Here is a 288,358-nt window from a genome sequence, read left to right as displayed (position 1 = left end):
CACTAATGATAAAGCATGCTACCTATCTCTTAACAGAGGGCTAATGGACCCAAGATACAAAATGAGGCATACATTTTTGTATATGGCAAATAGGGATTTGTTTTGCTTGATTATGTTTATTTGTTTCAAAGTGTGTACTATTGCAGGGGCAGGGGGAGGTTGATGAGTAAGGGGGAAAAGGAGCTAGATATAGTGTTGCCAAGAAAGAAGAAGAAGAAGGAGAAGAAGAAGAAGAAAGAGAAGAAGGAGAAGAAGAAGAAGAAGAAGAAGAAGAAGAAGAAGAAGAAGAAGAAGAAGAAGAAGAAGAAGAAGAAGAAGAAGAAGACGACAAGATCATTGAAACATCTTTTTAAATGCATAGAAAATAAGGGGGTTCATGATGCCGAGTGAAATGAGCAGAACCAGGAGAGCACTGTACACAGTAACAGCAACATTGTGCAATGACCAGCTATGACAGACTTAGCTCTTCTCAGCAATACAATGATCCAAGACACGTCTAAAAGACTCATAATGGAAAATCCTATCCACATCCAGAGAAACAGCTATGGAGTCTCAATGCAGATCCAAGCATGCTATTTTCACTTTGTTTTGTTTGTTTTTTCTTTCTCCTGGTTTTTCCCTTTTGTTCTGATTCTTCTTTCACAACATGACTAATGTAGAAATGTGATTAAAATGATTGTACATTTATAACCTGTATCAGATTGTTTGCTGTCTTGGGGAGGGGGGGAGGGAGAAAAATTTGGAACTCAAAATCTTATTAAAGCGCATGTTGAAAATATCTTTACATGTAATTGGAAAATAATTAAATACTAGTAAGTGGAGGAGGGGGGAGAGAAATAAAAGAAGGAAGTTCAGAGGAAAATATAGCCAGCGGAAGAGCTTTGAAAGTAACATGTTGGAGTTATTATATACTTTTTTAAAAATAAACTTCATGTAATATGTATTTATGGTTTCACATTAAGTCCTCTTTTTCTGTTCTACATTACACATGTAGATTTAATATACGTATATATAATATTATATATTATATATCATATATCCTTTTTTGGATATTTGTTAAAATGAGAGCAAAAAAAATTTTAAAAGAAGGAAGATATTAGGAACTTTGGCCTTCTCCAGTCATGGAACACAATAATAGTAACTCACATTTTTATGTAATACTTTAAGGTATGCAAAGGGCTTTACATATGTTATCTTATTTAATCTTCATAACAACCCTGAGAGGTAGTTGGTATTATCATCCTCATTTTACAGATGAGGAAACTGAGGCAAAGACATATTACCTAGGGTCACAAGAACTAGTAAATACCTGAGGCAGGATTTAAATTTAGGTCTTCCTGAGTCCAGGTCCAGCATTGCCATCTATGGTGCCACCTAGATGCCGCACCTTCCCTTCACCCATTTTCCACCCCCTGCCAAAAGGTCCCTAACAATACTATATTTCACCGCATCAGTGTTGTCACAGCATAATTATCTTCGTGCCCTGTTTTTCTTTTTAGTCCAAAAATTGGTTTTTAACTTTTCATTGCAAAATTGTTGCATGGTATAATTCTGTTCCTCGCCACTTAAAAGGTAAACAGAGCAGCAATGTATTCACCACTGGCATATGGATACACAATTATCTCTTGTGCATTGAAAGCCATGAGCCTAGAATTCTCAGCCCATGTGCATTTTCAGTATTCAATTTTAACATATATTCAGAACTATTCTGTGCATCCTAATTTTGCACCAAAGACAGTTTAGTAATAAATGATTTTTAAGTAATACCAGCACAATTTTTTTTCTTTAAGAGCTTCACATAATAGCCGTACCCCACTTTTTTGCAAAAAAAATTGGCATATAATCTGCAACAATTATGCAGTGAAATATGATAATTTAGCAATTCCATTCAATAGTTCCTTTAAAGCCCTGGGGGCTAGTGTGTCTGGGCCTGGTTACTTAAACTCAATACTGTGTTTCTTCCTGCAACTAAGTTGTTGGGAAAGTTTTTATAAAATCTTTTTAACGATGATTATTGCTATGATGATAATAGCTCACATCGATACAGTTTTAAGCTTTTCAAGGAAAATATGGGGGCATGTTGGATAGAGAATAAATATTCCCTAAATTCAAATTCTGGAGAAGGAAATGGCCAACTACTCCAGTGTCTTTGCCAAGAAAACCCTAAATGGGGTCACGAAGAGTCAGCCACAACTGAAAAGACTGAACAACAAAAAAGATTCAAGCCTTTCTCATACACATACTGGCTTTGTGACCCTGGGCAAATCGCTTAATCTCTCAGTGTCTGAAGCAATTCTCTAGCTATAAATTACAGAATAGATGCCAGTCTACATGGATGGAGGGAGTTTTATTACTGGGAATTCAGCCCAATAAAATCACATATTTGGCACCAAGCAAAGGTTTGCAAAGGTTTTTTCCACATTTGGCTCAATCATGATAATGTTTCTTTTTGAGCTAAATATTTGAATATCTATTATCAGATATAACATTTATATAACATTTATCTTTTCATTCATTCATTCAATAAACATTTAGTAAGTACCTATACTGTGCTAAGTGTTGGGGATACAAAGAAAGACAAAAGACAGTCCTTGTTCTTGAGGTATTCAAAATCTAATGGCGGAGACAACATGAAAAAAACTATATACAAACGGGTTCCATACAGGATAAATTAGAAATAATCAACAGAGAGAGGCCACTAGAAATAAGGGGATCAGGAAAGGTTTCTTGCGGAAGTCAGCAGTTTAACTGGGACCCAAAGGAAGCCAGGAGAGAGAGCATTTCATGCATAGGGGACAGCCAATGAGCATGCCTAAAGTCAGAGATGGGGTGTCTTGTTTGAGGAACAGCAAGAAGGCTGGTGTCATTGGACCACGATGTGCCAGGACTATTTTTCACAGTGTTAGGTTTACCTGCAGTGATTGCAAAGACAGTTTGCTCAATACTTCCCTTAAGTCCCCCTTGGCCCCGGCTGCTACTTATTTGAAAATGGGTCATAGTGGCTTTAGCTATTGAGCAACGAAGCATTGTACGTGCCTTGGTGCTCCAGCCTCCATATTTTCCTTGTGTCCACTTTGTTTTGACATGACTCTGCTTCAGCTTGTTTAAGAATCCAGTTTCCCGTCCTGCCCCTCACTTATCATTCATGCATGACTACAGTGTACTGGCCTTGTTGTCTTTGCAAACAGAAGCACCTCTTAATGCCTCAGGGCCAGATTATCCAGCTGATGGGTTCTCAAAGACACTTACCTTTGGTGCCAGCCTTTGGCCCCTTTGCTGATCACTGTGACATTCAAGGAAAGGTGGGAGGGAGAAAAATAAAAAAGGAATGCGAATTCAAGTCCATTTGTTTAGCTTCTTGCTAGCAGCCTGGGCAAAAGTCTCAGTAAAGGAAAAAGGGAAAACTTTTGACCTAAGTGCAGTATCATTTGGCCATGCCCTCTGAGCTTGGTATTATCATTGGTATTCAAGAATTAACCAGACAAGGGCCTTCAAAAGGTAAGCTTCTGCATTGTAAGATTCATGGTGCTGTTTTCTAAAAAGAACACATGGACTTCATGTAGAAGAGAAAAGCTACCAGCGGGTGGCACCAGAGGCTGCTTTTCTCTTTTTTCCTTCTAGGGATAGTAGGCAAAAGTTATATCTGGGCCCAGACCAACACTTTCCCACCCTACTCAGGAAAATGATGGCGTCATACCAAAAGATGGTGAAAACACTGAATAATAGCTACAATATAAAATTTGGCAGTGACCTGATCAAGGATTAAAATGATCCTAAGGATCATAGCCTAAGTAAAAGAATAATTGCTCACACTTATATGAATTGTCATGGGCAAGCAGACTTCCAGAATGCTATTTTCATTTTGGTTTTGTTTCCCTTGCCCCCACCTCAGTCATTTGCCGTTTCAGTTCAGCCTAGTAGAATGGAAAGAGAGCTAAATTTAGAGTTCAAGAACCTAGGTTCAAATCTAGCCTCTCATGCCTAGTACTTTTATGACTTTGAGCAAGTTACAAGCTCAACGTCCTCATCTGTAAAAAGAAGGCATTGGACTTAGACCTAGATTTAGAGGGGTTCTTAACGTATGGTCTATGAACTTGTTTTTGTAATATTCTAATACCTGTATCTCAGTGTAATTAGTTTCCTTTATAATCCTAAGTATTTTTTCTTTATTCATTTAAAAACATGATTTGGAGAAGGGGTCCTTAAGCTTCACCAGATTACCAGTGGGATCCACTCCTTCTCTAGATCTGTTTCTCCCTGCTTCCTCTACCTCTCCACTCCTGCCCCTCCCTTACCCTTACCTCCCTATCCCCCTACATGCTAGCAAAGTTGAATATGATTTTGAAGACAATAGGGTCAGAAAATTGGTTGTAACTTGACTCTGGAAAAAAAAGCATCATGGATTCTCTGATCCCCACTCACTATAAAGGCCAGTTGGGTTAGGTTTCACTCCTAACCAGGCCTCTCCCTTGAAAAATTTGTTGTCCCAGGCAAATGGGCATAGAACATTTAGAACACAATCCATTTCCCCAGTTTAGAACAGAAGAGTCCTCTTGGACCTCTCAAGAGGCATAAGCATTATCATTTCCCTTGCTTCCTCAGAACCGTACAAGAAAATCACAATAGTTAATGTGATCACATAAAGTCGAGACCACATACAGGTACAAGGGGAAACCACAATTAACCTCTTTCATTTTTTTTCCTTTCTTTTTTTGTTTTTGTTTTTTGGCAGGGCAATTGGGGTTAAGTGACTTGCCCAAGGTCACATAGCTAGTACCTGTGTCAAGTGTCTGAGGCCAGATTTGAACTCAGGTCCTCCTGACTCCAGGGCCGGTGCTAGCTGCCCCACCCTCCTTCATTACACAATGCAGATTTACAGATTCAACAAATAAGGACCATTTCATGAAGTGTACTAAGGATTACTGGTTGCTTAGTACTTAACAGGTACCATGTTGTTGTTGGTGGTGGTAGTGTTGGTCCTTCATTTTGGAATAGGACCAGTGATATCATGGGTGATGTCTTGACTTGGGAATGAACTGGATTTAAGGTAGAGGTAGAGTTGCACAAAGTCATCAGCCCCATTCTTCTTTCCACAGTTATCAGGTTCAGTGGCAAGACAAAAGTTAGGACCAACTGGTGATGGCCCAGGATGCAGTGAGTGACCTTGGCGTCTTCAATGTCTGATCAAGGTCTGAGCATTACACAGCACGTGCTTCCACCACTTTCATGGTGGTTGGAACAAGTTGTTCTCATCTGCTCATTACCCAGATAGAAGTTTTCACCTGCTTGGGTAGGCATCCCCCTGACTCTTCACTTGGTGTTCAAATGGCCTTTTTTAACCTTCAAGCAAAAAGAAAGGCAATGAAAATTGGCTTCCTGTTTGAGGCCAAAATCTGGACCACAATGAGCTTTCCAAACCACATGGAATTTCCCCCATAGGGATTTGGGATTTGGAGTTGACTAGGTGTTACACCATCTCTCAGATGAGGGAAATTCTTGCGCATAAGGTCATCCAATTGGGGATGGACAAAATTTTTGAATGTTCCTTCCTACACAGGGCACACCAACATTCCCTAGGGGTCCCTATATCTTAGGAGATCCACTTAGAGGTCTAGGCCCAGGTCCTCTCTGGGTCCTTATTCCAAAGGGCACCCAAAACCTCCTTCAATGGATCCCTGCTGCTGCAAAGGTTATCCATACAGAACTGTAAACTCACCCAAAAATTCAAGAAGATAAGTAGGTTTAGTTAGAGAAGTAGCAAAAAAATGTCACCTACTTGTGTTTTCTAGACCCTCAGAAATTATAGCATGCATTGCTCTCACAATAAGGCCAACAGTCTAGGTCTATTTAAATGCAAAAGCAAATATGAAGAGTTCGATTACTTAGTAAGATTTCAGTGATGTAAACTCCTGATGTCTGACATTAGACTCAATACTTACATGAGATTTATTAATATAGTAAGTATCAGTAGTTAAACATTTAAGTCATCAACAAAGGTAAAGTTTTCACAATTACATCAATAAAATTGACTTGTAAGGGAACACATAGGGGTGAGGGTGGGAAATAACTGTGGAATTCTAGCCTTTTTTTTCCACAATTTTTTGCAAACTAGGGTTATCCAAAATTTAAAGTACTGGGCTGGGAATCTCTTTAAGGATTCCTACAAATGCAAAGCACCCAGTATTATCCCAGACAAGCTCCCACATATAACTTGGAATCTCTGCTTCCCACCCTCCCCACCCAATGCCTGTAGGCTAGGTGACTTAAATTTCACCTGTCCCCCAGGATTCTCCAGTACCCTTTGGGGGTCAGAGTCTCTCCTATTTGTCATTAGTTAGAGCTCTGACTGATCTGACTGTTGCACCCCCAAATTTGAGGGTCCAAGCACCCCATTTTCATTAATCATATTAGTTTTTACAGAGGAACATTTACTTTAAAATTATAACAAGAATAAACATAAATATTTCCTTCAACACCTTGGGGGAATAATCCATCCCTCACCCCAGACCACCTCAGTCTCTGGAGAGGGGGTGAGCATTAGATTTACACCTTAATTCAATTCCTACATACTATAAGGCCTACCAAGCTTCAAGTCCAATGGAGTCTCTCAGGACCCTGGCTTCTTAGGACTTCCCTGCTGAACTGGTTGCAACATCTGTCCTGGAATCCTGAGTTCCAAGATCCCTGTGGCTTGGGCTCCCAACTCAGGGATTCTACTCTCTGAATGTAAAACTAAAAAAAAGACAAAACAAACCGAAACCCCAAAGTCTGTTTCTTGAGACCACGTGGTCTGTGATGGAATGAGAAGGTGGCCCTCAGGCCCTTTCCTGTTGCTGCATGATGTCATCTCTATGAAAGAGAGATACAGAGACAGAGAGATAGAGATAGAAAAACACAGAGACAGACAGAGACAGACAGAGACCATCCTTCTCAGATAGTTTTAAAGATGCAGACACTTCTGGCTACGTACCTGATGGAAAAAAGGCTGCTCCCAATGACATGTTAAGCCAACACAGAATGGTCACATATGTACCAACTCTCCTGTCTCACTGACACAGGTCCCTAGCATATCCCACTAGATGCCTCTGCTTTAGTTGGTCTGGGCATGCATCAAACCCTGGTTACAACAATAGACCTAAGGATGCTGAAGCTTCTACCAGAACCAGGAGAATTTACCTGGGAATTTTTAAACCTGCAAACCTTGTGCCCTCAGTTGGGGAGGTAGAGGAAGAGCATGGAGGGAAGGGGAGAAGACAACAACTCCAGGACATCAGTATGAGGACATTTCAGGAAAGATCACAGTGGGGACAGTAAAGGGAGAGGCAGACGAGTTTATCCCAGTGGAACTTCGGTTAGCGTCTTATGCTAGCTAATGATTGGTGCTAAACAAGTGCCAAGCTGCTTTTTCTATGATTCAGAAGGACCGCAATTTCTACCGGTGCTGTGGATGGACCTCTGGACTTTGTATCAAGAAGACCTGATTTCAAATCCTCCATTAGACATGTACTAGCTGTGTGACCTTGGGCAAATCATTTTCCCTCTGAGCTTTATCTGTAAAATAAGACAAGCGGATTCTACGGCATCTACAATCCCCTTAGTTCTAAATCTATGATCCAATCAGCACCCCCTACATCCAGCACAGGTCAAAGCCCCAGCACCCCCACCTAAGCTACTGCTCTGGTGTCTACCATTCTCTCACTAGGTCCATGACTTCCCTTGCCTATGTAATATGGTTGACTCTCCCCCACTCTGGGCCAGGCCTATTATGTCTCCTCCCTCCACCCCCTGCCCCAGAGCTCTAAGGGATTCTAAGGAGTTTGTGGAGCCTTTTTGTCTGCCACCAGCTGAAACATTGACCAGCTGTGCTCAAATCATTTTAGGGGCCCAGGGACTAGTACTGCTGGTTCCATTTAATCATTTAATATTGGATTAGCTTTTACAAAAAGAATTACTTCAAGGATGTAGCAAGAACAAACATAAAAAATTTTCCCCAATACCTTTGGGGTGTAATCCACCCCCCACCATTATGTCATAATTTAGTTCAGTTTCTATATAGCACTGTTCCCATATAAAACTAATGTTGCTACTGGCTTCTGTTGGACTGGGGTCCCAGACATTTGCTCCTCAGGGTTGTGATGTTGGATTGGTTACCACATCCAGACTAGATTTCTTAACTCCCAGATTCCAGTGACTACACTACTGGCCTAGATCAAAGATTCCATTCCCTGCACTAGAATGGAAAGGAACAATGAAAAAGCCAAGAACTCAAATCCATTTCTTGAGAGCCTTATGACCTGGGGGTAGGGGCAGAGGAGAAGGGGAAGAAGTCTATAAGGTTCCCCCTTACTGCATGGTCTCCCCAGCTGTGGGTGGGCATGCTATCCCAATTCCCCAAATGCAGATGCCTTAAAAGCTCCATCCAATGAAGACACTGATGGTTGCTGCTACACAGCTGGTGGAAAAAGGCTCCTCCCAACCATGTTCTCTAAACAGATAAACACAGAAAGTCTACTCGTGCATCAGTTCTCACTTCTCCAAGAGAAAACTCCCTAGCATCTTCCATATAGATGATGCCATCTTAGGAAACTGATGGTGTCTGCATGTGCACCAAACCCCTGTAACACTTAGCTACTTAGACATGCTTCACAACACAAATAAAGAAGAGGAAAAAGGAAATTTTGTTCAAGATGAGGGAAGAACTACAGAATCAAGTGCCACATTCCAGAAGGAGGGGACCAATGGACAGGAATAGTCAAAAAAATAATGTACAGGAAACCACAAAAAAAGAACACATTCACCTTCTCACCTCTTACCTCATTCTCTACCCCACAAACTATACATCTAAAAGGCATGAAAAATTTAGCTATGAAATGACCACAGGAAGATAATTTGCTAACTAGAAGCTTAGTTAAGAGGGTAGCTGGGTGGCACAGTGGATAGAATGTGAAGACTGAAGTGAGGAAGATCCAAGTTCAAATCCAGCCTCAGACACTTCCCAGCTGTGTGACGCTAGGCAAGTCATTCAACCCTGTTTGCCTCAGTTTCCTCTTAGGTAAAAAGAACCAGAGAAAGAAATGGCAAACCACTGCAGTATCTTTGCCAAGAAAACCCCAAAAGGAGTCACAGAGAGTCAGAAAAATGAACCAGAGAAAGAAATGGCAAACCACTGCAGTATCTTTGCCAAGAAAACTCCAAATGGAGTCACAGAGAGTCAGACATGACTGAAACGACTGAACAACAACAAAAAAATAAGGGGGAAGGACTCAATGGCCTCTAAGATCCCTTCTAACTGGAAATCTACTATTCTAAATCTATATTATTATATGTAGATCTAATATCTGCAACATACCTTCTATCCATTACATTGTACCACCTCAGAAAACTAACTATAGCCTTATCATTCTTCCCCTTCCAAGTGTTTAAAGAACTCTTGAAGCTTGGTCTAAACACATCTGCTTTGTAATCAGGCCATTTATTAACATTTGCTTAAACCTTTAACTCTCTTTGGCACCCAAATATGTAATCCACCTGCCAATATGGTATTTTCTCTCTTCCTTGTTTCCAAGTTTCATTTTGTTTTGCTTTACTATGCTCAACTAACCACTCTATTTTCTGTTGCTCTTTTCTTTAGAAGTTTCACATTATTTAAACTAATTTGCCACCTGATCATATTCTTTCCAAGATTTGTTTGCTGGTCTACATAGTTTAATTTCAGGCAAGATTTCTAAGGATGTGCCTTTCCTCTGAGATGATTTCCATTTTATCCTGTATGTAATCTTTGTGTGCAGTTGTCTGAATGTTATCTCCCCGATTAGATTGTGAGCGTCTTTTGAGTAGAGATTGTTCTTCCCCTTGTTTGATTATTTGTTGTTGTTTTTGCCCTTTTTTTGTACCCTTGGTCCTTAGCACAATGCCTGGCACATAGTACATGCTTAATAAATGCTTATTGACTTGAGTCATTGTCCTTCTAAAATACTCTTTGAGGTGGGGGAGGGGGAGAAAACACAGAAATGTACACAATAATTTTGTTGTATATTTGAAAGGAATGGCAAGTTGGGCATAGTCAATTGGCAGTTTCATGTACAATCATCTTTTTATTGTACTATGTTAGGGAAATGTTTGTTTTATTCCATAAATTAAAAATAAAACAAAAAACAGCAAAACCAAAAAAAGGAAAAACCACAACAAAAACCATTGTAATTTCCCCAAAAGGAATAAATGAACAATTAAAGCCAAAAAATGAAATAAAGCACTCTTTCTGGAATAAAAAACACCTATTTCAGTTCTTTTGATAATGTAGTTATGCACACTGTGGCATATAGCACATTTTGGAGCATAAGACTTAGAGGTGAAAAGTTAGGCCACTAATTTATGTAACTGGGCAAAAAAGAATCATAAAGTCTTACAACTGTAGTAACCTCAGAGGTCATCTATTCCAATTCCCCACCTAATGCATGAGTTTCTCCTATAATATAAATAAATGAGTGAATGAAAAAAATTGACTTTATTATATGCAAATCACAAGTACGCTAAGCAAAAGCAAAGGCTAAGAGCTACCTATCTAATCATTAAAAGAAAACAAATGAGCCCAAGGTATTTATGCAGACCTTCACAGCTCATTCTCACTAGTGCTTACCTGTCTGCCCACCATTCAGATCGTTTTGCCTGTAATTCCATATACCATGACAATAGGGGTGAGATTTCTTTTTTCCCTTTACTATGTTCTCCTGCTTCTCCACGGTGTGGACAAGCAAGAGTCATTGTATGAGATAATGAGGAAATCTTGTTTTGGGATGACTGTATCAAAAGAGCTTTGTAGACCAATTTAGAGGCACTATTTTCAGCCAGAAGGGTATAACTCTGCCATCTAGTGGACTCATTTTCCCCTCCCTGTCGCAAACAAACTCATTATCTTTTCACATCAGATAAAGGATTTTTAATCCCTTATAGGTAATGGGAAAGTGGGCCAGATAGGAAACTAAGAAAATCGAAGGAAAGTATAATGCACTGGAAAGATTATTGAATTTGAAGTCAGATGACTCTGGATCAAATCCTGCCTGTATTATTTACCAACTGTGTGACTTAAGTAAACCACTTAATTTCTCTGAGCCTGTTTCCGCATCTGGAAAACAAGGAGTTTCAACTGGGCTACCTCTGTAGTCCCTCCCAGCTCTAAATCTAAGATCCTATGATTTCTAGGGAACTCCATTAGAGACCTCACTCCATGTTAACTTTTTTTGGTTGCCCATAGCATTCACCCCCAGTCTCATTTCATTCTAGGCTTTAGTGCTCTTAGCTCAGTGTTCATGTCTGTTTAGCATAGTGGAAAGGTCACTGACTTTGGAATCAGAGGAGCTGTTTTCAAATTTTGTCTCTTCCTGGACCTTGTCACACCTTGTTGCCTCTACTCCAGCCATCACACCCATCTCCTCTCCATCCCCTCTCCACTATCCCACTCCATGAAATCTTGCACTCTGCCTCTGGCACTCTGGGTTCTGATTAGTGAGCCTTCACCTTATCTTGCCTAAAATCAAGTTTCCGTTCTACTTCCTGGCTATCTCTACACTGCGAAATCTCCTCTCCTTCCAGGTCCCCTTTATGTATTTTCTTCCCCTATTTGAATGTGATCTCCTTAAAGGCAGAGATTGCCTTACTTGATTATATCTGTAGAACCAGGGCTTATCACATAGGTGATAAATACTATATCCATCTATCTATCTATCTATCTATCTATCTATCTATCTATCTATCTATCTATCTATCTATCTATCTGACTGTCTGTCTTTATGTCTTTCTGCCTGCCTGTCTGTCTGTCTATCTATCTATCTCTGTCACTCACCAATTGTTTGACTTAGGCAAGTCACAACCTCTATGGGTCTCAGTTTCCTATTTCTAATATCAAGGAGTTGGATTAGAAAATCCTTAAAGTCCCTTCTCTTCTACAATGCATGATCCTAAGTTATTTGTCCTTGCTTCCATCATTTGTATATATCCTTTTCAAAACTGAAAAAAATTTGAGTTCATTGGTGAAACCATACTGGTCTTTTCAGGCAGCTCTCCCTTTTACTCCTCAAAGGAATTGTTTATGCTTGACCATTCAGAATTTCCTTCTTGAGAACTTCTCATCTTTTTTGAGTCAATTTTACTTCTATAAACCCTTTAAAGTTTGTTCTCCCAAAATCTAGGATGCAAGTCAAACTCTGCTTAGCTTCCTCTCCTTCTGTATCATGATTTCCGTGAGTGGTCGCTTTGCCCAAGTCCTGCCATTTCTACTTCAGCAACCAAGCCCTCCACGTTACTTAGAATCAAGTCCAAAATAACCATTCCCCTGTTTACTTCCTCCACCTTTTGAAAGATGAAATTATCAGCAAGATAAGTTACAGATTTTTCAGCTGTTCTACTTTTACCAAAGAGAAAGAGAGTCCTTGTAGATGTCTAGATAACTGAAGTCCCCCATCACTATGATATCATGTTTCCATACCTGGTTTGTGATCTATTTCCCAAATTTCTCCTTCATCTGTCCAGGTGATCTTTGGTATGCCTCAATAATGATAATGTTTCCATTGATCCTACTCCAAGTGCTTGTAACAACAATGTTACTTGCAGCTATTGTGGAGGTGTAAGGCCAGTAACAGCAGCACACAGGAGGGCTAGCACAGGTTTTTTGATCTGCTTTTCTAAAGGAAAGAAACTTTAAGGGGTTAACAATCTTACTTTAATTAAACATACATATATCATTCACTTAGTTCAGGGGGAAAAGTCAGAACCCTGACCTTCAGAGCAAATACAAACAGAAATTACGAACACAGAAAATAACACAAATCAACAGGAAGGCTTCTAACTGTCTGTCAATAGCAATATATACATAGTTACCAGAGAGAGAAGCACCAACATCTGGGTTTTCAAAGCCAGGGGGCTCCTTAACAGCTACCCAGAGTCTCATCTGGCCAAATCACACAAACAACGAGTGAGTCCCAAAGCAAAATGCTAACCTTAGGGTATATATACTGTTTACAGTCAAAGACTCTTGATTCAAAGACTCTTGATTCAAACAAAGGTAAGACTCAATCAAAGGCACCTGATAGCCTTAGTGCTGAGAAGCACTCCAAAAGAAAAACAGCAACAAGTCCCAATTTGCTTGCCATGACAGTGCTCTCCACCATATTTCTTCCCCTGTCAAGTTCCTGGATTTCTTTACATGAGCAAATGCTCTTAGTACAACATTTTTCTCCACCTCACCCCCTCTGCTCTATCTATTCTGTTCTTCTTGAATATGATATGACCTTTCAGAGGTATATTTTAGTCATGAGTCCAATCCTATCGAATCTTAGTGATGTCTATGATGTAAATTTTGCCTAGGTGCACTATTATCTATAGCTTATATAGCACTATTATATATTATCTATAGCTTATATAGCACTATCATCTATAGTTTATTATCTACACTTAATGTGTTTGTAAATAGATATCCAAGGTCATAATTTTCATGGCCTAGCTCTCTTCTTGGATATTGTCTTCTGCTCTTCTTTTTTTGGTACTTTTCTTTGTAACTGTTGTTTTCTAGGGGATCAGTCTTGCCAGGTTTGTATAAGCAATTTTCCCCTCCCACATCCTTTTTCAGTTTCAGCCACTCTCTCATGATGCATCTGCTCTCAGCACTGGGCCTCCTCACCCTGAACCATCCAACTATCCCTGTATTCTTCTCAATCTGGAATATCCCTCTGTGAGACCTCACCCCCTTCTCCCATTGGTGATTTTCTTTTAGAGACTTCATTTCATGAAGGGGCCCTGGCTGACCCTTATTTCCCTCCCAGCACTGTTCCTGGCTTCCAGACTTCAAAACCAAGTCACTTGTACCAGGTATCTTCATCCCTCCTCTCCCCCAGCTTTTCATCGCCTGCTTAATTTATCATCTCTCCCTATTAAAATGTGCCATATTTCCCCATGTATAAGACATACCCTTTTCCAAAAAATTTGGGGTCTTTTTAAAAACTGGGTGCATCTACAGTGGTTGTAGATTTTTTTACTTGCATCTCCCGCTTTTTCACGCTTGTTGTCTTTGCGCTCATTGTTTTGCACTTGTTACCGGTGTATTAGGTTACATTTTGCCACATTCTGCCCAGAAATGGCTCAGAAAAGATTTTTGTACAGTGCTGAATTCAAGTTAAAAGTGATCCAGTTTGCAAAAGTGAATGGAAATTGTGCTGCTGGACTAAGTTTGGTCCTCCTCCAACTGAGAAAACAATCTGAGACTGGCTATGGGAAGAAGAAACCCTACTGAAAATGCCACAGCAGAAGAAGGCCATGAGAGGCAAATCAGCAAAATGGCCTGATTTAGAGAGGGAATTAAAGATATGGATTAAAGAGCCAAGAGCAATTGGAATTCCTGTGTCCACAAAGATGGTTCAGCATGAGGCAAGAAGAATTGCTGATGAAAAAGAAGTTACTGATTTCAAAGGAGGACACAATTGGTGCTCCAGGTTCATGAAACAGAATGGACTAAGCATGTGCACACACACCAGACTTGCCCAAAAGATGCCTGAAAGCTATGAGAAGATGAATAAAATTTAAGCTCAATAACTTTATGTAATACATTTTTTTTTCAAATTTCAGGCCCCCAAATTAAGGTGTGTCTTATACATGGGGAAATGCGGTACTTTTATTGGTCCTTATTAAGTATATTCTACACCTGGTCAAGACCCTGCCTTCCACCTATTTTAAGGCTTGGACCTCAAATCTAAAGGAAACAACTGGCAGTAAGGATATCAAAATACAGAGCAAAAGTTTCAGTCTGCAGAAGAGTGAAATTGAGACTTAGAAAAGTAATTTCAGGCCATATCATAGAGGGCCTTATTTACTATATCATGAATTTAAATTTTACTCGATATCATTTTAATTCCCTACTTCAAAAAAAACACCTCTAATAAATAAATCAAAAGGTATTTTAAGCAGGGTGGTAATATGATTAAAGCAGTATTTCAGAAAGATTCTGACAGTAGTATGAAGTATTAAACAGAGAAGAGAGGAACTGGAGGTGGCTAGGAATAACATGTTAGGCAATGATCTTGCATTCATGGAACCCAAGAAGTGATTATGGGGCCCATCAAAACCTAGGTAACCGGGTCAGATAAGGAGAACTTCTTGCTGAAGACATTCTTCCAAATGCCCCAGTGTGCCTACAGCTTTAATTAGGAAATATTGTAATAATAGGTGTTGAAGCTGGGTCATTTGGAATAACAATAATAATAGCTCGCACTTATATATTATTTTAAAGTTTGCAAAATGCTTTACAAACATCATCTCCTTTTATTCTCATAACAACTCTGAGAGGTAGGTGTTATTACTATTTTACTATTTGCTAGTGCTGTTACATTTTACAGATGAAAAAAATTGAAGCAAGTATAAGTCAAGCGACTTCCCCAGGGTTACACACCCCTAGTGAATGTCCAAAGATTTAAACTTAAAGTCTTCCTGACTCCAGGCCCAGCACTCTATCCACTGTGTCACCTGAGGAAAATATTGTTATGAATGAAGATAGTACAAATATTAGAGACTGATTGGCCATGGAGGATGAGAGAAAAGAAAAGGAATTAAAGATAACTCCAAGGTTGAATCATATAAGTCTAGGTCCATGGTAAAGCTGTTCCTAATTTAGGAAGAAGGGAACCTGGCTCATTTCTCTGAAAAAAAGTCTCCCCTCACTAACCCATTGCTTCATGGTTCTCATTCCCTCTGGACTTAGTCATACAATCTGCACTGTATTATAAGGCATGTTCTCTAGTGGCTTCATGTGTGTCCGATTTCCCCAGTTAGATTATGAACTTAGGACAATGCCAAATATACGGTACTTCAAAAGGCTTTTTATTGCATTATTGTGGGGCTCCCTCCAGACCGCTCCACTCCCCCATGCCTTGGTAGATGGTCTTAATGAGTTCTTGTGGACAAAAAAACAATAAAAAAGAAAAAAGCAACCATCTCCTTGTGGCTGACATTCTGGTGATGAGAAACAGATAGTAGGGTTTTAAAAAATTAATTTATATCTTCTGGCTCCACTTGGGGGCATCTGAGGGAGTCTGGAAGAAATGCCAAGGTGGGCAGAGAACAGAAAATGAGTGGAGATGTGTGGAAAATGATACATAGAATATATAAATGGATTCAGCCCCTGTTGATTGAAGACGGCTACCAGTCACATTTGGAGAATCTACAATAAATGAGGCCAGTAAAAAAAATCCCTTCAATCTAGCCACTTCTTCATAGAACCATGGAATTTCAGTTTAAAGCAGAAATTCTTAAACCAGGGTCCACAGATCCCTAAGGGGGGGGTATGTGTATTTATTTTAGGAGTTCTATTTGAATGGGGAAAATTACATCTTTATTTTCACTAACCTCTAACTGAAATTTAGCATTTCTTTTAATTGTGAGTTTTAAAAATAAACCATTCTGAGAAGAGATGCATAGGCTTCCCTATATTGCTGAAGGTCTTCATGACCCAAAAAAGGTTAAGAACCTTTGCTGGAATGATTTCAGAGACCATCTAATCCACTCAGTCTTAAGTTCTATGTGTTTTTTTTTAACAAGCATTTATTAAACATCGACTATATGCCAGCCACATATAAACATTATCTCATTTTATTCCCACAACAAACCTGGATGATAGGTACAATTATTTTCTCCAATTTGCGATGAGGAAATTGAGTCAGACAGAGGTTAAATGACTTGCCCAGGTTAGTAAGTGTCTAAGGACAGATTTGAACTCAGGTCTTTCTCAAATCAAATCCAAAGCTCTACCCATCATGGATAGAGCATACAGGCAGCCACCATTGCTGCCACAGCTGCCCTACCTTAAGCACTTTAAGCAGCCTATCTCTTTTGTGGGTAAATCTAAGTGTTAGTAAGTTTTTCCTAGTGTTGGGCTAAACTTGCTTGTTTGCAATTTCTGTTCATTGCTCCTAGTTCTGACTTATGGGGACAAGCAGAACACAGCTAATTCTACCTTGATGTGACAGCCCTTCAAATACTTGACCACAGCTATCTCTAGTACATCTTAGCATCTCCAGGATAAATATACCCAGTTCTTCCAAACAATCCTCATATGGTTTGAACTCAAGGTCCTTCACCATCCCAGTAGCTATCCTTTGGATAATCTCTAACTTATGAAGGTTCTTTCTAAAATGTACTCCCTAGAACTGAATACAATACTTTGAAAAATGGTTTAACCAGAGGAACCAATCAATGTCCTTTGATAGAAAAGGACTATTGCCTAGATGCTAGCTGTCTTTTAATGAAGACTAAAATCACATTAGCTTTTCCCCCCTGCTGTTATCACTGTTAGTGCAAAGAGAGTGTAGAATCTATTAAAAAAAGACCCAGACCTTTTTCAAACTGTTGTTTAGAAGCACCTCTCCAATCTTTCATTCTGAGCTGGATTTTGTGAGTCTAAATTTAAGATTTTATATTTGTCGCTATTACATTTCATCCTGTTAGATTCAGCCTGATGCAGTAGCCTACAGAGATTTTTTGGTCCTCAGACTTTATAATCCAATGTGTTTGCTATCCCTTCTGGCTTTGTGTCATCTGCAAAACTGATAAGTGTTTCACTCTGCCTTTATCCATGTCCACTTTAAAAGCTATTAGTTTGTAGATTCAATTCTCTTCCCTTCTTTGAAAACTGCAATCATGTTGGCCCTTCTTCGAAAATAGTTGACATTTTCATACAATGTTCCAAAAGTCAGTGTAAATTTAAGCTAAAAGCTTCATTAACTGCATTAAGACTTTCAGAATACCCCTGTATAACTCTCTAAGATTTGCAAATATATTTTTTCATTTGGGCTTTGTGACAACCCTGGGAGGTAGTTACAACAGATATTATAATCCTCATTTTACAAATGAGCAAATAGTCTCAAAGATGTTAAGTAATTTTTCAGGGTCATATAGCCAGTGACTGAGGCAGCCCAATCTCATCCATTCTCCATGATATTTCTTTTTTTAAAATTAATTTATTTCATTTTTTTGTTACATGTTAAGTTCCAAACTATCTCTTGCTCTCCCTCCCCACCCTGTACTAGGGAAGACCACTATTTGACACAGATTCATAAATCTATGTATAACCATACTATGTGTACTTCTATTTATCAGTTCCCTCTCTGGAAGTGGATAGCATCATCCTTCATTGGTCCTTTATAGTTGATTTGAGTATTTATAATACTCAGGATAACTTCAAACAATATTGCTGTTACTGTATACAGTGTTCTCTTGGTTCTGCTCATTGCACTCTTCATTATTTCATGCAAGTCTTTGCATGATTCTCTAAGATCAGCAAGCTCATCCTTTCTTACAGTACAGTAGTATTCCATCACAGTCATATACCACAATTTGTTTAGCTATTCCCCCATTGATGGGCATCCCCTCAATTTAGAGCTGCTATAAATATTTTAGAACATATATGTTCTTTTCCTTTTTCCTCTGATCAAAATTGGGAAACAGGCCTAATAGTGGTATTGCTGGGGCAAAGGGTATATGCAGCCATATGACTCTTTGGGCATAATTCCAGTTTGTTCTTCAAAATGGTTGGATCAGTTCACAGCTCCACCAACAGTGTGTTAGTGTCTCAATTTTTCCATATCTCTTCTAACATTTGCCATTTCCCCCTTTTATCATAGGTATGAGATGATATTTCAAAGTTGTTTAATCTGCATTTCTCTAATCAATACTGATTTGGAGCATTTTTCATACGACTATATATAGTTTTGATTTTTCATCAAAAAATTGCCTGTTCATATCCTTTGACCATTTGCCGATTGGGGAATGACTCATATTCTTATAAATTTGACAAGGTTCTCTACATATTTGAAATTGAGACCTTTGTCTGAGAAACTGTCTCTAAGAATTTTTCCCCTATTTTCTACTTTCCTTCTAATTTCTATAGTCTACATTCTTTTTGTCCAAAACTCTTTTATGTCTCGCAATGCTCTCTATCTCTTATTCATAAATTCTCCTTTCTATAAGTTTGATAAGCAATGTCTTCCATGTTCTTCTAGTTTTCTTATAATATACCGCTTTATATCTAGGTCATACATCCATTTTGACTTTATCTTGGTAAATGGTGTAAGGTATTGATCTATACCCAATTTCGGCCAGACTGCTTTCCAGTTTTCCCAACAAGTTTTACTAAATAGTGTATTCTCCTCCCAAAAGCTTAAATCTTTACATTTATCAAACATAAGGTTACTATAATCATTTACTACAATGAATTGTATGTCTACTTATTCTGCTGATCCATCTTTTTATTTTCTAGCCAGTACCAGATAGTTTTGATAATTACTGCCTCATAATATAGGTTAAGATCTGGCACCACTAAATTTCCTCCCTTTATATTTTTTTCCCTTTGATAGTCTTGACCTTTTCCAAATGAATTTTATTATTATTTTTCTAGCTCAATAAAATAATTTTGAGGAGTTTAATTGGAATGACATCGAATAAGTAGATTAGTTTAGATAGAATTATCATTTTGTTATATTGGCTCTGCTCACCCATGAACAATTAATATTTCTCCAATTATTTAAATCTGATGTTATTTGTATAAAAAGTGTTTGATAATTAAGTTCATGCTGATCAAACCATTCTGGAGAGCAATTTGGAACTATGCCCAAAGGGCAATCAATCTGTGCAGAACCTTTGATCCAGTAATATCACTACTGGGTCTATATCCCAAAGAGATCATAAAAAGGGGGGAAGGACCCACATGTACAAAAATATTTATAGCAGCTCTTTGTGGTGGCAAAAAATTGGAAACTGAGGGGATGCCCATCAGTTGGGGAATGACTGAACAAGTTGTGGTATATGAACATAATAGAATACTATTGTGCTATAAGAAATGATGAGTAGGCAGATTTCAGAAAAACCTGGAAAGACTTACATGAGCTCATGCAAAGTAAAACGGGCAAAACCAAGAGAACATTGTACCCAGTAACAGCAACATTGTGCAACAGTCAACTATGAATGACAACTCTTCTCAGGAATACAATGATCCAAGACAATTCCAAAGGACTCGTGATGGAAAATGCTATCTACATCCAGAGAAAAAAATTTGATGGTGCAGATTGAAGCATTCTATTTTCAATTTCTTAATTTTTTCTTTTTGCTCTGATTCTTCTTTCACAACATGACTAATATGGAAATACATGACTGCACGTATGTAACCTATATCAAATTGCTAGCCATTTTAGGAAGGGGGAGAGGATGGAAGGAAAAAAATTTAGAACTCAAAATTTTTTTTAAATGAATGTTAACAATTGCCTTTACATGTCATTGGAAAAAATACTATTTTTAAAATAATTTTTTTTTAAAAAAAGAAAAAATTAATTAAGTTCATGTAGTTCCTGGTTTTGCCTTGGCAGGTATACTCCCATGTATGTTATGCAGTCTACAGTTATTTTAAATGGGCTCCACAATCTTTTAAAGATTATTGATTTCAAATCATCAGTAACATCTGCCAGATATTTCAGAACCCTGAGATGTAGTTCAATCTGGGACAAGTGACTTGGACTCATCAATGTAGTAGGTAGTCTCCTACTAGCTTTTATTAGATATCATGGGTATCCCTTTCTACTAACCATATTTGAGCTGTCCTCCTCTACCCCAAAGTGTTCCTCTTAGCAGAAAAATAAAGAAGCAAAATTAGAATTGAATAGCTATCTTCTCTCTAAATTTGATTTCCATTATCCTATCCACTGTTAGTTCAGGTCCTAGTCACCCTGTCTTTGATCCTTCTCTTTTGTCCAGTCTCTTTCTCTCTATCTTTTTCTCCTCTGTCTCTGTCTCTCTACCTGCTTGCCTACCTATGTCTATGTAGATATGTAATCTTTTTGCTATCCTTAGCCTTCATCACCAACTTTGGCTCATTCTGAGCTTAGTGCTCCAAAAAGCCTTCTTACAGGATTATGCCGTGTTTTTATATTCATTCTCCATTAGTTGTTTCCAGCTGAGTTACATAGTGGATAGAGCTCTTGGAATTAGGAAGATGTGAGTCTGAGACCCAAATTCAAATCCTGTCTTGGACACTCTGTGACTTTGGGCAAACCACTTAACTTCTCTCATGATCAATTTATTTATCTGTAAAATGGGGGTTATAATAGCATTTCCTCATAGAGTTGTCGTGAGGGTCAAATGAGATAACATGGAAAGTTCTTTTCAAACTTTAAAGCATGATATAAATGTTACAGTTGACATTATAAATGTTATTATTGATACTCTATTTGGGGGTGGAGCCAACATGGTATAGAAAAGGCAAGGATTCACCTGAGATCTCCCTATAACCTGTCCAAACACCTTTAAATAATTCCCTAAAACAAATTCTGGGGTGGCACAACCCACAAAAGGATGGGGTGATATATTTTTCCAGCCCAAGACAACTTACAAGATCAGTAGGAAAGATCCGTCACACTGGGGTGAATGTACAGGTAGCACCAGCACAGACCAGGGCCCAGCAAACCAGGAGTAAGCTTTGGGGGCAACGGAATCAGCAGTGGCAGTGGCAGTGGCAGCAGCTACTTCCAGAGCTCTCAGCTCTCAGACAGTAACAGGGTTGAACAAGTGGTCTGAAAGAGATTACAGGGGTCTCTTTGCTAGCACTGGGGGCAGCACTCTGTTGCTTTGCCCATACTCAGATCAGAATTGTAGCCCTGGGTGGCAGTCCTGGGGTGAGGAGGAGCACTAGTATACCAGAGCTTGCAGCCAAAGTGGAGCAGGGACCCTCCCCACCATTCCAGGGCAGAAAAGAATGCTTGTAGAAACTCACAGACCAGAGCACAGGCCAGGAAAGTAGCAAATACTTTCTCTCCTTACATCATACTACCTTGAAAGAACTGAAAACTCGCAGGTCCGTAGAAGTATTTCTGAAAACAGTTTCATAAAATCTCTGAAGCTTGGAACAGTGTGCCCTCCATCCTGGAAGTAGAATTCCACTTTAGCAAAAAAGTTAAAAGTTAAGAAATAGGCTGGGAAAATGAGCAAACAGAAAAAAATTCTGACTATAGAAAGTTACTGTGGCAGCAAGGAAGATCAAAACCTACACTCAGAAGAAAAAAGCAAAATCAAAACTCCTACATCCAAAGCCTCAAAGAAAAATATGAATTGGTTTCAGGCCATGGAAGAGCTCAAAAGGGATTTTAAAAACCAAGTAAAAGAGGTAGAGGAAAAATTGGGAAGAGAAATGAGAGTGATGCAAGAACATCATGAAAAAAGAGTCAGCTTAGTAAAGGCAAAAAAAAAAAATACTGAAGAAAATAACACCTTAAAAAACAGAATAGGCCAAATGGTAAAAGATGTACAAAAGTCCAATGAGGAGAAGGATGCCTTGAAAAACAGACTAGTCAAATGGAAAATGACATACAAAAGCTCACTGAAGAAAATAATTCCTTAAAAATTAGAATCAAGCAAGTAGAGGCTAATGACTCTATAAGAAATCAAGAAACAAAACCAAACCAGAAGAATGGAAAAATAGAAGACAATGTGAAATATCTCATTGGAAAAACCACTGACCTGGAAAATAAATCCAGGAGCAATAATTGCAAAATTGTTGGATTTCCTAAAAGCCATGATCAAAAAAGAAAACCTAGACATGAATACTATTATTGTTGACTTCCTTGAGCATCCATGACTGTTGTTTTAGACAGCTCTCCCTTTTTCATTTTCAAAACAATTTTTCTCTATGTGGCTTCAACATTTCATTTTGAGAACTTTACATCCCACCTGAGCTAACTTTCCCCATAAAAGTTTAGTCTGTGGGTCTCCAACTATCCTTGAGTTGAAATCTGCTCTCTCCAATTCTAGGATGCTAGTCAGACTATTTCAGGTTTTGTACTTTATCATAAAATCTAAATTTGAATGGTCACGTCCCCTGAAGGTTCTCATGATTTCCATTCCAGTGATTATTTCTTTCTTGTGCATCTGCTGCAAAATAGAATTTCCACTCATTGATTTCTCTACCTTTTAGAGGATTAAACTATCATTAAGGCAAGTCGAGAAATTAATAGCTGCTCTGCTATTGACAGAAAATGATCTCTAAAGGATTCTGGATAATTGAAATCCCCATTACGCATCTATGCCAAGCCTATAATCATTTCCTAATCTCCTCAATTTCCTCTTTCTGGGTAAATGGTCTGTAGTATAATCCAATACAATTATAGCTTTTGTTTCTTCCTCTGTTGATTTCACTCAAACATATTTCACTCTACTTTCCCAAGCTGGTTCTTGTATTTCTTCCTATGACTGTATCTTGGGTTATTTGCTTTCCTATTTGTTCAAAAGGCTTGTGATTTATCAGAATTGAAAACTACAAAAATCATTTTTAAAATTTTGGGGTCATTTTAATACTCCTCTCTGTCAGTTATGACATTATCTAAGACGTTAAAATTAAAAATAAAAAGTAAAACTAAAAGAAAGTTGTTAGACTCACTACTAGAGCAAAAGAAAGCATATTAATTCTTGTCGTTTCCTTTTTGAGAAAAATATAGTTCTCTCTTGCTAAAAAAAAAAGTCAGCATCACTATTAGTTGACTACATACTAGAGATTCAGAAGGGATTGAGAAGTAAGTTATATAAGTGACCTCCAACTTAAATTTAATGCTTATTTTAAATGTATAGCATTCATTTATTTGGATTATGACTATCTACCTCTTCCTTTCTCTTAAAAAATGCAAGAAATAGTCTCAACTGACCAAAAATTTTTAAAACAAACTATTTTCACCATTGACAGTGGAGTCGCCACATTTGAACTTTAATATCACAGTCTCAGATATGCTACATGAAGAAGTAGAAATGTCAGTGAAGCAAACAAATATGGGGAATGCTGTTGGACTCAACCAAGAATACATAGAGAGCTCTATCCCAGGGATGACACAATTTTGAGGGCATGGAATGATTAATTCTCAGTTTCTAAAGGTACAGGACTTATGTTTTCTCCAAAAGGTGATCAAGAGAATGTCAGTAACTACCAACTGAAGTACCTACTTTTCTATCTGTTTAAAATGTTAATGAAGATAATCTATATGTGCATCACAGGCATTCCTGATGAAAAAGGAGAAAAGAACAGATAAGTTTGCAGATGGTATTCTATCTACAACAGGGGGAGTTAGGTGACTCAATGGATAAAGCACTGGGCCTGGAGTCATGAAGACTCCTCTTTGTGAGTTTCAGTCTGGCCTCAGATACTTACTAGCTGTGTGACCCTAGGCAAGTCACTTAATCCTGTTTGCCTCAGTTTCTCACCTGTAAAGTGAGCTGGAAAAGGAAATGGTAAACCTTTCCAGTATCTTTGCCAAGAAAACCCCAAATGAAGAGTCTGACACAGCTCAACAACAACAAATTCTATAACCAACCACATCTATAGAGTCACACAACTGGGGGCAGTTAGGTGGCACAGAGAGTACAGCAGCAGCCCTGGAGTCAGGAGGACCTGAGTCCAAATCCAATCTCAGATACACTTACTAGCTGTGTGACCTTGGGCAAATCACTTAACCCCAATTGCCTTGCCTTTCCCCCTCCAAAAAACAAAAACAAAACCATATAAAGTCACACAATTGCCTGAAAGGGTGGTTAGAAAATACAGGACCTTGCCATGATTATTATTTATCAGTACAAAAAAGTAGTTTGATTCAGTAGAGCAAAATGATGTTTTCAAGGCTCTCTTTCAACAAGTATCTCTCTTTCATATGTTAAAATTATTCTTTGAAAAATGTGTAATGTGGAAATTAGCCAATGAGAGCCCTGTCCTCAAAGCAAGCACAATATTCTAAACCTGCTACCAATCCATGTCAAGGTTTGGTGAGCTTGCTCCTGTAAATGAATGATCTAGGGGCCCTTTTCCTCCCTATGTTAGAGCATGAGCTCCTTTGAGTGTTCCCTGTCAGCTTACTGAGTAGGTTTTTAGCTGGAAGCTGAGATGGAATTGAGTGCATGTACAAAAGACTTGAACTAATGAACTCATTTTTCTATTCCTGGTGAAAACCAAGGCAAGAATTTCTATGGTTCTCTGGATAGGGGAGGGGCCCATCCAGGCACAGACTTGGTACTTCTGTCCTTTTGTCTCTGTTGTGTTTATTTTTCCTGTTGTTAGGTAAATGAGTATCAGAAATTGAATGGATTAGCTTCAAGCTTTATAAAAAAGGTTGGAAGAGCCATTAAAAATCCCAATAAGGAAAGTCTGTAACAAAGTCTATCCTTGGCTGCAGCAGCCAAATCCAGTGAAGAGTCAGTCCTTAGAAATCTTGTTTGACTCATCCTAGCAGAAAATTAACCTGGCAACTAAGATATCACATCCAGCACTCTAGAAAATGGATCAGACCAGATCTTTATTGGGAAATTCAAGAAAAAAAATCATAGTGAGTCATTTTCCAGTCCAGATCAGCATAGAGAGACAGTCAAAGAGGTCTGCAGACACCAGGGACAGGGTCTAGCTAGGACAGGCTGTGCTCTAGAGAATGTGGAGGAGATGAGGACATTATATAACTGGTTTTAGTATGAGAATCACATGATTAGGATGTCCCTTTTTCAGTTGATTATAGGCAAAACTAGAGGGCATCTTCAAAGAGGCCCAAGGCAGGTTCATTCAAGTCTCTTTACCCAATTGTTTCCAGCTACACTTTGGGGGTGGGGGGGGAAGGGGGGAATCTCTATGACTCCTCTGTCAATGCCCTAGGAGAGAGTGCTATGAGGGTAGAGTCCTTGGGGCTTTCTCTCCTCTAAGACTATGTTGCCCTATGAAAAGACCTCCATCTTTAATCTTTGCGTTTATTCGTTTTAAAATTCTGAGAAAGGAGAGCCTCCAATCTAGTGAGTTTTAAAATGTCAGGGGGGTGCCTCAGCATGGTGGCCTTGCAGAGTCTATGTATGTAGCTAGTATAGCATCAATGCCTGAGGAGGAAAGAGTGACTTTCTGGACTCAGACCAGTCACAGCTCAAAGAACTTATCTCATAGTCATGCCACATCTGTATGTAAACTTGGTGGGATCAATGTTATATACAGTTATATCCCAATTAGTGAGAATAATGAATACTGAGAAGTGGACTCCTTATTTGAATTTGCACTGCATATTTAGATTGGATTGGATCCAATGATCATATTTTACCTAATTATAACTTTGAATTGTGTAAATTTGAATGCAGGATTTATTATTCACATTAATCAAGACTTAGTTGAGGGAACTAGCCAAGGGTGTAACCCAGAGGCTTGTATGTGTGTGTGAGGGAGATGTTTACTGTACATTTGGACTTGTATATCTTTAAGTGTCTCTCTTTATAAAAACTACCTGATGTTAAGTGGTTAGAATGGAACTGGGGTGTTAGTTCTGGGCTCCTAAGAGCGGTGGGGGACACAACCAGTGTGGGCTTGAGCTGACAGAAGTAGAGAAAAGAAATATCCAAATCCCTTAGGTATCTTAGAGGAAAACACCCCCTCCTGGCTCTGGGGTGGTGATCTGGGGCATACTCAATGTGTTTGCGCATTAATCTGGCAATTTTGCATAGCTTGATGTTACTATCACAAAAATGTAATGATCATTTCGGTCTTCCCAGCAAAGTTAGGACTGGTGTGCTTGAAAGGGAAATCTAGATTGCAGAAGACCCCCGTTATCGTGCTTTTTCTCAGCTCAGGAAAAGAGAAGGCTGTCTTGGGTCTGAAGGCCAGAGGGGATCTCTTGTTGGTTTGTCTTTTGTCTCTTGTTTTTCTGCTGCAGCAGGAGTTTAAATCTTCTGGAGACAGAAGAATGGTAATTACCAGATTTGATTATCAACTATGTCACTGTGAATTTTCTTTGAATTACATCATGCAGTACCGCAAGTCACTAAAAGCTACCCAGGATTTGAACTTTGCCAAATAAATTCTAGTAGATTTGCTGAGGACAGCAAATATTAAAAGCCAGAGAAGAGAATGTAAGGGTAGGGTTGAAATCCCCTCTATTTGGCTGTGGTGCTTTCATTACTTAACTGAATCAATCAGAACTGAGTGGGAACAGGAATTGTACACCTACTTGAATCAAAACCATTGTGTTAGAGATGGGTTACAACCAACACATTTTAAATTTTTTCTTTTAATTTTTATTTTCAGTTTCAATTCTCTCCTTCCCTCCACCCCCTCCCCTACCTATTGAGAAAGGATGAAAAACATATTTCTATATTAGCCATGTTGCCACAAAAAAAAAGTAAGGAAAAAAATGTGCTTCAATCTGCTCTCAGAATACATTAGTTCTCTATCTGGAAATAGAGAGCATTTTTTTTTATCATGAGTCTTTTGGAACTGACATGGATCATTGGGTTGATCAGAGCATAGCTAAGTCTTTCACAATTGACCATCATCACAATTTTGTTGTTATAGTGTATGATGTTCTCCTGGTTCTGCCTATTTCACTTTGCATCAGTTTATATAACTCTTGTCAAGTTTTTCTAACCATCCCCCTTGTCATTTCTTATAGCATAATAGTATTCCATCACATTTGTATAATATAACTCATTCAGCCGTTACCCAATTGGTGGTCACTCCCTCAGTTTCCAATTCTTTGCCACCACGAAAAGAGCTACTGCAAACATTTTTGCACATTCCAAAGAAAATTTTATAAAAAGTGTTTCTATATTTAAGAATTCAAGGAAAGAAGAGATTCTAAACATCAGGATTTCAGAGGTTACAGAAAGCATGGGAACAAAGGAAAGAGTGAGTTGTGGCAGGGAAGGGGCAGCTAATCCTGTCTCAGACACATACCAACTGTGTGATCCTGGATAAGTCACTTCACTTCTTCTACCGTCAGTTTCCTCATCTCTAAAATGGAACAGTAATAACACCTATCTCACAAATGACACAAATGTGTAAAAGTGCTTTGCAAACCTTTAAGTACTATACTATAAGTGCTGGTTGTTGTTTGTCATCATTATTATATCTAGGAGAGTCATCGGCTCTGTAGGCATCAACAGGTTTACAGAGGACCAAAGTCCCAGCCTGAGAGAAGTTCCATGAAAAGGTTGGCTCTTTCTCTTTTGTCCCATTCCAACACCATCCACCCACAGACAGTATATAATCAGCTATTTCATTACCCAAATGTTTCCACTAAAGTGATTTTTTCCTCAACCACAAAGAAGCCAGAGATTAACTAGAGGTAGATATAAATGAATGGTTAGGCAGAAAGCCCAAACTCTACTGAGGTGTTAGAACTTTTTTTCTTAACTAGAAGTTCTGAACAATTGTGACTGAACTCAGAACTTTTTATCTTAAAAACAAAACAAACAAAAAACCTCCCTAAAGACGTGAAGAGAGAAAAAAAATCAAAGGGGCCATTATGTTACCCTGTAGGCTTAAAGGAGCTAATTATTGTAATAGGGTATTACAAAAATAATTGCCAAAAGACTTCAGGAATATCCTTCAGAACATGGTATTTCGTGAGAAGCAATAGTTTACTTCAGCCCTCAAAACTCCTGCTTAGCCCTTAATGCCCAGAAGATGATTTGCTCCTGGGTAACCAGAGCTTACACCAAGCTTACATCATTAGAGTATCTTATGTAGATGAAAGAGAGTTTTCATTTTACTCATGGTTCCAATTATTTTCTGAGGAAGGGATGTAAGTAGCCTTATTTTTGGCCACTCACTGGGAGACATATCTCAGGGATCTTTTGTGGATTTGTTCTTAGCCTAGGGAAGCCTATGGGAAAGTTTCATAGGGTCAGTTTGACCCTGTGTTTCAAAGTTTCATTTTGGAGCTTTGCCAAAAAAAAGAAAGGGGAAAATAGCTGCCTTGAGTTCAGTGACCCAAGCAGGCCCAGCAGAATTTTGGATAAGATTCATCTTTAGCACTCTTAGTTGCTGATAGGAAATAAAAGAGATGGGGCGGGAGGATGAGGGAGGGTAAGGGAGAGGGCAGTTCAGCCAGCTAAGCAACACATCCAGTCTGAGAGTATAGATAAGGGTTCATACTCTTAGTCTTCCACAATGAGGCAGTGGAATCACACAGTGGAGAATGTTAGACCTGGAGTCAGGAAGACCTAAATTCAAATCCTGCCTCAGACATCTAGTAGCTGCGTGACCTTGAGCAAATCACCTAACCTCTATTTACCTCAGTTGACTCAACTGTAAAGTGGGGATAATAATAACGCCTACTTCCCAGGATTGTTGTGAAAATCAAATGAGACATTCGAAAAGCACTTAGCGTAATGGTTCCTGGCACACTGAGGGTGCTTAATAAATGCTTGTTCCCACCTCTCCAGAGAAGGCGCATTTCCCAGTGGACAATTTTATGAACACTTAATACACAATTAATATTCTTTGAGTAAGAGTGTCTTGTATGTTTGTTGAACTTTTTTTAAAATGAAGAATATTTTAAATATTCCTGTTGAGTACAAGTGCTCAAACTGTCTTTTCTTCAAGGAAGATGCTACAAAATATTCTATAGGCATCCTTTGAAGAGTTAAAGATTTTGGAACACTGTCTTCCATGTAGGATATCTCAAGAGGCGATATTTTGGTTTCAATAAACTACTAGTCCAGGTTATAATGTTGTATCTTAAAGAGGCTGGTAGTTTCATTCTTTGGATTTGCAGAATTTATAGAGAAAGAAAATTCCTCCAATGAAACTGGCTGTATCAAAAGTAGATTTTCTCATAGAAGGATTATAGTAATAAGAGGATATTAAGTGTTAAGATTTCTCATCGGAACATGTACCTTCCTTGCAGAGGTGGGGGACTATGGGTGTGGAACAATCTATATACTGCCATCTGTTTGTTAATTTTTCTATGCTCTCCCCTCTCCTTTCTTATTTATTCTGTATTTCAAGGGATACAATTCCGAATAGGAGAGAGTAGGAGAGAACTATCTGGAAACGAAGGTGATGCAAAAAGAACATAGCTCAGTTATTTAAAAAGTTACTCATTGAATGAGTGATTTTGGCCATTGCTTACAACTTTATTCATCGCATTGACTAGATATCACATTGACAGACTTAGAATAACAGAGTGTCAAAGGTGGAAGGGAGCACAGAATCCACCAAGTCCAATCCATAATGGACAAAAAACTTCTCTATGACATACCTGAAAAGTGGTTCAGTCTTTGTTCAAAGGCCTCCAGGGAAGAGGAACCCCCTACCTACCCAGACAACCTATTCCACTTTCAGATAACATTAATTGCTAAAAAGCGAAGAATTGTTAAGAATCTCCATTTAAAGAACCAACCTGGGCCAATCATGCTCACTCCTTCATTCCTTTCCCAGCTCTGCTCCTAACTCACCACACTTCTCCACCAAGTCCCAGCAACCTTCTCACCCTGGGAGATGTCTCTGCCCCCGAGGTCCCCTCGGATTGCTGAGTTTCTCCGGCAACCTCCATTTTGACCAAATACAAGGCCTGCAAAGCTAGCTCCTTCAATCCCTTCCTGGCACTGCTTAGAGTGAACGTAAAAAACAATTATTTCTGTCTTGGCCAGACGCCCTGAGGCTCTTCCCCTCCCAGACTGTTTTTTTTTTCTTTTTTGGACTAGGTCTAAGATGCCATTTTCTGCCTCATTTCTTACCTAGCCTTAATCACTGAATGGGTGTTGCCCATAATAGGGGAGTCTTACTAAAGACCTTAGTTTAAGAAAGCCAAGGTCTTCCGGGGCCATCTCCAGTCATCCTGATCTTTATCTTGCCACTGAACCCAGATGGCTCCAGAGGAGAAAGTGAGGCTGGTGACCTTGCACAGCCTTCCCTCACTTAAATCCAATTCACTTGCATGTCATGGCATCACCTCCCTGATGTCAGGGTCCTCTTCAAGAATGAAGGATAAACAATAAAGCATTGCTTCTAACTCACCAGACTTCCCACTCCCCTTCCCCTTTTTCAGATCCCTTTTTGTCTTCAAAGTGTGTGTGTGTGTGTGTGTGTGTGTGTGTGTGTGTGTGTGTGTGTGTGTGTATCAAATTAATATGGGAGCAGCTAAGTGGCACAATGGATGGAGCATCAGCCCTGGAGTCAGGAGGACCTGAATTCAAACCTAGCCTCAGACACTTGACGCTTCCCAGCTGTGTGACCCTGGGCAAGCATATATGCAATCAAGCTATAGTTACAGCTCACATCTATATAGCGCCTTGAGATCCTCAAAGCATTTTACATATGCTATCTATGCTGACCTTCACAATGACCTCTTGAGGTAAGGTGTTATTATTACATCCATTTTGCAGATGATGGAACTGAGGCTCACTCCCCAAGTCTGGTTAAGTGACTAGCCTACAGACACACAGGTAGTAATGGTGCAAGGCAGGACTTGGGCGTAGGTTTTCCTGACTCCAAGCCCAGAACTCTTCCTACTTATCCCATGCTGTCTGTCTCCACAAGGACCCGTCAAATGCTTCACATGCACAAGACTGTGGTCCTCAGGACAATTTCTTGTAGAGACTCTGTGGAAGATAAGCATCACTGGATCAGTATTTTTCTGCAGTGTTTGTTGTTTCCTTTTTATTTTCTTTTTTTACCACGCTTCTGAAACTGCAGCTAAAGCAAGACTTGCCAAATAAAGCAGCCTACTACTTCCTCTTCTGCTCACACCACCCTCTGATGGAATCAATAATGTCCTTTTCTGGTTTGGGGTTGTTTTTCTTTTAATGGGGGGTGAGGGTGGAAAGGGAGGGAGAGAAGGTGGATTTTCATTAATTGCTTTTTTTCTCTCCAGCAATGCTAATACACTTTCTCATACACTCATTTCCCATCATTATATTTTCACACAAGTACCTTCCTAAGCAGCAGAAGCATCCCATTGTCGTGGTGTAGTCAATTAGTGTGTCTGACTCTTTGTGTCCCCATTTGGGGTTTTCTTGGCAAAGATACTGGCATGGTTTGCCATTTCCTTCTCCAGCTCATTTTACAGATGAAGAAACCGAGGCAAATAGGATGAAGTGACTTGCCCAAGATTACACAGCTAGTAAATGTCTGAGGTCATATTTGAACTCAAGTCTTCTGGATTTTATACACTGGCCACCTAACTGCTTTCAGCAACATAAAACATTGAGACCAGGTACTAAGAGGTAGATTGTGCCAACACTGAAGCAATGTGTGCTAACCATGGAAAATCAACAAAAGGAGGGCACCCGAGCAGTCAGCATAAAATGAGGTGAGCTGGGCCAGCTGTGGGGTGAAGGCATATACTACAATACATACATAGCCCAATTACTCATTCATTCAAAAGCATTATGTACCTACTGCGTGCTAGGTATTGAAGAAATCATTGAAGAAATGACTCTATGGTTACTTGCCATCCCCACCCCTACCCTCATTGGAAGGTAAGTTCCTTTTTATTAAGGATCTTTTTCACTCTTATATCCCTAGTACTTTGCACAGTGCTTGGCACATAGTGAGTACTTATTAAATACATATTGGTTGATTGATTTTTATTTGTTATGTATTTTTTGCTTCAACAAACCATTCTTGGGGCTAGCAGTAGAAGAGACAGGTAGAGGGAAAGCTAAGGAAATGCCTGGAGAGACAAAATTATACCAGGATCTTAAAAGATCAATTTTGTAATAATAATTAATAATAATAACTAACATTGATATCGTGCACTGTGCTAACCACTTTACAATTATTATCTCATTTGATCTCACAACAACCCTAGGAGGTAGGTGCTATTATTATCCCTATTTTATAGATGACATAACTAAGGCAAAGAGGTCAAGTGACTTGCCCAAGGTCCTACAGCTAATAAGTGTCTAAAGCTGAATTTGAGCTCAGGTCTTCCTGACTCCAGCCCTAGTGCCTTATCCCAAGTTGGTTTTGTTTTTGGTTTTTTTAAAATTTTTTTCCTATTATTTTACTCTGTAATTATCTAGTCAAACTAGATTCTGTAGTTCTAAATGACTCTCTTGGAGAGAAAGCAGAAAAGATTCATTCTTTACAGACTTGGAGAGATGGGGAAATATTTAGCACCACATGAAGGTGCGGGGTAAACTGGTAGAGTCTTCTCTGTAATTGCTTTCTAGCTGTGGTAGGATGTGAAGATCTACTTTTTAAAATAGAGCACTGGAGACTGCTGTAGGAGGCTACTGAAATGCTGCCTCTTTCTTCTCTCTTGGGGTATTTCTAAATGTATGTAGTCAGATATAGGGTGTCTTGTGTGAAGAACATCAAAGAGGCCATAGTGTCACTGGATTTAAGAGTAGGTGGGGAGGGGGGAGTAAGGTGAAAGAAGACTGGGAAGGTGAAGGTCCGGGCCTAGGTTCTGAAGGGTTCTGAATACCAAATACAGGATTTTGTATTTTGTAATTCGATAAGGAGCCACTGGAGTTTACTGAGTAGAGGAGTGACATAGTTGGACCTGTGCTTTAAGAAAACCACTTGGTAGCCATACCAGATATTAAACTGTATTATAAAGCAGCAGTCATTAAAACTACCTGATACTGGCTAAGAATTAAAGTGGTGGATCACTGGAATAGGTTAGGTACACAAGACGCAGTAGTCAATGACTATAGCAATCTACTCTTTGATAAATCCAAAGAGTCCAGCTTCTGGGTTAAGAATTCACTATTTTACAAAAACTGTTGGGAAAACTGGAAAACAGTATGGCAGAAACTGGGTATAGACCAATATCTTACACCATATACCAAAATAAAGTTAAAATGCATTCACAATTTAGATATAAAGGCTGATAGTATGAGCAATTTGGCAGAGCAACAAATAGTTTGCCTGTCAGATTTATAGAGAAGAGAACAATTTATGACTAAACAAGACATAGAGAGCATTACAAAATGCAAAATGGATAATTCTGATTATATTAAATTGAAAAGTTTTTGTACAAACAAAGCCAATGCAACAAAGATTAGGAGGAAAGCAGAAAACTGGGAAATAATTTTTACAACCAGTGTCTCTGATAAAGGCCTCATCTCTAAAATATACAGGGAACTGAGTTAAATTTACAGGAATACAAATCATTCCCCAATTGATAAATGGTCAAAAGATATACACAGGCAGTTTTCAGAGGAAGAAATTAAAGAATCTCTAGTCATATGAAAAAATGCTCTAAATCACTATTGATTAGAGAAATGCAAATCAAAACAACTCTGAGATCCCATCTCTCCTGTCAGATTGGCTAAAATGACAAAACAGGAAAATGATAAAGGCTGGAGAAGATGTGGGAAAATAGGAACACTATTACATTGTTGGTGGAGTTGTGAACTCATCCAGCCCTTCTGGAGAGTAGTTTGGAACTATGCCCAAAGGGCTATAAAAATGTGCATACCCTTTGATTCAGCAATACCACTTATAGGGCTGTATTCCAAAGAGATCACACAAGTGGGAAATGGACTTGAATGTCCAAAAATATTTATAGCAGCTCTTTCTGTGGTGGCAAGGAATTAGAAATCAAGGGGATGCCCATCAATTGAAGAATGGCTAAACAAGTTGTGGTATATGAATGTAATGGAATACTATTCTATTGTGCTATAAGAAATGAGGAGCAGACGGACTTCATAATAACCTGGAAAGACTTACATGATCAGAAGCTGAGTGAAGGGAGAAGAACCAGGAGAACATCATACGTGATTACAGACACACAATATCTGTGATGGTTAACTTTGATAAACTTGGCTCTTCTCAGCAATATAAGGCTCTAAGACAGCTCCAAAAGACTCATGATGGAAAAATCTATCCACATCCAGAGAAAGAATTATGGAGTCTGAATGCAGATTGGGGCAAACTATTTGCTCTCTTTTTTTTTCTTCTTTTTTGGTTTTGTTTCTTCTTTCTCATGGTTCATTCCATTGGTTATAATTCTTCTTTACAACTTGACTATTGTGTAAATAAGTTTAATGTGAAGGTATATGTAGAACCTATATCAGATTACATGCTGTCTTGGGGAAGAAGGGGAAGGAGAGGGAGGAGGAGAAAATTTGGAACTCAAAATCTTGTGGAACTGAGTGTTGTAAACTAAAAATAAAAAATAAATTTAAAAATATGTTAAAAAAAGAAAAAAAGAAAATCTACTGGGCAGCTATATAAAAAATGGATTGGAGTGGGGACAGACTTGAGGCAGGTTGACCCATCAATAGGTTACTGCAAAAATTCAAGGATGAGGCGATACGGGCCTACAACAGAGTGGTGGTAGTATCAGAGGAGATAGGGGGGCATATTTGAGAGATGTTTCAAGAGCAAAATCAACAGGTCTTGGCAACAGAATAGATGTGAAGGGATGAGAGATAGAGAGACCTGAGGATGACACTTAGATTGTGAGCCCAGGAAGACTAAAAGATTGATGGTGTCCTTTACAGTAACGGGAAAGTTTGGAGGTGGAGGGAATTTAGAATAAAGATAGAAGAACTATTTATTCATATCCTCTAACCACATATATTTTGTGGAATGGCTTGATCATATACATTTCTGCTAGTGCTTAATATAGTTTTAATATCAGATCCTTATCAGAAATAGTTCAGGGAAAGATTTTTCTTTCCCAATTGACAATTACCTTTCTTGTTCTAGATACATTGATTGCACTAAAACAATAGCTTTTCTGTTTCATGTTACTAAAATTGTCTAATTTTGTGACAAGTAATTTAATTATTTAGTTAAGAATTTTTGTGAGAAAGAGGAATTCACTGGGAGAAGGGGAAAAGGAGTGGTAAAATGAGGGCAAATTATCTGACCAAAAAAAGAGGCAAGAAAAAATGTTTTACAGTGGAAGGGAAGATGGGGAAGGTGGAGGAGAGCTTGTGAACCTTATTCATCAGAATTGGCTCAAAGAGGGAATAACATACACACTCATTTGGGTATAGAAATCTATCTTACCACACAGGAAAGTAGGAGGAGAAGGGAATAGGAGAAATGGTGAGGGAGGAGTGCTGGGGGAGGATTGGAAGAGCTAAAAGTCAGAAGCAAAACACTTTTGAGAATGGATAGGGTGAGAGGAAAGAGAGAGTAGGATAAACAGGGGGAAAATAAGATGGAGGGAAATACATAGTAATCATAACTGAAAAAAAATTTACAGCAAATTTCTTTGATAAATAGCTCATTTCTCAAATACATAGAGAAGTGAGTCAATTTGATAGAAATAAGAGCCATTCCTCAATTGATAAATGGTCAAAGGATATGAAAAGGCAGTTTCCAGAAAAAGAAATCAAAGCCATCTATAATCATATGAAAAAAATGCTCTAAATCACTATTGATTAGACCAGAAATATAAATTAAAACAACTCTGAGCTGCCACCCCACACTTATCAGACTGGCTAATATGACAGAAAAAGAAGACAGCAAATATTGAAGAGGATATGGAAAAATTGAGACAATAATGCACTGTTGGTGAAGTTATATACTGATTCAATCCTATATGGGGTTGAGACCCAAAGTTTAAGAAGCCCTGCTGTAGAGCAATTTGGAACTATGCCCAAAGGGCTATAAAATCATGCATACCTTTTGACCTATCAATAACACTATTAGGTCTAAATCCCAAAGAGACAAAAAAGTAAAAGGAAAAGGATCTATAGGTATAAAAATATTTTAGCAGTTCTTTTAATGGTGGCAAAGAATTGGAAATTGAGGTGATGTCCATCAATTGCAGAATGGCTGAAGAAGTTGTTGTAAATGATTGTGATGGAATACTATTATGTCTTCATGAGCTTCCAGTAGCTCATGTATTTTAGATGATCAAACATCAGGTTATCAAATTCAATTTTTCTCATTCCTGCTCAACTAGTTTGTTACAATGACCCACTTTCTCATTTTTTAATCAGTTCAAAATAGATTCAATAACTACTTCATATAAGGTAGTTTGAGCTCTCAAAGTACTTCTTTTCTTCCTATTTTTTTCAGTATTTCCCATAAAATACTAGACATTTTGTTCTTCCAAATAAATTTTTATTATCTTTTCTGCCTCTATAAATTAACCTGTTAGTAGTTTAATTGGTATAGCACTAAATCTGTAAATTAATTTCAGTAGTATCATCAACAGCTTAACTATAAGTAACAAATGTCTCTCCAATTATCTTTTTCTTCATTTCTCTAATGTTTTGTCATTGTTTTAATGTCTCTTGTGTGTGTTGATAGATTGGATCCCTAATATTTTTTTTTGCATTTTGCAGTTATTTTCAGTGGTATTAATCTTATTTTTCCTTGGTTCTTGTTATTCCTATATAGAAAGGCTGATGATTTTTTGTGGATTTATTTTGAACCGTGCTTCTTTACTGAGTCTATGATTGTCTCAATTTCTTTGCTGACTCTCTGGGGTTTTCTAAGTAAACCACCATGTTATCTGCAAATAGGGCTAATATCTTCTCTTTGCCAATGAATAATGTATGTGTCAAAAAGCAAATCATAGAAACATGAGTAATTTCACTCTCTTCTCTTACTGTTATCATTTGTGTTTCTAGAACCATTTCAACAATAGTGGCAGAGGGATTACCCCTTTATTTACTGGAAATTTTTCTAGTGTTTCCCCACTGAAAATTATGCTGGCTTTCGGTTTTAGACGTATCCTTATTTTGTTGAAAAATATCCCTTCTCTGTCTATGCTTTTTTGAGCTTTTTTCTTTGTTTTTAGCATAAATGAAATTTGTACTTTGGATTTTTTTCCATTGTGATGAACCATCCTTGCATTCTTGGTATAAAAACAACTTGGTCAGAGTGAATAAATTTTTGGACATATTGCTGTAGTTTTTAGGACTTTATTTAATATTGTTTCATTAATATTTACTGATGCTTTACAGGAGGGGTTCTTGGCCTTTTTTGTGTCATGGATCCCTTTTGGAAGTCTAGAAAAGCCTCTGCATCATTTCTCAGAATAATGAGTTTAAATTCTTATAACAAAATACACAGGATTACAAAGGAAACTTGCTATATTGAAATACAGATGTAATTTTTTTTCCCATCCAAGTCCATGAACCCCTTGAAATCTGTCCACGGACCCTTTGGAAGTTTGCAGATCATAGATTAGAACTCCTCTAAAACTACAAATTTCATTGCAGGTGCTGATGCACATTGATAGAAAGAGTTTCCTTAATGGAAGGTCTCTATGCTAATGAAATCACGTATTTTGATTTTAAAATTTAAAAAAATGTGAGAAATGAATACATTTTCAAAATCTCAATTTAACATTTATTAAGTGTCTGTGTCATACCTATATAATGGTATTAGATACTAAATCAACAAAGGTATAAAAAAATTTGCCTCCAAGAAGCTTACTTATTCAACTCATGGGGATTTTTGTACAGGTATAAATAAACACAAAATATACACAAATTAATTTAAGAGTGAGAGGTGATAACTGGAGGGATCAAGAAAGGTCTTAAGTAGGAGGTGGTACCTGAGCTGAGCTTGGAAGGGAAGTTAGGGATTCTACCAGAGAGAGGAAAAATGGAAGTACCTTTCAGAAATAGGGAACTATTTGTGCTTTGTGCATGGAAATGGGAGATAGAACGTTGTGTATCTGAGAGCTTAAGTGACTCATCTATTTGTATTACAGAAAAGATTTTAATTCAAGTCTTTCTGATTCTGGAACTGGCATGCTAACCACTAAGAAAACTGTCTCTTTAAGACTATAAAGTACAGAGTAGTTGCTGGTCTTCATTAGCAGAGAATATTTCCTTATTGGATGTTCTCTATACTGATGAAATCACAGATGGAGTTCTTCCGCCCTGCCCCCTCCCCCAAATTAATGATGCCAGAGTCTTTCTCTATTTTATCACTCCATGGTTTTGGTATCAGTGCCACATTTGTCTGATGAGAGGAATATTTTAATTTGCTTTCTTTCTCTATTAATATGTAGATATTAATTGCTCTTTAAACATTTTATAGAATTCACTTATGCATTAGTCTGGACCAGAGTTCTAATCACATTCCCCTTCAGTAGTGGCTGGTCAGATGGATTATTTAGAATCTTTATTTCATGTCCCACTAATTCGGATATTTCATTTTTTGTTTTGTTTATATATTTCACATTTTAAAATCATCTATTGGTTGATTTCCTTAAAAGTTTCAGTATTGCTAGTATATAATGGTGTGCAACAGATCTTCAAAATTCTTTTTACTTCTCTATTGTGAATTCAACTTGTAGTTATTTTTATAATTTGACTTTTTTGATTGACCTTGTTAATTTTTCACCAGAATCAGCCTTTAGTTTTGCTTACAATTTCTAGTCTTTTTCATTGTCCAATTTTTCTATTTTCATTCTAATTTTTTATATTTCTTCTTTTATGATTATTTGGGTTTTTTCAGTTTCCTAAGTCTATACTTTTTATTGCAAATTTGGTTTATTTTGTGAATGCATATTTTTATTACTACAACTTTTCCTTTGGGAGGGTTTAGCTGCATCTGCCCAAAACTGGGACCTCACTATTATCCTTCTCTTTCATATAATTGTTTGTTGTTTCCATGATTTCTTTTTTGAAGAATGTCATTATTCAAGATGTCATTACTGAGTGTCTAAGTTTCTACATCTTACTTATGTTCTCTGTATTAATTACTGCTTCTATTGTGATATAGTTTGCAAAGGGTATATTTAATATTTTTCCCTTTTTCATTTATTTCCAATCCTATTGTGCTATAACATATGGTCTATTTTTATATAAGTACTGTATGACGCTGAGGAACAATCTTTAATGCTTCTATTCAAATCTAACTTCCTCAAAGATCTTTTTCATGCTTTATTTTTCTTTTTATCTGCTAGATTTATCCTGTTCTAAGAGAGGAACAATAAAGTTTTCTCCAATTATCATGTTGTCTTTGTCTTTTTGTGGTTCAACCAACTTTTTCTTTATAAAATAAATGCCACTTAGTACATATGTATTTAATATTAATATTAATTATGATTTAATGTCAATAATACTATTAACTTTATTAAATATTAATTTAATACTATTATTTCATTGTCTTTGGTAACTTTAAGTGTAATATAGCTTACCTATTTGTCTCTCTTAACTTTGTGAATTTTGTTGCCTTGTCCGATAGCATAATTGCAACAGGTATTTTTTTAAACCTCCAGGTGCATAATAAAATGTTTTGTAGCCTCTTATTTTTGTTCTGCATTGTTATATGTGTTTTTGTATGTGGCAAATTTTTTCTGTATTCATTCTGCTGTTCTTTATATTATATTGGATTGTTTAATGCTTTCACCTATAAGGTTATAATTATCAGGTTTGTGTTTTCCTCTAATTACTTCTTTTGTACTGATTTTATCTCCTGCCTCTTTTAAATCAGCACTTTGTCCCTGTAATTGGATTTGCTTACACTACTTTGATAGCACTGTATTCCCATAGCCTTTCCTCTCCCTCTTTTTTTAGCTTACCTGCCTTATCCCAAGTTCCTTGAATTTACTTAAGTTGCTGATATATTATTTATTCATTCATATGTGCATTTATTTCTTTACCTCTGTGTTCCCCCTCCTCCTTTTGAATTTTTCCTTTCCTAATGAGCTTGTGGTTCAAAATCTCCCTTCCAAATTCTTAAATAACATTCTTTTGTGGCACCTTTTCCAGGAAGTGCCCATGTCACTTCATACAAAACCCTTTTAAGACCTCTATTTTTTATCACAGATACGCACCACTCCCTGACCATACCATGGAAATATTCTATAATAGTACCTTTTCACTTCCCTTCTAGATTAAGACCCTATCCATCCCAATTTGTCCTCTCCATTGCTTTTATCCTATTTTCCCCACAATCTCTTTCATTTACTGCAAGACAAAAGAGATTCCTCTTCCTTCTCTGCGTGCTAGGGGTTCATTTTGCAGCTTCTCTCTGTTTCTTGCCTCTTCTCTTCCCAGTCAAATGACTTCCCACTGCCTTGCTCCTTCCATAAAAGATTAATTCACTTAGAGCAGAACATAAGATTTAGTGCAGGGTCTATTAACTCCTCCCTTCTTTCCCTGATGATTTTTAAATATCCTGTTTTATCTTTAGCCCCTCAGATCCTTTTCATCTAATGATCCATTTTTATTTTTTTCTTTTCCTTTACCGCTCAGTAATTTAAAATAAACATGAAAGAAATTATTTCATTGCTTAGTTTTTTCCTAATAATTTATTCCTTTGCCTTTTCCGTATTTCCTTTATTTGAAGTATTTATAAGCTGAATGTCCTGTTCTCTTCTGTTTTTTTTCTTCAAGAATCAGCTCAAATCCCACATTCTCCAGGAAGCCTTTCCCGGTGTCTATAAGTTGCTGCTGTTTCACTTTCTTTAAGTGCCTTCCATCTAATCTGTATACAGCATGTATCTACCTAGGTGTTTATCTGTTGTTTCCTCCATTAGATGGTAAGCTCGCTGAGGAACAGAGTGTTTTTGCTCTTAGTATAGTGTCTGTTACATAGTAAGTACTTAATAAATGCTTGTTTGTTTGACTGGCAAATATCTCAACATTTACTAGCTGTGTGACCCTAGGCAAGTCACTTAACTCTGTTTGCCTCAGTTTCCTCATCTGTCAAATGATCTGGAGAAGGAAATGGCAACCACTCCAGGATCTTTGCCAGGAAAATCCCAAATGGGGTCACAAAGACTCAGACACATCTGAAATGGCAACAATAACAAATAACTAGGATGATAGAAAGAAGATTTGCTAGGCTAAATTTTGGTAGAATTAAAAGATAGAATTATATTTTGAAAACAAATTGCCTAGCAAATAACACACATTTCAAAGCACTTCACAGTTTCAAATCTCATTCATCAAAATGATGCTATGAGGTAGAATCTAAGTACCATTATGCCCATTTTTACATATGAAGAAACTGAGCTTATATTCAATTGAATATTCATTATGCATCTCTGACCAAAGCCAGAGATGCATACAATTTAAGGGGAGCTAGGTGGTACAGTGAGTAGAGTACCAGCCTTAGAATCAGGAGGACCTGAGTTCAAATGTGGCCCCAAACACTTAACACACTTACTAGCTATGTGACCTTGGGCAAGTCACTTAGCCCCATTGCCCTGCTTTCCACCCTCAAAAAATATATATATATATCCTGTAGAATTAAGCAAAGTAGGCCTGAAAAGTTATGTTATAACTTGTATAAATTACTTGACTGGAGGTAGTTGTTGATTTCTTTTGCTACTGCCTCTTCCCTGTTTAGTGTAGGGCTGACTTTGGAGGCAGGAGAGACCCGGGTTTGAATGCTGTCTGTGACATTTAATATCTGTGTGGTCATGGAAGGAAGGCAACCGGCATTCATTAAATATCTACTATGTGCCAAGCACTGTCCTAAGAGCTTTACAAACATCATCTCCTCTGATCCTCACAACAACTCTGGGGGTTTTTTATCCCCATTTTACAGCTGAGGAAACTGAGGCAATCAGATGTTGTGACTTGCCCAGGGTCACATGGTTTGTAAGTATCCGAGGCTTGACTGGAACTCAGGTCTTCCTGACTCCCAGTCCAGCTCTTTATCTACTGAGCCGCCTAGCTGCTCTAAGTAAGTCATTTAACTTTAATGAACCTTAGTTTCTCCATTTGTAAAATGCATATAAGGACACTTGTGGTACCTACCTTACAGGGCTGTTGGGAGGATCAAATAAGATCGTGTATTTAAAATGTATATACATATACATATGTGTGTGTGTGTGTGTATATATATATATATGTATATATATATATATATACACATATATATATATATGTATATATATATGTATATATATATACATATATATATATGTGAAATAGTAGAATGTAAATTCCTACTGATTCAGGGACTGTCTCACTTTTGTCTTTGTGTCCCCTACACCTAGCACGGTGCTTGGCATATAGTAAGGATTAAATAAATGCTTATTAATATTTAGATTATAACTATTCTCTCTGTGTCTATACTGGCTCATCATCCCGTACATTTGGGGTGCTCTCTTGTACCCCCTAACCCTTATCCAACTAATCCTGGACCCTCCTCTGCATTTTTTCGATCCTAATTGGTTCTCTCTATCCATACGACGAACTTCATTGGTTCTGTCCATCAGAACAGTCTGGGGCATTTGCTTTATTCTATTCTATGTAACTCTCTGATCCCATCCCCAAAGAGCTGGGCATTATCCCGTGCTTACCTGTCTGTTCGCCCCAGTCCTAGAGCTAGGGAACTATCTGTTTACTCAGTACTGTTCTGTTCAGCAGCCAGAAACTGCACTCCTAACTGTGGTGAGTTAGCCTAAAAATGGTTACTGTTGATTAGAAAGGCAGACTGGCCAAGAGGATTTAGATGAGACAGGTCAGCACGCATCCATCATTGCTACTGGAAAAAACAATTTAAGTAAGATATATGCTCCAACAGTAACAGGTTTCCAGACTATGAATTCATGATAGAGTTGTTGCTGTTTTTATTGTTGTGGTTTTATTGTTATTCATATTATGATGAAAGGCAGCGTGGTTTAGTGGAAGCAGTCCTAAGCCTGCAGTCAGGGCAGACATACTTGTCTCTAACAATTTGTATAATCATGAATGAATAGGACACTTAATGCCCCCGAGCCTCAGTTTCCTCACCTGTAAAATGAAGCTGTTAATACTTATTGCACCTTCCTCACAGGGTGCTGGTGAGGGTCATGTGATATAATGTATCGTGCATAAATACGTAAAGTATATATGATATAAACATAATAATAGCTATATAAATGTATGTGAGCTATCCTTAGCAATAATGTTATTTTTTAATGAAAATGATAACAATAACCTAGAAGAAATAATACAGCTGTCAGAATGGTTTTAGTTTATATACAGGCAGTGCCTTAGACTAGAAGAAATGACCCAGAATATAAAATAAGCAATACTGCACTATTGGCCCAGTTAAATGGTTGTCAGGCCTGAACAGGATGCTAGTTATCTAAAAGGCTATGTCAAAAGTAAATGTGTAAGTACAGTATTTGTCAAGTACATCTTTACCACCCACTTCCTTCTTCAGTAGGACATTCAGCAGAGTGGTGGTTTGCCCATTAACTATCCCCCAAAGTGCTAGATCTCCAAGTAGAGGATTTGGGTTTTAATCATTGTTTTGTTTCTTACTGTTTGACTTTGAGCAAGCCCCTTAAAATCGTGGGTCTCAACATTGTAAGAGGGTTGGATTAAATGGTCTCTATAAAGCCCTTTCTGGCTCTTAATCCAATAATAATATGATTCAAGGACCTCTAAAATTGCTTCCAGCTCTATATCCGTGATTATATAATCATAAACCAATCAACAAGCATTTTAATATTTTTTAAATTATTTTTATTGACATATTTTTACATCACTTTTATTTTCCAGTGTAACATATTTCCCCCACACTGATAGCCATCCATTATAACATTCCTTTAAAAAGAGAGGGGAAAAAAAGCAGCTTAGCAAAACTAATTGGCATTTTTCAAGTCCTGTTGTATATGCAATGTTTCATACCCAGTGTCCTCCATGACCTTCTCTCTGCAAAGAGGGGAGGGAAGTTCAACGAACATTTATTAAATATCTACAATGCTCCATACACTGTGCAAGGAGCTGATGATAAAAGTACAGAGTGAAACAATCCCTACTTGAAAGGATCTTACATTCTAAAGGGATGGCACAGGGAACAAGAAATAATTCTTTTTGTTCAGTCATCTCAGTCGTGTCCGACTCTTGGTGACCCCGTTTGGGATTTTCTTGGCAAAGATACTGGAGTGGTTTGACATTTCTTCCTCCAGAAGTACCTACATAAAAATAAAGTGAATAAACGCAAATATACACAGGGTTGTTTGGGAGGGAAGGCACTGGCAGGGACAGGAAGACATCATGGAGAAGATATCTGAATTGCATCTTATAGGAATCTTAGGGACCTCACGAAGCAAAGGTAAGAAGGGAGCATATTCTAGGCATGGGGGAAGGCTGGAGATGGTGAGTCTTGAGCAAAGAAAGATACAGCTTGATTGCATTGCAGCATATGGCAGGGGGTGGGGGGAAATGATGTACAAAGAGGCTAGAAAGATTGTCTAAGACTAAGATGTGAAGGGACAGATGGTTGGTACAGTGGATAGAGTGCCAGGTCTGGAGTCAGGAAAACTCATATTCCTGAGTTCAAATCTAGCCCAAGATACTTACTAGCTGTGCCGCCCTGCACAAGTCATTAAACCCTGTTTGCCTCGGTTCTCCTCATCTGTAAAACGAGGTGGAAAAGGAAATGGCAAACCACTCCCACATCTTTGCCAAGAAAACGCCAAATACAGTCATGAAGAGTCACAAAGACGTGAAGGGCTTTCACATAGGTAGTACAATGGATGGAGTGTTAGCCCAAGAGTTGGGAAGACCTGAGTCCAAATTCTTCCTCACATACTTTATTATCTGTGTGACCCTGAGCAAGTCACTTGCATTCTGTAGCCTCAGTTTATTCATCTGTAAAATGGGGAGAATATAAGACTTCACCCACAGGAATGCTGTGAGGATCAAATGAGATAATATTTGTATGTCACTTTGCAAATGTGCTTTTATCATTTTCATTCCTCACAACCCCATGGGGGAGTAGTATTAATGTTAGATATTATTATTCCTGTTTTTCAGATGGGGAAATTGCAATTCCATATGGCTAAGTAACGTGTCCAAAATCACACAGCTAATAAGTGGTGAAATCATGACTTAAACTGAAGTTTCAATGGGTTTATTTTTTGGGGGGGTTCACACTTTCTCGTGTTGAAACAGAACACAGAAACTAAGAGATAATCTGAGCCCCACAACTTTGATATCCAGTCGCTTTAAATCATCAAAACTTAAATTGGGCAACGTTTAAGACATCAAAACTGCTAACGTAGCATATTACCAGTCACAACAGGATATTATGGATATATGATACAGAAGAAAGACAGGGGTAATAACATTCCTCATTTGCTAACTTCCCCATAGCCCCTGTAAATTTACTTCCTCTCAATTTTTTTGAAACCTGGGATTGAGAGGGAACAGCAGAAAGAATGTTGGATTTGGAGTCTGAGAATTTTGGTTCAAACCCAAGCTCTACCACTTAACTACCTTCGTGATCTTAGGAAAGGTCTCTTAATCAGTCTTTGCCTCAGTTTATAGGTTGGTCACTTGAGTAACTGGGACTTGAGCAACACGGATTATAAAGTTCCTTCTAGGCCTATATCTAGGATACTTTGATCCATCTCTCAGTCTCCTTGAGTTTCCTGCTGCCTTTATTTGCTTGTATAATTACAGTGACTATACTGACTTGGATGAGTCAGTTGTTATTCAGTCATTTTTTAGTCATTTCCAACTCTTCATGACCCCATTTGGGGTATTCATAGCAAAGATACTGGAGCAGTTTGCCATTTTTTTTCTCCAGCTCATTTTACAGATGAGGAAACTGAGGCAAACACAGTTAAGTGATTTGCCCAGAGTCACACAGATAGTAGGTGTCTGAGGCCAGATTTGAACTCAGGAAGATATATCTTCCTGATTCCAGGCTGGGTGCTCTATTCACTGCACCACCAGCTTTACAGAAAAACAGAATCTCAGAGTTGGAAGATATATCAGAAGTCATCTAGTTCAATTAGTACCTGAACAGGAACCATTTCCACAACAGTCCCCATAAATGACCATGAAGGGAAGCTGATTCAGAGGACCTAGATTCAAACCTTGCCTCTGATGCTTACTACCTGTATGACTTTGTGCCAGGCCTCAGTTTATAAAATGAAGAGGTTGGGACTACATGGCCTCTAAGAACCCTTCCAGGTCGAGCTCTATGATCTTGTGAATCCCAAGGGAATCCATATTACTTTTGTTTTGTTGATTTTAATTAAATTTTATTATTTCTTTTTTTTCCCTTTGGATCTGATAGTGTTTTTGTTTTTTGGATCTTTTTTTCTACTTATTCTTTATTTTTGACTTTAAAAAAAATTTGAGCTCCAAATTCTTCCCCTCCCTCCCACTCCTCTGCCACCAATTAAGAAAACAAGCAATATTTAATCAATTATTCATGTGAAGTCATGTAAAACATATTTCCATATTAGCCATGTCACAAAAAGCAAGAAAAATAAAGAAAATAAAAAAGTTATACTTCAGTTTTCACTCAGAGTTCATCGCTTCTCTCTCTGGAAGTGGATAGAACTTTTCATCATGAGTCCTTTGGAATTGTCCTAGGTCATTGTATGGATCATAGTAGCTAAGTTTTTCACAGTTGATCATCATTATGATATTGCTATTACTGTGTATGATGCCTCCAGGTTTTGCTCACTTCACTTTACATTAGTTCATATAGGTTTTCCTGATTTTCTAAAACCAACCCCATTATCATTTCTTATAACACAGTAGTAGTCCATCACAACCATATGCTACAACTTGTCCAGCCATTCCCCAATTGATAGGTACGCACTTCCAATTTTTTGTCACCAAAAAAAAAAAGCTGTTATATATATTTTTTTCTTTTATCTCTTTGGAGTACAGACCTAGTAGTGTTATTTCTGGGTCAAAGGGTATGCACAGCTTTATAGCCCTTTGGGCAAAGTCCTAAATTGCTCTATGGAATGGTTGGATCATTTCACAACTTCACCAACAATTCATTAAGGTACCAATTTTCCCTGATCTCCTCCAGCATTTGTCATTTCTGATAGGTGTGAGGTGGTACACCTCAGAGGTGTTTTAATTTGCATTGCTCTAATCAATACTGATTTAAAGAATTTTTTATTTGAATATGGATAGCTTTGCCTTCTTCTTCTGAAAACTGCCTGTTTATATTCTTTGATCATTTATCTATTGGGGAATGGCTTTTATTTTCATAAATTTGGCTCCATTCCCTATATGCTTAAGAAAAGAGGCATTTCTCAGAGAAACTTGCTATCTATTCTGCTATCCACTTGTTTTGAGGGTGAGTTCACCTCATTCACATTTACAATTACAGTTAATAACTGTTTGTTTTCCTCTATCTCATTTTCTTCTATTTACTCTTCCTGCTCCCTTTTTATCCTGTCCCTCTTCAAAAGTCTGTTTTGCTTCTGACATTGCCTCACTTAATCTGACCTACCTTTGATCACCACATCCCCTTTTTCTTATCTCCTTCCACTATTTTCCTGTTGGGGAAAAATAGATTTCTATACCAAACTGAGTGTGTGTGTGTGTGTGTGTGTGTGTGTGTATTTCACATATATATGTATATACTTCACTCTTGGAACCAATTCTGATGAGAATGAGGTTTAAGCATTGCCTCCCACACATTCTCTCATTTTGCCCTCCACTGTAAAAGCTCTTCCTTGCATTACTCTTTTATGTGAGTTTATTTTCCCCATTCTACCTCTCCCTTTCCCCTTCTCCCAGTGCATTCCCTCTTTCTCACTTCTTCATTTTTTTTAAATCATCCCAACATAATTGACTTAGACCCATGCCCTCTGTATATGTAGACTTCTTCTAACTGCCCTAATAATGATAAAATTCTTAGGAATTACATGTATCATCTTTTCACATAGAAATGTAAACAGTTTAACTCTATTGAGTCTCTTTTGATTTCTCTTTCATGTTTACCTTTTTATGCTTCTCTTGAGTCTTGTATTTAAATGTAAAATTTTCTATTCAGCTCTGGCCTTTTTATCAGGAATGCTTGATTTCACTTTTTTATTAAATATTTATTTTTCCCCCTGAAGGATTATACTCAGTTTTTCTGGGTAAGTTATTCTTGGTTGTAATCTTAGCTCCTTTGCCTTCCAGGATGTCATATTCCAAGTGCTCTGCTTCTTTAGCATGGAAACTGCTAAATCTTGTGTTCTTTGGCTGTGGCTCCACAGTATTTGAATTGGGTTTTTTTTCCTCAATGCTTCCAATATTTTCTACTAGATCTGGGAGCTCTGGAATTTGGCTATAATATTCCTGAGAGTTCTTATTTTGGGATCTCTTTCAGGAGGTGATTGGTGGATTCTTTTAATTTCTATTTTACCCCCTCTGATTTTAGGATATCAGGGCACTTATTCTTAATAATTTCTTGGAATATGATGTTCACACTCTTTGTTTTTTATCATGACTTTCAGGTAATCCAATAATTCTAAAATTATTTCTCCTCAATCTATTTTCCAGGTTAGTGACTTTGATGATGAGATATTTCACATTTTCTTCTATTTTTTCATTCTTTTGATTTTGTTTAATTGCCTTACCCAATTCTAATTTTTAAGGAATTATTTTCTTTGGTGAGCTTTTGTACCTCTTGTTCCATTTGGCCAATTCTACTTTTTAAGGAGTTTTTCTCTTCAGTGGATTTTTATGCCTTGTTTGCCATTAGGCCAATTCTGTTTTTAAGGTGTTATTTTCTTCAGTATTTTTTGTGCCTCTTTTACCAACCCATTTGATTCTCTTTTTTTTTTTTCATATGTTGGCATTTATTATTTAAGTTCAAGAACAGGTTGTGAAAGGGGTGGGTGTGGGAGGGCCTAGAGGAGAGGGAGGGAAGAGACAGGGAGACCAGAGTCTCTCCTGTGTGTCTGCTCTAGACGGGGTTGATCCTGATTTCTGAGCCTTGGTCCAGGGCACACAACGAAGCACGCGATTAAGATGAGGTTGGGGGGGTACAGGTTTAGGAAAACACGGCGGGGGTGGGGGTGGCCAGAATTACACATCCAACCAGAGGTGGGGGCTGGGATTCTCCTTGGATCAGCAGCACAGCTTCTTTTTAGGAATTGAAGCATAGTGATAAGTTCCATCCCACTTATTTCAGCTCTTATAAAATATTCTTGTAGTTAAAAGTCTGAGCTAAAGAATTCTTTCATCGCCTCTCTAACTTCTTGTACTTTGCTTCTAGTTTCTTTGAATATGCATCCAATTTGTAAGCTGCCTGCTCAAGAGCTGCTACTTGCTCCTCAATTAGAGTGATCTGATCCAGATAAGGCTGAAGTGCTGCATATTTCTGGTTTAAGTCCTTTAGGTCTCTACTTATGTTTACTGCAATATCTTTCATTTCTAGATACTTCAAGCTAGTCAGTTTGTTCATATTTTCCAGAAGTTTATAGTCTTCACTGGTAGCTGTGAGCTCGCCCGTCAGGTACGTGGCCATTTTGGAGAACATGTCCTGGCACAGCCCCGTGATGTCCGCCTCGGCGGGCTCCGTGGCCTCCTCCGCTGTCTCCACCACGGCATCGTCTAGGCCGGGGAAGGGAGGTAGGAGAAAGGATGGAGGGAAGGATGGGATGGCGAAGAAAGGGGAAAGGAAGGGGGGAAGGGAGGGGGAGGGAGGGGAAGGGAGAGGGGCAAGAGTGGAAGGAAAGGGAGAAAAGGGGAAGAGTGAATAGTCTGAGGAGAAGATATAAAGGCTTGATTCTCTTTTTATAATTCTCTTGCATCACTTTCATTTCTTTTCTCAATTTTTCTTCTGCCTCTGTGATTTTTAAAATCCCTTTTTGAGCTCTTCTGGGAATTCTTGTTTGGCTTATGCCCAATTCATGTTTTTCTTGCTGCTGTTTGTAGCTGTTTTGACATCGTTGTCTTCTTCTGAGTTTGTGTCTTGACCTTTTGTTTTACCCTGATCTTTTGTTCATTTTGCCATTCCAGAATTAAAACAATCGTGATACAAAATTACAAGAAATTACCAAGGAAAATTGCCCTGAAGTTCTAAATCAAGAAGGCAAAGAAGAAATAGAAAAAATCCACCAATCACCACTTGAAAGAGATCCCAGAGGAACAGTTTCAGGAATATCATAGCTAAGTTTCAAAGCTCCCAGGTTAAGGAGAAAATATTGAAAGCAACAAGAAAAAAACTAATTTAAGTATTGTAGAACTACAATAAGGATTACACAAGACCAAGCAGCTTCTACAATGAAGGACCTCAGGTCTTGGAATACTATATTTTATACAGCAAAAAAGCTGGGGTTAAGACCAAGGGTAACTTACCCAGTAAAGTTAAGTATACTCCTGAATGAAAAAATAAACGGACACTTAATGAACTGAATGACTTTCAGGTATTTGTGGCAAAAACAGCAGAACTTAATGGAAAATTCAATATATAATATCCAGGAGAAACACAAGGTAAACATGAAAGATCAATTATAAGAGACTCAATAAGGTCAAATTGTTTACTTCTTATATGTGAAAATATTATATTTTATCATTGTCATCATTGTTTGGGTAGTTTGAAAGAAAGGCTTTGGCTGAGCTACGTATGCTGGGGTGATTATAAAAAATAAAACTGTGTAGGGAGAGATAAAAAAGAGTAATTGTCTCATACAAATGAAGCATAAAAGGAAAAATTGATGCAGAAGAAGCTAGTAGTGGGGAGGGCAGGTAGTGCTGGAAAGTTACTCTTATTGGGAATGGATTAAAGAGAGAACAACATATGTATTTAGAAAGGTATAAAGGTCTTCTAAATTTAGAAAGAAATAAGAGGGCAAGAGGTTCGGGGGGAGAGGATAGAGGAGGGACTCAGAGGGGTGAGTAGGAAGTCAAGGTAGTGGGTAGAAGTAAAGTAGAGGAGTGAGGAGGGATAGGAATAGGGTGAGAAGGATAGTGAGGAAAAATAGGAAGGAGGAAAATGCACAGCAAGTAATTATAGCTTAGAATGTAAGTGGGATGAATTTACCCATAAAATGGAAACTGATAGCAGATTAAAAATTTGAATTCAACAATATATTGCTTTCAGTAAATGCTATAAAAATGAGAGATACACACAAAAATAAAATAAAGTTCAGGAGTAGAGTTTATCATGTGAAAAAGCGGGGGTAGTAATCATGATCTGACATCTTTTCTCTCTCCGCATAGGGTATCATACCCTTTATCTGCCAGTGCTCTGCCCAAAAGGAATGTAAATTGTAATCTCTGAAACTTTTTTTGTTTGGGTTTTTTCTCTTAAAAATCAGTCTTAACCCCAAATCACTCTGGTTCCAGACCAAGCCCTACTTGGTCACTGTTTGGGCCCAGATTGGCTCAGTTTCTGTTTTGGCCAGACACCCTGAAGGGGTTCCCCTCCCAAATCTTTTTTTTTTTAAGAGGCCATTCTTAGCCTCATTTTTTATTAAGCCTTATTCACTGAATGGGCATTGCCACAAACTAAGACCTGTTAAAGACCTGAGCTTGGAAAGGTCAAGGTCCCCCACTGCATCCTGGGCCATCTCCAATTGTCCTGATCCATATCTGGCCACTGGACTCAGATGGCTCTGGAGGAGAAAGTGAGGCTGGTGACTTTGCACAGCCCTCCCTCACTTAAATCCAATTCACTTGCATGTCATGGCATCACCTCCCTGATGTCATGGTTCTGTTGGAGAACAGAGGACAAACACCAACTCCCCAGATGGATCAGTAACAGAGTAGATATTCTCCTGATCCAAAGCCAGTCCTCCCATGGACAACATCTTACAGTTGTCATCTATGTTTCCATTTTAAAATCTCCAGTGCTATATTAAATCCATACCTTTTACAGATCACATTTGGGAGGGGTATTGTTTGGGATTAAGCTCCATTGTAGTTGGGAGAACTTAAAATGCTGTCTCTCAAAGGGCCACCTCCCTTTCCAGCTTTGATTTCTATGTCTTAGACTGTATTATAAATCATTGATTCACTCTTGCTGCTGCTTTCTAGCTACCATCTCCCCAGTGGAAGCTGTCTCCTTCAAAATTCCCCCTGAGGCAAAGAAGACTCTTTAATTTGAGAGAAATACAGAAAGATTCAAAACCAATATTACAACTATCATTTTTGTTTCCCCCCTTCTCTCAGGTTCCCTACTTTCCAGTTGAAGAGGAAAGATTAAAAAGAAAAACTTTGGCTCTCCAATCCCTAGGAAGCATCTCATTGTAGCTGTGGGTGGGGAGTACATTCTTTTCTTTATAAACAACAAAAGAGTTACTGTGTATGGCAACCAAAGAGGAAAAAAAAATGCAAATTAGACTCTGGGTGTGATTGACTCCCTAGGCTGCTGCCTAAAGTGCTAACTTGGCTTTTTCTCTTGGGGCCCAATCTCTTGTTTTCTATTGTGCACACCTAGGTAGTAAATGTCATGCAAAGCCGAGAGTCACCCCTAAGTCTGCCATAGTTCATTCCTTTGGGTGAGGCAAAAAAGTAGGGCATTGTTTCCAGAATACCCTCTGTTAAGATAATAGCTCCCGTTAGACACTGGCAACCTGAGAGGGGAAAAGCATCTTACATAGAGTTACAGAATCTTAGAAGTGGAAGGGACCTTCCTTAGAGATTACCTGGTTCAACCTGTATCTGAACAAAGGGTCCTTCTATAAAAACCTACAGTAATGGGGAATCTATTTTCTCAGGGAGACATCTAAAAAATACCTTTCTTCCATGCATGGGTTTTTGTAACATCATCTAGTATAAAATAGAATATCTCTATGCCCTCTTCCACATAAGGGGAGATAGACAATTGACCTGTGATTTCATTGGTATAGGGCACTCCCAGGTGAGAAAATTCCATCTACCAATGCAGATCAGCACTTCCTAGTCTTTTTTATCTTGGAAGGGGGAAGGCAGGGCGATCAGGGTTAAGTGACTTGCCTAAGGTCACACACAGTGTCTGAGGTAAGATTTGAACTCAGGTCCTCCTGACTTCAGGGCCAGTGCTCTACTCACTGCACCACCTAGCTTCCCCTGCAACTGAAAGTCTTAAAAAGTTCCTTAGAACAGTAGTACCAAACTCACATAGAAAGGGAATCACTAAACAATACATAAAGACCCCTTCAGGTAGCATATTGACTTAGAAAACCACACATTAACATTATCTATATTTTATTATATTTTTACTTCATTTTATTAAATATTTTTCAATTACATTCATTTGCTAAGTCAGTCACTGACTAAGAGGCAAAAGTGAAGAGGAGTGAATTTCAGGCATGGAGTAAAGTCAGTGCAAAGGCACTAAGTGGCTCACTCTAAGTTTACATTCAGCTAAAATTCATGCATTTTTTTTCCAAGGGAAAAGACAAAGTTTATTAAGGGTTTGCCATATTTAAGAAATCCCACCCTTTGTGACCCCTGTTTTCACAAGCAGGCCAGATTCAATCTACCGACCTAGGTTGCTAGATTGAATCTGAGAGCCTTCATGGAGACAAGATGGAGATTATAAACACAACCATTGTGGGAGGGATTGAGGGGTGGTCTGGGGTGACTAGAGGAGGGGTTTAGGGAGGGACTTGAGGATGAGTCTAAGGAGGAGCTTGATGGGACTGAGATGAGGTCAGACTCCAGGGTGGGAAATAGCTGAAGGCTACATGGATTTTTAAGTGAAGTTAACTCCCACTTGCACCAGCAGGCTGGCCCCAGAGGCCAGCTACTTCTGCCCTGTAGGTTCTAGAGGCAACACTAAGAAGTTGCCAAGACCCTTCCCACAGATATACCTCTCCAATTCATTATTGTTTGATATCAACTAGCTATTCAGAATTAATTGACTTTTAGATATGAACACAAGAACAGTTGGTACAAAAACATCTCCTGCAAATTCAGCACACACTCTCCAGCAAGTTCATACAGCTCCCAGAGAAAAGTGGGCTCAGGCTTAGGCAGCTCAGCTTAGGCAAAAGGCTAAATTCACAGTGCCTAGTTGCTAGAAATCCTATCTCCTTTTACTGAGTCTTTATGGTGTTTCCCTTAACTATGCAGCTTTTTAGTGGGTTCCTTGTAGAGTCCTAAACCTGCCTTTCTTCTATGTGTCTAGATTGTCCTTGGCTCCCTATGTAGATATTATCATTCTGGGGACACTGTTAGGGTGTCTATAGGAAATCCAAAATTGTCTGACTTTTTGAAGTTCAGAAGGCAATACTCTGACCAAAGAGTAGCAGAGAGAGGCTCTTTTCTTCCCCCTCAAGCAACTCCCTCTCAGGGACTTGGCTTGAACCGTTTCCAATGTACAGATGAAGAGATATAAGAAGACATCCCCAACTTATCCCTTTGTGGAGGTGGGAGGTCCACAGATGTTGCACATTGCACATGTTTTCAGACTTTTCCCCCCATATAGCAATATATAGGTAGTATATTAATATATATTTTCCAATATATCAATCAGTTGCACTGACTTTATTTTTTCCTTTCTAGAAAATATTATTTGTCATATGAGATGACTCTCTGAGAAAGGGCCAGGGAGGGATACATGGGATACTATAGTGATATAAGAAACAAAAAATTATCTATAAAACTCATTAAAAACAACAACAGCTAACTAACTACCTGTATGACCACTGATGGCTTTACCATCTTAAGCTTCATCTGTAAAATGAGGGAGTTAGAGTAGAAGACCTCTTAGGCTCCTTCCAGCTCTAGGTTATTCAATGAAGTTACCACATTGTTTTAAGGGAGCACAGTTTCCTTGCATTGGTCATGCTGTCAATGAGACACTTCAGGGAGGAATTCGGAACTCCTTGTGGCCTTATGTACTTACCACCAGCTATATATAGCAACAACTTGAGCAATGAAGTCTTTTAAGAAAAAGAACTAAAGTAAAGTGAAGGCCTTAGAAAAAGGTAGCCCAATTTACATGGCAGAAATCTAGGAAATACTGCTTTTATCACTGGCAGGGTAGCAAAAGTCTAGAGTAGGAAGTACTGCCTAGTGAGAAGAGGCCTGAATAGAATGCCACATTGTGGTATGGGCTGTGGGAGTTGGGTATGGATAGAAGTGAAACCAGGGAAGTTAGCCAACAGAGACATAGAAGAGCTTCTCTTTCCTCTTCAAAATAGTTATATCTTTACTTATTTCTTCTTCTGACCTTCTATCTCTCAGTTACAAAATATAGGAAGGGAATGTACAGATACTCTGAATGATTAAGAATAATGGATAGTAAACAAAAAAAATATAAACAAACCCACAAATGAGAATACCAGTTATCCTTGACATAAAAAGGTTTATTTAAAAGTATGATTTTTAAAAAGAAAAAGAATACTCAACCCTGTGAAATAGTCACTATAGCACAGTTAACATACTCCAGAGAATGGAGACAGTCATGGACATTATATCACATATTCCTTTATTTCCCTTCTCTTACCCCCATGAGGGAGAGATCAGAGAGGTATAAAGGCAAGCAAAATGGGACTTGTTGTCTTTTGTTTTGGAGTGTCTCTCAGCACTGGGGCAATCAAATGCCTTCGATTGAGTCTTTCCTTTGTTTGTAGGAAGGCCAGAACTATTTTGCTAGTTAGGTCATAAGAGATGTGAAACCCTCAAGAGGTGTGAAACCCTTGAGAGGTGTAAAGCACTCTAACCTTGAAGCAGTGTATATATGCTCTGAGGTTAGCTTTTCGTTGGGAGTTCACTCATTGGAAGAGTGTTGGTGTGGACTTGGCTTTGAAAACCCAGATGTTGGTGCTTTTCTCTCTGGTAACTATGTATGTATAGCTCTGACCAGACAGCTAGAAGCCTGCCTGTTGATTTGTGTTATTTTGCTCCATTTATATAATTTCTGCTTGTAATTTCTGCTTGTGTTTTCTCTGAAGTTCAGGGTCCTGATTTTGCCCCCTGAACTAAGTGAATGATATATGTATGTTTAATTAAAGTGAGATTGTAAACCCCTTAAAGTTGCTTTCCTTAAAAAAGCAGATCAAAGAACCCAAACTAGCAGCCCTCCTGTGTGCTGGTGTTATTGGCCTTACACCTCTACAGCAGCTGCAAGCAGCATTGTTGTTACAAGAGGTCAAAATGTAGGAGTAGAGTTTGCAAGAAAGAGGGCAAAGAGACTATGAGAAAAGATGAAATGGAGGAGAAGAGATGGGTATAGCAGGCATTTTAGATGGTGCTATAGTATATGCCTCTGGTAAGTTAATATGTTGAAAATAAGAACATATAGTAATTTTTCCTTAAATTAGAGCTAAAAAGAGAAGATAAAAACAGAGTAGCTAAATGACACAGTGGATAGAACACTGGACTAGGAGTCAGTAAAACCTGAGTTTAGATCTAGCCTTTGCTATTTTAGCTGTGTGACCCTGGGCAAATCACTTAACCTCAGTCTACTTCATTTTCCTCAACGGCAAAATGAGATTAATAATAGCACCTACTTCCCAGGGCTGTTGAGAAGACAAAATGAGATATTATCTGTAATGTGCTTTATAACCTATAAAGTGCTACATAACGATGAGCTGTTATTATGAATAGGTTGAGGGAGATGTGGCCAATTGAGGGCAGGCATCAAAGTCAAATTTCTCTGGCTTTCCCACCTGTTAATTGGTAAAGAGCCTCCTATATTTTGTGAGCCCAATCTGTAAGAAATAATTACAGATGAGAGAACAATGATGAAAGACATTCAGCAAAAGCAAATAGAGAAATTATTTTGATGAATAGACACCCCTTTGAGATGTTGCTGTGATGGGGAGCCATATGCTGAAAATAACAGCATTTCACTTCCTAATTCTTTCAGTTGCAAAGTGAGTTAACAAGTCATAATGCTGCCCTGCTGAAGCAGTATTTACCAGCCTGCTGACTCTGCAGGGGACTCAGGCCAACAGAAAATACAGCTAGTACAGACGAAGAGGTGATAGTAATAGAAGTAGATGACATTTATGTGATGCCTTTAAACTTTACATTCTCTCATTTAATCTTCACAATAAACCAACAAGGCAGGCAATGTATGTTTCATAATTACCATTTTACTGATGAGACAACCAAAATTGAGAGGTGACCCAGTAAGTATCAGAATCAGAACTTTAACTCTGGTCTTCTCATTCTAAGACTAATGGTATTTTCCCTACTCTAAACCCCTGTTAGCCTAGGGTATTTTGGTTTGTGCTTGGCTCAACCACTGAGGTCAAGCTTCTCTTGCTAATTGGTATATCCATCACATATGCTTCCAGGGGTTAAGCAGTACTGCCTAGGACAAAGATAAAAGCAAAGGCAAGAGGTTTCTTCATTTTCCTATTTCAAATAAACCAACAAAGGCAGAAATAGAAAACCCTGCCTTTGATATGACTTGAAAAAGCATATAAGAGTGTTGAGGGAACAGGAGATTTCCAGGGAGAAAAGTTAGCCAGTTAATTCCTTCCCCAAGGATAAGCAGGTTCTTAAACTTTGCCCTTTCCCCCTCAGTCCTTGGTTCCTCTCCCCCACAGACAGGTTCTCAGGTTTGGAAGGAACTTCAAAATCATACAACCCACCGGATCCCTAAAGGTCATCAAATCTATCCCCTCCTCAACATTCCCAACACAAGGTCATCTAACCTGTACTTGAAGACCAACGAGTGAGGGGAAACCTGGTATATGGTATATGATGCTATGATACCATGGAAAGAGCTGCTCTTTCTGCTGCTAGAAGACTTGGGTTCAAATCCTGCTGCTGCATATCACTTAACCTCCCTGAAATTCAGTTTTCTCCTCTGTAAAATGTGGGACTTGGGTCTGATGGCTTCTGGTGTCCTTTCCAATTCTATGGCAATGATCTCACAAGCTCCCAAAGTAGCCTATTCCATTTCTGGACAGCTGTTTTCTTTTCAAGGGAAATGAAATCTGTCCCTCTGTAAAGTATCATCACAGATGGGTTCTAAGAGGTCATCTAGTCCAACTACCTCATTTTGCAGATTGACCTCAAGGAGATGAAGCCCCCAGAAGTCACATAGGGAGTTGGTTAAGTGGAATAAATAATGTTCAAACACACCATGCTCAGATTTCAAGCCCAGCAAGCTTTTCACTGAACTGCATGCCTTTGGCTCCTAGGTTCTGCCTTTTGAGGCCAACCAGAAGTCTTCTCTCTCTTTCATATAACACCCCTTAACCTTACTTATATGGTTTTCCAATCGTTTCAGGCCTTGATGCCTGAGTTCAATTTGTCACATCCCCCTTAATCTGTTATCAGTAATGGCTAGCATTTATATAGCACTTTATGGTCTGCAAAGCACTTTATAAGCGTAGGAAAGCTATTGTCCCAGCCAAAAGAGAAATTGAGTAGTTCACCAAAACAACAACCGAGCGATAGGCCAACAACCCGTCTCCGGGGTTCTCAACCAATTAAATAAAACCTAAAGCAAATGACCAAGAACTAGAACCCTTCCTTTCCTCCCCCTGCCCTCTTGGGCTCTCGAGCAGGAGGAGTCCTTGCTTCTGTTGCTCCTGCTGCTGCCCTGTCCCCCACCTCCCACCCGTTGGCCAGCAAACACAGTGATGGAGAGGGAAGGAGGGTTGGTTTCCTGGTGTCTGCTTTGGGCTCTTGAGCAGAAGGGGCCCGTGCTGCTGCTGCTGCCCCTTTCCTTGGCCAGCAAACAGTGATGGAGAGGGGAAGGAGCGTTGGTTTCTTGGTTGCTTTGGGCTCTAGAGCAGGAGAGGGACGTGCCGCTGCCCCTTCTGCTGCTGCTGCTGCTGCTGTCCCCTTCCTCCCTTCCCTGGCCAGCAAACAGGGATGGAGAGGGAAAACAAGGTTGGTTTCTCGGTGGCTGCTTTGGGCTCTTGAGCTGGAGAGGGACGTGCCGCTGCCCCTGCTGCTGCGGCTGCGGTTAAGTTGCCAATCGCTGACAAAGGCAGCCCTAATGAATCACTCAGGCAGCGCCGGGATCATGTGGTGCCGGGGCCGGCGGACCCAGGGCAGCCAAAGAGGAAGTGCGAGCTTGTTTTCTTTCAGTTTCTGAGCTCCTAGCCCAGCAAGATGAAAGGGGGCGGCGGCCGGAGCAGGAGCAGCGGCAGCCTGAGCAGCAGCAGCAGCAGCAGCAGCAGCAGCACCGCCTGCAGCCTCCGCGGACGCAGCCCGAGGACTCCATGAAGTCCGAGCGGAGCCTGCAGCCCAGTCCCGCCGAGACATTGGTTTTCTGATGGAGGTCCCTCAATGGGACCCACTGAGAAATGACTCCTTGCCACCCACCCTCACCCCAGCCGTCCCCCCATACGTGAAGCTCGGCCTCACCATCGTCTACACCATCTTCTATTCGCTCCTCTTCGTGTTCATCTACGTCCAGCTCTGGCTGGTCTTGCACTATGGGCACAAACGGTTCAGCTACCAGACTGTCTTCCTCTTCCTCTGCCTCTTCTGGGCCTCCCTGCGGACCATCCTCTTCTCCTTCTACTTCAAAGACTTCGTCGCGGCCAACTCGCTGAGCCCCTTCGTCTTCTGGCTGCTCTATTGCTTTCCGGTGTGCCTCCAATTCTTCACCTTGACCTTGATGAACCTGTACTTCACGCAGGTGAGGTGTTGGGGGTGGGGGCCCGCAGGCCCCCCCCCCCCAGGGGAGGGCGGGCAGGGAGAGAGGGGCTGGCTGACTTGTCAGTCAGTCGGCATTATTCAGCCTCTGTAATGCGCTAGGCACTGTGCTAAGTGCTGGGGTTACAAAAAAAGGCAAAAAAACCGAGGTGCTTACAGTCCACTGGGGGAGACGACATGCAGACAACTATGTGCAAACAAGATATATACAGGATAAACCTGTCTGTCTGTCTGTGTCTGTCAGCCTGCACCTGTCCAGCTTCCCAATACACCTCACCAACCCAACCTCTCCCGTAAAACAGGGGCAAAGGCCGTAAGGATTTCAGTTTCAAGGACTGGATTCTAGGACAGAGGAATGGGAATGTGAAAAGGGATCTGAGAGAGTGAGCGTGCCATAGTTCCACCGGATAACCCTTCTCACCAAGCCTCCCAACCTTTTTCCTATCCCCATTCCCTCCAGTCCTCGAGAACCGGGGTAAAGGGATGGAGAAGAGGCAATCAGACAATAGAGCTTTCCCCTTAACCATCACCCTGACAGTTTGGGCTGTTTCTCAGGACTAAGTCCAGATTCTCAGCTGTGGTCATTCTGGAGCATTTAGGGGCATTACCTCTTTTGGGAGAAGAGCAGACTCAAGGGTCAAGATTGTAGCTTCCAGAAGGCTAGAATCCCTTCTTAAAAGTTAACATATTTTTAGTCCCCTATAAACTATTTTTGGTCTCCATTAACTCTAGAATTCTTGCATGAAGCCACTGTTGTTGGGGGAGGGGAGAGGAGAAGGGGGACTGCTTCAGTATCAGAACCTGAGTAAGTCCTGAGCAGGTGATTTGGAACTCTTCTCCTTGGAAGCATTTCAACATTTTTTACCAAAGGAATCTTAATGAATTGAGACCTACAGGCTCATTCCCCTATGATTGCTACACAACCTTCCATAGCAGTAAACACTCATCTCCATACCTAATATGAGGTTAGGCTTGATGCCTGATTAAGGACCTGGCTTTCTCATCTTAGAGGCCCATGGAAAGAACCATAAAACTTGGTTGAGAAACTTTTATAGGAGCACAGGACCAATTTTTATGAGGCATACTATTAATAGCCCAATTTAAGGACATACTGGTTGGCCCTGCCACTGCTTTGACATCAATATAGAATTAATAAAAGTTATTATAAAGTATTTTGCAGATACTATATAAGTCACTACAGACAGGCTTAAGAAAAGTGACTCCATCATAACCATCTGCTATTATTTCTTTTATCTAAACCAGGCACTAAATTTCCATTTTCATTAAGAACCAGACCATAGACAATGATCATTGTCTTCTGATGAGGTTGTCGAAGGTTATGTGGTCTGGCAGGCTGAGCTTAATCATGTAAGCAAGTCCTTATTTCATTTGGGGCCACTAACTTCTTGATCAATTCTGTATCTTTAATGTAAAAACTATGGATGGAAATAGAGCTTGTCATACCTGACTTTTTAACTGTCCTCACTCTCCATGTAGTGAAAACAATACTGTGAATATTTGGATGAAACATTTTTGTATGAAAATTATGGTATATTATTAATACAAAAATGGATCAAAAATGATCAAAATGGAACTCTTCGTGATGCCTTTCGCTGGTCTGTTTGTTCATTCAGCCGCTTAATTTATTTATTAATCAATCAACAAACATTTGAGTATTGGGATGCAAAAAAAAAAAAAAGAAATAGTTCTTGTTCTCAAGGCATCTACAGTTTTTTTGGGATATTTTTGGCTTGTTTTTTAATTTTAAATTGAAATTTCTTTTTAGCTCCAAATCAGGAGTTTATATTCTATCAGGGAAAACAACATGTACAAATATAAGTTAATACAGAATGAAGACAAAAGAAATACAAGGAATTTTTACTTTTGGAGGTGGGCCTGGTTGGGAGGACTCGGCTAGGAGCTGGCACATGAGCTGAGCTTTTCAGGAAGCTAGGGATTCAAAGAAGTTTAGGAGAGAGTGCCTGGGGGACAGCCTATGTAATGTCATGGAGATGGCAGTAGAAAAAGTAGCAAGTAGTCTGGGTTGGCTGGACCAGATTATATGAAGGGGAATAAACACAGAAAAGTAAGCTGGACCTAAATTGTGAAGGGTCAAACAAAGGAGTTTGTATTTGATTCTAGAGGTAATAGGGAGTCATTGGCACTCCTAGAAGTTCCCATCAATTAGATTATTTTAGCTTCTCCAATACTTTCAGAAAATATTTATTGAGCATCTGCTATGTGTAAAACTACTGTGATAGGTACTAGAGAAGATTTTGTTGTTCAGGTGTCCTCAGGTGTCCAAATCTACATGACCATGGACATTTTGCATGGAGTTTCCTTGGCAAAGATATTGTAGTGGTTTATGGTTTCTTTCTCTAGGGTATCCCAATTTTACAGATGAGGAACTGAGACAAATAGGGGTAAAGTGACTTATGGAGGGTCACATAGCTAGTAAGTGTTTGATTTCACATTTGAACTCAGATCTTTCTGCCTCCAGGCCCCATGCTCTATCCACTGTACTACATAGCCATCTCCTACTAGAGAAGATACAAAGACTAATAATAACTGATGTTGACATTGTACTTTAATCTTACAAAACACTTTATATACATTATTTCATCAGAGCCACAAACCTTTGTACAGGTACCACAGGTGTTACCATTCCCAGGCTCAGAGACTTGGTCATACAGCTTGTAGAGTTAGGATTTGAACCCAGGTCTTCTTGATTCCAAGTCTAGCACTCTGTGCAGCACTGAGGCCCTCTTGGAGTTCAATCTAAGTTATATAATACATGCAAAAATAAAAATTATACACAAATTAATAAAGGGTACAAATCTAGATAAGTTCCAAGGGTGGTAGGAGAGTCCTTAATGTCATGGCTGGAGGCCCTCAGGATGGGCTTAGGATCATAGCTTTAGAGCTGGAAGAGACCTTAAAGGTCATCTGGACCAACCTACTCATTTTATAGATGACAAAACTGAGGCCCATAGAGGTTAAATGACTTGCCCAAGGTCACACAAGTAGTAATTGAGAAAACTGAGATTTGAACTAAGGTTATAGGATTATAGCTTTAGAGGCAGAAGAATACTTAGAGGTGATCAAATCTAAACCCTCATTTTATGGATCAAGACTCCTTTCCCTTCAACCACATAGCCTCCCTTTCATGTTAGAGATGGCATTTGAACTAGAGGAGATGAGTGGGGGAGGGAATTCCAGGTGTTTGAAACCTGAGCAAAGGCCAAAAGGTGGACGTACAAAGGATCAAGTATGAATTTCTTTGTCAACATATGAGCTGTACATTGTCCATTCAAATACTATGCAGTCTATGCAAGTTTGCAAATTAGGCTGTAGGACTTGGTAATCACCAGGATCCCTTCTAGCTCTAAAATTATATGTTCTATCATAACAATTTTAAATGTTCTTAATATTATAGGCATTATAGACTTCTAGTGGGATTGCAAAATGAATTTAGGAAATACTGAGTTGGGTAAGTAGATGTTACTGCATGGAATGATGGATAGAGTGCTAACCTTTCTTATTCATTCATTCAACAAATATACAGTGCTTACTATGTTTATGACACTGTGGAAACTTAGGTACTAAGGGAGATGCCACAACTAGTGGGATTAGCACCAGCAAGAGAGTTGAAGGACCTAGATTCTAGGCCCTTCTCTGTCACTAACAACGTTTGATCCTCCTGACACTGGCCAAGTCACTTCAATTCTCTCAGTTTCCTTATCTGTAAAATTAGTAGATTGGATTAGACCAGAGCTTCTTAAACTTCCTTCTTTCCTTCCTTCCTTCCTTCCTTCCTTCCTTCCTTCCTTCCTTCCTTCCTTCCTTCCTTCCTTCCTTCCTTCCTTTATTTCTGTGTGTGTGTGATGGACCCCCTTGGTGGCTATCTGGTGAAGTCTATGGACTCCTTCTGTGAATAATGTTTTTAAATAACTGAAACAAATACTAAATTTCAAGTAGAGATTAGTGAAAATAAAGCTTTCATTGTTCCCTCCCCCCAAAATTTATGTGTCTCCTGAACTCCATCAATGCACCCTGGGACAAAGGAAGGGGTTCTGAGGATTCCAGATCTAATAGATGATCTCTAAGGTCCCTTTCAACTCAATAGGCCTAAGACTCCTTTAAAAGCTTTGATTGGTGTAACATTAAACATGTAGTTCTTTATCCCCCAATTTTTAAGGGTGAGGAAACAGTGGAAGGAAAAACCAGGAAGCTAAGGTCGCTTACCAATGATCATAGGCAAGTAAACCTGAAGCATGATGAGACACAGCTTGCAGGTCTTTGCTGCACCATCTGCTGGTTAATAAGTAAATACCTGGCAAAGGAAGAGTTCACGCCCATACTGTGCTTTCTTTGGCTGAAGATGTAGCTGGGCAACAGCTCTAGCCTGAGAGGGAGGCATGGGGGGTCATGCTCTCCACTCCTGTTCTCCCAGGTCTGCAGAAAGCATTTTGCTCGGTGGCAAAGTACTTATCAGCCTAAAACATAGAGTTTCTCCCTGATTAGAGGAGGCGGCATCTCAGACTTCTTATAGATCAAAGGCATTTCTTAGCTTTTTAAGCAGATAATTCAGATTGCTAGAGAATTGTTTAGAGTTGTTTACAAGCACTAGGAAGAGAGTAGTTGTTGGTTGTGGGGTAGATTTTCTTTTGATCTCCTTAGCCCCAGTCTAGGGTAGATTTTTGGGTCTCATATAAAAGGACCATTGTCTTAGATTTAGAATCAAATAGAATTTTCAGAGCTTGAAGTGGTTGTAGAAATAATCTGGTCCCAACACACACACACACACACACACACACACACACACACACACACACACACACCCTCATAGTTGAAGAAAGTAAGGCCCAGAGAGATTAATTACCAACATCATTCAGTTAATCAGTAGCAGAGCTGAGACTAGTACTCATAACATTCATATAGTGCTTTGAGATTTGTAAAGCTCTGTACACATGTTATTTCATTTGATTCTCATAACAACTCTCTGAGGTAGATGCTATGCCCGTTTTACAGATGGGAAAATGGGCAGATAGAGGCTGACTTGTTCAGGGTCACACAGTTAATAAGTATCTGAGTCAGGATTTGAATTCTAGTCTTCCTGAATCCAATCCTGAATGCTACCTCATTAAAATATAGATCCATATCTATAGCTACGTAGTGTTTTAAGATTTACAAAGCACTTTATAAATATCTCATTTTATTTTCACAACAATTTTGAAAGACAGGTGCTATTATTTTCCCTATTTTATTGATGAGGAAATTGAGGTAGATAACAATTAAGTGATTTGTCCAGGATCACATGTGGTCTGAGAATAAATCTCCAGGTCCAGCACTGTATCCACTCTACCACTAATTGCCAATAATAGATAGTATTTATGTAACTAGTGCTCTTTGCAAAAGTTATCTCACTTTATCCTCACAATAACCCTGAGAGATTGGTGTTATTATTATCCCCATTTTACAGACCTGGAAACTGAGGCTCAGAAAAATTAAGTTACTTGCTTGGGATCACACAGCTAGTAAGTGCCTGAGGCTGGATTTGAATTCAGGTCTTCCTAACTTCATGTCCAACTCTCTATTCACTGTGCCACCCAGCTGCCTCAGTTCCTAGTCTCCTGACTCTCAATTAATGCTTCTTTCCCTTACATTACACTTCCTTTGCTTTTACTATCCTGTTTTTTTTCCTACAGTTTTAAGGAGGTAAGTGGTGATAAACGTTACTACATGGAAAGAAAACACTGAGGAAATGAAAGAATCAAATGAATATAATTTTCATATTCATTCTTTTAGCAAGTATTTACCAGTACCTTATCATATGCCCAGTGGAGTAAGGGGGAGATGAGGTCATATGGGGGAAGAAACTGCACTGGAGGTCAAGAGACTTGGGTTCCAGTTCCAGACTAGCTACGTGACCCCGGGCAAGTGATTCACACTCTTTCAGCGCTAAAAATTAAAATCCATTCTAATTGTATGACCTGGTCCCTAACCCCAAAAACTACTTAGGGAGACAAGATAATAGTAAATATTAAGAAATAGTAAATGTTAAACCAGAAATAGTTAATGTTGAAAATAATTGATGCTACAAGGGTTAGGAAAAGGGAAATCTCTCCCGAGGTCTGGGCAGCCTCATGGATCTAATATTCTATGACATTCATGTGCCATAGTTTACTTAGCTCTTCTTCAAATGATTGGGCATTTACTCTGTTTTCATTTCTTTGCTACCACAAAAAGTATGCTATCCTTTCTGTCTTTGACTTCTTTAGGGGTATATGCCTAGTAGTAGGGCCTCTGGGTTAAAACAAATGCAAATTTTAGTTACTTTTAGTCATTTCTCAGATGTTGGAATAGTGCTCCACCAGTCGTATATTGATATGCCTATCCTCTTACAGTACCTTTATTTATTTTTTGTCATCTTTTCTAATATTCTGGTTTTAAAATAAAGCCTCACTTCACATTTCTCTTTAGTGATTCAGAGCAATTTTTCATATAGTAGGTAATAGTTTACAATTCTTTTGAGAACTGTTCATTTCATTGAATCACTTATCTATTAGTGAATGGATCTTGGATTTATTTATAAATTTGTGATTGCCTACATATCTTGAGTATAAGACTATTATCCAAGATTTTTGATGCAGATTTTTTTTTCTTGGTTGACAGTTTCACTTTTTATGCTAGCTCGATTAATTTTGTTTATGCAAAAGCTTTTAAATTTCATGTAATCAAAATGGTAAGTTTTAGTTTTTTGTGAGCTCCTCTATCCCTTGTTTGGTTAAGAATTTTCCTCTTAGTCATAGTTGTGAAAGATACCTCTATCCGTTTTCTTTTTTGTTGTAGTTTTTTCCCAATGATTTGACCTTCTACTTTTAGGTATTCATTTAGAACTTGTTGTTGTTCAATATATGGTGTTAGGTGCTATTCTAAACCATGTTTTTCCAAGCTATTTTCCAATTTTCACAGATGTTAGCAAATAGAAAAGTGTTTACCAAATAGTTTGTTTTGAAGTTTAAAAAATACTAGGTTACTTAGTTCAGTTGTCTCTGGCTCTTCCTTCACTGATCTACGTTTCAATTTGTTAACTAGTACTGCTAAGTTTTGATAATTACTGCTTTACCATATAACTTAAAGCCTGAAAAGTGCTTTCCCTTCATTGCTTCTTATTTTGTTTATTTTCCATGAGAGTCAGGCCTTTTTCCCCCTCCAAATAAATTTTGTTATTTTTATTTTGTTTCATAAAATATCCCCTTAGTACTTTGATTGATTTACAATAAATCTGCAAATTAATTTACATAGTCATTTTTATTACATTGGTTGGATTCATCAATGAACAGAGAATAGCCTTCAAATTATTTAAGTCATTCTTTATTTCTCTAAAGAGTGTTTCTGTGACTGTAGTTGTAGAATTCTTGAGTGTATCTTGATAGACTGACTCCCAGAAATTTTCTGGATTTTGTAGTTATTATAAAAGGGATGTTCTTTCTATTATTTCCTCCTGGCTTTTATTATTGCTATGTATGCAAACAAGTTTTATGGGTTTATTTGACATCCAGCTATTTAACTGATTAATTAAATATTAAGGTTTTTTTGATGCTTCTCTGGGATTATGTGTATTTAAATATAAAATGACCAGTGAGTGCCCTGTGCATCCACATCAGTCTGTAGATAGCCGCTCATTTTCTTTTTCACTGAGAGAGATTTTGTTTGCATCTTAAAATTTTCATTCTCAAGAACTTCCTATTCTATTTGGTTTGACGTCTGGAGCATTTTCTATCGCAGCCTAAACACAAATCTTTGCTAATACCTGTCTTGTCCCAAACAGACTATACTAATGCCTTTAACCACCATTTAAACAGTCTTAGACTAAAACTTCAAGCAACAGGCTATGCAATCTCCATCATGGCTTCACCTCAGGTTTTGGCTATGTTCTGAGAATGACTCAGACCAGTATTTTTATCAAGTGGAGATTTTTTTAATCATTCCTGAGGGGCCACCATTCCGGAAAGGACTCTGATGCAATCTTTAGCAGTCACTCGCATGTTTCTTCAATGGCTTCAAGAGAACCTTCTCCTGGACCCCTCAGACATAGTGAGTGTTTGTGAGACTGGATACAGCAAATATAAGTTGTGAATCAATGGAATGTGGTCTGCTTTCCTGAAGTCCAACTTGCCTTCAGCCTCAGGCCAAGTATGACAAGTTCTTACCATTATAGGCAGTAATTTTTGAAAACAGTGGAAAGCTGAAAAATTTTAGTACAAAATGAGGAAGTAACTGTACTAAGAGTCAGGAGACTGAGCTAATTTGTTTTAGAATTTATTATCTATTCCCAGTCAGTGTTAACTGTTTGTTTATACTTTTATGAAGTAATTCCAGTATTCTTACCTCTTTTTCACAGATGAGAGCACTGAAACAAGTCAAGGAAGGCAAAGTTAATCATCTTTAGTCACATAATAAGTCCATGTCATATACCTGAGGTTAGAACTTGGTTCTACCCTGAAGCCCAGTTCCTTGTTTAGCCAGAGGTGTTAAACTTAGCCCATGAGCTGGCCTACACAACTCCCAATCAGGTGTGGAAAACCTGTGGGCAAGGCTATGACCTTCAAAAGTCCTAAATGCTACCAAATTACAGATTAAAATTTAATCGAGAAATGTTTAACAAAATAAAAACAATATAACATAGATAATGTTAATTAGTGGTTTTTCTAAGTCAATATTCTGGCAGGCAGGGACCTAGGGATCACTTCTCTTTGTTTGATACCTTTGACTTAGATCAATAAGTCAAAATCTTTTGTCCAGACTCTAATTTCTGACATAGCCTGTATCCAAATCACTTTTTGACATAGTGAGCTTCAATTTATTCATCTATAAAAAGGGGTAAATCCAGAAAAAGGGGGATCGGCAGACCCAGTGCCCTCTGTGGGGGTGCGGGTGGGGCCCATGCGGAGCAATGGTCTTGGGAGGGCTTGACAAGTCCTCAGTTAAGAACATTTTCAACCCTTGAATTCTAGTGCTGAAAGGGACTTGGAGATCACCTATTTTAGTTCCCTTATTTCAAATGAGGAAGCTGACCTCCTCAGAGCTTAAGCAATTTACCCAAGTTCATACAGCTAAGTGGTGGTAATTTTGAGATTAGAACCTTTGCTTCCTGATTCTCATTTCAGCACTCTTATTATATCATGCTGCATCCAAGGGGACTTTAAAGGAAAAGCTGAGTCATCCAGGCTATAATTTGGAATTGACCTTAGAGTTATATAATCCAACCAATCACCACTAGATATACGAATACAGACCTAAGGTAGGGAATCTTAATCCTTGAGGCCACATATGACCCCCTAGGTCCTCAAGTCCAATCAAAGGGCCACACTCGAGGACCTATAGGGCTACATGTGGCCTGGAGACCACAGATTCCCCACCCCTGATACAGACTGTGTCTATTCTCATTTTTTTGTTATCTTTGCCAGTTTGCAGATGTGAGGTGAAACTTCAGCGTTGGTTTGATCTGCCTCTTATTATTAGTGATTTGGAGCATTCTTTCATACAGATGTTAATAGTTTGCAATTCTTCTTTTGGGAACTGTTCATATCCTTTGACCTGGCTTTTGGTCAGTGCGTGTATGTGCATGTGTGTTATATGTATATATAAACATATGTGTATGTGTGCATATATACACTCTATACTTACATGTATATAAGTACATATATCTATATACATATACACACATGTATACATATATCAATATATGCATATGTACATATGCCTATATGTGTATATACATATATGTGTACAGAAACAAATATATGTAAGTGTATACAGATATACCTACACACATATGTATATGTATATACAGGCATTATTTATATATATTGGATACCAAACCCTTAGCAGATAAATTTGATATAGTGATTTTTTCCCCCCATTCAACCATTTTCTTTCTTATCTTAGATTCATTAATTGAATCCTAACCACATCAACCTAAGCAAGTGATCAGCCTGAAAACTACTCTTTCACACAGGTCATAGTCAGTTTTGTTTCTTTTTTGATAACTGATATCTTCAGCTTCCTTAAGCAGGTGATTGAAGGGTATATATGAATCTTCTTTTTCCTTGTACCAGGAGAAGGGAAACTCATGACCATATTAATAAAGGGTCCCGCTAGTCTACTACTTTTATAAAGTAGGAAGGATTAGACCTAGGGCTCTTGGAAATCTTTGAACTATAGATAGAAAGAAGCTTTGGAAACAAACTATACCAAGTTTCTCACCAAACTCAGATTTTCAAATTTTCATAGTGCAAGATTTCATAGGAACAAGGGAACATCTTCCTATCTCAGCCTACTTCCCACTCCCTGCCTAGTCTTGTGATATGGGCCATACCTACTCTTTTCTCCAATTTGGGCCAGTACCAGGCAGCAATACAGTATAGGAAGGAGTAGGATCACATTGTGGAACTCCCATGCAAATTCTAGCTTAGATCCACCATCTTAATGCCCACTTCTATGACCTATTGGAAGCATTATTAACAATGCATCTCCAATCTTATTCCAGTGTTAGCTCTTGGTCTTCACACCATTCTATCTTTATTCTCTGCAGTCAGGATTCTTGTTGCTTCACTGAGGGTGTACACTCCATCAGCCTCACAGGGACAGAAGTTTAGCTGATACCTTCAGCATTCCTGGGAACACTCAAATTCCTTACTTTTGCCACCCAGAATAAAATCTCATTTCCCATTACAAATCCATTAAGTAAAAGCCAAGGCTGAAAGCTGCCAATCTAATCACTGAAGGAAAACAACTAAGCCTGAGGAATTTATGCAGACCTTCACAACTCATTCTCACTAGTGCTTACCTGTCTACCCACCAATCAAGAGGTTGCTTTGCCTGTAATTCTACATACCATGACAATTGAGGTGAGATTTCTTTTTGCCTTTACTATGTTCTCCTGCTTCTCCACAGTGCAGACAAGCAAGAATCATTGTGTGGGATAGTGAGAGAATCTTGCTTTGGGTTAACTATCTCAAAAGAGCTGTGCAGACCAATTTAGAGGTACCATTTACATCTAGAATGTGAAAGTTCTGCCATCTGGCAGACTCTTTCCCTCCACCATCACAAATAAGATTATTATGTTATTTTAAATTCTCCATTAGTCTGATCTTGATAAATGTCAGCAAACACAAGCATTTCAGTATACAAAGAACAGAAAAAAAGAAGATTGTATATGAAACTGCGAATCTCCATTATAGACAGGGTTTTATAAGGATAAACTAAATTCAGCATATTCATTCCCAATCTGTCCTGCTTATCTGGTTGTTTTTTCTTCCCTCTGAATCTCCTTCTGTTCTCTCCATTTCTAAAAATACTCCATTGACACTTTTTTTCTTTATCTCTTTTCCTTTTTGGCATCATTATCATTAACCCTCCCTTTTTTACCTCCCTCCCCAAAAACCTCCTTTGTAACAGATCAAGTAAAACAATTTCACACATTGGCCATGTCTGAAAATGTACATCTTATGCTGTACCTCTAATCCATCACCTCTTTGTCTAGAGGTGGTAAGGATGCCTTATGATTTGTCTTAGAAGAGTTGCAGTTTATCTACATTAATTAAAACTCTTAAGTCTTTCAACGTTGCTTTTTTCTTTTCACAATGTTGTACTCATCGTATAAATTGTTCTCCTGGTTCTGATCTTCCTTTCTGTGAAAACTGCTTATTCAGACCCAAATAGGAGACACAATCTTACATTAAAACCTATTCCTACACTTCATTCCCCCTCCTTCTTTCCATTGCTCCAGGCTGTGGAAGTTTCCTTAGGTCTCCATAAGCCAGCTTGGTCATAACCCTTCAGGAGCCAAAGCCTGCTGAGGGCTGCAACCCCAAAGTAACAATGCTGAGGAGAGCAGGCTCTGAACTGCCAGTGCCAGGTCAGAGAACTGAGAAACAGAGAGTGGGGCAGATCGCCAGGACAGAACATCATGTATATGGGTACCTGTGTGGCACTTTACCAAGCCTGAGGTCAGGAGCACAGCATCCAGCTGGAGCCAGTTCTGACCACTCAAAAAAGTCAGCTGGGGCAGAGATCAGGGCTGATGAACCATGAATTGCCCAGCATGGAAGGAGGCTGAGACACTTTGAGATTCAGTCTCCATGGCTACAAACTCGAGTGGTTAAATTTAACAATTCAGTTCAGAGACAACAAGTTCTGCAAGCTTTCTGGAGAAATGTCTTCAAATACAAAGAAAAGGACATTTGAATAATGCAAGTCTATCCCATACTCACTAGAAAAAGGAGGAGGGAAAGGAATAATGTTTTCTGAAGAGCAGTAAAGCTCAGGATACAGCTCAGGGTGACTTATTCTGAAACTCTGAGCTTAACCATATAGGATAAAAGATGGACATTCAATAATAAAAAGACTTTGAAACATTTTTAGAAAGAAAATCAGAACAGAAGACATCATTCACCTCGTGAACACCCCAAACAACAGACATGAAAGAGGAGTGAATGAATGAGGCAGTCAAGGACAGTAATAGCAACAGAGTGACAATAGAGAGGTGGAAATCTGGTAGAGGTAACAGTGAAGAGACAGAAGGGGTATTATGGGCAGAGCCTGGCAATATCCTGCCTACAGGTGAATCATTGCTTCTTTTGTGAGATAAGAATAGATTATAACATGAGAGGGTACATAAATGTGGGGGAGGGGAGTAAAGGGATAGAGAAGAGTGAGTGATGCATTCAAGGATTAGCCATAAGAGGAGGGTGACCTCTGGGAACTCAGAAACAGAAGAGCCTACAGGGGAATGAGTGAGGAGGAAAGGGAAAAGATTGAAAAGGAGAAGGAAAGGAAGGAGGCCTTGCTTTGGAGGTGGGAGGAGGTTCCACTGATGAATGTTCCTATGAGTGAAGAGAGACGGGTAGGAAGAGGATATGAGGATCTTACACTAGATGAAGTCTGGTAGATTTGGTACTTGAAAAGTTGACTCATCCTGGGAAGGTTGGGCGGTTAGAATTGGAGCCTCTAGGGGCAGCTGGAACCTGGAGGAGAAGGAGAGCATGGGCAGAGGGAGGAGATTTCTAAGCAAATGTAGAAAGGGGAAAAAAAGTCAACAAGAGAGGGTATAGATCCATGGTGGACTTTATAATCCAGGATATGGCACTGAGGATACCTACCATGGGGCATTAGAAGGTAGTGTAGTAAACAGAGTGCCAGGCCTGGAGTCAGGAAGACCTGAGTTCAAATCTAGACTCAGACCCATAGTGGCCCTGTGACCCCTCGTGAGTCAGTCTGCTTGCCTCAGTTTCCTCATCTGTCAAATGGGGATAATCATAGCCCCTGATTCTCAGGGTTGTTGTGAGAATCAAATGAGATAATAATTGTAAAGCTCTTAGTATAGTGTCTAACACATAGTAAGCACTATTTAAGTGTTAGATATTGTTCTGGAAATGGAGCACAATGGAAAAAGAGAAGCCATGGGATGGTCTCTAAGAGGCAACGACAGAAAGCACCAAGAGGGGAGACCCTAGAATGGATACCTTGGAAACTTTGATAGTATAAAGGATATAGAAGTGAAGAATACAGAAGAATATCTCTAAATAATTATAGGAGTCATTAATCAAGAATAAGGGTCTAGAGTAAACAGAAGGAGAAGATGGATAAAGAAGAGTGAGAGAAATCCTTTCTGGAAAGGGGTGTGAAAAACAAGAAATTTAAGAACTAAGGAACAGGACTAGCAGAAGGGGAGGAGAAGTTGGGGGTATATCAAATGAGAAGGGGTGGGAAAAGGCACATCTTTAAAAAAAGATTGAAGTAATTGATGGAACATAATATGACATAATTGCATCCAGGATAAGAAAGGAAGTGCTTAAATGGGGGGAAAATCTTTCTGTCAGATTTCTCTGATAAAGGCTTGATATACAAGGTATATTATGCATGTATAAGTAATAGCCATTTCCCAATAAATAAATGGTCAAAGGATATAAACAAATAGTTCTCAGAACTGCAAAATATTTACACCAACATGATAAAATTCCCCACATCACTAGTAATAAGAGAAATGCAAATCAAAGCAACCGAGAGGCTTCAAGCATTATACCTTGCAAACTGGAAAAATGACAACTTTCAATGTTGGAGGGGTTGTGGAGGAACAGGCACACATTGTGGGTGGAGCTGTGAAATGGTGTAGCCATTTTGGAAAGCAATTTGGAATTATTTAAATAAAGTGACTAAAACGCCCATACCCTTTGAACCAGAGATTCCATTACTGAGTTTACACCCCAAGGAAGCCATTGATAAGAAAAATATACCCACATATTCCAACATATTCATAGCCGCACTTTTTGTGATAGCTAAAAAATTGGAAACAAAGTAGACTCCCATCAATTGCAGAATAGGTAACAAATTGTGATACATGAATGTAATAGTTTATTACTGTGCTGTCAGAAATATTGTATGTGATGAATACGTAGAAACGTAGAAAGATCCACATGAACTAATGCAGAGTGAAGTAAGCAAAGCCAAAACCAAACACAACAATAGACACAGTAACTTCAACAATTTTAATGGAAAGAACGACATGCCAAAAACAAACCAAAAGGAACAGAATCGTAAAACTCAAGTGAGACTCAAACAAAGAGATCTGAGAAGACACCCCAATCTACCCCTTTGTGGAGGTGGAAGGTCCACAGGTGTTACATATTGCACATGTTTTCTGACTTTTTTAAACGTATCATTCAGTTGTGCTGCCTTTTCCCCCTCTTCTTCCTCTTTAGAAAATGTTACTTGTCATGTGGGATGGCTCTCTGGGAGGAGAAGAGAGAGGGAAACATGGGATACCATAGTAGTGTAAGAAACAGAAAATATCAATAAAAAAATTTTCTTAAAAGAGATCATTGGTAACTTTGGAAGAATTTCAGCTGAATGATGAGGTCAGAAGCCATGTTACAGAAGGCACACTCCATTATGACCATACACCAAAATTTGTTTAGCCAAATTCTCCAGCTGATGGGTACATACTCTCTTCACTTACAGTTCCTCACTAAAACAAAAACAAAATGCTGCTATGGATATTTCTGTACATATGGGTCCTTTCCCTCTTTCTTTGATCCACTCCTTTGGTTGGGGATACATGTCTCAAAGTGATATTACTGTGTCAAAGGGTATGGCAACTTAGTGACATTTTGGGTATAACTTCAAATTGCGTTGCAGTTTAGCTGTGAGAGCTCTTAGCTCTACCAAAGCTGCCTTGGTGTGCTTGTAAAGCAATTTAGGTAGCAATATTGGCATGATTAAGCCATGAATAACTAATTAATATCTCTCCCAATATTTAGAGTTACCTTTATTTCTATAAAGATCATCTTGTAGTTGTATTCATATAATTACTGTGTGTGTCTTGATAGATGGACTACCAAATATTTTATACATTCTATAGTTATTATAAATGGAATTTCTCTTTCTATCATATCTGGCTGGGTTTGATTGGCAATATACAGAAAATTTGATTTGTGTTGATTTATTTTATATCCTGCTACTTAAAGTTATTGTTTGAGTTAATTTTAATTGATTTTCTAGGGTGCTTTAAGTGAAACATCATATCATTTACATAAATTGATAATTTTTTTTGCTCTTTGCATGTGTTTATTGCAGTTCTTTTTTTTCTTATTGCTATAGCTATCATTTATAAAACTATATCAAGTAATAGTGGTGATAATGGACATCCTTGCTTTACTTCTGATATTATTGGAAGGGCCTCTAATATTTATTACACATGATGCTGGGTCATTGGTTTAGATAGTTACTAGTCAACATAACAAGGAAAGATTCATTGATGCCTGTGGTTTTTAATATTTTTAACAGAAGTGGATATTTTATTTTATTTAAAAATTTTCCTGTTGCTCCTATTGATATAATCATGTGATTTAAAAAATTATTTTTGTTATTTTTATGGGCTGTGTTTGTAGTTTTTCTAATATTGAACCATGGCAGCTAGATTTCACAGTGGTTAGAGCACCAGGCCTAGAGTCAGGAAGACCTAAGCTCAAATCCAGCCTCAGATGCTTACCATTCATTCCTGGTATAAATCCAATCTGATCATAGTACACAATCTGTTTAATGTTTTGATCTTTGGTAATATTTTATTTAGCATTTTTGCATCACTACTCATTAAGGTTATTGGTCTATAGTTTTTCTTCTTTAATTTGTATCCATGGTTTCTGTATCATGCCCATATTTATATCCTGGAAGGGAGTTGATAGGATCCCTTCTTTTTCTATTTTTGCAGATAATTTATATAATGTTAGAATTAATTGTTCTTTAAATATTTGATAGAATTAACTTGAAAATCCATCTATTCATGGGAGTTTTCTCCTTGATAGTTCATTTAGGCTTTTTTTCAGTTTATTTTTCTGAAATTAGGTTATTTAAATGCTTGTCTTTTTATACCAGAAAAGGCAGGAGTTTAAATTGCCTGAAAGAAATGAGGAGGTGGACAAGATGGGAAAATAAGAATACTGAGGGATATTTTTGAATATGATATTACTGGGATTTTCTTGGACATTCAGAAATAACAAAAAAGGTTGACTGGATGATTTTGTGATGGAGCTTCTCAGTTAAACTTCTGATTAATACTGAAAGGGTCTCTCCTTGTTTAGGTAATCATCTTTAATATTTGCATTTCTAATATATTTATCAATTTTAATCAATAAGCATTTATTAAATACCTGCTATATGCTGGGCACTATGCTAGGCATTGAGGTAAAAAGACAAAAATGAAACAGTCCATACTATTAAAGAACTTGTATTTTAAAGAGGTTTTGCAATATATTCGCTGATAAATTCATGTGTACATGTAGATTGTATATATATATATATATATATGCATATATATACAGACATATATATGTATATGCAACATACATATATGTATGTGTAGTTTACAAAGTGATTTAGCAGTTAAATCCTAACAAGTGAGGAAATTATGTAAGGATTGTTGAAGGAGTAGGCACTTGACCTTAGCACTGAAAGGGAGAAAAGGGATTTCAGAGGTAGAGGAGAGAGAGCATTTCTGGAAGGGAGGACAGAATGCAAAGGTGCAGTAGAGAAAGAAGAAATATTATATATAGGGAACAGCAAATAGGCAAGTTTGGTTGGAACAGAGAGTGGGTGATGGAGCATAATATTTAATTAATCTGTAAAGATAAGCTGGAGGCAGATCATGAAGGACTTTAAATGCCACACAGGAGTTTGTATTTTGACCTAGAGCCAAAGGAGAATCATTTGAATTTTTTGAGCAGATTAAATGACCTGGTCAGGCCCTTTGTTTGGAGGATAGACTGAAAAGGAGAAGAGAATGGTTGGAGGGAGATCAATTAGGAGGCTTGATGTAGGGCAGTGACCATGGGAATAGAGAGAAGAGAACAAATGTGGAAGATATTGAGTAGATAGAATCACCGAGACTTGGTGATGTACCGGATATAAGTGATGAAAGTGATAAAGAGTTGACGATCACTGTGGGGTTGAGATCCTGAATGATTGAAATATTGGTGGGGCCTTTCATAGACAATGGATTCTTGTTGAGTTTGAGATGATGAGGGGACATCCAGTTGGAAACGTTTAGCAGGCATTTGGTGATGCAGACTGGATAGTGTTCAGAAGAGAGATGGTTGAGAAACATCTACATAGATATGATAGTTGAATCCATTGGAGGTGATGAAACCACCAAAAGGGAGATAATAGAAATAGATATAGAAACAGAAATCAGACCTGAGAAATGACTGAGGGCAGCAGCATAAGTATTTCATGAAATAGGTTAACAGATGACACTAAAGTGACTTGCTAACCTTTCACTTTTATTTTATTCTGTGGCTATAATTCAAAACCATGTCACCTACAAGGAAGGATATAAACTGAAGGGTATTTATCTTGCCAAAAAGGTGGTTTCCTAAGATTGCCTTCTGAGGGAAAACGAATATAGCAATACACATATACACTTGCGTACACATGCATACACACCCCATAGCACTTACCTACCATGCCTAATCTATCCTAGCCCAAAACATTAGAAAAGGATCTATGACATAAATCCAGAAGTTTCCTTCAGAGTTTTCAAACAAAGGGCATTATTTTTGACTGTATTCCCAATGAATAGAAATTCAGTGTGGATAGAAAGCAGTCCTCAGAGCCAGGAAGGTCTAGATTCAAGATATGCCTCTGATCTATACTAGCTGCGTAACACTAGACAAGTCACTTAACTTCTCAGTGATCTAGGTCAGTAGTGTCAAACTCAAATTGGAAAGGATTCTGGTGGGTCTCCTATTGACTTAGAAAACCACAAATTAACATTATCTGTATTTTACTGTATTTTTATTTTGTTAAACATTTCCCAATTGCATTTTACTCTGCTTTTGATGCACCCCATGGCCTGAGCTTGACACCTCTTATCTTGGCAAGTCTCTAAGACTATGAGTTGCAGAAAAGTTACTGACCCACACTGGCAGACAGAGTTTCCTCATGCAGAATTCTCTATACCAATAAAATCTCAAGTTCAGTCCCTGCCCCTGCATTCCTCAGTGGGTAGTACAGTTCCTGGCACATAGCAGCTACTTAATAACTATTTGCTGACTTGAATTGTATGAAAAATTGGGCTCAGGAATTCATGATATAAAGAATAATCTCTACTAATTCTATAATGATCAAAAAGCCTGTGGCCAATTTCATTCAGAGACACAGTCCTGTTGTATTGGAAGAAGGACAAGGTGGCAGGGATGGGTGGAACAGACTCCAGGTTCCAGAATGGTGGCCCTGCATCAGGCATTGATACTTAAGGAGGACAGAGATTTCTGAGTCTTGAAGGAAAGGGTAAAGTATCAACCCATTATTTGTTTTATTTTTCCGTTTTAAAGCAGCCCATATTTGGCAGAGCATGCTATCTATATAACACAAAAAGCATGCTGTAGGAAGCAATCCTCAATCAATTAATCCATCACTATAAACTGTTACTGCCTCTGACTTTGTAGGTGAATGGCTCCATATCCTGGTATGGAGCACTGGGCTCTCACACTCAACAGCTGTCAGCTGATATGGCCTCCTATAAATGGCCATGCCCTATAATGTGTGACTGGCACCAGACAACTGAGGGAAGTAGGTTGTCTTGTGATCAACACTCACTCCCTTGAGCTATATGACTGAAAGTCATACACCAATACTATCTTATTATTTTGAAACCTAGATTTGTTTTCCCCCTGATTTGATAACTCATTCTAAGATTTCTTGGCTTTTTGAAATCATATTACAAAATATTTTATTGCCTTTAAAATAAAACAAATGATGAAATAATGAGGTCTAGCAAATGTACCAAGGATGAGCAAAATTACTCAATTGAAAATATCAAAAGGATGACTACACAGACAGTGAAGAGGTTAGGGTAAGAAGAGATCATTGGATTCATCTTTTTTGATCCCTTCAATATGAAAATTAATAAACTTCAGCCCAGAACAATAAAGAACATTGCCCAAGGTCATACAGCAGAGTCAGGATGTAAAGCCCAATCTTATAACTCAAGTTGAATTTCCTTCCTCTCTCCTTCCCTTGTACCTTCCAAAGTAAATATATTATTGATGCTATTTTAAAAAACCCTTCATTTCCCAGTATTTCTGTCTCCCTTCACTCAACAGAGCTCTTCCTTGTAACAAACAAATACAGTTAAGCAAAGCACATCGACGCCTTGACTATGTCTAACAACAAATGCCAAGTTTTGCGCTTATGATTCACCACCTCTTTGCTGAGAGGAGGGAGGTATGCTTTGCTGCCAGTCCTCTCAAGACCCAATTGGTCCCTGCATTGATGAAGAGTTCTGATGACTTTCAGAGTTGTTTTCCTTTGCATCATTGTAGTTATTGTGTAATTGTTCTGTGGTTCTGCTTACTTTGCTCTGTGTTAGTTTGTATAACCCTTGCAGAGTTTCCCCGAACTCTTCATATTCATCATGACTTAATGTCCAATTACATTCTATTTCATTCATACCACGGTTTTTCAGCCATTTTCTAATCAATGGGAATCCACTTCATTCCAAGTTTCATAACTCTAAAAACAAACTGCTGCTATAAATATTTTTTGTATATAGCTCAATTCCACAGGAAGCGCTTCAATCCAGCTCCCTCTTCCTCCCACATGTATATATGGGATCTTCTTCTCTGACTTTAACTTCCCTTTCCACTAAGTCTGGAAAGTTTGCAGTGGAAAGTCAAAGAAATGAATTCACTTCTTCAGCCAAATGCCGTCTCCTCTAGAACACTTTTTCATTTGGAAGCAAATGGTTTTTACACCTTTTAAAGTATGTCAATGCCAGATATAATGACTCCTACATTATTTTCATTTCTGCATTGAAAATATCACTTTGGTATAATGAATATATTTCCAAATTTCAACTGATGTTCTGTATTTCAACTAGTATCCACTACAGTAAATTTCTAATATTGCTCAATGGAATAATTCATACACCCCTGAGGTTCATTGAAGCAAGATCTAATGTGTACTTTTATGAAATAAAATGGAGAATTGTTGAGATAGAGATTGAGAAGACAAGACTAGATATTTGTTGGCTATTCTCAACCATCTCTTCTGCAGATGCAGAATATTTTTCTCCTTATGACCTCCAACTACCATCCACTTTTATCTATGGTGAAGGCAAACTAGGCCATCTTTTGCCTCAGTTTTTACCTAGACTTGAACTACTGAATGGGTATTGCCTCAGACAAACTGAGACCTGGGAAAGACCTTAGCTTAAAAAGGCCAAGGTCTCCCACTGCATATGGGGCCATCAGCAGTTGTCCTGAACTCTGTCAATCTAACTCTAGAGTGAGACTGATGACTTTACACAGCTCTGCCTCACTTAAATCCAATTCACTTAAAAGACAAGACATCACTTTCCTGATGTCTTTGATCCTCTTTGAGAAGAAGGATGAACAATCTATCTATCCAGCACCAATTTGATTTTAGGAAAAACTTGGGTATGTAAATCCAAATTGGGATTAGTAGGTTGGGGTTTGGGAATGTGATGGAGTACTGTCTTCTGGTCCAGAGCAGCCACAGGAGTATTGAAATATCCCATCTCTAGGTCATTTTCCTGATAGTGAGAGTTAAAGAAAAGAAAGGAGTAAGTCAATGCTTTAGGATTATCAGTCTTTTAGATTAGATCAAGGATGGCTTAAGACCAGACCCAGCCTTCTGGGTGTGCTTCAGATGATATCTAGCCTACTGTGATGCAGAACAATGTCCTTGGAGTTGGCCTAGCAGGAAGAAAAAGTGATGCCCCATTAAATATGATTTCTTTTTTAACCTGCCCTATCATTTACTAGCCTATGGCTCTAAGGTGACCATCTCACTTCCCATTGCCCGCTTATCTCCTTCCATAATATTCAGACTAATAATTAAGACCCACCTGAGAAACAGTATTAAGTGAAGGTGGTAGCCTTTCTCTTATGCCATCATTCATGAGAGACTGCATAGCCATGGATGGTACTGTTAGCATCACTATATGTCTCACTGCTTTTGCTGCAATCTCAGTTATTAATTTATTCCCTCATTACTCTTCTGGGCTCTGCCCTACCCATTATTGTTCTTACTATATTGAAAATTAGAGAAAGTAGTAACAAGGAGGTTATGTTTGGTGTCTTCAGCAAATTTGGTACCTTTGACATTTGTAGGTATTAGCTAGCCAGAACCAAAGACAGGGAGAAGTGAAGTATGAGCTGTTTTTAATGCCAGACTGGAACTACCTGCCATGACCTAATATGAGCCACCCTTACTGATGGTGAATTACACAAGGATCATTTGAATTAGCAAGGAAACCATGTCCAATTCAATGCTGTCTGGTAAAACAGCTTTCAAACTCAGAGGTAAAGGGTAGTGCTGTCTTATTTAGGAAAGGAGGAAGGGAATAAGTGCCAAGATATCTTATTTGAACCACAAACTAACCCCGCAAGATAGGTGCTGTTATTAACCCCGTTTTACATTTGGGGAACTGAGGCAAATAGGGTCACACAGCTAGTAAGTCTGAGTCTATATTTGAACTCAGGTCTTCCTGAATCCGGGCCCAGCACTCTGGTCATTGCACCACCTAATTTCCTATTTAAGACTTTCCTCTGACAATCACCTCCTTTGCCCTTCACCCTCATTTTCTAATGACTTGATGAATGGCCTCTGATCCTTAGTATACTGGAATCTAAAAGATCATTGGGAGAAGCTTCATGGAGGAGGCAGAAATGATATGGAGAATGTACTGGCCTATCAGGAGACCCAGGTTCTATTTCCATCTCTGCTACCAACTTATGTCTGACTGTGAATACTCCATCTCACATTGTTCATCTGTATAGTAAGGGAGTTAGATAATCTCTAAAGTCCCTGATAACTGCCATTTTGTGACTTCTCAAATCTACCACATTTGGGAATTGGAACATTTTGGTTTCCTCTGCATCCCCTTATTAAATTTCACCAAAAAGCAGAAAAGTAATTGCTTTTTCAATTTTGATTATCTTTTAAGCTTTTGTTTTTTTTCAGTTAACAAACATTTATTTTTTCTCCCTTCTACCCCTCCAATCCAGTTGACTCTTGTAACAAACATAGTCAAGCAAAAAAATTTCTGCCTTTGCCATGTCCACAAATGTATGTCTCACTCTGCATCTTGAGTCTATCACATCTCTATTAGGAGGTAAGTAGCATATTTTTCTCATTGGTCCTCTGGAATCAGAGCTGGTCATTTCATTGATCAGAATTCTCAAGTTTCTCAAAGTTCTCTGTCTTTACAATTCTGTTCACTTCACTCTGCATCAGTTCATACGAGTCCTCCTTTCTCGAAAAAAAAAAAAAACAAAGAAGAAAAAATATGCGTGTATAAGCAAACATAGACACACACACACACACACACACACACACACACCCCACACCCATCATTTTCTTCTTTGTTTATGATATAGGTTTACTCATGACTAGGTCAAAGAATATACACGGTTTAGTTAACTTTATGGGCATAGTTTCAGACTTTTCCAGAGTGACTGGACCATTCACAGCTCCACATTAATTTGCCCAGTTTCTCATTTTCCATATTTGTCATCTTTGTCAGTTTTATTGGCATGAGGTAGAAACTCAGTTACTGAGAATTAGAGAAATATGTATTTCTCTATTAGTGATTTGGAACATTTTTTATGTGTTCATTGATAGCTTGGATTTCTTCCTTAAAAACTACCTATTCACCTGCTTAATTCTTTTGTCTCTTGGGAAATGGCACTTCTTACAAATTTAAATACAGATCTTTTATGTATTGGAAAGGAGATCTTTATCAGTGAAATGTGCAGAAAAGACTGGGAGTCTTGGATGAATGAGAACATAGAATGATGATTTGGAGCCACTGTATTAATTATTTAGGGCACAGAATGAAGAAAGTCTGTGAACCATGACCTATTTAATAGTATTTCTTCACAGTTGTTTCATATAATGATCCATTCAAAGACTCTTTTTTTTTCAGGCCTTCCTTCCCCATGTGATGTGCTGGCAGAAGTCTAATAATAATTTAGGCAGCTTTATAAATTATCAGCCAGCTCCTAACTGTCTGTCCTAGGGAAGGACAGCATCGTTATAGATCCTCTCCAAAGCTTTTCTAGTTTATTTTGTTCTTCACCTCGGACCCTCCTAATTTGTCTTACTTAATTTAATGGTGTTCCCCTTGGTGGAACCCATGGTGTAATAGAAGGAGTGCAAGATTTGGAATTGGGCATCGTAGGTCCAAATTATCACTCTGTCACTTACTACCTGTTGACCTTGGGTAGGTTATATAACCTCACTGGGCCTTGGTTTCCCCATTTCTAAAATGAAGGCATTTGGCACACAGTTTAGGGGCTCTGATCCTCAGGTCCAGGAACTCATTTTTTAAACAAATATTTTGATAACTATATTTCCATACCGGGGCTTTCTTCTGGGCCTTCTTCTCTACTCTCTGTAGACTATTTCACTCCGTGAACTCATCAGCTCCCATTGGATTTAATGATCGTCTCTATGCTGATGATTATCGGATCTACTCATTTAGCCCTAACCTCCAGACTCATACCTCTAGTCCTATTGGAAATCTCCAAGCCCTGAAGAGGGAGGGGTGAGAGAGGAAATATACATTTCACAGCACCTACCTGCCAGGAACTGTGCTAAATGCTTTTTTAAAAATGTCATCTCATTTGGTCTTCACAACAACCTTGGGAGGTTGGTGTTATTATTTCCTCATTTTACTATTGGGGAAACTGAGGCAAACAGGTTAAATGACTTGCCCAAGGTCACACAGCTATTAAGTGCCTAAGGCTGGATTTGGACTTAGGATTGCTGGTTGTTCTCTCTGACTTAAGTCTCTTCTTACCCTCATCAATCCTCTACTCAACCATCAAATTAATCTTTCTAGAGCTCAGTTCTGATCCTGTCAGGCCCCTCTATTCTCCCTATCACCACCACGATCAAATACAAAAACCTCTGTTAGGCATTCAAAGCCCTCCATAACCTGGCCCTTTTCTATCTTTCTAGTCTTCTCATATCTTACTCACCCCCATGGGCTCTGTATTCCAGTGACATTGGCCTCTGCTGTTCCTTGCACAAGACACTCTGTTTCTCAACTCAGTGCATTTTTGCCGCTGTTTCTGAGGCCTGGAATGCTTTCCCTCCTCATTTCTGCCTCCTTGACTTCCTCTAAGACCCACTTAGTATCCAACCTTCTGCACAAGAAGCCTTTTCCAATCCCCTTAAAGCCAGTGCCTTCCTTCTATTGACTATTTCCAACTTTTTCTGTAGATATCTTATTTGTACCTGGCACATAGTAGGCACTTAATGAGGGTTTATTGACTGACATTGTAGATTTTTAATAAATCCTTGTTGACTAACTTACTGATTTCAATACATTTGGTTTCTTTTGTAATCCTAGGTATTTTATTTATGCATTTAAAAATTGAAAGGAGGTTTGTAGACTTCACCAAACTGCCAAAGGGGTCCATAACTCTGAAAAAGGTTAAGAAGCCCGGGCATAGATGGCCTCCAAGGTCGCTTCCATCCACAAATCTGAAAATATTTAATGCCTTCAGGGTTTCTGGCCACCAATGACTAATCAGGGGAGTTGGCTCAGGAGCCACCTGAGTTAAAGGGAGAAATCCCCTTGGTATTAAAAATATGTCCTTTAAAGTGGATAACCCACAGGTGGTGAATTGAAAGTTGACTCTGTAACATCTATATATGTGTGTCTATATATGTATATATAAATACTTACACATATATATACGTATACACTTACACAGATAGATAGACAGACAGACAGATAGATAGATAGATCTATAATTGGCAATTGAATAAAGGATTAGAATCAACAAATCAGTAGAGTTTTGGTTGCAGCAAGTGCCTCCCCCCTCCCCACTCCATTCATTGCACTGCTCCATGGTGGGGGTAGTAGGGGAGGGAGAGGTGGTACTAGATGTCATTAAGAAGGACTTGAGGAGAGAGCCAAGGTGTTCAAGGCTAAATGAGAGCTGACCCTCTCCCTTTTCCCTCTTCCTCTAATCCATTTCTACCCTACCCTATCCCCCACCTCTATTCTCCCACTACTGGCTTCTCTTTCCCCGAGACTGATAACAACTTAGTATGAATATGATTAAAATAATTGAACAAGGGTAAATGATCAGTAGGCTCAATTAGCACAAAGGGTATTTGTCCCTCCAAACTGGACTTACTTAACCAAAAGAATCCTCAGCTGATGTTATTGGGGTGGGAGTGGGGAGGGAAGGGGGGAGAGGCCAGGTCATTCTGGTGCCTTGTGCCTCCTTTGGGCAGCTGCCCAGCTCCTTCTTAACCTCTCATCTTAGCCTCTCATCTCACACTTCCAACACCACCAAACTAGACCTTTGGAGAATAAAATACTGGCAATCTTCTATTTACACATGTCCAGTCTCGGTCCTCTGCTCCGTGTTTTACCTTCATCAGGAAAAGAAACCCCACCTTGTTTTTCCTTAGTTACAATTGCTCCCAGACAGCATAGCTCTCACCACTTTCAATTCCACAACTGCCTGCCCCATCCATCCACCATCCCCATCTTTACCTTTTCACCAACCCGCTCCCCAGTACCACTTTACAGCCCTCATTCTCCTATGATGTCAGGGGTGGCCCCAGATTTGGCAGTGTTAGAGGGGGTGTGGTGGGGAGCCCCCATTTCTATTGTGAAGTAGATAAGAAAGTTAGGAGGAGAAAAGAGTCCTCCTCCAGGGGTGTGCTAAAGTTAGCTTGGATTGACTTGGGAGACCTGAAATTGGTGCTAAAAGCTTTTTTTTTATTGATTGGCTAGAACTAAGAAAGTATTGGGGGGAAAGTTAGTAATGTAAATTAAACCTAAAAGTGTTTTGAAAAAAAAGTAATTTTTGGAGACCCAGTAAATGTTGATGTTTACTAACATGCCCCTGCCCTACTCCCAGGCAGGGGAGATGTGCCTTACATTTAAGCTAGAACTCTGAATGCTTTTTTCTATAGAAACATCATAATAAATAGCAATTAGATTCAAAAGTATTAGTATTGGACTTCAGGTGGAGGTTTTATTATAATAACTGTGCTTTATACTCTTAAACAATATTTTATTGATACCTTTTTAAAAATGTCACTTTCACTTCCCAATACTACCTCTTCCCCCTCTCTCCTGCATAAAATCCTTCCTTATAACAAAGCAAGACAAACCTCCATGATTCTTTGTGAACACCTCTCTGCTTAGAGGATGGCCAGTATGAAGAAGGGTATTGCTTTATACTCGTTAAAGCTTTCACAGATGGTTTTATTTGATCCTCACGAGCACCTGACAAGGCAGACAGAACAACAATTATTTTGCTTGTTTTACAGATAATAATAGCGAACATTTATAGAACTTTAAATATGTAAAAGGCATTTCATCTTAATTATTTTATTTGATGAACCCAATAACCCTGTGAGGATGGTGATCCTCCTCATTTTAAATATAGGAAACCCAGGCTCAAGGGTCGCACAGCTAATGTGTCTGAGATGTACCCAAATCTTCCTGGCTCCCAAAGCTACAACTCAATCCAATAAACCGGGCTACTTCTCACGTGAAGAAACTGAGGCTTCAAGATCCTAAATCTCCTCTGAGGTCACAGGGCTAATGAGTGGCAGACCTCAGATTAAAACCCAGGAGTTCTGACACCAGGTCAGGTGTGCTTTCTATTTGTTGATTGGTTTGGGAACCCATCAACCCCTTATGGCTTTGTTTTTATGGGAAAACGTATTTCAAAGTTCCAAGTAACCTGATTTGCAATAAGCTTTTGAAGCATGACTCATTGGTAAATTGAGGACTGTTTATACATGGAGTCAGCATTATTTTAGTAGTGTGTTCTTGCATACCAACCATCTGCTTTTCCATAGTATTTTGCAAGTGGCACTGTGCCCCAAAGGGCTCAGTAAGAATAAGGAGAGAGGGGAAAAAAATACATTGGTAGGCACAATAAATATTCAAGCCTTAGAATGGAGAATTTGGGAAGACAAAGTCTCTTGTATAGAGAAATTCTATAAAATGACCAGAGATATGAATGTAAGGACATCAAGGGACTGCTAAATCTGAGGAAGGAAGTGAAAAATGAACCTTCCCTATGATTGAACCAGTTGAGTTCATCTCAGAGAGAAGCCACTCTTAGTTTATCTTCTAAATCAGGACAATCCTAGTGCTCGTTCAGGTTTCTCTGGTTTAAAAATGGACTGAGGCTGAAAGGCCAGCCCTGTCTTCTATACTAGCTAGTACGTATGTCTGGCAAACTGAGGATGAGGCTGTTCATAGAAAGAACTTCTAGAACCCGTTGTCATTTGCTGAGTAGAGTGAGACACAGGATGGAAGCTTATCAGGCTGAAATGCTTAGGGTATCCCACTTCTCATTACCTCGTCCAGATGATAATCCTTTGGTTGTCGTTGAGTCATTTCAGTCATATCAGTACATGACTCCATTTGGGAGTTTTCTTAGTAAAGATAGCAGAGTGCTTTACCATTTCCTTTTCCAACTCGTTTTACAGATGAGGAACTAAGGCAAACAGGGTTAAGTGACTTGCCCAGGTTACGTAGGTCTAAGGACAGATTTGAACTAATGAGGATGGTACTGATTCCAAGCCCAGTGCTATATCCATTGCACCACCTAGCTGCCCCTTTGGTATGGTTCCTTAAATTACAGAAACAAGTAATTTTATTTCATTTCTATACCATCCTCATTTCCAAATATATCTTAGGGTCCTTAAAAGAAGCCCTACCTTTGCAGTTTTCCAAAGACAATTCAGCTTTCTCTCCTTTCGTTCAATCCAGGGCCCAGCTTATCATACTTTAGCAATGTATGCCCAAGATACATGCACTGATGAACCAGTTCCATAGGTTGTCCAACTGAATATCATAGTAGATAGATAGATAGGTAGGTGGAGCACTTATTAAGTATTTATTTTGTGCTAAGCACTGGGGATATAAATACAAGCAATCAAGGTAGTCCCTTTGCTTATATTCTTCTGGGGGAAGAGGATCTGGGAAGTGAGGGAGTGGTGGAGTGGAAGAGTGCTGGCAGAGGTAGAGGTGTCTAGAAAGTGGATGGAACCAGATGGAAAATAATAGTAGTCTACTGTATAGTATCTATAGTCTAGACAATATAGGCTTCATCTACTTGGTTTTCCCTGTATGTACAGTTAGGCCAAATTATTATGTGATTATAGATATTATTTCAATTCTTCAGTATTCTGAGCTTTGATGCAAGCAGCATAGTGTCTACTGTAAACAAAAGTATCTGGAGACCTTTGACCTCAAACAAATGCACAGATAATACAATAGAGGTTATTTATACTTATATGCTATTACAAATAAAAACAGCAAATGAATATTTTTGTACAGCTATGAGTATTTTTATGTGAATAAGACTTTCTACATTTGTTGATTTTTTTTTTGGAAGGGAGAAGGCAGGGCAATTAGGGTTAAATGACTTGCTCAAGGTAAGCTAGTAAGTGTGTCAAGTGTCTGAGGTCACATTTGAACTCAGGTCCTCCTGACTTCAGGGCCAGTGCTCTACTCACTGCGCCACTTAGCTGCCCCTGTTGATATTTTTCAATAAAGTTATAGTAATGGGATAAATGATCAGTTTCCAAATTGATCTCCAAATTATTTATAGTAGTCTGCAATTCTATCAACAATATATGAATGTTTGTTACCTTGCAGCCCTGCCAACATTATATTTTATTATTTTTTGCTATTTTTGCCATTTTGTGAGTATAAAGTGACATTTTAATGTAGTTTTGATGTTCATTTCTCTGATATTAGAGAATATGGTCATTTTATGTGGGTTTTTTTAACAGTGTATTTTCTCTTTAGAAAATTGTCTGTTCTTTGTTCCATTGCAGAGCATCTTACTGAACTGTTTGTTATAGAGTTCCTCAGAGATTCTGGATATCAAAGCTTTAATTGATATATTTACTGAAAATATATTTACTTCGGTCTGTTTCTTTCCTTTTAACTTTATAGTTATTGTTTTTTGTTATATAAAATTCTTTGTACAACATAATCATCTCTGAAAATTTCTTCTTGTTTGACTTATGAGAACATTTTTCTCTGAAATTGGAACAAATATATTATTCTAGTTTTTTCCATTTTATTAGATAATGCAGTCCCTTATATTAAGCTTTTCAATTCACTCATTTCAAAGGAAGAACATGCATACTTTTGTACTATTTCTGTTATTAATTTAAACTTACCAAAACCACTATAAGCAGAATTCTTCTGTCAAATTAATAACCATGTAGGTTTCTTTAACTTGGACTTCCTCTTATCCGAAGATAGGAGCTTGATTTGGGGATTATCGCTATCTGGTTCCCCTTCTGTTTCCCCACTTTTTTCTCTTTCCCTTAAACACCTTTCGAAAACTCTTATTAGATTCAGTGATTTAACCAGTACAATTCTGTGAGTGTTCTTGCATTATTTGCAACTGGTTTATCTTGATTTTAATTGCTTTGAGTACTTGTCTTTTTGGCCGGCAGACACATGTTGTTGGAATACTTACTTGAAGAGCTACATTTGGCTTTGTGCAAACCTTTCATATGTCTATTTCTTGCTTTGAAACTGTATAGTATATTTGCCCGGGTTGTTAATTATTGGTTCTTGGTTTATAATTCTTAATACTTTATATATAGTATTCAGTTTTCTCCATTTGTCCTTTGTCTTCCTTGACAAGTGGTCTGTGATCTTGATTAATATTCCCAGGTAAGTAGCTCCTATCTTTTCCTGGGAGCTTGATATGTTTTTCCCTTAATAATAGAACATTAAAGTTTAATTATAATGTGTCTAGGAATGTTGATTTTTGTGGTCTTTCTTTTTCCTACTTCAGAACTCTGTGGAGTCTTTATTTAATATATGACAGCTTGCTTTTACTAATTTTTGGAAGTTTTTTCTTCGATCTCAAGGAATATAGGTATTCTTTTGTTTTTCTAAATTAGCTGAGATGCCAGCAATACTGACATTTCAGCGTTTTGACTGATCCTCCAGGTCTGTCATTTGATTTTGCATGCATTGGCTATAACTCTCTTTCTTCATACTATTAAGTCTGTGATTGGTTGATTCTTGAAAATTTCCCATCATGTTGACCATTTTCATACTTATCTTCTTCCAATGCTTTTTTCAAGCTTCTTTTAATTCTAATTTAAGTTTATCTCATGATTGTTAAACTTTCTTTTTGATTCTTTTTTTAAATTCAGTTTAATAAACATTTAATAAATGTTTACTATGAACAAGGTTCTGGACTAGGCACTGAGGAAACAAAGACAAAAGTCAGCCTTCAAAGAGCTTATATTTTCTCTCTCTCTTTCTCTTTTTTTAGCTTATATTTTCTTGGAAGAGCTTTTGGTCTTGTTTTCTTGCCAGTGTAAATTATGATTTGACTGTCTAAAAAGTGTCTTGTTTTATTTAGAGATCTCTCAGAATCTCTTCTATTGTTCCCTTTCCCATCTGTGTTTGTTTCTAGCATCTTAGGTGATTTAGCTGCTTTATAGTTTTTATGTTTTTTAAAATTGTGTTAAAATTCTTTTTGCTCATTTTCTATTTTTTGTTTTTTTTTAATATTTAACTGCTCTTCTCTTTGTTGTTTTTTAGTTATTACAGTTTGAAAGCAGTCTTTCTTTATATCCCCAGTTCTTAGCACAGTGCCTTGCATATAGTAGGCCCTTAATAAATATTTATCGACTTTTTTTTGAGGGGTATGTGAAGAGCCCAGCTTGCTTCAGAGCTCTCATTCTGCCATCTTATTACTATTTCTAAGAAAGAGGTATTACCAAAGTTAAGACTTTCAAAGGAAAGGTGGAGACTGATACAAACATGCCCTATCCCCAAATCTGACTGAGATTGCTTGGGTATATCATGCTTGAAGATTGGAAGATAGATTAGATGACCTTTTGGAGGTTACTTTCATCTCTATGATTTCCTGATAGCAAATGAATCAAGGATGTTTTGCCTCCGGGATAAAACTGAAAATTCTCAGTCTGGCATTTTAAGCCCTCAGACTGTGGTCTGATTCTGACCTAATTTTCTAGTCTTATTTCACGTTTCTCATCTTTATGCACTCCCCATTCCAGTTAAACTGGCTTACTAGCCTTTCCCTGTACCCAATTTCCTAACTTTGTACCTTTGTACATTCTCTACCTGGAATGATGAAATGTATGTCTTCTCACTTCTACCTCATAAGCTCATCTCAGATGCTACCTCTTCCTACGTGAAGCCTTTCCTGATCCTCCAATAATTAGCACTGTCTCACTCTTAACATTATTTTGCATATCTTTGTATATGTTGCACTTCCCTAGTAGAATGTAAGCTTCTGGAGGACAGGAGCTATTTTTTTCTTTGTGTACTTAGCAGCAATCTAGCACAGTGACTTAAAAAATGCAAACACTTAAATTTAATTTCTTAAATTTAATTAAATTGAGGTTTTGAAAAAAAAATTGTTTCTTTTTCTCCCTCCCTTTCCCCTCTCTTCTCCTTCCTTCTTTCCTTCCTTCCCTTCCTTCCTTCCTTCCTTCCTTCCTTCCTCCCTTCCTTTCTCTCTCTCTCTTTCTTTCTCCCTTTCTCTTTATTTCTTTTTCTCTTTCTCCCTAAAATATGTGATTTGATTGCCATTTTATTAATATTTTATTTGATTCCTCCATTGAGGATGCTCCTACTGCCAATATAGATCAGTACCTTCACTGCAATTTATTCTTAGAGTAGGGATTCTTAATCTGAGGTCCATAGACCCCCCAAGGGGTCTATGTATAGATATCAGGAAGTCTATAGACTTGGATGAGAAAAAATTTACATCTTTATATCAGTATAATTGATTTCCTTTGTAATCCTATGTATTTTATTTTATTGAAAATTATTATTCTGATAAGGGGTTTATAGGCTTCATCAGATTACCTCCCAAAGGGGTTCATCACACAAATTAGGCACTGGGTCTTTGAGAACTGCCTGGCGCACTGAGAAGTTAAGTGATTTGCTCCCAGTTGTTCAGCCAGTGCCTGTTAATGGAGAGCCTTGTTGACTGAGGTCAGGCCAGCTGTCTCTCCCTTATGCAACACTGCCTGTCTGATGTATCCTTTTATAAATATTATCAGCAAAGCTACGATTTAAAAACAAATAACCTAGCAGCACGTTATTGGACTTAGAGTATAGAAAGTTACTTTCATAACATTCTTCATCTGTGTTCTTACTATAAGAAGCCACGTGATATAGTAGAGAGATCTATGAAGTGGATTTGGAGACAGAGAACCCATGTTTGTTCCCAGCCCTGTCACCTGTAAGACCATAGGCAAGACACTGGACACATTCTCTGTAAAATGAGGAGGTTCAATATTTAATATCTCTTCCAGCTTTAGAAGTCTTTCTATTGTATCTTGGGCTATAAACCCAAGAAGAGGGTCAGTGAAAAAGATATATAACAATACACTGACATCCTCTAGTTACACAGTTCTGCTTTTGGTTAGACAGAGATATGAAGTTCCCTCAAGATTTCCTCTTTCTAAAAAAAGAAAGAAAGAAAGAAATATCTTTTCTACCCTTAGATAGGGAAAGTGTAGAGAAAGGAAAGGGAGAACTAATCAGGAATCAGTCCTATACACTAGCAACAGGCATTTATTAAGCACGTATTGTGTGCAGAGTATTTCACTAGCTATATATGTATGTAGGGGGGCTGCTATGAAGATTAAATAAGACTATGTTCTTGTCCTCATTGAGCTTATAGTTTACTATAGTTTGATATCAAAACAGATAGCTACAGCAGTTCTGTGCTTTAGGACACAGAATGTACATCAAAGAGCTACTGAGTAAGGAATGGGGAATGTTACTGATTGAGGGTAGGCATCAGGATGGGCATAGCTATCAGAATCAGGGAAGGCATTATGGAAGAGATGGCATTTAGGCTTTAAAGGATGGGTAGAAATTCAACTGTTGAAAAGGGTTAGGATATTTGAGGCATATTTTAAAAAATATATATTATTAACGTCTTATTTTTATATCACAGTCATTTCTGAAACATATACACATATATTTACATGCATACATATTTGAAATTGAACCCTACCTTATAAAGCAAAAACACATGATACAGTAACCTCATTGGATAATGTGCACACCCTTCTGCCCCCCAATTCCCCCACTTCTCTAGAAGAGGTTGGAGGTTAATACATTTCATTCTTTATTCTCTTGGATCATTATTGCTTTTCAGTCATTCAAAGTTCATCTTCTTTTTAGTGGTCTTTTCATTTACATCGCCATGGGCATTGTGCATATTTTCAGGGAATAGTTTGAACAGAAGGATGAAAGTACAGAGTGTGTTTGAGGTAGGTATGAGCCAGTTTCATGAAAAGGCATAGAGGACAGTAATACAAGATAAAGCAGGAAAGATATCCTACCTTTTTCCAAAAAAGTTTATTTATATCTCTTTTTTTGTATCACCTTCATTTCCAAATGTAACTCACCTCCCTAGAGAGCCATCCCTTGTAACAAAGGAGAAAGAAGAAAAAGTAGGTCAGCAAAACTAACCAAACACATTACACAAATCTGTATATGTATGTATGTGTATGTATATATACGGGTGTATATATACATATATGCATACATATACATACATGTGTATACATATATACATTCCATACCCACAATCCCCTACCACAACAAAGAAGAAAGGTGCATTTTTTTTCATCTCTTCATTGTGACTAAGCTTGGTAATTAATTGAATGGTTTTCAGTTTCTTGGGGATTTTGTCCCTGTTCTCTCCATTTATACTGCTGCAGCCAGACAATGTGATACCCCACTTTTATTCTTTACTTTTGTGTCCTTCCTTTCTTGGACTGAGGGCATAGTGGTTGGTGTTCCCATTGTATCTGCAACCCCATGGGAAGGAAGAGCAATGAATGGCTTCCATAGCAATTACCTGGTCTTGATGAGCCTAGACCAGGGGTGACCCCTAAGGGTCCCCTAAGTCCTCAAGTGTGGCCCTTTAACTGAATCCAAACTTCACAGAGCAAATCCCCTTAATAGAAGGATTTGTTCTGTAAACTTGGACTCAGCCAAAAGGCCACACCCAAGGACATAGAAGGCCACATGTGGCCTAGCCTCTGACTTGTAAAGAGAAAAAAATGCACAGCAGAGAGCAAAAGAAAATTTACAAGGAAGCAAAGAGAAGATGGACAGCTCTCAATACAACACATAGTACTTATTATGTAGGCTTTCTTGAAAAAGAAATTTGTTGGTATATATTTTGAATCTTCTCTTACTTTCTGGTGTGCACAACATGCTTTTTTTCTTATTTTGTATTTAAGTTTATAATAAAAAAGAAAAAAAGGGGGGATATCTAATAGTTAATCAAAACTTCCAAACTTTGCAAGTTATCTCCCTGTTGTTCCCCTCATCTCCTTCCTTCATAAACACATATCCAGATTACTAAAGTTGTCCTGTGCTTCAAATACCAAGGTACTGACTGGTAAAAGAAGGAAGAAGTGCTAGATTTAGAGGAACTTTACCACTGACTGCTTTCTAACTCATTGTTCCTTAATAAATGAAGATGAGAATCTCAAAGATTAAATGGTAGGTACATACTGTGCTCAGCAAGTACTTGCTAATAGATGAAAATTGCCAAGATTGGCAGGTAAACTTGGACCCAGATGCTCATAAAATTCTCTAGAGGCCAGTCTTGTTTTAGAAGGAAGAAAACAATAATAATATTTATAGTAATAATTAGCATTTAAATAGTCAATAAACATTTATTAAGTGCCTACTGCTAAGGACCAGGAATACAAAGAAAGGTAAAAGCTAGTCTGCTCTCAAGGAGCTCACAATTTAATGGAAGAGACAATATGCAAACAACTATGTACCTATATGCAAACAAGTTATAAACAGGATAAATTGGAATTAATAAACCAAGGGAAGACACTAAAATTAAAGGATTTGGAAAAGACCTCCTGTGGATGGGGAGATTTTAGCTGGCTCATGAAAAAAGCCAAGGAAGTCAGGAGGCAAAGAGGAGAGGAGAGAGAGTATTCCAGGTATGGGAGGAAGCCGATGAAAATTTTCAGACTTGGGAGATGGAGTGTCTCATTTGAGGAACACAGAGGCAAGTGTCACTGGATTGCAGAGGTGGAGCAATAGGGTTACTGTAAAAGTGTAAGAAGACTGGGAATATAGCAGGGCAGATTTCTGAAATACTTTGAATGTCAGAGGATTTTATATTTGATCCTGGAGGAGATAGGGAGTCACGAGTTTAGTGAGTAAGCTGAGATCTTGAGGGGAACCAGAGATTCCAAGAAGTGAGGAGGATGGCTTTCTGAGTATGGGAGAAATCTTGTGAAAAGGAACAGAGACAGGAGATGGGAAGTTGTGTATGGGGAACCACAACTAAGCTAGTTTGATTTGAACATAAAGTGCCTGGGGAGAGACAATATATAATTAGCCTGGAAAGATAGGTTGGGGCCAGATTGTGAAGGGCTCTGAATGCCAGGGAGAGAGGTCTGTTTTTGGTAGAAATAATGAAACTTTTTAATCAGAGGAGGGACAGAGTCAAAGGCAATTTGGCAGCTGGTTGGAGGTTGGATTGGGGAAGAAAGAGATAAGGCAGGGAGACCAGTTAAGAGCCTATTGCAAGAATCCAGGTGAGTGGTTAATGAGAGCCTGACTAGGCTGGCATAAACTAGAGATGAGATGATGAGGATGTGATGAGGATGATGATGATGGTGATGAGGATGAGGATGAGGATGGCCAACATTTATATCACTCTTACTATGTGCCAGGCCCTATGCTAAGGACTTTATATTATCTCATTGGCTCCCTACAACAACCCTGGGAGATAGGTGCTATTATCTCCATTTTACAGATGAGGAAACTGGGGCAGACAGAGGTTGAGTGATTTACCCAGGGTCATACAGCTAAGCTCAGATTTGAACCCAGTTCTTCCTGACTCTAGGTCTGGTGCTCTATCCACTACACCACCTAGATGCCATACGTAAGGAGAAAGACATGTCAGCTATTGTGGAGGTACAATACACAAGACAGCAACTGATTAAATAGGGGGGAAAGTGAAGGAAACTGAAGAATCAATAAATGAAAAAGCCTACTGAGCACTGGGGTAAGCACCAGATAGATATACAAATGCAAAGATTACTCCTGCCTTCAGGGAGCTTATATTCTAATGGAGATGGGCTACAGGTAAAGGCAACGTGATTTGGAAATCACAGGAAGTGCCATGTTGACCTAGTTCCAGACAACAAGCAAAAACTTACCTCTAGGGGTCCCAGGACCCAAGGTCAGAGTTCAGGGGGCAGTAGGAAGGGAATGGGGAAGTCAGCCAGAGGGCAGGAAGTGACACAGAAGCCTGGATTTGGGCATGAAGAGTTGAAGATTACTGAGCTTATGCATGTGGGTAGGATATAAAGGATATAGAAAGCACAAGAAATACAGGAAGATGAATTGCCAGATTCAGGCAGCTAGGTATAATGTATAGCTAGGTATAAACAGCTTTGGAATCACAAAAACCTAGGTTTAAGTCCTGCTTCTGGGACATACCAATTGTGTGATCATGGGTGTCATTTAACTTTTCAGCGCCCCAGGCAGTTCTGTAAGCCAACATATCACCCATGATTTGGTGATCTGCATCTGTGAAGGGAGTTCCCAACCTTAGATGACCTTCCCTTATCAATGTACAAATCCAGCCTCCTGCCCCTTCCAACCATGAGTGAAACGAATGTATTAATCTGGGGGTTGGGGGAGATACAGAAATAATCAATTCATGGCTCCTGCCCTCAAGGAGTTAGCAAAGATTTTATAAAATTTAGCAAAATCTAGTTGCAAAGATTTTTGTGATTTTTAAAGCAAAATGAATAAGGTCCTTAATTTAGAAACACAGTACTTTTAGTTGAAACATGATGCACCTTTTCAAGTACTGACATGACTTCTAGAGATAGGAGAAAGTGCTTACATTTTCTTCAATGCACAAAAGTTTTTCATCATATCCTATAATAATGGCATCAGCTTTCATTAGAAATAGCCAAATGGCATATATATGTGTGTGTGTATATTTATACACACACACACAAAGATATCTCTATATAGATGCGCGCTCGTGTGTGTGTGTGTGTGTGTGTGTAATGTGTGTAAGTAACTATATACATAGAGTCAAAAGGAAATTAGCAGCTTAAAGTAAGGGGGATGGGGTAGGTGAGGAGGGCAGAGAATAGGGAGGAAAGGGTCCGAAGGGTGAATGAAATCAGTGACAGGCAGAAGAACAGATAAATTAGAACTTGTTAAGTAGAAGAATGTTTCTAAATACCTTGACTTCTTTTTATGGAGCGTCTAAGCAAGTCCCTCACATAGAGATTTCCTGAGTCCCCTTTCACCATCTTAAATACTGCAAGGAGTTTAGATTACCAAGAGGATACCAAGCTGATCCATGGTGAGAGAAGAGGAAAAACCTGGCTGTCATCTTTATTTGGCAAGGGGTTTCATGGTCTAAAGTAGAAAAAAGAACAACATTGTTGCATCCCTCTTCCCCATTCCTCCAGGTTCACATGGGCCAGTTAGGGGGACATCCACCAGCTCTGTCTTCACTTCAACAAACAAGGAACTGTGAAACCCAAAATTAAATTTTAAATGATAATTAAAATGGATCTAGTCATTACAAAAGTCACCCAGACTCCTTATCATTAATAATAACTATGATTGGGCTTTTCTAAGAAAGAGTCTGAAATCAAAGGGAACTTGCTGGTTCCCAGGGCTTAGCATAGTGCCTGACTCACAGAAGGCACTTAATAAATGCTTGTTGACTGACTGGTGGAGAAGATAAACCCCTCCTTATCATAAATATCTGAAGTGCTCCCATGAGGAAGGTTTTTGGGTTTTGCTTAGTTTCTTTTAACCTTAATATCCTCTATGGAGAGGATAATGACTATGAAATCTGAGGACCTGCGTTCAAATCCTGCCTTTGATCCTATCTGTATGTGACTTTGGGCAAGTCACTCATTTCCTCAAATGTAACATGAGGCTGTTGGATTAGATGGTGGCTCATGGTCCCCTCCTAGTTCTAGATGCAGTCCTGCATGTCCGTTGTGGAGTCTCTTTATCCCAGACACCTACAAAAACTCCAGGATATACCAGTGGCCATTTCTGGCCTAAGGCCTTCTTGCCATAACTGTGGAAGCCACTATGAAAAATTTAGAGCTTTTTTTTGTTTCTGAGCAATTTGTAGGTTCTGAAGTTGAGAAAGGAAGAAGCTACTCACACACAATTAGGCTCTTACTGCTTCTGGGCCATCTTTTTTATTCATTTCTTTTTTTTTTTTTTTTGCAGGGGGAAGGCAGGGCAATTGGGGTTAAGTGACTTGCCCAAGGTCACACAGCTAGTAAGTGTGTCAAGTGTCTGAGGCCGCATTTGAACTCAAGTCCTCCTGACTCCAGGGCCGGTGCTCTACTCACTGTCCCGCCTAGCTGCCCCCTTTTATTCATTTCTTAATTGGCTTGGTGTTGCATTCATTACTGCAAGTGTATCAAACCTTCTCTACCCTCCCAAGCTCCAGCCCATCCCCCAGTCCCATTTGTAGCGGATGACTTTACCTCTTTATTGAGATCAAGGCCATCCAACGGAAACTTTCTTCATATCCTGTCGCCCTCCTTGAAAATTTCTCTGTAATTCCACAATCTTCTCCTCCTTGCACATCTCAAAAGATAAAATGCAGCTAATTCCTCTACCTGTGTCCTTGGTTCCGTCCCCTCCCACCTCCTCCAGAAACTTGTTCCATTATACTTTTCTCTTGTTTCTTCATTTTTAACACTCTCTACTCGAAGGGCAACTAGGTAGCACAGTGGATAGAACAATGGGCTTCAAAGCAAGAAGACTCATCTTCCTGAGTTCAAATCTGGTCTCAGACCTACAAGTTCTGTGACCCTGGGCAAGTCACTTAACCCTGTTTGTTGAGCTGGAGAAGAAAATGGCAAACCATTTCAGAATCTTTACCAAGAAATCCCCAAAATGGGGTCACGGAGGGTCGGATATGACTGAAATGACTCAACAACAACAAACACTTGCTTCTCTCTTCCTCAGCCCCCCCACACACATACACATACACTCATCTCTTCAGTGCCTAAGTAATGCCACTTGCTAGGCATTCACTTTGTCACCGCTACCTTTTTGTAGGCTGGGCTACCCGGGTCTCACTCCTTTGGTGTATGGCTTTCTCTCCAGGACCCCCCTTAACCCCCTTTTTCCCAGGGGAGTCATTTCCTTTCAAACTGGCCTCCTAGAAAAGAGATAATGACTGTTGAGCTCACTGGGCTGTTGCTCCTACAGCGTTACTGACTCATTTTGATTCCAGAAATAACCGGGGTGAATTTTTCTCTTTGCTTTGAGAAGTTGTTAAAAATAAATCAATAACCCTCTCAGTATATGCTATGAAGAAAAAGCCCCCAGCCAGAAATTTCTCTCTGGAACATAAAACAGTTTTGAATCTTTCTCCCCCTCTCAGCTCTTTCCTAATCCTTCCTACTCAGTGCAACATTCAACAATAAAGCAGTTTAGCAGATTGGTTGATCTATAGCTTTATCACATTTAGCTGGCTTAAGAAGTAAAGTAAGCCCTTAAAAAAGGTAAATGCCTCTCAAGCCAATTACACTTAAAACAAAAATAATTCTTCTATTACCTGGAAATAATTTTGTTTTTCTCCTCTCCTTTACCTCTAAACTGTTGGAAAGGATGATCTAAATTCATTCGCTTTATTTGCTCATCATCCACTCATTTGGCTTTTGTTCCTGTACTCCAATGACCTCTCTCTCTCTCTCTCTCTTTCTCTCTCTGTATAAATACATATATATGTGTGTATGTATTGTATGTGTGTACAGATATATATATGAATATAACGTAGATATAGATAGATATAGATATATATCCTTTCCTTGATAATTTCATTAGTCTGAAAAATACGAGGGGTTTTAGTGGATTCTAAGTTCTATATGAGGCAAGAGTGTAATGCAGCAACCTAGAAAGCTAATGGTATCATAGGCTACAAGGAGAGGCAATGCCCATGACTTAGGAAAGTGGTAGTGCCACTGCATGCTGCCCACAATTGGAATTGTGTCCAGTTCTGGGCACCATATTTTAGGAAGAAGCTGAAGAATGTCCAGAGGAAGTCAACCAGGACTGTGAAGAGCCTGGAGACTAGGTCACATGGGGATCACTTGAAGAAACTGGGAATATTTAGCCTGGAGTAGGCTTGTGAGATAAGACCATGTGATAACTGTCCTTAAGTATTTGAAAGGCTGTTCTTAGGGAGAAGGTTCAGGTTTTTCCCCATAGGACAGGATCAGGAGCAGTGACATTTACAGAGGTCCATTTAAGCTTGCTATCTGGAGAAGCCCCTCAACTTAGAGAGTTTTACAAAAGTGATTGAATGAACTGCCTTTGGAGGGAGTGAGTTCTTCCTCGATGAGGTCCGTAAGCAAAGGCTGGGTGTACTGGTCATGTATGTTATAGAATTCTTGTTCGGGAACAGGTTTGATTTGATAGTCACTGAGGTAACTTCCAAGAGTGCTGGGCCTGGCATCAGGAAGATCTGAGTTCAAATTCGGCTTCAGGAGCTTACTAGCAATTTACTTAACCTCTATTTGCTTCAATTCCTCATCTGTAAAATGGGAAAACACTGGAGATGGAAATAGTAAACCACTCCTCTGTCTTTGCCAAGAAAACTCCATGAGGTTACATAGAGTTAGACACAACTGAATGATCATATCTATCACCAGTCTTTCCTTATTTCAATTCCTCCTGTACACTGAAGGCAATGAAATCTTCTTACAGTCCCCAGCACAGACTCTCGGGCAAGGCTGGGCTGGCCTGCCCATGTGGTGGCTTGCCTTCTCAAAAAAACTGTTTCCTTCCACAATGCCTGAATTTTTCCACTTGATTTTATTTGACTTCCTATAATTCTGGCAATAAGATTCATTTGTATAAACACTCAAGGCCACCATTTCCTCTTTCCTCTTCTGAACCCTATTCAGACTGGCTTCTTGCCTCTTCACTCAACTAAAACTGATCTCTCCAAATTGAAAAATCTAATGGCTTCTTCCCAATCTTCATCTTCTTGACTGCTCTGCTGCATTGGCAATGATGACCACCCTCTCTTTCTAAATGTCTCTCCTCTCTAGGTTTTCTTAATGCTCCTGGTTCCCTTCTGGTTTTCCTACCTGTCTGACAACTTCTCAGTCTCATTTGCTGATTCATCATCCATGTCACACCCACTAACTTATGGATGTACCCCATGGCTCTCTTCTCTTCTTCCCCTGTACCTTTTCACTTGGTGACTTCATTAGGGTTCAAATCTGAATATGTAATCCATATACCCAAAACAGATCTACATATCCAGCCCTAGTCTCTCACCAGAGCTCTAGTCTCACATCACCCACAGCCTATTAGACATTTTGAACTGGATGTCCTATAGGCATTTAATATTCAACATGTCCAAAACAGAACTTAGTACCCTACCTACCCTTCTTCCCCACACCTACCCTTCTTCCAAACTTCCCAAATACCATTAAGGACACCACCATCCTTGTGGTCACTTAAATCCCCCAAAATCCCCAACTTCATTGTTCTTGTGATACCTCTTGAACTCACTATGCACACATCTTCACATAGCCACCACACCATCCTAATATAGACTCTTACCACCTCTCACCTGGACAATTACAATAGCTTCCTATTAGTTCTCCTTGCTTCAATCTTATCTCCACTCCAGTCCCTCCTACACACAACTGCCAAAGTGATTTTCCTAAAATGCAAGTCTGATCATGCCACCCTCCTACTCAACAAACTCCACTGGCTCCCTATTGCCTCACAGATGAAATATAAGCTTTGGTTTTATTATCTAAAGCTCTTTGAAACATGGCCTCTTCCTACCTTTTTAGTCCGAACACTTTACTTCTCTCCTCACCCTCTACAATCTAGCCATACTGGCCTGCTCACTGGTCCATCACACTATGCTCCCCCTTTTGTCTCAGTTCCTTTGCAGTAGTTGAAACATACCCCCTCCTTGCCTTTCTTTGCCTCTTCGTCTTCCTAGTGTCTTTCAAGGCTCAATTCAAGAGCCAGCTTCTTCATGAAGCCTTTTCTGGTCTCACTCCTTCCTTGCCACTACCCTCTCCCCAAACCACTTTGGATTCATTTTGTATATATTCTGTTCTTGTATATGCATATATTATTTCCTCTCTTAGAAGCAAATCTCCTTGAGGGCAAGGACTGTTTCACTTCTGTCTTTTTATCACCAGTGTTTAGCAGAGCACCTAGAACAGACTAAATAATAAATGTGGAATGATTTTGGAACTTCAAAGACCTCTGGGAGGGTTATAGTTATTTTGAATGTATATGTTGTCTCCCCTTATAAAATGTAGTCTCCTTGGGAGTAGGGACTACTTTTCTGTATCCCTAGCATCTGGCACACAGTAGGTCTTAATAAATATAAATACTTGCTGATTGATTGAGCAGTTCTTGGTATTATGTTTGTCTTAATCAGATTTCTTTCTAGTACCCAACTGAAATGATCTGCATTGAGGAAATAGGGGTTTTTAATATAGAGTGAGGGAAGGAGGTGATTTTTGAGCGGTCTGGGTAGGATGCTTACCACAGCAGGGCTTAGTCCCTAGCATTATGAGTACTCTGGTTTAGTTACATTACAAGTTAAATACGTTTTTTTGCACCAGTCTGGGAACCATAACTACCCCTTTAGAACACTATTTCTATGAGTAAGTCATTCAGAGTTCCAAACAACCTTCATACAAACTAACTTTTGGAAAACAACTGGTTTAGAAGCTGGAGGTTGCTTGTATTTGTATCTGGCGTCATTTGACCTTTAGTCACTTATAAAGACTGTGTTACCTTCTTCAATATTGTTGTTCTGTTTTTCGTGTGTGTGTGTGTGTGTGTGTGTGTGTGTGTGTGTGTGTGTGTAACTTTACATTGATTGAAAAAGAAATTCAAACTAAATGCTGAAAATAGCTGTCAGAATAGTACGAAATATTAAAAAGTAATTCTCTTTGTCTAACTCTCTCTTTCTCTCAGAGGTAGGGCTCCTCTCTTTCCTCAGTTTTGGCATTCTTGCTGATGTCAATGAGGGGCAAACTATTCAAGAGAGATCTGGGAGGCTGATAAGAGATTGCCTGGCAGGCCCAGAGAGGAGAAATTAGTCCCAAGAGACTCAAATGCAGTTCTGTGAACTAATCAATCTTTAATGAGGTCACTGGGAACCTTCTCTCCAAGTGAAAAGAACATTATTTTTTTTTTTAAATTCACTCCCAAACTTTGAGGCCCTTTTGTTTTCAAAGACCAAAATGGCACAGAAATAAAGGGATTTGATTTTGTTGATACTGTGATTGGAAAGTTCAGGAATTTTAAATAGACTTGCTAGACAAAAGCAGAATTTCTAAGACATTTTGAGTAGGTAGTTGAGTGGATGAAATACTAGTGAAAAATGATAACTATGAGAAGTGAATAATGATCTGCATGAGGAAGGCTTTTTTTTTTTAAGAAAAGAACAGTTATTCCTTTTATTCTGAAACTTTTATCTCATTTCTCCACTCTGTAGCTGAGATCAAGCAAATTTAATACTAGGCTACCACCTTATCTGGAGACTTCATCTTTTCCCAGAAAAGGGATTGGCCTTGTGATGGAATCAGCTGGGGCTTGGTTGGGTTATGATGTTAACTTCTAGCCCTTTACTGTATCAGGCCATTTCACAGGGTGGTGGGAACATAGATCCTTTGCAATGAAATTACAGAATAAATTTGGATGTTGCACATAATTCTCAACATCTAACTTGATCTATGTATATCCAGCTTCTCTTAAGACATTTTCTTCCATGTCAAGGGTTGCAGCTCATAGAAACGGTCCCTAGTAGCTGTTTTTCAGTACTAAATATTTGTTGGCTAGAGATAAGAATCTTCTTCAGCTTCCCAGGATGAGTTATTGCAGTGTCCAGTTTGGACTTTGAAGGGGCCCTGATCCTAATCCAGCCCATCAGCTGTTGAATATGTTAGGATGCAACAGTGAGAGCAGAAGCAGCTCTTGAAAAGGGATTGTAGGAGAGTTTTGTTTTTCTTCTTTTCCAATGGTAGGGGAGAGATGGGAATGAGAAAAAAAAATGAAGACTCAATAAGATTTTAAAATTTAATTAAAAACAAAATTAAAAATAATTTTGCAAAAAGATTGTAAGAATTAAGATACAGATCTGTTCCTGAATTTTTGTTGTTGATCGAGTCATTTCAGTCATGTCTGACTCTTCATGACTATGTTTGGGGTTTTCTTGGCAAAGATACTGTAGTGGTTTGCCATTTCCTTCTGCAGTTCACTTTACAGATGAGGAAACTGAGGCAAACAGGGTTAAGTGACTTGCCCAGGGTCACATAGCTAGTAAGTATCTGAGGTTATATCTGAATTTAGGTCTTCCTGACTCTAGGACCTGCACTCTAGTTACTGTGCCACCTAGCTGCCTTTGAGTTACAAAATTTTATTTTTTTAATTTAATGATTTTTTTTCTTGATACATTTTTAAACATTCTATTTATTTCTAAATATATCCTCTCCTATGTTGTTCCTTACTCAGCAAAACCTGAAGCATTTTTCTTACCCAAATATCCATGACCTTTCATCATCATCACAGCTTTAGTTCCAATAGGCATTAGGGATTGTAGGATCAAAGATTTTAAAAGAAAGATGGGATAAAAAGCAGACCAGCAGAACTAACCAACACATCAACAATGTCTGACAGCATTCGCAACATTAAATATCCATAGCCCCCCTTTCCCCATCTCTTCATTGAAGGGGGATGAGAGTGCATTTTGTCATAAAATAACATTTTTAAGTTTTTCTATTTTATTTTTATGGGAAGATTTTAAATTTGAAATTTCCGTTTGCAATGAGCTTTTTACAGATCATATAATAATGGTGTCTTTTATATCCCAAGAAGACACACCCCACTGACATACTATTGTTAGTAGAGTGTGGGATTTGAGGTATTTTTTTTTCCTATGGGATTTGCACTGGTGACTCAGTGCCTCCCATAAGACCAAGAGCATTTGCAAGATAGATGGCTAAGTTAGGATTGTAATCTACGACCAAAGAACAGAGTGAGTTGGCCTGAACCTTATGAACCTGGGGATTTCTTTAACATCGTGTTCTAACCAGCTGAGCTAATTTAATTTATTCATTCTGCTAAAGTCCCACTCTCCTCAGTACTTGGTGTCCTGGAGGTGGCCTGAGTTCCTGAAGGCTATAGAGCACAGAACAGGCCTAGACAGGTCCAACCAAGCAGGAAGGTGCAGGCATGCTGATTATGTGTCTTTTGTCCCAGGACTCACCTGGCTAAATTCAGAGAGGTTCATTGCCAAAATGATGGCATTGACTAAGTAATAGACTTTGTTTGTTTTTAACCATGAAGACTTACAAAAACTAATGTGCAGAGGGTTATAACATGTGATAGAGAGAGTACCAACATTCATGAAATCATAGACATATGAAATATTTATTAATCTACTTAGTAGCCTGTACCATGTGTTTTGGAATTTGAATATTCCCAGCATTGCACTTGTGTGACAAAAAAGAATAATATTAAGTTTTAAATGGATTCTACATGTATGACCCATTTCATCTTCAGAAATGCCTGTGAGATAAGTACTATAGGTATCATAATTCCCTTTTTATAGATAAGGAAACTGAGCCTCAGAGAGGTTAGTTGACTTGACCATCGTCACACGGGTGGCAAATAGGTTTTTTCAGCTATAAGGTACCTGTAATGTTAATGGGATAATAAGATCTTCCCCGCCCATTAATAGGCCTCACTGTGGAGCCCACTGGGGGAGGGACTTGCCTATGGAGGAGCTTGCTTGGGGGAGGCTTGCCTGCAAGAAGACTTTCAAACCTTTTACTACTAAACCTAATTAGGCACTGAGTCATGAGGGTTGTGATGCCTTCTGGCTCTGAGCCTATTAGCCAAAAGTGTATATATACTCTGGGTTGATATTTTGCTTTGGGGGCTTCCTTATGAGAGGGACCTTGTGATTCCCTGGTGGAAAGTCTGAGTAACAGTTATGTTCAGGACCCCCCCCCCACTGCTCAGATGTAGAGGCTCTCTTGATCCAGTGGTGTATATAAAGTATATAGCAATATTGCTTTGGTTCAGGAAATTAAGAGCCTTATCTATTGGTCTTTATGCTAATTTCTCTGCTTGTATTTTCTCTGTCATTCAGGGTGCTGACTTTTCCCCTTTGTGGGTTTTTTTTTTTGCCTTTGTGGCTTCATAAATACCAAGCTTGTCTCTTCAGCAAGATCATAAGCCCTTTAATAATGGGTACTATTGCCCTATAGATTTCTTTTAGTGTTCTCATATACCTAGCATAATGCTGGGCACATAGTAGACACTCAATCCAATTCAGTTCAGCAAGCACCTACTAGGTGCCTGCTATGTGCTAGGTACTTTATTAGGTGCTTTGGAATGTAAAGACAAAAATAAAAATAGCCCCTGCCCTGAAGGAACTTATATTCTGTGTCTAAGAAGGGGGGGGGGGAAGGGGAATAAATGGTATGTACAGAGTTGATGCAACATGTTGTTGCTGTTGTTCGGTTGTGTCTGACTCTTCATGACCCCAATGGGGGTTTCTCGGCAAGGATACTGGAATGGTTTGTCATTTTCTTCTCCAGTTCATTTTACAGATGAGGAAACTGAAGCAAACAGGATTAAATGACTTGCCCAAGGTTACACAGCTACTTAGTGGCTGAGGCTGGATTTGAACTCAGGTCTTCCTGACTCTAGGCTGGGTACTTTATCCGCTGTGCCACCTACCTACCCAAGTCAGGAAGACCTGTGTTCAAATCTCACATCAGATACTTGCTGATACTCTGGGCAAGTCCTTTAGCCTTTCTGGGCCCTCATTTCCTCAGCAAACATTTGTGGAGCCCCTAGGACCCTGTCATGGGTACTCCCCTGAATCAGTGCATGACACTGGACAAGGAATGACTGTGCCCTAGTTTCCCCCATTAAGGATGACATGATAAAAATACTCATCTTCTGTCATGCCTGGAATTTTCCTTTCTCTAGAATTTCCTCCCCCCTCCTTATGTCCTTGGTGCCCATTCTTCCTTTGTCTGAAGAGTTATTAAAATTCCACTTTCTCAGTGAAGCATTCCCTAACAAGCTGACAGGCGTATGGCAATGACCCCTTCCCTCTCACTGAACTCTGACATATGGCCCACATCCCCAGCAGACAAAGCCCTTTTGTACTTTCAGACCAGTGTAAAGCTCATGCTCATCTTATGGTCAGTGGGATCTGGGGCCTCAGACGTGGGTTTCTTCTAAGCATAGTACGGTGGACTTGGTGAGGAGAAGAGGGGAAGGAATGGGAATGGGAGGAGGGGGAGGGAGGTGTCAGGAAACCAGGCTCTTCTTGCTCTCGAGCTCAGTGACTTTGGGCAAGTCATTTCACTCCAGGCCTTAGCGTCCCTCATCTGTAAAATGAAGGGGTTGGATTAAATGGGATCTAAGGTCCCTTCTGGCTTTGAAATTAGCCTATGGAATATGATTTTTACTGCACCAGGAAAACTGTAGTACATGTGTGTGTGCTCATATAGCTAACTCTGATTCAGGGGCCAATTAGTCAATCCTTTACTCCTGTGTACTTTACTTTTCTACAGGATACTTGCAGGGCTCATTAGCAGCACCACTAAAAGTCAATTTTGTTGCTTATTAATAGGATTTTTTTCGTTTCTTTTAAGGATTCTTTGGTGGGGGCGGGGGAGGAGTGTTAAGTAGCTAGAAGTCTAAATCTGTTTAGATCTTTTATCTGTCATTATCAGCTGTAATTTTAAATTAACCTTATATAATATCTGATAATGATCAAACCTCCTAAGGGTATTAGTTATCGCAAAACACTTAAGAACTTTGGGTCTGATATTTATTCTTTCTAGATATGAGACTCTGGACTTCAGGCTTATCTCTAAAAACATTTTTAACAAAATTGAAAAGGAGAAGATCAGTGAATTGAAAATGCATTTAGAAAAAATTAGAAAACTAAAAAAATCTCCACAGTTGCTATTGCCTCCATAAAAAAGAAATCATCTTGTAGTTCTTTTGTATACACTTATACGTGTATATGTTTCTACCTTACAGAATAAGAGGTCTTTGAAGGCAGGGACTATTTCACTTTTTATTTTTTATTACCAGAACCTAGTGAAGTGCCTGGCACATAGCATGAATTTATTAACTACTTGTTGGTTGATTCATCAATGGGCTCTTCTATTTGCTATCTATGTGATGCTGAGCCAGACACTTAAACCCTCTGGGCATCAGTTTCTTGACATCTGTAAAATGAGAGGATTAGGTTAATTAGCCTTTTAAGCTTTCTTTTGGACCCAAAACTACAGTCCTTTGGTCCCAAGCACTATGCTAGGTGGTGGGAATACAAAGATAAAAATGAAATCATTTCTGCTCAAAAGGAATTTTAAGTCTATCCTGTGACTCTATACGATGCAGTAAGTATAAAAGAGTCCAAGGCAAGGTGCTATGGGAAATTTTAGACTAGAGAAGTTTATTTTCCTCTGGGTATAGGGAGGGAAGGGTTTTCAGGAAAGACCTCATAAAGTAAGTATTTGAGTTGGGCTTGGAAGGAAGGGAGAGATATAAACAGATGGCAGTTAGGAGAAGTCCATTCCAATCTTGGAGATCTCAGTGAGCAATGCCACGGAGATGAGAGAGGGAAGGATGAGAAGGAATGGGAGGTATCCAGATGGGCTGGAACACAAAGTATATGAAGGGGAATACATAGGCAAGCTGGAAGTTAATTGAGGAGAGCTTTAAATACTAGGGTCAGGAGTTAGTACTTTATTCAGCAGTAAATGAGTTGCTGAAGGTTTTTGACTAGAGTGAAATAGCCCATCATTATGAGGGTTGCTCAGGCAGGATTACAGAAAATCTGTCAGAGGCAGGAAGACCAGTTAAGAGGTTATTGCAATAGTCTGACTGAGAAGAGATGAGGATTATTGCTTCAGACCTGGATGACTGGGAGGATGACATTAATAGAAGGAGAGAAATATGGGGAGAGTCAGGTTTGGGGAGGAACATGGTGCATTTTGTTGTTGTTCACTTGTTTCAGCCGTGTCTGACTCTTGGTGACCCCATTTGGGATTTTCTGGGCAAAGAGACTGGAGTGGTTTGCCATTTCTTTCTCCAGCTCATTTTACAGATGAGGAAACTGAGGCAAATAGGTTGAAGTGACTTGCCCAGGGTCACACAGCTACTAAGTGTCTGGGACCAGATTTGAACTCAGGCAGAAGAGTCTTTCTTACTCCAGGCAGTGAGATCTCATATATCTAACAGACATTTGGAGAGGTGGGACTGAATGTGGGACATAGAGAAGTCATCTACATGCAGGTGATAATTAGGAATAGATTAGTTTACTAAAGGAGAAAGTGAAGAGAGAGGGCATAGAAAAGAGTTTTGGTATCTTTAAGGGCAGAGAGGAAGTAAAGGAGGCAGCTAAGGGGGGATTAGAGACATAAGAGGAGAAAGCCATGAGAATACAATATCATGAAAGTCAAGGAAGAGAGGCTATAAAGAGGGGGTGATGATGATGATGGTGACGATAATGGTGATGATGATGATGGTGTTGGTGGTGATAGCTAACATTTATATAGTGCCTACTCTGTGCCAGGTACTGTGCTAAGCACTTTACAATTATCATCTCATTTGATCCTCACAACAACCCTGGGAGGTAGGGGATATTATTATCCCTGTTTTACAGATGTGAAAACTGAGGCAGAAGTTAAATGACGTGCCCAGGGTCACATAGCTAGTAAGTATGTCAGGCCAGATTTGAACTATGGTCTTCCTGACTGCAGGCCTTGCGTTACATCTAGCTGTATCACCTAGCTGGTCCAGGATGTTACGTATCAAAGAGAGGTCCAGGAAGATAAGATAAGAAAAATAAAAACAAATTAGATTTGGCAACTAAGTGGTCATTAGTGACCCATGGAGAGAGCTGTGCTAGTAGAATAGTAGGGACAGAATCCATATTTAGAGGGACAAAAGGATAAGGACTAGACCAGGGGTCTAGTGCAGGCTCAAGGCCACATGTGGCCCTCTAGGTCCTTGGGTACAGCCCTTTGACTGAGTCCAAGTCTTACAGAACAACTCCTTTTATTAAGGGGATTTGTTCTGTGAAGTTTGGATTCAGTCTAAGGGTTGCACTTGAGGACCTAGAGGGCCGCATGTGGCCTTGAGGCTGCAGGTTCCCCACCCCTGGACTATGATTTTATTGGTATAAGGAACTCCCAGTGAGAAAACTTCCTCTAACAATACAGCACCGTCCTTGTAATTTATAGTCTTACGGAGTTTCTTAGAACACTGAGAGATGAAGGGACACTTCCAGGGTATATATTAGGGGCAGGTCTTGAATTCAGGTCTTTCTGGCTTCAAAGCTGGCTCTTTATTCACTAAAACATGCTGCCCCTTGAAAGAGACATAAACAGTAGTATATTGAGGACTTAATTCCAATTCCTGGGTGCCTGGAGGATCATACCTCCTAGCTGGACAAGTCACTTCATCCTGTTTGCTTCAGTTTTCTCATCGGTTCAACTCTTCTGGTCTGTGATCTCTCCCTGTACTTTATTTAAACTCGGGGGAGGGGAGGGGGGGAAGAATTAAAGATTGGTGGTAAAACACCCGTAAGCTGGAGGAAGGGGCATCATTGGATAGCAACAACTACAGCCTGGAGAGCAGGACAGCTGGCAGCAGCCTTCATACTCACACGTGTCTTCCCATGGAAGCCTCTATTGGAAGACCAGAATCAGAGTAAAATGTTTAACCTGAAATACTCAGAACCTTTTCCCAAAATTTGAGATAACGTGTGATTAACCACACAAGGGGGTGGCTAGGTGGTGCAGTGGATAGAGTGCCCAGCCTAGAGTGAGGAAGTCTCATCTTCCTGAGTTCAAATCTGGCCTCAAACTCTTACTAGGCTGAGTGACCCTGGGCAAGTGGCTTCATCCTGATTGCCTCAGTTTCCTCATCTGTAAAATTAACTGAAGAAGGGAATGGCAAACCACTTCAGTATCTTCGACAAGAAAACCCCAAACGGGGTCAGGAAGAATCCAATGTGATTGAAACAACGGAACAACAACAAAAGCCTTACAAGGCACATTTCTCAATGCCTCAGGACCCAAATAAAAAGTAAAGGGAAATTCCTAAATATAATTATTATTGAGAGACATGCTGCATAATGGACAGAGCAGTAGAGGAGGAGTCGATAAGATCTGGGTTCAAATTCTGCCTACTTCAAAAACTCTAGCTGTGTTACCCTGAGCAATTCTCAACCGTTCTCAGCCTCAGTGGCTTCCTCCGTAATATGGTAATAAAAGTACTGAACGGACTGGTTGTGAGGCTCAAATGAAATAATATATGTAAAGTATTTTGCATATGTTAAAGCACCATATTAATTCATTTAACTAATAAAATTATTATTATTATAGATTTGCCATATGCAAATGCAAGCTTAGCTTAAAAACCAGAAAGAGCTTACATTTCCCAACACCCACCCCCCCAAAAAAAACCCAATCTGCTTTAAGGGCACTGAAGTCAGGAAGATTTTTGTTATTTCAAAATGTGCTATGAGGGATGAAGAATGCGCCGACAGACAGTGAAATCACGCTGAAATAACACCAGCCAGAAGTTCCCACGTCGGTTTGGTGACCGCTGTCACACTCGTTTAGATCAGTGAGAATTTTGAGATCAGGTCAACAGTAGAATTTGCCTCTAGCGAAAGCACACAGTAAATTTGGAATCCTAAAATAAGAGAAGTTGGCAACTTATATTTCACTCGACATTTTGCTTTTGCAGTTTTTACTGTGTATGAAAATGTTTAGCCTGAAATACTCAGAGTCACCTCCCAAAATCTGGGCCATTGTCTTTTTGGCCACACAAAGCCATGGATTTCTCAGTGCCTCAGGACCTACATTAAAAAAAAATGTATAGGAAATTCCAATCAATGCAATTAGTTTCTGCTGCTGTGGGCCTACTGAACACTCACATGATGTCATTCTTCTCTGTCCCTGCAGGTGATTTTCAAAGCAAAATCGAAATACTCTCCAGAATTACTTAAATACCGGTAAGTACCTTTCTGAAGCTTCTCAACAGTACAAGGGAAAATCAGTCATTTTTTTTCTTTCAGTAAACATTTTTAAACTTATTGACATCTTTTGTTTTACATTATTTTTACTTCCAAATATGTCCCTCCCACTGCCCTACCTAGTGAACTATTGGTATCACAAAGAATAAAAAAGGAAGAAAAATGTTCAGAAAACTGACTACTACCACTAATAGCTGGCATTTATATAACACTCTAAGGTTTGCAAAGTGCTTTACATATATTATTTTGTTTGACCCTACAAAGTAGGGGCTATTCATATCCTCCTTTTTACGGATGAAGAAACTTGAGACTGAGAGGGGTTAAGTGACTGGCTCAAGGTCATGCCAATATTAAGCATCTGAGACAGGATTTGAATTTAGGTCTATTTTGATCCCAAGTTGAGCACTCTGTCCACTTTACCATTGAGCTGCCTCTCTACACACACACATACACACACACACACACACACACACATATCAATGGAGTCTGACAGTATATACAATATTCCACCCTGTGGTTCCCCCACCTCTACAAAGAAGAATAGGAGGCACATTTTCTCATCTCTTTGTCGGGGACAAGGTTGGCCATTATGATTGCACATCATTCAGTTGTATTTTTTTTTGTTGTAATTTCCCTTTACATGATTATGTCTATAGTTTTCTGGTTCTGTTTCCTTTATTTGAATCGGTTCAAATAAGTGTACCTCTGCTGCTCTATCATTATGATATTCATCATTAGTTCTTATTAGTAAATGCTTGTTGATTGATCTTACGGCATAATAATTTTCGTCTATGTAGCACAACGTATAAAGCTCCTGACTTGGAGTTGGGAAGACTTAAGTTCAAACCTGGCCTTAGACCCTTACTAGCTGTGTGACCCTGGGCAAATCATACAAGCCCTGCCTGCCTCAGTTTCCTCACCTGTAAAATGGGGATAATAATGGCACCTATTCTTATTATAGGTTTTTATTTAGGATAAAATGAGACAACATTTTTAAGGCATTTTATAAACCTTAAAATGCTTTTTGAATGCTAACTAGTCTTGTTATTATTATATACCACAATGTTTCCATTCCCCAGCTGATAGACCTCTGCTTTATTTCTAGTCTTGCTCAGACAAAAAAAATCTGCTCTAAATACTTTGATGGGGGGCGGGGCAGGGCTAAGGGCTTTCTTCCTATGTTTGATCTTTTAGGGGTGTGTGCCTAGCAGTGAGATCTCTGGGTTAAAGAGTATAGAGAAAGCAGTCACACATTAACTCTTATGTCTGCATTTCTGGTTAACCACTTATCAATCATATACTAATATTAGGTGCCAGAAACAATCCCCACCACATCAATGTTTGACCAAAATTATCAGTGTGCCCATCTCCCAGGAAAAATCTGTTCATTTATTTATTATTTTTGCAACAACTATATACTCCTAGGGGTACAAAGAAATAGAGAAACAGGTCTTTTCATAACCAGATGAGCAAGAGAATCTCAAGCTAAAGTAGGCAGGCGTTGATTGTTAAGCATTATCCATAAGCCTGTCTGGGAGATGCTTTTGGAAAGAGCTGCACAGTGAATAGAGCACTGGCCCTGGAGTCGGGAGGACCTGAATTCAAATCCGGCCTCAGACACTTGACACTTACTAGCTGTGTGACCTTGGGCAAGTCACTTAACCCCAATTACCTTGCCTTCCCCCCTCCAAAAAAAAGAGCTATAGAACCCACCCACTGAAGACACCATGTGCAGGAATAGATTCTGGCTTGCCACTTGTAGCATCCGCATGCTCTTTTCCTCTTTAACTCTTGGTGTATCTGGTGCCTGGGTTCCAGAAGAGCATCCCAGCCCCTCATGACTCTCCATTAAACTGGTCTTTCCTTTCTTTCCCACAATTCCATAGCTTTGCTCTAGTTCTTGAAGCTGTGTGTTTCCCAAAATCCCCACAACAAACCAAAAAATAAGAGAAATATAATTTTTTAAAATGAGATCATGTGTGTCAAGTGCTTTGCAAACCTTAAAATGGCTATATGAATATGAGCTATTGTGATTAATTATTCTTTCACCCTTCACTTCATTTTAGCCTATTGGGCATTCATTGACTCATTGATTTGTCAGGTATTTGTTAAGCATCTGTGTCGTGCATAGTACTGTGCTAGTCACTTTGGAAGTAAACAAAGGATAAAGTGAATCAAGGAGACATTTTAGTCACTCTTCAATCAATTAACAAGCATTTATTATGCACCTACTGTGTGCCAGAAACTGTGCTATGTGTTATGCGTACAGAGACAAAAACAAAACAGTGTCCGCCATCAAGGAGCCTACATTCTATTGAAGGAGACCAAATGTACACATTGAAGTATGGGCAAAATACATACAAGTATTTTGATGGGAGGCACTGGTAGTTGGGGGAGGAGGGGGATTACAAAAGACTTTAAGTAGAAGGGTACATTTGAGCCAAGCATACACTGGTACATACAAAGAGAATTTATCATTTCATTAATTTCCTTGGGTACCAGTTAAAGTGTAATATAAGAACAATCATTAAGCACTACTGTTGTTCAGTTTAATCTGTCAGCAAGCATTATTAAGTGCTTACTATATGTGTCAAGCATTGGGGAGAAAAAGAAAGGCAAAAGCAAACAAACAAAAAACGCTCTCCTGCTCCCAAGGAGCTCATATTCTAATGGCAGATACAACATGCAAGTAACTATGTACATGCAAGATCTGTTCAGTGAAAATGGAAGGTAATCTAAGAGAGAAAGCACTAGAGAAGGAGGGACCTGGAAAAACAGTAGGTAGGATTTGAGCTGGGTTTTGAAGGAATCTTCTGGAGGAAGAAGCAGAGGTGAGGATGGAGAGCATTCCAGGCATGCAAACACATGGAGGTGGGAGATGGAGTGTCAGGTTAAAAGAGGAGTAAATAGGTCAGTTGGCAATGTAGGACTGGGGCTCAGGAGATACTAAGACTAAACAAATAGAATGGGAATCATCAGCAGAGAGATGGTTGAATTCATAGGAACTAATGAGATTGCCAGGTAAGACAATCTAGAAGGGAGAGGACAGAGCCTTGGAGTACATTCATGATTAGTGGGTATGATCTGGATGAAGATCTAGCAAGAAGCAGAGAAGGGGCAGTCATACAGTAGGAGGAGAACCAGATGAGAGCATTGTTGAGAAAGCCTAGAGTGAGCAGCGTGTCCAGAAGAGTGTGATTGACAAGGCCAGAGACTACACAGAGACCAAGAAGGATGGGAAAGATGAGGATTAAGAGAAGGTCATTGGGTTTGGCTTTTGAGAAGTCATAACCATTATGGGCCACAGGGATGGAGACTAGACCTTTGATTTCATTGGCATTGAGAACTCCCAGATGAGCTGACTCCTTCTACCTAGGCAAGTACCTACCTCTGCAATATCTACTTTTTGGGAACTGAGGGGTCAAGTGTCTTGCCCAGGGTCATAGGGTTAGTATACATGAGAGACGGTTCTTGAATCCAAGTTTTCCCAACTCTAAGACTGGCTCCCTAACCGCTACATCACTCTGCCTCATAAATTGTTATGCAGTGATAAGTAATGGGGCAGGTAGGTGGTGCAGTGGGTAGAATGGGAGTCAGAAGCACCTGAGTTCAAATCTGGCCTCAGACACTTACTAGCTGTGTGATCCTGGGTAAGTCACTGAACCCTGTTTGCTTCAGTTTCTCATCTATAAAATGGGCTAGAAAAGGAAATGGCAAGCCTCTACAATATCTTTGCCAAGAAAACCCCAAACAGGGTCATGGAGAGTTGGACCTGACTGAAATGACACAACAATAATAAATAATAGCTAATATTTATGTAATGCTTTAGGACTTGCAAAATACTTTATGTAGATTATCTCATTTGATCCTCATAACAATCTTGTAAAGGAGGTGGTATTATTCACCCCATTTTATAAATGAGGGCACTGAAACTGAGGCTGGAGAGGCTGTGACTTGCCCAGAAGTGTCTGAGGCCAGATTTGAACTCAGGAAGATGAGTCTTCCTGACTCCAGACCTGACACTCTATCCATTGTGCCATCTAGCTGCCTAGCTTCCTTTTCATGTGCCCACAATAATTTAGGTAGTCCCTGCCACCTGATCAGGAGGATACATCACCTAGGGAGTCAGAGTGAACAAAATGCAGATTCAGTAAAAGAATGAGTGGTAGTGGAGAAGGAAAATGAAAGAAAGGCATTGCTGATAGCTTGGCTAATTCATGGAAAATATTTGCTATCTGGCATTAATTGGATTATAGCTGGGTTAGTTGGTTCTCCTATAGTAATGGACTATGAAACAACAAGCCAGTCATAGAACTAGGAAGACTCGCACAGGAATTAAGGTTTTTCTTTGATATCAAGGGCTAAGTTAACTGTGCTAGACTAACTAAAACCCCATTTACAGGGAGGTCAGTCAACTGTCTTGTTTTTGGAAAAGCAAGATGGAGCTAGATGTTAGAACAGAGGATCGACCCAGACAAGGTGGGAAGTTTCTAGAAGCCAGGAGATTGAGGTAGAGTTGGGGTGGAGAATGGGGTGGGGGAAGCTAGAGTTGTTATGATCCAGTAACATGGAAGCCAAGTATGAGAACATCTGAGGAGTTATTCATGTTCATTCATATCCTTAATCTCATCCATTCAGCTCCCCTATCATTTCATTTAAACTAGGCACCAGGATGAATGTTTTGTCATGATTCACTCCTGGCCATGCTTTGATATGTTAGCCTTGAAATAAATACAGTAGCTTATCCAATTCAATCAACATTCAATTTAAATGGAACAAATGCATTAGTCTAGAAGCTTTTGAAGCTCTCCAAGCTGGCCCTATAGCAATTTCTGTGTTCCTGAAGAGGCAATTTATGCACAGGCCAGCCAGCATATCCTCATTTTTCACTTAATTCCTTTTTTTTATTAAGTGCATCTGTTCAGAATGTTGGAGTCTGTGCCAGTTTAATTAGGCTTTTCTCCTCCCAAATCTTTTCTTTCTAATCTTTTCAGTTTGGGGGAAAAAACCAACAAGCTTACAGGCAATGGATGAGATTGCCTAACAGCACTTTGTTTCAGGTGTTTTCAACAATTTTTCAAATGTCTCCTTTTCAGTAAAATCAAAAATACCTTAGGCCAGGTTCTGCTTTTGCTTTTTCTTTTGGAAAGGTATATTATTCAGAGAGAAATGTAGCTTGCCTGTTTAGAATTCATCCTTCTCACTTCAGCCGCAAAGTGTGACTTTGAGAGAGTTGCTTTTGATCTCTTTTTCTATAAGTAATTTAAAACTCCAATTTTCTTTCTAAAAAAAAAAAGGTCATTTATCTATCTGTGGTGAGTCGTGACATCCTGCCCCATTTCTCTCAGCACAATTGTCGAAGAGATGAGCTGACATGTTCCCATTCTTAGAACTAAAATCAGGTTTGGTTTGGTTTGGTTTGGTTTTTTTTCCGTAAGAACCAGGGTTGCTGGCACTCAGAACAAAACAAAACAAAATTACTCCCACACAAATGTATTTCATTTGGTCATAAGCAAAAGGAATACTCCAAAGATAGTCAGTTTTGCAAGTGAGTGAAGGAATTGTAAATGTTTTCTTATTCTTTTTTTTTTTTTGGTCAGGGCAATTGGGGTTAAGTGACTTACTTGCCCAAGGTCACACAGCTAGTACATGTGTCAAGTGTCTGAGATCGAATTTGAACTCAGGTCCTCCTGACTCCAGGGCCGGTGCTGTACTCACTGCTCAACCTAGCTGCCCCATCCTCTTACTCTTTATGACTTAACTGAAGGTATACTAGCATATCCATACTGAGTTCCTTCAAGTAGTTAGTTCCTAGACTGGGCCAGTATAAACGCAAGGGAATGTGTTGGATCTGGATCCGAGTGATTCAACACAAACAAAGAAGGAAGGGCAATTACTGCTGTTAATAATTGACTGTCTGGAGTGTGCTTGTACTGTGTTACTCTGAAGATGGGAGGCTCCCTTTTCTCTCAAGAATAAAGTACCCTTTAGCCATAGGAGTAGGGACTAGACCTGTTGATGTGAGGATCATCTAGGGGAGGAAACTTCCACTTCTCTGAAATTTATAACGTCAGAGAGCTTCCTAGAACACCTAAGGTAAAGTGACTTGCCCATAACCAATATGTGTCAGAGGCACGAATCTAGATCTTCCTGACTTTCAGGACAGCTCTCTATGCACTATTCCACATTGCTTCTCACACCTTTTAACTACATATCCTTATTTCAATTTTTTTTATTGCTATCTTTTGTTTTTATATCACCCTCATTTCTTAATATATCCCTTCCTTCTCTGCTTCCCAGGTGGCACCCAAAGCAAAGAATAAGAAAAGAAAGTGAATAAAAGTACTTCACCAAGACTAACCAACATGTCAACCAAGTCTGACCATTAATGAGTTGTTCTGTGCCCATAGTTTTCTACTTTTGTAAAATGATGACGTCAGTGAGGGGATGTGTGTGTGTGTGTGTGTGTGTGTGTGTGTGTGTGTGTGGTGGGGGATGCCTGAAAGAAGGAGGCGAAGGAAGGATGGCTTATATAAGTGGCCTAAGAACTGTCAACAAAATATGGACATTGGACTGTGGTCACAAGTACAGAGGAATCTCAGAATCTCAGGAGTTGGAAGGGACCCCAGAAGCCACTGAGTCCAAGCTACATGAATAGGAACCTACCATACCCCCAGACGAGTGGTCAGGCATCCAGCTTCTGTTTGAAGGCCTCCACTGAGGTGGAGCCAGCTACCTCCTGAGGTAGCCCATTCTAGCTCTATTAGGGATCTTCCCCTTGCACAAAGCCTGAAATCTGGCCCTCCACAACTTCTACCCATTAATGCTAGATGGTCTTCCACATAACTAAAGTAACTATCATGTCTATCCACTCCCCTCTCCCCCAAGGCACTATATTCTTCTCCTAAACATTTCCAGTTGCTTTAGTTGATCTTTGTATGGCCTAGCCTTGAAGCCCTTCACTGTTCTGGCTGGATTCTTCTGGATATAGTCCAGCTGCTCCTTCCTAAATTGTGGTGCCTCAAACTGCACATAGCATTCCAGCTGTGGTCTGACCAGTCAGCATACAATGGCATTACTAGCTAGCTCATTCCAGACAATATACCTCTGTTAGTGCAGATTGCATTGTCTTCTTGGTCGCCGTGTCACATACCGATGGCTCATTCAGACTGCAGTCAGAATCTCTTTTATTTATTTTGCCACACAGCCCCGACCCTGTTCTTGTGAAGAGGACTCTTTCAAACATAAATAAAAACTTTCAGTTTCTCCCCATTTTCATCTTATTGTATTGAAATAGGAGCTAATATCTTCTCTGTTGTAGACAGTCTACGTCTGGAAACCCTAATCCTCAGTCACTTTATGGGATTGTTAAATAGATATGTTTAACTTTATAGCCATACGTAGGAATGTTATAGCTTAACATACTAAAACCAAGAAGCAGGTTATGAAAGAGCTATTCCCAGAGTGAGAGAGATGTACACACGTACATACACACATACATATATGTACACACAGGAATAGATCTGCATATATGCATATGTACATTATATATTATATACACATATGCTATATATAGCATATATATACAATATATTGTATACTATACATTCTACATGCACATATGTGGTTTTTAAAAAAGATTTTGGAAACACTTTTATTACCATTGTCCTTCTAAGTAGGCAGCTTAGGTGTTACTGTTCTCATTTCACAGTTAAAGAAATTCATACTCAGACCTGACTTGCCCCAAAGCACACAGTTGGCAAGGTAACAAAGATAGAATTCAAGCCCTGGTCTACAGAGTGCATGGCCCAGCCTCTTCCCCCTATGCCTTGATTGACAATGCTGTGAAATATGAAATTGTGATCCTATTCCCAGAGATGATACAGCTCTTCTTTTATTCCTGAGCTGTCAGTCTTGCTGTGACTTCATTTTGTCTCCCAACTATGGCTAAATGCATTTCAAAACTGTACTCAATTTCAATCCTTGAATCTCTCACCCCTATGATCTTTATTGTTCCTATCTTACTAAATAAACCCCAGCCCTGGAAAACCAGTTATCTGCCTTTTCTGCTTCTACTCCCGAGTCAGCAAACACTGCTAGGAAAATTCAGGAGATCAAGGTGATGGGGTACATGAGAACTCAATAGTATCTTCCCTCATCTGGATGCCACTACTGTTAACCAAGCCTTTTCTGCTCCTATTACCAACTCTCCACATTTTTCCATGGCAGCTGGTTCAGACTTTTTCTACTTTCCTTAAGTGCCCACCTCCACTTCCTTCCCCTTTACTCTTAGGAAATAACCTGTCTTCTACTTTAAAAAAAGATACAGGTCATCCAGTCTAAGATTCTTCCCTCCTTTGTAACATCTTTGTCTTGGCCAGATTTCCTTTTTTCTTGTCTCAGTGGAAGTGATAACCTCCCTGATTTCCACCTGTCTCTTGGATTCCATCTCCATGCTCTTACTCCAATTAGCCTCCCTTTCTCTATGTCTTCTCCCTGTTGGTTTTGCCCCCCTCTTCCTATAAAGGTACTCTAGTCTCCCATGTATGGGGGTTGGGAGTGGGGATCGAGGGGGAGTTAGAAAAAGGCAAGGGAGGAAAAAAAATAAGAAGTGCACAGTAGAGAACAAAAGAAAACCTAGAAGGAAGCACTGAAAAGCTGGGTTGCTTAGAAAACGACATGTAGGATTTATTACATAGGTTTTCATGAAATGGAAATTTATTGTTTTATATTGAATCCTCTTGTGTTCTGCTATGTACAGGGAAATATTCTTTTTTTTCATTTTGTATTTAAGTTTAAAATGAATAAAATTGTTTTAAAAAGATAAAAAAAAGGAAAAGGGAAAGGACAGAGTTGTAAAACTCTTTAAAAATTTTTCCCTTTGACCCTGTAGCCACAACTATGATAGCCAAAGTTGTCTATACTGGCTGCCTTGCCCCCCACCACAGTGCAGATCTCATTTCCACCACTTCACTAAAATTCTTTTCTCAAAGGTACCTAGTGACCAAATCTAGTGGCTCTTTTCAGTCTTTATCTGGCTTGACTTCCCTGAAGCATCTGATGCTGCTGGTCCTTTGCCTCCCTTGCTCTGCTGAGACACCAGACTGCCCTGATCTTCCTTTTACCTTTCTGGATGCTCCTTCTCTGTCTTCACTAGCTCATCTTGCCCCTCGCACTTGAGTATGAGACCATTGCCTTCGGCTTCTTTTCTCCCTCTGCTCCCTCTCTCTTGGGAATCTCATCCTCTCCCACAGTTTGTTTTCCCCTTTGCAATGGTAACTTGGAGAACTGGATCTCCAGCCTGACATCTCTCAGCGTTCCAAACTTGGATTTTTAAATTTTTCTTATTTTTTCATTATGAACTTAATAATCATAAATAAACATGACTATTTTGGCTTATAGAGAAGAATGAAAAGGAAGATTATGTTAGAAAATAAGAATAAGTAAACCTCTGTTACATATACTTTTTTTATATATACTTCTTTTAAAAGTCTATATTTAAAGACACCATAGAAGTAACAAAATTACTCTGTTTATGTCCTCCTCCAAACTTTGTTTTTGTTTCTTCTGCCTATTTTCTAGACCTGTTTTCAACTGCCTTCTTAACCTCTCTCCCTGGATGTCCTGTCAGCACCTCCAACTCAGCATGTCCAAAATCAAACAATCTTTTTTCTTCCAAATCAGCTTTTCCTCCTAACCTCCCTTCTCTGTTAATGGCTTATCCCAGTCATATAGTCTGGAAACATATGCCATCTTCAATTTCTCCCACTCCTTCACCTCCTCATATCCAATAAGTTGCCAAATCCTATGAGTTTTAACTCTTCAGCCTTCTCCTTTCTACTTCTAGTCCAAGCTCTCATTACTTATTACACGGATTATTACTGTAGCTTCCTAATGGCCTCCAGGCTCTCTTTGGTCCAATTCTATACAATCAGAGATATAGTAGGAATTCTGGCACCTAAAACAGCTACAGTGGATGGCTGGGTAGGGAGGAACCCTTGGGGAAGGACAAGAAGGCTGTTGCCAGAGGAAAGGACAAGGTAGGGCTAAGCCAAGGAGGAACACAACTAGAGTTGACAACTCCTTTAGAACAGTTCTCAATCTGAGGACTGCTGACCTTCAAGGATCCATGAACTTGAATGGGAAAAAATACATTATTATTTTCACTAACCTCTAACTGAATGGAGCACTGACTTCAATTATGAATGTCGTGGTCTTTTTTAGATATGCTTTTTGTCCTTTGCTTTGAGGAAAATCCCAACTTGACCAGATTTTAGGGCTAAATAGTCTTACCCCTCTTCCCACAGGGTTACTCATTTGCATTACAGGCAAGATGACTGGAAGTGTTGGCAAGCCATGGGAAATGGTGTTTATTGCAAACCAGACATGCTGTAGCTAGCTCGTAGCTCATGCTCCTTTAATTGATTTTTAAACAGCATTCATGATGATACTTATCCTTAAAGTATAAAAAGCCCAGATTATTCTATTTTCAAAGGCCAGTTTGGGTTACAATGGACTACATAAAAGCATTTGTGCAGGCAGCAAGCTAGCTTTTTGTACAGAGACAATGAGGTTGATTCATAAGCTCGACCCACGGCTGCTGGATGTTTCCAGCTTGCATTCTTTACTAAAGTGTACTGTGTCACTAAAATGCATTAGGAAATAGTGCTTTCAGGACATGGACTTTCAACAGGTCTCCAAAAGCATTGCACTCCTGATCCTACTACTCACACGGACATGGGTATCTCTGGACATTAGTGTATATGTTACAATTATGTTCAATTATTCATCCACCATCCCTGAAATCATTCTGTGTCTGCTGCGTAAGAGGCATTTAATAAATTATTGCCGTTGGACCTTTGATCAGACTAGGCACTGGGGAACCAAATGAGTCATCCCTCCTTACATTCTAACTGAGGAGAGTTGGAGGAAAGTACATATATGAATATATGCAGAATGATTACAAAGAGAATGAATACAAAGAAGTTAGATATAAGGTGGTTTGGGAAGGAGGGTGCTAGCAGTTGGGGGATCAGGAAAGGTTTCATTCCCACGTGCACTCATACCTGCCTTCTCTGCTTGCTAAAATCTTTCCCACGCTGGAAGACTGAATTGGCATCTCTTCCATGAAACCTTCTCTGGGCAGTAGCGCTGAGTTTGGAGTCAGAGGACCTGATTGTACCACTTACTAACTCTTGGACTTTCAGCAAGTCACTTAACATCCCTGGGCCTTGGTTTCCTCCACAGTAAAGTGAAGGACTCAGTGATCTGATCCCTAAATCCAAGATCCTATCATCTCCCTAATGTCTCTCTCCCTGACTCGTTGATAGTACTTTGTATGTAATTACCTGCCATCACTAACTATATGACCATGGGCAAGTCACTTAAAATGCCGATAATAATAGCACCTACTTCATAAGGTTGTTGTGAAGGTCAAATGAGATGAGATGATATCTGTAAAGCACTTTGAAAACCTCAAAGCCTGCCAAAAATGCTAGTTATTTTAGTTATTATGGCTCTAATTTAGCTCCCTTCCTATTCCTAACACGTGGTCTTGGGTGTGTAGTAGGAACTTAATTCATGTTTATTGAATTACATGCACTAGAGTTGGCATGCTAGAGCTGGATATCACATGGAGGAAGTGAAAATGATAGGGTCCACGTCATCTAAGTATTAACGACACATAGTAATGACCAGAGAGGGCACGGCAGAGTCCTGGGTCTAAAGAACATAACAGCACACAGGCAGCTGTGTAGATGTTAACAAACATAAATACTTTGTATTAAACATAAACAAAGGGTAAATTATTTTGTGGGTTGATAGGGAAAGAGAAAATTGTGATTTTGACTAGGCAATCAACCATTCAAGCAATAGGCACTTATTAGTGCCAGGCACTGGGATACAAAGAAAAAAATGAAATATTCTCCTCCCTCCAAGAATTTATATTCTGTTGGGGGAAATGACATGCATATTTAAGCATATACAAAAAGAAATACAAGATAGTTTTGAGAGGGCCCCAGGATAACAGGAAGATTAGGAAAGCCTTCAAAAAGAAGGAAGAGCTTGTGCTAAGTCCTGAATGAAAGTAAGAAGGAAAGGATTCAGGGGCAGCAAAGTGGTACAGTGGATAGAGCACAGGCCCTGGAGTCAGGAGGACCTAAGTTCAAATCCAGCCTCAGACACTGGACACTTACTAGCTGTTTGACCCTGGACAAGTCCCTTAATCCTGATTGCCTAAAAAGACAAAAAAGTAAAGGATTCTAGGAGGAATAGGTAAGGAGGGAGTGAGAATGTGAACAAAGAGAATGTAAGGTCAGGGATAGTTTCATTTTTGTCTGTATTCTCAACACCTAACATGATGCTTTTGCTCATAGGAAGCAGTTTTTAAAAGTTTGTTGAGTTAATTAGGCAGGATTGAATCAGGGGAAAATCAGTGCATCTTTCCCAGTTAGCTAGAAAATGCTTTGTTGGAAGTAAGAATCCAGAAGTGATTTGAATGAAAGAAGCAAAGGGGAGCATATTCCACACACACTGTGTGGCCTAACATAGTACCTAGCGTTTAGGCAGACAAAGTTAAGTGACTTACCTAGGGTCACACAGCTAAGTAAGTATCTAAGGCTAGATTTGAACTCAGATCTTCTTGACTTTAGGCCCAGAGCTCTATCTACCGCCCCACTTAGCTGCCTCTAAATGCCTCTACAGATACATGACTGACTACAAGCATGGGGCATGGAAGTTTCCAGTTTGGAAATATCTAGGTATAGACAATTTCAACAAAGGACAGGAGACATCCAAGAGGGTTAAGGGGAAGCTCCAGAGCAGAGGCAGCCTGCCCCAAGAGAGGCAAGGTCTCCCGAATCAGGGAAGTTCTATGGACCATCATAAAAGGTTAATGATAAGGTCTCAGTGACCGTTGATGTGGGCACTAGGGAGACAGAAGAATGATACGCCCAGAGATGGCAGAGTTGGAAAGGGGCCATTTTTATTTTGAAACACTAAAGCCATTCTCTAACAGTAAGTTGCTCCAGTAAAGCCCTCCTCCAGTGTCCCAGATTGCCACTATCCAAATGTGACCCTGACCTCTCAAAAACTATGCCAGCAGAGTGCAAGCCTTCACAGGTCCTACCAAACCATGAAGGATTGTCCCAAGTTTTACCTTATTTTTTTAACATGGCCTACAACCCTGCTTTCCAACTTTTAGTTCCTTAATTTTGGGTTGCTTCCTCACAAGAAAGGAGATCTCCTTGGTGTGATGCCATGTGTATCTAGCAAACAGAAGCACTGTTTGAGCCTGCGGCTAGGTGACTCAAGTCATCTCTTTAGGATCTGAGTCACAGGTGCCTGAAAAGCCTCTAATTCTTTTCAATCTCTCCAGTTTATGCAAGTTTTACATCCAGGCACAATTTCTTCAGTTCTATCCTTTGCCACAGAGGAAGGCCATCTCTTGGATTTCTGCCCATGCTACCCCATTTGATGACACAGCTGCCAATTTTTTTAGGAATAGAAATCCTTAAGGAGTCAATCTAAAGCCATTTATTATGTATTAAGTATTATTAAAATGTTACTTTTTAATGTCACAATTAAAGTTGTAATATTAATGTTAATTTTTAAATAATCTCCAAGATAATTTTGCTGTTCAAGTATGAATGTATTGTTGACTGGGAAGATGCTTTAATTGAATGTACATCCATCAATCAAGTAATATATTAAATTGTTATTAAAAGAAAAGTTTGTCTACAAGAAGAAAAATACAATCCCTTTTTTGTTCTCGTTATCTAAAAGTGAGTAGTTTGCTCTACTTGTTATTTATTTGTCATCAAGAGAGTGTTGGACCTATAAGAGAGAGCTGACAAATGTGCAAAATGTTTATTTGGTGAAATTATAGGTGATCATATTTGTATCTAAGTCACTGTTATAAAACATCTGTACTTTTAGAGTTGCGTGCCATTTAGATTTGTGGCCGTGAATTCGCAACTGAAATTTATTTTACTGATTGTCAATTCCATGACTCCTAATTGACAAATGATAACACCACTTTATGTTTGCATTAAAAACACTTTTATGCTCGTATCTCCTTTAATTCTCAAAACAACTCTGGGAGCCAGGCAGAGATTGTTGTCCCTGTTTTATAGATAAGACAACTGAGGCACTGAGAGATTACATGATTTGCCTGAATCTATGTAACAGTTTAGTGGTAGAGCCAGGCCTAGAACTCAAATGTACTGACTCCTAGTGGTGTGCACTTTCTGCCCAGTTTACAAGAGATCATCAATACATCAATTAACAAGTAATTTGTTGGACATCTATTATGTATGGGGCACTGTGCTAGTTAGGCACTAGGGATGCAAAAAGAAACAGTTCCTGCCCTCAAGGAGCTTACCTTCTATCCGAGCAGATTAGTGTCAAATTAATTGGCAAAAGGTCTAGATTCCTCATTTGTACTTATCACAACTTGCCTTGTATTATATTTTTTTCTATATGTCTTATTTTCTCCTTTCACCCCCTCCTGCCCTCCGCTCCTGCCCCTAAGAACAGTGAGTGGATCATTTCATCTTTGTAACCCCTAGGCCTAGCACATACTAGGTGCCTAATCAATGTTTGCTAAATTGAAATTGAATTACATCAAAGCAGAATATGCTGCTATAGAGTGCTTTTATCTTGAACTATCAGAGACTTTAGAATCCCCATCTAATGATGGGTGTTAGCTTTATCCTTTGAAAAATGGAAAAAGTAAGACCCAGAAAAACTGGTGAAAATTCTATTTTGTAAGAGCCACTGTTTTCAATCAGCCTATTAGTGGGCTCACATTCCCAGCTTTATAAGGAACTCGTATTGCAGCTTATAAATGTGTTACATTTCAAGCTTGCCTGCTGCTTTATAAAGTCATTACCTGGGAAGTCAAGTTTATAGATTAAACCCTGGCTAGTGTAAGAGCATCATTCTTTATACTCAACTAACTACTGTCTATTTACAAGAACTGAAAGTGAAAAATGAAAAACTTCAAAAGAAGCTATTTTTCCCAGGAGCTATTTGAAAAGCTTTCATAGGCTTTGATTTTCTAGGTATCCAAGAACAAAATAGAACCCAACCCTTCAGCTGCAGGAATTCCCTAGAGGAGAGATTCCAAAATGGCAGCCACTACCTTCTGGTAAAAGGTCAACAGGCACCACCAAGTCCTTTTTGTTTGACCTGGGGATTTTTATTAGATGTGGCCGGTGATAATATCAGGCTCTGAATTTACCCGCTGACTTTCTTTAAAGTGCTCAGAGCACATTGTCTAATTGGTCCTAGAAAGAATAAACTCCAGTTGGATGCCCTATCCCTCCAGGATCAAATACGAAGTGTTCTGTTTGGTGTTCTATTCCCTCCACACATACCCTTCCAGTCTTCTTGCACCTTAATCCCCATCATGTACTCTTTAATCCAGTGACACTGACCTCCCTGCTGTTCCATGAACAAAACACTCCATTTCTCAGCTCTGGACATTTCTGCTGACTCTCCCCATGCCTGAAACACTCTTCATCTCCCCCTACCAGCTTTGCTGACTTCCTTCAAGTGCCAGCTAAAATCCCATCTTTTACAGGAAACCGTTCCCAACTCCTCTTAATTCCAGGATTTTTCTTTCTCTAATTATTTTCTATTCATCCTGGACGTAGCTAGTTTGTACATATGTGTTTGCTTGTTGTATCTCCCATTAGATTGGGAGCTCCTTGAAGGCAGGGACTGTCTGTTGCCTCTTTTTTGTATCTCTGAGACTTAGCATAAGACCTGGTACATAGTAAGCACTCAATAAATGTTTATTAACTGACTGACTGAAATCCTGGCTCTGCTACTTATTTACATGACTGTGAACAAGTCATTTAATATCTGTTTTCTTGTTTATAAAGTGAGCATATTGGACTCAAAGTTCTCTATGAGCACCTTTCGAACTCTGAACTGTGAACCCATAATCACATGTCCAAAATTCAGTTTATTACCTTTCCCCCAAAACCTCTGCATCCTTTGGACTCCATGCTCTTTTTCAGTGGTAAAACATTCATTCAGTCTCCCTCTTTGGTGTTGTTTTTGACTGCTTGAGGGCGTGGATTGTTTTCTGTTTTGTCTTTGTACCTGTAATACCTGGCACAGTTTTCTTGGCATGTAGCATGACTTGTTGGATTGGACCATTTATTTTTAATTGTTTAGGGGAATTAACATGGTGCAGTGGAATGGACGATAAACTTGGACCTTAGTTTGAATCCCACTTATTCCTCAAATGACCTTGGACTACTTACTTACCCAATCTGGGTCTCATTTTCATCAATTATGAAATGAAGGGACTGGACTAGGGGACCTCTAAGGCCACTTCCATAGCTCTAGCACTTTAGTTCCATGAATTTATCGGCTATTAGGTTGTTGACAGCAGACTTGGAGTCAGAAAAACCCGAGTTCAAACACTGCCTCAGCTTTCCTAACTGTGTGAGCTCTCAGCCCCAGTTTCCTTGTCTGTAAAGTGGCAATGATAATCGTACCTACCTCCCAAGGCTGTTGTGAGGTCCAAAGAAGATAATGTACATAAAGCGTTTTGCTAGCCATGAAGAACTCTATAAGTATTAGCTATTATTATGGATTCTCTCTCTGCAATATCTCTTACACCTATCCTGACCTTTCTATTCTACTGCCACACCCCTAGTATAAGCTCTCATTGTGACCTTGCTGGACTATTTTAATAACTCAACAAACTTTACCCCATCCCTCCACGATATTCACTTTCCTTTCCAGTCCATCCTTCCCAGCTGATCATCCTAATACGTAGATCTGATCATTTTACTCCTTTACTCAAAAATCTTTGATGCCTCCTGAAGTCTTTTGAATAAAGTTAATTCTCTTTAGCTTAGTCTCCCAGTCTTTCTACAATCTGGTGCCACCATATTTTCTAGTCTTGTGTAATAGTAAGGACAGCTAGGTGACACAGTGCATAGAGTGCCAGGCCTGGAGTCAAGAAGACTCATCATCCTGAGTTCAAATATGGCCTCTGACACTTCCTACCTGTGTGACTGTGGGCAAGTCACTTAACCTGGTTCGCCTCATTTCCTCATCTGTCAAATGAGCTGGAGAAGAAAATGGCAAACCATTCCAGTATCTTTGCCAAGAAAACCCCTGAATGGGGCACAAAGAGTCAGACACAACTGAAAACAACCAAACAACAACAAAAACATAATAATAAATTAGAATAAGACTATAACAATAATCATATCATAATAAAATATAATAATAATATACAATGAGGGTGCTGATAGTAAGCATTTATATAGAGTTTTTCAAGTTTGGGAAGCACTTTACAAATGTATTCATATCATTTGATATTTGATATTACTCCTTTCTACACATTCTGCACTACGACCAAAACAGATGATTTTATCCTTAATTTCCTGTGCCTCCCTGTTCCCGTGCCTCTGTTTTTGATGGTTTCCATACTTGGGAATTTTGTTTCTAGAAAGGCTTTGTGATGTAGTGACTTAGAGTCAGGAAGATTTGGATTCAAATCCCACCTACCTGAAACCCTGAATAGCTGTATGACTCAGGGCAAGTCATTTAATTCCTCTAAGCCTCAATTTATTCATTTGTCCAAAGGAAATGATAATAATAGCACTTACCATAGGGATTTTGTAAGACTCAAATGAGATAACACATGTAAAATACTTTATAACCTAAAATGCTGTGTAATTGTGAAGTATTATCATCCTCCTTCCCTTCCATACCTGTTCAATTTCTACCCATCCTTTATTTTTTTGCACTTAATAGTATTTTTTCCAATTACATGTAAAGATAGTTTTCAACATTCGTTTTTGTAAGATTTTGAGTTCCAAATTTTTCTTCCTCCTTAACTTCTCCCCCCAAGACAGCAATCTGATATAAGTTATATAGTTATGTAATCATATTGTGCAAGAAGAATCAGAACAAAAGGGAAAAGCCATGAGAAAGAAAAAAAGTGAAAATAGTATGCTTTGATCTGCATTCAGACTCCGTAGTTCTTTCACCGGATGTGGATAGCATTTTCCATCAGGAGTCTTTTGGAACTGTTTTGAATCATTGTACTGCTAAGAAAAGCTAAGTCAATCATAGTTGATCATTGCATAATGTTGCTATTACTACGTACAGTGTTCTCTCCTGGTTCTGCCAATTTCACTCAGCATCAGTTCATGTGAGCCTTTGCAGGATTTTCCGAAATCTATCTGTTTGCCATTTCTTATAGCACAATAGTATTCCATTACATTCATATACCACAATTTGTTCAGCCATTCCCCAATTGATGGGCATCCCCTTGATTTCCAATTCATTGCCACCATGCAAAGAGTTGCTATAAATATTTTTTGTATGTATGGGTCCTTTTCCCTTTTTTATGATCTCTTTGGGATACAGCCCTAGCAGTGGTATTGCTGATCAAAGGGTATGCACAGTTTGATTGCCCTTGGGGCATTCTACCGGTCCTTTAAAGCCCATCCCAAGTGCCACCTCATCTGTGCTGCCTTCCTTGATTCCTCTTATCACTAAGGACCTTTCATCCTTTGGATCTTATATAACACTTTGTAATATGGCGCTATTATCTCATGTGAAATTGTATTATGTCTCATTTGTGTGTCTGCCATAACCCACTAGCAGATGGGAGGTTAGTTGGCATTGTAGATAGAGCAGTGGTTCAAATCCTGCCTTCAGACACTTACTAGCTGTTTGACTTGGAGAAGGTCCCTTTACCTGTCTCAGCCTCAGTTTTCTCATCTATGAAATGGGGACAATAACATCTACTTCCCAGGGTTGTGGTGAGAATCAAATGAGATAATAGCGTGTAAAGCACTTTAGCAGCTTTAAAGTACTTCATGAGGTGTCCCAAAAGTCTTAGTGCAAGCTTAAACTATCAAGGCTTAAAATTGCACTAAGCCTTTTGGGACACCCTATGTAAATATTAGTTGTTGTTGCTGTTGCTTTTGTTGGTAAGCTTCCTGAAGACATGGTGTAAACCTTTTCTCTCTCTCAGTGCAGTGAGTCACTTAATAAATGCTTGTTGAATTAAATTGTTGGAATTGAATTGATCCCTACTGGGCAGCTTTTATTTATAGTCATTGCCTTCTCAGGGATGTATTGTAGGTTACTGATATCAGTTTTCACAAACCCAATGGAATCCCTGTTATCTTCACACATGGCACTCCATTCTTATTGCCCTGATTTTACCCTGGAGGTTCTCCATGCTTGGAATGTACAACCTGCTCCCCAGCCTCATAGAATCCTTCTCTTCCTGACACTATTAAAATTCCAGCTTCTACATGAAGCTATTTCTGATTTCCTCCAGCATAACAGCCAGTGCTTTCCCTCCTAATTACATTTTATTTAACCACTTTCTAGCTGGTTTGCATTTATTCTGTACATATATACATATATGCACACATATATATACATTTATATATACATATATGCATGTATATGTCTGTATCTATTTGTATTGTCAGCACTTGGCACAGTGATTGGCACATAGATCAATGTTTACTGATTAAGATTGAGTCATTATTATCAAAAGATATCAAACAGTCTCCATAGCAATTCTGTATCCCCTATAAGACACTTGTATAAAATTTCAGGGAGAATAGACAGTGGGCATCTTTCCAACTCCTGGAAGGGTTTGTAACAGTTTTTTTTTAAGTTCATCAAACTATGGTACTCACAGCTATAAAATAAGCAGATTCCAAATAGCTACTTCCTAATCTTGGTGCATCTGTTGTAAGCAGTTAGCTAGAAAAACTTGCATTATTCAGAGCTGAACATTTATGCAACATGGAGAAGATAGTGCTTTAAATTTTTCTCATTCTTTCTTTTCAGACTTCCCCTCTACCTGGCTTCCCTTTTCATCAGTCTTCTTTTCCTGCTGGTGAATTTAACCTGTGCGGTGCTCGTGAAAACAGAAAATTGGGAGAGAAAGGTCATCGTGTCAGTGCGGGTCGCCATTAACGACACCCTCTTTGTTCTCTGCGCCATCTCGCTTTCCATCTGCCTCTACAAGATTTCCAAGATGTCTTTGGCCAATATATACTTGGAATCTAAGGTAGGGTGGGAAGCATTTCCAACATGTACTCAACTCCTTCCAAAAAGCTCATGCCAGAAATAACAGATTGACTGGGAAACAAAAAATACCCAAATGTCTCTCATGCCTAACCTTTTAGTGAAAGTTAGCAAAGCTGTTTAAAACAAAAGACTGAGGCATAAGTTCAAACCATCAATAGCCCATCCTTTTGTATTCCTGAGGTATCTTTGTGCCAGACAGCTAAGAGTACATTAACTAATGTTCAGAGTAGAGTTTGAAGAGAATAATTTATCTGCTTAAAGAAAGAAAATTGATTTTGCTCCCGTTTTAAAAGAGTATGTGAGAGTATGGCTTGGAGTCATAAAGACAGAGGCTCACATGTTGCCTGTGATTCTGAGCTAGCCTTGTGGTCCTAGATGAGTCTCTTCTCTGTGCCTCAGGCCCGTCATCTGGTAGGAGGAATCCACTAAGTCAGAGGCAGATTTTGATCTGTGTTGATGGAGTATTTCCCCTACTGGGAGTTCCTGCCCAGCTAAAGTCGCACATCCTTCCTGTATTCTCATATTTAAATTTTTTAAAGGGGCACAGGAGTTTTTTGGAGGTTACTTGGTGAGTCATGGGGAATTCAGGGTGATCTAGCTTCCAGGCCCACATTTTTTTCGCTTGATCTGCTAAGTAACTAGGGTCTTCCTGCTCCTTAGGGATGAGTGCCCACAAAATTGAACTTCTGCTTGCCTTTTTAGCCACGTGGCGATTTCTTTTTATAGGGAAGAGATCAGAATTAAAGTCGGGGAGGAAGTTATGAACCCGATCAATTCTCCACTACTCTCTTCCACCCTAGAAATATCAATCCTTGCCACTTTGGGTACCTAGGAGAAAAAATATAAGCATGTTTGAGACCGCAGGACTAAATTTGCCTCAACAGCTGGTGTAGTTCTTTCATAAAGCAGATTGCTGAGCAAAGGAGGGTTGTGTAACTCCTGGCAGGATGGAGCATTGACATCAGAGGAGGAGGGCCAGGGCCCTGCTCTCTCATCTGCTAGTGATTTGCTGAGTGCCCTTAAAACCCATTTATTTAATCTCTTTATTCCAAAGACTGGGGCCAGGTGATGGGGTTGCACTGTGTGCCAATCTGCCAGTGTTCAGAAAGCATCCAGTCATGACAAATTGAAGAATAGCTGCCAACCCTGAGGGTCTAGGGTGAAAGATTCCTCATAAATCCAGATCTTTGCCACCGAGCACCATTTTGTTTACTGACGTTACCCTGGAGAATCAAGCCCTACAGTTGCTATGCTAAGGCAACTTTTCATTCACATGCTTTGCAGGGAAATGTCAAACTTGATTTTGTCTGAATTCCCTTGAACATAATCTCTCCTCTATTTGAGGCAGTTGGGGATTTTAAAAACAGGGAGAGGGGATTTAACAGGAAGGATTAAATTGTAGCTTTCTACTGAAACACTATTCAGACCTCCCACAGGGAAAATAATAAGCATAATTAACAGCCATTGAAACAATTTAATAACACCTTGCATTTATTTGATAACTCCTTCCTGAAAAAAATATCAAAGCATTCTCCAGATGTTCAGGTACATTAGCTAATATCCTGTATATCCCATGGTTTTCTGATCAGTTACAAAAACCGATCATTTATTAACAAGAGAATTTTCATAGCTACTGACAAGTCCCAAGTCCAGCCAACAAGTATTTATTGAACACCAAGTGTGTTACTGGTTCCAGAAATCCTCCAGAAGCTGATCTCTGTCCACAAAACAATCCCTTGCTATGTGCTTCATCATGTCATTGGGAAGAGTGGCTGAAACAAACTGAGACCTAGGGGAACTGGCAGCTCCCAAGACTACCACTGAGCTGGCTAGTAGTGTTCAGGGAGAATTAAAACAAAGCTCTATGTCACTTGCATATTCTTACCCAAAGGGCCCTAAACAGCACAGTATACAGGTTTGGTCTCTGTCTCTGGTTTGGACTACATGGAAATATTTCCAAACTCATATTGCTACTGTCTCCTATCCTAGAATTTTCATGTTTCTTCTTTTTCATATTCTTAGGAGTAAAAAAAAAACACAAGCAGATTTGGGACTATATGACTAGATTCTTAAAAGTGAATATATATTTAGAGGGTCACTAATATACTGAGGTGTCTGACTATTTCTGATACGGCATTCAGATGGGGTTTTGGAGCATCTGAAGGGCTTATCTGGCCAGAGACAGCTAAGCAGTGATGGAGGCAGAGGGGGACTGAGGTATGGTGGTTGGCTGGGATGGTACTGGTCCTTCCTGGGAGTTGGATTGGACTAAAGCAAGTTTCCTTCCTTTGCAGGGCTCATCTGTGTGTCAACTGACCACCATCGGGGTGACGGTTATCCTGCTTTATGCATCCAGAGCCTGTTACAACTTGTTCATATTATCCTTTTCTCACAACAAGAATGTCCATTCCTTTGATTACGACTGGTACAACGTATCAGACCAGGCAAGTAAGGAGCTCATCAATAAGGGCTGTTTAGCTAGGAGAATTTGCTTTGAAAACTGAAGGGCCTATAAATGAGAACCCAGAACATCCAGATTTGTCAGTGTCTCAGGATCTAGCTCTCCTTTTAAGAGAACCAAGAATGTCCAGATTTGTCAGTGTCTCAGGATCTAGCTCTCCTTCTAAGAGAACCAAGAACGTCCAGATTTGTCAATATCTCAGGATCTAGCTCTCCTTATAAAAGACATAATAGTACACTAGGCTGAGTTCTGGACAAGAGAGTAAAAGCCAGAGTACTCCCAGTCTGGCTTGGTTCTGTTTACTCACTAGTCTTATGGCTTTGGGCAAATTGTCTTACTTTTCTCTATGGGGTGGGGGGAGGCCTCACTTGCCACATGTGGTGATAAGCCCCACCTCCGTTACGTGCTTGTCATGAACAATCCCTTTCCTCCCAGAAAGCCAACAAGAATTAATCAGACTGCTGTGGCTAAAGCCTTTTCAGAGAATTTTGGAAATGTTAAAGTGTTATTAAGAGTTGAGGAATGAAAGAAGACCTACTTGGGTTTCAGAAAACATCCTGAAATTTTCTGAGTGCTCTGAGGTTTGGTCAAGGTGTCTTTAAAAATTGTTTAAATGTATTTAGAGGGCTGCATAGTGAATAGAGAACTGGCTTTGGTGTCAGAAAGATCTGGGCTCAAGTCCAGCTTCTGACACCTATAGCTTTGTGACTCTGGATAAGTCATTTAATCTCTAGGTGCCAGGCAACCCTCTAGACAAAGCTGCCAATCTTTATCAACAGAGGAAGTTTCCTTATCAGGATCCAATTCAACCTAACTTAATTCAATAAACATTTATTAAGCACCTACTATGTGCTGGGCAGGGCAGCTAGGTGGTGTGGTGGATAGAGCACCAGGCCTGGAGTAAAGAAAACTCTTCTTCCTGAGTTCAAACCTGGCCTCTGACACTTCCTAGCTGTGTGATCCTGAGCAAGTCACTTAACTCTTTGCCTCAGTTTCTTCATCTGTCAAATGAGCCACAGAAGGAAATGGCAAACCACTCCTGTATTTTTGCCAAGAAAACCCCAAATGGGGTCATGGAGAGTCAAACTTGACTGAAAAACGACTGACCAGCAGTGTGCTGGGCACTGTACTAAGTGCTGGGGATACAAAGAAGAAAAACAGTCCCTGCCCTCAAGGAACTTATAGTCAAATGAGAGATGACAGCATACAAAACAATGCCAGAAAGGAGTTACCCAAAGAGATACAATAACAAGTCTGACCCTCCCAAGACAAACACTCAAATACTCTGTAGCATTTGAAGAAATCTAGATTAAAAGATGACCACTGAGATTTTAGGCTCGAATGGAAACTCTCCATTTTCCCCTGTGGTTTTAGTCTGTTGCTCCATTATCAAATCCATTCTTCAGATCCCAGGAAATTTAACCTATTACCCCTTGCCCAAGTGATAAGTATTGGACCCCAAATATAAACCAAAGCAAGCACAGAAGTGGTCAGCAAAGAGGATAACCTCCATCCAACTTCTAGCCCAGGGGTGGGGAGCCTGCAGCCTCAAGGCTACATATGGCCCTCTAGGCCCTCAAGTATGGCCCTTTGACCGAACCCAAAGTTTGGATTTAGTCAAAGGGCTGCACTTGAGGACGTAGAGGGCCACATGTGGCCTCAAGGCCTCAGGTTCCCTACCCCTGCAGGCTAACCCAATAAGAGCATTACACAGGGTCTCCCAAAAGTCTCAGTGCAGTTTCAGGCTTAAATATCTTAAAGGGAATGGTTGAGCCGCTTTAATATGTTAAAACGTCACTAAGACTTTCAGGACACCTTGAATAATGCTTTGAGCTTTGGAAAGGTCTCTCCTCACCATATGCCTGGGAGATAGGTACTATCACCACTATAATCCTCATTTTGCTGATGGGAAAGCTGGGCCCCATCTTATATGACTAAACAACAGAACAGAAGGTGGGACCTTGCATGTTTTCAGCCTACAGAAGCAGGTCCAGAGACCAGGGGACCTGGACAGGGCCAGTGACATGGATAGAAATGTGGCTACAGAAAATGCCACCCAGCCACCCAGGAAACTGAATACAGAAAGGCTGGTGATGCTTATTCCCTTGTGGCTCACTTAGCCTCCCCAAGTCTGAGAGTTACAGAAATTGCGGATTCCTCCCATCTCTTGGGCTTCCTGAATTCATTATGAGATCACATGGTGAGAAAGAAACTATAGGAGCATTCTGCCTTCTGCAGACCCAGGCCCTCTGTGACCTCTGTCATTCCTTTTGCAGACAGAGAATACCTTTGTTTATGGAAAGGCCCAGAAGAGGGAATGATTGGGCTTTTTTTTTTTGCTTTACTGATGCCTTTTGTTTTTATATCACATTCCTTTCTGAGAGGATGCCTCCGTCCTCTCCTACCCAGTCAGCCTTCCCTTGTAACAAAGATATTTTTTATAATCACATTTCAGCAAAACTGACCCATACATCAACCACGTCTGTCAACCTATGTAATATTCTATACCCATAGTTCCCCACCTGTCCCTTAAAGAAAGAAGGGAGGTTGAGTGATTGATTTTAGTCAAGGGAAATCCTCAATTTTATTTCTTATTTTGGTTAGGTCCAGAGAACCACAGAACTGGTTGAAATTTCACATGACCATCCAGTCTAACAGTCAATGGATGATGCCATTCATGGGCTTATATTTGGGGGGCCGGTTTGACGTAGTGGAAAGAAAGAATGCTTGATCTTTGGGATTCATTGTTTACTAGCTGTGTGGCCATAGGCAAGTCATGTCATTTCTCTTGTCTAAGTCTCATCTTCACAATGGGAAGAATAATTCCTGTAGTATCCTAAATAATAATAGCTAGCCTTTATATAATATTTTAAGGTTTTCAAGGGGCTTTATATGTCACATTTTATCCTTGCAACCACCCTGGGAAGTAGGCTCAATGATTATCCCCATTTTACAGGTGAGGAAATTGAGTCAAATACAGATTAAATGACTTGCCCAGATTTACACAGCTGCTAAATATCCAAGGCCAGATTTGGACTTCAGGCCTAGCCCTTTATCCGATGTGTCACCAGCTGCTTGTACTGGAAAAGGCTTTGGAGAAAATCAAGTGAAACAGTGTCTATAAAGTGCTTTGTAAACCTTTGTTGTTGTTGTTGAGTTGTTTAAGTCATTTCCAGCCCTTCGTGACCCCATTTGGGGTTTTCTTGGCAGAGATACTGGAATGGTTTGCCGTTTTCTTCTCCAGCTCATTTGACCTATGAGGAACCTGAGGCAAACAGTGTTAAGTGATTTGCCCAGGGTCACACAGCTAGGAAGTGTCAGAGGCCAGAGGCCAGGAAGATGAGTCTTCTGGACTCCAGGCCCAGGGCTCTATCCACTGTGCCACCTAGCTGCCCCTTGTAAACTGTAAGACACTATATGAATGTCAACAGTTATTTTTTTTTACAGAAAGTTAGTATTATAAGGAGTCTTAGAAGTCATCTGGTCTAAATCTTTCATGATACATATGAAGAAACTGAGGACCAAAGGGTCCATACGATCATAGATTTAGAACTGAGAAGCCCTTTGTAGTTATCTAGTCCAGTACTTTCCCTTTTTACAACTGGGGTAACTGAGGCCCACTGAGGTTGTGAGCTGTCCAAGGCTCCTCCAGATCCAAGTACCCTGTTCTCTCCATTCCACCAGCCAAAACTTGTTCAAGGTCACACAGCTGGTTAGTGCAAGAGCCAGGACCAGAATCCAGTTCTTATGACTTCTACTTCTCTTAAAATTTACAAAATATTTTCTCGCAATCACAGTGTGAGGGGAGCAGTGAAAGGATCATTATCTCCATTCTTCTAGATAGGAAATTGAGGCATAGGCCAATTTTCTCTGACCCAGAAGGCGATGGATAACTTGTCCATGGTCATGCAGTTGGTTAATGTAGGGCCAGGATTTGAACCAAAGTTCTATGTTTTTTCTTCCAAAATCCCCTGACTTTAACCTCAAAAAGGAATAAGGACAGAAAGGAAATGAAAATGAAGACTCCCTCTCCCCCCCACTTCTGAGGTCCCAAATGACAACCAAAGCACATGAGGTGGAATCTCAGGGCAGACATGGAAAAAATTGTGAGGAACTCAATTTCTATCATTCACGAGTCCCATTGCTCAATGCTGGACTCTCCAAAAGGATTCAGATATATCCTTTTATTTTAATTTAGTAATTCTTTGGTTTAATGAGACAGTGTGGCATAGTGGATAGAGAAACAACTTCAAAGACAGGATGACCTAGGTTAGAGTTCTCTAACATACTGGCTGTATGACCCTAGGCAAGTCACTTAACCTCTTAGTGCTCTTTGAAACCTTCTAAGACTACAAGTTTCAGAAAAGGTGCCAATTTGCATTGCTAGAGGGAGTGTCCTAGACTAGTTTAATCACAGGTCCAGTCCCTATCCCTATGGCTAAATGGTATTTTATTCTTGAAAGAAAAGGGAGCCTCCCATCTTCTCAGTAACATAGAATAACACACTCCAGATTGGCAACTACTACAGTAATAATTGCCCTTCCTTTCTATTCATTTCAAGAACCTGGGAGCTCCCTATAATCAATAAAATCACAGGGCCGGGGCCTATCCTATCCCTTTCTTTAATGTCATCCTGTTTGTGAAATGCAAAATAAACTTGGTGAGCTAGACAAATGAAAATGGATGGGAACACATAGATGAGGGCAGTACCCACTCAAACCACAAACACATGAAGAGAAGGTAGGCTAACTATTTATATAGGCCTGACTTCCTTCATGTCTCAGCTCAGATCTCACCTTCTGCAGGAGCCCTTTCCTAGTCCCCCCAGGTTCTGGCACTTCCCCCTCTGAGATTATTTTCTGCCTACTCCAAATATGGGACAGCTAGGTGGTACAGAGGATAGAATGCCAGGGCTGGAGTCAGGAAGACTCTTCCTGAGTTCACATCTGGCCTCGGACATTTACTAACTGTGTGACACTGGGCCAGTCATTTAACACCCTGTTTGCCTCAGTTTCCTCATCTGGCAAATGAGCTGGAGAAGGAAATGGCAAACCAATCTAGTACCTTTGCCAAGAAGACCCCAAATGGGGTCACAAAGGGTCAGACATGACTGAAAAAACAAATGAACAACAACTCCATGTAACTTGTATGTACCTACATGTTGTCTTCCCCATTAGACTGTGAGTCCCTTGATAACAAGGAGGGTTTCTGCTTTTTTATATCCCCAGCTCTCAGCACAATGCCTGGTTCTTAGTACATGCTTAAGAAATGATTGTTGACTGACTGGCCTGCCCCATTTTAAGGAAACCAAAGATGAAAATAAAATTTTGCATTATATGTAAATTGGAACTTGATTATATTACAAAGAAGTGTTGTTTTTTTAAAGGATTCAATTTTAGGTGCAGACAGTATATATATAAAACAGACAGTTATATAACATTTAAACATATATAGATGACAGACAGTCTATATAACATTTAAAATGTAGTTAAATTTATGAAAATTTGAGCTTGCACATAATTTTTAGGGTATATTTAGTATGTAAAGGATATATTTATTATGTAAAGTAAATTTACAATATGTAAAGATGTGTTTCCATCCATTTCTACCTGAGAAAAATAGGAAGTGGATTAGGAGAGCACAGAGAGAGGGAAAGTGAGAGACACAGAGAGAGAAAGACAGAGACAGAGAGAGAAAGACAGAGACAGAGGGACAGAGAGAGAAAGACAGAGACAGAGACAGAGAGACATACATACAGCGGTTGCCCGTGATCTCTCTGTGAGTCATTGCCATAATGCAGCTGTGGAAAAAACCAACAGAACTTTGGGATGGGTTCCAAAGGAGCACAACATGCAAGGATTGGGAAATGACTCTCAGCAGAGTCATATAGCCGATTTAGGTGACTGTGTGGTAATAGCTAACATATAGATAGTGTTTTAAAGTTTGGAAAACATTTTCTATGTGTTATCTCATTTGATTCTCACAGAACCCCTGTGTGGGAAGATATTATTATCTCCATCTTACAGATGAGGAAACTTAGATACAGGGAAGTTAAGTGATTTTCAAGGGTCACACAGCCAAAAACTGTCTGAGGCAGGTTTTGCATTCAGATCTTCCTGATTCCAAGTCCAACACTGTCTATCCACTGTGCCATCTTGTTGCCTCAATTTTAGAAAACAAGATGAAGAGAAACTGGAAAAGGTCCATAGAAGTTTGATAGAAATTACAAAAAATGGAAAATTTGTTATATGAAGATAGGTTAAAGGAGTTGGGGAATTGATTCTGCAGAAGAGGCTAAGGGATGACCATTACATATTGCAATCAGGATACAATGGGCTTTTATAGAGAAAATGCTAAGTAATGTTCCAGGCATGTCTACAGAGAGCTAAAGGAAAAAACAGACTGAAAATCAAGCAGGAAGATACTAGTTGTTTGACCCTGGGCAAGTCACTTAACCCTATTGCCTAAAAAAAAAAAAAAAAAAAAAAAAAAAAAGAAAACCAAGTAGGAAGATTCCAGTTGGACAAAAGGAAGAATGACTTGACTGTCATTATGATGAACCACTGGAACTAACTGAGGAGAAGGGGGAGTTTCTGTTCTTTTTTATATTTTTGATATTTTTTTCCATCTTTTGGTATTTTTAATTACATTTTTTCAATTGTCAAGCATTTATTTTTTTTCTCCTTCTTAAACCCCCTCTTCCCTCCTGTCTGGGGAAAAACAAAACAAAATTTTTGTAACAAATACGCATAGTCAAGGAAAACAAATTTCATATTGGCCTACTCAAAAAACTGTGTGTCTCATTCTGTATATTGCCTTATTCCATCACCTTCCTCTCAGGTAGTAGGGAGCGTTCTTCATTATCAGTCCTCTGGAATCATGGTTCATCATTATCTTGGTTACAGTAAAGGCTTTCAAAATTGCTTGTTTTCACTTGTCATTGTTTTAACTCTAGGGTGTCCTCCTGGCTCTGCTCACTTCATTCCCTATCAGCTTCTTCAAGTATTGCTAGTTTTCTCTGACGCCATACCCTTCATCCTTTCATATCACACAATAGTATTCTATTGCACTCATATACCATGATATTTATTCAGTGGTCCCGATTGATGGACATCCCCCAAAAGAGCTGTTATAAAGATTTTTGTATATATAGGTCCTTTTTCTCTTTTTAAAAAAATCTCTTTGGGATATGACTAGGATCAAAGAGTATAGCTTGATAAGTTTTGGAACATAGCTCCAAATTGTTTTCCAGAATGGAAGGATTAGGTTGTAGCCCTATTAACAATCCATCAATGTGCCTGTTTTCCCAGAGCCTCCCTAGCATTTTTATTTCCCTTTTTATCATCTTTGCCAAGCTGATGGGTATGAGGTGGAATCTCAGAGTCTCTTTTATTTTCATTTGCCTAATTATTAGTGAAATGGAGCTTTTTTTCCATATGGTCATAAATAGCTTGGATTTCTTCCCTTGATAATTGCCTGTTCGTAGCCTTTGACATTTATCAACATTTGAATGGTTCTTATTCTTGTAGATTTGAATTTGTTTTCTTCTATATCTTGGAAATGAGATCTTTATCAGAGAAACTTGCTCCAAAGATTTTTTTTTTACCAGTTACCTGTTTCCCTTATAATTTTAACTGCATTGGATTTGTTTATGCAAAAAAACTGCTTAATTTTATGTAAACAAAAATCATCCATTTTATCTTCTCTTGTCTTTTTTATTGTTTTATTTGGTCATAAACTCTTCCCCTATCCATAGATCTGAAAAGTTGTTCCTTTAAGTTGATTATGATATGACATTTGGAGTTTTTCTGTATGGTATGAGATGTTGACCTAACCCTAACTCCTGCCAGACTGCTAGTCTGTCCAGTTTTCCTGGAATTTTTTGTCAAATAGTAAGTCCTTACTCCGGCACCTGGAGTGTGTGGGTTTATCAAACACTCAGCTGCTAAGTTCATTTGCTTTTGTATGTTGTGTACCTGTTCTGTTGATTGACTGTTTTTAAATTTTGTAACCAGTACCAAATTGTTTTAAAGGTCTGTGGTATCACTTGAGATCTAGTACTGTTAGGCCTACTTTGTTGCCACCCCCCCTCTTTTTTCCATCATTTCCCTTGAGATTCTTGACCTTTTTTTCCTCCAGGTCAATTTTGTCGTTGTTTTTCTAGTTCTAAAGTACTTCTAATGGCACTGAATAAGCATATTAATTTAAATAGTATTGCCTTTTTATTATATTGTCTCGGTCTCCCCAAGAGCAATTAATACTTTTCAAACTGTTTAGGGTTGTCTTTATTTCCATCAACAATATTTTGAGGTTGTATTCATGTAGTTCTTATGTGTACTATGGTAGGTAGATTCCCAGGTATTTTCAACTTGCTGTAGTTATTTTAAATAGAATTTCCCTTTATATCTCTTTCTGCTGGGTTTTATGGCTAATTTATAGAAATACTGATGACTTATGGATATTTATTTTATATCCCAGAATTTTGCTGAAATTACTGTTTCAATTAACTTTTGTTGACTCTCTAGGGTTCTCTAAATATACCCTCATATCATCTGCAAAAAGAGACAATGTTCTTTCTTTGTCTATGCTTATTTCTATGCTGATGTCTTTTTCTTATCTTAATGCTATAGCTACATTTCTAGGATTAAATCAAACAGTAGTGGTGACAATGTACATCCTTGGTTATCCTTGGTCTTATTGGAAAAAACTCCCCATTACATATTATGCTGGCTCTTAGTTTTAGATATATACTATTTGCCATATTAAAGTAAGACCCCTTTAATTCCTAGCATTCCTTTCTAGTGTTTCAAGGATATTGTGTTTTGTCAAAAACTTTTTTGCACTTATTAAAAAAATTGTATATCATATCAATGGATATAGAAAAAAACTACCCCCTTTTTTTAAAAAACACTTGATATTTAAGAAGGATGACCATTGAACAGGAAAAGTTCAAATGAGCATCAATGTCCCTCAGGAGGCTGGATAAAATGAGCACTCAAGGTCTTGTCTGGCATTATTATGATCTCATGGTTGAGACGTATATATTTTGCGGGGAAGAGGTTTAGGAATAGGATCAGAATTATTATGTAGTACCCACTTCTAATTAAGCACGATCCACCTTTTCTTCTGTAACTTCATCCGGTATAAACAGGTCCGTTTCTCCATTCTTTTTATTTTAACAGGCAGATCTGAAAAGTCAGCTTGGAGATGCTGGATATGTAGTGTTTGGAGTGATCCTTTTTGTGTGGGAGCTTCTGCCCACTACCTTAGTCGTTTACTTCTTCCGAGTCAGAAATCCCACAAAGGACCTAGTAAGTAAATTGATTTGTATTTCATTGGAGGGAAGAAGGGAATTCTTTTATAACATAATAGTGAATACTAGAATTTTGTATAGTAGAGTATACTGGATATATATAATAATGAATAGTGGAATTTTTGATTTTAGGGTTTGGTTGTTTTGCCATTCAGGAACTCATTTTTAGACTTTGAAATTGTTATAACTCACCATCCCTTGGGACACTAAGAAGTTCTGCCAGCTGGGCATGGTGGATCATGTCTGCAATCTCTCCTACTAGGGCGGATGAGGCCAGTAGAGCATTTGAGCACAGGAGTTCTGAGCTACAGTAAGACTAACGCCCACGCTAAATCTAGCACTAATGTGGTAAGCCTCTGGGAGCAGGGTGGAGGTGGGGGCAGGCCATCAGGATGTCAAAGGAAGGACAAACTGGCCTAGGCCAGAAGTGGAGCAGGTCAAAGCTTTCATGTTCCTCAGTAGTGGGATTGGCCACTGACTACCGCAGGCAGAGTGAGATAAGGCATTCTGATCTCAAATAAATAAGAAAACAAATATACATACATACGCATATACACATCTGAAGGAAGCCAGAGAAGCTAAGTCAGAAGGAAGAGCATTCTGGCCATTGGAGACATTACTGTCTTCCTTGGGGCAGCTAGGTGGTATAGTGAACAGAGTGGCAGGCCTAGAGTCAGGAAAACTGATCTTCCTGAGCTCAAATCCAGCTTCAGATGCTTACCAGGTGTGTGACCCTGGCCAGGTCACTTAACCCTGTTTGCCTCACTTCCTCATCGGTAAAATTAGCTGGAGAGGGAATGGCAAACCACTCCAGTGTCTTTGCCAAGAAAACCCCAAATAGGGTCCCAAAGAGTCAGACACAACTTGAACAACAACAAATTTCTTCCTTTCCCCAACAGCTCTGAAAAGTGCTTTCTTCTCAAGTATTTCATTTTGTTTTGTTTTGCAAAGGCGTGGAAATGAGTTTAATTCTGTGAGGACTGAAGAGAAGTGTTTTCCAGTTGGTAACTACTTCATTGTCATTAGAACACCTGATCTGAGTCAGGAAACCTGAATGTGCCGTCTTATCTTCCAGCAAAGCAAACCTTTAAGATGGAAATACAATAGAATTCAACTACCCTCCCACCACCCACAGTTGGCAGCGATTGTAACCACTATTGCAATGCAAGCATCTCCTGAGAGTAATGAATATAATTTGTCACTGAAAGGGATACAAGGCTGAAGTATCTCAGAGGTGTTACTCAAACTCTGAGTATGTTTGGGGCCCAATTGACTTTTCGAGAGACATCCAGAGAGACAGGATGGACCGATACAGAACAAGGTCAAGGGGCGGGAATTCTGGTCGTTCAGAGACTCGTTATTTGCCTGGAGAGCCAAGGAGCTCAGTGTTCTTTCCTAGTTTATACTGGGTACCTTCCTCAGTGCTAGGAATTAAGCCACCAATATTTTGACCCAATTCTAAGGCATGGTTAATGGTCAGTCATCTATGGTAAAGTGAAGATGACAGGGAAATTCCAGATATCTATGATACCCACAAGTAATTAAAAGTTGTCATTTCAGCCAAGAGTGTAACTCTTCTCTGATCCAAACTGGAAATCTATACCAGCACCAAAGTTTACTTGAGTTTTACCCCCTTTCTCTTCCTGGGTAATTTCACTGATGACAGTGTTAAGGAAAGAAGGTAAGATAGAATGCTATTTGGAGAAGCTAAGGGGCTGTAAAATCTGCAAACTGGGGCGTTAGTCGTGGAAATGCACAACACTAAACATTTAGTAAGTACCAGTTCTGGGTCAGGATGGTACAGTGGAAAAGACATTGAACTTGGAATTAGAAAACTTGGGTTTGAATTGATTAATCTTTCTGAACCTCTTTTTTATTTATCTACAAAATGGGCATAATTCTTCCACTGTTCTGCTAACCTACCTCACGTGGTGGTTGTAAAGAAAGTACTTTGTAAGTGATTTCTCCATGTGAGCTATTTCTGTTTTTTGCATGCAGAACATTGTGCTTGGTACTGTGGAAAATAGAAGAATAAGACAGACCTTTCCCCTCAAAGAGTTTACAATCTAGTGCCTTCCCCTCTTGGATTACCTTCTATCTTCTCTGCATATATGTCATATGTATCTAGTTTTTGCCTTTCTTTGTACCCCCAACACTTAGCCCAGTGCCCAGAACATAGTGATGTTTATTGACTGACTGATTAGGAAGAGATAAGACATATATGTAGATAACTATGACAGAAGACAGGTGTAAATTGTTCTGAGAGATCAGAGGGATCAGAGGGATCACTTCAGGATGAGAGGATAGGAGAAGGCTTCATGAAAGCAGAGAAATTTGTACTGGGTGATAATAGCCTTCCTTCTTGCATCTCGAATAGGACTTTCTTTTTTTTTTTAACTTTCTAATGATTTATAATGCAATATTGTTGTGTATTACACTTATCTGTGTTAAAGTCTTACCAGGGACTGTGTTTTATCTAACTTTTTATATCTCCTCCTAGGGCCTAGCACAGTGATCTGTTTGTTGAATGAATATGTGAATATCAAATGAAATAATTTATATAAAGCAATTTGCAAACCTTAAGGTGCTATATAAGGGCTAGCCACTCTTTGTAATTATTATTATTATTATTAACTATTATATATAAAAGCTATGAAGATTCAGAAACAAATGCTATATTTAGCTCTACCTCCGTTCCAAGTCATTTATTAAATACTGATTGAATTGAATCGAATTGCTTAGTTTACACAACAAACTATACATATTTGCAGTTTAATCTGTGCCCCCAAATTTTGTTGCCCAAGAAAAATTGTTTGCCATCTTAATCATATTTTATACAGTATTTGCTTCAATAGCTATGCTCATGACACCGTTGAATGAATTGCCAGTTTCTTGGTGGATTTGTTATAGCAAAATCGTCCCCTAGTGGCCTGAAGGGACATCAGCATCTAATTTATAAATAGGGAGGGGCACAAGTCGAGAAGGAATGTTATTAGATGGCATGAATTTTCTTTTGTTTGCGCTGCACTCAAGAAGTTATTCTGACACAACCCACTAATGGATCATGAAATTCCACTCTCAGCACCTGGACTTGGATGGTAGAGCACAGGTAGGGGTACAAGATACCCCCGAGCAAGGCTCCCAGACAGTGCCATAGCTAGGTCTAGGGCAGTTACTTCCTCTGGGATCATAAAGTTTTAGAGCAGAAATTAAATTCCTAAAAATAGAAGGACTACCTACATAGCCTGCTAAGTGGACGTTGCTCAAAAGAAGAGTCCAATTTCTTTAGTTTGCGTTAGACTCTATATGAAAAAGAGTGGTTTCCAGTTTGTCTCGTTCTCATTGTCTTTTAAACAGCATGCTAGGGTCAGCACAGACAGTCACACTGGGTCTCCCAGTTAGGTCTCACTTGGGTTGCAAGTGCAGTGGCCACTCACAGGCCTAATCCCAATGCTGATTGACACAACATTTAGCCTGTTCATTTTTCCAACTTGGGCCAGTTCACCCCTCCTTAGGCAGCCTGGCAATTCACTGGTCCTGGGGTCTCACTAGGAGTTGGTTTGGCTCTAGCCCTCCTGCTACCCTAAACTCCCATATTCAAGAGATCCACCAACCTTCCCCTGTACCAGTGATGATAGGCATGGTGCCTTGGTTCATTTTGGCCCCCTTAATGCTCAGTGTGTTAACTTGATTGCAGAAACCCCTCTCAGTCAGATTCGTAAGAAAATCCATCCATGGGGAAAAAAAAACAACCTACATATATAATAAGTGTTGGAGAGGATTCTATCAGTACTCCAGTTTTTATATATAGCAGAACACAGGTCATAGGAACGGCTCAATTGGCGAGTTGCATGTAGAAACAGCCCCCATCCAGACAGGAAGGAGGCCTAAAGTCTCTGGTGACTTTCTGGTATTTAAAAAAAAATGATGATACTTTAAAAAGCATAACAATTACTTCCAAATTCTGTCCTTCCATTCCCCTGCGTTCCCCCATTGGAATCTTCCTTTGTTCCAGAGAAAAATAGGTAGACGTCAACCATTTCTTCCACCTCCTACATCTTTCTGTGCCTAGCATCCATTGGCACTGCTGAGAGGAGAGAAATGTTTCATCATGTGATTGTTTTTCCAGACAAATCCTGGAATGGTCCCAAGCCATGGATTTAGCCCTAGATCCTATTTCTTTGACAACCCTCGAAGATATGACAGTGATGATGACCTCGCCTGGAACATCGCCCCTCAAGGGCTTCAGGGAAGGTGAGAGGAAACTCTACGTTAGGTGAGGGGTGAATGAGAAAGAAAGATCATTCTCTCAAAAAGAGTTACTGCAATAAGAGGGGCCCAAACTGGAAAATTTCTTTATACAATCTCTGAGGTAGATGTGATGCATGACATGGATATCTAGATATGAGGACCTAGGGACTCAAGTGCAGCGCTTTGATTGAATCCAAACTTCAGAGAACTTCTGTCAAAGGGCCACACTTGAGAACCTAGCTAGCCACGTGTGGCCTGGAGGCCACAGGTTCCCTACCCAAGTCCTAGATCATTGTACAGTCATCCCAGAATGTCCACAGAGAAGAAAAGATTGAAACATGGTAAAAAATAAAGTCACCAGGACGTTGTTACTTACAGAAATCTTTTGTCAGACATCTCAGGCTGGGATTAATTACGAATAATTAATCAAAATAATTATGAGGCAGCAAGGGCAAAATGTTAAAATTTTGAATTATTATTAACCACAATTGGAGGTTAATCATAAAGGTACGGGGGGTGGGGAGGGGGGGGGAAGGTCCAGTTTAATGTCTCTTAGTTTAAGTAATAGTGCTGGTCCCAGCGGACTCAAGGCTAGCCCTAAGCAGAATTATGAAATAGGCAAAGGATTTTTATTGACATCCAGTATCAATGCCCCATTGCCTTAGTTCTTCTGTCCCTTGCTAAACCATTAAGGCTGCTAATGTTGAGAATTTCTGACTAGATGAGGAGATACCTAGGGGTGAGTGGAGCTCCCTCAAGCCATATTCCTTAAGTATTTACTGTCCTCTGAGGTCCCTTTCAGTATAGATCTACGATCCTACTCTCTACCAGGGTGACTAAACTATCCATAAATCAGTTACACACGCACACACACGTTCCTTTCACTTTCACCTCTGTGCAAGAGTATCGTGCTTATAGGTATAGTCCCCGATTTAGGAACAAACTATTTTTTCAAATGTTCTTAAACTGGTCAGTCGGGATTCAAAACACATTTTCTCATAGAAACTATGCCCTATGTGGTAGTTAGATTCTTTAGTTCACTCATCAGAAAAACGATTTAATTTGTGATGTAACTAAAGGGTACCCTGAGGCAGCTAGGTGGCACAGTGGATAGGCACTGGACCTGGAGTCAAGAAGACCCGAATTCAAATCCAGTCTCAGACACTTACTAGCTGTGTGACCCTGGGTAAGTCACTTAACTTGTCTGCCTCAATTTCCACATCTGTAAAATGGATATAATCTTAGTCCCTACCTCCAAGGGTAGTTGTGAGGATCAAGTGAGATGATAACTGTAGAGCACTTTGCATAGTGCCTGGCACATAGAAGCGTGTGCTATTTGAAAGTGCCCTTATTATCATCATCATAACTATGCCGCTGGGAATAGAATTCTGGCTTGTATGCTAAAAGTAGAAGAATCTCCTCTTTCCCTGAGCACAGACACACACACACACACACACACACACACACACAGACATACACATACACAGACACACACATACACACACACATACACAGATACACAGACACACACAGACACACACATAGACACACACACATACACAGATACACACACAGACACACACACACATACACAGATACACACACAGAGATATACGCATACACAGACACACACACAGACACACACACACATACACAGATACACACACAGATATACACATACACAGACACACACACAGATACACACAGACACACACACACACATAGACACACACACATACACAGATACACACATACAGACACACACACACACGAATGGAAAGGAGGCACACTTCTTCAAACTTTACATTGGGATTTTGCTTCAACCTTACCTTTGGTCACTTAACCTCTCTGAACCCCAGTTTCTCTCATCTGTAAAATGAAGGAATTGATTTGAATGACTTCTAAGTTCCCTTCCAGCTCTAAATGTATGACCCCATGACTATATTGTCAGTAGGAGTGATTGACTAAAAGAAGATCTGGCTACAAGATAATCAGATATTGTGCCAGATAACGCTGAAAAGAAGCCAATATACCCTATTACTATATTGATACTATTGGGGAAAAATAAATGGGCTTATTTCCTAGAGCTGTGGCAAAACTTTCATGTGAACAACATTTCAGTTTGTTTCTAGGGAAGGGGAGTAGGAAGAAGGCTGGGAGTTGGCGGGGAGGGATGGGACACAGAGATGTGTGGGCCTTTTAGATATTGGTCCATCCTTAAGTAGCTGCCTAGAAATCGATATGAGAAATGTAAAAGAAATGTTGGAAAAGTATTTTTTTTTCCTTTTTAAGCTTTGCACCAGATTACTATGACTGGGGACAACAAACTAATAGCTTCATGGCACAAATAGGATCACTGCAACAAGATTCAACATTGGATCCCGACAAATCCAGCAATGGGTAGCCTCTGTGAACGACAGTATTACAGCATTTTACTCCACAGTGAAAAGTTTCAGAAAAACAAGCTTGGGGACGGCTGGATGTTTAGGACACTCACATGAGAAATAGGATTTGACTTTGTTGATGGCTCCAGCGGGACTAAGCAATAATTTAGATGGATAAAACTTTATTTTAGTTAGTACTAAAGAAATGAGCCTGGCTATTTCCCCGGGCATAATTTAATTTTTTTTATTTGTACTTTTACAGAAGACATATTTTATATAACTTAAATGATAATGCTAAAGTATGTTAAGGTTCTCTCCCAAGAATTTGTTGATGCAATGTATTTTTTAGTTTGCACAGATATTTTTATGTATAATTCACTTTAAAATATACGATATATAGTTTAATGTGTTCTATATGGCTTGTTATAGATGCATTTCTCAGATGATTAAAATTATTCCAGTTTAATTAAAAAGATGTTTGAAAATAGATATCCTGATTAGATATAGAAACCCTTCTCAGTGCTGCACAGTAGAACCTCATGACTTAACATAATTGCTAAATGCCTAACTAGTTTCCATTCTCAAAGTTGCAATTGGATAGACTGTTTATTGCAAGCCTTCTGGACAAATTTCTTTTTCCAAGTGTTAAAATTCTGTTGGGTGGCTCTTCAAGGGAGATTCAGCTTTTTTTTAAAGGTTCTAGAAAGGCCTTAAATTTTGCCCCAAATTTTATGCTTTTAATAAGGCAAAATGTGCCCAAATTAAATGAGAACAAGTTCGAACTGACGTTGGATGTGCTAACTTATAATCTTGAACTATTTCTTCTGTAACCATATGGGTTTTTACAAAGTTTTCATCAAAATTGAATCTAACATTCATAAATTCAGGATTTGAGCCTGCTAGGGCTTTTCCACACATCGGATGCCTTTTAAATTCAATTAGATGCTATAGGTTTCTTAAAGGAGATTTACAACATCCCTAGTACTGTAGCTAAAGTCAAGGACCAATTTCCTTCAGGCTCCAAATAGCTTTTATTCCATCTTAGACCAATGTGGAAAATATTAATTTATTTGAACTGATTTTTAAAACAACATAATGAAATTGATTGTCCAGAAGGTAAGTAGAGTTTACACATGTCATGACATGACACATATGCCTCATAGCAAGAGGCACTTCTTGAGAATTATCTGTCTCCTAGGTGGAAAAACATGCCACAAAACTAGGTTCATTTGGAAAATGCTGCTAAATGTTACATACTCCTTGCATGGGTTTTTTAATTGTAAGAAAACCCCTAGGGAATGGAAGACTGTCAGGCACATATCTCACCAAAAGGTTAAATGGGCAGGTTTTCTACAGAGCCAAGAGCTAGAGAAAATTTAGATGTCATATAAAGAGATAAGTATCATTCCTACTTAGCAAATCCCGTCTCAGGGCAATAAAATAGGCAAAAGGGGAAGAAATCGTATCTCTACTCCTGTTGGATAAATCCCATCTGCAATACAAAACTGTTCAGCGATCCATGGTTTATAAATTTCATTCTCCACAAATATTTTGTGCGTAGCAATCTGGACAATTTAAACCTCTAAGATTAATTTCACTTCTGTTCTCTTGATGCTATGTAAACGTTCTCCATTTAACTGGGGCACAGGTGTCAAACCAGACTGTGATATGGATTTTTCATGCAATTTGAATTCCTTTACCCCCTGTAACCCAGCATGGTTGTGATTGACTTAGAGCCTTCTAAATTGATGAGGGTCTTCAGACAGAAAGGAAACCTCCACTGATTAGTTCTACCATCTTAAAAACATTTCAGATGATAAGAGGTCAAAATCTTAATTTTCTAAATAGCCTTAAAAATGACTTGTCACTGTTTTTTATCTTTGAAGCCAGTTATGGATTCTTCATAGCTGAATATTCTGCAGTAAAAAAAAGTCTCTGGGCTTCTTTTTCTCTTCTGTAAGGTAAAGGGTGGGGGAGGAGGAATTGGCAAATATAAACTCAAAGTCCCTACCAGCTCTCACCCCTGTAGGGTTCTAGAAGAACTCTTTTTAATTAAGCTTTCATGTAGGCTCTGTAGAATACTTTCCTTGTCATTAGGACAGCTAAATATATTCATTCAAATTGGATCTGTGATCTCATTGATGTGGCTGATAGGTTGCAACCTATTTCATGTCTGCCCATCCTGTAAAATCCCTTTTCGTGGCCTCCCATAAGTTTGTCAGAGAGGGTCACAATGCCAGACCTTTCTTACATTCTCTTGCTATCATGAGGATACCATGAAGCCCATGGGCTACTTGTCAGTTATCACACTCACCACATGACCAGCCTACCTTCTGTTTTGATCATACATTTCTTTGATGGTATCCTTTGCTCCAGAGTAAATAGATTTAAAGTACTTTAATATGGAAAAAAAAATCATATTACTAAACCCAAGTAATGATCACAATCTTATGCTATAATCTAGAAACACTGCTTATACTTTTATGATTTTAGGCAGAGAAATTTGAAATGCTCATCATGTCACCATTGCAAGCCATGATTTACCTTTATATTAAAGCTGCTAATATTTCATGAAGATGCATTGGGGAAGAGAGGTATAGTGATGCACTTGGTGTCTACTTAATATACTTTGTCTTAACTTTTGTTTCTGTAGTAATGTCAAAACAACGACAAAACCCAAGTCTTGTAAACGCACACCTGCATACAAAATGTCTTAATTAACTTGGAATCTGTACTTGAATGTACCAAAATGCAATTTCTCTTTCTCTGCTAGTAAATGAGTATGCATACATTTTTGAAAGACAGAGGGGTGGGAGGAAAAATGCAGTTTTCATTTAGCTTCTTAATTTATTTTTGACTTTTAACTATAATGATGAAGCTGCTTAGTCTAGGAAATCCTTTAAAAATATTAAGGAAATTAAAGGAATAATTATCACTGGCTCTAAAATATTCTTACAGGCTATATTTGTTTTCTTTGTGCTAAAGCAATATAAGACAAACTCAGAAAATTTAAAGGTTAAAGGCAGTGGACAATATTTTAATAAAAAGTTCTGAGCCAACACATATCAAAGCCTGATACAATACCAAAAGCATATGCTTACAATGCTGGTTTTACATTAGCACATAGACTATAATTTACTTAACCATTAAAATATCTATACAGGCACAATAGTTTTCTTTTCCATAATTAACCTCAGAAGAATTCTGTTGTACCCGTGTGGCAGACATTTTACTATGGCATTTTATAGATAGCCCATTTAATTGGACCAATTTAGAAACACAGATACAGACACAGACACATGCAATCAGAGTGGTTAATGCAGTTAGGTCTGAGATATTGCCAAGAAATTTATGCTGTAACAACATGGACACATGTTGGATTTAAATAAATGAATTTAGGTATTGCTAATTACCTGGTACTTAGCACAGTATCTGGCACATAGTGGGTGCTTACTAAATGATTGTTGATTTATTGGACTTGGGATGTGCTTAATATCTATGATGGCTATCAGAATTAGCTTCTTTGATCAGTTACTTGTAAAACTGGGGCCAAATTGAAAAGCTTCATCTTACCTTAAAATTAAAAGTTTGCAGAAATTATAACTGTCAAATATTAAAAGTTGCCCCCTATAAAGGTAAAAAAACAAGCATTCCCATGACTAAGAGATCTGTCAAAAAGGAGTGCTACAAGAAATACAATCTAATTTCTGACAATAAAGTCAAATTTATTTTAAATTTATATGGGTCTATGTATTTGAAGTTATATTGAGAATGCCAATAAAAGATACTTGATAAAAGTCCTGTGCATGTTCTCCTTTCTTGCTAAACCATCACAAAAAATACAAATCCTATAAAAGATACAACCTGAGAAACAAATACATTTGTATTATATCCTTCCAGTCTTTCTACATCATAAATGGAAATAACATGGGTTTAGAAAAACTAATAGTACAGCTAAGGTAATATTTCAATTCTACTATTTGCGATAGCAGGGCTCATGAAAGGACAGATCATTAGTTTCATCTTTTAGTCTGGAAAGACGAAATTTGAAAAGGAATGATGCACTTAGAATGAGATATAGTATCCATATTTATGAGATTATAGACCAAGCATAGTACTGAAGTAAATACCCCTTCAGTTTGGAAAGATAATTTCCCTTAAGTCTAGGTGTGATTATGTCACTTCCCCAAAACAATAAACTTCAATGGTTCCCTTTTACCTCTAGAGGCAAATATAAACTTCCTTGTTTGGCCCTTCATAACCTAGCCCCTAGCATTCCAGTCTTATTATACATTACTCTCCTACAGTATAGCCCAACCTATTTCTCTCTGTTCGTCACATAGAAGGCTCCATCTCCCATCTTCCTATCTTTGCACTGGCCATGGCTCATGCCTCAAATGCACTCCCTCCTCACCTTTACCACCTCCTAGATGCCTTTACTTCCATCAAGAACCAACTCAAGTTCTACCTTCTACCTGGTCTTTCCTGATCACCTCAGTGGCTTGTGCCTTCCCCTCCAAAACAACCTTATATTTTATATTTGTACATACTTATATATGTACAAATTGTTTCCCCTAAAGAATGTTTTTTGAAGGCAGAGACTGTCATTTTTGCCTTTTTATCACCAGTGCCTAGCACACTACTTAGTAAACATTAAGTACTTTATGCTATCTGAAAAAGGAGACATCCATAAAATAAGAGAAAGAATGAATGACAAACTTACATGTTTAAAAAAAGAGAAAGAAGTCAGTTTCTTCCCTCTTTCCACGAAATGTAAATTCCTGCCTTCACTTTCAGACTTAACTCTGCCTGATCCTTGCACTAATCCTAGTTTTGGACACAAGGAGGGAGACTGTTAGGAACCTAGCCTCAAAAAAAGGCTGGGTCACTCTTAAAGGATCAGGGATTTAGACATTGAAGGGAAGTTAGAGTCCATTTAGTCCAGTCTCATGATGATGTAAGGTCATGGAGGTAGTAAACCTCAGAAATGGGATTTGAATCCAGGTCCTCTGACCTCAGAGTTAGCGTGATATCCACATTTTTTTTAAAAAATCCAAACATTCTAATAGTCCTCTGCCTCTTTACCATGAAGGAAGACGTATATTTCATTATCTGTTCAGTAGGACCTTCATCAGTTTTTAATAAATTCACTCGCTGGTGGTTTTCCTTTCTTGTTTTATAGAGAAAAGTATGGGCTTTGGAAATCAGATGACCTGGATTTAGAGCTGGATTCCGTTCAGTCATTTCAGTCATGTCCGACTCTTTGTGACCCCACTTGGAGTTTTCTTGGCAAAAATACTGGAATGGTTTGTCATTCCCTTCTTCAGCTCATTTGATAGATGAGGAAACTGAGGCAAACAGGGTTAAGTGACTTGCTCAGGGTCACACAGCTAGGGTCTTGAGGGCAGATTTGAACTCTGGAAGATGAGTCTTCCTGATTCCAAGCCCAGCACTCTATCCCCTGTGCTGCTTAGGTGCCCACAATTACCTCTGTGATGTTGGTCAAATCATTTCATTTCCCTATCTGTAAAATTAGGAGGTTCCAGCTTAATTGTTTATGATCCTGTCTCTGCTGGGTTCCGACTCTGCTCTCCATTACTGAATGTCACCCAGGACCAGTACCTTGTACAGGATAGATGCTCCATAGATTCGTGTGTCCAAGTTCTTCTTCCTCTAGCCAAGTTTCTGGGGCTCTTTCCTAAGATTCAGATGGGTACTCAATCTGCCCCAACTGTGCTAAGCAGATATATTCCTCTTGGCAAGCACCATTCCCTTCCAGTCATACTCCAAACCAGGTTTTTCCATTTGGATCTCCACTACCTATTCACCTCCTTTACTTGAAAACTCTAGACTCGACATGGGGTGGATATGCCTGGAACTTGTTTATTTATGCTCTCCAGCTAGAACTCTTGATGGCACACTGCCCATCCCCCACTACTTACCTGACCTTCTAGCCCCTACAGTACTCACATGCCCTTTTGAGTCCTAATGATACCCACATTTCTGTTGCCTAGAATCCAAACCTCAACTAATTCCATAGCTCTACTTTAGCCTCTCCCTTTCCCTCACTATGGCTTACATCTTTAGAGCTCATATGAAGGAATTTTGGGACAAGTAAAGTACCTATATTACTTTCCTTTGGAGAATAAATTTGCAAAACTTGCTACCTCAAAAGGTAGTAAACAAAAGTAGTTACAAAAAAAGGATCTAATTCATGGAAAAATCTATACAGCCATACCAAGAAGAAATAAAAATATCAAAGATGTAAGTAATTTCTGAAGTTTAGGCTGCATCTTGACAATATTGTTACTGTCTTCATCAATGTCATAGCTACTCAAGACCTAGAAAAGAAAATTCTTGTCCCCGAAGACCTTGGATCTATCAAAGAGAACATCGGAAAGAGATGTTTTTATCGGCAGAAATTAAAGAATTTGCTTTGCCGCCATACCCAAAGAATCATGGGACATTTACTTCTGACTTGCAGGTGAAACCTTCTATATATCTCTCCCATGAGAGTGAGAACTCCTTGAGAACAGGTACTCTCTACTTTTCTATTTGTATCACAGGGCTTTGCACATAGTAAGTGCTCAATAAACGTTTTGAGCACTGTCACATAAGGAATGACAATAAGTTTTGTCTTACTAGCCAGAATCAAATAAATAGTGAAGTAGTAAGTGGTAAAAAGAGCTAACATACAAATGTTTGAGTTTTTAATAGAGGATATGATAGAAGATAATTCTACTACCCTTCCACAAAATATCATCTGATGCTGAGAGAGAATGCTAAACTAGATGCATCATATTTCTAAGACAGTAGTTCTTATGCTTATCATTGTGCCTTTTTGACTCAAAAGATGGAAAAATAACTGTTTTAATATCTTTTATGTGAAATATTAACTCAATACTCCTCCATGCTCCATGACAATTTTGTTTCTGTGTTGGGTTTCATTTTAATAAGCAGAGGTTCAGAATGTTGGTAGTTTTTTTCACTTTTAAATTCCTCCCTCAAAATTTTTATTATACCTATTTAAAAACTGATGCTAACGTAATATTACATATTTTTGGAAGCCATTATCGGGAAAGAAGAGAATTAAATAATTGTCTCAAAAAAGTCTCTGAAACACAAGAAACACGGCAGAAACATTTACTTTAATTCAGATTTTACAGAATCAAGTGGAAACAACAGCAAATAATACAGCATCATGTTCAAAATCAAAGGTTTTGTATACTCATGACAGAATTGTACAAGTTTTGTGATTTATCATACACACAAGTGGTGCAAATTTAGGTACTTCAGCTATGAGGTTTATTGTGAATCTCTTAAATTTTCACATCGACTAACGTGTTGCTGATGAAATTTAATAAAGAATTTTTTTCATACTCAAAATTATATCCAAAGTTTAAAAATATGGCACAATATTTCATATATGCCCAGCAATCATACATGACTATTGGGATAAATCACAATGCTAAATGCCAAAATAAAATGTTTCGATTTATCAAGTTTCTAAACTGTGTAAGGTCTATTACTGTTTTATTTCATTCACCTCAAGAAATGGTTGAGGATCCCCAAATCTAAAATTTACAGTAATGTTGACACAGACGCCACTCAAAAAAGTAACAAACTCAAGTCAAGGGAAGAGGCCTACTTTCCCTTCCTTTCACATTTTTATTACTTTATCAACTAGTACAATCATTTCTGTCAGTTATACCATCAGGGCAGTATTTTTTATTAAGTTATGAAATAAAATAAAAGGCTGAACTTAGACAAGCATCTGCTTTTGAAAATGGTATATAATCAACAATGCTGTCAATTCATCATAGAATTAAGCAACAAAGGGCATGTGAGTTGAAAAAAACTATGCCATTAGGTTCACAGAATAAAGATTCTCACAGGTAGCATATACCAGTAATATAGTTTCCTAAAAATAAACATGGCAAAGTGAACGCTGTCACTACATTATTTTCCAACAACAAACTACTGTTTCATGTATTCTTCTGCTAATAAGTAAAATTTAGAAAACAACTTTCCACAACTAGAAAGGTGTAAACCCTTTCATTTCCAAGAACTCTCTCTAACATATATGCCTGTCCCTTTTTAAAAGATTGAAACAAACCACAGGATTAAGAAGGGTAATTGCCCGTAATAAGCAAGGATTCATCCTCCAGTAGCTCAAAAGATTTTGTCTGTAGTTAAGAGATCCTGAAGTAACCTTTCTAAAAAAGAAACTGATCTTAAAGATTACCATACTAAGACAATAAAAATGTGGTATTATTTTCAGGTTAAATTAGGCTTTGAGCAGTAGCTTACAGAGAACTGATATTGATTATCTGGCATACTTAAACCAACAAAATTATTAATGTATTCAGCTTTCAAAGAAGCTTGCCTTAAATTTTCTTTCCATACGCAATATTTTCAGTATTAAAAGAAATGGCTGCAATCGAATCCATCCATTTATAATAAAATTAAATACCACTGTCAGTTGTCAAGTGATTCTATAAAAATTAGAAATTGGGTTTGGAAAAGAAACGAGTCTAGTACACAATTTCACCCCTCATGTATAAGAGTCCAGTGGTGGAGCAAAATTTAATTTTAAACAATTGGTTCCACTACATCATTATTAAACACATTTCAGACTTTGGCAGGCTAAAGTATGGGCTTAAGGGCACTTGTTATTCACTTGGTAAAAAACTGAAGGTCTAATACACACAAACTTTAGGACTCTTACTTGCATTACTACCACACATATACAAACTTCCACATTGAACACCAACATTACAACTACCACAGTTTTAAAAATTATCAAATAGCTGATCCTGGCCAAGGGTACTTTAATTCTGGATTTAAAAAATGAAAGTTCATTACTTCTGAGTGGTGTGGTGGCATAATGTTCAAGGTGACCACACAAAGCATCACGTATATACAGTGAATTTATATATTCTTATTAGCATGTTTAAATAATCTACCTAAGAAAGTTAGGCTGAGAGTAGTTAGGGGATTGCATAGATAATTTTTAAAAAATAAAATTCTTTAAAATGGTTTTTCTTTTTCTATTTAAAACAAATTTTTGGCCTGTAACATTTGAAAACAACATTATAGATTTACATAATCCCAAAAGAATGTGCTTCAAGAAATTATCTGCTAGATGCATATTTACTACTCTAATGGAGGATATGCACTACTTTTTTTTTTCTTTAAGGAAAGGGAAATGTATACATCTGTCTTAGTCACAAGTTGGGCAACTTTTTTTTTTTAAAGATGTTTAGGCTCTAAGAATAAGAAAACTCTTGGACCAACTAAACAGACATAGAGATGGTTGAGAATTGGAGAGAAAGCATCTTTCCAATTCTACCAGAGGAAGTTCCCTTATATCAATGAAAATAAAAGCAACTGGAGGGTCTTGAATATACTTAAGAAATTCTTTGAATTACATGTTTAAAAGACGGTCCGTTATGTTTATAATTCTACAGGAAAAACAAATGAACTAATACAAAGCTAGGCACAAATATAAAGCAAAAGTAAGGGGAAAAGACATGGAAAAATTTCTTATCACAGTATCAACATTTTTCTTTACTGAGTACAATATTTGTTCCCTAGTTCTTTTTCCCATCATAGGGGATTATAACAATGCTATTAGATGGCTACATAATTTAAGGTTAGACCATTGCCTGGGAATAACAGGACAACAAAATGAGAAAAATAAACTCTAAATAAAAGGTGGTACACTAGAAACATTCAACAGATGAAAAAATACAGGAAATTAAACAGAGAATCAATATAATTTACATGTTCCAAAACTATATACTTCATTCATAAATAGCTCTAATTGATAATTTCCTATTTTAAGGATCATAAATATTCAAGTTGGTGCCTGAATGTTCAAATTCTTGAAGGTCAGGAAGATCAGTCTCATTTTGCTGAATGTCCAAGACCAAAAGTCTTTACACAATTATTTTATGGTTATCTTTAACAAGTGTGTAAAAGTCTTTATTATCTACTATGTTTCAATAAAACTTTAAAATTCTGCAACTCTATTATGCTTGTGGAGAGTCTGTAAGAAAAAAAGAATATGTATATTAGTACAAGTTTGATGCATAGATATTTAAAATTGAAATTTTAATTAGTTATAATCTACATTTAATATAATATTAAAATAGGATTATGCCCTATAAAGAGTCCTGTTTAGAAAAGTTATGTAGCAATTTAATTTACAGATGAAACTGCCACTTTACAAAGGGTTTTAAAAGAGATTATTCAAAGTTGACAAAAACCTCAAAGTTGTATCTCTGTATTTGCTATTTTCTGGTGGCAAATTAAGAGTCAGCTCAATTATTTATACTGTGGGGAGGAAAGCTACAGAAAATACAAAACAGTAGAGAAGTTTAAGTCATTTACATTTAACTTGTAAGACACTGAGGGTTTTGTTTTGTTTTTTTAAGCCTCCTACTGAAATGATCATTCCCTGAGTAGACACCAATTGGCAGTATGAGAAAGCTGCCTGTGAAATATGATACCCAGCAAAGGAAAGGGCAGGCTAGGGTTAAAGCCTTGGAACAAATGATACACAAAAACCAGATAATCAACAAACAGGTTAACTGAATCCCAGGGTGTTTGCTCAAAAATTCTGTGGTTCCCTATTGTCTCCTGACTAAGGTACAAACACTTTTGTCATACAAGACATTCTAGAACATGGCCTTTACCTCTTCAGCCTCATCCCATATCATTCCTTTCCTAACACTCTATGCTCTAAAGGGATTTTTACTCTTTCCTCCCAAAGCATAATCTGTGCTCTCACCTACCCCTTGCTTTCACTGTTCCTTACACAAGGAAACATATCCTCCTTCTTGCAAGGCCAATAAGAAAACATGGGGTTGAGAATGGTGGGAAGTCCCTAGTATCTGAACCTCTGGCACAGGGGTGAACTGGCTACCTAGGGGAGTATGTAGTTGCCTTATTCCCCAAGCTGTCAAGTGAGGGAAGGAAGGTTTGGACTGGGGAGGAGGCCTCCAGAGCAGTAGTACTCATGCTGGAGGCTGGTAATGGAAGAGAGAAGAGCACTCACTGACCATCAACCCACCATCCCAGAATGACCCACCAGGTCTAACTAGCAAGGATAATTTGTTAAAAGAGGAAACTGGCTTTCTATCTCTCCTTCCTTTCAGAGCCAAACTCCAAGAAAAAGCTGCCACATTCTGCCTCCATTTCTTCTCCTTCCACTTTTTCCTCAATTCTTTATTATCTGGCTTCTGACCTCACTACCAAACTGAAATTGTTCTCTCCAAAACTACCCACAATATCCTAACTTCCAAATCAGATAGGACTTTAAAAAAACTGTTCATCTTTTGGATGACTTGGTAGTTTTTCTCCTAAAAACTGTGGACTCTGAAGTATCCCCGCTGCTGTGTTCCCCCCTGCTTGTTCTTCTACATGTCTACTTTTCAAGTCTCCTTTATCATACATGGCTGACCTGCCCTCTCACTATAGGTCTTTCGAGGCTCTGTTAGGTCATCTTTTACTTTCTATACACTTTCTTGGTGATCTCATCAGGTTCCATAAGTTCAAGGATCTATTTGCAGATGATTACCAGCTCTATGTATCCAGGGACTTCTTTGAGCTCCAGTCTCCCCATCAATCACTGACTGCTGGACATTTCCAAATGGGGGGCCCACTAGGATCTCTGTCTCAAATCAATCAAGTATTTATTAAGCAGACACTATGTGTTAGGCACTGTTCTAATACAAAAAATGAAATAATCCCTATAATGTTAATACATATATATGTATATATGTACATATGTATGTGTGCATGTATGTATGCATACACAGAAGAATTAAAATACAAGGTAATTTGGGAAGGACAACAAGAGTAGTTAGGGTGGTAAGGAAGGGCTTCATGCAAAATATGGTGCCTAAGCTTCTTCAGGAAGAAAGGGACTCTATGAGGTAGAGGTAAGGTGGGAGTACAGTTCCATACATGGGACAGTCAGTGCAAAGGCATGGAAGAAGGAGATGGTGTGTCATGAGAGGAACAGAGAAAAGGTCAGTTTAACTAGATCACTTAGTGCATGAATGTATAATGTCCACTGAGGCTGGAGACATAAGCTGAGGCCAGGTTATGAAGGGCTTTAAAAGCTAAACAGAGAGGTTTGCTTTTTATCCTAGAGCCAAGAAGATGATACTGGAGTTGAATGCATAAGGCAGCTACAGGGCTGGATCTGCGCTTAAAGAAAATTCTTTGACAGCAATGTGTAGGACAGATTAGAGTGTGGGAAAGCTCGAGATAAGGAAATCAGGTGGGAAGCTCTTGCAGTACTCTAGGGGAGAGGCAATGGTGATGAACTGAAGTGTTAGTTGAGTGAGTGGAGAGAAGGGGCTGAATGCAAGACACTTTATGGAGATAAAAACAGTAAGATTTAGCAACTGATTGTATAAGAGTGAGAGATCCAGGATGATGCCTCGATAGGAACCTGAGACACTAAAAGGATTGTGGTACCTTTGCTGCAGATAGTGAAGTCTGGAAGCGGGAACAGTTTAGGTTAGGATTCTTTTTTTTTTTTTAAATGACACATCTTAAATTTAATAATTTATTGTAAATTTGTGTTTTTTCCTGCATTGAAATTTTGATGATGCAACACTATGGTCATGTAACTATATAGTATTATACTGTAAATAAGTCATTACATGAACATATTCCTGCTGATGCATGCTAGACTTTCCAACAATGCCTGACACACTCACCTGCCAACAATTGCTTGTTAAGACCTGTAGGCTGATTTGACCACCGATCAGTTATAACTTGCATTTCTTATGTTTATGTGGAAAATAACAAAATCCCTACAACTTTTAACTGTTATACAACAGATGAAACACGTACGAACAGCTTTTCCAAATTTTCTTATTTTCTCTTTTTTCCTTATGCTTCCACCGCCCCCTTATTTTTATTCAACGCCCCCCAATTGTGAGTCACCTTGACAGGCAAGTGGTCTAAGAGCAGGGAGTGACAAAAGGAGAGGCTTCATTCTAAAAAAAAAAAAAGCCAAACAAACCCAAAAAACTCCAAACCCCAAACCAAAGCCATTTATAGAGAAGATACAACTGTTTAGAATATCCCAACTAATTCTCCCAGGATAGGAAGTTGTCAAGGGGCTCAGGGCCAGCCATTCAATATCCATTAGAAATGGAAAGGAAGACTGAGGCACACAAGGTCTTCAGGCAGAATATGGATAAGCACTTCTCAGGTATGTTATACTAAGGATTACTTTTGGGTACTTTTGGGACTAGATGATTACTAATGTCCTTTCCAAATTTTAGTTTTTGCAATTCTGAGTAGACAGAGCAGCTCAATGAGCCATGATTCTTAACCATTTTTGTGTCAAAGACCCCTCTGGACAACTGGTGAAGCTTATAGGTCCCTTCTTAGAATAATGTTTTTAAAAGTATAAATAAAATAAAATACATAAGAGTATAAAGGAATCTAATTACACTGAAATATAGTTATCAGATATTAAAAATAATTCTTAGAACCTAGGTTAAGAACCCCTGAATATAGGGAGAAGGAAAGAGGCCCAGGACAGAAGCTTGGGATACACCAAAATTAGGTGGCACAATGTGGGTGATGAGGCAGCAAAAAACACTGAGAAAAATCAGACAAGAAAAAGCAACTGGGAGAGAATAGTGTCACAGAAACCCAGAGAGAAGTGAATATCCACGAGGAAATGGTAGTCAATAGTGTCAAATGCAGTCAATTGTTTTGAGAATGGAACTCACCAATTTTCCCCCTTAAACTCACCATTCTTCTCCAAACTTTTCTCCTTTTGTGGAGTGTTTCATCTTTCTTCTAGTCGCTCAAGTCCCAACCTCTAGGTCATCCTCCCCTTCCCTCTCCATACCTAGTCAATCTGCCACATCAAACCAATTCTACCCCACACCTCTTGCCATCATCTTCTTCTCTCCGTGTGGCCAACATCTTATTTCAGGCCCTCACCACTGAAGTCTTACCCCTCTCCAATCTGTCCCCCACAGAGCAGCCAAAATAATTTCCATAAAGCAGCCTGGCTGTGTCACTCTTCTGTTCAAAACCTGTTAGTATTTCCCCATTGCTTCTAGAAGAAAATATGAGTTCCTCTTTGAATTTCCTCATTATTAAGCCAGGCTATCTCCCTTTCTCAGCTTATTTCATTAATACAGTCTCTCACACCCTCAACATTCCAGCTAAAGTGGCCCATGTGCTATTTCCCAAACTTGGCCAGCCCTCTCCCTCCTCTGCTTCTGTGTGCAGACTACTTCCCATGCCAAGAATGAATTTCTTCCTCATCTCTACTTCTGAGCATCTGCAGCTTTTTTTCAGAGGCAGCTCAAGGGCCACTTTCTACAGGAAGAAATTCTACAGGAATGCCCCCAAACCACTGATACTCTCTTCCTCCTCAAAATATGTATCTGTTTCCATGTTCTGTTACCCCAGTAAAACATAAGTTGTCTAAGAACGGAGATTTATTTTTTGTTTTGACTTGTATCCATGGTGCCTAACACGGCTCCCTACACATAAGGGGTGTTTAATAAGAGATGATTTTTGGATTAGACCGGAAGCATCTTTCCCAGTCTACTCTGTCCACCTGACACCTGTGTCAACATCTCAGGGTATTTGTCTCTTCCTCCCCAAATGAAGGAACTGTCTTTCTTGCTTCTTGACCCATATTTTTTCTATGACGATTATCTATATGTCTATGTGGGGAAGGGGGGTGGTGGAGGCAGGGTGGTATTTGAAAATGTATATAGGAGGGAGCCTGGGGTAGAGAATAAGGCAGGAAGAACAGGATTCAAATCCAGCCTCAAACACTGGCTAGCTGTGTGATCATGGGCAGGTCATTTAACCTTCCTGGGCTCATTTTGTCATCTACTAAATGAAGGGGTGAGCCTCTAAGCAAAGCCTCAATAGGCTCTAACTAGAATCCTATGATATGACGGTGTGGTGCCTCTACACACATATGTTGTATATGGAAGGTCTATGTGTGGTAGGTCTCTATGTTTACAGAGGGGACAGCAGGTCTTTGGATCATGGGGTGGGTATCTACACATGGGGAAAGATTCAGGGCACTTACATGAATGGACCATGCATTATTAGGGAACCAGGGGGAATAGGAAATCTACGCGCTCATGTCTCTTTCTGTATTGGTCAGGAAAGACTTGTACGTGTGGATATTGCTGCCTTCCATCCTTAGTGTCTGGCAGGTTCCAGGGTAGTAGCAAAAGCAAACAGGCAATCATACAAAATACAGGTAAGTTTCCACATGTAAAATATACATGCTAAAGTTTGTAACTCCCTTCCACAACCAACTCTTTCTAGCTTCTTGGTGACTTTGATACTGGATCTAGAAAAAATGGTTTAAGTTACTTTACTAGAAATTACCATCATTTTTATAGCTCAAACTCATTTAAGAGGCGGTATAAGCAAGATTACATTATGAAGATGATTCTTACCTTCCAAATGCATTTAAAAGAGCAACTATTTCTTGACGAGTGAGTTGAAAACCTTTAGATGGGCCATTCTCTGGAAGATTCTGAATTTCTTTTTCAGAAAATAGTATCTTCAAAGCAGTTCCTAAACCTTGAGTCTAAGTGAAATAATATATTTTAATTTTATTTTGTATATAGAGAGTAAGTACATACTTAGACTTTTAAGACAAGTTTCAAGTCCCCATGATGACATTCAACAAGTTGGTGCCTAATGGGATTAATTTTCATTTAATTAACAAGTATAAACTCTACAAAAATATACACTTGACCAGTTCACATATTTTAAACTAAATTATAAAAATAAAAAGTGCAAACCAGCAAAGAGGAAGGAATAAGTCAAAACACTAAAAACTTCATGTTCTATTCTTAATTTATCTGCGGGATGACCTATGCCTTTAGGGATAAGCGCAATATAAACATGTATAAATAATTTAAATATATAAAAACAATTATCCTACATACATGCAAATATGTATTTGTGTATATGTGCGTGCATATGTACACACACCCCCAAAGAATTAAAAAATTTTCAGCCTAAAATAGAAAACATTTCTGAATGTAGTCTAGCAAATGCATGAAGAACTACGTATTTGAAAATCATTCTTGCTTGCTTCAATATACAATCTTCGAATCACTTTTACAAGCTAGCTCCCTGGCACAAATGACAATGAAATTCTCACATGAGAAAATTATCTGCCTTTAAATTTGTTTCCCCTTTAAAATTTGGGGTTTTTTTAGTGCCCCTATAAAATTAGATAACATTAGTTTAGCATCCAGGAATAACTCAAATTTACACAGTACTTTAATGTTAGCAGAGCATTTTACACATATTATCTCATTTAATCTTCCAAACAGTCCTGTGATAGCATTGCCATTACACATACTTTACAAATAAAAACTTGAGTTCAAGTCTCTCTTCACCTACTGAATAGTTCAGGTAACCCCAGGCAAGTCACTTATATACTATGTGGATGATTTCTCTCAGTCTCAACTTTTTCATTTGTAAAATGCAGCCCTCACTATCCAGGGCTGGATGAGGTTCAAATGAAGTAATGCATGTATAAAGCATTTTGCAAACCTTGAAGCATTAGATGAATGTCAGTTATGATTATTATTGTTGTTTTTTGCTCCAGACCTGTTAATTCCTGGAATATAAAATATCTTCACTACTGCAGATCAGGAACTTGCCTGCAATTCCAAAGTGGAGCTGCAGGGGGCACCCAGAGGCCAACTGTTACAAAGCAAATAGATATTAGGGGGCTTCCTAAGTACAAGCCTAACCCCACTGTGCACCATGCAAGGCTGTCTCTCATCATAATTATGGCTTATTATCCTCTGAAAAGAATAAAGAGGGCTTTACACATGTTTAAAATGTAGTGCTTTGAAACTGGATAAACCTTTTCTCCACTAATATTTGGTTTAAAAAAATAAAAATAGTAAACATTTATATAGTACTTACTATGTGCCAGGCACTGTGCTGAGCACTTTTACAATTATTATCTCATTTGCTCTGCACAACAATGCTGAGAGGTAGGTGTTGCTAATATCCCCATTTTACAGTTGCAGAAACTGAGGCAAACAGAGGTTAAATGACTTGCCCAGGGTCACACAGCATAAGTGTCTGAGGCTAGATTTGAACTCGGGTATTCCTGACTTCAGGCCCAGCACTCTATCCACTGTACCACTTAGCTGCCTAAAAATGCCTGAAATGGAAGTTTTGAATGACTTTTAAATATTTACATGAAATATAATAGCAAATTATATATATCAAATTATATATATATATATATATGCTTACTAAAATGTTTTTATGATTTAATTGGCCTGGGTATTACCTATTCCAATCCAGGAGACAGTCTTAATGAATTGTCAGGATTGAAAAACTTCATCTCCTCGTAACCAACTTCCTTCTCCTAGGGATAATATTCTCCAAAGCTTAGCTAAGGCTTACGCTCAGGTGACAGATACCTACTTTCTTTTCAGACCTATACTCAAAGTCTTTTCAGATTACTAGGACCTGCCAAAACTTATACTTAATTCCCTGGCACAGACCTTTAAGGCCACTTGCTGTATGTATCACAATGAGGTAGCAGAACAGGACTTTAGTGGAGGTATTTAACAAGTAAATAAATATTTTCCTATTTGTTTGCACATAATTGTATAGATTCTTCACATGTTCAAACAATGATACTATTATTTTCTTTGGCTTGTATCAAAGCTTTACTTGGACAGAATTTTAAAAATTTATAAATAGTAGAAGGCATTCAATATAGTAACAATTACAATAATATGGTGATAACAATCCAAAACCAAAGAAACAAAGGTATACTCACCTGTAGTTTTCCCCATAACCGGCATTTGTCACATCCAACACAGTCCATTATACGTGATATGTTCTTGAAATGCAACCGGAGTTCTTCCTGATAGATAGAAAATACTTCCACTATGGTTAAAGTAGACCTTTAACTATGTTTAGCTGAAACAATAGTAAATTTTCTAAAAAAAACCCAAACAGTCCTTCAAATAAAATGTATGTTCAACAGAACCAATGTGACTGCAAAGAAAAAAAGCCCACAAAAACAAAACACAGAGCGATTGCAGCCTTCAGAGGATGAGGGCTGGGGCTGGACCTGTGAGGTCAGTGATTAGAGAGCTCCCTCATGAGAAAATTTCCTCTACCAGTACAGGTTAGTACCATATCCACAATTTAGTTTCTTATCTAGTTGCCCAGAGCCCTGAAAGATTAAATGATTTGCCCAGGGTGACAGAGGAAGTATGTATCCAAGGCAGAATTCGAACCCAAATCTTCCTAGTTCCTAGAACAACTCTCCATCCACCATGAAATGCTGCCTCAGAATGCAATCTTAAATTAACAGAAGTATTGTATCAAGATACTAGACCAATGTATTGTACTTCAAATAACAATGAATCTCACTCTAAAATGGTCAAATTATACCTCAAGCATTATTTTTTTAAGACACGATATTTTTGGAAGGATATTGACAAATTATGGAGCATAATAGGAGAACAAAGCAGTATGGTTTGGGGGGGGCTCAAAACCAGGGCAAAATAAGAAACGGTTGAAAATAGTGGGACATTTTATCTGGAAGAAAACATCAAGGAAGGGTATGATAGATGCCATAAAATATCTCAAGGGCTTTCCTGTGAAAAAGTTCATTCTGTATGGCCCAAGACAATATAGTCAGAACCAATGGATTAAATTACAAGGAAACAACTTTTAGTATATGAGGAAAAGGTTTCCAGCAATTAGTTTTAAAATACAATAAGCTGCACTACAGGGTAACAAGCCTCCAATACTATGTATGCACAGGGTAGCTGAGCATGTGTTGCACAGTAACTTGGTTAGGTGGAAAATTGGGTTAGATGATCAACCTCTTAGGTTCCTTTCAAATTCTATAAATGAAGGTGTACTAAACTGACAACTTTATACATTCAATTGGCATCACTGCCAATTTATAAAATTTACGTGAAGAATATTTATTGAAGGCAAACTTTGTGCAAAGCACTCTGTGGGGCACCACGAGAGATTGACAAGTAAACACACCTTAAGTCCCTGTCTTCAAGAAGCACAACTATTATAAACATCTTCTGTGTGTGGCAAATTATCTTTGCACTTGTTTTTTATTATAATCTTTTTTCTGTTTGGTTACGTGTGTTTCAGAGTCAGTAGTAGTTCTAGAACACAAACCCTTTATTCCTTCAAGTCTACACAACTCTTTCATTAGAGAAACCAGCTAAATACTTCACTGAAAAATGTGAGGCCATATGCCATGAGCTACCTCTTCTTTTCAACTCTACACTCCAAATTACCTCAACATCATCTTTGATTTTTCTTCTTTGTTCCTGGCTCAGAGGAAGAATGGCCTTTCTCTGTACAAACAGCAATTCCTCTATTTATATCCTTTATACTAACCCCTCTCTCTCTCCTTTGGGAACTTGCCTTTTTGATAATTCTTGTTCCTTAATTTTCAATCACTGTTTATACTCTGGTTTCCTATCTAATTCCTATCAACATGCTAAGACCTCTCCCATCCTTGAAAAAAGTCATCACTTTATCCTACCATCCCATCAGCTTATCATCCTATAGCTTTCCTCTCTTTCACTGTCAAACACCTAGAACAGAACTGTCCACAATGTGGCCCGCAGTGCGATTTTGTGTGGCCCGCCTGGGGGTTCTAATTTTCATAAGTGAAAAAATAAAATAATAATTTGCATGGAATGCGTATTAGATTTTTTAATTCCATCACTAATAAATAATCTCGTTGATGTTCATTTTCTCTGGTGTTTTTAAGCAGTATGGAACATATTGCACAGAATTTTCAATCCATCTGTGGGATGCATTCCATCTGTACAATGCAAACTAGTGAGTATGCACCTTCCTTTGTGTTGTGTTGTCGCTTTGTTGTTTTGTGTTTGCTTTTTCGCTTGGAGACTTCGCCTGTCATATTGATGATGCACGTTCCCCCACTTTCTATTAGTGTACTGTATTTTTTATTCTGGGTGTGGCCCTCGAATAATTATTTTAATGCAGCCCTAAGATAACCTAAGGTCAGACAGCCCTGACCTAGAAAAAGCTGTCTACACTAGCTGCATCTATTTTTCTGCTTCACACCGACTTCTTAGTCACTTGCGACCTGGTTTCTTACCTCATCACTTAAGTAAAACTTCTATCTAAAAGGTTACTAATGATCAATTAATTGCCAGCTCCTTTTCAATCACCTCCTTTCTATGGGATGCTCATGACAGCTCTACAGCGAACTCTCTTCTTTGTGCCTTCTTGGGGATTTCATCAGTTCCCAGGGGTTCAACTATTACTTCTGAGACATCACTTCAGACAGCTCCCAGAGCCATCCAGCTCATCTTTCTGAGTTCCAGTACCGCATCACCAACAAGTGTTAACTGGACCCCTCCAATCTGGCTGTGGCTACTAAATGTGGCTACTAAAACATGCCCAAATCAGAACTTATTTTCCCCAAACCTTCTCTTCCACATAACTTCCCAAGGTTCTCACCCTCCAAGTGATGGGTGGCTTTTTTCCTTTCCCTTACTCTTATCGGCTATCGAGTCTTGTTGACTCCACCTGCACAATACATCTTGCATTTGAGCCCTTCTTTTGACTCACACAGCACCCTCACCTCTCACCTAGATTACTGTAACAGCCTATCTGGCTGATCTGCCTCAAGGCCCTCCCCTTTCTAGACTATCCTCCAACAAAAGCGCCTGAGTAATATTTCTAATGCATAGGCATGACCGTGCCACCCTCCAAACTCAAGAAGCTCCCTCCTGCCTCCAGGATCACACACATGAATGCCTGTACTCTCCTTCACACGCTACTGGTCTTCTTATTGATCCTGGCCTGTGACATTCCACCTCCCTTCTCTCTACCCAGGCTATTCCCCCAAACCTGGAAGGTAACAAAGTAAATAAAATGCCGCCCCTTGGAGTCAGGAAAATCTGAGTTCAGGCATTTACTAGCTGTGTGACCCTGAGTGAGTCACTTAAGCCTATTTGCCACAGTTTCTTCATCTGTAAAATGAGCTGGAGGAGATGGCAAACCACTGCAGTGTCTTTGCTAAGAAAACCTCAAATGGGGTCATGGAGAGTCAGACATGACTAATCATCAGCAACAAAAAAGCCAACTTCAAAGCTGTTCAAATATTACATTCTACATGATGCTTTTCTTGATCCCACACCCTCCCCATGAGTAATTTTATTTTTTTTCCTTAATATATACGTACAGGTCATTTGCTCCCAGAAAATGTGAGCTCCTCAAAATGCAGGGACTGTTTCATTTTTGCCTCATTATCCTCATTACCTATAAGTGCCTGGCACAGAGCAGGCACTTGATTAATGCTTGTTGATGTGTGGATTGGCTGCCATCATACTAAGTTTGTGGTACACAAACCCCACCAGAACTTTCTCAGAAATACTGTTAACCAGGCTTCTTTCATCTTGCATTTGTGGAATACAGATTCTTGAAACCAAATATAAGACTTTACATTTATCCCTATTAAATGTCACCTTATTCAAATCGTTCAATGGTCTAGTCTGTCTAGATCTTTTTGAATGACTTTATTAGCTATTCCTCCTAGCTTTGTGGCACCTGTAAATTTGATAAGAATGTCATCTATATCTTTATCCAAATCATTCATTCATGAATGAAATGTATTTATACTAAATCATTGATAAAAATAGGAAAGCTCAGGACCAAGTAGATTCTTGAAGCATTTTACTGGAAACCTCCATCCAAATTGACATTTATTCATGAGTACTTGGTTTCACCAGTTAACCAGTTCCCAACCTAGTTAATCATCCTATATTGTCTAGTTCATATCGCTTTTAACTTGTCCACAAGGATACTACAAAAGATTTTTATCAAATACATTGCTAAAAAATCTAGGTAAATAGTAATTATAGCATTCCCCTAGATCTACCATTTTAGTAATCCTAAAAAGGTAAAGAAGTTAATCTGGCATACTCAGGAATTACATGAAGCAAAGCTCATTTGATTTTTTTACATATACCCTTGAAAAACAGTAGGTAAATTTTACTTTATTCATTCATTTAAAATGTAATTTCAACTTGCATTTGAAAATAAATGCAATAATAATGCTATATCATGACTATTTCCTTACATAGGTGCAAAGAGTTCCACTAACATAGACTCAGCAACCTTTAGCTTCCTTTGTTTACGAATATCAGAAGCAAAATTTCCCACTCAATTACGAATATTTTTGTGATAATACAAAATAGTGAACATAGTTGCAATCATATATGTTGAGTCAGCAAAAGCAGATGTATCAAAGAACTCTGCAGAGCTAAATTAAACAACTTATTACCAAAAACATGCTCTTTTTTGGCTATCACAAATAACACATAATTTTATATTAGTCAATTAGTCAACAAGCAAACACATTTAGTTTGTTAACCATGTGATAGCTAACAAAAAATCTAAAAATGATTGGCAGTTATGTTTAAAGGAAAATGAAAGGCCTCATACCTTCCAATACTCTCTATCAGTAGCCCACTGCAATACTACATTATCAGGGCATATAGGTGGCACCGTGGCTAGAGCATTGGCCCTGGAGTCAGGAGAACCTGAGTTCAAATCCAGACTCAAGATGTTTACTAGCTGTGTGACCCTGGGCAAGTTGCTTAAGGCTAATTGCCTCAGGGAAAAAAAAAGATATTAGGCTATGGAATTTATAAAAAAGATAGTATCATAATGGGTTCATGGGATGAAATAATCTATTATTTCCTTACAGGTGTGCCACAGAACTCTAGAAATTTAGAAGTGCTGGGAATCACAGAAATATAGTATTTATCCATGACATCTTCTTTTAATGTTTTTATATTTCTAATATTCTTCTAAATGTATGGTCACTTGGAAATAACAGTATTTCTCTAGAACAGGAAGTAAAAAAGCTATTAGGTAACAGATACTGAACTTAAAATCAGAAAAAATAGGTTCAAATCCTGGTTCTTCCATTTCAGCTGTACAGCCTTGGCTATTTCTTAACATCTACAAGTCTGAGTTTTTTCATCTGTAATATTAGGGGGGCTGGACCAGATGACCTCTAATATTCTTTTCAATTCAAAGTCTATTTTATCTTCAGTGAATTTCAAAATTGTTGTATATAAGCATATTCTCATGAAAACAAAATGTAATTATTTCATCAGCATTTATATATGAATTTCTCCAACTGGATAAATATCTGGTTTAATTTCCTTATGATGCTACAAACTAACACTCAATTTCCATTTAAACAAAGGGAACATAAGATAAAATTTATCTTCTGGAGATACTATGTAATAATATTTTATATAATAATTTTTAAAAAGAAAACATAATATTGGTGACCTTGAAAATGGCTAACTCAGGTCAGAATCTCATAGGAAGATGAGCTTGTAATATTACCACTTCGAGCTTAAAATTGCTCAGCCCTCCAAAACTTCCTTATAATTTAAAAAAAAATATTTCCATATCATACTCACAGAACAGAATCACCAAAAAACTGGACAAATCAGAAAGTAGAATATAACTAGTAAAAATAAGGAAGGAAATTGTATATATTCTCCCCTCTGTTCAGTAAGAGTGCCACAATATCCAATTAATGGGGGCATCTAGGTGATGCTGTGGATAGAGTGCCAGGCCTGTAGTCAGGAAGATTCATCTTCCTGAGTTAAAATCTGACCCCAGACACTTACTAGCTATGTGACCCTGAGCTAGTCACTTACCCCTGTTTACCTCAATTTCCTCATCTGTTAAATGAGCTGGAGGAGGAAATGGCAAACCACTTCGGTATCATTGTCAAGAAAACCCCAAATGGGGTCACGGAGAGTCAGACACGACCGAAAAAAAATCCAATCAAACTGACTTCAAAAAGTGAGGAAAATGGTTGAGAATCAAAAGATAGGAAGTGAAACAGGGCTAATTTTAAAAATAAATTCAAGTTTATTTTCAAATGTTAAAGAAATTTTACTGACATTACCTTTAATGATTTAGCCTCCTTTTGGTTTCCTGCAAACATGGATTTCTCATCAAAATGCATAGGGAAGGACCTGATCAAATAACAATTTTATGGTAAAAGAAGGATGAAAATTTACATACTGTGCATTAAAGCTACATAGTTTTTATCACTACAGATATTTTTAAATTCTAAAATGACTTTATGTTAATCATATCATGGCTTATACACCAAAGGAAAAATGTCAATTAATGTGTGGACTGTTCAATAAAAGACTAAATCAAAACAATGGATGTATTATTAGAACAGATGGAAACAACTAAATGAAATTATGCACCAAAATGTCATCATAAAAGTAGGTGATTAAGTTAAGCATGATATAAGCAAAAGCATTTAAAAATTCTACCAAAAAATTAACTTGAAATTTTTCTAGCTCTAACTTTTTTCTAAGTATCTGAATAAGTTGAAGATCTTCAGGGAGGACACTGTGCCACAATTTCATTTTATGTAAAAGTCAGTATAATGTAACACTGGACTCCACATCAGAAGCCTGATGGGAAGAGTCCGGGCCCAATTCTTTCACTAGCTGTGACACTGGGCAAGCCACTGACCTTTTGGAGGCTCAGTCTCCTTAGCTGTAGAACAGGGATAACAATGTTTCCATTACCTACCAAGGCACAGCTGTTATTACAGTTAAATCAGTTAATAAAGTGTTCTATAATTGTAAAGTACTATATAAATGTTAGTCACATAAAGCGCACATCTTGAAGGATTAGGGCAATTTATCCTAGTTTCAAACAACAAAAATACTGGTAAAAATACCCTACAGAGTTAAAATAGCAATTGGTTGAGCAGAGATTCACAAAATGAGCAAAACCAAAAGCAGACAAAGACTGAAACTGTCTTGAAAAGCAAGCATGTGAAACACGGTATTCCAGACAGAGAATGGAACAAAAAGTTGCTAACTCTAACTTAAGAGTTGTTTTTTGAAACAGAAGGAGTAATAATTTATTTCTTAGTTGTGAAGCAGTTTCAGCAACTGAGATGTCTAGACACATTTTTTAACTCCATTTCCAGAAATATTTTCAAATAATGATATTCTGATGATCCTTTAAAAGTCTAATTCTGCCTTCCTTCACTGATTTTCACAATAATCTCCATTTTTCATTTCAATTTAAACAGAGGCTATCTTTTATGTAAAGGTAAGAAATAACTTCAAATCACTGAGATTCAATTCTTACTTTGTATCTCGAAAGATCTCCAACAAAAGGCTTTTTGTCTCAGCATCTTCTTCTACATTTCCAGTGTAAAGGTCAACAATCGAGCGCTCAAAATATGGGGCGACCTTTGACAGAGCTCGGAGTTCAATCAAGTATAAAAAGTAGAGGTTCTTTAACCTTCTAGGACCTTCCCCTTTAGTCTCCACAGAGTCAAAGCGGCGCTTAAACTCTTTGATGTTGGGTCCCCAAGTTGGCTTTCCCCAAGTTTCTAAAGAGAAAGAGGGAAAAAAAATTTCCTGTCTATATGGATTACCTATGACATGGAAAACATGTATTTTCTTTCTTTCTTTGCTTAAATACTGTCTGGCTCAGGATGAAATGCAGAGGCTACTTTCAGGTCTAGTCTCACTGCTTCCTGGCACAGGAGATTTGGCCTGCTGTTTCAAACATGGGCTGGTTTGCTCCTCCCTAGGCATCATTAGGTTTTATACCCACAAACCACCCCCACCCCCACCCCAAGGGCTCAAAGTATTGATGCTAAGCTTAGAGCAGATACACAACTGGTATAATCCACTACAATTTAGAATTCCTGAACTTAAAAGATCCACCAGTCTTAGCCTCCCTGGTAGCTAGGATTATAGTCACATGCCTCTATATCCAATTCATGCATTTTCCATAATTACTTTATTTAGCGTATATATATGTATATATATATAAACATATATATATAAAACGTGAAATTTAATATTTAAGAATTTGATTACCTTCCAAAAGATATTTTGCAGACAAATGTATGTTGATGCTAGCATGAAGCCCGGAGATTAATTTATAGAATACTCTTTTCTCCAGGCACAAACCTATACAGGAAGACATTGTATATATATAATATTAGAATATATATATATATGTATATAAGAATAGTTAAAACAATAATTCATAGGATTTTAAAATTAAAAGTCAATGCACAATCCAAACAACTTTAGAAGGAATTTTTCTATTCATACTTTGTATGTCAGAGCTAAAATCCATTGCCTTTCTTGATTCATACATTAGCAGACTGGCCTGAGCCTAGCAGGCAGAAACATAGTTACATCAAAGAACAAGCCATATTGGAAATATATGCTAAGGGTGGTCAGTAACAGAAGGCTCTTTCTCTATACCTATATACACACTAGAAGACTCAAAACAGCAACCCTCATGTTGGCAAAAAGAAAATGGAAACAGCATGAGTTCTCACTGACTGAGGAACAGCTGAACGCACGATGGTATAGAATTGTAATGCATTATTACCATGCTGTAAGAAATGATAAATATAAGGAATTCAGATATACATGGTAAGACTAATTATATGAAGCGATATAGAGTTAAACAAAGGAAATACAAAAAATGATTACAATAATATAAATTTAAAAATAATAAAAGTAAGCTGAACTCTAAACACAATGACCAATCTAGGTTCTGAAGAACTGAGGATGAAATATGCATCCCTTTCCTCAGCAGAGAGATAGGGTTGGGGGTGGGAGAGGAAAGGACAAAATGCTGCATACATTATATACATATAATAATTATAAATACATAATAATAAATCTATATATAAATATAATAGTTGCTTTGGTACAGTTTAGCTTAAATGTTTTCCTGCTGAAATAGAACATGTAATAGTAGAAATAATGTGATGTTTTTTCAAAAGGTACCAATAAAAAAAAGAAAAGAAAATGGGGGAGGAGGGAGAATGGCATCTTTGATCAATTTTTTTTAAACACAAAGTTGCATGCTAGCCAAAAGGAGACCAATTGTAATGGTACATACGAAATATATATGAAAATATGCAGAATCTCCTGATAGATGTCATTAAATTATTTACCTTCTAGCCATTTGTAGAATGATTCTCCTGAAAAGAGAGATTTTAGTTAAAACTCTTAATAGTCAAACAGAAACCAGACCAAATTGAGATGATAGTATTTAGAGCTAGAAGGGTCTTGGACTATCTAGTCCAACACTTTTACTTTACAGAAAAAAAAAACTCTAAAGCCCACAGGGGTAAGGGACTTGACCAAAGTCATGCAGATAAGCAAGTAGCAGAACTGAGTATTTGAACCCAGGTTCTTTAGACTCTCAATCTAGTGCTTCTACTGAATCCATTCGTACAATTCCAACTTAAAAACTGTCCAACATCTACAGTAGGTAGAACACCACACTAGGCATGGCAGCAAACACAAGTAACACTTGTGTGCACTGCCCATAAATAACTTAATTACTTAAATTAGTTAGGAGAATGCTCCTAGACAAATGATTCCTTGAGTATATTAAAAGCTGTTAGTAAACCTTCCAAATAATTTGACAACTTAAATAAGATTATCCTCTATACACCATATCTTCTCTAAGCTAAACATCTACAACTCCTTCACATGACCCTTAGGGATCTCAGTCTCCAGTCCTCTCATTTTCCTAGTTGACATCTTGTGGAGGTAATCCAGCTTGTCAGTATCCTTTGATGTCCAACTAGAAATCCCCTGGGAAAGTATTCAATTATCACACTACTATTCATCAAATATAGACAAGCGAAAGATGTCACAAAGAAAATCACCTCAGGAAGGTATCTCAATGTTCTCTCTACTATGACTATTTCTCAGTTTCTATCTAGAGAACCATTAGGGGAGTAGAGGAGCTGCAAGAAACTGATAGTGGAAGCAATCTAATGATAGCATGATTTCTTTAATCAACATAATATATAAAGCTAGCCCTTTTTTACACCCCAAATATAACAGGATAGCTTTATACTGTACTTAGAATCCTGATTTTGGTGTGTTTCAAAAAATACTTATTAATAAGCAGTTGCTTAATAACTAGGGTATAAAAATACCATGTGCATCAATTATATTATATATAAAATATATACATATGTATACACATATACATACACACACATGTATACATATATACATGAGTATGTGTATATGTATATGTGTGTGTATATATATATGTATATATACATATATATACATACACACACACACACACACATATATACATATATATATACACACACACACACATATATATCTGTATCTATATATCTGTATGGAAGCTAGGTGATGTAGTGCATAGAGTGTCAGGTCTCATCTTCCTGATTTCAAATCTGGCCTCAGACACTTACTAGCTGTGTTGGCCCTGGGAAAGTCACTTAACCCTGTTTGCCTCAGTTCTTGTCTTCTGTAAAATAAGCTGGAGAAGAAAATGGCAAACCATTCTAGTATCTTTGCCAAGAAAACCCCCATGGGACCATGAAGAGTTGGACATGACTGAAACAACTAAACAACAAATAAATGTGTGTGTGCATGTACATGTATGCATACATATACATATACACACACTGGCAAAACTAAGAAGGTGACTTATACAGGAATAAGTGAAGCTTGGTGTTTGTTAGGCTCTCTTTTACATAGTCTAATTTCAGAACAAAAAGAGAATATCTCTTCTTAGGTGAAATGCATAAATTAGAAGATATCAACATTTAGCCATTTAAAAGGATTCTCTTTATAAGCTGCATATCCAAATATTTTCATTTCTTAAAATATCAAAATTTAACTTACCATCATCCTTTCCTGGAAAAAAAAATGACACAGTAGTTATTTTAAAATATGTGCAACAGTTAAAAACTCTATTCCTATATACATTAAGTATGGGAAACAAAATACATACTACAGTATGTTATGCTAATAATTTTGGATATAGCGCAAAGTAAATGATGACACCCTGAAAATGAAGAATTGTTTATCCTGAGTTACTATGAGAATATTCTAATAAATAAAGTTTAATATATAATATGAATACATGAAGTAAACAGTATTATTAAGGGCATACTATATCCCAGGAACTGTATTAGGTGCTGAGGATACAAATAAAAATCTAAGAGTCCCTTCCCTCAGAGAGCTTACCTTCTAAGAGGGGGGATACAACATGTATACCAATTATGTGCGTAGTTATATGAGTCAAAATATTTTCGAGTCATATCATATGGACTACTAAGTTTTCTTGTAGAGAGTCACCAATTACAATCCTTCCAGTAAGATGAAGGACCACACATCACCTTATTATGTAACCTGTCATTATAACCTCCAGACTACTGACCATCGCCAAATAACCCACATCCCCAGGACCACTGGGCTTTTCCATCCTTCTTGCAGCTGAACCCTTCTAATACTTTATCTCCCCAGTTAGAATCTGATCTCCTTGACAGCAGTAACTGTCTGGTTTTCCTATTTGTATCTAGAGCTCTCAGCAGAGTGCTTGGCACATAAGTGCTTAATAAATTCTTTTTTCGTCAGTCACACATACAGAACCAGTCACTACGCCCATTTAAATTATTTTTATGTTGCTATACCTTCATTTCGCACCGTCAGTTTTTTGTTTTGCTTTACATTTTTTTTCCTTCAAAATATACACTCAGAACTTGACTGAAAGTTAGGGATTGTACGAGATGCTCTAGTTGCTATAAACAAGAAGCAATAATTACTTAAGCCATTGCCCTGGCACAACATAGGTTATTTGTCTGAGAAGCCCAGAACACTTGAATAGATATGCGCAATGGCTGATTAAAAAGATGATCAAAGGTCATAAACTCAATGCAGCCACTGAGCAGCAGGACAAGAAAAAAGATGTCTATTGTGATTATGCCTCATCTTAGTCCTAGTACCCTTTTCCTTTACCTCCATTCTCCTATACCTTCTATCCTTTCCAGCTTTCTTATTTGCCTCATTTGTTTCTTTCTACATAAAATGTTCTTCCCTTGTGGCTTTTTCACTGGCTGTCCCCCATGCTCAGAATTCTGTCCTCAACTCTACCTCCTGGCTTCCTTCAAGTCACAGCTAAAATCTCAACTTCTACAGGAAGTCTTTCCTGATTATTTTCAATTTAACCTATATGTATCTTGTTGTACCTATCTTGCTTATATATTATCTCTCCTATGAGCTTCTTCAGAGCATGGACTGTCTTTTGCCTTTATTTGTATTCCCAGCACATAGTATAGTGCCTAGCACATAGTAGGTGCTTACTGATGCATTGTCAAAACACATGTGGAGTACCAAGCTCATCTCTAGACAACATATTTTAGGAAGGTCACTGACAATTTTGAGAGTTTCTAGGAAAGCAATTCGGATGAAGAGTTTGGAATAATGGGATGTTAAGATTGGTAAAAAGAACTGGAAATGTTTAGGATAGAGGACACTTAAAGGTGAGTGAGGAGAGAAGTGGATTGTTACCTGAAAGAGTGTTGGATTTGAAGTTAGTGGACCTTTGTGATTTTGGGCAAGATGTTTAACCTAAATGGGCCAGTTTCCTCATCTATAAAAAGAGATTAGCAGTATGACACCAAGGATCCTTCAAGTTCTAAAACTATAACCCTGTGTATCTGAAGAGGAATTAGAGTTGTTCTGCTCAGTCACAGAGGACAGAACTAGATTTAGGTTTAAGGAAAAACTTCTTGAATGATTAAATGGTATTCAAAAGTAGAAAAGGCTGTTTTGTGGGTAGGAATCTCTCTCTCATTGGAGGTCTTCGAGCAAAGGTTAAAGGACAACTTTCAAGGGAAGTGACAGAAGGTGATCTTATTAATAAAGAAGAGGCTAGAGTTGACTTCCAAACCTGAGATTCTGTGGGAATAAGGAAAAGAGGCCAAGAAGCAGAACAGCTCCCTCCACAAATACAGTCCTTCTTCTGCAAGTAGACAATCTAAACATGAACTTTTAAAAAATGCACAAATCTGTAGCCTCCAGGTGTTCCCGTTCTAATGCTTTACTGGGGAATGGAGGCAACCCCGGGTTCTCAAGGGCAGAGCCAGCAGCATGTAAACCGACAAGCTGTTATCACATTGGAAAGCACTGTCCCAATAATAGACATCAGCTTTCCACAGTCTCACTTAGCTCACTGGTCACTTGAGGAATCCTTTGTTCATGGTAAGTCATGAAACAGAGGAAGATACAAAATATAATTTGGTCCCGTTGTGGCATCTTCTCCATGACAATGGCAGAGAAATAAGAGGAAGAAAGTGCTAAGAATCATCTGTTTTGATATATAATATATACAAAATAGCTCTTAGTCTTGTGGTGCCAATTTCTGCTTCTGTAATATAAGCAGCAGAAGAAAAGGGGCAGAAAGTGCTAAGAACTACCCAGTTTTTGGATCATCTATAAAATTTAACAACAGTTGTTATGTTATGGCAGTTAGGTGGCACAGAGATGATAGAGCACTAGGCCAGGAGCCATGAAGTCTTAGGTTCAAATCTGGCCTCAGAAATTTCCTAGACGTGACCCTGAACAGGTCACTCAACCTCTGCCTGCCTCAGTTTCTTTATCTGTAAAATGTGAATAACAGTTCCTATATCCCAGGATTGTTTTGAGAATAAAAATATAACATTTGTAGAGCGCTTTGCAAACCTTAAGGTGCTACATAAATGACAGCTATTGTTATTTTATTGCTATGTGTAAAATTCTTATCCGGTTATTGAAAGGCCACAATTATTGGATTTGGCAGAGTTGCTAAACCTTAACTTATGATAAACATTTGCCAAAATAAAATAAAACCAAAAGCCTTTGCAAGGAGTAAGGACGTAGAAAAATTCTAAGGCAACCTTCTAAATTAGATCAATATATATCTTAATGACTACACTGCAAAACTAGATATAAAGGAGAGTAGCATTATAGGAAATATAAAGTAGTCTTCATACCTAGGAACCTATGGTTTAAAGTTCTAAGTTATAAATTCAGTGGAGATAAGAAACTCTCAAGACTTAAATTCTGAAGACACAAAAAGAAACAACTCTTGAAGAATAGGAGTGAATGGAAGTCAGACTGCTTATAGTGGAAAAAATACAGGACAGTCCTAGAAAGTTGAGTTTAACTTCCAATTTGAAAAAAAAAAATCTGTAGCGGAGGTAAATTCTAGAATTGTTCTGAGGGCTCAGGCTTTTCCCAGTACAGGCCTATGCTGGTAACAGTTGTCTCAGACATAACTGTGCCTGAACCTTTACAACAGGTCTGTAACCAACCTTATTTTCTATGAATTCTTAGGACTAAGAGTAAGTGGAAGTGATGAGCTGGCAATAGCTCCAATTATCCCAAACTAGTTACTAAGTGACTTTTGCTCTGTGCAAAGTCTACATAAAATGGAAACAAAACATTAATTAATTCAAGTAGCTTGGAAATTAGTAAATACCAATCAGAGTGGTTAGAAAGCAAAAAGCGTTTAGCATCCTATGTGTTTAGGATTTTCAGTTCTGTTAATGGCTCTTTAAGAACCATAGTCCTATAAAGTTTTTTCAATATACCTTGCCATCTACCTACCATGAAATAAATCTGACCTCTAATGATTTTTTTAACTTATAGATCCAGTTTTTATTCTATATAAATTAAGTAGTGAAATTTACTATAAATTCATAATAAAAGTATATAATTAATGCACATATGGACAACATAAAATCATTTTTATCCACCCACTAAAAAGGCAAGATTAGTTATATAAAAGGATTTAGAAGGTAGTCCTAAGTATGGAGATGCAGATATTTTTAAAAACCCACCCCAGCTGGGTGCCAATGGATTCAAAGGACGATATACAGATCGAGGCCTGAAAAAAAGAAAGAAAATTAGTTTTGGAGGGTATAAAACGCCGTTTTCAAAACACATACACATACAAATAACTACCCTCCCTTCCCCATCCCTTGTCCATTACTTGAAACAATTTTCTTCATAGATGCTGTTCCATACTCTCCATGCAGAGGGTCCTTTGTATCCTGTGTAACGCTCTGGGTTTAGCAACAGGTCCACATACTGGGCAGCTGGAGATCTCTCATCTGAAAAGTAAATAATTCTGAATTATAAGTTTCATCTCATCCCTTGTTTAAAACTTAGTATCACAAAGAACAAGCAAACTATGTCAAAGTGATGCTAAATGTTTAAAATAATGGTCACAAGAAATGGTAAGATCATATGAACAACTGTGATATAGAAGCATATTTATGAATTAGAATAACTTAATGATAAGGAAAAAATTCACTATTTTCCTCTGAAAATTATGTTATTATCATTCTTTTCAATTGTATAATATTCCCTCTTTTACAAGGGATTTAAAAATTTCATAAGAATACATACAATTGAAAAGATCATCTATGGGAGGCAGAAGCTACTTCAATTTTTAAAAAATTTATATGTATATATTATAATTTTTAGATTTTTCTCTCTTAAATGTATACATGCCTGAATAGGTAATCTGGAAATTATTAGCTTGTATGGACTATGCACACCAGATACTTAATAAAAATTTATTGTTGCTGTTATTAAAATTTGCCCCTCTCTCTTTGGGCTTCTTCACTAAATATGATTTTTGCTAGGAGACTGTAATTTGATGTAAATGCTCAATTTCAAATAAAAGCGATGACAAACGTTACTGATTTTCCCCCCACACTGACTGAAGTGATTTTTCTCCTCAAATCAAAACAGAAAAAAATTCAATAACTTGAAATAACAAAATCTTCAACATTTCAAATGACCACTATCTGAATTTAAAATAAAGCAGTATACATTCAAAATAAGCATTAACTGGATGTCTGGTATTTTCACATAAGTGTAACAGACTCTCCTTGAGGAGCTTAAAATCTAACTGTGGAGGCCAAACACAGATATGTACATGTCTAGAGAACATTTACAAGAACAAAGCAACATATAATAAGTAAGTATAATAATAGAGTAGTTCATGGAGGCTTAAGCAACAAATGCACTACCAGCACTACCACCTCTTTTTTAAAGCTTGGCTATATCTTAAATACTACACAGCTGTGTTACAAGAATCAACTAACTGTCTGCGGACATCTAGCCTTAAAGATTCCTTAACTTGTCTTCCCTTCATTAATTTATATCAGTCCTCAACATCTGTAGGACACTCCATTTTTTGTGGACACTTCCCACGCCAAGTCAAAAGGTAAATAAAAGCCTCAGTCCGTGGTTTCCAGAAACTTAGAGGTCCTTCTAATGGAGGACTTAGGAAACAACAAATATGATAAAACCCTATATCATGCTCATTGTTCCCTAGGTTTGTATATACCATTGAAGGTTAAATAATCTCTCAATTGTTATTACAATATATACAATAAGAACAAGTTGGGCATTATTATTCCTGTTTCTAAAACTAGTACTATATGCTAACAGATATGTACAGTATAAACACTTACAAATTGTCAGGCAGGCATTGCCCAACTGTAGAGAACAGATTAAAAGTTAAAATAATAATAACTTTATCTTTAAAATACTTTTATTGAATTGAAAAAATAGATAAAAAACAATTATGTACTTAAAAAAACAGTACAGGTTAATAAATAAAATTTTAACAGTTACAACACACAAAAAAAATCAATATTTTTTTTAACTTTCCTTGGAATTTACTATAAGTATTTGTTAAATTTTACCATTCTGAGTGCTGAATCAAGCTTTTTTCTGCACTTAGCAGGCCTCTTTGCAGACTGACATGTTTCTATATGAAGGGCTTACCTTAGATAAAATACATGATAAAATTTATATGCACAAACAAAACAGGGATGCATGTATAGAAATATTCTCACATCTAAATTTGCAAAAAAGGATTTCTCCCAGTTTGATTCAGGGCTTAAGATAATAAAAAGTTTGCTTAAAATGTAGTTTTAAATATAGATGAAAATCAGTTCAATATCACTTAGGTAAATAATGTAAACATTGTTTCTTAAACTTTCCTTATGTAGCACAATCGGTACATGCAGAGGTAGTAGTATCTTCCACCAAATTTGTGCCACTTTCGAAATTTATTTTAGCACTTAATTCCTAAATCCTAACATTCCACTTTACTCAAATGTCTCTGCCCAAACCAGCTTACTTGAACTACTACATTTTCTTACCAAACTTTCTCCTCCTCAGTCCTGTTTTTAACAATAGCACATATCACCAAGAATTCACTGGTGACTTCCTGTGGTATCATAAGTAGTAATCCTAGCAAATTCATGTTCTGTATTTGTTTTTACCCTAAATATAACATCTTGTTTTTGTCTCAGTTGAACTTTTGATAAGTTTTCTAACATACCAGAGTTATTCATTGAAAGTATGTTCAATAAATTCCGGTTCTTGGTAATCCAAATGACAAAGTGTTAGACAAGAAAGTGAAGACCACAGAGGTACAGGTGGTGTTTTCCTCATTGCTGCCCACTGAAGGCAAGGGATACAAAAACCTCTGTCTGTTTCAGTTTCATCAACTGAAAAATTGGCATAATAACAACATCTACCTCACAAGGCTATGAGACAATATTTGTAAAGCATTTTTAGCACAGTGCCTGGCACACAGTAAGTACTTAATATTTGTTTCCTTCTGTCCTTCCTTCCTTTCTTGATGAATTCATCACCTAGCCTAAATGAATTACTATACTTTGCACTTATCAGACCTCATCTTAAGTATGTGTTCAGTTCTAAGTACCACAGTTGAATGATCTAGGTAAGCTGGAGAGAATAGAACGAAGGGTATTCATGAGGTAAGGCTTCATGTCATATGAATATTAGGGGAAGGAAAATAGAGATATTTAGCCTAGAGTTGACTGGGGTGTAGGGGATATCCAAAAACTTTCTTCAAATGTCTGAAGGCCTGTAATATGGAAAAGGAATTAGACGTGTTCTGTTAGGCCTTGGAAGGCTGAACCCCTCAAAATGAGTAGAAGCTTCAAAAAAGGTAAATTTAAGTATTATGACAGGAAAATTTCCTAACAATTACAGCTGTCCAAAAGTAGATGAGGCTGGCCCTAGACAAGGTGAGTTCTGCCTCACTGGAGGTTTTCGTGCAGAACATGGATGACCATTGGCCAGGTATATTAATGGGAATTCCTTGTCGGGACAGAGGAGACTACATGGCCATTGAGATCCTTTTGCAATGTAAAATTCTGTGATTCTAGTTGCTAGAACACAACAGTCCTTCATATAAAAATGTGGTTATCATCTATGAATTAAGTATATTTCTGAATAGTAATCCCTATAGACATTTGGTCCATCCATATTATTCATGACCTAATATAAAGGAAATAGGCCTTCCATATTACTTAAATGCTGGTAATGTCATCTACAGATAATCACTTACCTTATAGGAATTGAAAATTCAACTTAACATGTAATTGTATACTATGTGAAAGGTACTGACTAGACAATAAAGATTCAAAAATAAAAATAAGATAGTCCCTGTCCTCAAAGAACTTTGAATTTTATAAGGAGAATACAGGATAAGCAAATAAAAAGTAATTTCAGGAGGGTGAGAGCACTACCTTGGAGAATTAGGAAACACTTCACGTAGGAACTACAGATGAATTGAACCTTAAAGGAAGCTATGAATTCCAACAAGCAGACATGATAAATTCTTTCCAGAACATGTTATGCAAAGGCCCAGAAGGAAATAGCCAGCAGGGTAGTTTGACAGGAATGGAGACTGTATGAAGGGGAGTAAAATTGGAAAGGGAGGTGGAAATTAGATTGTGGAGGGCTTTAAATAATAGGCTGAGGGGTCTGTGTTTTATCCTAGAGGCAAGAGGGAACAAATAAAGATTTTTGAATAGAGGAGTGACATAGTTAGACCTGTGACCATCATTATTAGTTATCATTAACTGAGGCAGTTGGATGGTACTAGATAGAGCCCTGGGCATGGAATCAGTAAGTCTTGAGTTCAAATTTGGATTCAGACACTTAGTAGCTGTGTGACCCCAGACAAGTCACTTAGCCTCTAGTGCCTCAGTTGTCTCATATGCAAAATGGGGATTATAATAGCATCCTATCCCCCAGGGTTGTTGCAAAGATCAAAAAAGATAATAACTGTAAAGCATTTAGCACAGTGCCTGGCATATAGTAAACACTATATAAATGTTAGCTATTGTCATCTAATGTGTTTTAAAAATAATACCAAGTTGTCAAAAAGGACAAAAGAAAATAATCAGGATTTCACTGTAAGACCAGACATAATGAGAAACTGGGAAGTAGTAAAAAATAAGTTTTATGCAACATTTTTTTATTTTGGAAAAATCAAAGAGAAACAAAGTTAATAACTAGCTTGGATATGAAGATTTGCTTTCACAGAAATATGATCATATAAATCTATTTATATATATTATATTCTTCAATGTAAATATATTCTTCAAACATTTCTTAGCAAAGAAAATGAGAATAACTCAGCTATTGGTTAACAACTAAAGAACATACAATACCTCAGCTGCTCACTACACTAACTATTCAACAGAACATATCCATAATGATTTTTTTAATTTATATCCAACAGAAATTACTTAATCTCACAATTCTTTAGCATTCTTCTTTATTAAACTATTTGAAACACCTGGTACATAATATACTGTAATCTTATAAAATATGCTATGAAATGTGGCTCTTACACGTTCATATTTATACTGAAACTATTCCTCCTTTCCTCTCCCCCATTCAGAAAACTGAACAATCATTTTGGAAGTTCTTCTGTGACCATTCATTTGTCCAGAGCCATAAAGTTGTTCAGCAATTCCTTACTAAAGTTCTATTATGTAATGTCTCAAGAAACTGTTTTAAGTAGGCTTGAATTTCAGTTTCCTTTTAGCCTTCAGAAAACTCTGGAGGAAAGGACAGAGACTATACTGTTTTCGGAAGGTTGAATCCACATAACATGGACTTAAAGCATATGTTCATTTAAAACAGTGCATTTTATTTTTACTTACTTTGTTAAACATTTCTCAATTAAATTCGATCTAGGTTCAGGGATCACTGAGCCAGCACTGAGTTTGATACCTCTGATTTAGGGGATATGGACAGGTACTAGACCTGTGACTTCACTAGTACAGGGAAGAGCCAGATAAAGAAAATCCCTTTACCAAGGTAGGCTGGTACCTTCTCTGAAGTTTACTGTCTTAAGAGATCTGCCTAGGGCAAGGAGAGCTTAAATTCCTTGTCAGAGTAAATCAGCCATTATGGATCAAAGGTAAGACTTGAACCAAGTTTTCCTGGCTCCAAGAACAGTTCTTTATCCGCTACACCATATGATCCCTCCTTTTAATCATTTACTTTCTAAAATGAAAATTAAATTTGACATAATTTAAACAGGCCTATTTTATTACCATCAAGTTCACAAAAGTGGTCCTGTGAATCATCGTATCTTGCCCAATCAATGAAAGCTTCTTTACTTTGATTACTACAAGAAAGAAATCAAAAGAAAAATAAATTAATTTAGATTTGAAATTTTCCTTGTCTGGAATCAGATTTTTTGAGTGTAATTCTAAAAAGGCACTTTTAAGCTACAAATTCATCCATTAGTTGGCCTGTGATAAACCTAGGTAGTAATAATATAAAATAGTGAATAATGTATTTTACATGAAAAATATAGTAATAAAACTTGTATAATATAAAGAAAACTTCTAGTAAAGAGTTATAATAAAAATATCATCAATACCAATCAAAAAATAATTTAGCTGGCAGACTTCATTTTGTAATATACATACACGCACAACTCCTACCTACCTATCTAGTCCTCAGTCTCCTTTTCTGGCTCATCAACCTTATGACCCCTAATTGTGGGTATTCTCCAACATTTTATCCTAGGCCCCCTTCTATTGTAGATACAGTCTCTACCCTAAGCTTCAGTCCCTTCCATTACTAGTTACCTATTAGGTACTTCAAAAATGGATGTGTGAGAAATGTCTTAAACTCATTTTAAGAAGTTTAAAACTGAACCCATTATTTTTGCCCCCAAATGCTCAGCTTTTCCAAACTTCCCTTTTACTATTGATGGCACCATCATTCTTCCAGTAGCACAATCCTAGACTCCTCATTCTCCCTCACCCCACATATCCAGTCAGTTGACAAATCTTGTTGTTTGTACCTTCACAACATTCTCCTGCCTCCAAAACCTTCTCTCTACTCACACAGCAACCAACTTAGTTCAGGTCCTCAACATCTCTCATTAGTGCATCAGCCTCCTAATTGGATTCTCTGCCTGAAATCTGAGTCCACTCTAATGCAGCCTACAAAAGGACACTGACTATCCTACACAACAAACTTGAGTGGATTCCTATTGCCCCTAAGATAAAATATAAACTCCTCTATCTAGCTTTTAAGGCTCTACATAACCTGGTCTTAGCCTACCTTTCCAACCTTAATGGATATTACTTACCTCTACCACATTCTACAATCTAGCCAAACCAGTCATCTCTGTTTTTCATTTGTGACATTCTGCCACTCATCTTCATGCCTTTGTTCCTACTGCTGTCCTCTGTACCTGGAATGTACTCTCTCCTTACCTAGGCTTCAGCATTCAGCTTTTCCTTTCAAATTCATCTTAAAAGATCATGGAAAATATTTTGCATGAAGCCTTTCCGGACCCTGACTACTTGTGCCCTCCCTCCAACCACCTGGCATATAAACACTTCATATACATTTGTATTTACTAACTTTATATTTATGCTCCATGTATTTTAAATGTACTTACCTACCCCATTAGAATCTAAGTTCATTTAGAGTAGAGATTCTTTGCATTTGTATCCTTTGTACCTAATAAATGACACAATGAAACCTAATGCCTGGGCCTTCCAAGGTGTTTAACATATGTATGTCATGCTTCCAGTCTCCCAGGTTCATTGCCACATCATCATCCTTGACTCCTTGAGCTCCCTCACCTGATATATCCAATCAGTTGCCAAATCAATTGTTCTTACCTTGGTAATCTTTCTCATCTGACCTCCTTTCCCCACTGACAACTACTGAATTTGCTTAGGCCCTCATTATCTCTCATCAGGATTACTACAACAGTATCCTAATTGGTCTCCCAGTCTCACCATAATTCAGTCCATTATACATATTGCTAAAGTAATTTTCCTTAGGTGTAGATATGACCAGTGACTACCTACTGCCTCTAGGATAAGCTAATTACTCCTCCACTGAGCTTTTGAAACACTTCAAACCCTGGCCCTAACCTATCTTTAGAGTCTCACTGGACATTATTCCCTCTTCCACACTATCGCATACAGCTAAACTGGCTTTCTCTGTTTCTCACCTATATTACTCATATCCCGTTGCTACACCTTTGTGCCAGCTATCCCCCATGCCTGGAATGCACACTTTCCTCACCTCTGCCTCAAAGAGACCCCCTCTTCTTTTAAGATAAAGCTTAAGCATCACCTCCTATCTATTCCATGAAGGCTTGTCTCATGCTCCAAGCTGCTAATGCATCACTCCCAAACTACCTTGTGTTCATTTATATTCATTCTGTATACACTTTTATATGTGCTTTGTGTCTTCCCAATTAGAATGTAAGTCTTTTGTATCTGTAGCCCTAGAACTCACTCATCATAGTGCCTGGCATACAGAGCAGGTACTTAAATGCGTTTTGATGGTTCCGTCTGTTTTGTTGATCTGACAATCCTCAATTCCAGTGACTCAATGGCTCAGAAATAAACACTTACTAGTCTTTTCTTCCTTTTTACCTGCTAAAACTCTCTTGCTAACTTGCCAATTTGTTCCATTTGTGAATTGAGGACTCTTCTAATCTAACTGGCCCCTCTAGCCACTTATGAGAAGATACCCTTGAACTAGGCTACTGCTGCCACCTACCGGTCCCAATGAAACTGGCAGGCTCCTTCAGGTTACCTTTGGACCTTTTCGGCTAATCCAAACATTAGCTAGAATTCGTAGTCAAAAGATGTATGTAAGCATGTATATGTGTGCATGCATACATTCACACACATAAATACACACAAGCAAATCAAAGGAGGCCGTTATTTGACATTTTGCAACCTCTCCTACCATTCTTAAATGTTAGTTCACACTTTAATGGGAACCTTAGAGTTTGACAAAAATTCTTGTAAACATCACAAGAAAAAAAACAGATTTCTGATATTAAAAGTAATGCTACTTAAATACAACTTGCCTCAATGTGCTGTTAACTGCTCCCAGCTTATTAGCTTGTTCACAGTCTTCTATTTCTTTGGTGGTGTTTGCTGCCTTTGAATACTGCAATAAAATCCATAGGTAAATTTAGGAATAATCATTACTTAACATTTTAAAACAAATTTTAAATGTATTCAAGCAGAATAAATTTGCTAGTGTACAGAATGATGGTACTGAGTTCAGTATCATCCTATAAGCAAAATCTCAGAACAAAGCTAATCATAAACCGCCTGCAAGAAAATATAACCCTACAAAGTACAGACTTATCTTGCTAATCCTGTCAGCTGATAATTCTGGCCCAATTTAAAAAGCAAATGTTCACATTTACAGAGGTTTATGTGGAGGACATTCTACTTTGGGGAAAAAAATAAAATTGAATGCCTTCAAACTAGGTAATCTATATGAAAAATAGAAAAGAAGTAAATATTTGGAAATTCTCAGACAATCTATACATTACACTCATTTGAAGAGTATCTTGCTCAAAAGATACAGACAACTATTTACTACTGATTACAACTTAACTCTGGAACCGACAGGATGATTAATTGCTATGGAAGACTAGACTACATCTGGATGACAGGGGTTACCTACTGAGTTGGCAAGGTGCATAATGTTTTCCGGTGACAAGATAGATAGCACTGAGTTCAGCAAACAGTAATCCTTTCAAGGGATACCAGAACATAAAGCCTTAGTAACTTCAAAAAGCTTATACCATTTAAGGATATAAGGCAAACAGCACATTACTTCCACTAAATATGACCACTGCTAAAAAAAAAGTTAGTTTTGGGGGACAGAATTATTCTTTTATAAAAATCTTATTTAATATTTTTTCCCAATTACATGTAAAAACAATTTTAACTTTTTTTTGAGGGGGGAAAGCAGGGCAATTGGGGCTAAGTATTAACTTTCTTCTTTTTCTAATTTTGAGTTCCAAATTCTCTACCTTCCTCCCCTCCCCCCTCAGTGAGAAGGCAAACAATTTGACATACGTTATACATGTGTAGTCATGCACAACACATTTCCATGTAAGTCATTCTATGAAAGAAAATACAGGAAAAAAAACCAAGAAAAATAAAGGGAAAAAAAGTATCTTTGATCTACATTCAGGCTTTACCAGTTCTTTCTCTGGAGATGGATAGCACCTTTCATCATATGTCCTTCACGACTGTTTTGAATCATTGTATTGCCTGCAAGGATCCAAGACAACTCCAAGGGACTCATGACGAAAAATGCTGTCCATATCCAGAAAAAGAACTATGGAGTCAGAATGCAGATTGAAGCATATTTGCTCTCTCTTTTTTGTTTGTTTCTTCTTTCTTGTGGTTTCTTCCATTGGTTCCAATTCTTCTTTATGTGACTAATGTGAAAATAGGTTCAATATGAATGTATATGTAGAGCCTATATCAAATTGCATGCCATCTTGGGGTGAGGGGAGGGGAGAGAAGAGATGGGGAGAAAATTCAGAATTCAAAATCTTATGGAAATGAATGTCGAAAACTAAGAATAAGCAAACAGAATCACTGTATTGCTGAGAAGAGCTAAGTTATTCACAGTAGATGATCACACAATATTGCTATTACTGTGTACAATGTTCTCCTGGCTCTGCTCATTTCACTTTTTATCAGTTCACATAAATCTTTCCCTATTTTTCTGAGAACACCCTGCTCATCATTTCTTAAAGAACAATAGTATTCCATCACAATTATATACAACAACTTATTCAGCTATTCCTCCATTAATGAACATCTCCTCAATTCCCAATTCTTTGCCTCCACTAAAAGAGCTGCTATAAATATTTTTGTACACATAGGTTCTTTTCTTTTTTGTTTTTTTTTTAATCTCTTTAGGATACAGATCTAGTAGTGGCATTGTTTAGTCAAAGGGTATATGCATAGTTTTATACCCCTATGTGCATAGTACCAAATTGCTCTCCCGAATGGCTGAATCAGTATACAATTTCATCAATAATACGTTAGTATTTTAATTTTCCCACATCATCTCCAACATTTGTCATTTTCTTTTTCTATCATATTAGCCAATCTGATAGGTGTGAGGTAGTAGCTCAGAATTGTTTTAATTTGCATTTCTCTCATCAACAGTAATTTAGAACATTTTTATATGACTATAGCTTTGACTACTATACCTGAAAACTATCTTTTTATATCCTTTGACCATTTATCAATTGAGGAAATGGCTCTTGTTCATATAAATTTGACTCTGTTTTCTATATATGAGAAACGAAGTCTTTATCAGAGAAACTCATTGTAAGTTTTTTTTTCACAGTAATGATTATCAACTATGTATTTCCCTCCATCCTGTTTTCTCTGTTTATCCTACTCTCTCTCCTTTTACCCAGTCCATTCTCAAAAGCGTTGCTTCTGACTTTCATCTCCCTGAAACTGACCTCCCTTCTATCACCCTGCCCTTTACTCCCTTCTCTTATCCCTCTCCCTTCCTATTTTCCAGTATGGTAAGAAAAATTTCTACATCTGAGTGTGTATATTATTCTCTCTTTGAGCCAATTCCAATGAGAGTAAGACTCATGTTCTCTCCTCCCCCTTCCTCCATTTCCTCCTCCAGTGTACAATCTCTTTCAGGCCTCTTTTAGGTCAGATAATTTATCTCATTCTACCCTCTCCCTTTTCCCTTCTCCCAGTGCATTCTTCTTTCTCATCCCTTAATTTTTTTTTAAGATAGTCATACCATCACCTTCAATTCACATCTCTGCTTTCTATGTATATTCCTTCTAACTGCCCTAATAATGAGAAAGTTTTTAGGAGTTATAACTTTATCAAATCTCTTATGATTTTTGCCCTCCAGAATATCATACTCAGAGCTCTCTGATTCTTTAATGTAGAAGCTGCTAAATCTTGCGTTATCCTGACTGTGGCTCTACAATATTTGAACTGCTTCTTTCTGGCTGCTTCCAGTATTTTCTCCTTGATCTGGGAGGTCTGGAATTTGGCTACAATATTCCTGGGAGTTTTCATTTTGCGCTCTCTTTAAGGAGGTCATCAGCGCATTCTTCTATTTTCTATTTTACCCTGTTTTTAGAATATCAGGGCAGTTTGCCTTGATAATTTCTTGAAAGAGGATATCTGGGCTCTTTTTTTGATCATGAAGTTCATGTAGTTCAATATTTCTTCAATTATCTCTCCTGGATTTATTTTCCAGATCAAGTATTTTTTCCAATAAGACAGTTCAAATTTTCTTCTGTTTTTTCATTCTTTTGATTTTGTTTGATTGTTTCTTGATGTCTCATAAAGTCATTAACTTGCACCTGTCCAAGTCTAACTTTGCAGTAATTATTTTCTTCAATGAGCTTTTGTACCTCCATTTCCACTTCTACTTTTTAAGGAGTTCTTCTCTTCAGTGAATTTCTGCTTATCTTTTTCCATTTGGTCTATTGCTTTTTAAGGTGTTATTTTCTTCAGTACTTTTTTGTGCCTCCTTTACCAAGCTGTTGACTCTTCTTTTCATGATTTCCTTGCATCATCACTCTCATTTCTTTTCCCAATTTTTCCTCTACCTTTCATGTTTGATTTTTAAAATCCTTTTTGAGCTCTTTCTTGGCCTAAAACCAATTAATATTTTTCTTTGAGGCTTTGGAAACAGGAATTTTGACTTTGTTGTCTTTTTCTGAGTGTGTTTTAGTCTTTCTTGTCACCATAATTAACTTTCTATGGTCAGAATTTTTTTCTCTTTGCTCATTTTTCAGCCTATTTCTTGACTTTTAATTCTTTGCTAAAGTGGGGCTCTGCTTCCCAAGTGGAGGGGACACTGTCGCAAGCTTCAGGTTTTTTTTTTAGTTGTCTTCAGAGGTAATTATGGGGACCTATAGGTTTCTGGCTCTTCCAAGGTGGTATGATCTAGGGAGAAGTGTGTTTACTGTTCTCCTGTACTGTGCATTGCTTTCTGAGCGACCATAAGCAATCTTTTCAACCTTGGAACTGTGACCAGGTTCCCTGCTCCCCTGTAGCCACAAGCTCTGTTGTGTTAGTGTTCCTCCTCACACTCGGACTAAGATGCAGGACTACAACCCAGAACCAAGTACAGGTAATGAGACAGAGTCCTGCCCCTGGTGCCAGCAAAGGGACCCCTGTAAATCTCTTTCTGACTTCACCATCTGTGAGCTGAGAGGTCTGGAAACTGCCACTGCTGCTACTGATTCAGTCACTCCAAGGCCTGTTCATGGTTTGCTGGGGCCCAGTCTGTACTTGCATGGCCTGCACTGGATATCACTCCTCTCTCACTCTGGAGCAACAGACCTTCCCTGCCAACCTTCTAAGTTGTCTTGGGCTGGATAACTGTTTAATTCCATCTTTTAGTGGGTTCTGCTGCTCTATAATTTGTTTAGAGTGATTAAAGGTATTTTGGTGAGTCCCTGCTTTTACTCTGACAGAATTACTTTTCTGAAAATCCTATGGTTTGTATGTGTCAGTCCTTGTGAGATGTAACAGGAACATGAAGCAAAACTTCCCTCTACTCTCCATTAACTTTGTAAATTTCAAAAGCTGTCACTATTAAGATAATAAGTGATAGATTTTACTCAATTAAAAAAATTGGATTAGTTCAGAGGAAAAAAAAATGACTCACCTTATTAGAACTCCCAGCTTTAATTCCCATTGGAACTTTGCTCTTAAAGGGAAAAAAATTGCAGTATATTAATTTCTTACATATTTTCAAAAAATATATCTGGTTCACATTATCAGTACTATCTGATCCTAAATTCACATAGCACCTTTCTTCAATGTGGAGATAGGCTGCCATTCTCATATTTGAACCACTTGAACTTATTAACTTTATTTATAAATATTATAATATAATATGTATTATATTATGATACATTATATATAATACATATAATATAATGTAAAATAAATATTTATAAATATTAAATTTCTTACCAAAAGGCTGGGTTATTTAAAGTATCCTCTCAACATACTGGAAATCTAAAAAAGGTGAAGTTTCTTAAATATTTTATTTTTGTTTGGACCTATTATTTTGTGAGTACAGGAACTCTCAGTGAAGAAACTCCATCTACCAATAGAGATAAGCTACTATTGTGCAACTTACAGTCTTAGAGAGTTATCTGAGTTACTAAGAGGTTAAGTGACTTGATCAGAGTCACCCAGTTCAGAGGCAGAACTTGAACCAAAGTCTTCCTGACCCTAAGATTGGCTCTTCTCCCACTTAGGACATGCCGCCTGTCCGATTTTTATTTACACCTATTTTATTGCTAGATACGATTTTTTGCTGTTGGAAATTAATATTAGGTGGTCTCAACTTAGTAATTATTGGCAAATCACTAACTAAATAAGCAAACTATATAAAGAATAAAAAAAATTTAAGACAATTGAATCAAGTAAATCCACTTCCAAGATTTCTTCATAAAGTCATTAGGACAGTTTTTAGTCCCAAATGAACAGATCTATGAATTACAACTAATTTTTCAAATATAATCACTTTTAGCTAAATTCTATGCTGAGATGGCAGAGTAGCAGGGCCAAGTACAGCAAGCTCATCTTCCAAACTCCTCCAAAGAGATCTAGTAAAGGTACCAAATTAAATCCCCATGGGGAAATCCAAGAAAAAGTCACCAGTGAGTCATTTTTTTCCAGGCTGGCACAGGAAGACAGGAAGATCTGGGGATACTGGTGTTGGAGGGTGGCGGTCAGGCCAGGAGTCTGGGGCCCTGCAGAGTACTCCAGCTCAAGGGAGAGGCCTTCAAGAGGAAGCCCCAGACCTCTATCAAGACACTGTGACCAGGGTATGATAACAGGTGCCATCCGGCAGCTTTACTGCCCACTACCTGGTCCTGGGTCATAGATTCAGGGTGGAATGAGGAGAGGACCTATGCCCATACATAGCATTAGGAAGTAGGGTAGGGTCACAGGCCCTAGAAGGTATACCACGAGAGGAATAAATTCAGAAACAAGCAAGCAACAGTGTAGCTCTAACTGGAGATATAGAACAGGGTCTCAGTTCCAGCTTCTAGCCCAGTCTGAATGAAGCCTGCAGAGGAATACCATGGTAAGAATTCCAGATGAAAGGAAAGCCTACAATTTTGTCCCTCTGAACCACCAGGGCCTTCCATATGGCTGATAGTAGCTGAGTCCAGCAGCAGTCTATCATTGCTCAGACCCAAACCTAGGTCAAGAACTTGAGAGAGCCCAGACCCTGCAGAGGGGAAGAGGTACCCACGGGAGCCCACAGTAATCAGGAAGGAGCAAATAAAAAAAGTCTCACCATATAGTGACAGGTATGCTCAAGACACAAACCCAAAATAAGTGAACAACTCCAAAACATCTGTAAGCAAAGTCTTAAAGAAAAATACAGCTTGGACACAAAATCAACTAAAATTCCAGGAAGAGATGAAACAGGAGGTTTGTTGTTGCTGTTTTTAAAGATTTTTATAAATGAAATGAGAAATGAGAGAGCTAGAGGAAAAAACTGGAAAAGACATGAAAGCCATGGAAGAAAGAACTGGAAAGGAAATTAACAGGCTGGTACAAGAGGTACAAAACCTTGCCCAAGCAACAAACCCCTTGAATATTAGAATGAGCCAAAGAGAAATCAATGGCCTTATGAGACTAGTGAAACAAAATCAAAAGACCAGGGGAAAAAAAGAAAATAAAAGTATTTCATAGTAAAAACAGACTGATGAGAAAAAAATCTAAAAACTGCCTGACTACCTGCAAGCATGACCAAAACTAGAGCCTACATATATCTCAAGAAATCTTCAAAGAAAACTGAGGGAAAAGTATAAAACATCTTGGCTAAAAAGAATTCTACTAATTTTAAACAAACTCCCTCCAAATCAAAAAGCTAAGGATCGTTTCTGAACTCTGTGACTTAAACGAATTCTCTAATCCTTCCATCATCATCTAAAACAAGAGTTCCTAGCTTAAGGTATAGGTGCATGGGAAAGGGGTGTATGTGCCAAATCTTGTCAAGGGACTTCAGGGAATATTTGGTAAATAAATATGTTATCTAATTGCAATTAATCTCTTTATTTCTTATGTGAATATAAATATTAGAATTCAGACTCTATTTCATTTCATACAGGATGGGGGGCTTAGGGAAGTGAAAGCCAAAGGGTAAAAGAATGAAAAAGATTGAGAAGCTCTTATATAAAATAACCTTTTCTCAAATCATCCAACAATAGCTTAGTACACTCAGACATTCTCCCACACCATTAAAGAAAGATCTAATGGGGGCAGCTAGGTGGTGCAGTGAGTAGAGTACCGGCCCTGGAGTAAGGAGGACCTGAGTTCAAATCTAGCCTCAGACACTTGACACATGTACTAGCTGTGTGACCTTGGGCAAGTCACTTAACCCCAATTGCCCTTACCCCCCCCCCAAAAAAAGATCTAATACAACCACATGGGGTCACCACTGAGGGATACCTCAGCCCCCCATGACCACCAAGGAGCAACTTCATGGTGAAAGTTATTATTGTGCCTGCAATCATCCCCAGGCAACTGGAGGGTTTCACAAAATAGAGAATTGGGCCTGGAGTCAGGAAAACCTGAGTTCCAATCTGACCTCAGACCCTTACTAGCTGTGTGACCCTGGGAAAGTAAATAAATTTCTGTTTGCCTCAGTAGCCTCAACTATAAAATGGGGATAATAACAGCACCCAGAGTTGCTGCAAGGATCAAATGAGATGATATCTGTTTAGCAGAGTACCTGGCACATTGTAGGAACTTAATAAATGTTCATTTCCTAAAGTCAGCATGTTTTTAGACAGTAAGGAAGCAGCCAGTAGACAGGTAGAGATGGAAGTTAAGTGAGAGAGCAGTGATGACAAAATGGGCAACCTGCTGGAGAATAAGGGATGATCACTTACGCATGTAGAAAAGTTTTCCCTGGCAAGAAGAGCTACCTCTTCATGTGAAATTGAGGTTAAGGAGGAGATAATGAAAGAAGGCATTTACATGATATAAGATAAGGAGGGCTGACAGGTGAAGCAGTGCATAGAGGGCCAGGTCTGGAGTCAGGAAGACTCATCCTCTTGAGGTCAAATCTAGCCTCAGACACTTAATAGATGTATGACCCTGAGAGGTCACTTAACCCTGTTTGCCTCAGTTTCCTCATTGGTAAAATGAGCAGGAGAAAGAAATGGCAAACCATTCCAGTACCTATGCCAAGAAAACTCTAAATGGGGTCACAAAGAATCAGACATGACTGAAAAATCACTGAACAGCAGCAGCAAGGTGAAAAGGAGGGGAGAAGGGAGAGCTCTTGGCGAAGGCCTAAAGTTTTTCAGTGAAGTACAAGGCAAGATTCTCAGCTTGGGGAGGAGGAGCTGTGGAAAGTTTGAGGAGGGACAGAAAATTTGTAAGAGCCAATGTATTGAACGGGGATAGTTAATCAATTAGGGAAGTGTAAAAGAATCACTTTGCTGCAGTGATGATCCAATTGAAATTATATGACAAACTTATGGTGGTCTCAGTTGACACAGTTTGGGTTAGGAAGTCATGGCGAGCATGAAGAATAGGACTGAGAGCTCCAAGGCAGACGGAGAGGTGCAATGACAGATCATAATCAGATAAAGAAATTTCAGAGTTCACAAATATGGAGAAAACTAGGGAGAAATCTGAGCACTTTAAGAACTCCTGGGTGTTCCCTTAGTTCCCTCTTTTCAGGTCTCAGAGAAAAGAAGGACATGAAAATTTATAATCACTATACCTAAACCTGAAGGTATATTCAGAGAACTCCCTTAAGTTGAACAGGTCAGTTCTCAAGGCAAGCTTTTATAAGACCAAAAGTCTGTAGGTGTAGAGTCATAAAAGGCCAATAACTTCAAAGAAGAGCCCCTAGTTTAGTGTGGCAATTGGAGAATTGAATTTTCTCTCAGAAGAAAAAAACTATAAAAGCTCTTTCTGTGATAGCATAGACTGAACCCAATAACAATATGATTTTCATCAGCAGAGTGTTTTGGCCTTCTCTGGGCAAAAGATAATGTGGGAGCTAAGAGAAAGACCATACCTGGGGCTCAGTTACAAAGAACTAAAGAAGAGGTGTAATAGAGAGCAACACTTAGAGACACCCTCTGGGGACAAAAGCAAATGGTAAGAGAAGGAAGGGAAGGGAAAGAGAAGGGAACAAGCATTTAAGTTTTATCACATGGTAAGTGCTTTACGAATATCTCATTTAATCCTCAAAATAATCCTGGGAGGCAGGTGCTATTATTATCCTCATTTTACAGACGAGGAAAATTGAGGCAAACATAAGTTAAGTGACTTGCCCAGGGTAACGCATCTTGCGTCTGAGGTCAGAGTTGAACTTGGGTCTTCATGACTACAGGCCCTGTGCTCTATCTGCCGCACCCCTTGGCTGCTCTGTGTCTAACTAAAAGAGGAGCGAGAGACAGCAATACCCAAGTGTGCTAGAGGAAGAGTCAGGCACTAGGCCTACACTTAAAAGCTTACAAAACCTATAAGTTTTTGTTCTACTGACAAAGGCTTTGATGTCACAGAGTGACCTCTGTTATGATAAAGTACTGAATTACAACTTTTAAAACAAGAAAAGGAGGCAGGTCAGTCAAGTAACAAGAATGAGGAAAGAGAGATGCGCAATGTGATATGCTGGTCCCTCCAAGATATTAAAAGAATGAGAAGATATCCAGTACTATGGAAGATTTATGAAAAGTTATGGACAAGAATCTAAGAGAATGAGTAAAGATAGCAAAGTTACAATCTGCAGAGGTAGAGGAAATACCTAGACTGATGGAATCATAGAGCTCCCCAAATAAAGTGCCATGTGGATTCTAATTTGTTTTATAGCATGATAAATCAATAAATTATAATGCTAGGCATTAAGATCCATGGTATCTTCTGATTCTTAGACTGGATTTAGGCTTCTGATCATCACAAATCCATTTGAGGAAGATGAAACTAATAACTAAAATAAAATCTCTGGATTATATGTGTGCTTTATGCCTAAGCATGACATAATGGCTAGGGCACTGGATTTGAAATCAGAAAGACTTGGTTGAAAACCTGCCTCAGACACTTACTGTATGATCCTGGGAAAGTCCTTAATCTCTCTGTGCCTCAGTTTCCTCACTTGAAAAACAAAGGGGACTGGACTCAATGGCTTCTAAGTTCTAAATTTATGATCCACAGTACCCTTGTTATCTGACAGTGTGAATAATAGTGAGCAAAATGTGAACTTCAAAATAAAATTATGCAAGCCTCACCATTTTTTTTTTGAGGGGAGAAGGCAAGGCAATTGGGGTTAAGTGACTTGCCCAAGGTCACACTGCTAGTAAATATGTCAAGTGTCTGAAGCCACATTTGAACTCAGGTCCTCCTGACTCCAGGTCCAGTGCTCTATTCACTGCACCACCTAGCTGCCCCACCATTTTTCTTTATATAACAAAAAACAAATTCTGGTTAAGTTCATTATGAAAATAAGCAACAAAATTATTTTTTAAACAGAATGAACCAAAAAAATTTTTTTGATAGCTATTTAAATAACCAACAATATTTTAAACCATTTTAAAATAGCTAAATATTGAAAAGAAATATCCCATTAGGGATCTATTTTTAACACGAGGCTGACAAGAACACTAAAAATACATGAATAACTTGAAAATTGCATCTTCCAGATAACTCTGGAGGAAAGAACTGGAGGCACTAAGTTTTCTAACTGGCCTCCAATATTGATACTCATCTTATAATGTCCTTTTCTTATTTTCATGGAAAACAAATTGAGTCTGGGAGAAAAGGTACACAAAGGAGAAAGTGAGATAGGACCACATCTTTTAGCTAGAGTTTAGAGTTGAGGGGAAAGAATTTACTGTTTGTGACAGATAAGGAAAGGCAGATTCTAAAATTTGTTTGTTCTTAATTATCTGGGCATGTTAGTGCTTTAGTAAAAATTTTGGATGCTCTTATTCTAAGGTGCCAATATGTGAAAATAATTTCAAATCTCTTTTCAGAATTGAATATAAAAACCAGATATCACTACTGAATTATTTTCTTTTGCATATATAAAATATATTAACTTCACAGTTTAGATCAACATAGCCAAAATAATTACTTAATCCCCAGATACACAGTTAGCTTCTCTGTTTCAGGGCCACACACTACCCTACCCTCCTAATTCTAACCAGCTAGTACAAATATTTGTTTGTTTTTTTTTTAACAGGGCGGGGGGAAAGGAAATAAATGAGACTATAAAAATGGATCAGCCCAAATTCATAACTTTTAACAGAAAAATAATGGAAAAGACCCATGCCTTTTTGATATATAAGTAGCGCTTTTTATATATGGAAGACAATACTTTATTTCCCACTTGGTTTTATACCTCTGGGCAGGGTTCCACATGACAGTCTTTTATAGAACAATGGCCATCTTCTGCCCAGAAAGGGCATGGTCTCATCAAATTAACCTTTAAAAAATAATAAAGAGACAAAGAAAATAGAAAATATTAGTCAAAGAACTAAAAGAACACATCAAATTAAATTCACAGGTCTTATTCAAAACAGTATTTAATTTAAGACAATTGTTCCCAGTCAACTAGATAGCTTAGTCTTCTTTAATAAAGATGAAGTAAGGAAAATAGAGCTAACACAATTTTTTCCATCATGTTTTTTGAAACTTCATCACTGTACGTAGATGACCCTGAGTTCTCAAAGGCTCAGTCAGTACAGACTAAATTCTGGCAGGTCCTACCATGCTAGGGAGAAATTTGAGTATGGCCCCAGTAAAATATTGGTAAAATAACCACCTGATGATGATTGTTTTTAGCCATGGATACCCACGAAACTCAGGCTCTTTTCTGATTCTACAGTAAAAGTGGCAGAGTGAAAGGAGGGGGTATGGAAGATGTTACGGATTAAACAGTAATTTTTAGACCATCAACAGATCAATTTGACTCCCAGCACTCTAAATTTAAGATTTCTGTTCAATGACCAATGAGTGTACATTTTGCTGGAGAAGCTGAATTATGAACAAAACTTTAGAGAAAAAGAAAGGACATTACAATCAAATGAAAGGATAGGTCACAGGTACCCCTTGAAGGACAGAAATGTGTTCACAAAATGTTTCTTCCCAGAGGAAACAAGAAGCCTTATTTCAAGGGGGTTTTGGTCATCACAAAATATAAAACTGAAATACTTTTTTAACTACCATGAAAACAGCTGCAACTATAACTGTCAGTTGGTGAGATGAAATGGTAAAGAAATTCTACAAAGTACCTGGTAAGACCATCCAAATCAAATACACACACATACATACACACTCTGATATTTGGTGACTTCAATACAAAAGTAGGAACAGGTAAGAAACATGGGAAAGCATGGTTCTATAAGAAAAGAGAGAAGCCAAAGACTTGTAGATTATGAAAGCTTTATAATCCTATATCATGAACACATATGAATATAATATGGTCATGGCAAGCATCAAATAATGCCATAAAACACAAAATATTTTAACAGGAAAGGGCTTGTTATTGATGTGGGACTTATCCCTGAGTAAACTGTCTATGTACAGTAAGAACATCAATTCCTCAAAGGACAAGAGTTAGTTTTTTAAAAAAGAAAGAATGAGAAAAAGATATGGCACACAATTTAAATGACATAACCTTGAATTATTTCAATAAGTGAAAATCAAAAATAAGAAATAAAGCAAAATGACATCGACACTGATTATGACAACTTTCTCCATAAGTTTAACCAATGTTTAACTCTCCATCTCCCAACTTTGGGTTTTTTCACTGGCTGTTTCCCACACCTGCACTTCTATCCCTCATCTCTGCTTCCTAGCTAAAGTCCCATCTTCTGCAAGAGGCCTTTTCCTAGTCCTCTTTAAACTTAGCGCCTTCCCTCTCACATCACACCCACTTTGTCCTCTATATAAGGACGTGTGCATAATTATTGGCATGTTACCTCCCCCATTAGAATGTGAGCTCCATGTGGTCAGGGCCTGTCTTTTTCCTTTCTTTGTAAGCCCAGCACCTAGCACAGTGCCTGGCACACAGCAGGTGCTTAATAAATGCCTGTTGACTGACTGACTGATTCATAGTAAGGATGGAAAAGTGTGTTGGGGCCAGATTTCAAAGGGGATTAAAAGGAATTTATATTTGACCTTACAGTCAATATTTTACTGAGTACAGGAGTGAAGTGGTCAGATCTGTGCTTTAAGAGACCACTTTGGCAGCTATATGGACAATGGGTTGGAGAGGGGAGAGATTTAAAGTAAGGCAACCAATAAGAAGGCTATTGCAATAGTCTATGAAAGAAGTAATGAGGGTCTGAACCAGGGTAGGGGGCATGAGAAGACAGCCCCATTGGTGGAGAATAAGCTGAACGACAGTTCTTGAGTTTGTCTTCCTCTTGCAGAAACATAGGTGCCCTGTGAGATGTGAAACTAAAAAAGGTTTCAACAAGTGGTGGTGAAAGAGCATAGCAGAGACAACCCCTAGAGCTATCCCCCAGAAGCAGCCAAGGACAAAGAAAGCTATCCCTTACACAGCACAGCGACTCTAAAGCCAAGCACCTAGATTCTAATCTAGGCTCTGCTACTTCCTACCTGAGTGATCTTGGATAAGTCACAAAATTCTCTGTACATGTTTCCTCATATGTAAAATGGAAGTTTGACCAGATGACCTCTGACATCCCTTCCAGCTCCAAACTACTGATCCTGTGATCCAGTATAGCCATGAGCAGTAGGCAGTAAGCAGTGAGCAAAATAAAACGACTTAGGATCTGGGGAGGGGGAGGAGGGCAAAAGGGCTTAAGAAAAGACTAAGGTGGTGGATAGGGACAAGGCCCATAAAAGACATCAATTAAAGCAACTATCACACTGGGGATTATAAGTGACTAGGATTTTACACAGGTGATCTTTGAGCCTAATGGTTATACAATCAAGGACTTCCATTTTTCCTTCTTTCCTGTCTTAAATTTTTAAAAAACCAAACTTTCTTCTGTAGTCTTGTGAACTGCAATCTCTCAAGTGAGAAGTCTGTCTCAGTATGTGGGTGGTACCAGATAGAGACCTTTCCAGGTTTCCTAAGCAATTACAGAGAAGAGAAAAGAATAAAATCTTCCAAAATGTACATTACCTTTCATGTCATGGAAGTGTTTGACAAAAGAGTTACATTTATCCAAGGCAAAATATGGACTTTCAATAAAATAGAAGACTTTCAAGCTTTCTCAGTGAAAAGACCAGAGCTGAATAGAAAATTTGACTTTCAAACACAAGAATCAAGAGAAGCATGAAAAGGTAATCAAGAAAAAGAACAAGAAAAAGAAATTGCAAGGGACTTACTAAAGTTGAACTGTTTTGTTTACATTCCTACATGGAAAGATGATGTGTATGATTCATGAGACCTCAGTATTAGGGTAGCTGAAGGGAATATGCATATATATGTATATATATATATATATATATATATATATATATATATATATATATATATATATATATCAGTGAATGTGTATGTATGTATGTATATATATAGAGAGAGAGAGCAGGCACAGGGTGAGCTGAAGATGAAGGGAAGATATCTAATCGAAATAAAATCAAATTAAGGGATGAGAGAGGAATATATTAAGAGAGGGAGACAGGGAGAGATAGAATGGGGTGGATTATCTCGCATAAAGGTGGCAAGAGGAAGCAGTTCTGTGGGAGGAGGGGAGAGGGCAGGTGAGGGGGGAATGAGTGAATCTTGCTCTCATCAGATTTGGCCTGAGGAGGGAATACCATACATACTCAAATGGGTATCTTACCCCACAGGAAAGAAGAGGGAAGAAGATAAAAGAAAGTGGGGGGATGATGGAGGGGAGGGCAGATGGGGGTGGAGGTAATCAAAAACAAACACTTTCGAAAGGGGACAAGGTCAAGGGAGAAAATTCAATAAAGGGGGATGGGTTGGGAAGGAGCAAAATATAGTTAGTCTTTCACAACATGAGTATTGTGGAAGGGTTATACATAATGATATACATGTGGCCTATGTTGAATTGCTTAACTTCTTAAGGAGGGTGGGTGGGAAGGGAAGAGGGGAGAGAAGTTGGAACTCAAAGTTTTAAAAACAGATGTTCAAAAACAAAAAAAAAAGTTTTTGCATGCAACTAGAAAATAAGATACACAGGCAATGGGGCGTAGAAATTTATCTTGCCCTACAAGAAAGAAAGGGAAAAGGGGATGGGAGGGGAGTGGGGTGATAGAGGGGAGGGCTGACTGGGGAACAGGGCAACCAGAATATATGCCATCTTGGAGTGGGGGGGGAGGGTAGAAATGGGGAGAAAATTTGTAATTCAAACTCTTGTGAAAATCAATGCTGAAAACTAAATATATTAAATAAATTTTCAAAAAAGAGTTACATTTAAATTTTCATTTATTTAATTGCCTTAGAGCCTAAAGTAAGGTAGTTAATCCTATATTTTGATAGTTGCCTTGGTCTATAGAAATGTTATGCTGTACATACAAAAAAGGTGATGTAAGAGCTAACATATAGAAAATGTATGATCAGAAAGAAGTGAGCCAGTTATTTCTGTCTATATGTCTCTCTCTCTCTCTCTCTCTCTCTCTCTCACACACACACACACACACACACATCATGCATACAGACCAGCCTAGAAGAATTCGGCATACTGTGGAGACTCTATCTATGGAAGGTCATAGTCAAGAATGACAGAGGATAAGAAAGCATCAAAAGCAATTGTAATTTATACCATTCACCAAGTATCTAATCACCAATTTGACTTAAGCACTGTGCTATACGCTGATAATATAAATTCAAAGAAGCAAACAAACTACTTACAATGAACTTACACCCTAATAAGGGAGATAAAAAGTACATAAAAATATACGTTCTATAAATATAATTAAATATAAGGTAGTTTGGGAGGAAGGACATTAATAGTTGAGAGGATAAGAAAAAGCTTCTTGTAGAAGATGGTGTTGGAAATGCACCTTAAAGGGAGAAGGACACTATGAGAAAAGGATAAAAAGGAAGTAGACTCCAGGCATGAAAATGCCAATGCAAAGGCATGGAGAGAGGAGTTGCAAATGAGGAATTGAGAAAGGTGGTTGGCTGGATCTCAAAGTATAAAGATAGGCTGGGCCCAGGCTGTGTGGGAGGAGTATTCTGGAAGCAATAGGAAGTCACTTGAGTTAGTTGAATAGGATGATCCCACGATCAAATCAGTTTTTGGCAGTAGTGTGTGGGATAGACTGGATTGGTGAAAATTTTCACCTGTTGAAATAAAAAATAAATGAAAAAAGTTCCTTCACTTTAGAAATTTTAAGATGCCACCTCAGAGGATTATGGAAAAACACTGGCCAAATTAGAAACAATATCTCATCTTCATTTGGCCTAACAGTAAGTAGGCAAATTTACAGCTACAAACATCTGTTATAATTCCAAGGTCCCCATACAGTAACTGTGATATCCAGTCAGAATTGCCTTTTAATATTCAAAGGAACTAACATTCTGAAAACAATCACATCTCATATAAGCAAGAGAGAAAAAGTGTGTGTGTGCATGTGATGTCTTTTAATAGTCTGAGGATAATGAGAATGGGGGGGGCACCTTTCAACAGTTACTTGATTAAAACAATGTTTAATTTTTTTTAATAAGGAATTGACAAAAATTCACTGGAGCAAAAGCCATCTCTAATAGACATACAAAGGATATGAAGTGGCAGCTCCAAAAAGAAAAGCAGAAATTACCAACAGTCACATGGAAAAATTGCTCAAAAGCTCCAAATATCAGAGAAACACTAATCAAAAGATCCCGAGACAACCCCAAAATTGTTAAGACAAAAAAAGGACTGAAAATGCTACCAAAAGAACCAGCTCATCAAGACCTTTCTGGAGGCCAGTGGTCAGATCAGGTATGACCTCTAAAGATCTTTTCCCTCTCTTTAATTTTATGACCCTGTTACTGGGATAGTTTTATCTTTCTTTAATAAATCACCTAAATACACAAACATATATGCAATCTCAGAAGGTAGCAAAATCATATGAAATCATGGATTTTTCCCTAAAATGATAAAAAGCATCTACCTAAAACCATCAGCAAGCATTATTTGTAATGAGGATAAGCTAGAAAGCATTCCCAGTAAGATCAGGAGTGAAAGAAGGATGCCCATTATCACCAATATTATTCAATGCTATAATAAAAATGTTAGCAATAGCAGTAAGAAATTAAAAAGAAACTGAAGGGATCAGAATGGGTAATGAGGTAATAAAACTCTTTTTGCAGATGATATGATGATATACTTGGAAAATCCTAGAGATTCAACTAAAAAGTTAGTTGCAACAATTTTAGCAAAGCAGCAGGATATAAAATAAACTCACATAAATCATCACCAATGTATCACCAACAAAATCTTGCAGGAAGAGATAGTAAGCAGTATACCATTTAAAATAACTATAAACAATATAAAATGTGAAGCATAGCCACTAAGACAAACCCAGGAACTACACAAACATAATTACAAAACTGTTTATACAAATAAAGTCAAATTAAATAGAGAAATATTAATTGTTCGTGGGTGAGCAGAGCCAATAGAGTAAAAATGACAACTTTAAACTAATATTCAATTCCAAGCTAATATTCAATGCCATCCCAATTATTTTATTGAGCTAGAAAAAAAATTAAAAAACTCATTTGGAAGAATGAAAGGTAAGACTGTCAAAGGAATTAATGGGAAAAAAAATATAATAGAAGGAGATTTAGCAGCACCAGATTTTAAACTATAAGGCAGTAAGTATCTAAACTATCTGGTACTGGCTAAGAAATAGAAAGGCGGATCATTAGAATAGAGTAGTAAATTATTATTATAAAATCAAGTCAAACTTGTGTTTGACAAATGAAAAGATTCAAAATTTTGGGATAAGAACACGCTATTTGGTTAAAAAAATGTTGGGAAAGCTGGAAAGCAGTCTGGCAGAAGTTGGGTATAAACCAATATCTTACAACATTTACCAAGATAAGGTCAAAATGGAGACATAACCATAAAGGAAGATGTAAGAAAATTATATCATAGAACACATTACCTAACAGACTTATGGATAAGAGAATAATTTATGAATAAATAAGAAACAGAGAGTGCTGAAATGTAAAATTGGTACATTATATTAAAAAGGTTTTGTACAAACAAAAATAATGTAGCCAAGATTAGAAGGAGAGTTGAAAATTGGGGAAAAAATTTTATAAGCAGTTTCTGAGACAAAGGTCTCATATCCTAAATACAAAGAGAACTCTGTCAAACTTATAAGAATGAGTCATTCCCTAATTGATAAATGGTCAAAGGATATGAACAGGCAGTTTTTTGATGAAGAAATCAAAACTATATGTAGTCATATGAAAATATGCTGTAAACAACTATTGATTAGAAAGATATAAATTAAAACAACTTTGAGACATCATTTCACATCAGACTGGCTAAAATGATAGAAGGATGAAATGACAAATACCGCAGGGGATGTGAAAAAATTGGGACATTAATATCCTATTGGTAGAACCATGACTTATCTAACGATTATGGAGATCAATCTGCAATTACGCCAAGAGTTTTAAAACTGTGCATACCATTTTGATCCAGCAATGCCACTATTAAGTCTGTTTCCCAAAATGATTAATGAAAAAAGAAAAGAATCCACATGTTCTAAAATATTTATAGCAGCTCTCTTTGTGGCAGCAAAGAACTAGAAATTGAGGGGATGCCTGTCAGTTGGGGAATGGCTAAACATGTTGTGGTATATGATTGTGCTGAACTACTGCTGTGCTATAAGAAATGATGAGTGGTTGATTTTAGAAAAACATGGAAAGACTGGCATGAAATGAGCATTACTAAGAGCACAGCCCTTTGACTGAATCCAGATTTCACAGAACAAATCCGCTTAATAAAAGATTTCTGTGAAGGTCACACTTGAGGACCTAGAGAGCCTCAGGTTCCCCACTGCTGACTTAGATAAATGCATAGATGGTATCCTTAAATTTAAAGAGAACACAAAAGAAAAGCTTAAAACAATAGATCACAGAGTCAAGAGCCCCAAAAAAGGATCTCAAAAGGCTAGAGCAAATTGGGCTGAATCTCATAAAGATGAAACTCAGTAAAGGATAAATAAAAAGTCTTGAACTGAAGTCAAAAGATCAACTTCACAAGTAATAAGATGAGTGAGGAAGCATAGACAGGAGTTGTTATTAAAATATCTGGTGGTTTCAATGGATGGCAAGCTCCATATAAATCAATAGCGTGATGTGGCAGCCAAAAAAACTAATGCTATCTTGGGCTGCAATAAGAGGGGTATGCCCCTCTAGCACTACAGAAATAATAGCTACACCATACTCTGCTTCCTTCTTTAGTACTGTGTTCAGTTCTGAATGCCAAAGCTTAAGAAGGACACAAATAAACAGAGTGACCATGTCATATTAGAGACATTTTAAAGGAACTTGGAAAGGGGAAGATTCAGGGGAGACCATCTTGGACCATCTCCAAGTATATGAAAGGTTATTATTCAGAGGACAGCATAGATTTGTTTCATTTGGGTTCAGCGGGTGAAACCTGGAGTATGAGTGGAAGTTGCAAAGAGGCTCAACATCTATAAAAATTTCCTAACAATGTGAGGTGTCCAAAAGTAAAACAGGTTGCCTAGAGAGATGCTTAGAGTTCTTCAAGCCAGGATTGGACTACCACTTGTAGGATATGTTATGGTGGAGATTCTTTTGATGACTAACTAGACTAAATAGCTTCTGAGGTCCCTTCCAATTCTCAAATTCTGTGATCGTATGAATTCGTGAAGAGTGCTGGCAACAGCCAGTGTAGTGACAGAAATAAATTATATTCTTATCATGAGCACAAGACCTTAAAAATAGTTAAGTTCTTAATGTTTGTTTAATGGAATATTGTTGAGGTGATAATGAGCTTTTAGTTCTCTGAGCCATGAGGAGGGCAGTGAATAGAAGACACTGACAGTAAAGAAGAGAGCTAGCACCAGAGACAGGAGAAAAACCTCTGCAGTATATGGAAGGGCAAATGGCCACATGGACCTTAAATACCCTTTATTAAATTTAGTAAACATTTATGTACCTACTACATGCCAGGGGCTGTGCTAGAAATTGGGGATATGAGATTAAAAACGAAAATAGCCCCTGCCCTCAAGGAGTTTATATTGGAGGGCATGCGTATATAAGTATGTAAGGCATAGGCATGTAACAGTTTTACTATGTTTAAATGCAAAAGGCAGAAGAGGCCAGATAGAAGAGTACAAATAGCTGCCTGTGTGTATCAGTAGAACCTAAGAACATTAATATGGCACAATAAAGCCACACTTGTCAGTGAAATTCAGCGGGGGGCGGGGGGGGGGGAGTGCGGGCCAAGGCCATGGGACTGACTGCATATAATTGTACAAAGATAACTCCTATATTCTCTTCCCTCTAGAGCTATATACAATTCAAAAACCTCATATCTTTACATCATCAATACTTTGAGAAGAGAGGTGGCTGACTTCCAGCCAAAATGGCTGCCTAAACAAAAGGCAAGCTGCCCAGCTCCCATATACGTACTTAAGCAAAACCCTAAAGTTTGCACCAGACCAAATGACAATCAAGAAGCCCAGTGAAAAATCACAACAAGTGAAAACTTTTGTCCCAGAGCTTCACAAAAGGTCAGCCAGAAGCCTAAGGGTTGAGGCAGAGGTGGCAGGGGGCGTGTTTCTCAAGTTATGTACACATCAAAATGACAAGAGACTGGACACTGAAGGCAGCAAGAGTAAAAAGTTCCCCTGGGAGAGCCCCAGGGTGAGGACTGAAGCTCCAGAGTGGAGGGAGGTTGGGGTTGGAGGGGAAGAGAGAGAGTGGGGAGGGTTAGCAGCAGCTGGGCCAGCACAGTGCTCAGCTCAGTATACCATAGGCCCAGGGTGTCTGAACTTCAAAGATCCAAAGAGACCTAACCCACAGAAGGAGTCTGCACAAGAACCCAGAGACCTGGGACAAGAACAAGTAAGGCCAATCCCCTCTACCAAAAGTATAGCAAGGAGCAGAATATGGTGCTGGCATAAAGCTCCAATTTACAAACTAAAGCTGGAGAGATAAAATGAGTAAACTAAACATCAAATAAGTATCAAAAGTTACTGCAAATCTAACTCCATAGCAACTACGGGAATTCAAAAGGAAAAAAAATGGATTTTCCATAAGGACTACATGAATGCCTAGAAGAAAAGAAGCAAGAAATAAGAATTAGAATAAGTAGCTTGGATGAGAAAGTGATAAACCTGACTCAAGAAATGGAATCCCTGAAAACTAGAATAGAATGAGGAGAAATCAATGACTCCATGAAACAGCAAGAAATATTGGAACAAAATAAAGACTGAAAAAAAAAATTAACAGGGGATAGGAGAGGCTAGCAATAGTAATACAAAAATTTTAAAGGTCCATTTAACATTTTTTAAATGCAAAGAAAAGAACATAAGGGAATTTAAGACAGCAAGGGCAAACAGGACAGCTTTGTAAGCTATGTGCAAAATTGTTCTTTTTGTTTTAAGGCACGTGGTTTAAAATGGAGAGTCACAGTTTCATACAGATTTCTTTTTTCTATGTTTCGCTGTGTGTATGGAAATGCTTTTTTGGTGTTTAAATTCAGAATAAAAAATAAAATAAAATAACAGGAACTGGCAAGGATATCATAAAAAACAAAACTGATCAGATCTTACAGGCAGGCATCAAACGATGAAAAAAGAAGTAGTCATTTCAGAATCAACTGTACATGTGTAATGATATCACCGACTATTTAGAGGTGCAAGTAGTTTTCTACATCAGCAGAAAAGCTAAAGATGAGAGAACACCAAATGTAACTGAAGCAGTTCCAAGTTATCTAAACCAGTTGCTTAGTTCCTAGTGAATTAAAAATGCATAAAATTCAACACATGAAGGCCAAAAGGAGGCAGTAACTGCCTCATACCTTTTATCCGTTTGTAGAGACATGAAACACCAAAGACAACACTGATTAGAATACAAGTTCATTTGCAAAACATTACAAAGGGAAATGAGAAAAGACTATAAATAGTATTAGTTTCTAGAAAACTATTTGAGGTTAAAAGAATCTGTAAAGATGTTGCGAAATGTAAATCAGATCACCCCCAAACCATTTGTAAAGGAAAACAGAAAGAGACAACAAATGGTAAATAGAACAGGTTGGCCAGTGTCTTTACAGAGATCTATAAAGGAGTGGGACCACATATTACCACAATAATCACATATTACATAAGAAAACATAAATTATATACTGTAATTTAAGGATATTTAGTTGGGAAGAATGTCTGAACCTTATACATCCTATATGTGACAGTTTGGGAGGCATTATTTTCAGACTATCTCAAAAAAGGGAAAATTCCAAAAGAATAATAAAGATGATGCTTTTATTCCTCCTTCCTATCCCTACCAAAGTGACTGAGAAAACTATATATCTACCTTCTCATCTTAAATGTTTGATAATAGTCTATATATACATTGAAGGTATCCTTGATGAAAATGTAAGAAATATAGAGTCAGGTTTCCCATATTATCTCCAGAACACCATAACTTTGTTGTTACACAACTAGATGGTGTAGAAAATTCAATTCTAAAGCTTTTAATAAGTGTCTGATATGTCCTAGGAACTATGTTAAGCACTAGGGAAATCAGGATACAAAAGAACCAGTACCTGTCTTCAAGAAGCTTACATTCTTTTGAGAGGAAACAACACATACATAAAAAATTCAAGATATCCCAAAAGTTAAATTTTAATAGCTTAAATCCTATATGCAAATAATTTCTCAGGAGGAGGGCAAATGCTTAATATGAAGATGAGCTTATTAACAATAGAACGAGGATTCTATAAGGCACAATGTAAGAAGAGGGTAGAGTGGAATAAAGATAAGTGAAGCTATTATGAGTGTGTAGATAGGGCTAAGGAGTGGTAGGCAGGCTGGGGAGCTTCAGCCTAGGCCTCACGATCACAGCTTCTGAGTTGGGCACTGCCATGCCCATTACACATCAACAATGGCAATATTGATTTGTTAGTCAATAAACATTTATTAAGTGCCTACTATGTACCAGGCACTGTAGTAAGTATTAGCAATACAAAAAGAGGCAAAAGATAGTTCCTTGCCCTCAAAGAGGTCATAATCTGAAGGAGGGGACAAAAAGGAAAGAAATGTGTACAAATAAGTTATATACAAGATAAGTAGGAAATAACTAACAAAGGTAAGGCACTAGAATTAAGAGGGGTTCTAAAAGGCTTCCTATAGACGATGGGATTTTAGTTGAGACTAGAAGGAAACTAGGGAAGTCAATAGATAGAAATGAAGAGAGAGAACATTCCAGGCACAAGGGACAGAGAAAATTCCTGGAGCTGAGAGATGGAATGTCTTATTTGTGGAACAGCCAGGAAGCCAGTGTCACTGAATTGAAGAGTATATTGCGGGAGTAAGGTTTAAGAAGACTGGAAAGATGGGGAGGGCTAAGTTATGAAGGGCTTTGAATACCAAATAGAGGACGTTGTATTTGGTCCTGGAAGCAAAAAAGAGCAACTATAGTTTTTTGGGCAGAAAGGTAACATGGTTGGACCTGCGGACTTTAGGAGGTAGGCAGTTCCACCATCAGCCTATTGCAACAGTCGAAGCATGAGTTATGAGGGCCTATACCAGCATGGTAGCAGCATCAGAGAAGATGTGACTATCAACTCTTATAAATAGATATAAAATAAAAGCCAAAATAAAAGATTCTGCTGTTTCTACTTAGCTTACTAATCTTTGCAAAGCCCTTGACTGGGAAAGGCAAATGTACTCTTGAAAGCTCTATCCAAACAGAGGTCTTAACACATTAAAATTATACAAAAACCCTATGACAGATGTGACTATGATCATTTTGTTCAATGAGCCATTGATTACTGACATCAAATGAGGTGTAAAATAAGAAGACATGCTCACCTAAGGTCTTTTGATAGTGCTATAAAAACTTCACGAATAGCATTCTATTAATTACATCAAGCTTGGGAAAATTACAAAGACTTCTCAGTGAAATACACAATAATATGATGAAGACTGGCCTAGCCATTCACAATGAAAAGACAAAGTGGATAAAATGCAGCTAGGGAGGCAACTCAATCCATAAAATTTTACACATACACATATGTATGTATACATACACACATCTTATATACATGTGCGCATATACACACATACACAGGCATATATATACATACATATATACACACATATTTATGCGTCTATATATATTCAATACATATATATGTATTAAAAGGCCCTGTTCAATGACAATGAAGTGAGTATGGGTCAAGAACTAAGGAGAATATTGAGCTAGAACTTATTTTAGAAATTTCACAGTATTTTTCACGATTCCAAATTACTCAATGCCACCAAAGGATACTTCTTGATATCAATATTTTTAAATGATACTGTATCAGTGCAAAACAGGAAGCACCCGAATCTCAGAAGAATCAAAATTACAATTTATTCAAAGGGCAACGGAAAGACGTATAGCAAGCATGAGAAGATTGTAGCAAATTACCAACAACGACTTCTCTGGGAACAGAATAAAAGATATTATTGAAGAAATGTAAGAGCAGAAATGTAGGTGAGCCAGTCATAGAATAGAGACAAACACAACAGGTAGACAACCCAAGTGCAACACTGGTATCTGTTTGGCTCCATGGCAATGCCCTGGAGCAAGGAAGGCATGGCTGGCATGAAGTCAACATGAAAAAACAAATTCACCTTGTAGAGGGCCCCCCCCCCCACCTTTCTGACATATTCTGTAGTGAATTCCCAGCTTTGGGAACAGCTGCCATAAACTTTATCTCCTTTCCACCTTGCCTCCCCACCCAGCCCTGCTTCCAGTTTTTTCTCTGTACCAAGAGGACACTTCCCAATGTTTGAATGCCTTCAAATTCCCTATTAATTGGCCTTTAGGAGCCAGGTATTAAACCCAAGATATTAAGAGAATCAGAAGAATAACACAGGGTAAAAGAACCTAGAGGGAGGTGTTATGACCTTTCTAATGAGATCGTGAATCTGACATGTCAAAATCACTATATCATAATACAATAACTAATATTCATAATGCTAGATCTAGTCATCAAAGAAAGGTTAAATTATATTCAGTATATTGTCTCGGGAAGTATGGAAGTACTTACATTTTTGAAAAAATCCTATCAATATATTAAAATGTAAAGTCTGGGGCTAAGGGTTAAATCCTTGACTATCCAGGGGAAAATGTGTTCTTTTTTTTAACTGGTAAAAGGAAAAAATAGTGTCTTAGATTTTCTCATAACACCTCTGTGATAGAATTGTCCCTCCCTACTATCCTCATCTTCTTGACAGGAAAATTAAAATACAAAGGAATTTCATAATATACCAGGATTAGAACCTGAATTTTGAAATCTCAGTCCAAAGTTTTCATAAGATTACACAAGATTTTCCAAGTATAGACAGAGTTAATATAGCCAAAGGCTCAAAATAAATACCGATTGTCATTCATGTTCAGAATATATTCAAATGCTGAAAGATTTAAATTTCTGAGGAGAACATGGTTGGTTCTTTGTATGGCCCATCTGTGAGTTTTTCTAAGTAATCTTACCTTATAATAACGAAAGTAGTCCCGTTCTAGCAATTTCTGTATTTTAGGAAAGATCTTATAGGTGTTGAAACTATCAATGCTTTCTATATCACACAAGCAATCATCTAGGACTCCAGAGAGCTAAAAAAAAAAAAATTCAATATAAGTTGTTATTCAAATTAAGTAAACAAATTTGAAGTACAGTTTTGTGTCATGAAAAAAGTTAATTTGTTAATTGAGTCATTATTTGAAGTTCAAGATTTGAACCGCTATAAAAGTTAAAGCAACTTTTTTGGTTATACTATGTACATTTGGCATAGGTACAGTGAAAAGCTGGGATAACTTAGGGTCTGTTGGACAAAGAACGGCCATTAGGTGCTTCTTAGGAGAAACTTGGAATAATCACAGAATGATAAGACAATTGAGCAAAGTCCCCCTTTCCTCCAATTCCCCTTTTCCTGAGCATTTCTGATAAGAATGGGAAAGGAAAGCATAATCTTTGAAAACAGTCACATGATATATAAGTACCTGATGGGAGACTCTTGTTGAGTATTATGGCAAGTGACATAGGAAGATACATTTTGTTTCAAAACTCACTGCAGGTCAACGTTAAATCTATTTCAGGTAGTTACCTTAACAAATTGGATGCTAAGTGTCAAACAATTACACTCCCTTGCATAATGTAATATTAAATATTTACTATCTATTTTTACTAAATATTTACTGATTTACTAAAGATAGTCTTCATAATTATTTTTAGAAATTCCTGCCAATATTTCCACACCATCTTATTCTATGATGATACTGAAGCTTCAAATTTTTAATGGATACATACCATGAAGATCTTGAATTTTAATCTTTTTTCTTCCCAAAGTAAATACTACACATTAATAATATGTTTATAAATATCTTTCCTATATGCCTAATATTCTAATGTAATTAGTAGTATGCTTTTAATAGTACTTTTTTTTGCAAGGCAATTGAGTTTAAGTGACAGCTATTAAGTGTCAAGTGTCTGAGGCCACATTGGAACTCAGGTCCTCCTCACACTGTGCCACTCAGCTGCCCCTTATAGTACTTTTAAATAAAATCTGGTAAAGAAAAAACAAATTGCCAATGACTTAGAAATACTCTCAGGACTTCTCTAAGGCACCTTACAGTTCCAAAATTCTAATTTTATTAATGACTAGTACATAACATTTACTTATTCATTTACTCATATATACTATATGCTAGGCAGTGGGGAAAATATTAAGATAAATTTAAGATGTGATTCTCAAGGGCCTGCATTGGGAGATAAAATACATGCACAAATTACTAATACAAAAATGGAAATAATAGTACATAAGAATTAGGGAAAGAGGGTTAGTTAAGAAAGGCTCTGGACAGAGGGTGACATTTGAACTGGACCTCAAAGGCTACAGAGAATTTACCAGGTTGGGATAAGCAGCATAACAAAGTAGCAAGAAGACTGGCCAGAGAGGCAGGAAGGCTCTGGGCTCAAGTACAGCCTCTGATACATACTGGCTCTGGACAAGTCCCTTATAATCTCTCAACACCTCCTGAATAATCCTCTAAGATTATAAAGTTGCAGGTTTCCTCATCTGCAATGGGAAAGAGTGTCCTCTGTTTATTCACAAAAGGGATTCTGTAGGCCAACAAAATCATAAGTCAAAGAACCACCCCCCCTTACCCCACCCAAAAAAGAGGGAGAAATAAAGATGAGGATGCAGGAAAGTAAAAGGTGTGCTTAGAAAATGGAGAATAGTTCAGTTTAACTGGAGCTCTGCTACCCATCTATGTCTATCTCAAAATTACAGGGCTTGATCCTGACTGATGTCTGCTACCAGAGCCCACCCCAAATAAAGCCCTTGCTGCTGCTCTCTACCACAGAAACCCGCTTCTCAGTAGGAGATGCTGGAAACCCCACTAGCCTACAACTACTGAGTTGAAGTTAGAGTCTCTTTTGCTATTCCCCAGCTACTGAAGTCCAATGCCACCAGCATCCCCATCCCCAGAGCTGTCAAACCTATCTCCCAACTCACAGTTCTGAACTCAAGATTCAAGGTTCAATAAAAGGCTTATTCGTATTATTTTTGTTACGTTGTAGACGAAAGAGTTTTACATTTTGCCCTAAAATCCTAAGCATCATTCATCAATTTTCTCTATAGGAAAAAGTATCTGAGTCTTAGTTTTTGATAACTGAACATTTTTATAAACTTTCGGAAAACAGTCTTTTCCAAGTTTAGGATGGTGTAATCTGTAATGTGGTACTTAGTACAAATAGTTTTGAATACCACAATGCAAGATAGGCTATTGCAACTGCCAAAGTTTCAATCGAGGAAATGCCTATTTCACAAAGCAAAGTTCTAGGTCACACACATCAAACTCATTTTCCTTCAGAACCTGTCTACAGGTTAACAGCTTGTTCCTGAAAACGTCATGTAATCCAATATACAGCTGACAGAAGGTGAAAAGCTGCATTGTCAGGATGACTTACACTGGTGGATTTTTCCTTGTACCATAACTAAACCTTGTTAGCGTAGCAGCTATGTGGCACAGCAGATGAGTCTGAAGTCAGGAAGAGCTGAGTTCAAATCCAACCTTTGACACTCTAGCTATGTGATCCTGGGCAAGTCATTTAACCTCTGTTTGCTTTGGTTTCCCCAACCATAAAATGGAGATAATAACAGCACCGACTTCACAGGGTTGTTATGAAGACCAAATGAGGATAATATTTGTAAAGTGCTTAGTACAGTGTCTAGCACATAGTAAGCACTATATAAATGCTATCATAATTACTGTTTCCTAAAGAAGAGACCTGAATAAGGTTCTAATATTCCTGGAGTATTAAAACTAAAGCCAAAATTCTAACTCTTCAGCACTCAGCATCAGTGAGAACACTGCCCCCTCTACCCCAGGGTGACAAGGCCACAACCTTCTCAACCTGCCCCCCCCACTCCACCCCATGTCATCCTAACTGCCTCAGATGTTTTTTGAAGTACTGTATGATAATTACCTTTAAGGGATTCCATAAGATAAAGAAGGAAAAGTGCTCTTTGGGGAAAGTTGCTTTATTTTTAAATAAGTGCAAAATTTAATGCTTTTCTTTAATCTTCTGAGTAAAATGGAAAGCTTAAGTGTGTATGTATAGGCATAGATACACATATACAAATAAAAGATCTTTAGTTGCAATTTTGTCAATGCAAGATCTCAAAGTTACTCAGTCTCTATCAGAGATCTACATGTATACCTGATTACATCCCAATCTGACAGAATGGAACATTCAAATTTCTTCTTTACAGAAAGATTACCAGCTATATTCATAGTAGCTTCAATACAGGTTGCTGTGCTCTGCTTCAAAACATGTTTGCATCTAATTTATAATCAAGTGAAACAAAATAGAAAAGAAAATACTGAGATTTATCACATAATGGGAAATAAATTTTGCCTTTACCGGCAAAAAGAAGTATTCTAAATTATGTACTCGATTCCATTAAATAGTTCATACCTTTGGCTCACTGAAAATAACATTTTTAAGAACATGACTTCTTTCTTGTCACTTAAACTGTTTCTCTACTAACCAAATGCAATGGAGAGAAAGGGAGAAACTGAACTAAAAAATTGTCAGATTCTGGGCCTCAATATGTAGGTATATTTCCTTGCTATATAAAGGAACAATTTAAATTTTTTTTAAAACCCACATTTTTATTTGCTTTAATGGACTAATTTTCAAACACTTCACACTTCAATCCACCCACAGACTTCTTTAACTGTTGACCTAACAGTTCAGATGTAACACACATGTTGAAATGTGCAAATTTCATGTTTTTATAATAATCAGGCATATGTGAAAAGTCATAAACTAAAGCATCTGGGTTGGTGCTTGCATTGGAAGCCTAAAATATGCACTATTTTTACTGTTTTTTTAAAAGAGCAGAAACAGAGAAAAATTAATCCTAAATACATTATGTTCCCAGTGGGAAAAATATCTTATTAATAACTACAAATTAGGAAATTAAATTGTCAAATATGATTTGTATTACGAGGTGACATTATATTCTTCATCCTAAATTAACTTCACAATGAAGGAAAAGTGATATTCTCAGCCGAAGAAAAGCTTCTATTATCTAACAATAAATATTATCTCATATTATCTACATAATAAAAATGTTACAACTAAGAGGCCAAGCAAAAGCTTTGCACCAATTTCAGACATATGTTTAAAAAAAAAAACCAGTCAGGAATGAAAACAAACTGAATAAGGAAAACATCACTATGTTACATAAATACTAGCTATTATTTTATGTACAGACTAGCAGTCATCAGCAGATCCTCCTACAAGCCTCATGAAAATCTGCCTCCGAATGTCAAAAACACATGTTTACATTCACAACCTCACAATTGTGCTCCACTTTCAGGTGGCAATGTGCTTTAATTGCTACCATCACATCTCCCCTCATTACAGGACCACCTGGGACACCTTGTTTTTTTTCCTCTTAGCAGCTTCGCCACTTTTGCAGCAGGTGCAAAAAATTTTTTAAATTTAAAAAAAAAAAGCCCAAGAAATCCATCGGCAGCCCACTCAATACCCCCCAAATGACAAAAAGGAAGTAAACATCTCTTTGAAGCCATGGGCCACCGAGCTCAAGGACGCTAAAACAGGAGCTACATAGTAAATTCGGGAATTTCCACATGAAGAACTCTTTTCTCCTCCTGCTGGGGAAGGTGAAGCCCCTGAACAGCTGGGGAGTCCCTAAGGAGCCTCACCCCAGCCTGGCCAGGCCGCCTCAAACCTCCTCAGTCTCCCGATGCTGAACCCACCGCAGGGGCCGAACGGGTCCCACGCCGGGGGCTTCTACCCCTCACTGCGTGGATACCACCACTAGCGAAGCTTCGGGTGCCGGTGCTGAGCAGGGGGGCAAGATGCCACTTTCCAACTCAAGGGGGTAGACGACCAACCGGGCTCAAGCCAAGGGGGCTCGAGTCCAGAGAGGCGACCACCCTCTAGGGCGGAAAGTTAGGGAAGGGGAAGCCTTCCTGCCTGTCGCCTGCCACGTTCTCCTAGGTGGCTGTCAGCATCTCCACTGGGGGCAGCGGGATGGAGATGGAGGGAGGGGCGGGGAGGAGGGGGCGGTGTGGGGGGAGTCAGTCTCTCCATCTCCCTTTCTCTCCTTCCTCCTCTTTCAAAAAAGCCACCCTAGGAACTCAGCCTCTTCCTCCTCCTTTGGCCACCACCCACCCTTCCTTCCTCCCCACCGGGGCGGGGGGGGGGGGGGCGGAGGGGGAAGGGTCGCCATCCTCGCATACAGTAGGCGCTCAATAAGGAGTCTCTGATTCTCGAGCTCTGCTCCGCGTCTGGAGGAACAGCCCTCCCCGACAGGGGTCCCCGGCCCGCTCCACCTTCCCCCCCCCCATCCCAGGGTACCTGGGCCTCCGCGATGGTGCTCAGGCAGCTCAGGGTCACCCACAGCTGCACGGCGGCCGCTGCCCCGGCCCGGCTGCCGCGACGGCCAGCTCGGCTCATGCTGCCCTCGCCTCCTTCCTTCTTCCTCCGCCGCGGCCGGGGCCGGGGGGTAAGGGGGGCCGCGCTTCAGCCGGCCCGCGCCCCCAAGGCGCCGAACGACGACGAACGACTACGAAGAGCCTCAGAAGCCCGGCGGAAGAGCCCCTAGCTCGGTGGTCAACGTCCCCGCGACACCTGTCAGGCGGCTGGAGGAAAGTCTAGCAAGCCGCCCACTGGCGGCGGAGCCGAGCCCCACTACCTCTCTTCCACTCCCCTCTGGCGGCGGTGGCCCCGCCCCCTGCCTTCCCGTCCTCTTCCCGGCCGCTCCCCTCCCGCGTGCGCTGAGCATTATGGGACTTGTAGTTCCCCACCGCTCCCAAAGGATCCCTAGGTCCGGAGCCGGAAGGACCCGCGGAGGAAGGCCGGGAACTACAGAAGGGGTGGGAACTCTGTGGTCGGCGGGAGCGTGAGGCCCCGCCACGGCCTATCAGGGAGGACCACGCGAGCCTCCAAAACAAGAGGAGGTGGCCACATGGGTGGTGGGAGGCTTACTTGGTATTGCGTGAGAAACCCTAGGATGGAAAGTACCCGTGATGGGCCACCCCGCCCCGTGGAATGAGTCACCGTGATTTACTCTCCTGTGGAAGTTGGGTTCGGAAGGAAGCTGCTGATTTTTCTCCGTCCCTAAGAAGGAGATCCTGAATTTGGCCCTAGTTTTTCTCCAAAAAACAAAACAAAACGAAGCTTCTCCTAGGTGGTCTGTTCAAGGCCTCAGAATTCACCTCTCCCTCCACTAACCCCAGGATCTCACTAAAGCCTCCTTAGCCAGCCGTCCTTACCCCCTCCCCCCACGAAGCCCACCGTGTCAGCATGTTGCTATCCTTGAAAAGGGAGACCAAAAATCTTCATACCCACCTCTGGTTGCTATTGGAGTTATGGGACCCCTACTTGATTCCGTTAAATTGTGGGCTTCTCTAGCACAGGGACTCTCTTGGTTTGTTTTTTGCCCTCCAGCTCTTAGCATGGTTCCTGGCACGCTGTAGGTGCTTAATAAATGCTTGTTGAAGTTGTAGGATATGACTATGATGGAATGTTGTTGTTCAGTCACATCACACTTTTACAGATGAGGAAACTGAGGCAAACAGGATGAAGTGACTTACTACCCAGTTTGTAAGTGTCTGAGGCTAGATTTGAACTCAGGAAGATGAGTCCAAGTTCATTGCTCTATCCACTGAGCCAGGTAGCTGTCCTCTGTGATGGAATACTGTTGTAGTATAAAATGACAATGAGGATGAATTCAGGAAAACTTGGGAACATTTATATGAACTGATGCAAAGTGAAGCGAGCAGAACCAGGAGAACATTGTACACAGTAACAACAATATTGTAAGGATGATCAGCTGAGAAAGACTTTGCTACCCTAATCAAAACAATGATCCAAGACAATTCCAGAGGAGGCATAGTGAAAAATGCTCTTCACCTTCAGAGAAAGAACTGAACTCTTCAGTCCTAAATGGGAGTGTTCCAGAAGGGAATTGGGTGGTGATTCTTCTGTAATTATTACAGTATTATAACAAAGTATGATCTTTTACCTGTTCAAGCTTCCAATAACTATTTCCTAAAACTGTCTTGGTGTACCGATTCATGTCAGAAGAGAAGGACCCATAGAGTTGATTGTTAAGTTTTCAGTATAAGCATTTACACCTCAGAAATCTGCAAATCAGAATTTGATTTATTGTTTTGTTGTAGGCTTGATAAAGTGGTGGAGAAAATGTTAATAATGCTGATTAAATGTAAAACTATGTCATGTATCTAATTTTCTTCCAGAAAGCCTGTTGTTAAACATTACCAGCAGACCACCAGTTTCCGGTTTCTGTGTGTGTGTGTGTGTGTGTGTGTGTGTGTATCAGTGTGTGTCCCGCCCCCCACCCCTAAAAGCTAGAATTGACTTGGATGTAGATTAATGATAAATTCAATAAAGTTGTTTCTGGCAAACTTTAATGAGCCCAAATTGAAGAATATTACTAGTATTATTATTTTTTTCCCTTCAACATGACCTTGACCTTCTCCACTGTGAGGACCTAAATGTCAATCATTTGAGAGCCTCTAAACCTAAAGGCATCTTCATATGTTCTCTACAATACATCAAAAAAAGAAATGATTTATTTAACGCTTACTATGTGCCAGGCGCTGCGCTAAGCCCTTTACAAATATCTCATTTGATCCTCACAACACCCCTAGGAGGTAGGTGCTATTAATACCTCCATTTTACAGTTGAGGAATAGGAGGCAGACAGAGGTTAAATGACATACCCAGAGTCACACAGCTAGCAAGTGTGTGAGGTTTGAATTCAGGTCTTCCCCACTCCAGGCCCAGCATTACATTCACTGACATTCACTGAGCTATCTGGCTGCTTCATTGAATTTACATGCAAATTACGTCTGCCTTACCTTGAAAAATATTGTTAGTTGACAAATTGCTAGTTGGTTAATAAATATTAAATATTTAGTTAATATTACTATTGCTTCCAATTTTAACATTCTATAATTTTGTTTGTCCCTATCACTATACAAAAACATATCTCACAACGTTAGCAATGACCTATTGTCTAAAACCAGTGGATTTTTCTCAATCTGCATCTCTTATCCTTCTTTTGGTGCTGCCGATCAGCTACATACCCTTTCTTTGGTTTTTCTGATACTTTATTTTCCTGGTTCTCCACCTCCCTTCTCTGCCTCATTTGTTGTTCCTCTTTCTCCTCCAAGCTCCTTAACTGTGAGTATCATCCAAAGGCTCATTCCTCATATACTTTTCTTTCTTTGTTTATTCTACAAGACAGCTCAATCACACATAACTTTAGCTACAGTCTGTATATGTGAATGACTATGTTCATGTATGTACCTACTATGCTCATGCGTGCTTTAGAACGTATTACAGTGTCAGTACTTGTAGCAACTTTAGTCCTATTTACTCTCTTGAGTGACTACAAATCTCTTTCTCCAGTTTCATTTGCTTTCCTTTATCCTTATTATCTTTTCCCCTCTTCTTGGTTTCCCTTTTCCCCAATTTCCCAAAGCACAAACTGTCACATGAAGGAAGGGAAAAATGGAAACCAGTCTATTTAGGGATTTTTTTCTTATAATGATAAACTTTAATGATAACGTTTTGCCCTCCTTCCCACTCCAGCATATTTACTTTCTTAATTTATGTATAAGTAGTTTGTATTACCTAAATCATAATAGCTAAAGGACTCTTGGGCCAATTTAAAGCCACAGAGACTTGTCAACTAAGTAAATATGGACCATACTTACTTATGAGGCAGTTTCCTCATCTGTAAAATGGGGCTAATAATACTTACAGTATCTACATCACTAGGTTATTGTGAGGCTCTAGTGAGATAACGTGAAACTGCTTCATAAAACTTAAGGTGCTATATAAACAATCACTGTTATTATTGTTGTTGTATTATTATTAGCTATGTAATATTTTAATAATATCTTATTTTCCCCCAATTACACATAAAAACAATTTCTAATACTGCATCAGTAAGGCAAGTGTCACAATATTAATGGTGATCGTGAATATGGTCTATCTGTATCGAAAAATATAAGAGACTTTCCATATGGAAGGCAGAAGTAAAACATTTATTCAGACACCAGAGGATCAAATCCCCAAACCAACAACCCCAATTCAACATAGCAGCAACTGTATCCCCAAACCAGCAAATCCACTTCATTATAACAACAAAGAATTTAAAATGCAATATCACAGCAGGGAGTCAAGCCATCCCATAACCTTCCCCTATGTTGGGGCCTTCCCATAAATGCTTACAAATCTTAGCTGCCTGCTTGCCTTCATCCTCACCCCTTCCTCCCAAAGTTCTTAGAGAGTTTAACGGCTACCCTCAGAGTATATATACCCTTTTTAGAGCCCTAGGGCTTCACAACCCTTGTGACCTAATTAGGAAAAGGTTGTGGGCCTTCCTGCAAGGGCTTCCCCTAATCAAGCTTCCCTTAACTAGCTCCACCTGAGACCTATTAATGGGATTAATGCTTGGGGAAGATCTTTAATCACATTAACACCATGGACACTCGTTTGTTTTTTTTTTAAGTTTTGAGTTTCAAATTCTATCCCTCTCTCTTTCCCTTCCCCCCTTCCTAAAATGGCAAGCAATCTTATATAGGTTATACATGTGCAATCATGTAAAACATTTCCATATAAGTCATTTTGTGCAGGAAGACTCAAAAAAAGAGGGAGGAAGAAAAGAAAAGAAAGAAAAAGAAAAATATTGTGCTTCAGTCTGTATTCAGACATTAGTTCTTTCTCTGGAGGCGGATAGCATTTTTCATTATGAGTCTTTTGGGTTTGTCTTAGATCACTGTTGCTGAGAATAGCTAAGCCATTCACAGCTCTTCATTGTATAATATTTCTGTTACTGTGCACAATGTTCTACTGGTTCTGCTCACTTCACTTTGGATGAGTTCGTGTAACTCTTTCCAGGTTTTTCAGAAATCAGCCCATTTGTCATTTTTTATAGTACAATATTATTCCATCACAGTCATATACCACAACTCATTCAGTCATTCCCCAGTTGATGGGCACCGCTTCAATTTCCAATTCTTAGCCAACACAAAAAGAGTTGCTATAGATATTTTTGTACAAATAGGTTCTTTTCCCTTTAAAAAAAATCTCTTTGGGATACAGGTCTAACATTGATAGTGCTGAATCAAAGGGCATGCACAATTTGATTATCCTTTGGGCATAGTTCCAAATTGCTCTCCAGAATGGTTGGATTAGTTTACAACTCCACCAATAGTGCATTAGTGTTCCAATTTTCCCACATCTTCTCCAACATTTATCATTTTCCTTTTCTGTCATTAGCCAATATGAAAGCTGTGAGGTAGTACCTCAGAGTTGTTTTAATTTGCATTTCTCTAATCAGTAGTGATTTATATGACTATAGAAAGCTTTGGTTTCTTTGTCTGAAAACTGTTTCATGTCTATTAGTTGGGAAATGACAAATATTCTTACAAATTTAAGTCAGTTCTCTATATATTTGAAAAATGAAGTTTTCTGCTCTCCTAATTTTGGTTGCATTGTGTGTGTACAAAAACTTTTTAATTTTATATAATCAAAATTATCCATTTTACATTTTATAATGCTCTCTATATCTCTTTGGGTCCTATATTCTTCCTTTATCCAAAAATCTGGCCAGTAAATTATTCCATTTGCTAATGGTATCACCCTTTATGTGTAACTCATGTACCCATTTTGACCTTATCTTGGTATACAGTGTGAGATGTTGGTCTATACCCCTAGTTTCTGCCATAGTGTTTTCCAGTTTTCCCAGGAGTTTTTGTCAAATGAATTTTTGTCTCAAAAGCTTGGATCTTTGGATTTATCAAACACTAGATTACTATGGTCATTTACTACAATATATTGTGTACCTAATCTATTCCACTGATCCACCACTTTATTTCTTAGCCAGTACCAAATTGTTTTGATAACTACCAGTCAGCTACTAATATTATTGTTAATATGATTACATGAGCAACTGCATTGGGTTATGGGGGTGAGTATTCCTATCCACTTTCCAACTCCACCCTTATGTGTCATTCTTTCCTCCCTGTCTCCAGTATCTAATGGCTTTTAAGCTCTCTCAGTATGGGGCAACTACATCCAAGGGGCAAGAATAACAGCAAGCTCTTGATTTTAGTTGGATTGTCATATGTGGTTTCTGAATTAGGATGAGCATTCTTAGCTTGAGTAGAATTAGAAACATCAGGGCTCCACCATGGACACCCAAACTGTCCTGACCCCAGGAGAGCTGCACAACTTGTTCTAGAGGAATTGACCTATTTGTCTGAGAACATTGTTTTTAATGGGCAGATGGCTTAGCACCAGAATAATAATTTCTAGATGATTATCTTCAAAGAGGATAATTGATAAGAAGTTGAAAGTTGGCAAAGGGTTGGCTCATAAACAAACTATGAAATAAGACCCTTAGCTGCCAGGAATACTTCAGTGAGGCCCCATTCCTTTTCTTCTCTCCCTACCCCCCACATCAAAACTTCTCTTCTGTGCCCCATTCCTTTAGCACCCTTATTTCTCTCATTTCTCTGACAATGAGTTCTAGTGAACTAATTGGAGAAATCAATCTGTGCTAACATGATAGCTACCTAATGCTGTATTCCTTTCATGTAAAAAAGTATCTAAAGCCCAGTTAAAATTCACAATTCTCCTGAAGGCCCTTAACAAGTGATGTAAATTTTAGATAGCATGGCTGGTAGGGGACATATTTTTGGTCAGCTTCCTGAGAGTAGGGACTGTCTAACTTTTTAAAAATTTGTATCCTAGTGCTTAGGGTAGTGCTTGACACATAGTAATCACTTAATAAATGTTTTTCATTTATCCAGAACCACTCAAATTACGAAAGGTGGTTTTCTGTTTTATCTACTCTCAAGTCAGGCTCTTTTGCTTCATACAGACACATGATTTCATTAGCCTAGAGAAAATCCTACTACCTACTGCAGATGAGGAACTTATCTATAACTTACAGACATAAAAAATTTCCTGGATCATGAACAGTGCAAGGTCACAGAATATATCATTATAATGTCAGCTCTCTGAGTTCAGAGACTAACATTTGTCATTGTATCCCTAGTATTTAGCATAGTGCTTGGCACGTAGAAAGTGCTTAATATTTATTTTCCGTTCAGTCATTTATTCATCCACTAAGATAATTCTGCCTGTGCCTGATTACACATTACTAATTACATGTTTATTAGGGAGACTGGCTAATAAGGCCCTAATTCTCTGCCTGCTGCCAATTTACATGGAGGCTTGATGAGCCTGCTTCCAGAAATGCATGATGGAAGGGCCCTTTCCCTCTCCTGTTAAGAGCATAGGCAGGTATCCTATGATTATTTCCTGTCAGCTTACTGCGTGGTGATGAAAAACCTTAGCTCTTGAGTTGGAACTGAATGGACAAGTTCTCAATCTCTTCCCTAGTGGCAAGTAAGACAAGGATTGATGTGAACCTCAGGGTACGGCTGGCTCACTGGCAATTACATGGCACTGCATAGAGCTCTGGGCCTGGAGTTAAGAAAACCCAACATCAAATCTTAGATTCTTAATAATTATGTAACCTTGGGCAAGTCATTTAACCTCTGCCTCAGTTTCCTCAAAAGTAAAATGGAATAATAACAATAGCATCTACTCTCCAGGGTCATTGTGAGGATCAAATGAGTTAATATTTGTAAAGCATTTAGTAAGTACAATGCCTAGCACATAACAGATGTTTAATAAATGCTTGTTCCCTTTAGCCTAACTTGCACTCGTGATTGTAAGTCTGGAGATGGGATTCCAGAATTGTCATATTTGTCATTGCTACCATACTGCTACAACTAACAGGGATAACCTTAGTGTGGGGAAAATACACATTTATACTCACAGCTGTAGTTCCTGAGCCCCCACCAATGTGCTTCCATTTTATAAATCAGTCACAATAGCACCATTAACTCTTGACCATGAAACATCCACTAAGCGAGCAAAATAACCATCATATAACATCTATTAAATGGGAGTCAAAAGCAAGAATAATTAAAACTTAACATTCCACATATAAACCTTAAGTCATATTCTCCCTCAAATGCATAGAATATAATGGGGGGAGGCGCAGCAGCACAGAAGTGGGCACAAATTTACAGAAATCTAGCAGTGAGGAAAATGAATAGGAAAACCCATATGTCAAGGGGCAACTCACTATTCTAGACTGCAGATATGAAAGTCTGCAGTCTTCTTTTTAGGGAGTAGTCTATATGATGTGCCTCTTCTTGGATAAGACTGATTTTCTCAGCCTCTCTGCTCTCCTGCTGGATGAAGATGCTTCTCTGCTACTCTTGCTCTTTTGCTGAATGAATTAACTTCTCTCCTACTCTCAGACCTCTGAAGAGTGTTAATCTTGCTTAACTAGTCAAGCAGTCCTAAGTCTGGGACCCTGTAAAGCTTCCCAGGCCTGCCCCTATGGCTGGACATTAAAATAACATTACACTCTTTCACTGAAAAGCAGATATCTTTTTATCTGGAATCCATAAAACTTTTCATATCTGCCCTCCATGTGCTTGGGAGAGAGCTTTTCTTCTAGACATAGAGGGCAGTAAAGGGCAAAATCAGAAAATATATGAGGGGTTCCACTTTTTCTGAAGCTGAATGTCTGTGGAGAGCAGGGGTGTCTTTCCTCAGCAAACTTTTCACCCACAGCAAAGGATTCTGCTTTCCTCCAACCATCTCTTTTAAATAGTGGAGCTTTCCTCCAGTCATACAAGCTTCCTTTATCAAATGCAGAAATTGTTTTTATCAGCTGGTCTCAGCTTCAATCAGGCTCTAAGTTCCATAGATTTTGTGTTCTGTTTTGTCTTCTGATGTCTTGGCTTCTGTAAGCATGTTTTCTGATTGGCATTATCTGATTTGCTTTTCTGACCTTTCTCCTTTACTCAGATTCTTTCGCCACTGACTCCTATCTTCCAGTCTAGTTTCTAATGTTTTAAATCAAGGTCTCCTCTTGAGAAACGACCAATCTCTAACTTAGATTTTTGTTGTTGTTCAGTCATTTCAATCATGTCCAACTCTTTGTGACCCATTTGGAAACCCCAAATCTGTATTTATGTCATATGCAAATGAAGAAATGAATGAGAAATCATGAAATAAATAGCTATTACATAATTTTCCTATAGAGTCCCCCAGTAGTTTAATTCAAATGTTCCTAGATATAATCTTGAAATCCTGAAAAGCATCATTTTCAAATTAGCTGCTTGGGGGCAAAACTGCACTATTGTCATCTCTACAATCAGTCAGTGCCTGTCTGTTTTAGGAGTTGTTCTCTCTCAAGTTTTCTAAGAAATTTTATCTGAAGGGCTTTTCTCTCAAGTTATTTTGGTAAAATCTGTGTTTTTCCTCAAGCTGTTTTTCTGTATTTCACATAAATGCCTCTTTCCTGTCCTTTTAGCAAATAAATCTCCACATAAGAAAAAGCAGCACTTTATGTCTATATATGTGAATAATACAGCATTTCATATCCGTGGTTAATCATTTTTTTAATTGAACATAAATTCAAAATAAAAGTATCATTAAAAAAATTTCTGGGAGTTTTGCCTTCCCCTACTGTAAGTTATAATTAGAGATTTCTGTTGCATGATGTAATTACCAGCAGCATGCACTGTGCTTTAGGATATTTGCAAATTATAGTGTAAATCTAGATTATTTAAGATTAGGAAAATAATCCTGAAAAACTTTACCTACCAGAAAGAACATGGGCATCTGGTTCTTTTTGGTCTTTAATTTTTAATCTTAGAATTTACTGTACCACATTTATTGCTCCATCAGAAGGTACTTTCTCTCTTTTTTAAAAATTATGTTGCAATTCAACTAGAAATTACCTATTTTTATCTTCAACTCCAGCATGGCCAAACTATGTTTAATAACCACAATTTCTTTGGTCCTCAGGGATCACCGTATGAAAAAGACAACTGAGAGAACTGCCTACATAAATAGTATGATTTAGAGGACTTAGAAAGACTCCTTGCTCCCAAATAGCAACAGCCTGCCAAGTGTGTCAAAAATGTTCACGTTAGTCATCTTGTGTTAAGAAATCACTAGCTCCCCCTTAAAAACTATTGCTACATCTCTGATTTGCTTATTTCAGTCAATGGTATTGCTGTTCTTCTAGTCACCCAGGCTCAAAACCTAGAAGCTGTCTTTGATTCCTCCCCTTTCCTAACCAATGATAGCCAATGAGTATCCAAGTCCTGTGGAATCTTCATTATTCCTGGTGCCTGTGCTTGCAAACATGCCTTTGAGCCTTTTGAAAATAGAACGAGCCTGTTTGGAATCTCACATTATAGTAGCAGTGAGTCAAGTGGGTGCTGAATCCAGAGGCAAAAGACTCCTGGGAGGGAATTGCTCTTGGTGCTGGGTGGCAGATGGTAAATTTCTCTCCTTACTCTCCCCTATTGACCAGATCAGCAAGATCAGAAGATGTAGAATTCTCACTGGAGCCTTGTCCCAGAAGCAGTAGTGCCTGATAGCAGCATCAGCACTGGAAGTTAAAAAGGCACTCCAAGAAAGACAAATTAGACACATCAAGGAAAGGCAGTTTCAGGGCTCTATAAGTTCACTGACTTTGGACACAGCAGAGAGCTATATGGAAGGGGAACTTCATAAAAACTTTTTTCATTAAAAAAAGACATATAGTAACTGGAGTTGTGAGTTTACCCTTTGGCCACTGGTACTCTCTGAGTTTGAGCCCACTCTCTCTGGGAATCTTGTATGGGCTGGGGGAGAATATGTCCCCGGTTTTGGGAGATGCTTCTGTAACAACTATCCTTTCTATACCTGCTTAGTAAATTCCATTTCTAAAAATTAACTCTGTCTTTTGGCAGAGCTAATGAGCTACAGTACTAGAAACCCTAGTGACTCTCAGCCTTACCCCTTGAACCCTAAAGGTAGTTGTAATCAACCAACCGTCTTCTGGCTAACCTGTCTATCAATTCAAGTGCAGGTTTAGGGAGTGAACCCAGAAGGACTTCCTCCTGTTCTCCTGAAGATTAGCTAGTCACATGCCTGACTACAGCTACTGGAAGTGCATTTCCTGGAGCTGCTGAGGAATAGAATACAGTACATGTTCTTGTATCACCAAATTTTTCCAGGTGCCAGTCTGGCACAGTAAGTTCACCTTACCCTGCTTGATAGAGTTCTGTCTTCCTCTCCTCCTCATTCCCACCTCTAATCTTCTAGAAAATTTTCTGCTAACAAGGATCCAGAATCTATGTTCTTGCTTCTCCATTCCTCCTCCTCTCTCTGCAACCTGACTTGAGACTCAGTTCATCCCACAGGGGCCTCAAAAAAAAATATGAATCTAAAATAAAGAGGAGAAGAAGAGAAGAAAAGAAGTTGTTAATTGGATAAATTAGATAAAATCTCAGTGTAATTGGATTCTAACTTGAGGCAGCTTGTGTTTGTACTTGGGCATAGCAGGAATCTACAAACTACTTATCAAAGGCAGCTGAGTGAGATAGCTTCATAGTTATATGTGAGAATGGCTGAAGGAATTAGGGCTATTTCATCTAAAGAAGAAAAGATTTAAGAGGGAACATGATAGTAGTTTTCAAGAATTTGAAGGATTTTCATGCCCTTGGTTCCAGAGGGCAAAGTTAGGAACAATGTTTTAAATATGTGTAAGGAAAATCTTTCTAACAGATCTGGCCAAAAGTGGAATGGGTTATTTTAATCAGACTGTCTGTTTTAAAAGCCAGCACTGTTTTCCTAGAAGCTACAGTTAGAACCAAGCGTGGAATAACTGGTGGATTAAAGATTGGGAAAGGAATACAACGAGGCTGTATATTGTCACCTTATTTAATTCATATGTAAAGTACATCATGCAGAATGAGTCAAAAGCCAGAATTAAGGTTGTTAGGGGAAATATCAACAGTCTCAAATATGCAGATGATATCACTCTGAAGGCAGAAAGTGAAGAAAGTGAAGCCTCTTGATGAATGTGAGAAGGAGAGTGTAAAAGCTGGCTTGAAGCTTAACATTAAAAAAACCAAGATCGTGACAACTGGTCCCATCACTTCCTGGAAAACAGGAGAAGAAATGGAAGCAGTGTCAGATTTGGGTTCAAAGATCACTGCAGACAGCGACTGCAGCCATGAAATTAAAAGATGCTCCTTGGAAAGAAAGTTATGGCAAATCTGGAATGCATCCAAAAAAGCAGAGATATCACCTTGCTAACAAAGATCCATGTAGTCAAAGCTATGTTTTTTTTCTAGTAGTAATGAATGGCTGTGAGAGTTGGACTATAAGGAAAGCTGAGTGCTACACAATCAACCCTTTCAAATTGTGTAGGGAAGACTTTTGGGAGTCCCATGGACAACAAAGAGATCAAATTAGCCAATTCTTAAATCAATTCAAACTATTCATTGGAAAGACAAATAGTGAAGATGAAGCTTAGATACTTTGGCCACATAATGTGAAGACAGAACTCATTGGAAACGACCTTTGATGTTGGGAAAGATTGAAGGCAGAAGAAGAAGGGGAATGCAAATGTTGAGATGGATAGATAGTATCATGAAAGCAATGAACTTGAACTTGGACAAACTTTGGGAGATAGTGGAGGACAGAAGGGCCTGATGTCCATGGGGTCACAAAGAGTTGGACGTGACCCAATGACTGAACAACAATAAATAACATTTCCCTAGGGATTCTTATAGCATTGGCAATTATATTATTGGTGGATAGAAAGGTATTTAATCAGAACTATCAAGCGCATAGATTCTTGGGAACTCTTCTAGATTAATAACTTAAAAACCCACCAAAATGACTTCTTTAAATTGATAATAGCCAAGAATGAGAGCATGGCACAGCAGATAGAGAGCTTTGGACTCAGAAGCTCAGGACTTGAGCCATAATCCCATCTTTGAAATATATTGGTTATGTGACCCTGGGAAGGTAATTCAATTTTTCACCACTTCAAGCAACACTTTAAGACTGAAAGATGCAAAATATCTGCCTACCTGTAAACGGTGTTTCCTCACAAGGAATTTCCTACATCAATGATATCACAAGTTCACGCTGGAGAAAAAAAAAAAGATAAACCACACCGAAAAAAAAACCACCTTCCAAATAGATGACACATAAACATTCTTAAAAGGAGGATAGAAATGTATTAGCAAGTATTATTCCTATTAAATGTATTACATGTAATATGTAATTAATAGATTCCCTTGCCCAACTGGAAGTAAGAACAGGAATACCTGGAATGCTCAGTTTTGTACTAGCTACTTTTATTATGCTACTTTAAAAAATTAATTTCTAAAAGTTACTTAAAGCTGATGAGATGACCCACAACTGATAATCTTGGGGGATTTAGGAGAAGCACACCAGTAGGGGCTTAAGCTAATATCTTTAGAGAAGAGACATTTCAGCACTAGAGATAGCCTTAGAAACCTGAGTTGGTCATCTAGCCAGTCAAGTTCTGGCATCCTGACACATTTGTGAGAGTGGAAGCTGGGATAAGAATGCCCAGAGCTTACGTGGGCTTGTTGTTGTTCAGTCATGTCCAACTCTTTGTGACTCCATTTGGCATTTTCTTGGCAAAGGTACTGGATTAGTTTGCCATTTCCTTCTCCAGCTCATTTTATAGATGAGGAACTGAGACAAACAGGGTTGAATGACTCACCCAGGGTCACACAGCTAGTGTCTGAGGCCAGATTTGAACTCAGGAATATGAATCTTCCTGACTTCAGGCTGGGTATTCTGTCCACTACATCACCTAGCTGCCCCATGAGTCTATGCCTGTGTCTAAGTTCTGTGACTACGTCCAGTCAAATCACATGCTACTGATCTCATTTCTGCTCACTCTTGTTCTCTTGAGGACTAGAGGCAAGATCATACTTTATGCATTTCAAGCAGATCTGAAGGTCAGTGAAGCTGTATGTATTTTCCAAATGAAAAATTTTAAATCAAAAAAGCACTGTGCTATTCACAAGAGACTACTGCCTCCTTGAGTCAATATGACTCTTTGGTGCCCTGTATTGTTCTGGTTGGACCTCCTCCCCACTCCATTCCAAACAGCTAAAAGGTAACTTGGTACCAGCCGTTAATTATAATAATGCCAGAGACAGCCAAGTAGGCAAGCTCCTAACATACTTCCCCTGGTGATCTAGTTGATGTCGCTAATCACTGTACCCACTGCATCAAACATGACTAGTATCTAGCTGCCTATGAGTCTGCAGATGTGAAGACCAGGTAGCTTAGCTTCAATTGATGACAATATTGCCAAGGACAGACAGGCCATTAAACAGGTAGGCTACTAAGGAGGTAGTTGGTCCTCCTTCTTTGGAGATTTATAAGTAGACATTGGATGACTACCTATCAGAGATATTGTAAAAAAAATATTTTATGCAAGTACAGGTTGGATAAAACGGCCTTGAAGATCCCTTCTACTACTGTGACTTTGTGTGATTCCTTTCATGTGATGGTAGATGTGACAAGGGGAGAAGACTGAGTTGGGAGATGGCAACAAGGTGAAAAAAGAATAGTACATGAAGTCTCCATACTGGGAGATGCTTTAAAAGCCTTGATTCTTAAAGAGTTGATACAAGGCCTTTGTGTTTTGATAAGTATAAACATGTGTGTGATGATGAGGGTGATAATGATAATGATGATGATGAAGAAACTCTATGGTGGTATCAAAGTAACCTTAATGTCAATATTCTTTATAGTACTAAGGGAACTAACAAAGAGAAGAAAAAATTGTAAAAATTTGGCTTAATTGTATAAAAGTATATAAAAACCATGGGTATAAATTGCCACTCATTTTGTTAAATTACCATATGTTACTATAAGAATCATGCACGTAACTCAATGTGTCAGATTACTTTTAAATTTTTTTTTTTTTGCAACACTAAGAGGAAACAAGATATGTTTTAAAGAACTGGCCTTACAGCCAGAAAGACCTGGGTTCAAGTCTTATCTGTGCCACATACTAACTGTGGGATCCTGGACATGGCACTTAACCTTTTAGTGCTCTGGACAACTCTTAAGACTGTAAGTTGCAGAAGAAGTGCTGATCTATGTTAGAAGAGGAAGTTGCCTCACCTGAGAATTTCTGATACCAATGAAATTGCAGGTTCAGTCCCCTTCCCTCTTGTTTACAACACAAAACTCTACATAATGTTCAGTTTTTGTATTTATGGCTCATGTAGTATGGCTGTCTGCTCGTCTACTCTCAACTTTATAAAATTACAGGGAACATTGGCTAGTGTTAATGCCCCTTAGAGATGGCTGGTTTTTACAAAGGTAATGCTAGTGGTGGCATCACAAAATACAGCTCAAGCTCATTTTAGGGAATTCTGGAAGGGCTGGTCTCACATACCCAGGCCATAAAAACCACACATATACCTGCAAGACATCATGTGGCGTATTGGCTTAGACTGTTTGCTAAACTAAGACCTTCCTCACCCTCTATCAGAAATTTCTGCATGGTCCTAAACCAAGTTTCTTTGGCTTCTTCCTGAACTTTTGCTCCCTTGGCTTTTCATCTCCTGCTTCTAGGCTCTGTCCCTGGCATCCCATACCTTTGATAACTGACCCTTGATTATGTACCATTCATTGTGCTTCTGACTCTTTCCTAAATGTGAACTTTCAGCCTTAAGAAGACTCAGTGTGCCATGAGAGACACCATGCTTCAGAGGATAAGACGAATGAGGACTAAGAAAAGGCCATTAGATTTGACAGTTATGAGATCACTGTTACCCTTAGAGAGTATAATTTCAATTGATGAATAAGGTCAGAAGTCAGATTTGTGAGGAGTTGAAAATTATTGCAAGTAAAAGAATTGTTTTTGTTGAGTAGAAGGGCTGCCTCTTTATCAAAGACCAGGATAAAGGAGAAGGACATGGGGAAAGATGCCAAAAGTTTTCACCACGTAGAGTAGGAGAAAAGAGGAAGTTCCTGGTGAGTGGGTTCTGTTTTCTCGGTGAAGCAAAAGGCAAGATCCCCTGATGAGTGGGAGGTGGGTAGGTAGTGTGGGAGGAGTTAAGAGAGAAGAAAAGGACTTGTCTCTCAAGAAAAAAGGAATTAGTGACTCATCATCTATCCTCTAGCATCAATATCGTCATTGAAATTAATCTAAGTTTAGTGTTGTTTTCATGTACGTTATTATAGTCATTGTATATGTTATTCTCCTGGTTTTTCTTTGCGTAATATCTGTTCTTATGAATCTTCTCATGTCTCTCTGAATTCTTTGTATTCATTGTTTCTTATAGCACAATAATATTCCACACATTCATAAGACACTATTTGTTTAAGTCATTATTCTATAGGCACCCAGTTATGTGCAGTTTGTAATTGGCATCACTTCTACCTTGACAATCAAAGAATGGGCAGATGGAAGTGGAGGGGTGAGGAGGTGGATTGCTGTTAAGCAATAGTGGCATTTGCCATCATAAATCTGACTGATATCATTGCTTACTGTTTATCTCAGTTCTATCAGCTTATTATAAAAAAACACAAATAAAATGCTGAGGACAATTAGAAGACAAACATTTAATATTTTTAAAAAGTTATATAGATGTACTTTCTCCAGCGCAGATAACACCAAAGTTTAAGAACATGGGAAACCTGGTGAATAGTGGTACCATGTGAAGAACAATGAAGTCAAAAAGAAGACTTGGGGGAAAGAACCTTAATGTCAGATATGTTGATTTTTGAAGTGTTGTTGGGGCCTCCAAGTGCATTCATTGGTCTGGAGCTTGAGAGAGAAGTCAGACATTAGAGCTATAGATAAAGATTTGGACATAATTTGGACAGGAGAATATTAGAGCACCAAGAACATAAAATAAAAGAGAGCCACGGACAGAACAGAAAACTATATTGTGAAGCACAGATATCAAAAGTGGCCCCAATTAAATCTCACCTAGTCTATGATATCATTCCTTGTGGGTTAATTCTGATATAGGAATTCCCTCCACAAATGCAAACCTGACTCCATGAATGGCTTAGTTGATAAATCCTAGGAAGTTGTCTCAAACACATAGAAGTTAAGGGACTTGCCCAGGGTAACATAACAAGTATTCAAGGTAGTATTTGAAAGCAGATCTTGACTCCAAGCCCAGCTTTCTTTCTAATTTGCTGCATTTCTTCTACAAAATAAAATTTATTAGGGATGGTTATAAGGTCTTACACTTTGCTTAAAAAATAGCTTAAAAGCAAGATTAGAAGGGCATGGCTAAACAGCAATTTATCAGAAAAAAAAAAAGATTTGGTGATTTTAAGGACTGCAAGTTCAGTATGAGCCAGCAGTATGAGAAGAATGCCAAGAAAGTTCAAGCTCATGCTCAGGTGGCATCATGAAAGGCCTGGTATCAAGGAATATGGAGTCCCTCGGTACTCTGCCTTGGCCAGGGCACATCTAGAGCATTTTATTCAGTTTGGGATCCATATTTTAAGAAGAATATTGATAACCTGAAGTGTATCCCGAGGAAGACAAACAGGTTGGTGAGGCTATAAGTCTGCGTAAATTTAGGATCACTTGAGGGAAAATGAGGATATTTATCCTGGAAAGGGAGAGATTGAGGCAAAACATGAGAGCTGCCTTCAGTTAGTCTAAGGGCTGTTCCCTGAAAAGAGAATTAGACTTCCTAGGAGAGAAGAGGGGGAGGGAGGTGGTTTCCAAAACTTGAGTTAGCCATGGTGATGAGATATGAAGTGATCAGCTTATCCTGGGAGGGGCATCTTATTTTATGGAGCTGAAACCAGGCAGAGCTGCAAAAAGTGGAGCTGTTTTCTAGACCCTTGAAAGGTCTTCGGGTGGAAGAAGGATTAAACTTCTGTTTGTTCCCAGAGGGCAGAACTAAGAGGAATGCATAGACTCCATAAAGAATGCAAATTTAGGCTTGATATCAGGAAAAACTTCTAAAAATTAGAACAACCTAAAAGTGGAATGGGCTGGACCAATGAAGAGTGGCTTTTCTCTCAGTGGAGATCTTTCAACAAAGGCTAGACAGTCACTTGTCAAGTGTGTTGTAATTGGGATTCTTTTTCATAAATGGATTGGAGGAGGTGGCCAGTGAAATTATATCCAACTATTAAATTCTGTGATACCAGCACCTAACACAGTGAATGCCTGGTACATAGTAGATGCTTAATAAATGTTGATTGATTCTTTGTGATTTGTCCTATTTGGTTCCAGAGGTCAGAATTAGCGGGAATGAGTGGAACTTGCAGAGAAATAAATTTAGGCTTTGATGTCAGGGAAAATTCCCTACAAATCATAGTTTCCTAACAGTGGAATACATCATCTTAAGAGGAAGTAGTCCTATTATTGGAGATCTTCAAAGGCTTACTGACCACTTGTTATAGAAGTCATTCTTTTTCATGGATAGATTACAGTAGATGATTATTGAGGTCCCTTCCTAAGCTGAAACTCTGTGATGCTGTGATTGACATTATAATCTGATCTTGAAGGCTGTCACTGTAGGTAGAGCTCCACAACCTTTCTCTTAAAGAACTGGGGATGGATTTGTTAGGCAGGGACATTCATAGAGAAAAGAATGTAATAGAAAGAGGTGACACGGGTATCTTTCATTAATGAGCTGAATGATGACAGTTTCTATAAACATATTGTTAGGCCATCAAAATTATTATTTGTCTAAAGGTTTGTCAGATATGTGTAGTCAATTACTGGAATATGGTCAGCAGAAGGTTGTTTATAAGCATTGTTTAAAATGTCTATAGCTAATGATGCTTTTGAAAAAAGAGAAAATAGTTTGAAAATTGCCTTGCTTTTATAATCTGAATATCTAAAGCAGTGTATGAATGATCCAAATTGCCCTCTGTTTACATTTCCATGATACAATCAACTGTATTGTCTTTCTATCACAATTTTATGGTTTAATTAACTTGCCCTTCTAATGGAACAGAATCTGGCTGATTTATTAATAGTTTTATATCCAGTTGAGGTAATTGGGCAGAAATTTCACAGCCCAATTGGTGTGTACCTATGATAGTAAGCTGAATTGTGATTAATGAACCTGTTAGGGTACTGGCAACAAGACTTATTTAAACAACTGTGTTTGTAGATATTATTACATTGTGTGTTGAAGGCCATTGGCCAGACTGGTGATTTATTTACTTGGGCCTGTTCTAGGAACTTGGGCATAAAAGGTAATCTTGCTTGGTAGTGGGATTTCTGACTCATATTGGGGAAGGGGTGTACTTTCTCTTCTTTTGACAGGCAGCAGGAAAAAAAAAGAAACCAGAATAAAAGAAAACCCCCATGGCCCATGGCTCAGTTGTTAATTCTCTCAAAGGTGGGCTTTGTATTTCTTTGCACACATATTTACTCAGCTGTTAAAATCTCAACGGTTTTCTCTGCTGAGCAGCATTAGACACACTTGAAAAAAGAATGATTTCCATCTCTAGAAGAGTTTACAGAGTGAGAATTGTAATCTGGAGAAGGGTGTTTAAAAATAAATTCTGCCAACAAATGGCTGCATCAGAGGTTAATGCATAATGTACACTGGAAAAATCAAACCTAGTACAATTAGTATCATTTCTCCTTTCTACAAATTAAATTCTATGAAGTATTCCATCACATTTCCTCCAGATTTCAAGGAAGAAAAGAAATATACAACAACTAGCATTTTATGGTTGTTTTGTTGTTTAGGTCTGTCATAGAGTCTTTGAGTTGAAGAAATCTCAAAGGCTGTCTAGTCCAACCCATAAGCAGTCAATGACCCCACCATAACAGCCCCATCCAGGGATCATTCAGTCGCCACTTGAATACCTCCATGATAAGGAACTCCTTCTCTCTCAAGATAGCTCTCTGCATTGTCGGACAATTCTAGTTGTTAGAAAGTGTTTCTTATAATGAACCCCAAATCAACCTCCCTGTAACTTAACTACATGGCCCTTATTCAGATCTTTGTGCCTGGAAAAACAAGTATAATTCTTTCTCCACATAACAGCCTTTCAGACATTTGAATACAGGATCCTATCTCCATCTCCCCTCCACCAAAGCTTTCTTTTCGCTAGGATAGACATACCCAGTTGCTTCAATCAATCCTCTCTAACCTGGTAGCCCTCCTCTGAATGCTCTCAGGAAGAGTACAAATCCTGGAGGGAAAAATCACATTATATACCAACTTCCCCTAACACTCTTTGCAGATGATATCTTTTTTTTTAATGAACATCAGAGCAATTGGGCAGGGGGGAGGCATCAGGGGATGGTGGAAATTATGAGTTCAAATAAGGAAGGAGCAAGGGTTAGCATTGGTTTGGTAGTAATGATAGGAGATACTGGGAAGGATTGCTACATTTTGACATTAATGGGCTGCCTTCTTTTTCTTCCTCTCTCTCTTCAGCTATGAGTCACTGCTCAACTCTGACTGTTTGACTTCAATTGCATCAAGTGACCCTCCAAAGTCTAGGGTCAGGGAAGTCTGACTAATTTGCCCTAATGTAAGGATAGTATCTTTCTACCCACCTTCTCTGTCCCAACTCTTGCTCTCCCACTCATTGACCTTCTTCCTCTCATTTATTTAATGCAGGTCTCAGAATTTCGCTAGAGATAAGAGAATGGGAAAAGGCACCACAGAAGGTCTGTAGAGTTATAAGACTGTTACTTATCGTGGGAAAGAAAGGGAATAAACATTTATATGTCACCTATTATGTGCCAGGCACTGTGCTAAGTGCTTGTACGAATCTCTCATTTGATTCTCACAACAACCCTCAGAGGTAGGTTCTGTTATCATCTTCATTTTACAGCTGAAGAAACCGAGGTGGACAGAGGTCAAGTGACTTGACCAGGGTTGCACAGCTAGTAAATGTTTGAGGCTGGATTTGAACTCAGGTCTTTCTGACTCCCGGCCCAGGGCTCTATCCTTTTGCAGTTCTGTCTCTGGCAACAGCCTCTAATCCTGTCTCCTCCTGACCTTTCTGGTACAAATGCCCAACAGCTGGAGAGTAAAGGACTCAGATTGCTCTTTACTGGTTTTTCATCTCTTGTGGAATCTAAAACAGACCAGACATGGAGGAAAATGCCTCTGATGAACACTCCTCACTTTTTGTCTTGAATTCTCTCTCTATCCAGGGTCCTAAAGGCCTTCACTAAAACAGTCTTGTTTTTGGAGGGGGGGGGGAGAGGCGAGGCAATTAGGGTTAAGTGACTTGCCCAAGGTCACCCAGCTAGCAAAGTGTGTCAAGTGTCTGAGGCCAGGTTTGAGCTCAGGTCCTCCTGACTCCAGGGCTGGTGCTCTAGTCACTGTACCACTTAGCTGCCCCACCCCCCAACCAGTTTAGAAAAATATATGTGTGTATCAGTAAAATGAATAAGGAAGCATTTGTAAAGTAAACAAATAATGTCACATATGCATGACTATTATCCAAATGTATGTAGGTACTGTAGAACCAGCATGGTCTAGTATCGAGAGGGCTGCCTGGGCTTGGAGTCAGGAAGCCCTAGATCCAAATCCCAACTCTGACACTTACTAGCCAAGTGGCTTAACCTTTGTGCCACTCAGGTACCTCCCTAGGAGTTACTAAGTCACAAGTGAGTAGCAATATGGTATCGTTGGAGGGAGTTCCCTGGTAGGAGTTTTTTATGCCAATGACATCACAGATCTTTAGTGGATTCCCATATGTAAATACTGCTATGATAAAGAAGATGCAAGATAATTTAAAATCATTACTGAAATCAGAGCTTTTTCTCATGGTCTCTTTTTCTTAATTGATGGATTCTAATCCAATAATCTGGGAACCCTTCTGAGCTGATGAAATTCCATAATATGCACATGCACACAGCATCACTGAGAGAACATTAGTCTTGAAAAGGTAGGATTTTTATGTTAGTATAACACTGACTAACTTAGTCCCCACTGCTGGAGGCCAGGTTTGTTAGGTTTTACTTCTTACCCCAGGGCTCTCCAGTAACCTTAAGGGGGTTCAAGGGCATTTAGGCTCTCTGTAATTGGCTCTGGCCCCCACTAATGGTGTTCCCCTAATTATAGGGAGTATCCCCTGCACTCCACTTCTATTTAACCACTTAATAATCAGATTGGTTTTTACAAAGGAATATTTATATTTACTTCAGAGGAATAGCAGAATAACCATACAAATACTCTCCGCCCCAATGCCTGGAAGCTTCTCCTCCCTATCCCATTGTAGCCCCTCATATTCTGGTGTGGGGAAGGTGATTGGATTTACCACTTAACTCAGTTTTTACATAGCACAGACCCAAGTTCCAAGTCCAAAGCTCCACCCCGGGCTTAAGTCCCAGGCACTCTGGCTTCTCAGGGTTTCTCTGCTGGGCCAGGTGGCTGCACATCTGGCTTGGAATCCTGCCCCTAAGGTTATCATAGCTCAAATTCACCACCTACACCTAGATTTGAAAAGGACAAACAAAAGAAAAAAAAAAACAAAGCCTCGACCTCATGCCCATTTTGAGAGGCCATAGTATAAAAAGGTGGAGGAGAAAAGGGTTCCTTCCCCTTACACAGTTAGTTCATGACACCCGCACTGAATGTCTTTGGATGCTGAGAAAGAGTGTCCCAGTCTGGTTGTTTTAAAGAAGCCTGTTCTGACTACACAGTAAATTAAAACAGGCTTCTCACAATCACTGGTAGGGAAATATACCATGTCTTCTCTCAGAAGCAGGGTGCCTCCATGTTAGGTGATCTGGGACTGTGCAAAGTCCACTTTACACTCCAAAAGAGTTTGAGATTAATGGAAGTACTGTGTACTCTTTGTGTCCAACCATAGGCCTAGTTCATTTACCACATGCAATGCCAATCCAGGATACCTGTGCTACTGATGGGCTAACTCATGAACAGCATGCTCATTTAGCGATGCATTGGCAAAATGCATTCCTCAGTCACTTGGTTATTTTCCCGTTTTGAATTTCAGGCTGATTTTTAAATGACTGAGCATTCCAAGCCTCAAGGCATTAGCACAATGTCATACACAAACAGGAACATGTGAAGGACCTTATTATGTAGAGTTCCTTCCAAAAGTTCCATTGAAGGAAGGCACCTGGGCCAGCTATCTCTTCATCATCCACTTGGCTGTACTCTTTTGGACTTCATCATCCCCCCAGGGCCTTTGTAATCCTGCAAACTCACATTAGCCAGGGTTCTAACACCTTATCAGTACCCTCTGTCCTTGGGGCCCTCTGATTGGAGGGCAGAATAGAGAGCTCCTCCCAGAACCTCCATTTAAAGAGGATGTCCAGGCCAGCTCTGTCTTCATTTCCCACCCAGCTGTACTCCTTTGGATTTTGTCATCATGCCTTTGCACCAAGTACCTTCTTCTCCCACATCCTTCTCAGCTTCCTTTTGTGTGTTGTCTTCCCCTCCATGAGACTGTAAAGTCCTTGATGGCAGAGACTGCCTTTCTTTTTCATATTTGTATCCCTAGTGCTTAGCACAGTGCCTGGCACATGTTGTTCAGCTATTCAGTCATGTTGGACTCTTTGTGATACTGTGAACCAACTTTCCTTAGGGTTTTCTTGGCAAAGATCCTGGAATAGTTTGCCATTTTCTTCTCCAGCCTGACACATAATAGGTGTTTAATAAACGTTAATTGACCTACCATGTAAAGGTAATCCTCTTCTATGTCAGTAGCATTTTTGGCAAGCAATTTTTTTTTAATATCTTACTTTATATTGTTAATTGAAGGATTGTTTAAATTATCTCTGACTTCATTGATAGAGGAATATTGTACAGTTTTAATATAAGCATAGATAATGTTCAGTGTTCTTCATGTTCAGTGCCTTCTGGTTGTCTTATTAAAGAAATATTCATACTATATAGCTATGAGGCTCCTGAATAATCTACAAGCTTTTGTGCTCTAATTTTTTCAGTGAGTGCGTAGCAATTTCACACACAAAAACAAATTAATGGTGTTTTAGGCACTAACAGAAACTTAGAAAGAGCTATGGTGATGCTTTGAGTCCATAGTTACTAAACCTGGTGGCCTTCCTCACCAAAGTTTCAGGACCAAGGCAATGATAGAAAGCCTTTAAGAGAAGGCTGTGTTGGGATTGGCTTGGAAGGAAGCCATGTGGGCTGGTACATGGGACTTTTCAAGGAGAAAGGGCTTGGAGATACAATGATCATTGATATAGAGGCAGCATGGTTCTGGCCCCCATATCCATTTTCCTGTGATAAGATTTTGGACTTGAATAAGCTCTGGAGCAAGCAATAAATGTAAGTGGTGCCCAGGAGTGGAAACTGACCAAACAGCAACCTGAACCAGGCTACATGTTACCCAGAGCTTCCAGAGACAGTGTCCATTCCGGATAACCAGTGGAGTGAAGAGCTCCTGAATGTCTTATATTAAGAAGAGTACTAATGCATTGGAAAATGCCGACAGGAGAACAACCAAAACCATGAAGAGTCTGGAAACTATGTTAAAGCAAATTGTTAAAGGAGCTTCAAATGTTTGTCTTGAAAAGAAAAAACTTAGGACAACAGTCTTCAAATTTTTGAAGGACCTTTATATGGAATACATATCCTATGTGGTTCCAAAGGGCAGCATAACCAACAGCACCATAAAAAGAAGTTGTGTATTTCAGTTGTATGTAAGGAAAGAAATTGTAGCAATTGGAGTTGTTCAACAATGAAATGCGCTATCTTGTGAGCTAGTGAGCTCCTCATCACCGCAAGTGTTCAAGCGTTGTTGGATGCCTGTCTGATAGGGATGTTGTAGATCAAATTCCTGTTTGGGGTAAAAAAAGTTGGACTAGATCAACTTGATGTTCCCTTCCAGCATGAACATTCCAAGAGTCCTCTTGGTAAGCCAAGAAACTAGAACCAGTGGCCCAATTCCTTGTTCCTATAGACTTGACCTCTGACATCACTCCTCTTACCAAAATTCCCATAAAGCAAACAATACAAATAAAATAAATAGTTTCTATTTGTATAGAATTTTATAGTTACATATCATTTTACACACATTATCTCAGTCTTCTTGATAAGTCTTTGAGGTAAGTGGTACAAATATTATTATTTTCATTTTACACATTAGGAAAGTGAAGCTCAAAGAAGTATCCAATGTCAAAGAACCAATGATAGGGTCAAAACCTGAACCTGAATCGAATAAACTATTCTAGGTTTTTATTTTCCAGCTCCGAGTCCAGTGCTTGTTTTATTATACAATCGTGCATCCTCCTTAATAAATAATTAAGTTCTTGTTAGGAATAAACGAGCTTCCATTTGGGCAAATTAGTAAACTAATCCAGTGATTCAAAAGCATTTATTAAATACTTACTATGCATCAAGCACTGTGCTAGCTAGGCTCAGGGATACAGATATAAAAATGAGAATCTCTGCTCCCTGAGGGGCTTATACTCTATAGGAGTGGACTACATATATAACACATGTAAAAAGTAAGTCTGTAAGTATATACAGATAAATATAATGTAATTTTGGAGAAAGATAGCAACTGGCAGGAGGAAGGGACATCAGGAACATTATGTGAAAAAGATGGTGTCTGAGTCGAGATTTGAGAGAAATTAGGGATTCTAAGAGGTAAAGTGGGGGTGCAATTCAGCTATGGGGAACAGGCTATGCAAAGACTAGATGCTAGGTGATACAGTGGATAGGTATGCCAGGAGTCAAGAAGACTCAGGTTCAAATCCAGCCTCATACACTTACTAGGTATGTGACCTAGGGCAAGTCACTTAACCTTTGTTTGCCTCAGTTTACACATATATAAAATGGGGATAATAATGGCACCAACCTCCCAGGGTAGTTGTGAGGATCAAATGAGATAATGATTGTAAGGTGCTTAGCACAGTGCCTGGTGCATAGGAAGCACTACATAAATGTTAGCTGTTTTTATTAGTAATAGTATCCAGGAGAAAAGAGTAGTCAATAGTGTCAAATACTGCAGAGAGATCAATTTGGAACTCAAAAACTTGTGGAACTGAGTGTTGTAAATTAAAGATAAAAAAATCTAGTAAAAAATACTTGAGAAAAAAAATGCTGCAGAGACATCCAGAAGGATGAGGGGTGAGAAATGGCCATCCAATTCGACAATTAGGAGATCACTGGCACCTCTAAAGAACACAGTTTCAGTTGAGTGATGAGGTCAGAAGTCAGATGGCAAGAGATTGAGAAGCGAGAGGAGAGGAAGAGGAGGCAAAGAGTACAGATCAATTTTTCTAGGAGCTTGGCTATGAAAGCAAGGAGAGGTATAGTTTGAAAGCTTCTTCAAATGTTAGGCAAGGTCGGGAGAGGAGTTTTTTTTTTGTTTTTGTTTTTTTAAAGAGACCTGGGCATGCTCTTAGGCAACAGGGAAAGAGCTAAGCACATAAGGAGAGAAAGAAATGATTGAGGGGACAGAGGCATGGGGAAGATGGGATCAAGAGCTCAAGCAGAAGAGTTGGTTTTGGAAAAAAGCCTCCTCTTCTTCAGAAGCCAGAGTAAAGAGAGAATAAGGGTTGGTGTCAAAAGATTTTGAGATGTATAATGGGAAAAGAGAGAGCTCACTTCAAATGGTCAGTTTTTCTCAGTATAGTATGATACTAAGTCTTCTCCTGAAAGGGTGGAAAGGTAGTGCGGGAGACTTGGGGAGAGAATTAAAGGTTCATAACGGTTGCTGCCGGGAACATGCTAGAGCATCTGCTGAGGAGGAGTAAAAAGATCCCCCTGCTATAGTGATGGCCCAGGTGAGAGGAGAGAATATCTATTTGCAGTGGACTCAATTTGCACATTCGTGTGACTTCCTCCAATATTGTTTAACAGAAGGCAAGCAGAGCGGAGGCAGATGGTGGGAATAATACAGAGTTGGAGTTTGGCAATGCATGAGTAGTTTTAGGACAAGGGGGAAAGGAATTCAAAACAGACAGTACAACACTGAACCTGGTAATTATAGTGTCAACATTAGGGAGAGGATAAATGAAGCAGGGGCCACAGCCTGAGAAAGTACTGAGCAAGAATAGATTCAGGAGGAGGAGAGAAGCATGGGGAGAGATGGAATGAAAGGAGGTTACAGTCCACTAAGGAAAGGTTTTATTCATTCCAAGACCAGGTGGTCTGAGAGAATCAAGAACCCAGAGAATAGAGGCTATGTGAGGACTAGCAATAGAAGGAGAAAGAGAGACGTTAGGGAGAAATTGGAAAGAGTAAATTAGAAAGCCCTTTGACATCACAGAGACATCAAAATAAGCTAATAGAATAAGAAGTGGACTTGGAGTTAGAAGATACGGGTTCAAATCCCAGATTTGATACTTACTAGCTATGTGACTATGGGGGAACCAGTTTAATAACTCTGACCCTCAGTTTCCTTTTCTATAAAGTAGAATAATAATATTTATATGCTTTACCTCCTAGGGTAATGGAAAGAAAAGTGCTTTATAAATTTCTGGACTTCCGGTGCAGTCCTGGTCCCTTCCTTGACTGAGGAATGTAGTGGGACAGGTATTCCACTGAGTCCTTTAATTCTACCAAACTTGTCCACAAAACAGAAAAATTTAAAAATTCTTGGTCTAGTGCAGTGATGTCAAACTGAAATAGAAACAGGGGCCACTAATCCATATGGGAGGATCCTTCCAGGCACATATTAACTTTATTAATATTAATAACAATATTAACATATTAAAATGTAATGTTATGTATGTGTTATTGCATTTTTATTTATTTTGTTAAATATTTCCCAATTACATTTCACTCTGGTTCAGGCAGTACTCTGGAGTGTTGTGGCAGTGTGTTTGACACCTCTGGTCTAGTGAATTTCTTTAACTTTTTAGAATGTAAAAAATACTGTCCATCTAGGCAAACACTGTCTAGTTTGTGTTTCTGCTTCTGAGTCCGTGTGGTATGTGGGTGGTATAGTGTGTGGTATGTGGGTAGTATGTGGGTGGTATGTGGTATGTGGGTGGTATGTAGTGAGTGGGCTAACCAGCCAAGTTGCCTACTTGGCTTAGGAGGCCCATACCCAGAGGTATACTGGAGCCAGTTCTTAGCTACTCTGGAGCTGGTTGTTAAATTCTTGGTGTAAGCATTTACACCTCAGAAATCAGCAAATGCTATATAAATCAGGGCTTGATTTAGTGTTTGGTTGAGTGTCCAAACTTAGATAAATAATGCAGAAAATGCTAATAATGCAAATTATACTTAAAAGTGTACCATGTGTACATTTTTTTTTTTTTTAGAGAACTGGCTGTTCTTTCTTTACCAGCACACTACTACACACAAAAAACTGGGCCTAGGCCTAAATGTAAGTAGAATCTTTGACACGCAGGAGCTGCGTTACAAAACACAACCCGTCCAAAATCTGTCCTGAAATTCCCACCATTAGTGTCATTCTGAATTAGGCAGCAAAAGCAAGGGACATTGCTTCCAGAAAGACCTTGTTAAAATGAAATCTATGACCTGGAAGGGGAAGGGGCCCTCTTTTCAGTTTATCATATTAACTAGTTATGCCTTTGAAGCCAAAGAAAACCAACCTCTTAGGGAACTGAAACCTCAGCACAGGACAGTAAGTTATAATGAGCATAAAGTACAATAGATAACAACAGTGGAGTGAAGAATGGGGTGCTCGCTAATCGGGGACCAGAGGATTACAGATCTGAGTGTGGCTTCAAGGCTAGTGTGCCCTTTCCTTCCGTTCTCCCCCTCCCATTCTCTGTTATTCTCTTTCCCCTTTTCCCTTTCCCTTATCAACTCACTGTCTCCTCTCACTTCCCAGTTTCTATTACAATGGAAAAAAGTTAGGAGTGAGGTTGAAGAGAGCTCAAGAAAATACTAGATCAAATATTGTTTCTATTGCTAACTACTTGTGTCTGTGTCATCTTGGGTTTTCTCACCTACAAAGTTGTCCCATGGCACTGATCTTGGAGGCTATTCAAATGTTCCTTAGCTGAAAAAAAAACTTTCCCTTGACTAATAGATGTTAAAATTTATATGGGAAAATAGCAATGACCTGAACATCTGAACAATTAAAACCCTTGCAGCTTTCTGTCTGAGCCTGTGGGAGACCCAATCTACTTCCTCTGACTTGCTATCACCAGTTATGTAAATACCTGCCAAGTCTCCCCTCAGTTCTGCAGGATTTTAATTATTGAAATCTCTAAGCACTAAAAGTCAACTTGAATTGAAGACTCTTTGTATTACTGATGAAACTGAGTCATGGGAATATGGAGGTGGGGGGAGCGGAGCAGGGAAGGAAGCTCTCTAGAAATCCATTAAGTCGGAACAAAACATAACTGATTCATGCTTGAATTACCATCTGGAAACTCACTAACTGACTCAACCACCTTTTCTTAAAGATAATCTAAGTTTCTAAAATAAGACTTGAGAAACAACTTTAACAAGAAAACTAGTGGGTTTTCCTAATATGTCTGTCGGGTGATGCACTTTCGGAAATCCAGTATAATGGAAAACCCTATAATTGGTAAGCTATACACTCTGAGAACACATTACATCCTAAAATATCTTACTAAATATATCCTGCTGCCCCTAAAAATGAAATTATTAAACTTTAGCTCACTACCTTGTTCATGCCTCTTGCCTAAACCCACTACGATAATATTTCCACTATCCTAGGCTCACCAACCAGAAACCTCAGTCATCTCTGACTCCAAGAAAACTTGGACTCATCTCTTTGCAGTGTTACATCTTATTTCCCTTGATAGAATGCAAACTACTTAAGGACAGGAACTTTTTCTTCTTTGTCTTTGTATCCCCTGTGCTTAGCACAGTGCCTTGTACATGGTAGGTGCCTAATAAATACTTGTTCATTGATTTTTATTCCATAGCCAAGCTATCATCAAATCTTGTCCATTCTTCCTTCAAAATGTTTCTGAGAATCTGTCTTCTCTCTATTCCTTCTGCCACCACTTCGGTTATGGTCCAGAGTCATAGTTATCTGTATTGGTATCTTTCCCCACTAATAATCTCCTTCAACTATAATTTACCAAGCTTTGTGCCTTTTACGAGGATCTAGAACAGTGACCTGTACATAGTAGCCATTTAAGAAATAAATTGTTGTATGGGATTCTCCTCACTGCTTCATTTTTTTCAAATCTCCATAATTTTTATTAGACTTACATATTCAATTTTATCACCATTTTTAATATGAACTCTTTACTCCAGTCTAGCAATTTCCTCATTGCTCTCACCCCATGTTCTGCACTCTCACCTTGCTAACTCCTCTGTCTTTTCCCCATACTATATCCTACAACCTATTAATTCTTCTGTCCATTCCTGAATGTTTTCTGCACCACTCTCAAGCTATCCAAACTCAAATCACAGTCATAATATTTTAGGGCAGGAAGTGACCTTAGAGACCATTTAGTCTAAGGATCTCATTTTATGGTTAAGGAAATTGAGGTTTAGAAGGGTTTAGTGACTTGTCTTAAGACCATATAGCACATAGATGTCAGCATCATAACTAGAAATCCCATCCCCACTATAAAATATATTCTTAACTCCAGCAATCTCTCTTGTCAATGAATTTCTACTTAAAATTTATTGCATCATTTACCAGTCGGGAATGTGGTGTTATTGATTGTTCTGTTTCAGGTGTGTTAATCCTTTTGTTCCACATATATTTTAAGTTCTTTCAAAACAGGGATTACATCTCATGCTTCTCTTAAATCTACTATGTTGCATAGCATAGAGAATGACACACATAAACACTTGGATTGATTGAAACACTTCTCCTTTCTTAACTTTCCCACCATCATAGTCATTCCCCTATTTCCTCGGTATTCCAATATACTGATGAATCTATGATTTCAGAAACGTGGGTTTTCCCTCCAAAGATATAGATCACAACATAACCACGACTACCCATCTTATGTGACTCATGTCCATGCCCTCCCCTTTGAGGTGTCTACCCCATTCAGCTACTGTCTTATCTTTTTCCTCTCCTTCATCAATAAATTTGAAAAATATGCATATATTTAATGTTTTCACTTTCTCCAGACTTTATAGTCTGGATTTAGTCCTCTCCACTCTATGGAAATTGCTTTTTCGAAAGTCCAATGTCTACTGTACATGTTGGGGGTAGGTGTACTATTGAAAGTGAAAGGAGAAAATGAAAATTTTCAATAATTACCAATGGTTAACATAGGACTGGATAAGGGTAGAATAGAAGGATTGTTGAGCAAATCCACTGACCTTTTTTTTTCTTTTTTTTTTTTAGTATTCATCCTAATGTTGTTAGACACCTTCAACGAGGATGAAAATGACACCAAGGTCAAGCTACCTTACTGATGGTAAATTATTTAACTTGAAAAGGCTACAAGACAAAAGTGGAGGGAGAGTAGGTGCATGATTTTTTGTTGGCAGATGATTGTGCACTCAATGCAGCCTCAGAAGCTGAGATGCAACGCAGTATGGTTTGATTCTCTGCTGCTTTTAACTAATTTTGGCCTAAAATTAACACCAAGAAAACACAGGTCCTCCACTAGCCACACCATCAATATGTGGCTCCATCAGTTACAACAAATGGAGAAATTTTGATGCTTTGGGTAAGTTCACCTACCTTGACACTATACTTTCCAGGGCGGTACACATAGATGATGAAGTTGAGGCAGGTATTGCTAGAGCTAGCTCAGTGTTTGGGAGGCTCCAAAGGAAAGTGTGGGAGAGAAGAGATATTAGACTGACTACCAAACTGAAGGTCTACAGAGTTGTTTGCTGACCTCATTCTTGTATGACTGTGAAACCTGGACAGTATACTAGCACCATGCTAGGAAACTAAATTGCTTCAATTTGAATTGTCTTAGGAAGATTCCAAAGATCACCTGGCAGGATAGGGTACCGGACGCTGAGGTCCTTCTCAAGCTGAACTGACAAGCATTCAAACTCTGCTGCAGAAAATGCAACTTCGATGGGCTGGACCCGTTCTTTGAATGCTGAATATACATTTGCCTCAAAGACTATTTAACAGAAAGGTCATACAAGGCAAGCGCTCACATGGAAGTCAGAAGAAGAGATACAAGGACATTCTCAAGGTCTCTCTGAAGAACTTTGAAACTGATTATATAAGAGACACTGGCAAAGAACTGCGCAGCATGGCATGCCCACATCACAGAAGATGCTGTGCTCTATGAGCAAAGGAGAATTGCAGTAGCTCAAAGGAAATGTGAGATGTACAAATTTAGAGATATCTCCATTTCAAATGCTCATGTGGATTACTTGTGCCCAAACTCTGGTAGAGCTTTCTGAGCTCGTATTGGCCTGATCAGCTGTAGACGCACTGTACTTTGACTTCATAGTGATGTCATTTTGGTCCTCTTCAAGAATGAAGGACAACAATCACTCACCCCACTTTCATCTTTTAACAGTGACAAAAAAATCCAAATAGAAGAGGCATTCTCTATTGATGGCAAAGCTGTCTACATATACCTATCCATAGATAACACTGTGCTGATTGCACCAAGCCCCAAAACATTACAGAGCCTCCTTAATGATCCTTAAGCCATTTGAAAGAGGTCAAAAAGCCATATGCAATTAAAAACTAAAACAGATGAAAAATACAGGATGTCTCACAAGTCTTAGTGCCGTTTTAAGCCCTCAAAGCTTAAAACTGCCCTAAGACTTGTGGGACATCGTCTAAATTTTGCTCAGATAATAATACTGTTAATCTGAAAGTTTGGTTAAAGGAGGCAAACAAGCTAGGTGACAGAAAAATTCATATTACTTATTTATTTATTCCCTTAAGCATAGCGGACATGCATGCATGGAGTCAGACCAAAATCTGACTAATGAACAAAGAGATGAGTCCCAACACAGCAGCCTGCATTACATCACTTTTACGACCCCCATGTATGTTAAACATGATACAAGACAAGGATTTTCCTTAATGGAATAGATTGTAAATACAATAAGTCAGGATAGCTGACAAAGTGTCAATTGGAATTACAACCCGAGATCTCAGTGTTTGATTTGCCATTAACATTCCATAACATAGTATATGCCCATAAAATATTAAGATAAGAAAAAGTCACATAATTCAAGATAGTGTCTGGGGTCAAGGTTCTTACCCTTAATGGCCAGAAGAAAGAATGCTCCATATGGGCTTGTTGACATAAGATAGAGGCATCTCTGAGCTCACTCAGAGAACAAAGAGACTATTAGGATCAGGCTTTTCTTCTGGTTAATCAGTTCAGACTCTGAGTCTTACTGAAATTGCAAAAATGATATAAAATGGTATAAAATGTTCCTCAATACACAGTTGGGTTCATAGTCACTTGAGTTAGTCCATCAGTTCATCATATCATATCTACTACGGATAGACAATGAACTGGGCCCAGAGTTGAATAGGAGAAAGAAATTGGGCTAAATCATATGTAAGAAACTATGTATGCTACATGTTCAATGATTGCAAACAGCTCATTGCTGCAGAAACCCATCTTTTTAAAATCTATTTCCTTTGATAATGTTGTATGGCTGTGTATCAAATACCACAATCTCAGAAGAACCAAAATTCCAAATAATCCAAAGAGCAATGGAGAAGAATAGGATGGATACAACAAGTTACAGCATAGAATGAGAACAAGGGATATACTATTATCTAGAAACTGTTAAAAGAATCAAAGGACTCAAGTGCATTGAGTAGATCCTCTGTGGAGGATTTATGGAAAGTCATAAACAAGCATTGCACAGAATGAAAAGATACAGATTAATTGCAATTTGTATCGATGGTAAAAATCATTGTTTAGTAGTGTCTGATTCTCTACGACCCCATTTGGGGTTTTCTTGGCAAAGATACTAGAGTGGTTTGCCATTTCCTTCTCCAGCTCATTTTACAGATGAAGAAACTGAGGCAAGCAGGGTTAAGCAACTTGCCCAGGGTCACATAGTTAGTAAGTGTCTAAGGCAGGATTTGAACTCAGGTCCTCCTACCTCCAGGGTGAGCACTCTATCCCCAGCTGCCCTATGGTGACAATACCTACAGTAATATAATAGAACCATTAGCATATCAAAGATATCTCCAGCTTCTTTCAAGACCACTTAACTCCCACCTTCGGCATGATGCCTTTTCTGATTCTTCCCATCACTAGTTCCTTCCCTCTAAGATTGCTAAACTACTCTCTCCAATTGCCACACCTAATGTTCTTTGCTTAATTCTGATCCTTCTTGACCTCTCTACAGCCTTTGACATGATCAGTCACCTTCTTCTCCTTAACATCTCTTCTCTCTAGGTTTTTGGGACGATGCTCTTTCTTATTTCTCATCCTATCTATTTTGCTGGTCCTTCTATGTCTCCTTTCTTCATCCAGGTCACTTCTGCTAACAGTGGCGATCCATCAGAGTTCTGTCCTGGGCCCTCTTCTTTTCTTCCTCTATACTATTGTCCTTGGTAATCTTATCCGCTTCTATGGTTTAAGTTATCACTTTCATGAAGATGACTCTCAGATCTACTTGTCCAGGCCTAATCTATCTCCCAATCTCTACCTACTCTTGGATCTCCAAGTGCTTTTTAGACATATCAGACTAGATGTCCCATAGACATCTTAAACTCAATTCTTCCAAAGCTAAACTGATTATCTTTCCCCCCCAAACCTTCATCCCCTTCTAACTTTACTATTACTGTCCTTTTTAAAAAAAAAGGCAATAGGGGTTAAGAACTTGCCCAGGGTCACATGGCTAGTAAGTATCTGAGGCCAGATTTGAACTCAGGCCCTGATTCTAGGACCAGTGCTCTATCCATTAAGCCTCCTAGATACCCCTTTCCCTATTACTGTCCTAGTCACCCAGGCTTACAACCTAGGTGTCATTCTTAACTTCTCACTCTCTCTCACTACCATACCCAAGCAGCGGTCAAATCCTGTTGTTTGTGCCTTCTTATATGGCATCTCTCATACATATCTCTCTCTTATATGTCCTCTCCTCTCGTCTGACCTTGCAAACACCTTGTCACAGGTCTTCATCACTTCACATCTAGACTATTGCTACAGATAGTCTCCCTGCCTCTGTCCCTATTCCAATCTATCCTTCACTCATCTGTCAAATTAATCTTCCTTAAACACAGATCTGACCATATCACTCCCTATTCAATAAATTCTAGTGACCCCCTATTACCTCTAGGATCAAATATAAAATGCTCTATTTGGCTTTCAAAGCCCTTCATAACCCAGCTCCCTCCAACCTTTCTAATCCAGTGATGCTGGCCTCCTTCACATAATTTTCCATCTCCCAACCCCATGCATTTTCACTGGCAATCCTCCATGCATGGAATGCTCCTTCTCTCATTCCCACCCTTTAACTTCCTTGACTCTTTTCAAGTCTCATTTGAAGTCCTATCTTCTTCAAGAAACCTTTCCCAGCTCTCCTTAATCTTAGTATCTTCCCTCCAAGATTACCTCCAATTTATCTTGTATATGTCTTGTTTGTACATAGTTGTTTGTATGTTGTCTTCCCCATTCTAATGACTAGACTATGAACTCCTTGAGAGCCAGGCCTGTTTTTTTGCCTTTCTTTTTGTCCCCAGTGCTTAGTACAGCTCCTGGCACATAGTAGGCTCTTAGCAAATGGCTACCGATTGACTAACTGAAGTAAAAAACCAAAACTAAAACCAAGCTATTGTTGTCTTGTTCAAGGTTCTCAAGCCCTTCCTAAGCTTGAAAGAGAGGAGTCTGACTGATGCCACGTCAGAAATGCAGCCCTCAGATATCTCATAGAGGCTTTCTCATCAGACTGACAGAATGCTCACCCCAGTTGGGGTAGCTACATTGCACACAATACCAAAGGCAGTGCAAAGGACATCTACCAGGAAACTCCACCGTGCAACCACAACAAGCCCCGAACCCCAGAAGCTTACCAGGGTCTGAGCTGTCTTTCCAAGGTCACTGAAAAAAAAATAAGACTTCAGGGTAGTGACTAGCTTCAGAATACTGTCAATGACTCTACTCTTCTTTATTCAGTCCCTGGTTATATTTCACCTGAAGGTGGTAGGAAAAATGAGACTGACCTGCCAGTCGTTCTAGGCAGTTCCACTTAAAGGCTAATAGGACTAGGGTCTCCCTAAAGTCTAAGAACTAACCTAACTATCCCAAGAACTACCACTGTGCCACTCCTATCCCTTTCCTCCATGAGAAAGTGTTTGGGGTCACTCCAGGTACTTCTTATGAAACTCCTGAACCTGAGAACAGCAACAGCAACAATAATACTTAGCATTCGTGTAGCACTTTAAGGTTTGCAAAGTACTTTACAAATAAATCTTTTTATCCTCACAGCAACCTAGGGAAGTGAGTGCTATTATTATCCCCATTTTACTATTGAGGAAACTAGGGCATACACTCAGGATCATAGAGCCGTAGCAAGTGTCTAAGGCTGGATTTGAACTCCAGTCCTCCTGACTCCAGATCTGACTCTCAATCCGCTGTTGTACCTAGCTGCCAGAGAAAAGGCAAGAACGTCTTCCCCAATTCTAAGACAGTATTCACTAGGCCACATCCTTTCCAAGCAACTGATATTACTGGCCTGCCTCTGCCAGTAGTCTAGGACTTCCTATACGTTGTATTCATTCCTCATACCTACTCATATGGGGGCAGAATGCTCCTGAGGCTGTCATGAGAAATGTGGGGAGGAAGGGTAGAATCTATGCATTCAAGAATGATAGGTGAACACTGGGTGGGTCATCCAGCTCTGGGCTGATCTCAGTTCATACCTGACTGGATCTGACTAATTTTAAGTGAGCTTTCCTCAAATTTGCCTCTTTACAATTTCCACCCAATCATTCTAGTCTTGTTCTCTGGGACCATGTAGAACATGTTCCATGTGACAATCCTTCAAATGCCTGAAAACAACTATTGTATCCCCTCCCCCAGTCTTCTCTAGACTCAACAGCCCCAGTTCCTTCAACTAACCTTCCCATGGCAAGAAGAAAGGCCATTCACTATCCTGGTTGTCTTTCTCTGGATCCTCTCCAACTCATCAATGTCTTTTCTAAAATGTGATGCCAGGAACCAAACTCAGATTGCAGATGTGGTCCGACTAGGGCAGAACAAAAGAGGACTGTCACCTCTTTATTCTTAGAAGCTGTGCTTGAAGTGGTTGCATTTGTGCTCTTCTCTCAGTAGCAAACAGAAGCCCTCTTTTCATCTAGTTGTTTGCTGATTTTATTGATAAAGTCTATCACTTGGCTAAGTCATCAGAGACCAAATACACTACTAGGCCTTTAACTCCTCCTCCAGCCATTTCTTAAGTAGCTCCATTAGTACAGCTTCATTCCACACCAGAATCGCCTGTACTTGGCGGAACCCAGTGATGTAAGTAAGCATCTGGTTCCCAGCTCCCTTTTGATGCTTCCGCATACTGCCTTTGATTTGGGTACCCAAAATGCTCCTAGAGGCAGGATGATATAGTGGATAGAATGCTGGTCTTGGAGTCATGAAAATTAGTGTTCCAATCTGACTTCTGATACTTAAGCTGCATGACTTGAACAAGACAATTAATATCTCTGAGCCTCAATTTCCTTATCTGTGAAATAAGGAGGTTGTGCTAGATGGCCTCCAAGGCCTCTTCCAGCTCTAAATTTTTGATGTATATGATCATATGGATTCATTCTTAAATCATTTGTAGTGACCCAATTGGAGACTAATCTTTCCCCAAACTTCTTGTCACAAAAGCCATTTGAATTTGATCAGCAGTAAAGTTTAGTCAATTAGTCAACAAGCATTGATTATGTGCCAACTATGTACTGTGTACCGTGATAAGCACTTGGTATACAAAGAAAGGAAAATGGTCCCTGTCTTTAAGGAACTCACATTCTAATGAGGGAGACAATATGCAAAAATAAAATTGTATGGAAGACATATATACAAGATAAATAGAAGATAATACATCAGAGGGAGTCCACTAGCAATGACGGGATAAGGAAAGAACCAACAGAAGGTGGCATTTGAACTGAGTCTTGAAGGAAGAGAGGAGACAAAATTCGGGGGAGAGCATTCCGGGCATGGGAGACAGCCAGTGAAAAGGCTAAAAGATCCATTGTTGTGTCAAAAAAGAGCAAGAAGGTCAAAATATCTGGATCACATAGCACATAGTAAAGAGTAAGAAGACTGGAAAGGTAGGAAAGGACCATGTCGTGAAGGGCTTCAAAAGTCAAAAAGAAGATTTTATAGTAGATTCTGAAAGTAACAGAGAGCCCCAGGAATTTACTGAGGGATAGAGCGGAGGATGACTTGGTCAGATCTGCATATTAAGAAAATGACTTTGGCAATTGAGTCAAAGATAGAAAGGAATGGCTATTGCAAAAGTTCATGCATTAAATGATGAGAGTCTGAACTAGGGTAGCAGCGACGGGAATAGAGAGAAGGGGATATATGCTAGAGATATTATGAAGGTAGAAATAAATAAGATTTGTCACCAGTCTGGATATGTGGGGTGAGTTCAACTGAGGAATCAAGGGGAACAGCAAGGATTTGAACATGAAGATGGGTCTTCAAAGCAAATTCAATCTGCTTGCAAAGAGCCAAAACCTGCTCTTGATACTCATGAAGACAGATGGTGATACAATAGCATGTTTAGGTGGGGCTGGGGCTAGAGCTCTTTACAAGACAAAGGGACCAGCTAGAATAACAGGAATAGGTCAGTCTGGCTGTAAGTACTTCAGCATAGACACACTACACCTCATGTAGCTATTTTGAGCTGGTCCACACCTGTGCCAGCCCTTCTAGAGTGATTGGGGAGGGGGAAGGTGGCCAATAGGAATATGGAAGAGTAGAACCCGTGGTGTCAATAGAACCATTGTATTCCAGCCTCTTGGGTACTTCCCAAGGCTGAGAAGATAAGGCTCAGAACAGTACCAGTCCAGAGATACAGCCTTTGGTTCTCTCAGCAAGGCTTTGACATTCCAGACTTTGCTATCACAGACTCAGTGGAAGATTGAACCCAGCCAATTGTTTGGCGCCAAGCATAGCCACAGCACAGAAAACACCCTGAGGTCTGGGTGGACATGGATGATATACAGCTCTCTGGGCCATTTTCACTGAGGTTGGCATCCCATGGGATACAGACAATAACAAACCCCTAGAGAAACCTCCAAAAAGCCTGACCATGAAACCACACTGTTCTCCCAATCCCTGAAGTTCACTGGGTTCTAAGCTACTTTCCTAAAGCAACTGAAAAGACAATAAAAGTCCTTAGTGGCATCCAATTTTCAACTACAAGAAGGGAAGCTCTGTCGCTCTTCCTTAAATTTCAGCCAGTTAAGTAGATGGGGCCAACTGGAAAGCAGACCATTAAGAACCAAATAGAGAAACCAAGGCTGTGAAGTTTGTTTGATGTCATGTCAATCCTAGGCTCATCTCTGACCTGCTATTCTGTTATCATCATAGGTTTACCAGCTCTAGATTGAGGATCTTGTCAGTATCTGCATTTCCACCTTTTTTGTTCCCCAACCATTACCAAATTCAACTCCCTGCTCTTTCCCCATCATCCTCCACCCCCACTAGCTGAACAAATATAGAGTTTAACTTATGTTCCAAACTATCTTCATACCTGGCTTCTATTTCACTTCAACTGGAAACAAACACCTAGAGCTATAATTAGCAATTTTGTTAGACCATAACAAGCAGCAGGGAAGATATCCTCAAATCAGCTATGCTAGGCAGAAGGAGATAGATACCCCCTTCCTCAACACTTGGGCAGATTCTGTGACACCATGAGCCTTGGGAGGAGCAGAATCAGGCTGGGTAGAAAGACATTCACCTGGTGAACTTGCAGCCATACTGGAAGCGCAGATTTGAGGAGGGGTGGAGGTGTGCCATCTGCTAGCTTCCTAGTTTAATTATTCTTGCTGACTAGTTTCTATGCTGATGAAGGCATGAAAATGTGACAGTGCTATCAAAATGTAAATATGAATTAAAATTAGGCAATCTTTTTAAATCTTTATTTTAAAATTTTATGCCCTAAGTTTTGGTGCTTTACAGCAAAGTTCCAATTTCACCTCCCTAGTGACTGCTCTATAATCACATCACTTACTTTGACTCAAGTGAGTCTCTTTATGGCCTTTCCTGTCATTAACAAAACCCATGGGCTTCTGATCATTTTGCTTTGTTAACCCTATCAGTCGAGGAGCTTGCCACACAGGCTAAGACAAGGTATTAGTACTCCTAGGAAAAGTTTGAAGAGGTCACTTTGTCTTCCTTTCTGTTAAATGACAGTATGAAATTAATAACATGTTTTAAAACACTGACTTATTCCTATTTAAAGATGTAGCATTAGTAACAGAACAAATTCATGGTAACATATAAGGTACAATTACAAATTTAATAATTATTAAAGTATAAATTTTCCTGTTTTGATGGTTGCAAAGTCATTAAATTCTATCATTGAAATGAATGTACATTACAGTGTCAGATTAGTAGAAATCATGATTAGATTTGACAGCATAAATTTTACTGTAGATGACCTAAATAATTTTAAACTACTTTTAGTTGCCAAAACTTTTTTTTTCAGATTATACAACAATAAAAGCCAAAGTGAAAAAAGATGCATCACAATGTTTCTCTGTTTGGAGAGCAGCCCCCAAGGGCATAGTGCTGCAGCAGCTTGCAAAGATGAATTATTGCTGATTCTGTATGTGGCAGTAAATTTTGGGTATGCTGCTTGAAGCCTTCCATGTCAAATCAGTGTTCTGAGGCATCAAAATCTAAGATTTATTTCACAGCTAAATGATGCTCTTTGGATCTAGTCAATTCTATATTTGTGATTGCAGAACCAGAATGTAATTACAAATCCCATGAGGTTTTCCCAGCAAGTTGAACATAAGCCTGCAGCATGAGGACAATACCATATGAAGACTCCGATCGGTGGGGAGTATTCCACAATGTAGAAATTTTAAAAGAGAGCTGTGTGGCAGTGATGAAAATGAGGGAGAGTAAAGATGTGGAAGAGGCATGAACAGACACATTAGGGACAAAACAAAGACCTGAGGTTAAAATAAGAAGGATCACATTCAGTGGAGTCATGACTGGGCCAAGGTGACTCCAGAAATGAGGTGGGATGCTTAGGGACTCCAAGATGCAGATGACACTTTGCCATTGGAGTTCTGAAATGACTCTCTCCTTTCCACTTTAGTTTTGCATGTTTTGCATTGTATTCCTTTATATCTTTATGCTTAATGTAGATTACCTGGAAGAGATGAAGGTATTTATAGTGATTGCCTTCAATGTGGATTCAATAGGTTCACTATGACCTCTGGATTCAAGCTTGAAGTCCTCAGTCTCTATCTGTCCTTGGCATGCATTAAATATTTATACTTACTGTGATCAAATGATATTTTAACATCTTTAGAGAAATATTCCTTAATAGAGAAATGTAATCACTTTTTGGTGGAGCCATGTAGATTGATGTAGTCCATATCAAGTGGTTAATAAGATGTTTGGCTCTGATACTTTCTTTAATTTGGAAACCATACATAGTTTTATTTGGGTGAAACAATAATGGATTCAAGGCTAGACAGAACCATTGGAGTAGGGAAGTGCATGGTAGGAGCATGGGTGGACATTCTGTCAGGCTAATCATGTGGTAAATAGGAGGCTTTTTGATTGTCTGTGGAGGCATTCAAAAAGAATCAGCAACCCAATCTTCAGACGTTCTTCTCTTTGGCTGCTCTCTGTTGGTGGATCTCTGGTGGTCTGAGTCCGCTGGTGGCATTCAAGGAGAAACAGTGCTATAAAGGAAAAGGCCTTGGGCCTTCTCTCCTCCGAGGCCAACACGTGGCCCCATTAAAATGGGGTTTGATCCTGCTTCCTTGGCATTTGTCATTCCATTTTAGGTGACAAAGATTAATCTTGAGTTTCTAACCTTGTGAGTTTTTAAAAGGTAAAGAAAGCAAGCTTCTGGGATTCTGGGAATCAGAGTCTGTTTTAAATTTTTACAGCCAGACCAGCACCAAGATTCCAAGGACCAAGGAAGTAACTTTCAGTAGCAATAATTAAGATAAGGGCTCATCTGGTAGTCATGCCACATCCGGACACGAATTTGTTGATATTATTTCTATATAGGAACTAAGCTAAGTTTGAGCCCATTCTCCCCAGAGACCAAGGTAGAATATGGGAAAGTATACCCCTAATCTGTTGAGGGAAACTCTTTGTACTTTTACTCTTGCTATATCTTCAAGTTAAATACTCCTTTGTAAAATCAAATTGATGTTAACTGTTTAAATGGAACTGGGGTGCTGTTCACTGGCACCTAGTAATGTGTGTGTATATATAAGGCAGTATGTTAAGTGCTTGGGATTCAAAGACAAACAAAACAATCCTTAAATACATCCTCTTGGGGAGGAATCACACGAACACAAATAAGTGTAATTCAAGGAAAATTGAGAAAGAATAGCAGGTGGACAACTGAGGGAATCAGAGACTTTACAGGGAAGGTGGCCCCTGAGATGAATCTGGAAGGAAGAGAAAGGTTCTTAGAGACAAATAGAAGATGAGAGGGCTTTCCAAGTTTAGAGGACAGCTTATATGGATGAACAGAAGCAAGGCTTGGAATATTGTGTATAAAAATACTTAATGTTGTAGCTTGGTTGTAGTGGAGAAATTGTGAAAGACAGTTCTATGAAATATAGCTAAAAAAGTTAAATGGGTATGGAGGGCCTTGAATGCCAGGTTAAGGAGTTTGTATTTTATCCTAGAAGCAATGGGGAGCCACTGAAGGCTTTAGATCAGGGAAGTGACATGTTCAGATCTGTGTCTTAAAAACATTGTTTTGGAGTTGAGGCATGCCTGCAATCACAACTCTGGGTAGGCTGAGAATGGAGAATTATGCTACAGAGTTCTGAGCTTCAGTGGGCTATGCTCATTGGTTGTCCACAATAAGTTCAGCATTTCTGTGATGAGTCTCCAGAAGCAGGCGGGAGGAGGCATCTGGTTTCCAACCTGCCCAGATCAGAAATGAGCAGGTCAAAGCTCTCTTGCCCATTAGAGTGGGATCAGTCCCATGAGCAGCCCTGCACTTCCAGTGTAGGTGAGGTAGGGAGATCTAGTCCCCCCCCCAAAAAAAATTAAGAATATTATTTTGGCATCTAAGGAGTATGGACTAAAAAAGGGAGACTAGAAGTAGGGAGACAAGTTGTGAAATTACTATAATAGTATAAGCAAGAGGTGAATAGGGCTTTCACTAGGCTAGTATCTGGGAAATAGAAAGACAGAGATGAATGTGAGAGATACTATGACAAGATAGTAGTGGAACCCAGGTTATTATGTTTTCCCCAAGAGGGGAGAAATAAGAGTGATGGATAGAAGTTGCAAAGAAGAAGATTTTAGCTCAAAATATGGGTAATGGTGGCCCTCCCTTCTAATAAGTATGTCTGGGGTGGGGTTCCTTCTGGGGACACATTTGCTGTTCCTGGAGCTGTGTCCCTTCCAATGAGATATGTGCCTTGACCTTGATGATAATAGCTGTCATTTATATACATTTTTAAGCTTTGCGAAGTGCTTTGTGTGTATCATCTCATTTAGTTTTTATCAGTAAGTGATAAAGTGACTTCTTTCAGGTCAAACAGCTAGTTTGAATTTAGGTCCTCTTAACTCCAAGCCTAGCACTCACCCAACTGCCTTGGTAGAAGACATGTTTAACCAAGGGCTTCTAGTTGGTGCTCATGTGCTGCCCCACCCTTTCCTATGATGGAGGTGGGGGCTCTGTCAAAAAGGATTGGTCATTGAGCAGCAATGGCTACTGCTCACACATGGGAACAAGCATGCGTACTTGTCTTGGTGAACGTGAAATTGTATTTCAAAGTCCTAGATTCCTCTTCTGCAGGATTACAAATTCTAAATCCTTACTCCTAATTCTCAGGCCTAACCTATAGTTGCAGCTGAGTGCATTGCATGGAAGGCTGACTTTGGAGTCAGGAAAATCTGTGTTCGAGTCCAGTCCCTAATAGGTACTAGCTGTGTAACCATGCGTGATTCACTTAATGAATGTGTCCCAGGCAATTAAGACTTTAAATTATAGATAGTCAACGTGCATTGGTGGAGGGAACTTTTATATTGACAGCTAGATGGTTCAGTATATAGAGCATTGGACCTGGAGTAGGAAGACCTGAGTCCAAATCTGGCCTTGGACACTTATTAGCTATATGACCCTGGGTAAGTCACTTAACCTCAGTTTGCCTCAATTTCCTTATCTGTAAAATGGGGATAATAATAGCACCTACCTCTCAGGATTGTCCTAAGGGTAAAATGAGAGCTAATATTTGTAAAGTATATTGCAAACTTTAGAGGATTATATAAATGCTAGTTATCGTCATCATTCTTATTAAACTAGATTTGTGATTTCATTGGTATAGGGAATTCTTCTTAAAAAAATTTTCTATTGGAGAGGGGAAGGCAGGACAATTGGGATTAAGTGATTTGCCCAAGGTCACACAGCTAATAAGTATGTCAAGTCTCTGAGACTGAGCTTGAACTCAGGTCCTCTTAACTCCAGGGCAGGTACTCTACTCACTGCACCACCTAGCCTGCCCCTGGTATAGGGAATTCTTGATAAGAAAACTCCCTCTACCAATGTAGGTAAGTACTTGTAGTAGCAATTTAGAGTTGAAGATCTTTCCCACCCATTAATAGACCATGTGACCAGCTTATGAAACAGGAAGCCTAAGTCACCTGTGGTGGGAGGAGCTTCCTGACAGGAAAAGAAAGTTATATCACAGGAAATGCAGAGAGAGAGAGAGAGAGAGAGAGACAGAGCGCAGTTATGGCTGCTAATGGCCGCCCTCGTGATAGTTAGGGCTGAACAGGCTGACTTAGTTGTACTGTGTGTTTGTCTTTGGGAAGACCCCAGGTTGGAGAGATTTGGGGATGGCAAGGCTCTGTGTTGGGATATTGTGTATTGAATGTTTTACTGCTCTGATAGATTGGATACGTGGCTTGTGGGATATGGCTCTCTGGTATCTGAGTAAATGGTTTCCTTCTTCTGCCTTCTATGTGGAGAGTCTCGTATACTTTGCCATACAGAACCACATAGGCATGTGGACAATTATCATCTACATTGTTACTATTGCCTCATTGATATAGTACCCGATATGCAATTTTCATCTTAGATAATGGATAAGTTTGTTTTATTCCATGGATCAAAAAAAAAAAGAATCAAATGAGAAAAAAATAAAGTCATTCAGTCAACTAAAAAAATATATCATCTTAGAACATTGACTAGGGCAATGAGAAGTTAAGTGACCTGCCCAGAGTGGCACAGGCAGTATGTGTCAGAGGCAGAAATTAAACCCAACTCTTTCTGATTTCAAGACCAGCCCTCTATATATTATGGTCTACAGATATAGATATAAAAATATGTAAGATCAATGTTCCAGGCAATTCTGTAAGACTAAAAATTGCAGCAGGACTGACCTGAATTGGGAGAGTGAATTTCTTCATCTAGGAGTTCCATACACCAATGAAAACAGAGGTCCAATACCTGTCTTTTCCTTATTTATAAATATTGGCTACACTGGCCAGGGAAGTAGTCTTCCTAATTGTTTTTAGTCTTGATTTAAGTTTTCTTGATGTGTTCTGTTATTACCTCATAAACATTTACAATTTACTACTATTTTGTGGGAATTCTCTTGTAACAAAGCGAAACAGCAAGATAAAACTAATAATACGGTGACCTCATCTGAAAGTTCATGCAACACTTCACATCTGTAGAACCTCCTCCCACTCTATTTTTTAACAAAATTAACAGAAATCTATTTTCTCTCCTTCCTACCCTGAACCCCATTGAAAAAAAGGCAAAAGAATAACAAATTTTTTATAATAACTATAAATAGTCAATCAAAACAAATTCCCTTAATGGCTGTATAGAAAAATATATGGCCCATTTTGCATCCTAAAGCAGTCATCTATGGATAGCACATTTCATTTGGAATTAGGAAGGGTCACTGTATTGATCACAGTCCTTACAGCTTTCAAAATTGTGTGTGTTTTACCGTGTTGTTGTTGTTATTGTATAAATTGTTCTCCTGGTTTTGCTCATTTTATTCTTCATCAATTTATAAAAATCCTCAAAGCCTAGGCCTCTACCCACTGCACCACCTAGCTGCCTGTATCTAGGTGGCACACCCATGTGGAGCTCATCTTTGTATAAAGTGTAAGATGTTGATCTAATTTCTTCCATACTGCTGTGTAATTTTCCCAGCAATTTTTGTCAAAGAGTGGGTCCTTTTCCTAGAATCTGGGATTTTGTGCTTATCAAATATTAACCCCATTTGCTTCTATATACAGTCACACTTCAAAGATATTGTGGGTGTGGTTCTGGACCACTGCAATAAAGTGAATATTGCCATAAAGCAAGTCACATGAATTTTTTGGTTTCCCAATGCATGTAGATGTTATGTTTACCCTATACAGGGCTGTCCAACCTTAGGTTTTTATTGAAACAATAGAGAATATATTTTGATTTGCCATTTTAGTGAGAGCTCTGTGGCAGCTCGGCCTTCATTTACTAAAGCATTTATGTAAATTTCTATGCTTGTAGGCAGGTCGCATAAATCACACTGCCTCATGCAGCCCACGAGCTGCATTTTGGACAGCCCTGCTGTAGGCTATTAAGTGTGCAATAGTATTACATCTTAAAGATATGTATACCTTAATTTAAAAATACGTTATTGCTAAAAAATGCTTATCGTCATCTTAGCCTTCAGCAAGTTGTAATCATTTTGCTGTTTGAGAGTCTTCCCTTGATGTTGACGGCTGCTGACTGATGAAGGAGGTGGTTATTAAAGGTTGAGGTAATTGTGGAAATTTCTTAAAGTAAGTTTACCACATCAATTGACTCTTTCTTTCAAAGATTTCTCCAAAGCATGTGACACTGTTTGATAGCATTTTACCCACAGCAGAACTTCTTTCAAAATTGGAGTCAGTCCTCTTCAACTGGCCTCTACTTTATCAACTAAGATTATGTAATAAATCTAAATCTTTTGCTGTCGTTTCAACACTGTTCACAGCATCTTGACCAGGAGTAGATTCCATCTCAAGAAACCACTTACTTTGCTCCTACATAAGAAGCAACTACCTGCCTGTCAAAGTTTCATCACAAGGTTGCAACCATTTAGTCACATCTCCAGGCTCCACTTCTAATTCTAGTTCTCTTGTTATTTCAACCCCATCTGCAGTTACTTCCTCCATGAAGTCTTGAACCCTGCAAGGTCATCTGTGAGGGTTGGAATCAACTTTTTCCAGACTCCTGCTAATGTCGATATTTTAACCTCCTCCCATGAATCACAAAAGTTCTTAAATCTGGAGTGGTGAATCCTTTGCAGGAGGTTTTCCAATTTACTTTACCCAAATCCATCACTATCTTGGCAGCTATAGCCTTACAAAATGTATTTCTTAAATAATAAGACTTGAAAGTCAAAATTTCTCCTTGATCCACAGGCTGCAGAACGGATGCTGTGTTAGCAGGCATGAAAACAACATTAATCTCGTTGTACATCTCCATCAGGGTTCTTGGGTAACTAAGTGCATTGTCAATGAGCAGTAATATTTTGAAAGGAATCTTTTTTTCTTTTTCTGGGCAGTAGGTCTCAACAGTGGGCTTAAAGCAAACCATGTTGTAAACAGATGTGGTGTCATCCAGGCTTTGTTGTTCCATTCATAGAGCAAAGGTGGAGTAGATTTAGCATAATTCTTAAGGGCCCAGGAATGGTAAATGAGCATCAGCTACAGCTTAATGTCACCAGCTGCATCAACCCCTAGCAAGAGAGTCAGCCTGTCCTCTGGAACTTCGAAGCCAGGCATTGGCTCCCCCAACCCCACCTCCAGCTATAAAAGTCCTAGATGGCATCTTCTTCCAATATAAGACTGTTTTGTTTGCACTGAAATTCTGCTGTTTAGTGTAACCACCTTCATGAGTTATCTTAGCTAAATCTTCTGGATAACTTCCTGTAGCTTTTACATTAGCACTTGCTGCTTCACCTTGCGCTTTTATGTGATAGAGATGGCTTCCTTCCTTAAACCTTGAACCAACCTCTTCTAGGGTCAAACTTTTCTTCTGCAGCTTCCTTATCTCAAAGCTTCCCCAGCCTTCAAAGAATAGAAAAGAGCTAGGGCCTTGCCCTGGATTAGGCTTTGGCTTAAGGGAATCTTGTAGCTAGTTTGATTTTCTATCCAGACCACTAAAATTTTCTCCATATCAGCAATAAGGTTATTTCACTTTGTGACCACTAGAGTAGTACTTTTAATTTCCTTCAAGTATTTTTCCTTTGCTTTCACAACTTGGCTAATTGTTGGGAGCAAGAGCTCTAGCTTTTGGCCTATCTCGGCTTTCTATGTGCCTTCTTCATTTCTAGCTTTCGATTTAAAGTGAGAGACTTACTGACTCTTTCTTTCACTTGAATAGGTAGAGGCCATTGTAGGGTTATTAATTTGTCTAATTTCAATATCATTATGTTTCAGGGAATAGGGAGGCTTGAGGAAGGGGGGAGAGATGGGGGAAAGGCCAGTAGGTAGAACAGTCAGAGTAAGTTCACTACCTTATGTGAGCGAGGTTTGTGGTGTCCCAAAATAATAAAAATAGTAACGTCAAAGATTACTGAGCACAGATCACCATAACAGATAAAATGAAAAAATTTAATATTGTGAGAATTACCAAAATGGGACACAGAGACACAATGTGAGCACATGCCGTTGTAAAGTGACTCCAGACTACCAGGAGCCAAGGTGGTGGAATAAGAAGTAAGTTGTTCTCACCCTCCCTTATTGACCTTTGAAAGCCCAGAAAATATCACCCCAAGAAAAACCCTGGAATAGCTCAGCCAGCAGAAAGATGGGGTACAGCAGTTTTGTAGCCCAGGAAGCTTGGGGGAGTAACAGGAAAATCCCCTCTCACTCTGGGGTGGGGAAACAGGGCAGGATGGGAGTTGTCCCAGCAAGCCAGCAGCAAGTCCCACCTCAGCAAACCAGGGGAAGATCTTGAGTCCCAGGGTGGTGGAACAGGCAGGCACCAACAACAGCGAACGCCCCGCCCCCCCCCCCCCCCCCAGCCCAGGTGCCTCAGCACAGGCAGGGGAACCAGTAGATACCAGCTCAGAAAAGCACAACTCCAGGAGGCACAGCTCCAGGCTGGCAGACATCCTCCAGGAGCCAAACATTCCAATATAAAGCCCAGGTGAGCAGGCATCCTCCAGGAGCCAGATTCTCCACCCCCATCATGAAAGCTCCAGTATTACTGACCCCAGCTCAGTACCAGGTAAGCTGCCAGACCCCTTCAGCCTCTAGCTGCCAGCACCTGAGGCCCCAGCACACAAAACTAGTGACCAGGTCCAGGTTCCCAGCACAGCAAGCTTGGGTCAGTGCCCTATGTGCTCCAGGAGGAGAGCTCAATTTTAAAAGCCAGGAAATAAGCAAACACCATGAGCAAAAAGCAGAAACAGACAAAAATTCTTATTAAGGGGACAGGGAAGATCAAGGCACAAATTCAGAAGAGGACATTGTCAATATACCTACATCTGAAACCTCAAAGGGGAATACAAACTGGTCTCAAGCCCAAAAAACCTACTTGGAAGAGCTCAAGAAGAATTTTAAAAGTCAAATAAGAGAGGTAGAAGAAAAATTGGGAAAAGAAATGAGAGGTATGCAAGAGTCAATAGCTTGGAAAAGGAAGAACAAAAATTGACTGTAGAAAACAAGTCCTTAAAAAATACAATTGGCCAAATGGAAAAAAAATACACTGAAGAAAACAACTCCTTAAAAAGTAGAATTGGCCAAAGGGAAAAAGGAGGTAAAAAATCTAACAGAAGAAAATTCATTAAAAATTAGAATTGGGCAAGTGGAAGCTAATGACTCTATGAGATGTCAAGGATTAGTCAAAAAGAAACAAAAGAATGAAAAAATAGAAGAAAACATAAAATACCTCATTGTAAAAATGACTCCAATAGACTTTCTCAACTCAGGGTTGTCACAAATCTTCAATTTGTAAAACACACATTATCTGCAAAGCATAATAAGACAAAGTGCAATAAAATGAGGCATGCCTGTACCTAATCTGTTCCACTGGTTAATCTCTAGTTTTTAACCAGTATCAAATTATTTTGATAATTACTACTTTATAGCAAAGTTTGAGATTTGACACTGCAAGGCCTCCTTTATTCCCATTTCTTTTCTATTTTGGAAATATTTCTATTTCTATTTCTCTTAAGATTCTTGGTCTTTTTTTCCCTCTGTATGAATTTTGCAGTTATTTTTTGTAGTTTTATAAAGTAATCCTTGGGTAGTTAAATTGGTACAGCATTGAATAAGGAAATTAATTTAGGTGTGATTGCAATTTTTATTACATTGTCTTATCCTTCCCATGAATAATTAATATTTTTCTATTTATTTAGGATTGTATTACTGTAAATAGTTTGCAGTTGTATTTATACTGTCCTGTGTATTTTGGGAAGTAAACTCCCAGTATTTTACATATTCTATAGTAATTTTAAATGGAATTTCTCTTTCTATCTCTTCCTATTTGGTTTTATTGGTATAAATGAACATATTCATGATTTGTGAGGATTTGTTTCATATGCTACAAGTTTGCTAAAGTTATCAATTGTTTCAATTACTTTTCTGGTTGATTCTTTAGGGTTCTTTAAGTACACCATCATCTCATCTGCAAAAAGTGATAATTTGTTTCTTCTTTACCTATTTTTTGTGTTCTTGGTAGAGCCAGCATTTCTAATACTATGTCAAGCAGAAGTGGTGACAGTGGGCATCTTTGTTTCACCCCGGAATTAATTAGAAATTTTATAAATAATCATAGCTTTTGGTTTTAAATAAATACTATTTATCATTTTAAGGAAGGGTCCATTTATTCTTATGTTTTTAACAGAAATGAGTGTTGTATTTTGTCAAAAGTTTTTTTTGCATCTAATGGTATAATCATGTGATTTTTGTTGATTTTTCTATTAATATGGTTAGTTAAGTTTATTGTTTCCCTAATGGGAAACCAACCCTGCATACCCGGTGTAAATCAAACCTGGTCATATGTAATATGTTGTTTTAGCCCCCTTACTAATATTTTATCTAAAATTTTTGCATATATGCTAAGGATATTGGCTTAGAGTTGTCTTTTTCTGTTTTGATTTTCTCTGGGTTTTTGATAATTTTGTAATTTCTTTAATTTATAGTATTTCTATATTGGTGTTTTTTGGGTCTTTTACTTTGTTGGTTTTCTAGGTTTTTTGGTTGCATTTCCAATTCATTGATCTGTTCTCTCTTTTTTATTGATACAATTATTTAGAAATACAGATTTTCTCCTAAAGATTGCTTTGATTGCATCTCCAAAATTTTGAGGTGAAGTGTTGTTATTATTTTTAATTAAATTATTTATCATTTATGTGATTTGTTCTTTGACCCAATGAATCTTTAAGATTAAGTGATTTAGTCTTCAGTTGATTTTCAATACTTTTTTCAGTGACCCTTCATTTAATATATTTTTGTGTTGTGATCTGTAAAGGATGTATGTAATATTTCTGACTGTCTGCAATTGTTGGTAAGGTTTTAGTATTCTAAGGTATAATAGAGTTTTGTAAAGTTGCCATACATAGATGAGATTATGTATACTCTTTTTTATTTCCATTCTATTCCAGTACACAATATTTACTTTTAGCTAGATTTATATAAGGATGATAAGGGAAAACTGAGGTCCATCGTTATTATGGTTTGATTGAATATTTCTACTTGGATTCATTTTGTTGTTTTTTTCTTTATATATTAGGAAGCTATGCCATTGGGTACATGTGTTAAGTATTGAAATAAATTCTTTTTTTTTGGAGGGGGGAAGGCAGAGCAATTGGGGTTAAGTGACTTGCCCAAGGTCACACAGCTAGTAAGTGTGTCAAGTGTCTCAGGCCGGATTTGAACTCAGGTCCTCCTGACTCCAGGGCTGGTGCTCTACTCACTGAGTCACCTAGCTGCCCCTAAATTCATTTTCTATGTTGTCTTTCAGCAAAATGTAGCGAGAAGTAATCTTTTCATAGTTCATAGTTCATGACAAATTTGCTAGGTGAGCAGGAGTAAATGTCTTAGAAAAAACTACTATCATAGGTAATCATTCGATGAAAGAAAGAATGGAAACCTGACTTCTTCTTAGAGTCAAAGGCAGCTTTCACTGAAACACTAGTTCTGCAGGGTTTTTTTAATAACCACAAAGAAAAAATTAAACTCATTCAGAATTATTTTTAGTACTTAGATTTCATAGTCCTACTTACATTTTCATTCAGTTTCAACTTATGATCTTTGCCCTTTCTTTGCTTGCTGAGTCATGAATAAGAGCCAGTAAAATGCTTATCAGATCCCTCCTTCAAAGTGGTTTTATTACAGGAAAAATGTTTCAAATTAAGACTATTTGTAAAGTTTTGTAACTAGAGCTCCTTTCCTAAGTTTCTCAGAGATCGTATTTGTACCAACATTTAAGGCAAACACAAAAACTTTTTCCTTACAACAACCCTGTGAGGTGTGGATGGCTCCTATATGCAAAAGGCTCCAGAAGGAACTCATCAATTGGAGAAGGGGACGGGCCTTGTGGAGCAATAGTCTAGGTTGTACAGGCTACAGGGGATAGTAGACTGTCCCAGGAAGAGGAAGCCCCAGCCATTGAGGGAAGCTGTAGGATTAGCCAGAAGAAGCCTGACTTTTTGGACTTGAAAACCAAAACTTCTGGCTACTCCTGACACTGCCCTCAGCAACTGGGGCCTCCTTTCCCTGGAACAGCCTACCATTCATGTCACCTGCTTACCCTGGAATAACCCTTTATAAGACCCCATCCCCACCTTTCTCCCACTCCTCCTAGAGCCTCCATTTTTTGAGGGGTCCCAGTCTAACCTGCCTTCATCCCCACTTCAAGCCTTGGTCCTGACTTCTTGGACTTTAAAGCTATGACCCAAGCTAGATGCTTTCATCTCCTAATGTGCCACTTTTTCAGTTTCCTTTTGCGTATTGACCTCCTCCCATTAGAATGTAAACTCCTTGAGGGCAAGAGCTGTCTTTTTACTTGTATGTGTATGCACAGTGCTCAGCACAGGGCCCACCACATAGTAATACTTTCATAAATGCTTACTTCTCTCCTTATTATTGCAAGCATATGTGAATATTAGTATTATGAAGCAGAAAGGTGGGTAATTTTGCATCGAGTGCCATACTTGCAGTTAGGAGACCCTGAGTTCACATCCTGCCTAGGCTTTCTGATGCTGGGCTAATCAAGTCAGTCTCTCCCAGGCTTAGTTTCTTCATCTGTAAAAGGAAGATGATAACAGCACCTACCTTGCAGGGTCATTGAGAGGATCAAATGAGATAGCATATGCAAGCCTCCAAGTACTGTATAAATGCTATTATTATTCATTCCATTTTACAGATGAAGAAACTGAGGCTCAGGAAGATTAAGGGGCTTTCTCATAGTCTCACGGTTCATAAGCATCTGACTCCTAATTCCAAGTCCAGCACGCTTTCCACTGTATCATATTGCTCCTCCATAATAATAAAGTCACTTAACCCTAATTGCCCTGCCTTCTCCCCTCCAAAAAAATTAAAAATAAAAATAAATAATAATTGAAATGATAGCATTTATGTAGTGTTTAAGTTTGCAAAGCACAGTACATGTATATTGCCTCAAGTGATCCTCACAACAACTTTGAGAACTGGGTGCTATCATTCATGGGCTACATATGAAGAAACTGAGACAGGTTAAGTGATTTGCCCAGGGCCACACTACTAGTTAGTATCTAAGGCAGGATTCCTCATTCCGAAGATAGCACTCTATCCATGTGCTACCTCGCTGCCTAGAACGGGGATAGTCTAGGTTGATGTTTGATGTATTGTACTGAACTGAATTCAAGACTGCTTGGAATGCTCCCATTCAGCATCATCTCTGAGCAAATCTGAAACAGAGGCAGGTTTCAATTGGGTAGCCCCGATCTTCTTTTTCTAGGCCCTTTCCTATCTGTTCTCCCTTCATGCAGCCTTCATCTCAGAATCAGAATTTTAGTCTGGGTTGGGGAGAACTTGACCTTCATCAGGGGGTTGGAATGGAAGAGTGTCACACGGAAGATGAAGTGGAGAGAAATAAAAAGACAACAGTACACTTGAATCTGAAAACAGAAACAAAAAAAAATTCGACACTCTTCCAGAAATGAAGGTAGCTACGTGCTCTAAAGAGGAAGAAGACTTTTGTCTTCCAAGGAATGATAAAATAGAGAAATAGAGCCTACTAAGTGAGATATCATCCAGTAAATGGTAGTGGCAGTTGGTGTCTCCCTGCTTAGACAAACAGACAGGCAGATAGATGGATAGGGAGGGAGGGAGAGAGAGAGAGAGAGAGAGAGAGAGAGAGAGAGAGAGAGAGAGAGAGGGAACGGGAGGGAGAGAGAGAGTGGGAGAATTTAAGTCCTTACCATGTGATAGGCACTGTGCCAGATCCTGAGGATACAAATATGAACAAACAAGACAGTCCTTACCCTCAAAAAACTTACATTCTAATAAGAGAAGACATTACCTAAAGGAGAGCCATTACAGTGAGAAGGGAAGGGCATTGGCTTAGGGGTACTGAGGCTGCTATTTGTTAACATAACAGCCATAGAGAGGACTATTATTTTCCAAGAGTCTATAGCCAAGACACAACAGAGAACCTCACTAGACTTGTCAAAATGGATGAGTACTTCACCTTTCTGGGGTGGCATATCTTTATGTGGGTATAAAGGTACTGCCATAAGGAACATAGAAAGTATTGCCAGTTATGAAGAAACTGAAAATGATCAAGACCCAGATGGTGTTTTCATGACTGTTGCCCATTGAAGATTTGGGATGCAAAAGAGAAAAAATTATTTTGAAAATGAACACCTGGAAAAGAAGATGGTATCTGAGAATAGCATTTAGATTTTTGGACCATAGACTAAAATATAAAAATGATAGGCTCCTGGTCAGGGATGGAATGCACATAGCAAAGAATGTATTTCTTTGGATTCTGGCAAATCTAATCAAAAGAACTTTAAAAAGAACAGGCAGAGGGGAAACTGACTATGTATATCCACCAAGCTAAATATGATAGAGCAGTCATGACACCTAGTAACACTCAAGACACAAAAATCTAAGAAAAGAGCTATTGGTAAAACCCATCCCCTCAAATGTCTATAAACAAATGCCCAAAGTTTAAGCAAGAGGCAGGATGAACCAGAGATCCTAATGCAAAGAGGCAAATGTGACTTAATAAATATTACTGAGACTTGATGGGATGAAATCCATGGTAGAAATATGTTTCTGGATGGGTATACATTAATAAAAGAAGCATGATAAAGTAAAAGGTGATGGGGATTCAGTAGCATCATATATTAAGAAAGCATATTCATGAAAGGAAGTCCAGGGGGTACATATGGTGGAGAACACTTGACTAAAGATTAATTGAGGGAGAAATGAGTGATTTTTGTAATCAAACTATACCAGAGACAGAAACAGATGGGCCATTCTAGAAATAGACCACAAACCCAGCACAAAAGAATGATATCATAATGATGGAAAACTTCCATTATTCAGACATCTATCTGCTGGAGATTTCTGTTTCACTTTATGCTAAAAGCAGGTACCTTACCTTAGTGATAAATTTATCCTTCAAAAGGTAGAAAAACCCAATAAGAAATTCTTCTATTCTGGACCTGATTCTCATTCACATGGAGGATCTGACTGCTTGGGTGAAAATGATGAGAATCTTATAGGGAAGTGACCACTCCCTCATAGAGAAAGAAAGAAAAGGTAGATATAGTTTCCTTGTTGTTTTTCAGTCATTTTAGTCATACCTGACTCTTCATGAAGCCATTTGTGGTTTTCTTGGCAAAGATACTAGAGTGGTTTATCATTTTCTTCTCCAGTTCATTTTGCAGATGAAGAACTGAGGCAAAAGGGTTAAATGACTTGCCCAGGGTCACACAGCTAACAAGTGTCTGAGGCCAGATTTGAACTCATGAAGATGAGTCTTCCTGACTCAAGGCCTGGCATTCCATCCACTGTGCCAACTAGCTGCCCCAGACATAGTCTTACACGCATTCTATATTTTAGAAGAGCACATTTTAAGGAATTCAATGGGAAAATAGATAGGACCCCTTGGAAATCAGCCTAGAAAAGATGAGAGACTCTCAAGAATGAACTCCTGAAGACATAAAGGGAATCAATTCCAATGATGACCAAAAAAATGAGAGTTGGCTGAAGTTACCAACACAGGAAACTCGCCAACCAACTCAGATTTTTAATACTATGGACAAAAGTTAGAAGCAAAGTGAGGCAGAGAATGAAGGTAAGAGGGCAGCGTGATCCTGTAAATATAGGGTTAAGAGTGCATCAGCAAGGAAAACTAAGGACAAAGCAAGGGATGAATTAATTAAGAAGAAGGGAAGAAAAAAAGATCAAAGAAGAGATGGGACTGCTACTTTTTTGCATGAGATAATGATGACTGAAAACAGAGAGAAGATAGTGTTGCTTAATTCTTATGTTGCTTCCATTTTCTTTGCCAAGCAGAATAACTTTTGAATCGGATATGACAGAAGAAAAATAACTAACAGGAAACTGAAACCCAAGAAAAATAAGGAAATAGTAAAAAAAGCTTTTTGCTGCCTTTGATGAGCTCAAGGGCACCTGGTCCAGATGAATTATATCCTCAGGTAGTGAGAGAACTAGCAAATGTAATTAAGTCACTATTGACCGTATTTCAAGGGCAGTGCAGAACAGAAGGACTGGAAGACTGAAGAACAGTAAATATTGTCCTAATTTTCAAAAAAGGAAAGAGAACTATCTACTGTAGGACAGAGATCTTGGGAAAATTATAGAATGGATCATTAAGGAGGTGAAAAGGAAGCAGGAATTACAAAGAATACAAATAACTTCATTAGGAACAAGTCATGCCAGGTTATTAACTAGTAGATGAAGGGAATTCAATAAATATAGTTTACCTAGATTTTGGCAAAATGTCTAAGAAAAATTCTTACGCTATTTTTGTGGAAATGATGGAAAGATATAGGTTAGATGATAGTTTAACTAAATGAACTTGGAAATGGTTCAAAGGCCACATTCAAAGAGTTGCCTTTATGGTTCAATGCCCACTAGGGAGAAAGTTTCTAGTGGAGTGCTCTGAACACAAATCTGTGCATGGGCCTTTATCATTTAACTTTTTTTTTGGTCAATGATATGAATAAAGGTAAAGATGACATTTTTATTAAATCTTCAGATGACACAAAACTGGCATTGCCATGCTTCATAACAATATCTAAAAATATCTTGACAGGCTGCAGCACTGAGCTGAATTTAATAAAATTAAATTAGTAGAGATATATGTAACATCTCACTTTTGAATTTAAAATATCAACTTCTCAAGTACAATATGAAGGAGGCAAGTTTAGACAGCTGAAAAATATCTGGAGATTTTAACGGACTACAAGTTCAATTTCAATCAGCAATATGATGTGGCAGCCAAAAAAATGTCATTTGGGGTTGCCTTAAGGAAACCATGACTCCCAGAAATAAGGGGTGATGCTCTCCTCTGGCCAGAGGATGCTACAGTTTAGCTAGGATATTGCCCAGCTGAAGAGTGTCAAGAGGACAGTCATCAGAATGCTAAAGGACTTTGGGGCAGCTGGGTGGTGTAGTGAGCAGAGCACCGGCCCTGGAGTCAGGAGGACCTGAGTTCAAATCTTGCCTCAGATACTTGACACATTTACTAGCTGTGTGACCTTGGGAAGTCATTGAACCCCAATTGCCCTGCCTTCCCCCTCCAAAAAACAAACAAACCAGAATAATAAAGGACTTTGAATATATGTCACACGAGGACTGGTTCGAAGAAACGGGAGTGTCTGGCCTGAGGAAGAGAAGACTCTGGAGAGACACGATAACTGTGTTCAAGTATTTAATGGGTTGTCATGTAAGAAGAATCGTTATTGAATCATTTCAGTCATGTCCGACTCTTCATGACCCCATTTTGTGGTTTTCTTGGCAAAGCTACTGGAGTGATTTCACACTTCCTTCTCCAATTCATTTGACAGATGAGGAACTGGGACAAACAGGGCTAAGTGACTTGCCCAGGGTCCTGCACCCGGTAAGCGTGTGAGACTGGATTTAAACTCATGAAGATGAGTCTTCCTGATTCCAAGCCTAGCGTTGTATCCACCGCACCACCTAGCTATCAGTCTTGTTCTATTTGGCAAGAGAAGGAGGACCAACGGATATAAGTTGCAAAGAGATAAAGATAGGCTCGGTATGTGGAAAAAACTAGATAGACCACTGGACTTGGAGCCCGAAAGATCTAAGTTTAAATCTGGTCCAAATTACTTAATCTCTTTTTGCCTCAGGTTCTTCATCTGTAAAATGAGCATGATAATAGCACCGATCTACTGTTAGGGTAAAATGAGGTGATATTTGTAAAGTTCCTTGCAAATCTTAAAGCACATGCTTCAAGTTAGCATGTAAATTATTATTATAAATGAAAATGAATCATAATAATTTTAGCTTTCCAGAAGTAAACTGGGCTACCTGAAGATGTGGTTAAACGACCACTTGTTGGGTGTGTTGTAGTAGGCATGGGTTGGACAAGATGGCCATTGATGTTCTCTCCAACTCCAGAACTGTGCGATCGTATGAAATCTTATCCCTATTACATATGCCAGGACTTCAAGTGCTTGGACACAGCTACACTTCATAAGGTAGGTGACACAAATTCTTCTTTTCTTTATTCAACCAGTCAGTCAACAAGTATGGAAATGAGTGACCAGGGAAAGGCCTTTTTGTTTAGAACCCCTAACCAAGCATCCTATCCCTAGATTTCAAATATATAACATGTAGATTATAGAAGTTTTTCTTTTGCAATCCTTTTTTTTTTAGCCAGACAAGAAGCATTTGAGTGCTGAGCACTGAGGATATGAAGAAAAAACCTGCCCTCGAGGAGCTTATATTCTAACGATGGAGACAACATGCAAACCACCATGTATATCCAGGATATATACAGAGTAAATAGGAGATCATCTCAAAGGAAAATCATTAGTAAGGGTTAGGAAAGTAGGAAAGGAAAGGGAGAAACTAGGAAAGGCTTCTTGTAGAAAGTGGGATTTTAGCCGAGTCTTGAAGAAAGTTGTATCAGAGATGAGAAAGAATGTTCCAAATATGGGGGACAATCAACGGACAACTCCAAGCACGGAGTTGAGAAAGATGGAACATCAGCTTTGAGGGACAGCAAGGAGACCAGTGTCACTGTATATTATAGTATATAGAAGATAGTAAAGTGTAAGGAGACTAAGCAGATTCAAAAGATAGGAAAGAATCAATTTGCGAAGGGCTTTAAAAGCCAAACAGAATTTTATATTTGATATTAGAAGTGATGAAGAGCTTCTAGAATTTAAGTAGGTGGGCTTTAATAATATCATTTTGGCAGCTAAGTGGAAGATTCCTAGGAGTGGGGAGATACTTGAGGCAGAGAGACCAACCAGAATATTACAGTAGTACAGTTGTGAGGTGATGAAGGCTGCACCAGGGCAGCAAGCTATGAGTGGAGAGAAGGGGATAGATACGAAAAATGCTGTAAAGGTAGAAGTAATAAGACTTAACAATAGATTGGAAATGCGAAGTGAGTGTGAGAGGAGTCAAGGACGACACTGAAGTGATGAATTTGGGTGACTGGGTGGATGGTGGTACTCTCAACAGTAATAAAGAATAGAGAAGAAGAGAAGGTTTTAGTGGAAAGATGATGAGTTTAGTCTTGGCCATGTTGAATTTGAGATGTCTATGAGACATCCAGCTCAAGAAGTCCAATGAAAAATTGGTAATGTGAAACTGGAGGTAGGTAGGTTAGAACTGAATAAATAGATTTGAGAATTATCTATATAAAGATGATAATTGAACCTATGGGAACTGATGAGATCACAAAGTGAAATACCATAGAAGGAGGAGAGAAAGTCAAGGGCAGTCCCTTAGGGACATCCGAAGTTAGTGGGCATAATTGGAAGAAGATCTGGCAAAAGAGACTGAGATGACCTAGGAGAGAACAGTATCAGAAAAACCTAGAGATGACGGTATCCAAGAGAAGAGGGGGACTGACAGTGTCAAATGATGCAAAAAAGGCTAAGAAGAATGAGGATTGAGAAAATTAAGAGATACTTGGTAACTTTGGAGAGTACAGTCTCAGGTGAACATTGAAGTAGAAAGCCAGATTGTAGAGGGTTTAGAAGATAGTGAGAGAAAAGGAAATTGAGACACTGAGTGTAGGCAGATTTCTCAAGGAATTTAGTCATGAAAGGGAGGAGAAATATAGAAGAGGAAATTGAGACACTGAGTGTAGATGGCTTTCTCAAGGGGTTTAGTCATGAAAGGGAGGACAATAGCCAATGAAGACTGTCAAGTGAGGGTTTTTTAAGGACAGGAGAGACATGAGCATGTTTGCAGGTTGCAGGATATGAGTTAGTAGATAGGAAGATGTTGAAAACTCAATCTCTTTCAAGGAAGAGTAGGGATGATAGAAGGGGCAATTTGCTGAAGAAGATGAGCTGGAATGGCATCAAGAGTACAGGTAGAGGGGTTTGCCTGGACAAATAGAAGGACTACCTCTTTATGTAAGACAGGAATAAGAGACGAGATAGTAGAGGAAGATATCTGAATGATATGAGATGAAAAAGAGGGGTAAAGAAGGAGCTCCGGAAGAATGGCCTCCATTTGTTCCAGTAAAGTTTGGGGTGAAGTCCTCAACTGAAAGGATCAGGGGAGAAGTGGCATAGAAGGTTTGAGGAGGGATGAAAAGATTTTTGGTTTGTCTAGGAATCAGAAGGAATGATATATCTGTAACATGGAATGTCTAGCCCAGGGGTGTGGAACCTGTGGCCTCAAGGCCACATGTGGCCCTCTAGGTCCTCAAGTCTTCACTTTCCATTAATAAAAGGATTTGTTCTGTAAAACTTGGTGTATCAATAAGACAAGATTCATGACCCCAAAGATGACCACGAACATGCCTGTATAGTTCAGAATTGCAAAGTGTAAGAGGTAGAAGACAGGGGAAGTATAACATTTATTTAGACACCAGAGGATCAGATCCCAAAACCAATAATTCCAATTTGAAATAGCAACAATTGTATTCCTAAACCAGTAAGTCCACCTCAATGTAACAACAAGGAAATTATAACACAGTAGTACAACAAAAAAAACAAGTCATCCTGTAACCTTCCCTCCTGCTGGGCCCTTCTTGCAAACTCTCACCAATCCCAACTGGCTGCTTGCCTACGTTCTCTCCTCACTCAGTTCTCTGGTCTGCAGCAATCTGAGTTCTGTAGCTTGCTAGTCTGCAGATTCTTTGCTCTCTGTCTGGAGTTCTTGCTTCTTCTCCTTGGGCTGAATTCTGAATTCTTAATGGCTACCTTCTGGGTATATACTCTCTTCTTAGGGCCTGAGGGCCTCATACCCAATCAGCAAAAGGGTATAGGTCTGAGGCTTAGCATTTACTAAGTAAAGGGTGTAGGCCTGCCTCTAATTAAGCCTCCTTTAGCCACACATGAGGCCTATTGAATGGGCGGGAAAGATCTTTAATCACTGATTGGCAGCACACTCGGACTCAGTCAAAAGTCTAGAGGGACACATGTGGCCTCAAGGCCACAGGTTCCCCACCCCTGGACTCTAGTCCATGTATGGCATGAATTTATTTAGATATATGTGTTCTGGGATCTGGTCCACTTTGTGTCTGAGAAGACTGTGATTCTCACCTTTGAGGAAACTAGGAGAGCTGTGGCCTTACCACCAGTATCCTAGCAACGGAGGGACAGGCATGGCTGGGTGATCATTTTTTCACCATTCTATCTCCAAGAAGGGGTACAGCCAGTGTTTCTGTGACACTTGTTTTGAAAACACAAATTTGTTCCAATGTGGTTGATAAGTCAGGGAACAATTTGAGCACAATTAAAAATTTGTTTTTGCAAATCATGAGAAAGTGAGAACACAGATAACTGTACCACTTCACAATAACTTACAAGTTACAACTCATCTGACTCCCACTTGTACAAGCAAATTTCAGATCTTTCCCCAAGTAAAATGTCATATTTATTGTGTATCTTCTGGTACAGTAGGAGCCATGGGAAGGGGAGGACTAGTTCATATCATGAATGACATTCCCCACTCCAAACTCCCCATCCCCCACTTCTGCTGTGGTCTCAGCCTCTACTTCCCAGGTCCTGGAGTTGTGGGCCACTGAAGTTGCTCTCTCAGTAGCTATAGACCTCAGCCCTGGCTCCATAAGAACTAGGGGCAGGCTGAGCAGCTTCTAGAGGCCACAGAGAGAACCATGAGTTATTGTAGTATTTTATGTATTTCTTGACCATTTAAGATGTATTAAACTACCTTTCTTACCAGGTTCCTCTCTTTTCTAATGTGTCATTGATAAAGTTTTTGAGTGTTGTTCCTTGAACTCTATTTTTCCCATTAATCTTGAAGTTTTTATTTTGTGATTTTGTACAGCATGATGATTTTTAGGAACACACAACATTCCATTATAGCAGAACTGAATGTACTGAGCTAGAATTGTAAGTATCTGTTAAGCCTTAGATATTTGAAGTCTAGGGGATATCATGGTTGTTTGGGAACTCAAAATAAAAGCCATTTTCTCTGGTCACTCAAAAGGGGAGGTTTACAGTTTTCTTGCCATCGTTAGCTCCCTTCCACCAAACGCTGGTTACACACAAAAGACAATCGCAGGTGAAAAGCAATTGTATTTATTAGGAAAAAAAAAAACGGTGAAAAGAAAGTTGGGAAAGTTATACAAATGAGTGTAGATGGTAGGATAAGATAAGAAAATGAACTCTTCAGCTGAGAAGTAAGATAAAATTCCAATTCCTCCAAGAAAAGAACAGTCTCATTTGGGAAATCTGTCTCAGGGTATAGGGATGCCAAGAATCAAGGGACATATTGTAGGACCAGCTTCCCTACATGTCTGGAGCTCTGTTAGCCTGTTAGCCATTCAAAAGTTCACACTTTGCCTCTGTAAGATCTCTCTCAAACTCCATTTCTCTCTTTCTCTCAAGTCTCTCCACCTTACACAATATTACAGGCTCAAAGTTCTTTCAGCGGATCAGGAGTAGTCATGTCTCCTTCCATGTAGACACATCATGTTTAAGGGATTGACGCCCGGGCGGGGCTGGGGGGTGGGGATGGGGTGGAAGGATATTTCATTAGAGGGAGAAAGGAAGTATTACATTTGAAGAGAGTCACAGAATCAGATTCTCACAAGGACGGCAAGTGGGACAATGGGGAAAATTAGCATGTCCATTCCAGAAGTAATGATGGTATTAATTTGATCACAGTTCTCAGAGCAAGAGGTTTATAGAAAATGGCTGGTGTAAAGTGAAGACTGTGGTCCCAGGATAGGAGTTCTGGGCATGGTCTCTGGAGATCCATTTTGTACGGTTTAATTCTGTAGCTTCCTATAACTGCAAAATTAAAGAATAGATCTTGCATATAGCAAGAGGGAAAAAAACAGCCTTGCAGTTGCATGGTGAAAAATCAGAATCAACAGATTAATCAGTCAACAAGTATTAAGCATCTACTATGTACGAGATGTTGTGCTAGGTGCTAGGAAATACAAAGACAAAAAATAAAAGTTTCTTCTATTAGGGAGCTTACATTCTATCAAATGTAATAGCATGAAATTATTCGACACTTATAAGTATAATGCTGGGATGTGGTACATGCAGAGGATGTCTCTCCTGCCTGTTGTGTCTCACCACTCCCACATAAGTATGTAGACGCCCACTTATTCCCCAGGCTGTCTCACTTACTACAACCTGCCCTTAAACTAATAAGATTATGTTCCCAGTGAAGGCCTACCACCATAAGGTTACACTCAAATTTTCTGTGTCCTGACCTAGAGCTAACTTTGTAGTCAAAGAAATACAATCTCCTTCGAACCATGTTAACTTTTGAGCCCCTACTAATGCATTTCCATTCATACAAACCAGTCATTCACAACAATGATACTTAGATCTTAAACATAAATATGTACAGTATTTAGCACTTAAAGCAAAAGAAATATCACAGACACTCATTTTAAAACAAATGCAATAATAATAAAAAAAATTGTCATCTACTCATAAACCCAAATCACACTTTCCCAACAATGTACTTAATATCTCTGGGGAAGCACATGAGTATAGAAAACTCACATTCTGAGGGTAACTCCTTACTTCAGGTTTTGATTTCATTGGTCCATTCAGGAAATTTTGTATGTTGGTCCTCATTGCACTCCCACTGGGCAAATTCTCTTCTATTGCTGAACTGTAGTTATAAGCTTTCATTTTATAATCTGCCTTAAAGGAACATTGGAAAGTGTTACCTCATAATTTGAATAGCCATTCACTTTAAACCAGAGAATGACAAATCTGGGTAACTGGTCAATACAGACTAGACAAGTCAGCTGGTCACTTCCCAGGATGCTGTGTTGGCCAATCCAATTCCCTCAAACAAAACTCACAGCAAAATAGCTCAGGTTGACTGTTGAACAAAGCAAACAAGCCTACCTGGTCAGATTTTTACTCACCAGGGCACTGCTGTATCAAGTACATAAATAAAGTAAATCAATGTCAAGAAAACAAATTATAAATGTTGTTTGTCTAATCAGAACAGGTTTTATAACAAGTATCTCAAGCTGGGTGTCTGGGCAAGGCAAACCAGCCTCATCGGCTCGTCATTTACTAGGATTCTGCTTCTTCCAATTAAATCTCAGCATCTCTTCTTTATATAACAGCTGAGATACCTCTTTCTCCTTTCCCCTTTTCCTTCTCAGATCAGAGAGGGGATATCAAAGGGCACCAAGCACTTCTGAGAAGCCTCACCTATCCTAAGCTCTAGGGGGTGCTGAAGAGCAATACAGGGAAATGAAGCTCTGTCCAGCGAAGCGGAGTCTGCCCTCCAATTAAAGCCTTCTGTTAGCTGATTGCTCTTCTAACTACCCTCCTACTCCCCGTTATCTTGCTCCAGTCTTTGCTTTCCATGATTTTTACTCTTCTGCTCAACCTTAGCTTGAGCCCCTTATCTTCCATATTGTTGATTGCCTTAAATCATAGCCTCCTGATGCTCAGTGATTCATTTTTTATTTAAAAGATAACAAATTACCAAATTTCCCCTAGGAAATCAACAAACTTTTAAAAATTAGCTCTCAGTCTCCCAACAGTTATATGAGTTATCATTGCTTTTTGAGTTTTACTTTCTTGTCTTAAAATAGTTATGTGCAAACGAGCAGAAAGACCAAACTGCCCTGCAGCTCTAAGTTCTCAGCCCAGACCAATGTCCCATTTTGAGTCCTTGAAGCTATTTCTTCACATTCACTTTCCCCAAAGTTTCTAATAAAAAATTCTTTCTCTGCCACTTACAAGCCATCAAACTATTTATATACAAA

At 38.6% G+C, this 288,358-nt stretch overlaps 3 protein-coding genes across 3 annotated transcripts; 1 reads left to right on the top strand and 2 right to left on the bottom strand.

The window, feature by feature from the left end:
• Positions 1-49,624: 49,624 nt before the first annotated feature.
• On the bottom strand, positions 49,625-50,156 carry LOC118848422 (biogenesis of lysosome-related organelles complex 1 subunit 2-like). The gene has a single exon (XM_036757296.1). The coding sequence runs from the start codon at positions 49,922-49,924 to the stop codon at positions 49,625-49,627; it is 300 nt and encodes a 99-aa protein (XP_036613191.1). The 5' UTR covers positions 49,925-50,156.
• Positions 50,157-59,470: 9,314 nt separating this feature from the next.
• On the top strand, positions 59,471-154,990 carry GPR137B (G protein-coupled receptor 137B). Its single transcript, XM_036756229.1, has 7 exons — positions 59,471-59,932; positions 112,618-112,667; positions 132,540-132,762; positions 135,077-135,226; positions 144,426-144,554; positions 148,686-148,810; positions 151,100-154,990. The coding sequence occupies exons 1-7, from the start codon at positions 59,564-59,566 to the stop codon at positions 151,209-151,211; spliced, it is 1,158 nt and encodes a 385-aa protein (XP_036612124.1). The 5' UTR covers positions 59,471-59,563; the 3' UTR covers positions 151,212-154,990.
• Positions 154,991-158,320: 3,330 nt separating this feature from the next.
• On the bottom strand, positions 158,321-223,728 carry ERO1B (endoplasmic reticulum oxidoreductase 1 beta). The gene is made up of 16 exons (XM_036754699.1): positions 223,387-223,728; positions 217,980-218,099; positions 203,697-203,780; positions 196,974-197,015; positions 192,358-192,440; positions 189,554-189,627; positions 184,138-184,258; positions 183,986-184,032; positions 180,006-180,017; positions 178,277-178,303; positions 177,177-177,269; positions 176,434-176,680; positions 175,217-175,286; positions 169,037-169,123; positions 166,668-166,801; positions 158,321-161,242 (listed from the first exon to the last, which is right to left on the bottom strand). The coding sequence occupies exons 1-16, from the start codon at positions 223,483-223,485 to the stop codon at positions 161,182-161,184; spliced, it is 1,401 nt and encodes a 466-aa protein (XP_036610594.1). The 5' UTR covers positions 223,486-223,728; the 3' UTR covers positions 158,321-161,181.
• Positions 223,729-288,358: the final 64,630 nt, after the last annotated feature.

Source organism: Trichosurus vulpecula, chromosome 4, assembly GCF_011100635.1.
Source record: "Trichosurus vulpecula isolate mTriVul1 chromosome 4, mTriVul1.pri, whole genome shotgun sequence".
Classification (NCBI taxonomy): Eukaryota; Metazoa; Chordata; class Mammalia; order Diprotodontia; family Phalangeridae; genus Trichosurus; species Trichosurus vulpecula.
The sequence above is the reverse complement of the archived record's forward strand: the minus strand, read 5'-3'. Positions and strand labels throughout refer to the sequence as shown.

What these genes read in the sequence shown, in the direction of transcription:
- LOC118848422 (XM_036757296.1), bottom strand. Translation starts at nt 49,924, where the DNA reads ATGTTCTCCAAAATGGCCACGTACCTGACGGGCGAGCTCACAGCTACC.
- GPR137B (XM_036756229.1), top strand. Translation starts at nt 59,564, where the DNA reads ATGGAGGTCCCTCAATGGGACCCACTGAGAAATGACTCCTTGCCACCC. An exon ending in GGTACAACGTATCAGACCAG is followed by an intron (nt 135,227 to 144,425) that starts GCAAGTAAGGAG and finishes TTATTTTAACAG; the next exon opens with GCAGATCTGAAAAGTCAGCT. An exon ending in CCTCAAGGGCTTCAGGGAAG is followed by an intron (nt 148,811 to 151,099) that starts GTGAGAGGAAAC and finishes TTCCTTTTTAAG; the next exon opens with CTTTGCACCAGATTACTATG.
- ERO1B (XM_036754699.1), bottom strand. Translation starts at nt 223,485, where the DNA reads ATGAGCCGAGCTGGCCGTCGCGGCAGCCGGGCCGGGGCAGCGGCCGCC. An exon ending in TGCAAAATATCTTTTGGAAG is followed by an intron (nt 176,681 to 177,176) that starts GTAATCAAATTC and finishes CTTTCTCTTTAG; the next exon opens with AAACTTGGGGAAAGCCAACT. An exon ending in GAGATCTTTCGAGATACAAA is followed by an intron (nt 175,287 to 176,433) that starts GTAAGAATTGAA and finishes TTATTTGATCAG; the next exon opens with GTCCTTCCCTATGCATTTTG.